The 288,358-nt window shown below is 47.9% G+C and overlaps 2 protein-coding genes across 4 annotated transcripts; one reads left to right on the top strand and one right to left on the bottom strand.

Annotated features, from left to right (window-relative positions):
* The first annotated feature begins 61,181 nt into the window (after positions 1 to 61,181).
* On the top strand, positions 61,182 to 140,526 carry UCK1 (uridine-cytidine kinase 1). The gene is made up of 7 exons (XM_069609294.1): positions 61,182 to 61,339; positions 70,155 to 70,314; positions 90,515 to 90,611; positions 110,919 to 111,061; positions 117,991 to 118,085; positions 123,073 to 123,121; positions 138,773 to 140,526. Exons 1-7 carry the CDS (start codon positions 61,259 to 61,261, stop codon positions 138,964 to 138,966), a joined length of 819 nt encoding a protein of 272 aa, XP_069465395.1. The 5' UTR covers positions 61,182 to 61,258; the 3' UTR covers positions 138,967 to 140,526.
* A 722-nt stretch (positions 140,527 to 141,248) lies between these two features.
* POMT1 (protein O-mannosyltransferase 1) lies at positions 141,249 to 286,288 on the bottom strand. Of its 3 annotated transcripts, XM_069609292.1 has the most exons (20): positions 286,156 to 286,288; positions 242,647 to 242,781; positions 242,390 to 242,496; positions 240,237 to 240,287; positions 239,930 to 240,076; positions 235,344 to 235,455; positions 216,828 to 216,893; positions 216,136 to 216,229; positions 186,510 to 186,665; positions 185,666 to 185,796; positions 183,716 to 183,811; positions 183,413 to 183,505; positions 163,042 to 163,138; positions 156,833 to 156,925; positions 150,034 to 150,154; positions 149,537 to 149,634; positions 148,500 to 148,613; positions 143,518 to 143,644; positions 143,235 to 143,412; positions 141,249 to 142,656 (listed from the first exon to the last, which is right to left on the bottom strand). In XM_069609292.1, exons 1-20 carry the CDS (start codon positions 286,221 to 286,223, stop codon positions 142,482 to 142,484), a joined length of 2,259 nt encoding a protein of 752 aa, XP_069465393.1. In that variant the 5' UTR covers positions 286,224 to 286,288; the 3' UTR covers positions 141,249 to 142,481. The 3 variants fall into 3 exon arrangements, 2 of the variants coding, with proteins under 2 accessions (XP_069465393.1, XP_069465394.1); XR_011268474.1 differs by lacking the exon at positions 143,518 to 143,644; XM_069609293.1 differs by lacking the exons at positions 143,235 to 143,412; positions 143,518 to 143,644 and having other exon boundaries at positions 141,634 to 142,656; positions 286,156 to 286,281.
* Between the last annotated feature and the right edge of the window lie 2,070 nt (positions 286,289 to 288,358).

Here is a 288,358-nt window from a genome sequence, read left to right as displayed (position 1 = left end):
GGAAAGGATGTGGTTACTGAGTGAAGTCGCACATCACCCACAAACTGTCGACATGGAAGAAATTTGGAGTCGTATGAGTGGCACCCAGTTTTGCAAATCTCTCAAAACATGGCTCTTTCAACAACACCTGACCAAGGACTAAGTCCAATGGACGCACATAGCGACGCACAGACTACACAGTACTGCGCTACTGTTAAAAGATGGCAGTCCCAATGCCGGCTACCCACACTCTGCACAGCGCTCCGCTGCCCTCCAGTTAGGTCTGTGCTTTAAACAATAAAATGCAAAATAAAGTAACAATGAGCCAAGTCTTACACTCGCTCGATTACATTTTAGAAATGCAAATATGATAAGATCAAAAAGAAAGAACAAATAAATATTGCAGGGAATATGTTACATGGTTGATAGGAATTCTTTTTTAAACATATTTACATCTGTGAGCTGGTAGGAAGAGAAATAGCTATACGAGTGCAAATTCTTAAGATATGTTTTGATGTTATTAGCTATTAGTAATTACATATATGCTTTCATAATTAGCATGAACTATGACATAACACATGTATTTGGAATGTGTTTGAACAATATTAGTATTTGTATTTTGCTTGTGTTTTAACAATGTGTATAAGATATTTATATCCAAAAGACACATTAAACAAAAATAAATAAATTGAAGCCTTCGTTCCGAGTCTCCTCTGAAGCAAGAGGCCGCCATCTTCCCTGCCGGGGGCAGCAGGTAAGTGTTCCCCTATCATCCCCTGCACCCCTTTCCCCTCACCTCCCACCCCCAATTTCCACATCCCGTGGCCAGCCCCACCCATGCCCACTTATGTAGAGCTTCTTGTCCCCGCCAGCAACAGGAACACTGCTTTCCCAGTGCTTCTGCGTCAGGATAATGGCCACCATGGAAAGGGAAAATGGACTATGTTCCCTTGTCCATGGCAGCCATCATGTTTTGTAATTTTTTTTTTTAAGTTGAGAAACAGCAAACACACACAGGGTAATTCATAGAATCCAGCGCACAAGTAGCGCACGCGGCTGGCGCACAGCGTGCGCCTGCGATAGTCTGCGCCAGGCACGTGCGCTAAAACTGATTTCCGCGCACAGCGTATTCATGGATTTCATGCTCCCAAACCAGCCGTGGCGCAGAGAATCGCAGCGAGCCTGCAGCAGCGCCAGTAACGCCCCCAAGAACGCCCTCGCGCAAGGAAAAGCCATCAAAATCGCTAAATCATCGCTAAGGGCTGCGCTAACCCTGGACCACTTCACAGGGCAGGCAAACAAGGAAAGCAAAGCGGGCAATCTTCAAATCAGGAGTACGCGGGAAGTACTACACGCGACTAGGCAGGGAACGTGAATTACAGGGGTACGCGGGAATTATCACACGCGAACAGCCAGGGAACGCGTATTACAGGGGTACGTGTGAAGTAGAACACGCGATAGGCCAGGGAACGTGTATTACAGGGGTACGCGTGAAGTAGAACACGCGATAGGCCAGGGAACGTGTATTACAGGGGTACGCGGGAATCATCACACGCGAACAGCCAGGGTGCGTGTATTACAGGGGTAGCGGGAAGTTCAACACGCGATTGGCCAGGGTACGTGTATTACAGGGGTACGCGTGAAGTAGAACACGCGATAGGCCAGGGAACGTGTATTACAGGGGTACGCGGGAATTATCACACGCGAACAGCCAGGGTGCGTGTATTACAGGGGTAGCGGGAAGTTCAACACGCGATTGGCCAGGGTACGTGTATTACAGGGGTACGCGTGAAGTAGAACACGCGATAGGCCAGGGAACGTGTATCACAGGGGTACGCGGGAATTATCACACGCGAACAGCCAGGGTGCGTGTATTACAGGGGTAGCGGGAAGTTCAACACGCGATTGGCCAGGGAACGTGTATTACAGGGGTACGCGTGAAGTAGAACACGCGATAGGCCAGGGAACGTGTATCACAGGGGTACGCGGGAATTATCACACGCGAACAGCCAGGGTGCGTGTATTACAGGGGTAGCGGGAAGTTCAACACGCGATTGGCCAGGGTACGTGTATCACAGGGGTGCGTGGGAATTATCACACGCGAATAGGCTGGGTGGGCCCTCACAGGTGTACCCTGTACACCCTCCACGGCCCCTGCAGGCAGCCCACAAAACAGGGGACTACCCTGCACACCTGATCATGTCCCCCTGCACCCCCATCCACCAGGGGCACCCTCCACCAGGCCCCCACCCATGTCTCCCACCACCCCCACCCCCCAGCAGTGCAGGGGCACCTGCCATCAGGCCCCCACCCATGTCTCCCACCACCCCCACCCCCCATCCACCAGGGGCACCCTCCACCAGGCCCCCACCCATGTCTCCCACCACCCCCACCCACCAGCACTGTGGGGCACGTGGCCAGCAGGCAGTCAGGCAGCAGCAGATGGCAGGTGGGAGCGTGCTCAGGGCTCTGGGGGACTGTAATTTGGCCTCCTGGCCAGGAGCGTGGTCTTTCGTGTTTGAACGCGTGGACAGCCTGATAGGGAGTGATTTTGCACATGAAAACCCCACACTCAGCGAATCGCGCGAAAACCCGTCACCAGCATATGTGCGTCTATAGTTACCTGCACGTGCAGTGTCAAAGCGTGTGATTGGTGAAAATGGATCTACACGCAGGAGTGACAAAGCGTGTGATTGGTGAAAATTGATCTACACGCAGGAGTGACAAAGCGTGTGATTGGTGAAAAGTGAGCTACACGCAGGAGTGTCAAAGCGTGTGATTGGTGAAAAAGGATCCACACGCAGAAGTGACAAAGCGTGTGATTGGTGAACATGGGCCAAGCACGTACACGCCGTAAGTGACGCTGTACGTGTGGGCCTGTATATAAGGTAGTGTTGAACACCATTTCCTTGTACGTGCTTTTCGTGGAGAGCGAGTGGGTGAATTCTGTACTTCTTGTCGTTTCACACGCGATTTACTTCACGGCGTTTCCAGTTCGTACTCCCTGTTACCTCTGACAGCTTTTTCTCTTTTTCCTCTTGTACTGGTTTACCTGGGCCTGTTCCCTCAAACAGTGTCCCCTTCTACTGTTGTCCTGTCTCCTCAGACAGCGTACACATCTTCTTTTGGCGGGGGTGTTGCCAACCAAACGCGCTCATTTTTCACGCTCTTTTACCTGGCAGACGGTGAGTCACGCACGTATCTAACTTCTGTGCTTGCCCCGTGTGTAGCCTACCCCTTCAGAGGTCATTCTAGGCTGCGTGTGACACGCATACGTTCATTGTGTTACTGGATGCCACAGCGTAGTGCAGGGTTTTCCATCAGCACACGTGGTCTAGGAGGGGTATTGTGCACGTTCCTTAACTTTTCTGGGGTGCCTGTGCGTTGCGTGACCCGTCATCTTTCCCCAGGGGTGTCATATAGCCTTGCCACTGCACTAGGGTACGAATACCATCTGGTACCCAACCCCTTTGACACCCAATTGCCCAGGACAATTGTGCACACCGACTCCCATACGCACAATAACATCAGTGCCATGGTTGGGAGGCGTGCAAGCCGTAAGGGTGGCAAAGGTGGCCGAGCCACACGTGGTGGCCGTGGAGGATCCACTAGGGGACGTGGTTGTGACTTGCAGGGTGCCCCTGTCCCCCCCAGTCTGGAGGACCAGTCAGGGACACCCATGCCCCCCCCCCCAGTTGAGGGTCATGTGGCTGATACCAACCCTGATCAGCCCTTGTTGGACCAGCCCATTGTGGCAGCAGACCTGTCCGAGGGTGATCCCATCGCTGACATCCAGGTCAGCAGGTCCACTGCACGTGCACCGGTGCACATTGGTGTCATCAGGGCACGCGCATCTATGCCAGATAGGTCATCTGCTGGCCCCCGTAGCCAGGGTGTGGCTCCATCCACCCCACCTCTCATACACCCTGCCAAGACTGTGTCGGTCCTAGTTCATGCACCTCAGATCAGGCCTGACCCCATCCCACTACCCCCAATGCCTGCACCTACTCCCATGCTGAGTGTGCAATCCCACACACCCAGTACTGAGTCCACCACGGCTCCTGCCCCTAGTGTCCACAGCGGCGTAGGACACTCTGGATCCCCACCCCCTTCCAAGCGCAAGAGGAAGAGTGCACGTCCGGCACAGGCTGATTCCCCAGGCACGGCTGCACAGTCCGGCCCATCAAGGAAGCCAAGCTTCACAGACGCCGAACTGAATGCACTTGTTCAGTATGTGTCAGATCATGATAGGGAAATGGTCATCGTTGCAGGGTCCAAGACCACACATGCCAGACGCCAGGCACACTGGCAGACCATTGCTGACAGAATAAGTGCCCTTGGAGTAGTGAGGCGCACAGCTAGTGATTGCCAGAAGCGCTGGAATGACCTTAAGCGCAGGGCAAAGGATAAGCTGGCCTCAAGTCATGCCGCAACCTTGGTGACTGGAGGTGGGTCCCCAGCACAGGAAATAGAACTCACACCACACGAGTCCGTAGCTGGATCCTACGTCACCGAGGGACAACTCCAAGGTGTGGGAGATCTCCCTGATTACGAGGCATCATCCGGTGAGTGCACATGCATGTGTGTATTATCCATGTGCATGGTGTGTGTGTGAAGCATTCATGTTGGGTGCCTGTCAAGGGGGTGTGTGGCAGAGTAGATAGTGGCACCCATGTGCCTCATCCAGTATGGAAGTTGCCCTTGAATTGTCATTTTGTCACTACATTGTTGCTCATACTCCCCTGTCTATTCATCTGATGTCTTACATACCATTCCTATACTTTCCCCCAGCCAATCAAGTTTCATCTTCACATGCCTGACATGCAATGATACCACATGCTAATGCGTCCTCTGTATATAAATGCCAACCAACATGCTGTCATACTGTGGATGTTGCCTTGACATCCACCTCCTACCTGTGTGCTTTGGTACCGTCTGGTTTCGAGCCCCATTCCCTCACACTCCATGCTGCTCTTCATGGTCTATCTTCCCTGACTTCTACAGTTCAGACCATCGTGCCCTACTCACGACACCTGCTTGCTAACAGTCAAATGAGGGCACCCTGCCCTCCAATGCGACCCACCCTATTGCTGACAAGTGCATCTGAGCCTACTCAAAGCCAACTCTCACTGACATCTGCTCATACATGCCTTTGCCTGTCCCATAGACCCTTCACATGGTCCCTGTCCTCTCTCCTTGCTCCTCTTCCACCATCAATGGTGGGACCCGTTGGGGTGTACTCCTGGCCTCCTTCCAATCCTCAGAGGCCACAATTGATGTGCATGGTAATGGGAGCATCTCAGTCCAAGGCCCTTAGGCCGACCTCATTCTCCTTGAGAAATGCTAGCCACATCTCATCAACTTCCTTTCCTCTCCTGCTGTCCCCCCTCCTCTCTCCTCATCAATCCTGCACTGCCTCCCTGCACCCTCCCATGATCCTTCTCCGCCTCCCACTCCAACTCCTACACATGCTGCACCTCTGATCTCTAGCACTCCCCGTAAGTCCTCCAAGGCTGTCAACCTCCTCCACAATTACACTCCTTTCACTGCGGCTGCATCAGGCATTCCTCCGATATCTGTCACTTACATGAGGTTATGCACCTTGACATCCTTGGTCTCATGGAAACATGTCTGACGGCCAGCTCTGTCTGCATCCTTCACACACTCCTACCTGATGTTCAGGAGACCCTCTCCTTGGCCCGCCACTACTGTGCAGGGGGGTGTGCCCTTGGCTTCCCTGAGGGTATTCCTGCCACTGTCACTCCTACTTAGACCTACTCCACTCTGGAATGGCTTGTGTGACGTCTCTCTCTACCACACCTTGACATTCACAAACTGTGCGTACTGTGTCTGGGAAAACTGGTCAAATGTACTACTTCCTTTCTGAGTGTCCTCACCTCTCCTCCTCACTCATGTCCCCAGACACAGAAATCCTCTTCCTTGTTGCTGTACGCATCCACCTGCATGCTTGTTGACCCCCCCACGTGACCTTTCTGTGACCTCAGCAACTCCCTCTCACCCTCTAAACTCCCGTCTGTCCCTACTCATTCTGCAGGGCACACTCTTGATGCTCTGATCTCATCTGACTTTCCCCTCTCCGTCCATCTCTGCACTCCTCTCTCCTGGAGTGATCACATTCTCCTCTCCTCCCAGCTCACCCTCACCACACCACAGGCAAAGCCACCCTCACCACTGTCACACACCTTCTTGGTATTCCAACCCATGAAGTGTGTGTCAGTCGAGGCTCATGCTGCCAAAATCTCCCCCCCATCCAGCTCCCCCTTAGGCTCACTCCCATCCTGACAGGGCCCACTCCATGCTCCACTCTATGTCAGGTACACTGGATGTCTTTGCCACGGTCATGACCAACTGTCTGAAGCCCCATGCCAATGCAGAGTCCTGGCATGACTCGGATCTTGTGAACCCAGACCACAGGTGCCGGGTGGCAGAGAGGGAATGTCCTGCATCATGCTCATCCTCTGGCAAACTGGCCTGCCACATGCTCCAAAGGCAATAGCGCCTCACCCTTTTCACCAAGATGAGATCCCCAATCCAAGGGCACATATCTGCGGCATGTGACAACTCTGCAGGACACATAGAAATCTGCAAGGACCTTGCCGAGCCAGATGCAGTGTGTACCTCCCCTGTCCCCTCCGAGCCCACAGCACTGCATGATTGTCTCTGTACCCCTATAGGCCACCCCCCCCAGCACTTGTCTGCGCCTAACACCATCTGCCCTTGACGTTAAGTCCTACTTACCTTGTACAGCACTTCCAGCCGCCACTTCCCCTTGCACTTCATTGTGCCACCCACCCCTGCACTTGCGTGACATGAATGACACCAGCACCAGTAGGATTGTTGACTGGCATCCCCTACTGCCCCACCACCCCTCAGTGCTCCGCTGTACCTTCATACATTTCTGGACCGGTGCTTCACGAATGCTATATGATTCCTTTACAGGTGATGGGAGGTGGAATCTCATTGTTTACTGCATTTTGTTGATGTAGACAAGGCACTGTGCATCGTGGCCAATTTGGACTAGCAGATCCATGTACAACATGTCAACTTATTGATGTGATGATGCAATGTCAGGACCAGAGTGGTAGAAATCCAAAAAAGTTGCCCTCCTCTCCCTCTTCACTTGGTGGCTATGTCACATGCCATGTGTGTGATGGCATGTGCCTTTGACATGGCAATCACCGGCCAATGTGTGATGGCAGTGCTAGGCAGCATGGTGAGCAGGCGTTGCTCTCCAATCTGTACATTGTATGCCCTGAGCCTCCCCTACAGACCCAGTGATGGTGAATGCATAGGAGGTCTCCCAGTCATGTGGGACATGTGTCGTAGAACTACTGCCTCTGTTGTTCATCAGCCCTTGTTGCATGCCATGGTGCTAATGCCTGTTTCCATTTTTCTCTTTCATGTCTTTGCAGGGGACGAAGCACTTGTTGATGCTGGGGATGTGGTGGTTGAGCCGTCCCAGGAGGGCAACCCGGGCCGACCTTCCACAAGTGAGGGACGTGGTGTGTTTGTGGGTGAAAACCCACAAGTGCTGCAGGTCGTGCTGTCGAGGGGTGTCTCTGGGGGTTCCTCCCCCGAGCAGTATTCAGGTGTAGACTCGGAGGATGACACCTATGTGCAGTCGCAGGTGAGTGTTCTTGGGAGAGAATCTCCTCTGTCCGACCCACCTGCAGCCGGGCCATTGCCCTCAATGGGGATGTCAGTGTCGGCAGCTCACCACACAATCTCTGATCCTGTTCCTGGGGCTGCAGATCAGAGAGGGAATGCAGTCCTGCAGCCTGAGGCCTTGCCGGCACAGCAAGGCGCAGTCCGCCTTGCCCCAGGCAGGTGTGGTGCCCGTCAACGTGGTGGCCGTATGCCACCTGGCAATACCGCTTGGGAGCAATCCATCTACGGTATGGCCAACCAACAGGCAGCATCATCCGAGATGATTGCACAGGCCATGGATAGGGTGGCCACTTCCATTGTCCCCCCAGAAAGGCTGATGGAGCGACTGGAGCAGGCTACAGAGTCCATCTGCCAGGCACACAGGGAGGATATGTTGGCGTCCAACAAGGACAGGCGGGCGGCACTGGCGACTCTGCGGGAATCACTTTCCATGGAGTCCCAGCGCCACAGGGAAGGCCTGAGGGAAGAATTCCATCACCTCAGGTCGACCCTGTTAGAGCTTGAGGCTTCATCCCATAGAAGGACAGAGGAGCAGCTGGAGCGTCTGACACGGACGCTCTCGGCCGAGATGCAGGCAACTCGTGCGGAGGTCAGGTCATCCCGGGAGTCACTGCATGGGGACCTCCGCATGATTATAACCCAGAACCAGAACTACCAGACCCGCCTGCTTGCAGCCATGGAGGAGCAAACTCGTGCTTTGCGTGGGCTGCCTCCCATTGTCACACCATCTTCTGAGGCAGCTCCCCCACCTCCTGAGTCAGCTGCAGGGTCTGGCCAGAGCGATAGCGACTCATCTCCCACAACAGAGTAGCCGTGTGGGCCACGAGCCTATGGGGTGTTTTAGTTTCCCATGATCCACACAGGTGGATTGTGGCGTGCATCCTGTCCTCAGACCTCATAGGTGGCCCCCCCCCCCCCGCCGGCCCTTTCATGGCCATTTTTTCTCAATTTTCTTTTTTCTTTTCCAAGAGTGTTGCCTTGTGTGGGTACCTGGGCATACACTGTATTGTGGCTGGGCACATGCAGGCTTGTCCTGAGTTTGGTTTAGATGCTTGGGTAGCAGACATCCACACCCCTCCTGCTTCCGTTTCCATGGGCTTGCAAAGGGTGTGCCCAAGTGACAGCAAATTACACGGTGACATTGGACTCCCATGAGCTGTTGGCCAGTCCATAGTCAATACTGTGTAGACATTCATAGTGTACATTGTTGTTGCACCTAACTATGCATGATGGTTTGATATGTGCCTCTACTTACATATGTTGCTCATGTTTTGCAGGTATTTCACACAGTTCTTCACACGGGCATACTCTCTGGAGTCAGACTACATGTCGGTAGATGTGCACTGACACTTTTGCGTGGCGCCATCACTGTACATCTGGACGGTGAGGACATACCAGCAGAATCAGGTAATGAGACTACCATTGATTACATGCATTGTGTCTTGTTTGGGTGGGCTTCAGGGTGGGTTGGTGTGTAATTTGATTGAAATTACTCTTACACAGGTGTGTAGTAGTGGCTCCAGCGCGGTTAGCTGTTCAGGTGCGGCTATGTTCCATTTGGGGCACTGCTATTTGTGACACCGGTGTCATGTTGTGATGGCCAGTTTGTTTGCTCTCACATACCATGACATGGTGTCCTCAGTGGCGGGACTGTGAAGGGAATGGGTGACATGGCAATGTTGTCATGTAGTGAATCGCCTGTGGCAATGCATATTTGATTGATGGAGTTGTGTCTTCTCGTTGTGATGCATTGCTGGTGTATGTGTAGGTAGGGGTGCACACATAGTGACACTTCCATGTTAACAATCTCAGGCTGATGTGTATCTGACAGTTTATTGTCAAGTAATTTTGTGACTTTGTCAGGTAGTGTCATCATTGATTGTCAGATGGTATGTGCCAGAGCAGTGTGCACTAGCCAGCACTGTGATTCCTAGGTGAAGAAGTTGGCCACCAGTTGCGTACGGGCTGCCACCCCCCGTGCCCTTTCCCCTCCCATGCGCAGCGGGCGTGCATGTGGTTGTGGATGTGGGGGCACCACCATGTCCACGGGCAGGCCCCGGCGTGTTGCAACGTTGTGCAGGACACATGCTGCCACTATGATCCTGCACACTATTCGGGGAGCATATAACAGCTGCCCGCCAGAACGGTCAAGGGAGCGAAAGCGTGACTTCAGCACTCCGAATGTGCGCTCCACTATGCCCCGTGTTGCAATGTGGGCTGTGTTGTACCTTACCTCGGGTGTCGTGGTGGGGTTCCGGATTGGGGTCATCATGTGGGGGCTGATAGGGTAGGCACTGTCCCCTGCGGAGGTGGTGATGGGTATCATTAGTGGTGTTGTGTCATGACCCAGTATCTGACATGCATGCATGTGCAGTGGCATTCATGCTCACCAAGCAGCCATGTATCTCCATGCTGGCCAGCCTCCAGGTCCCGGCATAGTGTAGACATTCTGTAGATGAAGCTGTCGTGGGTGGACCCGGGATAGTTGGCATATACTGATGTGATTATTCCCTTGGCATTGCATACAACTTGCACGTTGATGGAATGCCAGTGCTTGCGGTTTCTATAGATGTGCTCTGTTGCCCTGGGTGGACGTAGAGCCACATGTGTGCAGTCAATTGCACCAAGCACTTTGGGGAATTGAGCCACACCATAGAATTCCTGGATGCACGTCCGCCTTTCTGCATGAGTCCTGGGGAGATATATGTGCCTGCGGACTGATGGCCGTGCAGTGATGATGTTCAAGACCTGGTGTAGGCAGCGTGACTGCGTGGCCTGTGACACACCACCCACTATGGCACTTGTCCGCTGAAAGGATCCAGTGGCCAAGAAGTGCAGTACATTCAGGATCTTCTGCAGGGGGCTGAGTGCTTGGGAGCACAGGGTGGGTGATGTGAGGTCATCCTCCCACTCACTGACCAGGTCCAGTATGATGTGTGCTGGAAACCTGTACCTCCCATACACCTGGTCATCAGGCATCCCGAATAGGCTGGTTCTGGGTGTGAATATTCTGGCCCTGACTCTCCTCCTCCTCCTCCTTTGGTAGCCCACTGCCACTGCTGCTAGGAACGGTATGTTCATCCTGGCATCTGGCTTGTTTATTGATAAGTGCGCAAATTAATGCCTTGCGCGTGTTCTAGGCGAGCGTGTGACCCTCGCACCCCTGGAATCTAGTTCCCACTCCAATAGCGTGTGGAAATTCCCACGCAGCAGGCATACAGGTGCGCTGACGTACTTGCGTGTGTAAGTGCCCGCGCACCCCTGTAATACACGTACATAGGCCAATGGCGTGTACGCGCACTTTTGGCCAATTACACGCGATGTAATACACGTACATTGGCCAATCGCGTGTACGCGCACTTTTGGCCAATCACACGCGATGTAATACACGTACATTGGCCAATCGCGTGTACGCGCACTTTTGGCCAATTACACGCGATGTAATACACGTACATTGGCCAATCGCGTGTACGCGCACTTTTGGCCAATTACACGCGATGACACTCTGACGTGCAGTATTTCCACGTGTGCTCCGTCATCACATGCTGAGTGGGGAACGCCCGTGCGGATCACGTCAGACGCGCTTACGCGGTGAGGGACTCTGGTCCAATAGAATCGCGTATGCGTGCTGATGCACTTACGCGCTAAGGCCCTTTCCTCGGATTTCACGCTGACGTGCAGGAATTTCACGTGCCAAATCACTCTGTATCAAGCTGGCCACCCGAAAACACACGGAACACCACGCTCCTGCCCAGAAGGCCGAGTTACTGCCCCCCCAGTGCCCTGAGCAGCCTCCCACGTGCTATCTGCTGCTGCCTGCCTGCCTGCCTGCCTGCTGCCACCGTGCCCTGCCATTTGGTGCCTGCACATCAGCCATCTGCAGGGGTCCAGTTGCTGTGTCCACCCCTGCTGGAACTGAAGACTCCCAACTGGGATTACATCGCTCCACAGCCCAGCCCCAGGACCCAGTTGCCCACCCACACCTGCCTCTGGGGTTGCCATGTCGGGCACTTCGACATCTGGCACCAGTGGCAACCCCAGGCCAGAGGGGCAGAGGGGCACCAGCTTCACTGCCACCGAAGTTGGTGTCCTGGTGGAGCATGTCCTGGGGCAGTATGATGCCCTCTTTGGATCGTCCCGCGCCAGCAAGGAAGGACGGGAGAGGATCTGGGCCGACTGTGTGGTTGCCATCAACGCGGAGGGGGTGGCAACCCGCAACGTCCAGAAGATCAAGAAGCGCTGGGAGGACTTGAGGTCCAGGACCCTTGTGAAGGCCCGGCGCCTCGTGGAGGGGGGCCGGGGCCGCATGAGTTCCATCCAGAAGAGGGTCCTGGAACGCGTACGCCCAGCGCTCCACGCCCAGGTCCTTGAGAGGGAGGCCCGTCTGGAGTTGAGCGGTAAGTGTGCAAGCATTACTGTGTGAGACAGGGCATGTTGCGGTGTGCTGGTTCTATGATACTTGCCTGTATGTGTGCCATGGGCCATGTATGCATGTATGTGTGCAGGGACATCATGGTAATGCATGTGCGACCAGTGATGTGTGACCCACATGGTTGTTGCATGTGTTGAAATGTGGCATGGGGAGCCCTATGCAGATTTAGGACATGAGAGCATGCCAGTCTCTGTACCTGGACATGGATGGGGGTGAAGGATGGGTGCTGATGCCAGGTACATATATGGTAGCCATGTCTGTGTGCCTGACCTGCGTGTCTGTGACTTGTGCATGCCATGGATGCATGACACATGTGTGTGACAATGCACAGATTCTGTGACGCACCCAACTAACCCTTGTTTCGCCTGTGTTCGTTGTGTTTGGTGCCAGATGGATGTGACTGAGGTGAAGTGTGTGCATGTGATATGCATGAGCCATGATGCATGTGAGTCACATATCATTGAATGTTTCAAGAGTCAATTGGACATGCATGGAAATGTGCATGGCATGCACCATGCCTGTTACTGTGTGTGTTTTGCCTGGACTGACCCATGTGTTGTGGAGGGACATGATGGAAGTGTACTTTGACAGGGGTGCTCATCTGCTATTGCTTCCTGTCTAGGGGACCATTTTACAGTAGCCTGATGCTTGTGTCCTTTGTCTCCCTCTACGCAGCGGCTAGTGCAGAAGAGGGCGGAGACGGCGCTGTGGAGCAAGGCGGCGGGGATGCCCCCACGGCTGCAGCGGAAGGGGTGGGTGAGCCCCCACAGGGGCCTGCTACGGCGGGAGACGGTGAGGAGCCATCCAGGTTGGTGGTTTGCACAGAGGAGGAGGAGGCCGACACTGGTGCACACATGGGGCCTGGTGGGAGCATCCCTGCTGGTACAAGTGGTGCAGTCCAGGGCCAGGGGCAGGAGGCAGCACAGGTCACCGTGGAGGTGCCTGTGCATGTCGCTGTCCCTGACCCTGTGAGTGCACCACCATGCACCAGCAGGGATGCCCCGTCCCAGGCCCGTCCACAGGTAGTGGGGATGTCCATGTCAACTGACTCCCCTCCACCTGCGGCCGTGGGAACCCCTGGCCGCGTGGAGCAGGTCCTGATTGGGGTCGCGATGCGCACGGCTGTGATTCGTGATGACGTGCGTGCTTCCCGGGAGAAGCACGCACGTCATCACGAAGTGCACCGTGCAAACGTGGCCCAATTGGGATCGGCCATGTTCGGGGGGTTCCTGCATGTGTTGGCCAATCTGACGGCCCTCTCCTCCTCTGTGCAGGCTATCCAACGGTCGTTCTCCTTGCCGTCTTCCGGCCCAGATGCCACCATGGCCCCCTGTGGACCTGCCCCGACCAATGCAGCCAGCTCGGTGGGGATCCCATCCCTGCCACAGTTGGGAGTCGGAGGTCCAGCAGGGGTGGACGACACAGCAAGTGGACCCCAGCAGATGGAAGATGTGCCGGCATCATCGGGCAGGGCACGTGCACGACGGCGTCGGTGGTTACCATCAGCCTGGATGCCGTCGTGCTGGCAGAGGCAGTGGCGTCGGAGGCAGCAGCGGGCTCGACGTGGGAGGCATCATGGCTCAGGGCCATCAAGATCAGAGGGGCAGGCATCGGCCGGAGGGCAGGGCAACCCTGGCATGGCGGTGTGTTCCGTGTGGGAGGAGTTTGGCCAGCGGATAGGTGCGGAGCGGCAGCGGGCGGAAGAGGAGCGGCTCACCATGGCCAGGGCGGAGATCTCCATGCATCGGGCATTGAGGCGGGCTGAGTGCCTCGAGGAGGCTCGCAGGGATTTTGGTGAGCACATGGGGTTGTCCCTGCGAGACCTCGGGGCCAGGACAGAGTCCCGCCTCCAGGACATTGACATGGAGTTCGAGGATGCCCTGGCCAGCATCACCGAGTGAGCCGCAGGACTAGCCCGCTGCCTTTGTATATAGTTTTTTAGTTAGTTAGTGCTAGGTTTCCTTTATTTATTTTTATTATTTTGGACCGCTCGGACAATGGCCACTTTTTTGTACATATTTATTTTATTAGTTAGTATTAGGTTTCATTTGTGCTGTTGGGCTCATGGACCCTGGAACATTCCTGTATATATTGTTATATTTTGGGAGATACGTTTTTTAATTTTTTTATTGTTTACACCATGACGTAATGGTTTTTCTTTGATTTCCTACTACATGGTTTTGCTTTGGACAAATTATATTGATTTATTAATCCTTTGTTTTTTGGTTTATCATTTTTGTTCTCGGACATGGACCTTTTATTTACTTTGCCACATAGTTGTATGTTTTATTGGTTTACTTGATTTGTGTTTTTAATACATTTTTATATTATCTTACACTTGTGTTATTTTCTCTTTGGTTTCTTACATGTCATGATATGGGTTTTGACATTCACTTGCACCCATTTTGTATGTGTGTGTGACAGACATGTGTTCTTTTGCATACTTGCCTTTGGGGTTGTGTCATGTGATTGCATTCACTATGTGGGTGCATGCAATCCTTGCCTGGGTGTTTGTGCTGGGTATGCTGGCCATTACTGCCATGATTGTGTATCGTCAGGACCTGGGGCCAGGGGGACATGGGTGGGGGCCTGCCGGCAGGTTCCCCACAGTGCTGGGGGTGGTGGGAGACATGGGTGGGGGCCTGGTGGAGGGTGTCCCTGGTGGATGGGGGGTGGGGGTGGTGGGAGACATGGGTTGGACATGGGTGGGGGCCTGCTGGCAGGTTCCCCACAGTGCTGGGGGTGGTGGGAGACATGGGTGGGGGCCTGGTGGAGGGTGTCCCTGGTGGATGGGGGGTGGGGGTGGTGGGAGACATGGGTTGGACATGGGTGGGGGCCTGCTGGCAGGTTCCCCACAGTGCTGGGGGTGGTGGGAGACATGGGTGGGGGCCTGGTGGAGGGTGTCCCTGGTGGATGGGGGGTGGGGGTGGTGGGAGACATGGGTTGGACATGGGTGGGGGCCTGCTGGCAGGTTCCCCACAGTGCTGGGGGTGGGGGTGGTGGGAGACATGGGTTGGACATGGGTGGGGGCCTGCTGGCAGGTTCCCCACAGTGCTGGGGGTGGTGGGAGACCTGGGTGGGGGCCTGGTGGAGGGTGTCCCTGGTGGATGGGGGGTGGGGGTGGTGGGAGACATGGGTTGGACATGGGTGGGGGCCTGCTGGCAGGTTCCCCACAGTGCTGGGGGTGGGGGTGGTGGGAGACATGGGTTGGACATGGGTGGGGGCCTGCTGGCAGGTTCCCCACAGTGCTGGGGGTGGTGGGAGACATGGGTGGGGGCCTGGTGGAGGGTGTCCCTGGTGGATGGGGGGTGGGGGTGGTGGGAGACATGGGTTGGACATGGGTGGGGGCCTGCTGGCAGGTTCCCCACAGTGCTGGGGGTGGTGGGAGACATGGGTGGGGGCCTGGTGGAGGGTGTCCCTGGTGGATGGGGGGTGGGGGTGGTGGGAGACATGGGTGGGGGCCTGGTGGAGGGTGTCCCTGGTGGATGGGGGGTGGGGGTGGTGGGAGACATGAGCAGGTGTGCAGGGTAGTTCCCTGTGGTGTGTGCTGCCTGCAGGGGCCGTGGAGGGTGTACAGGTAATGCCTGGGAGCACACAGCCATATCGCGTGTGGAACTTCCCGCGCACCCCTGAAATCCACGTACCCGGCCATATCGCGTGTGGGACTTCCCGCGCACCCCTGAAATCCACGTACCCTGCCATATCGCGTGTGGTACTTCCCGCGCACCCCTGAAATCCACGTACCCTGCCATATCGCGTGTGGAACTTCCCGCGCACCCCTGCAATCCACGTACCCGGCCATATCGCGTGTGGAACTTCCCGCGCACCCCTGAAATCCACGTACACGGCCATATCGCGTGTGGAACTTCCCGCGCACCCCTGAAATCCACGTACCCGGCCATATCACGTGTGGGACTTCCCGCGCACCCCTGAAATCCACGTACACGGCCATATCGCGTGTGGAACTTCCCGCGCACCCCTGAAATCCACGTACCCGGCCATATCGCGTGTGGAACTTCCCGCGCACCCCTGAAATCAACGTACCCGGCCATATCGCGTGTGGGACTTCCCGCGCACCCCTGAAATCCACGTACCCTGCCATATCGCGTGTGGTACTTCCCGCGCACCCCTGAAATCCACGTACCCTGACTAATCGCGTGTGGAACTTCCCGCGCACCCCTGCAATCCACGTACCCGGCCATATCGCGTGTGGAACTTCCCGCGCACCCCTGAAATCCACGTACACGGCCATATCGCGTGTGGAACTTCCCGCGCACCCCTGAAATCCACGTACCCTGCCATATCGCGTGTGGAACTTCCCGCGCACCCCTGCAATCCACGTACCCGGCCATATCGCGTGTGGAACTTCCCGCGCACCCCTGAAATCCACGTACACGGCCATATCGCGTGTGGTACTTCCCGCGCACCCCTGAAATCCACGTACCCTGACTAATCGCGTGTGGAACTTCCCGCGCACCCCTGCAATCCACGTACCCGGCCATATCGCGTGTGGAACTTCCCGCGCACCCCTGAAATCCACGTACCCTGCCATATCGCGTGTGGTACTTCCCGCGCACCCCTGAAATCCACGTACCCTGACTAATCGCGTGTGGAACTTCCCGCGCACCCCTGCAATCCACGTACACGGCCATATCGCGTGTGGAACTTCCCGCGCACCCCTGAAATCCACGTACACGGCCATATCGCGTGTGGAACTTCCCGCGCACCCCTGAAATCCACGTACCCTGACTAATCGCGTGTGGAACTTCCCGCGCACCCCTGTAATCCACGTACCCGGCCATATCGCGTGTGCAACTTCCCGCGCACCCCGGTATGCACGCACACGTTTATTTTTTCTCTCAGCGCGTGTCTGTGTTTGTGGGTACCCCTTTGTACGTCATTTGTCCTGGAGGGCCACAGTATTGGACATTGATCATGTCTGTATATAGGTGCTATTTGTTGGCGCACCTTTTAGCGCACATTTCTTGCAGGCGCAGAGACGCTACCGCCTGCTTTCTTGTGGCGGTCGTGTTTGTGCCTGTTTGTGCCTGTGCGCTGCTTTGAGCGTGCGCTTTTTTGCCCTATTCTATTCCATGAATACGTGTTGTATGCGAGCGTGTGGGCGTTCCGCGCACTTGCCTCCTATACTTTCCCCGTGCCGCCCACATTCTTCCCCATTCCGAGTGTTGTGCCCCATTTTATTCCCCATTCCGAGTGTCCCGCCCTGGGTTCCGCCTACTTTAGAGCTGTGCGCTGCGCTCGGAGTGATAGCGCAGTGGCCGTGGCGCACGACGTTGGTTGACCTGTGCGCCGGCCTGCGCCGCGCGCTTTTTCAGCGCACGTCCTCTGCTTTTCTTGCGCACGGACTTCCATGAATCGACGTGCGCTGGTTTCCCTGCGCTTTTCGCTAATTTTCGGCGCAGCGCACGTATTGGCCCCCCTGCGCCGGGATTTTCGGCGCACATTTATTCCATGAATCGGCCTGACAGTTTCTCAATTTAAAAAAAGCTATTAGCATTCCAGTAAAACATCCCGGGATGCTTACAGTAACAAAGCCATCCTGGCAATGGCCTTACCAGGTCTGGTAATGCTCCGGGGCTAACGTTAAGGCCATCACTTCGCTCGGCCTGTAACTCAGCCCCGGGGCATTACCTCACCTGGTTATGTCTTCCGCCTTCTGGGTTTATTGCTTCATTAAAAGCAGCTACCATAATCCCTTTTTAAAGAGCCTTGCACTCATGCCCATCTCTCGGGCCCCCCTAAGAGGGTCTGTCCCACAGTTTGAAGACCACTGCTTAATGTAGCACAACCATGTGGTAACTTGTGTGCCCTGACATGTGTTCATATCAACCCATTGCCGTACAGTGCTCCTCGACTTCACGATGCTAAGCCAGCTCACCATTAATATCCAAAATTAAACAAAGTAGCCATTTGAGCATGCACACATGTGGCGTGGACACCCGTACTCATTGTGTAGGAATACACTGAATGTTATAGCAAGGCTCTACATGTGGTAGGCTGCAACTTGGGGTGGCCAATTGGAGACCATTTCCCCCAAGGACGGGATCTGCCTGCTCACCATTGCCTGCCGCCTTCTTCGCCTGTTCAAGGTGTCCTGTGCAGAAGCAGGAATTGCGTACCACAAATCAGCCACATCAACAATGCACCTACTTGTGACTTCAATAATATGGCAAGACACGAGACATGCTACGACAGAGTGGAACAGCGTGTGGATCAGAGAGCAAACCAGCGGCACCCAAATGGTAAGTACTGACTGTCCGCAGCTTTTCTCAGAGCCCTCGAATGGCATCAGATGTGCATGATCGCCCTCGAGGAGGGAGGGACGAGAGTGAGTCTGGCCTGAGGCAGAGAGCGAGAGAGAACCCTCGAGTGAAGCAGAGTTGAAGTGGTGTTTTGTGTGGGGCCCTTCCAAGAAGATTGGGCGTACCTGTAGCAGTAGAGAAGTAAAGTTCCGGTACCACTAAGCGCCATCATTTCCCCTCGTGTGGTGTCTCAGTGCAAACCTGATCTAGGTAGAAGAGAGGTTCCCGTGGGCTCCCCTTGGCTCACCTAGAGGTTCAGGTGGATGAGCAGTCGAGACCTTGTGCCGACAAGGTATATAGTAACACTTATATTTTAAATAAAAGGTATGGCCACACCAGTCCCAATATAGAATGGGGCACAATATAGAGTAAACAGGTTGCCAAGGAAAGCCGTTGGGCTTATTCCTACTGGACTGCGGTATAGGTTGTCTTCCAGAGATGTTGGATAGTTAAGTTATATATAAAATAGTACTTCCTTATAAGACAATGACATTCATTTCAAAATGAACAAAAATGCAAACCTTTAATGGCTGCTATGAAATGGTGGTGAACTTCCAGTCATGTCTACTGAGTATCTCAGTGACACATGTGGCTTGTTACCTGAATTGTTAAAAAACGTTACATCATTAACATGTGTAAACACTGGTGACATATCCCATAAAATTCAAATAGTATGTATTATGCAAGAGTGTGGGAGCCCATCTACTGAGAAAGAACGAACATGAATCAAATAGCCTATCCTTTGGCATTTCTTCCACTCAGGAGGTTCCACAACCACATTTGAGCTATTTGACTCTTCAGAGAGGAGAAATATCAATTTTCATATCACTCTGGTCCCCCCCACAAGGGCTTTCCAGCACCGAAATGCTAGGAAATTCTCCTCTGAACAAGAGTACCATTAGCAACCCCAGACACATGTTTCAGCCGTGTTGGGCCTCTTCAGTGAGGTTAAAATGAGCCTCTCTAAGGCACAGTGAGCAAAGGCTCCATGTCTGGATCATCTCGGGTTACTTAGGGAGAAACCCCAAGGTTTACAAACTATACAAGAGTGTGGCAGGCCCTCTCTACTAAGAACGAACATGGTTGAAATAGCCTTTTCTGTGGAATTTCTTCCAGTTAGGAGGGTCTACAAGCACGTTTTGGTCACTTACCCTTCACAGAGGACAAATATCCATTTGCATATTGGGGTATCCAGTGAAATCAACAAATTGAAAATAATGAAATACATTTTAAAACCCTGAATCCCCCAAAATACTGAATTTGTAGTAAAGAAAATATGTATCAGGGTTGGGTAAAGGATTAAAATGGGTGTGGTTATAAACTGAGAGAAAGAGGGGGTTTGGGGGGGAGAGCTCCCAAAATTAAAAATGTAGGGATTGTTACATTTTTTTTTTCATTATTTCAAATTTCGTTAAAATCACAGTGATCCACTGATTTGCAATCAAATAGCATGTAGTCCACACAGTAAATATATACTCGCATATAATATAATTTAACACAATTTCACAAGTGGAATTAAACTTTTCTTTAATGTTATCCAACACAAATTCAACCAAAGTGATTTTTAATATATATATATCAATCAAACATATCATCATGTTTCATTTAAACACTGATCGTACTTCAACACAACCAATAATGTACTAATTTCCTTAATTTTAATTTCATGAAAAATATCCAGTGTTGATGTACTCTCAATGTGTTTCGGGTATCAGCACACCCTTTTTTACTAGAGAGCAGGATACTAACTTCTCTCAGAATCTAATCGACAACACAAAGCTAGTATTATTAAACTAGACTGTTACTGTGTCAATATACATCTCATTATAACTTCAAAAGGATTCTCTAACCTTATTCACATATGGAAATCATCCGATGCAGACTACGTTGTTTATTTTTACTGTAGGATATCCCTTCAAGGATAAACTCTATGTGTGGCTCTTGCTATTGCAGTACCGCACAGATGTTTTAGAGGTCTTAGAATTTTATATCGAACTATAAGGATATCATATACAAACCTATAGAGAACAATAATGATATTTATCATTAACATATCTTTAAGAAATATTATTTTGAAGAATAAAAAACACTTTAACCATAAATCCACCCAACTTTATTTGTAGATATAACACTGAAACCTTGGCTTTAGTAAAGGCTGGTCAAATTGGCGACACCTTGTCTAGTTGTCACTGATTTAATAAAGCGTTCCATTGCCTAAAGTCTGTTCCATAGGTTCACTTGACTGTCGCATCTCAGTGAGTGAGGCGGTAGAAAAGCCAAAAAAAACGCCAGAAATATAGAGCAACACAAACACTTGTGGAGATCTGCGCCAGTTGAGTTTTGAACATCAAAATTTAATGAGAAATATCATCATAAAGTGCCCTTTGTGATGACACGTGTTTCGGCATTCACCGCCTTTTTCAAATCAGCCAACGCTGTGAATTTTAACACAAGACAACGGTATGAGACCGTCTGAAATTTACGAATTTAGAATGAAAATTAGCTCTGTTCATGGATGCCCTAGCATCTTGTTAAATACCAAGATAGTAACCATTTCATATGAGAGAGACTGCATCACGTAGCGCACACCCTACAGGGTGAGCGGCTTACAAATTGAAACAATTACACAATCCTTGCACCTTTGTGAATGAACAGTACCTCTAACTGAAAAATGTACAATTACAAGTGGTATAATCGAACTATTCGGCCACCAAGTGCTGCTTTTATGCATGACAGTTTTTTTAACTTTTTGCAGGGATCTAACCCTATAAATCGATACCGGATTGAACTAGCAATAGAAGACAAATTGTAAGGACATTTTATATATACAGTTTGCATGTGTTCCTATTCATTTTTAATTTCAATGGCATAATTAGCCACAAAGGAAATTGAATCATTCCGAGAATGGTCACACCATTGATATAACTGACTATTCATTACGAGCCTCATAATCAACAGAACTCAATTACCTCTAATTTAAAATGGAATCATGATTTAACATGGGTCTACATAATTTTTATATTAGCAATTGTGAACTCGCCCATCTATGTTTCAATGCTTTTATAACCTAGTCTTGATATGTTTCATATTTGTTTTATTATATTTTTGTCTCTTTTCTCTAACATACTAATACTCCTCCCCTACACCAACCCATGACTTTCTGTCACACAACTGTATATTACTATGTTGCATTGAACATTACTGTATGCGTTTATACACTTTGGTTCGATTGACACATTTTATTTATATAGAGTTTTCGTTTTTAAAATACCACATGCCCTGATTTGAAAAAGGCGGTGAATGCTGAAACATGTGTCACCACGAAGGGCGCTTTATGATGATCTTTCTCATAAAATGTTGATGTTCAAAACTCAACTGGCGCAGATCTACACAAGTGTTCGTGTTGCTCTATTTGTAGCTATATCTTGTCCAAACGCCTCAACTACAAAATTGAAAACCATGACTAGAAATAAAAATCCACATGCATAATGCTTAACTACAAAGATGCATAACTCCAAAGTCACCTATTCTGGTTTACCTTCTTTCATGGCCTCTGCCTCCTCTACAAACTGACTGACAAATCACTAAACCATGTTCCTTACAGCGTCCTCATTGTATAGGTATCTTCCCTTCACGTAACGGTAACCATTACTCTGAATGTTGTAACCACTAGTATGCTGCTTCTTTTCACGTCCATACCCTCACGTTTGCCATCTTGGAGTTCCCTATTCATAATTAGTTTTAATATACAGAAGAAATAACAATAAAGTTGAATATCCTGCATATGCAATTAGAGATTTAAAGCATCAAGTTTAGTACAAACACTGGACATTTAACACTGCAGATTTATCAGTACAAAACTATTAATGTTGGTAAGACATATATCTAAATTGATGTTCACATTGTTAGTCTCTTCTCGAGTTCCAAATGCGTTCAATACAGTATCAATTTATACAACACTTCTCAAACTCTAAGTGAATAAACTGATCAGCTTCATATTCATATTAAAATATTCCTCATAGTGGCCAAATTTCAACCATATTATTTCAATATATTAAAATGATCAGTCACACATTTATCCTCACTCCAAAACTAAGTGCATCTCTCTTGATTCAAGGACAGTTTCTCAATACAGTACATTTTGTATTGTTTTAGCAGTTTTGTGATATTACCTCCACTTCTCTGTACTAACACAACCGACTGCATTTGAGCTAAAGTCTGTCTACATTCTTTGTAGTGAAAGCAATGGATGATTTAATATTGACAATTCCAACATTAGATATATGGTCTGACCATCTCAGTTTTGCTTTTCTCGCTGTTAACCCCACATAACATAAACTACATATGCAATACATATATAATCTAAATAAGGCTTTTGGTTTTATGGTATTCATTTTTCTGCCATTTACATCTGTATTTAGCCATATTTATGTTTTGGCCTTTTTTTTCTTTATTTATCCACATTTATTTTTTGTCATATCCACATTTATTTTTTGTCATATAAAAAGATAATTCGCAACAAGTATTGTTCTGCATGTATTCTAATTAAAAAAATGCATTTTTTAAAGCACACATGCATCCATAAACGAAAGAAATGCTAGCTCCATTTTTTCCTTAACAACAAATAGTTGCTCCTGTGACTGCTGCTGCCTTGAGATATATGCTGTCAGCAATTAGAAAAACTTAAATGCTATTTTTATTCTACTTTCACACTATCCATGCTGGCAATCTGCAATGCGATTTGCCTGCAATGTATGAGTGACATCATAGAGAACCAGACAGAAAGACCAGTTTTTCATTTTTTTTCATTTTTATAAATATATACAGACAGAAAGCAGATTGATTTCCATCTGTATGTATGTGTAGAAATCAGTACAAAACTGAAAACTGGAAGCCTTAAACACAAACCACATGGGCATTTAAAAGAACAGACAACATTGCTAGAATCACAAGTTGCATAATGTCTTAAATAAATTGGCTTATCGGAATGAGTGTGTTGAATCTTATTGCCCCTTATTAAGCTGTTACAGCGTTGCAAGTTCTGACAAGGGAAGGTACCTCTTTTTGAGTTCATCCGAGTGGTTATATATTGAACTCCTTCTGCTTTAGCTAACATATTTCTCATTGAAGCATGTTTTCTTTTTTGGGGGAAGTATAATGTATTACATTTTCCCAAAAACAAAGTACAACATGCACAAGTATTATGATATCACAACAATTAATTGTGCATATATGATCTTCTATAAACTATTGATATTATACATCTATAGGGGAAAAAAGATGGATAAGGAAAGAGTGGTTCATTAAGCTCATCTAATCTTAAAATATTCCAGTGTTTCCTAATGATTTTCTTAATGTCCAAAGTCTGCCTATAATAGGTGGTAACTGATACTAAATTGGGGGATTCTTTCTCTGAATGACTGATACTTTCCGTTGTGCTTCGTCCAAAGTAGACTCCTTATATTCACTGTCACTCCATTTTTCTTTAAGTAGATTATTTTGTACATGCAAAGTAGCTTTTCTCAATATTATCCTTTTAATGTGTAAAAACTGACCATAGAGCAAGTCTTATACTGTTTTTTTGGGGTGACAGCTTTTTGCATGCCGTAGATTGTTTCTATCAGCTGGTCCACGAACAAAGATGTCTCCAATTTGTTATCCAAACTAATGATTCTCACATTTAGGAAATTAATCTCTGTGTTGCTCTGTATATGTAATATATGTATGTACATCATTGATGTATTACACAAACAGATAAAGTGTTGTCTGTGTATCTGGCCATATAAAACACATGTTGTTAATAAATGTTTTGCATGACTTAAAACAGAGTTATCATTGATCTTCCTGTACAATTAATTGAGTAGATAACATTAATAAATTCATATAATGGCTTCAATAGAAGTACCATGAGAACTGTATGTGGTGTTGTTCTTTAAACCCAAAATATACTGTTCAGTATCAACTAGTTAAAATAAAGACTTTGTTTTTGCCAATTTTATCAAATTGAAGAAGAAACCATTTCATAGCACCCAACATCTCAGAATGGGAGATGGATGTACAGATGCTAGTCCCATCCAAAGTCACTAGGAAATCAGTATTGGGGTCAATTTCAAGCTCCTCCAAATTTCTCAGCAGATGACCCGTAACTTTCAAATAAGTTCTTGTGTTTTGAATGAATGGTTTCAGAATCTCATCTAGATATTGAGCCAAAGGTTCCAATATATTCCAGATGGATGCAATAATAGGTCTACTTGATGCTTCTACAATAGATTTGTGTATCCTTGGTAAAATATAGAACATTGGCATAATTGGATATGAGTTAAGTTCTGTGATTCACCCATTTAACTCTGCTTGCTCTAAAACATCTTTAATCAAAAGAATCACTTCTTTTGCAGGGTCACAATCTACAGGAAGAGAGTGATTTGTGTAATTCAGTTTCCTCAGACATTCTCTTTCTCACATTGTTCCACATTCATTATCACCAAGGCCACCCCCTTTCTCGGTTTTACGATTATATCTCTATTTACAGATAACCTCTTTAAAGCTTGAAGTTCATTATAAGAATGATCATGTGTTTTTCCTTGATGAGCATTTTAGAGTCTTAAGATGACCTAAGACTACTTTCTCAAACACATCAAGCAATTCATGTTGCACCAGAGTAATAAAGGAGGTTTTAGATAAAAACTCTTTATGTTATTTCTCAATCCCTATTTCCAAGTCCTTTGGTTCTAGAGTAGCAGAGAAAATCTCCAATTTCAGGTTTGAAAACATCAATCAGTTCTTGATATTGGGATCACTTCAATTCTCCCTAGGGGGCAGCCATTCCTTGTGAGGCTAGGGCGGCGAGCCCTATATGCAACATTCCCCCTAGTGGACCATGAAACCCATAAAACTCTTAATTATATCTGGAAAATGGAACTAGGAAAGTGATGTCCATGAGTGCTTATCCAGAGTTTAATTTCCCATCCCCTCTGTGACATAGGAAGCAGACGGGGGAACAATGTCTGAACTAACACATCTCTTCTGGGGCCACATTTTATATATTGGGAGCCTCATTGAGTCAAGGTCCACCAGGGGTCTAAGAGGTTGAGTGGGTCAAAATGTATTTTGGGGCAGTGAGAGAGGAAACGGATGTGGACAAGAAATCAGTGCTTCTAAATATCACAAGTACTGTGCATAAGATTTTTACAGTACATAAACTGAATGGCAACCCTTATGGGGCTGCAAAAGACTCAATGTTGAACTATTTCAATCCCCTGGTCAGTGCAGACTAGGAGTGATACGACCTGTGGCAAGCCCACCAACAGGAGAGCGAATAATTGGACACTTTCCATGTGAAATTTCACCAGTTGTTGCTGACCTGCATGCTCATGGACAAGACTGATAGGGTGAGTGCTCAACTCACACATGGGTGCACCTCAACTACACTGTGGCAGCAGATTCTAAAGGAACCAGGCATTAGACTGAAATGAATCCTGGAAGTTGGTTGGTCTCATGAACTGGTAGACACTAGAGCATCACATATGAAGAGCGCCTTGAAGACACATCAGGTGGAAAAAGTAAGCACCATCACAAGTGCTCTAATGGCGCAGACGAGAGATACCCCTCAATCCACGCACAAGGTCCCTTTAACCATGCCTTTAATCCTATATGACTCTTATTGCGGGTCATTGCCCCACCATGGCCAATGGAAAGCAAAATGGCTGATGTGCAGCTTGCGTTGAAAGCTTAACCACTTTACACAATTTTGCAGATAACAAACCCTGAAATCACGACCTTGGACACACCAAGGTCCTCCACAGCTGAAAGCCTTGGCTGCACAGGTGGAAGTGGCCCAGGCTGAAGAGGAAAATGCTGGCGCTGATGTTGAGGATGAAGTATTGGTCATAACCACTGTGTTGGGTGCTGGGCCATGCAGAAGATGACAACTCAGATTTTGTGTGACTATCAAGGCAAGTAAATCCCAGTTCTCATTGATGTGAGGCATCAGTCAATGTCATGTAACACTATCTTCTGATCTCTCTGCGACAGATTTTCACACTGATGAAAATCTGCATATTTAGATTTAGAGGATCAACACCAATTTCACTAGAGGGTACACTCCCGGTTGTGGTCAACCATGAACACAAAAAGGTGCATGCCCATTTTTGTTTTACGAAGGTGGGTAAGGACATGCCCCTAGGGTTTGGCACAGCAGAAACACTTGACATATTGCACTTTGAGTTTGGTATTTACATAGCAGACCTAGCATGTCTACATGGGTTACAGTTATTGAAGGGGTAGTTTTCCATCCATCAATGAAATCATTCACCCCATGGCAATGAGGCATCACACTGAGTGCCTTTCCATCTCTTGAAGGTGGAACTGGACTTGAGAAACTAGAAAGAGAACACAAAATGAAGAGAGTGTCGAGCCCAACCTCATGGGTGTCACCGATTGTGGTAGCAACCAAGCTCAAGCAACTCAATAAGGTCAGAATCTGTGGCAACATGCACCTCCACACTAAGGCTATCCAGATGGCGCACCATCCCACGCCAACGATAGATGACATAGTGGCGTAATTACAGGGAGTATATCTGTTCTCTAAACTGGACTTAAATGTGGGATATCGATAGGTGGTGCTACATCCAGACTCTCTGTATATCACAACATTCTTGGCCCTTGAAGGCTTGTATCATTATCAGAAGTTAAGCTTCTGTATTTCATCAGCAGCAAAGGTTTTTCAACATAGCATCAGGAGTGTTCAAGAAGGCTGCCAAGCAGTCGAAATGTCAGCAATCACATCTTAGTCCATGCATCCTCTGAAGCAGAACATACTGAAAGAGTGTTGAATGTACTCACAAGACTGTAATCACAAAGGTTGACTCAGAACAGTAAAGAGTGAATTCCTTAAATCATTGTTTTGAGTTTTCCAGGTACATTGTCCATGAGAATAGGCCAGAGGTATAGCTCAGGGGTAACACACTTGCCCAAGGGACAAGAGGATGCCATGCAAGTTGGGTTTGATCCTCAGTGGAGCGCTTACAAGCTGGATGATCCTGGCATTAAGCACAATATAAATCGCCAATAAAATACATTTTAGAAAAATAATCTGACCTTGGGCTCAAGAACATATTCTCCAATTTGAAATTCTCCATAGTGCAACGGCCAAAGACCAGAGCTTAGTTGCAATGTGGATGCAAAGATGCAAAAGCTTATTATTGGAATTTGACATTAAGATAAGCATGTTACATGAAAACCCGAATGCTGTAAAAATAAAAATCTGGCGTATAGATTGGGAGAGAACTTGTGCACAAAGAGCTGTCGCGAAACTGATGATAGATGTACCAGCTGAAGCTCGTGCATTTAACACAGCTCAGCGATATATCAGCCTATTCCCAGATCCCGAAGCACGTAGGCGATTTATGTTATTTCGCATGAACTTTTTTAAAACAAAGGAGAGACTACAAATGTGGAAAGGCAACGCCAACGTGTAGATTCTGCAAGGAAGAGCAGGAATCACTGAAGCACCTGGTTCTTTTTTGATCCAACTTTCGTAATGAAAGAACCTTATATTTGGGCTCGTGAAGCGCTAATCATCCATCCCTGTGTGCGGACGAGTGATGGAGCCATATGTTTAACGGAACTGACTTGAAACTGCTAATTCCTTTGACACAATTTTTAAAAACAATTGAAGGGCAGCTAAATTTGGTTGATGTCGTCTAGGACTAAAGTATCTGCGAAAAGGAGTGTTGGGGTAAACCGGATGTGGGAGGGAGGAGGAGGAACTGAGGAACTTGTGGATTGATGTAAAATGATGTATGTCACATGTTTTGTTGATGTGTCGAGAAATATTTTAAAGGTTTGTATAAACAGTCTAAAATAAAAAAAAATAAATACAAAAAAAAATAATCTGACCTCTCCACTGACCCCAAGAAATGGATCTATGTTTGGTCAGCTCTGGCACCCACTAACCAGATGTTCGCAGCTTCTTGGAGATGGTCTCGTATTGTGAGTGTTTCATCCCAAAAATAGTAACATTTTCTGAGCTGCTCCAGTTTGGCCAAGAAATATTTGTCGCGGTCATGGATCGCCCTGGAGGTGCATTGCTACCAGCTGACCAAATCAGTTCTCCTTGCCAGCCACCCTGGCACATTTTGACACACCAGAAGTGGAAGTGAATGTGTATCTATATGGCTTAGGGGCCATAGTAGTCCAGATGTAAAGGCAACTTAAATCATGTTGCCTATGGAACCAGGGCCCTGATGGTAACTGAACAGAGGTATTCCCTAATCAAAGAGAGGCTCTGGCGATGTTGTCCCTTTCATGTATACATTCATAGTTGCTCCATAGTGATGGCTACAGACCATAAATCTCTGCTTCCAATCAGAATTGCATACAAGTAGGACACCCCTTGTTCTTGAATTATTCAATTTGAGACTGCCAATTGTATTTCAAGTAGTGTTTAAATGACTGAATGCCCCTATGTTCGACCTCATATGGTCAGGCTAGTTCATCATTTCACATTACATGTTAAACATATGTTAGATTAGTTATTTACATTTATCATAGATCAATGTGATATGTATAATAATCAACAATTCCATCATCGAAAATGTGATCAAAGAATTACATTAAAGTCACTTCGGAGAGACACATTTGGATGGGCAAAGGGGAGGGCCAGAGAGGGCAGAGAGATGGGAGATATACATATTCCATTAGTTCAATCAATACCTTATCCAATACAGTATTGCACATTCAAAACCTCTGTGCTCTTATTAAGTGCCGCTATTGAGGCGGGACACACCCTCATCATTGTGACACCCTTACTCCATGTCTTTTCCATGATCACTCTCCATCCAAGTGTTGCTCAATTCTTTCATTCTCTCATTTTATAGGGGACAGTCCCAACACCCACTTCTTTTATCTATTAAGCTACAAAAATGCAGAGCTACGCATAATGTACAGCACAAGTGAGCTCACCTCAATTGCTGTAGCTTCAATTGTGTTCTTCACCATACATATGAATAATAAGGGGTGCATTTGAGATGAGTGCATACTTGGGACTGTATTATCAGCAGTGAATATAATAAGTGAGACTGCAAGGTATTACTTTATAAGCAGCAGGGAACATTAATTGGAAGCCATGCCGAAACGCTGAGGTCTGCAGAGAGAGGCGGTCTATGGAAGCGTGGCATAGGAGCTGGGGCTCCATGGAGCAGACAGAACATTGTGAAGGGAGTCTTGTGGAGAACCAGTCTCTTTTCATTGTGGTAAAGATGCTTGTTTCTCTGTGTCATGAGGGCACCACATGAGTGCCTGAGGGGCAGGAGTTGGACCCCTGACGTGGAGCGTAGAAGGCTGCATAAACCACGCTGCTGGGAAACCTGTGAGCGCATTGAGTGAGCTTTTAGCAATTTAACAACCCATTGCGCATGCGTTTGCACTTGTCTGTTCGAGGAATACTTTGTATCGGAGTGGTCGCGTGTTGGAGGAAACACGTTCTCGAAAGTCTTCGAAAGCTGGGCATTTCGTTTGAAGTGAATTCAAGAAATATTGCACAGTGGGTTGAATGGAAAGTGTGTCCTGGGCACAACATGTGCCTATTAAATAATCAAACTGAATGAAAACTTTAACAAGTACAACCAATGTCTATTGAATGACAACCCGTGTCTATTGAATACTGAACTGAACCAAAACCTTAACAAATACAACCAATGTTTATTGAATGACAACCTGTGTCTATTGAATACTGAATTGAACGAAAAACCTAACAAGTACAACCAATGTCTATTGAGTGACAACCCGTGTCTATTGAATACCGAACTGAACGAAAACCTTAACAAGTACAACCAATGTCTATTGAATGACAACCCGTGTCTATTGAATACTGAACTGAACCAAAACCTTAACAAATACAACCAATGTCTATTGAATGACAACCTGTGTCTATTGAATACTGAATTGAACGAAAAACCTAACAAGTACAACCAATGTCTATTGAGTGACAACCCGTGTCTATTGAATACCGAACTCAACGAAAACCTTAACAAGTACAACCAATGTCTATTGTATGACAACCCGTGTCTATTGAACACCAAACTGAACGAAAACCTTAACAAGTACAACTCATGTCTATTGTAAAACTGAATTTTAAATTCGAGTAAAACCATTAGCTGGCATATTCTAAATTAAACTTTAAATCCATGTGAAACCGGTGTATGAGGTATTCTAAAACGAATGATGTGAAAACTGCATATAACAGAGAATCACATTGCAAGCAGAATGAATGTTTTTTTTATTGATTTAGTTGTTGACAACTTTTTAATATAGTACATTTTAAAACGATCACATATTCAAAAATAAAAACCAAAAATATGAAATATGCATGTAAATCATTGTACATCACTTCCCAAAACAGTTAATATCTCGCAAATACATAATTTCATCCAAAGCTCAATATTATTTAAAAGCAAACAAGCAGATAGCAAATAAGAGAGACAAAAAAGCGAAAATCATACATCAGTTACTTTTTAAATTAACACTTAAAAGTTTATTCAAATGCAGCTACAATTTGTACATGAAAAACTGACCATAAAAAGAAGACTCAAGAGTGACAAAGAACTTAAAAAAAGACAAACAATATTTTTGTGCTGGTGAAATTAAGTCTTAGGGAAGGGGAACCCTGAGACTTGTACCATGTATTGACTTGGGACCGGAGTATCAAGGTTCTTTTGTGGTTGGAACTGTGTTACTTGGAACTTGGGGAAGGGAACCCCGAGTTCTGGCTAAAACAGTATCATCGGAAACCCAAGAGAGGTCATTTTGAGACTTTTAGCTGGAACTGTTTTATACTTGGGGATGGGAGCTGAAAGGAAGCTGTGAGCTGGAAGAGGCTCAGACCTTTATGTTGGACACTGTTTCTTTTGGTTGCTGACATCCCTAAACAGTGTATAGATTAGTTGTGAAGGCAAGTATAGGTTTTGGACACGGACAGATTCTTCAGTTGAACTCTTTGGCTTAGATTTGCCCCAGTTTTATTTAGGTAGGGAAATCCCTCCTTAGCAAATGGCGAGTTAGGCCTTTTCCCCCCCTGACATTTAAGTTAACCCTTTAAGTGCCACCGACGAGCCGGCTCGTCAGTGGAAAGCGCTCCAGGTTGCCACCAACAAGCCGGCTCGTCGGTTTTGGCACTCTGCTTTGCTCGATCCCTGCACCGCAGGGATCGAGCAAAACTGTAATCCAACCCCCGGGCTATGTGAGGGGGAGGTCCCCCCTCACTGCCAGTGGGCTGGATTACCTTCAGTTTCAAGTCGGCGTGCGTCAAGCACGTCCGCGTGAAACCGAAAGTAAATTCTCTGCAGCAGCCATTTTCGGCTGCTGCAGTGAAAGAAAGAAGGTAAGAGCCCTTCTTACTCCGCGTTGATCTCCGGGTGCATCTCAAGCTGGAGATCGAGGTGGGTATCGTTGGAAAGGGGAGATTCACCCCTTTACAACGATATCCATTGTGTGGCATTGCAGCCCGCGGATCGAGCGCAGGGCGTGCGATCCGTGGGCAGCAATGTCACCGGATCAATACAGATCCGTTTGTGACGCGGGGGGAGGGGAGGCTGCTTACTAGGTAAGCGGCCCTCTTCCCCCTGTTGCCCCAAAGCATGGGGCCACAGCGCCAGAGACCCCTGGGGGCAGATGATCACTGCCCCCAGGGCTGAAAAGAAAAAAGAAATTGAGAGAAGGGGGGAGGTGGGCGGGGGTTTGGGGCCCTGGGGCCCACTAGACCACCAGGTATATGGCAAAAAGTGGTGTCCTTGGAAAGGGGAGGTTCTCCCCTTTCCAAGGACACCATCTACATGAGCCATTGCTGGTCACGGATCAGCGCAGAGCGCTGATCCGTGACCAGCAACCCACTTGGACCTCCATGGATCCGTTTGTGAGTTGGGGGGGGGCTGCTTCAAGTAAGCAGCCCTCTTCCCCCCCCCCAGCCCCCAAAGCATGGGGTGGGGGGGAGAGGGCCACCAAAAAAGGTGGGGCAGGACCCCCAATAGATGGGGCAGTAGGGTTTGGGCACCCTGGGGGCAGATTGGCACACTAATGTGCCCATCTGCGCCAAGCGAAGTTGGGTAAACAAAGAAAATAATACAAAATCGTAGGCTGCTTTTTAGGGGGGGCTGAGGGCCACCCTAAATTGGCAGCGAATGATGTACTGCAACGGGGTGGGCCCCCACCCCAAATGGAGGGCCCTACCTCATGCAACCCTCCCTGGGGGCAGATATCTGCTCCTAGGAAGGGGCATCTGACCCTAGGGAGGGATGCATGAGGTGGGGCCTACCCTATCTGACGCCAGGGAGGGTTGCATGAGGTGGGGCCCTCCATTTGGGATGAGTGGGGGATGAGGGCCAGCCCCCGTTGCAGTACATCATTTGCTGCCAATTTAGCGTGGCCCTCAGCCCCCCCTAAAAAGCAGCCTACGATTTTGTATTATTTTCTTTGTTTACCCAACTTCGCTTGGCGCAGATGGGCACATTAGTGTGCCAATCTGTCCCCAGGGTGCCCAAACTCTACTGCCCCATGCATTGGGGGTCCTGCCCCACCTTTTGTGGTGGCCCTCTCCCCCCCACCCCAAATGGAGGGGGGGTGTACCTCATGCAGCAGTTTGTAGGAGGCCCAGGGAGGCCTGCATGAGGTGCCCCTGCCACCCATTTGGGGTTAGGGGGGAGAGGGCCCCCAAAAATGGTGGGACAGGCCCCCCAGTGGGTGGGGCAGTAAGGTTTGGGCACCCTGGGGCCAGATTGGCACACCAATGTGCCCCTCTGCACCAAGGCAAGTTTTGTAAACAAAGAAAAAAATGGAAAATGGTGGAACGCTTTTTAGGTGGGGGCTGTGGGGCACCCAAAAGGGTCTGGGAAGTTTCTAATGGGTTGGGGCATTGACCCCCTCCCCTCCCAGCCACAATGGAGTGGGTGCCATGTCATGCAGCCCTCCCTGGGACAAGATATCTACTCCTAGGAACGGACGCCTGAGCCCAGGGAGGAGTGCAGGACAGCCCCCCCCCATTATCTGCCCCTGGGGAGGGCTACATGAGATGGGCCGCCCCTCCAATTTGGCCATGTGTGGGTTCCCACGGGTGTCCTCTTTTGGAAAATGCGTGGGGTTCTCTGTTTGGCTTCGACACCGTAGGCCCAAATCTGTAGGTTGCCCACATGACCAAAATGGGCAGTGGCGAAAGGCTTGGGGTTACCAGTGGGTTACCCTTTTCCTTTTGCGCCCCCGGTAGGTGCACCCACACATGTGAGGTGCCGTTTTCGGGACACCTGTGGGAACGCGGGACGGTAGGCCATGTGTTGTTGGGGGCATGTTTCTTTGGGTGAGCCGAGCGAAATGTGCGTAAAATGTGTTTTTTCCCCACATTTCGGACTTTGCGGGGGTGTCTGGGTAATAAATTCTGGGGTGATTTGCCCAAATCATACCTCTGCAGATTCCCACGGGTGTCCTCTTTTTGGAAATGCATGGGGTTTCCTGTTTTCCTTGGTGGCATGGACACCCGAGGCCCATATCTGTATGTTGTGCCGGTCGGCAGAGCGTCTGAAATTCCGGTCTGAAAACAGACTTGGGGTTACTTGTGTTTTAGGCTTTCCCCCTGGCGGCCAGGTAGGTGCACCCACACATGCGAGGTACAGTTTTCATCGGGACACGTGTGGGAACGCAGGATGGTAGGCCACGTGTTGTTGGGGGCGTGTTTCGATGGGTAAGCTGAGCGAAATGTGCGGAAAATGCGTTTTTTTTTCCCACATTTCGGACTTTGCAGGGGGTGTCTGGGTAATAAATTCTGGGGTGATTTGCCCAAATCATACCTCTGCGGATTCCCACGGATGTCCTCTTTTCGGAAATGCATGGGGTTCCCTGTTTTCCTTGGTGGCTTGGACACCCGAGGCCCATATCTGTATGTTGTGCCGGTCGGCAGAGCGTCTGAAATTCCGGTCTGAAAACAGACTTGGGGTTACTTGTGTTTTAGGCTTTCCCCCTGGCGGCCAGGTAGGTGCACCCACACATGTGAGGTACCGTTTTCATCGGGACACGTGTGGGAAAGCGGGTCGGTAGGCCATGTGTTGTGTTTGTGTGGTTTTCATAATGTTTTGACCCATTTGCTGGTGCCCTTTGTCACACAACCCTTTCATTTCCCAAATGTGACCTACATTTAGTCACTGCTTTAGGCACCATACTCTTTTGTAACCTGCACAAGTCACCCACACTTGAAAAGGTCTGTCTGTGCTCTTTCAAAAAATGTATGCTTGCCATTCCTCACCACATTGGTTTTCCCGATTTACACATGCTAAGTGCGTCTGTTCAGGCCGTGAGCGTAAAACTCCTGTGTACCATGGCTAAGTGTTTGGCTTGTGGTATTGCTTGTTTTGTAAAACACTACAAAAAATGTGTGCTCTCCTAACTGCAAGAGTCGGGGGAATGTAGCGGAGCATTGCTTTTCTCAAAATTCATAGAAGCCATTGCCGTACCAAGCCAACCATGTCCAACACATACCTTTTTTCAGTCATTTTCCTGCTTTTCCCCTAATCTATGGCAGTTTCCCCTACCTAGTTTTTCCCTGACCTACGCAAATCACCCCTTCCTAAACTTGGAATTTTGTCTACTTTTCAGAAATATATGCCTTTCCGTCCTCCAAATCGGCTTTCCTACCCTTTTCTTCCATTCCGTCCATGCATGTCCAATTGGCAAAAATGGCCAAAATCACCTACCTCTCACAAAACGGTTGATAACCACATCAAAATAATGTTTTTCTGTTTCCACTCAACCTGTTCCTGAAAGCCAGGAAATTGGGGAAGTCAGCACAGCAAACCATTTGTTCCTAGCTCTTACAAGGAAAAAACCACATGCTACTTTGTACATCAGTTTATTGGCATTTTTTGAAAAAGCCCCAAATTTCCCCCCTTTTTGGTTATTTTCTCTCACTCCCCTACAGCAACCTAGGATTCCTGGGTGGTGTTACGACCGCCTACATGGGGGGAAAAAAGGAGCCAAATTTGGCCGAGAGATCTCATGTAACATAAAAGTTACAAACCATTGAATGGCCACATACCGCAATCACCAAAAAAGGCCCTGGCACTGGGGAGTAATACCCATGGCACTTAAAGGGCTAATAAAAGTGTTTGTTTTCAATTTTGAATCTGTTGTCTGTGTCTTGCTTCAAGATGCCTTCACAGTATGGAGTCAGTGATGATTTCTATTCTGGATGATGTAGCTTTATCTCAGGATTGCAGAGAGGTGGGAGCTTCGATTCACCTTGACCTCTCCTCGGCTTTCGATACGGTTGATCATTGCATTCTGCTCCAGTGCTTACAGAAGGCCGGCGTCTCCAGAGCTACCCTGGCATGGTTTTCCTCTTCACTATCGGATCGAAAACAAACAGTGTCCATATTTCCTTTTCGCCCTACCCCAGTTGCCATTTCCTGTGGTGTCCCTCAGGGTTCTTCTCTGTCTCCATTTCTTTTCAATCTTTACTTATGCCCTTTGGCAGATCTAATTATGTCTCATGGGATACGCTTTTATACATGTGCTGATCACACACAGCTGGTCATCTGACTCGATTCTCCAGATCCTGATCCACCCTCCAGATTTAGAGCATGTCTATGAGCAATAGGTAACTGGATGTCTAACAATTGACTGAAATCAAATGGAGAGAAAACCGAGATTTTGGTGTTTGTCTATCCCAGCTCGTCCACATCGTCAACTACAAGTACAACCAATGTCTATTGTATGACAACCCGTGTCTATTGAACACTGAACTGAACGAAAACCTTAACAAGTACAACCCATGTCTATTGTAAAACTGAATTTTAAATTCGAGTAAAACCATTAGCTGGCATATTCTAAATTAAACTTTAAATCCATGTGAAACCGGTGTATGAGGTATTCTAAAACGAATGATGTGAAAACTGCATATAACAGAGAATCACATTGCAAGCAGAATTAATATTTTTTTGTATTGATTTAGTTGTTGAAACAACTTTTCAACATAGTACATTTTAAAACGATCACATATTCAAAAATAAAAACCAAAAATATTAAATATGCATGTAAATCATTGTGCATCCCTTCCCAAAACAGTTAATATCTCGCAAATACATAATTTCATCCGTAGCTCAATATTATCTAAAATAAAACAAGCAGATAGAAAATAAGAGACAAAAAAGCAAAAATCATACATCAGTTACTTTTGAATTAATTAACACTTTGAAGTTTATTCAAACACAGCTACAATTTGTACATGAAAAACTGACCATAAAAAGAAGACTGAAGAGTGACAAAGAACTTTAAAAAAGACAAATGATATTTTTGTGCTGGTGAAATTAAGTCTTGGGGAAGGGGAACCCTGAGACTTGCTCCATTTATTGACTTGGGACCAGAGTATTAAGGTTCTTTTGTGGTTGGAACTGTGTTACTTGGAACTTGGGGAAAGGGAACCCTGAGTACTGTCTAAAACGGTATCATTGGAAACCCAAGAGAGGTAATTTAGAGACTTTTAGCTGGAACTGTTTTATACTTGCGGAAGGGAGCTGAAAGGAAGCTGTGAGCTGGAAGAGGCTCAGACCTTTATGTTGGACACTGTTTCTTTTGGTTGCTGACATCCCTAAACAGTGTATAGATTGGTTGTGAGGGCAAGTATAGGTTTTGGACACAGACAGAATCTTCAGTTGAACTCTTTGGCTTAGACTTGCCCCAGTTTTATTTAGGTAGGGAAATCCCACCTTAGCAAATGGCGAGTTAGGCCTTTTCCCCCCCTGACATTTAAGTTAATAAAAGTGTTTGTTTTGAATTTTGAATCTGTTGTCTGTGTCTTGCTTCATGATGCCTTCACAGTATGGAGTCAGTGATGATTTCCATTCTGGATGATGTAGCTTTATCTCAGGATTGCAGAGAGGTGTGAGTCTCGATTCTCCTTGACCTCTCCTCGGCTTTCGATACGGTTGATCATTGCATTCTGCTCCAGTGCTTACAGAAGGCCGGCGTCTCCAGAGCTACCCTGACATGGTTTTCCTCTTCCCTATCGGATCGAAAACAAACAGTGTCCATATTTCCTTTTCACCCTACCCCAGTTGCCATTTCCTGTGGTGTCCCTCAGGGTTCTTCTCTGTCTCCATTTCTTTTCAATCTTTACTTACGTCCTTTGGCAGATCTAATTATGTCTCATGGGGTACGCTTTTATACATGCGCTGATGGCACACAGCTGGTCATCTGACTCGATTCTCCAGATCCTGATCCACCCTCCAGACTTAGAGCATGTCTATGAGCAATAGGTAACTGGATGTCCAACGATTGGCTGAAATCAAATGGAGAGAAAACCGAGATTTTGGTGTTTGTCTCTCCCAGCCCGTCCACATCGTCAACTACAGATCTTTGGCCTGATTCCTTGGGTCTCTGTCCAGCCCCAAGTGTATCAGCTAAGAGTCTAGGCATAAAACCTCTTTCCACAGGCTCGAGAGAAGCTCCAATTTCATTGGTTTGTAATTCAGGCGTTATCAAACGTAAACTTCTTAAGAAGGTTCTTCCTTTTATTATGTCAAAGTTTTAATCTACAGTAGTTACTGCCTCTATTATGGGATTTCTGGACGAATAGTATCCGTCGAGGAGGTCAGGGAGATGGGGGGGTCAGCCTCCTAGGCAATGTGGAGGCTCAAAACAGTGGTAATCCCTCCGTCCGAGTCTCCTTATTGCAGGAAGCCACCATCTTCCCCCGCTGGGTGCTCAGGTAAGGGCGGCCCGCGTACCTTTCCCCCACGCCCCTTTTCAACATATTCCCCCCTCTTCCACCCCACCCCACTTACCTTGCACTGCCTGGTCCCTCACTGTTGCCAGCAACCACAGTGATCCCGGCACATCACTGCAGCCTCGCAAACGACTGCCATGGAGACGTAGTCCCTTCTACCTTCTCCGGATCCATGATGGCCATCTTTTTTCCTTTCTCAACGTAAAAAAAAAATTATTAGTATCCTGTACATCGTGCTGGATACTAATAGCAATATTACCCTTGCAAGGGGGGCATTACCTGGCCTGGTAATGCTCCCCCCACTCGGGTAATATTTCTTAATTGTAATGGCATTTATCTTGGTTTCTGGTCAAACGTCTTTAAACTTTCCAGAACTCAGCAGCGCATTTAGCGCTCAAAGTATCAAGGCTTGCGCTTGCTTCTCTTTTGTTACATCAGCTTCTTTGGCTCTCTGTATTACTCCAGCAATTTGCTGAAAATGTCTACATTTTGCAAGGCCCGAGTGGGAGGGTGATCTTTCTCAGTTCTTGCCACGACATTGTGGAACTCTCTTCCTTGCCGCTTGCGAGAGATATCAGATCATTTTCTTTTTGCCGGAAGGCTCTTAAAACCTTCATATTTTAACAATGGTTTTGACAATCTCACTGGTTGCCTGCTAGCGCCCAGATGCCTTTGGCCCGTGGTTTGTGCTTTATAAATGCAAATACAATACAATAATCTATTTCAGTGTTTGCAACTTAATGTGGCACTACAATGGTATTCTGGTTTCATGTTCTGTTCAACTGAGCATGTACCTTACTGCATCTCATTCAAGCCCAGCTGGCTGTTTCTCATTCATAACGCCAAGCATTCATTTATTGTAGCTCCCTATATGACTGGTTCATCACACTCAACGTCTGTGTAATTTTCCTGCGCTTGTATAATTTTCATGATTTTTTTTGTGCAATGTTTAACAACCCGTATAAACTTAAATTTATTTTATTAAATTTTTATAATGCGCCCCTTGCCCGTGGGCCTCAGGACGCACAAAAAACAGAGACAAGACAAACAACACGAAGAAAAAAAGAAAAATGAAGGGGTGGTCAGGAAGAAGAGGAGAGCTGAGTTGAGGTTGAGAAAATAAGCATGTTTTTCTATGCTTGTCTCGTGCTCTCATTTGACTGCTTCTTAGCCAATTTAATGATTGGTGTTTTAGTGAATCATTTTATCACTTCGATGCCTTCGCCGGATTTGTTTATTTCTTTTGGCTATATTGCCTTTCATCTTATTGCTTTAAACTGGAATATAACATTTGTTGGAATTCCATGTGCTCTTTCCATAGAACTGAAAAATGCATGCTTTGTCTCATGAAAATCTACCCGAATGTCATGCCAAATATATCATACTTAACATAAAATACTCACCTCGCTTCGAATTGTGCTATCCCCTTCTCCCTCTTCTTTCCTTTTTTCTATCTTAGTTTGCCTTGTTCATGTCCCCTGTGTGTTTTATCCCATTTAACTAATATTTTCAATCTTATAAACATTTGTTTGAACTATGAATATTGGTTTGTTAACAGCAAATTATTTTCTCCAAACAAATTCGCTCTAATATTGTAAAGTTTTAAGAAATCTTCTATGGAATCAACTATTAATTCTTTAACTAATATTTTCAATCTTATAAACATTTGTTTGAACTATGAATATTGGTTTGTTAACAGCAAATTATTTTATCCAAACAAATTCGCTCTAATATTGTAAAGTTTTATGAAATCTTCTATGGAATCAACTATTAATTCTTTAACTAATATTTTCAATCTTATAAACATTTGTTTGAACTATAAATATTGGTTTGTTAACAGCAAATTATTTTATCCAAACAAATTCGCTCTAATATTGTAAAGTTTTATGAAATCTTCTATGGAATCAACTATTAATTCTTTAACTAATATTTTCAATCTTATAAACATTTGTTTGAACTATAAATATTGGTTTGTTAACAGCAAATTATTTTATCCAAACAAATTCGCTCTAATATTGTAAAGTTTTATGAAATCTTCTAAGGAATCAACTTATTTATTCTTTAATTAATTGTAATGTTTGGAAATACTGATAAAAATTATTTAACCTTAAAAATAAAACTTGATAAAACCAATGTGAGCACCAAATAAAATCTGGCTTTTGTGATTGTGCTAATTCTATGTCAAGACCGGATATTTGGAGTATGCTTTCTCCAAACTTTACTTCTCGAGCAGCAATTTAAATGCACACCATGAATATATACAAGAAAGCGAATAAACTACAAATCCCAATAGAGTTTCAGTCTTTGGTAGTTCATATATTATTGCTGTGTACAAAACATGTGACTTCATTTAACCAATACCTGTTCATCCAGTCCAATAAACTGTGTTTTTCCTGTACCCTTATCCTATTTCTTTGCTGCTTCAGCAGTAGATAAGTACTCAATTTTGTTATCCTATGTATTTAAGGTTTATCAATTGAATATGTATATGTGTAAGCACCGTGCTCGTGTTAGGACTTTATATAGATAAGGGGAACGAGCGCAACGAAGGTGGAACGTTTCCTCATTAGGAAACGACGGGGCAGCCGCTCCGGTATCCGCGAGAGACAAGCTCCCAGCAGGGGGCATATTCATCTCAGAAAGCAATCTCTCAGCGCGACAGGACCCGGTGATTGCGGCCCTGAGGAGACACGTTTCCGTGTGGACTGAAGTGCGTGGGGCAAACAGAGAATTTGAGGAGAGCAGCAGCCAAAACATTATATATATTGGCAATCTGCTTATCAAACTAACAGAGCATTGACTAACGCAGTGTGAAGAGATTGCGCTGTCAAATCTGGGAGCAGGTAACTGCCAACTACTACGACCCCTGCTGGTTGAAATAAATAATTATTTTGACGGGCACATTCCCAGCTAAAAATTGTAAAGCTATTAAAACAGCTGTATTCTCACCCACTGATTATATACTGCCTGAGCTAATCTGACAGGAACCGGCCCAAGACTCCTGTAATTCTACCTCCATAGATCACTGAGTTCATTGAAATATGAGCAGCTCCAGTGAAGCGGGAAGACCACATGTAAGCCAAAAAAGGCTTCAGCCGAGAATGGGCAGGTAATCCAAAAGGCGTTGGGTGCTAGCATGCGACATGGATCACAGCATCTGTCCCTCATGGAGGATTGGTTAAGATTCTCCTGAAGGATGGATGAGATCAGAGGTTCAGGCGAGCCTGGGAGAGAGAAAGGGGGAAGAAAGAAGGCCTGCAGGGCACACGATGCCCAGACTCCCCCCCCAACCCCTTGGCATGCCATGGAAGGAGAAAGGTGGCAAGAGAAAGGCAGTCAGGTTGAGGGTGAAATATCCTCAGCCAGCTCTAACGAGGGACACGAAAGCTAGCGGAAGGAATCCAGTGAGAAGTGGGCGGAAAAGCTATCATCTTCCACAGAGGGTAAAAACAAGCTCCCAAGAAAAGGAAGACCAGGGAGAATCTGGAGGAAGATGGGGATGGATTTTACCCAGACGTGTCTCATTCATCCCCGGTCATCAGAATGGGAACTGCCAGCTAAATAGTGGCGAATCTGATAAAGAGACCTGATGTAGGTAGAATTACAGGAGTCTTGGGTCTGTTCCTGTCAGATTAGCTCATGGAGGTGCTGCAGGTGAGAGGAGCTGAGCTCCGTTCTCTCTGGACTCTGTTATTTGGTTTTTAGCTCTTTTGTGTTAGTGTGCCTCACTGCCTCGTGTCCCCCGGGCCCTGCCCGCTTCCTGATTGTGCTCCGGTGTTGTCTGTTGGTCCCTCTTCCCTCCCTCCTCCCGCCTCCGAGTACGTGCTTGGGCCCTGCATCCACTGCTACAGGCACGACGCACCATTTCCATTGAGGTGCCGCAGGTGAGAGGAGCTGAGCTACTTTCTCTCTGGACTCTGTTATTTGTTTTTAAGCCCTTTAGTGTTAGTGTGCCTCACTGCCTCGTGTCCCCTTGGCACCTGCCCGCTTCCTGATTGTGCTCCGGTGTTGTCATGCACTGTGAAACCTAGGCCTTTCTCCCCTTTTTATGATTCTCAAACTTAGGTGGTTTTTTCTCCCACTGTCGTTTACAATTTGCACTGTATCATTATTTAAAATGCATTGTGAAATCTAGGCCTTTCTCCCCTTTTTGGGATTCTCAAACTTAGGTGGTTTTTTCTCCCACTGTCGTTTACAATTTGCACTGTATCAGTATTTAAAATGCATTGTGAAATCTAGGCCTTTCTCCCCTTTTTAGGATTCTCAAACTTAGGTAGTTTTATTCTCCCACTGTCGTTTACAATTTGCACTGTATCAGTATTTAAAATGCATTGTGAAACCTAGACCTTTCTCCCCTTTTTAGGATTCTCAAACTTAGGTGAGCCCTCCTACCAGTCTCAAACCGGCGTATTTTTTGGATAACTCCTTCTTGAGTGTTGTCGTCTGTCCTATTGCGCAACCTGCCTGCCTCCTGCTTTTTGGTCTGCCTACTCCACTGACCTTCGCTAGTCTTCCCTTCCACCCTCTCCCACTTACTCTATGGTGCTCTCTGTCTCTCCTATCTTTTCTAACTGCTTCTTTATTGACTATCCTGCTCCCCTCACTAAATCTGGTCAGAAAAAGTTTAAAAAGGACATCCTGGTCTCCAACCCAGGCCTCCCTATCGCTGACACCTACACCAGTGCCTCCTCTAAGGAAACTCTCACTGACATCCTCTTTGTCGTACGTTCGCCAGACCTATGGACCCTTCATATGGTCTCTGTGCTCTCCCCCTTCTCCTCTTCTCCCATTAATGGTGGCACCCGCTGGGACGCCCTCCTGGCATCCTTCCTTTCCTCTAAAGTCATCATTAATGTCTACTCCAATGGGACCGTCCTGGTCCAAGGCCCTCAGGCCAACCTTCATCTCTTTGATAAACGCCTCCCGTGCTTCATCAACTTCCTTTCTTCTCCTGCTGTCCCCTCTCCCCTTTCCTTGACTACCTCATCTCCCCCTTCTGCCTCCCCCTGGCTACCTTGCCGTACCCTTCCCTCTCAGCTCCTTCCCCACCTCCAAAGGGCGTACCTCTGATATGTACCCCTCCCCGGAGGTCCTTCAAGGATGGCAACCTTCTCGATCTTGCCAATCTAAACTCTCGCTCTGCTGTGAAACACTCCTCTGATAACTGCCGCCTTCTGCAAGAACTAGACCTTGATGTCCTTGGTCTCACCAAGACATGGTTCACAGCCAGCTCTGTCACAAGCTTTGATTCGCTCTTACCTGACGACTACAAGATCCTCTCCGTGCCAAGGGCCAACCGCTCAGGTGGGGGTGTAGCCCTGATCTTCCCCGAGTGGATTCCTGCCTCTGTCACTCCTATGCAGGCCTACTCCTCTTTGAATGCCTCGTCTGCAGGCTCTCTCTCTCCCCTAGCCACTCACTTACCGTGGCTACTATCTATCGGCCACCTGGTCAGATTTCATCCTTCCTCTCTGAGTGGGTGGACCACTCCTCCTCACTCCTGGTCTCAACTAATCAACTCCTCCTTCTTGGAGACTTCAACATCCACCTAGATGCTTCCAGTCCTCCCTCTGGACTCTTTCACGACCTCTGCGACTCTCTCTCACTCTCTATTCTCCCCTCTGGCCCGACTCATTCTGCAGGGCACACTCTTGATGTTCTGATCTCCTCAGACCTTCCCCTCTCTGCCCCTCTCACCACTCCTCTCTCCTGGAGTGATCACTTTCTCCTCTCCTCTGACCTCACCCTCCCCACCCCCCAGGCCAAGCCACTTCCATCATTGCCACCCACCTTCTCGGTCATTAGACTCATGAAGCGCGTGTCAGCTGAGGCTTTCACAGCCACCTTCTCATCCTCCCACCCCCCTGGCTGACTCTCATCCTGACACAGCCCTCTCCACTCTGCTATTTCTGATACTCTTGATATCCTTGCCCCTGTCATGAGAATCCACCTGAAGCCCAAAGCCAAGTGCAACTGTTGGTACGACACTGACCTCGTCACCCTAAAACGCAAGTGTAAGGGCGGCCGAGAGGAAATGGCGTGCTTCATGTATATCCTCTGACAAACTCGCATGCCGCCTGCTGCAAAGGCAATACCGGCTCTCTGTCCTAACCAAGAAGAGAGCGCATATACAAGCCCGCATCTCTGCGGCATCACACAACTCGGCTAAACTCTTTAAAATCTGCAAGGAACTGGCCAATCCTGCCGCAGTCTCTACCTCTCCTGTCCCTTCCCAGGCCCTCTGTACAGCACTGGCGTCTCACTTCATCTCTAAAACTCAGGACATCCTGTCCTCTCTCTCCTCCTATCCCCTCCCTCCCCCACTCCCTACACTTCCTCTGGCCATTCTGCAGCCACCTCTCCTCTCTCCTTCTCTGCCTTTCCCCTGTTCTCCGTAGACGAGGTTTCTAGACAAGTCAGATCTATGAAAGTCTTGTTGAAACAGGTCCACCCCTGTTCCTCTAAAACTATCAAGGACCACATCGACTCCATGGCTCCTGCCTTGGCTGACTTCTGTAATCACTCCTTCGCCACTGGAGTCTTCCCATCCCCCCTGAAGCACTCCCTTGTGCACCCTCTTCTTAAGAAACCAACTGCCAACCCCTCTTGCCCGTCCAACTATCGCCCAATCTCCATCACTCCTTCCTGGGCAACTCCTGGAGAAACTGGCCATCTCCAAGCTTAATCTCCACACTGAATCTGTTGGGTGTCTCCATACCATCAGTCTGGCTTCAGAGCTGCCAGAAGCACAGAAACTGCTCTCATGAACATCCCTGAAGACCTGCTCTCCAATCTTGACTCTAACACCCCTTGCGACCTCATCCTGCTTGATCTCTTTTCTGCCTTTGACACTGTCAACCACGCCATCCTTCTCAACCGTCTCTGTGATAACCTGGGTATCACCGGTTAGGCTCTGGCATGGCTGGCTTCTTTCCTCTGCGACCAACCCTCTCAGGTCCAACTTGGGTCCTTCCTCTCCGCTATCTTTTTCTCTACCTGTGGTGTCCCCCAGGGGTCTAACCTCTCTTCCTGGCTGTTCAACCAAGACCTGGCACTCTTGGCCCACCGCAGCGCAGCTCTCTGCCCCAACTTTCAGTGTTATGCGGATGACACCCAGCTGATTTACAGGCTACCCTCGGGCTCCTGCTCTACTTAACTCATCTCTGACTGTCTGTCTACTATCCAGGAGTGGTGTGCCGCCAATGACCATTGAATTAATGCCAGTAAGCCTGAGATTCTCCTCATTGGCACTCCCGCTCCCTCCTTTCCTGTAGCCCTCTGGCCGGCCTCTCTTGGCCCTCTTCCGGCTCCCACCTGTGTGGCTAAAAACCTCAGGGTCATCTTCGACTCTACACTCTCCTTCTCTCCTCACATCTCTGACGTCTCTAAGAAGTCACAATACCAACGGCACCTCCTCAGAGGTATTCTTCCTTTCCTCTCCTTCCCCCAGAAGCTCACTGTCTCCAGAGCTCTGGTTCTCTCTAAGCTGGACTACTGCAACAGCGTCTTTCTAGATCTGCCTGCTTCTACTCTCCACCCTCTGCAACTTATCCAGAACAGGACTGCAAGACTTGTTCTTGGCCTCAAGCCCAGGGATCGTATCTCCCCAGGACTGAAATCTCTACACTGGCTCCCTGTGGCTGCGAGGATTAAGTTCAAAACCTTCTGCATCGTCCACAAGGCCTTCTGGGGCCTAGGGCCTCAATACCTTCAACTCTCTCTTCCTAAATACCTTCCGTCTCGATCTCTTCGCTCATCTGCCTCAAACTCCCTCAGGGTCAGTCGTTTCTCCAAGCAACGAGTTGGTGGTAGATCTCTTTCTTCGAATGGGGCCTCCCTCTGGAACAGCCTCCCTGCCTCCCTGAAACTTGAGGAAGCACCTCAAACCTTTCTCTTTGCTTCTGCTTTTTCTCCTCTCCCTTGCTGACTTCCTGGCTGACACTGACTTTGCACTGGCTGCCTGGCCACCCTCTGATCTCGGGCCCAGGTTTCCCCTCACCCCCGCCAGTCGCACTCCTGCACTGCCCTCCTGGGAACCCTTCACTTGGGGACTGTATCCCAAATGTCCCACTACCGGCACTTGACACCTGTTTTCTGCACTTACCCTTGCACTTGCCACCTGCTGGCCATACCTTACCTATTGTTATTATTTCTTATCCCATGTGCTGCACTGTCCTCTCCCCCTTCCCATGCACTTGCATGATCTGAATGACACCTGGCCTAGTAGGATCGTTGTCTGTCTTGCCTCTGTTCCCCTCCCTTGCCTCGTCGCGCCTTGAAATACCTGTGTATAAGCGCATTATAAATGCCATATCATATCAGAACACTGCTGGCCAAAGAGGCCAGAAACAACCTAAGGGCGGAGTTTCCCAGACCACATCTGCCAGAAGAAATTGCTGAAACACCGGAAATAGACAAAAGAATGCTCTCCTTCAAGGGCAGATATACGAAAGATGTCAAGAAAGGGCTCGATAGATATTGGAGGTCATGCTGCCAAGATAAATTGATGGATGTTGTGGGACCAATTACAAAGATACTGCAGCTGGCTGATGAAGGGGAAGAGAAAGGGGAGAGCATAGACCCTGCAGTACTAACCGGATGGGCCCAGACAGCCATATGCCGGTTTGGTAATGCCAACAGTGCGATCACAACAGAAAGGAGAAGGTCTATCCTAGTAAAGATTGATCCTAAACGGAGTGAACTGGCAACATCTGAAGTGGCAGCCAAAGGCAAATTGTTTGGCGATTAGTTCATTAAGGAAATGTCCAGATTTGCGAATACTTACGGTGCTTTAGACAAGAACCAAGCATCGCTTAAGAGGGTCCTCACCAGACAGGTATTTGGATGGGCCTGCAGAAGAAGGGGCCGCTCAGCCAACCGCTGTGGCAGGTCCTACAGCGACAAAGGTCAATGGAAGGAGCAAGACCACCGAAAGCCAAACCCATTCTTCAATGGAAAGAGGTTGAGGAAGGGGTTGGCCTCACGCCGAGGGTCAGCAGCATGGTAGCACAGGTGAGATCAAGCACAGCGCTTGCAATCCGGAAGTTAAGATATTCCCGCAGTTGGCAGGAGAGTAGTGTTAGGAAAGATTTCGTAAATGTAGGTAATTTTCCTTCCATGTGGCAACCCCTAAACTTTTTGCTGTTGTTTTTCACCTTGTTCTCGACTTTGCCAGAGAAGTGCAGCCTTCTGCCGCACTCCTCTGGGCTTTTGCTCCTTTCCTATGAGGAAACTGACATGCCCTTAAAACAGTCAGTACCGGGAAACGCTGTTTTCCGTAGTTTCTTTTATCATGTTGCGGCTTTCGTGCAACATGACACAAGAGGGCACTGTAAGCTTAGTTACTGCTCTCTTGGGTCTCTAGCCTTCTACAGGCCCTGGATACTCTTTTAGGATTGTAACTGATCGGTGCAAGTGATTCATGGACGGGAATGGTGGCAGCGATCGTTTCTTGTGTTTTGAGCTCCTTTTGGCGTTTTAAGCGCGTTTCTCGCGCTTAACCCAAAATGGTGGCCTGGCTCCCAAAATGGCCAGACCACGATGCTCCTTTGTCCTGTCCGCTGACCGTCTTGCTCCCTTCACCTTCCCCAGGTCGAGCCGACCCGGGGCCTTCCTTATTTGGGCATGTACTTTCCCGCGAAACACGGATGCTTTTGCGGGCTTCTACATGCCTGGTGTGTGCCTCCAGGATGTGGGCTGGGATGTCTGGTCCCATACACATCCTGGGTGCCAGAGAGTCTAGGGTGGTGTGAATGCCTGCGACCACCGTGGTCCATGATAGGTCCACGAATGGTGTGAGTGTTGATGAGCGGATCTCCCATTGGGTCCCCTCCGTTTTGGCGCGAAGGGAACCGTGGATAAGAGGGGGCTGGAAACACCACTACCATGTCGATCTCCTGAGTTCTCACGAACGAAGGAATACAGGAGCCAAGTATCCTGCAACCAAGAGGCTAAACCGAGGAATCGCTGGTGACCCGCTGAAGGACTGCTCCTCTGCACTGCTGTCGCCTTGTGAAAACCTTTTCACCTTTGATCGAACCAGAAGGCCTGTACTGGTACTTCGACCCTTGGAATAGCGGGAACAGCTATTCTCGGCATCTTCACCATCTCCTGCTAGTAAGCCTTCGGAAGCGTCTCTGGGCCATCCAGCAGACTGACCAGCCTACACAGGAGTCTTGCTCTGTAACCGCCGCCAGGTTGTGTAGTATTTCGAGTCCTTGTCACTCTCACACGATTCGTACACTTGGCGTTCCCAGGTCTGAAGTGAGTAGTGTACATTTGGCTCAGATACACACGGCCGCTCCGTTGCCCTGCTGTGGTAACAAACTGTGCGGGTTCCTTAGTTTGGGACGTCTTTTACTCAACTCTGCTCCTGCAGACTCAACACGACAACGAGACGTCCCCTGCTCTTCTGAACCTGCCAGCGACTGAAACTGACGCGGAGAAGCCTGGGTCTGCTTGCATCGGGGACCGGTGAGTAGCATAGCTAGGAACTGGTCGCCCTCCTGCAGGAGCCCATAGCTTTTCCCCGCTGTGTCAAAACAGCACGCCTTTCCGTACTCGCGCTCTGCTTCTGCCCACAGTGGAGGCTGCGCTTGAGTCGCGGAACACTGTTCTTCTTCATTTGTGCACTAAACTGAACTGCCTGATTTCCCCCGAAGAGACTCCCCTTTTGCCCGTTGGCACCAGCGTGTGCAGGTACTTTTGAGCACAAGGCTCCACTCTTCGTAGGGCTCGGACTTCCTTTTAATTAGGTGCTTCTGAAGGCGGACTGGGTCTAAGCATTATTTTGCACTGCCTGTTTTCCTTCCCTTTTAGGTGGACTACACATTTCGTGCATCTAACGCTTGAGACTTGTTGTATTTGTATATATATTGTATTGGTATGGTATGTGTTGGTTTACTAGAGTTGTATTGTGATTTCTCGCTACGGTCATTGTTTTAAAGGCCTTGGAATAAATGTGTATATATTTTTAATATAACACCTGTTTGGAGTAATTTTTAAGTGTCCTTGCTTTGTGTGCTCATTGTGGGCTTTCAGTCACCCTCACCTCTCTTGAGACCTAGTCTTGACCGCCGCGATCGCTACCCTGATTGGTCTGGCTTGTCCAGAGGTTACCCTGTTCCAAGTAATTAGGTTGGCCTTCTGAACTTCTGCGCCACCAGGACAGAGTTCAGAAATCCGTCTTAACAAATTGGTGTACAGCGGTGGGATACGACTGAAGGTATCCAATGTTGCGCACTAACTAAGGCATTTCAAGTTATTCCTACCAGGACACGTAGTGAATTGTTGTAGTATAACTTTAAAAAGGCCATAGTCCTATCTAACAGTATGGAACCAAATACCTTGTTAACTTTAAATGCTTCCAAATCAGAAACATTGAAAAAGATGTGTGCGGAGAGAGGTGTTTCCTCTCAAGGCACGAAATTGGATATGATCCAAAGAATCGTGGCGTGGCAAGAAGCGCAGCTTGACGCTATAACTTCTGAGGACAGTGCGGAAGGAGGTGGGGCTGCTCTCACTGGTAGAACCGACGGTTCTGCCGCTGCACTGATCCACCGCGACCACGAGGACAGGGAGGATGAGATGTCTAATGTTTCCTCTGCCAGTGCTGATGGGGAGGCTATGCTTGAATTCAAGAAGCAAGAGCTGCGGTTTAGGCAGAAGGAGCTTGAATTCAGCATAGCCAAACTAAAAATCAAACAGGCAGAAAAACAGAAAGACAGGGATCACCAGTTGGAACTGGCCAAGCTTCAGGTTGCAAATGGGTCCAAGGGTCCTGGACATGGGTCTGGGGCTTCCTCTCATCCACGGTTTCCGAAAGATCTGCTCAGTGTGTATGAGGAAAGGAATGACATTATGGACTGGCTGAATGCGTTTCAGTATGCATGCGAAGTTCAACAAGTTGACAATGCTGATAAGATTGCCTGGTTACTCAGCAGACTGCCCCATTCTGGCTGTAGTGCCATTATGGAAATGTCAAAGGCTGAGCGAGCTGATTTCGCAATGTTAAAGCAAACTCTCATTTTAAAGTTTGGGAAAACTCCGGCCCAATATTTGAAACGATTCAGAGAGTATAAGAAAAAGGAAGGTGGTACTTGGGTATCTTATGTCACCGAATCCTTGAAAAACTTAACTGGCTGGGTCGAAGGTTATAAGGTTTCTACCTTCGAAGGCATGATAAATCTTGTCATGCTGGAACACATTTTTGCATCTTCTTCCCCGGAGCTTAAGCAGCATTTGGCCGATTCGAAGGAGATAGATCCTTAGAAGCTGGCCATTGCAGCAGACTTATGGGTGTCACATCGAGTGTCCCATAAGGACAAAACTCATACTGGTAAGCAGGAGGAAGGGAAAAAGTACAAAGATAAGGAGGGTGGAGAATCTAATACATCTTCTTCTCAAAAGGGCCACAAAAAGAAAAATAAGGGTAATACACAAGAGAACTCACAGGGTAGTGGAGGTCAGCCTCCGAAACAAAACTCTGGTTACAATAAGCCTCCCTATGTAAACAGACCCAATGGATCTTGTTTTGCTTGTGGAGCAACTGACCACGTGAAGGGGGGTCCCCGCTGTAAGGTTAGACCTTTGGGGGTCCACTCCGCTAATCTGGCCTTCTCCTCCTACGAGGAAGAAGAGATTACAGGAGCATCCTTCTCCTCAGACTCATTTCCCAGCGGGATAGAGGCTGAGGTAGTTTTAGTTTCCCTGGGTTCCTGGGAGCCTAAAGTCTCAGAGGCTTATGCTAGGATTCCAGATAATACCAAGCACTACTTTAAAGACAGTGTGATGATCAATGGGGTAGATACTCCAGCTCTTAGGGATAGTGGGTGCAGTCGCACTGTAGTGGATTCTACCTTGGTAGACTCAGAGGAAGTTGCCAGAGCTACTCTGATGCCCACTAAGTTGGCTGACGGCCCACTCCGTATGTTCCCAGTAATACCTGTAAATCTTACTTTAAATGGTACAGCAGTCAGGATTCCAGTGAGCATTCAGAGAAACGTCCCGGGAAAGGTCTTGTTAGGTAATGATCTCAGAGCTTTAGGGCTCGTAGGAGACACTGCCGAAAGACCCTACACACGGTCTCAAGCACGGGCAGCATTGGCCAAGACCAATACGCCGCCCCAGCCAAAGGGGAAACCCAAGGCGAAAGGAGTAAACAAGTCAAGACGAGGGAAAGAGAATATTCCCCCGAGCTCGCCTACCACTGCGGTGGAGGAAGTTGGTCAATCGCCCGGGCCTGACAAGGAGGTGGCGATGCCTGAAGTATTTGACCCCAACGACCATCCTGAACTAAAAGACTTGTTAGTTGAAGGAGGTCCTGATAGGGACGAATTCAGTAAAGGCCAACATGAGTGCCCATCTCTGGAAGGCCTAAGGAGACAGGCCTGCTCCCAGCTTGAGGGTGAAACTTCTGGGACGCATAGGATTTATTGGGAAGGTGGACTCCTGTATAGTGAGCCCACAGAGTCTACAGAAGGAGACCATAGGAGGTTGGTGGTTCCCCTTGCTGTTAGGCCCTTCCTCTTGCAGTTGGCGCATGAAGTGCCCCTTGCTGGTCACCTTGGTATTAAGAGGACCAAGCAAATGTTATCCATGCACTTCTACTGGCCCAAGATGGGGGTGCAAGTAGAAAGTCACTGCCGGAGTTGTGCCTCCTGCCAGTTATCTGGTAAGGTTGGCTCGACAATCCAAGCTCCATTGGTACCACTCCCAGTTGTGGGGGTACCATTTGAAAGGGTAGGGATCGACATTGTTGGTCCCCTTGACCCGCAAACATCTTCGGGCAATAGGTTTATCCTGGTGCTGGTCGACCAGGCAACCAGATATCCTGAGGCCATCCCATTGAAAACTGTAACTGCCAAGTCAGTTGCAAAAGCTTTACTTGGCATATTTACTAGGGTTGGCTTCCCTAAAGAAGTTGTGTCGGATCGTGGCAGCAACTTTATGTCAAAGTATATGCAGGCTATGTGGAAAGAATGTGGGGTCACCTACAAGTTCTCTTCTGCATACCACCCCCAGACCAATGGTCTGGTGGAACGTTTCAACAGAACGTTAAAGAGCATGATTGGGGCTCTGGAAGAACCTCAGAGAAGAAAATGGGATCTTCTTTTACGATGCTTACTGTTTGCCTACCGAGAGGTTCCACAGGAGGGTGTTGGCTTCAGCCCCTTCGAACTTCTGTTCGGTCATCCTGTAAGGGGACCCTTAGCCATAGTCAAAGAGGGATGGGAGATGCCCACTCCCCCTGTTACTACCAACGTAGTTGATTATGTGCTAGGGCTCAGAAAACGGATGGCACTTCTGATGGGCTTGGCTAGTGATAAATTGAAGGCAGGACAAGCGCTGGTGAAACATTGGTACGACCAGAAAGCTTCCCTCATCAACTTTACACCTGGTCAGCAAGTCCTGATCATGAATCCCATAAGGCCTCGAGCTTTACAGGACAAATGGTCAGGCCCTTACACAGTGGTGGAGCCCCTGGGTGAGGTTAACTATTTAGTGGACCTTGGAAGGCCTGGACAGGCTCCAAAAGTGTTTCACGTGAATAGGCTGAAGGCTTTCGTACCAAGAGTCGAAATCGCAGCACTGCTACTGGCTTCAGATGTTGAGGAAGAGGAGTCTGAACCTCTCCCCGACCTGTTCCAAAGCGGTCCTTCAGATAGCTCCTTTGAGGGTGTCCGAGTGGCCCCTCACCTGACTTCTGATCAGCAGGCTGAGGTGAAAAGTTTGCTTAGGCAATTTTCCCCCCTGTTTTCACAGTCGCCTAGTTTGACACCTTGGTGCAAACATAACATAGACACAGGAGACAGTGTACCTACCAAAAGTAGGGGATACAGGATGTCAGACAAAGTACGGTCTTATATTAAGACCGAGGTCAACAAGATGTTAGACCTTGGGGTGATTGAACCCTCTAGTAGTCCTTTGTCCAGCCCTGTGGTTTTTGGTTCCAAAGGCAGGCACTTCTGAATTGAGGTTCTGCGTGGATTAGAGGGCTCTGAATGCTGTCACCAAGACAGATGCACACCCCTTGCCTCGAACAGATGAGCTGGTGGATACTTTGGGTGCCTCCAAGTACCTCAGCACGTTTGACCTCACTGCTGGCTATTGGCAAATAGCTTTAGCAGAACATGCCAAGGAGAAGACCGCATTTTCTACTCCAGACGGCCTTTACCAATTCCGGGTAATGCCGTTCGGGTTGAAGAATGCACCTGCCACTTTCCAGAGGCTTGTGAATCATGTTTTGAATGGGTTGGACGAATTCTGTCTTGCATATCTGGACGATATAGCAGTATTCAGCGCCACCTGGGAAGACCATGTGAAACACCTCGGGATTGTGCTCCAGGCTCTTCAGAAAGCACACTTTACCATAAAGGCTAGTAAATGCCAGATTGGACAAGGCTCAGTGGTTTACCTTTGACATGAAGTAGGTGGAGGGAGGATACAGCCTCTTCCCAGTAAAGTACAAGCAGTACAAGACTGGCCTACCCCCACTACACAAACACAAGTGAGAGCCTTCTTAGGACTCACGGGGTATTACCGAAACTTCGTGGCAGACTATGGCACCATAGCTGCCCCTCTGACTGCCCTCACAACTCCGAAGAAACCCAAGAAGGTAACTTGGACCGACGAGTGTGAGAAGGCCTTCAATGGCTTAAAAGACTCCTTCTGCCATGCCCCTGTCCTCACGGCCCCTGATTATCAAAGACCTTTTATCGTGCAGACGGACGCCTCTGACACTGGGATAGGAGCTGTACTATCACAAGTAGATGAGAAGGGTAAGGAACACCCTATTGGTTTTATTAGCCGCCAGCTTAAGGACAGAGAGCTCAGATGGTCCACGGTAGAGAAAGAATGTTTCTCTGTTGTGTGGGCCCTAAGGAAGCTGAGGCCCTACCTCTACGGGACCCACTTCACTGTGCAAACTGACCATAAGCCCTTAAAGTGGCTAATGAACATGAAGGGGGAGAATCCAAAGTTGCTTAGGTGGTCCATAAGTCTACAAGGCTTCGACTTCACTATTGAGCATAGGCCAGGTGTCCAACATAGCAATGCTGATGGGTTGTCCAGAATGTTTAACCGACCTGAACAAGAGACTCATCCAGGGGTGGATTAGTTCCCCCTGTCCATAGTCTGGGAGGGGCGAGTGTTAGGAAAGATTTCATAATTGTAGGTAATTTTCCTTCCATGTGGCAACCCCTAAACTTTTTGCTGTTGTTTTTCACCTTGTTCTCGACTTTGCCAGAGAAGTGCAGCCTTCTGCCGCACTCCTCTGGGCTTTCGATCCTTTCTTACGAGGAAACTGACATGTCCTTAAGACAGTCAGTACCGGGAAACGCTGTTTTCCGTAGTTTCTTTTATCATGTTGCGGCTTTCGTGCAACATGACACAAGAGGGCACTGCAAGCTAAATTATTGCTCTCTTGGGTCTCTAGCCTTCTACAGGCCCTGGATACTCTTTTAGGATTGTAACTGATCGGTGCAAGTGATTCACGGACGTGAATGGTGGCAGCGATCGTTTCTTGTGTTTTGAGCTCCTTTTGGCGTTTTAAGCGCGTTTCTCGCGCTTAACCCAAAATGGTGGCCTTGCTCCCAAAATGGCCAGACCACGAGGCTCCTTTGTCCTGTCCGCTGACTGTCTTGCTCCCTTCACCTTCCCCAGGTCGAGCCGACCCGGGGCCTTCCTTATTTGGGCATGTACTTTCCTGCGAAACACGGATGCTTTCGCGGGCTTCTACATGCCTGGTGTGTGCCTCCAGGATGTGGGCTGGGATGTCTGGTCCCAATACACATCCTGGGTGCCAGAGAGTCTAGGGTGGTGTGAATGCCTGGGACCACCGTGGTCCGTGATAGGTCCACGAATGGTGTGAGTGTTGATGAGCGGATCTCCCATTGGGTCCCCTCCGTTTTGGCGCGAAGGGAACCGTGGATAAGAGGGGGCTGGAAACACCACTACCATGTCGATCTCCTGAGTTCTCACGAACGAAGGAATACAGGAGCCAAGTATCCTGCAACCAAGAGGCTGAACCGAGGAATCGCTGGTGACCCGCTGAAGGACTGCTCCACTTCACTGCTGTCGCCTTGTGAAACCCTTTTCACCTTTGATCGAACCAGAAGGCCTGTACTGGTACTTCGACCCTTGGAATAGCGGGAACAGCTATTCTCGGCATCTTCACCATCTCCTGCTAGTAAGCCTTCGGAAGCGTCACTGGGCCATCCAGCAGACTGACCAGCCTACACAGGAGTCTTGCTCTGTAACCGCCGCCAGGTTGTGTAGTATTTCGAGTCCTTGTCACTCTCACACGATTCGTACACTTGGCGTTCCCAGGTCTGAAGTGAGTAGTGTACATTTGGCTCAGATACACACGGCCGCTCCGTTGCCCTGCTGTGGTAACAAACTGTGCGGATTCCTTTGTTTGGGACGTCTTTTACTCAACTCTGCTGCTGCAGACTCAACACGACGACGAGACGTCCCCTGCTCTTCTGAACCTGCCAGCGACTGAAACTGACGCGGAGAAGCCTGGGTCTGCTTGCATCGGGGACCGGTGAGTAGCATAGCTAGGAACTGGTCGCCCTCCTGCAGGAGCCCATAGCTTTTCCCCGCTGTGTCAAAACAGCACGCCTTTCCGTACTAGCGCTCTGCTTCTGCCCACAGCGGAGGCTGCGCTTGAGTCGCGGAACACTGTTCTTCTTCATTTGTGTACTAAACTGAACTGCCTGATTTCCCTCGAAGAGACTCCCCTTTTGCCCGTTGGCACCAGCGTGTACAGGTACTTTTGAGCACAAGGCTCCACTCTTCGTAGGGCTCGGACTTCCTTTTAGTTAGGTGCCTCTGAACGCGGACTGGGTCTAAGCATTATTTCCCACTGCCTGTTTTCCTTCCCTTTTAGGTGGACTACACATTTCGTGCACCTAACGCTTGAGACTTGTATTTGTATATATATTGTATTGGTATGGTATGTGTTGGTTTACTAGAGTTGTATTGTGATTTCTCGCTACGGTCATTGTTTTAAAGGCCTTGGAATAAATGTGTATATATTTTTAATATAACACCTGTTTGGAGTAATTTTTAAGTGTCCTTGCTTTGTGTGCTCATTGCGGGCTTTCAGTCACCCTCACCCCTCTTGAGACCTAGTCTTGACCGCCGCGATCGCTACCCTGATTGGTCTGGCTTGTCCAGAGGTTACCCTGTTCCAAGTAATTAGGTTGGTCTTCTGAACTTCTGCGCCACCAGGACAGAGTTCAGAAATCCGTCTCAACAAGTAGCACAATACATAGAAAGCTGGAGGGTTATATCCAGAGATGCTTGTGTCCTGGATACAGTCCAAGGTTTCCATTTAGAGTTCTATTACCAACCAGTACATGCAGGATTACTGATGCCCATTATGCTCAGTGAAGGGGACCAGCAATTGCAGGACAGATATAGGAAAACTAGCACCAAAAAGCTGCTATTATTCAATTTACTACCATTGAAGACAGGTTCATAAGCAACATGTTTCTGGGTAAAGGCAAGCACAAACTGAGGCCGGTGATCAACCTCAGGGAGTTGAACAGCTTCATAGTTTACAGGCACTCCAAAATGGAGGGTATCCACCACCTAAAGAGACATATTAGAAGAGAGGGATTTGCTTGCCAGGATAGATCTAAGGGACAACTATATAACAGTTCCCATTGCGGCGGATCACAGAGGTTCCTGCTGTTCCACTGGAGAGGGCAGACATGAGAATGGAGAGGGCAGAAATGGGAATTCACATGCCTGCCCTTTGGTCTGATGTCAGCGCCTTGGTGCTTTACCGAACTAACAAAGCCTGTGGTAAGCCGACTAAGAGAACAGGGCATCCGTTTGATTATTTTCCTGGACGACATATATATAATGTGCTAGGACAAGGAACTGTTTCAGGAGCAGGTGGCGTTTACAATCGACCTGCTACTGCGTCTAGACGTTTTAGTGAATTGGGAGAACTCTCTGATGCAGCCAGAACAATCCATGGAGTTTCTAGGTTTTGCGGTAGAAACGACGCAAGGGATCCTCAGTTTACAGATACACAAGGTAAACACCATCAAAAAAGAGATGAAGGCCACACTGGCGCAAGAGATGATATCACTGAGGGATTTAGCCAGGATAGTGGGCCATCTGGTGTCATCCATTCAGGCTATTTTCCCGGGTCCACTCCATTACAGGGCCCTGCAGAGACTGAGTATTTAGCATCTCAGGAAAGGGCTATCATACAAAAAGAAAGTTCAGAAATTGCAGGAGGCGAGAGTGGAATTTGAGCGGTGGTTCCAGCATATGGAGGCCTAGAATGGGAGAGCAATATTTGGCTCATCCCCGGACCTTGTAATAGAGTCCAATGCCAGCCGATGGGGCTGGGGAGCTTGTTGCAGAGAAGTGGCGATGAGAGGCAGATGGTTGAGTCGGGAACCTTGGTCTACACATCAACTGCCTAGAGGTGCCAGCAGGGTCCTTTGCAGTGAGATGTTGGACCCAGGAGAGATTGCAATGTTGCGTTCTACTCAAAATGGACAATGTAGCTGCGGTCAGGTATACCAACCGCCTGGGCGGAATGAAATCCAAAATTCTAGTAGAATTGGCAAAGGACTTCTGGCATTTATGCCTACAGAGGAACATGTCCGTGACAGCAGAGTATTTGCAGAACAAGGCTGCAGACTGGAACTCCCTCTGGAACAGCCTCCCTGCCTCTCTGAAAGTTGAGGAGAACCATCTCTGGTTCGGAAGCACCGCAAGATATTTCTCTTTGCATCTGCCTACGTCCTTCCTCTACTCTGCTAAATCTGCTCTGCTTTGGCACCAGGCACCTAGTTACCCTCTGATTTCAGGCTCAGATCTCTGCCCTCCCAGCCACACACCTGCAATGCCTCCTGGCAACCCCTGCACTGGGGTCTGTATCTGAAACCCTACAGTCCCTCTCCAGCACTTATCTGACACCTGTTGTCTACACCTTATTCTCGCACTTACCACCTGCTGGCCACACTACCTATTGTTGTTCTATCACATGTTCAGCACTTTCCACTCCCCCATGCCCCTTGTACTTTCCCCCTTCCCTCTCCCCTGCACTTGCACATTCTCAATATCACTGGGACTAGTAAAATCATTGTTTTGTCTTCCCTTGTTTCCCCTCCCTTGCCTCGTCGCGCTCTGAAACACTTGTGTATGGGTACGATACAAATAAAATATCATATCATAACTCCAGATCCTCAGGGATGCCAGCGATTGGAAGCTGGATACAAAGGTATTTTGGGAACTAATGGCACAACGGAGTCCTTGTCGGACCGATTTGTTTGCTTTTAGAGAGTGAACAGCTAGTTACCTTGATAGTTACCAGCTAGTTACCTTGATATTTCAGTTGGAGACCGGATCCAGAAGCAGCAGCGACAGATGATTTCTCCAGTCCTTGGGGACCAGACAGAGTATGCATTCCCACCATTCTCAATGATTTCAAAGACGCTAGCACAAGCAAAGAGGCAGAAGGCCTCGTTAGTGTTAGTGACACCAAATTGGAAAGGACAGGTGTTGTTCCCCACACTGCTGGAGATGGCTTTCGACACTCCGATAGTACTCCCGAGATAGGATACAATTTTACGAGGACCCATGGGGAACAGTCCCACGTTGGTACAGGGGGCAGCCTCAACCTGATTGCGTGGACAATTTCCTGGGATCCTGGGCTAGGCCGGAACATTTGGGAGAGGCTGAACGCATCATCAAGGAGTCATGGGCTCCAGGAACAAGGAAGGCTTATAGATCATTATGGACACAGTGGCATAGCCGGTGTATGGAGAGGAACGTGCATTCCACTAGACCAAATGTGGTGCACGTAGCAAACCTCCTTCACAATTGGCAGCACAGGAGAAGGCCTATAGATCAATCAATACAGCACGTTCAGCAATTTCAGCGGGTCATATGCATGTTGAAGGGATCGCTGTAGGGGAGCATCCATTGATATGTAGATTGTTGAGAGGCATAAAGTTGCTGTGCACCCAACTAGAGGATCTACAGAGGGTGTTTAGGATGTTTGTGGAATGCCGGACAATCAATGCCAAACTATCCAGAAAAACACTTGCTGCCAAGGTGGCAACTTTTTTATACCTCATATCATGCAAAAGGGTATCGGATGTGAGAGCGTTAGAGGTTACCAGGACATCAGTATCTCCAATGGGAGTGAACTTCTCTATCACGAGAAGAACTAAGACTGGTTTGAGGTCAGTAACATATGATGCTTTTCCAGACCAGTTGAAGCTTTGTCCGGTTCGATGCATGGCAGCTTACGAGAACATGACAGAGAAACTGAGACCTGCCGGAGTGATACAATTGCTCATAGTATTGTATAAGCCTTTTGGGGCGGTAACCCCAGCGACCCTGGCGAGATGGGTGATGCAACAGGCGGGTATTGATGTGGTATGTTACAGTGCTCACTCTGTGAGGGGGCAATGGCTTCTAAAGCATTCAACGTACGAGGATGGAAGAGATCCTGAATGCAGCAAATTGGTCGTATGAATCAACTTTTAAATGTTTTTATTTCAAACCCATAGCTCTCAACTCACACGCTTTTGGCGGGTGTCACCCGCCTTGTAGAGGGCTGACTCACCCGCCAAACCTCATGCAGGCCCATTCATTCCAATGGGCGTCTCACCCGCCAAAAACAAAATCGGGTGATTTCACCCGCCTTTGCGACACAAATGGTTGAGAGCTATGCAAACCTATTTAAAAGATTGCGACGCTGGTGGAAGGTAAGCTTTGAACATGCATAATCTGAGTCATAATTCTATTGAAGACACAGAGGCGAAGGACTATCCCACCCTATCAATCGTGAATGTATAGACACTATATATAATGATGACATGGTAAAATAGATAAAGTTATGTCACAATGGTATATAATTGCCCACCCCAAGAAGATAAAAATGTGAGATATGTCTTATTTTGTAGGTTCCAACGTGGATAGCAAGCCGTCAGGTTCCTGAGGCAGTGAAAGAAAGCCAGTCAATTAGTGTTATTCGGTTGGGGCGCGAACGTTAAGAGTTATGTCCAATGAAAGAAAGAGGGCGAGGTTACGGGAAATACACAGTTTATTGGACTGGATGAACAGGGATTGGTTAAATGTAGTCACATGTTTTGTACACACCAATAATATATGAACTACCAAAGACTCAAACGCTATTGGTATTTGTAGCTTATTCGCTTTGTTGTATATATTTATGTTGTGCATTTAAATTGCTGTTCGAGAAGTAAAGTTTGGAAAAAGCATAGTCCTTCACCTCTGTGTCTTTAATAGAATTATGACTTTTCTATAAGGTTGGTGTTGAAAATCTAAACTTTCCCACAGAAACGGAGTCAGCACTGACTGAAAGCAATGCTGGTGGATAAAGTAGCTGTGCCGGAATCCCTCACTAGTCCAGCCAGTAGCATTTTCAACCTCTGATGTCCTGAATTTCAAGAGTAAGGGGGGATCCTGAAACAAATTAGAGTTCATTTCACGTGTCACTAGCCCATGTTTAAAGTGTTTTCTGTTCTGTGTTTTTCCCACTGAAATTTTCTTCAATTTCAGAATTTTACATTACATTACTGTAAATAGTATTGCGTGTTAAGCAAACAGCATACACATATTGCCATATTAGACATCATGCTGTCTGTTTTTATTTAGAATCTGTCCTTGTGCAGGCAAATGTTCTATACTTTAGATTGGGTTCTGCGTGTTGAGTTTACTACAGTCCGTCTTTTGTTACTGTTGTTGCCACGGCCTTCTGTCACCTTGGTAACTCAAGCTTTGTAATGCCGAGGAGTCCGTCTTCGCTTGCAACTACTGCATTTTTCTGCTCCTCGTGACCTGTCAAAAAAAATGAAAGGAAAGTTGTCCAAGTATACGCGCATTGCGCATGCGCGGACTGCTGGTGATCATAACACGGTGTGAGAACTACACACCCCATAGCGCCTCGCGGCTACACGCGGTAGATAGCTACACGAGTGTTGTCATGGGCCTGTCGGAAAATGTAGTCCACTTTTGCTGGTGCCTGCCTCTGCGCGAATCCAACCTGGGGTGTCCGGTGCCGGTGCCCTGACCATGGCCTCAGCGGGCAGCGAAGAGCGGCCCCACCAGAGACCCTTCCTCATAGGCGTTAGCGGAGGCACAGCGAGCGGCAAGGTGAGGAGCGAAGTGGGAACGGGGCATATATTCTGGGGTGACCCAGAGGGCAGGGGGCAGAGAAGACAGGGCGAGGATCTGAGTGATAAAGGATGTCATGCTACCCTTTACAGGGCCAAAGGTCAGTGGCTTGCTAAAGTGGAGGTGACAGCGAGAAAGGGCTTGCTGAAGATGTGTCAGGGACCCTGGGGGCCCATTTCAAAATGAGTTTTGTGGACCTCTTGCCTGCAGCTAAGATAAAAATGTTGAGCCACCAGGGGTGTTCAAATTATAATAGAGAAAACATTGGGTAAGCAGTCACAGATGATCATGGGACAGGTGGCCAGCAGGGAGCTGAACACACTAATGGCCACGGAAAAGCTGTTAATCGTACTTTGTCAGCAAGGGCTAAAATGTATAGAAACCTGGTGTGAGAAGACACTGGGCCTCATTACAAGTTGTACAAAAAAAGAAGGTGGGTGAGGCGCGCACTCCCGGTCCTGGTCAATTGAACCTGTTGCAAAAAATATAATAAGTAGCTGGGTCAAATCCCAAAATGGACAAATATTCACAGGGTTAGATCCCTTCTGCTGCAAATCAGGTACTCAGTAATAACAGGGTTAGATCCCTTTCTGCAAATCAGGTACTCAGTAATAACAGGGTTAAATCCCTCAGCTGCAGTTCTGTGGTCTGTAGTTGTTCTCCTCCTAGTGCTTTCTTATCTCAAATAATCATCAGGGAGGCTGTTGAGCAGGTGTGCCTAATTAGACTTAAAGTTTGGGAAGGACTTGTGCTATGGAGGGGTGTCGGTTGCTGGTCACCTGAACAGAAAAAAACGTTTTCACTACAGCTACCAGAATCCTTTGAGTCTAATTAGACACACCTGCTCAACAGCCTCCCTGATGATTATTTGAGATAAGAAAGCGCTAGGAGGAGAACAACTACAGACCACAGAACTGCAGCTGAGGGATCTAACCCTGTTATTACTGAGTACCTGATTTGTAGCAAGGGATCTAACCCTGTTAATACTGAGTACCTGATTTGCAGCAGAAGGGATCTAACCCTGTGAATATTTGTCCATTTTGGGATGTGACCCAGCTACTTATTTTTTGCAACAGGTTCAATTGACCAGGACCGGGAGTGCGCGCCTCACCCACCTTCTTTTTTGTACTGAATGCTATGGGAGTCCCGGGCTCCAGAGGCAGCGCCACGGGGTGACTGTGCCCCACTTTGGAGAATCATAAAGATGGTTCTCTCCCCTCCCCCAAATTTGGGAAGGACTTGTGCTATGGAGGGGTGTCGGTTGCTGGTCACCTGAACAGAAAAAAACGTTTTCACTACAGCTACCAGAATCCTTTGAGTCTAATTAGACACACCTGCTCAACAGCCTCCCTGATGATTATTTGAGATAAGAAAGCGCTAGGAGGAGAACTACAGACCACAGAACTGCAGCTGAGGGATCTAACCCTGTTATTACGGAGTACCTGATTTGCAGCAAGACATCTAACCCTGTTAATACTGAGTACCTGATTTGCAGCAGAAGGGATCTAACCCTGTGAATATTTGTCCATTTTGGGATGTGACCCAGCTACTTATTTTTTGCAACAGGTTCAATTGACCAGGACCGGGAGTGCGCGCCTCACCCACCTTCTTTTTTGTACTGAATGCTATGGGAGTCCCGGGCTCCAGAGGCAGCGCCACGGGGTGACTGTGCCCCACTTTGGAGAATCATAAAGATGGTTCTCTCCCCTCCCCCAAATTTGGGAAGGACTTGTGCTATGGAGGGGTGTCGGTTGCTGGTCACCTGAACAGAAAAAAACGTTTTCACTACAGCTACCAGAATCCTTTGAGTCTAATTAGACACACCTGCTCAACAGCCTCCCTGATGATTATTTGAGATAAGAAAGCGCTAGGAGGAGAACAACTACAGACCACAGAACTGCAGCTGAGGGATCTAACCCTGTTATTACTGAGTACCTGATTTGCAGCAGAAGGGATCTAACCCTGTGAATATTTGTCCATTTTGGGATGTGACCCAGCTACTTATTTTTTGCAACAGGTTCAATTGACCAGGACCGGGAGTGCGCGCCTCACCCACCTTCTTTTTTGTACTCATTACAAGTTGGGTGCAAAGGGATACTGGGCACTGGTAAGGGCACCGGTGCCGGTAATCCCTTTGCGCCCTATTCCGAGTTCCCTTAGCGGGTCCCTTCCTTTTACCAGGCGTTATGGACGGGACCCATTAAGGGAATTCAGAGCCAATAACGGTACCGCAATTTGCGGTACCGTTATTAGTGCCTTCCCCCTTCCCATTGAGCCCTAGGGGGGGCTCGAATGGGAATGGGGAATGGCTTTTTCAATGGGGATTTACCGGTCCCGCAAAGGTCGGAATAGACCGGTAAGTCCCCATTGAACCAGGATGGACTCGGTACCGGTATTGGAGGTAGTCATAGCGCAAATAGCACCATGATTACCTCCATACTCGGATTTAGGCCCACTGAGGTGAATAGAACACTGCTGGACACTGCAAGAGGCCTGTGGGAGTTGATGACCTGAGGGCACCAGCCAAGGCAGCCTGTAATGTTGCTTGATGCAAAGCGCACATTTAATGTCCCGATTGTTGCTGCGTCACGAGACTGCCAAAATGTGGGCAGCTGTTCAGTGACCCTCCCTTAGACCCATGGCCCATTTCAACTGAAAGTCTTGAAAGCCCCTGACGCCTCCCCACAGGGCCCTTGGTGACCAGTTTGGTTGACACAGTAGAGGTCAGGGGTGACAGCAGCAGAACATTTGGGGAGCGGTCAAAGCAGAACATGTGGGGATTCTAGACAGCAAGAGGTAATAGAATAGAGAGCAAGTGGCAGGCCCAGGTCCGATAGTGGGTTGAGTTGACAAGGGGCAGAAAAGATCAAGGTTTAGGGGGGCCAGAGTGCAAGATTTAGGAGTGACAGAGTAGGGGCAGAGAGCAAAGGTTAGGATAGATGGTGGGTAGAGATGAAAGGGGCAGAAAAAGGATTAGGGCAAGGCTTAGGCTGATCCGGGAATGAATCATAGGACAATGTTCTTAAACCTGTCTTTGTTCTTTTCGTGACAGTGAACTCCACCCCTGTTGGGGACACCGTCTTTCAAATATTCTCTAATGCTCTCACCTCCGATACTCTTTTGCATGATACCAGATCTAAAAGTGTTGTCACTTTGGCTGAAAGGGGCTTTCCAGAAATGTCTGCATTGTCTGTCTGGCCATTTCCTAAAAAGCCTCAACACTGCAACCTACATGCCAAGGGATGTTCTCCCATTCGTAGGTCTTCAACACGTGGGTGTCCCGCTGAAATCCCAGAGCGCGCTGTATCAATTGTTCTATATGCCTTCCCTTGTACCGCCAATTGGGCCAGGAAATTCTCTACGTGCACCACATCTGTTCTAGTGGAATGCACGTTCCTCTCCAGACACGAGCTATGCCACAGTGCCCATGCTGATTTATAAGCCTTTCTGGTTCCGGGAGCCCACGACTCCTCGATGATGCGTTCAGCTTCTCCTAAAAGACTCGGCATAACCCAGGATCCACGGAAATCGCCCACGCTATTAAATTCAGGTTGCCCGACTGTACCAAGGGATGGCGGTTCCCGTTTGCACCTAGCACAATCGTCTAATATCTCGGCATAGCTGTCGGCTTGTCGCAAGCCATTTCCAACAGACTGGGAAAGCAAGCTTGTCCTCTCCATATTAACACCAGAGAGATCCTTTGTCTTTTTGCTTGTGCCAGAGTCCTTGGAATCATTGTGAAAGGAGGAAACATATACTCTCTGTCTGGCCCCCAGGGCTGTAGAAACGCATCTGTTGCCTCCGCCACCAGGTACAGTCTCCAACTGAAGAAACGGGGCTGTTGTCTGTTTAGCCTTGATGCAAATAGATCTGTCCGACTTGGACCCCATCATGACATCAGTTCCTGGAATACCTCAGAATCCAGCTGCCAATCGCTGGCCTCCCTGAGATATATGGAATTCCAGTCCACTACTTTGTTCTGTAACCCTGGTAGATGGTAGGCACGCTGCTGTCGCCGAAACCTTCCTCTGCAGGCATAAATGCCAAAAATCTGTTGCTAGCTCCGCTAGCATTCTGGATCTCGTTCTGCCCTGATATATCTGACTGCGGACACATTGGGCCTCATTACGAGGTAGCCATGGTGCTAATACTGCATTCCGGGTCCGGGTTCCTGAAATAGGGACTTACCGGGTCATTCCAACCTTGGAGGACCCGGTAAGTCACCCTTTCGGGAACCATTCCCATTCAAGCCCCCATAGGGCTCAAGGGGAATGGGGATGGAGCTAATAACGGTACCGCAATTTGCGGTACCGTTATTAGCTCTGAAGTCCCTTAACGGGTCCCATCCTTAACACCTGGTCAGACCAGGCGTTAAGGAAGGGACCCGCTAAGGGACCTCAGAATAAGGTGGTAAGGGATTACCGGCACCAGTGTCCTTAACGGTGCCGGTAATCCCTTACCACCTACCTCGTAATGAGGCCCATTGTCCATTTTGAGGAGTACACAACAATGAAATCTCTTCTGGGTCCAGAATTTCACTGCAAAGGAACCCACTAGCCACTCTAGGCAATTGATGTGCACATCAATCTCCTTCATTTTTCCACAATGGGCTTCCCAGCGCCACAAGCTGGCGTCTGACTATTACTAGGTCTGTGGAGGAGCCAAATATTGCTCTCACGTTCCAGGCATCCAATCTTTTGGAACCACCACTCCAATTTTGCCCTCGCTTCTTGCAATATCGGAATCTTCTGTTCGTAGGGCAGGCCCTTCCTGAGATGTTGGATGTTCACCCTTTGAAAGGCTCTGTAATGGAGAGGTCAGTGGAATATGGCCTCGATGGAGGACGGCAGACGACACACCAGTTTGGCAAACTCCCTCAGAGAAATCACAGTGTGTTCCTGATCTCTTTTTTGATCATTTTCACCTTGTCCACTGGTAAACTGAGAGTCCCCGGGGTCGTGTCTGCCACAAATCCCAGAAATTCCATCGACTCCTCCGGGCATAGTTGAGATTTCTCCCAATTTACTCGAACGCCCGGCTGCTGCAGAAGATCGTTTGCTATTGTCACTTGCTGCTAAAGCAGTTCCCTGTCCTGACACATTATACATGTGTTGTTCAGGTATACGATCGGGCAAATACCCTGTTCTCTTAGCTGGCTGACACCGGCTTCCTCAGCTTGGTGAAACTCCAGGGTGCTGATGCTAGTCCGAAAGGCAGACCCGTAAACTCGCACGCCTCTCCTCCCCACAGAAATTGCAGCAAGTTTTGTTGTTCTAGCGCAATGGCTACTGTCAGATAGGCGCCTCTGAGGTCTACGCTGCCAAGCCAGTCTCCTTGCTGTATTATGTCCTTAGGAGGTGGATGCCCTCCATTTTGAAATGTCTGTAAACTAGGCATCCATTCAATTCTCTGAGATTGATCACCGGTCTCCGCTAGCGTTTGCCTTTCATCAGGAACATATTGCTTATGAACCTGTCTATGGCGTCTTGGCGTTTAAGCAATAGCTTTCTTCCACCCTAGCTTCTGATTTCTGCGTCCAGCAGCTGCTGGTCTCTTCGCTGAACAAAATTGGCCTCGGAAGACCTGACTGTATCTAGGACCCAGGGATGTCCTGAGATTTCTCTCCAGCTCTTCTCCATGCACTGTGCTACTCTCCCGCCTACTGCAGGGATCCCTGCGCTCTTTGGCTGAAGTTGCTGCGCTGCTTTTGCTCTCACCTGCACTATGTTGCTGTCATGCAGAGTGACGCCAGCCCCTTCCTCTACCTCTTCCCCTTGAGGAGGAAAAAAGGGTTGGGTTTTCTGTCGTTGTGCTCTCTCCAATTTATTCTGTTGTTGTAAGGCCTGACGTGGGAGAATCGGCTGGCCAAGCAACCTGTGCCAGCCTGTCAGAAAATCTGCCTGCCAAATACTTTTTTAAGGGATGCTTGGGGCTTATCTAGAGCCGCATAAGTGGTGGCAGATTGTATTTTCTTTAATGACTGATTCACCAAACAGTTTGCACTTGTCAGCTGCTGCGGCCTCCAGCGTCACCAATTCACTCAATTTGGGGTCTATCTTTACTAGAATAGACCTCCTCCTCTCCGCTGTGATGGCGCTGTTATCATTACCCAACAGGCATATGGCCCTCTGCGTCCAGCCTGCCAATACAGTGGGATCTATCGTCTCTTCCTTCTGTTTCGCCTTCTCTGCCAGTTGGAGGATTTTCGTTAGTGGGCCCACCACATCTAACATTTTATCTTGGCATGATCTCCAGGATCTGTCCAGGCCTTTCTTTACATCCTTGGTGAATCTCCTCATGAACGTGAGCATCCTCTCGTCAATATCCGAGGTCTCTGCTATACCTCGAGATAGATGCGGCCTGGTACGCTTCACTCTTAACTTATTCCTGGCTTCTTTAGAAAGTGGTGTTTTTAGCCTCTTCTTTAAGTATGCCACAGCCTTTGCTGGCGGTTCCCATTCTGAGGATCTGGGATGAATAAGCAAATCTGAATTGAACTCATTCTCGTCCTTCTCCTGTACTCCTGCTCCCTTACTTTTCTTGGAAGTTTTACTGCTTTGGGCTTCACTGGAGTATGACATTGTTTCCACTGCCTCCTCGCTTGACGGCTCATGCCAGCTGTGGTCCTCATGCTCATCTGCGCTGGATGAGGTGACCTCCTGCCATGTGTTATCTCTCTCCCTTGACCTTACTGCCTTCCTTTTGTCACTTTTTCTTTCTGCAGCGAGCCCGGGGGTCTGGGCACTATGGACCCTGCAGGCTTTCTTTCTTCCCCCTTTGATTCTCCCAGGGTCTCTTGACCCTCTGAGCTCTTCCATTCACTGGGAGAACACAAACTAATCCTCCATTAGGCTCATGTGCTTAGCACTGTGCTCTAGCCCAGCAATCGGTGCTTTCTGAATAATATGACCCATTGAAGCCTTTTTCGGCTAGAGTGGGCCATTCCGCCCTCACTAGAGCTGCTCATGGCCTGCTCGCAGAGATTCACTGAGCCAATAGTGGATAGTAAATAGGATACCTGGGCCTGTTCCCGTCACAGTGTGAGCACTCGCAGTATTTTGTCTTTTTAAGCGGGTCAGGGTATGCGCTGACTGAACAGCGTCTCAGTTTTTCTTGGGACTGTGCCCGTTAGTTTTTATCCCAGCAGGAGCTGCCAGGTGTCATCCGTGTTCTGCTTGTTAGCAGTTGTCCTTTCTCTGAGCGTGGCTGCTGACCGCACTGTGAAGTTTTGGCAGTTACATATATCCAACGTGCGCTGCTTATCTCGCGCCGGTACGCTGTGAATTCTCTTCATGGAAGTGCGCTCCGCTTGGTCCAGTCGCGCTCCGAAGCTCTTTCTGTGAAATGTTGCTCTCTGCAGGGCCGTGCTGAACAGTCTGGACGCCGGAGTTAAAGGCCCTGTTGCGTTCCGTCACCGAACGTGGAATGTTCCGCCTTTTTCTTTGCTTGTGCTCCTATACCAAACTAACCAGGTAACTACTGTGAGTGGTGGTGGGGGCTTGGCTTTAAAATAAATGCATATGGCCCATTACCCTTAAAACACAAAATTAGAACTTTTTGCATATGAAAGGGTCACAGAAGATAAAATTGCCCCCAAATACCCATTTACCCTTATGAGTTGCCTGTTGGGCATCCCTTATCCGGCAAAGGGCAGCTTCCAGGAATGAGACTGTAATTGAATGGCAGACAGGAAGCTCAGTCCTGTGAGCTTTGCTACCACAGTGCACTTTCAGAACTGATTGGACCCTAAAGAGGACAACTGGTTATACCTGGGAGGGGGTGAAATACCCCCATAGATCAGTCACTGAAGCTTCACCTCTGAGACACAGCTCCAATAGGAGACAGAGGGCAACAGTCATTTGACATGGGAATACCAACATATGTTGGTACTCCCTACCTCTCTCTATCCGCTCCTTTCCCACCCATTCCTCCTTCCGCTCCTCTTTGAGAGCACTTCTTCACTCCCCTACCTGATACCTTCCCCTTCTCTCTACCTCCTTCTATTATCCTCACTCTACTCTTCTTATCTAAATCTTATCATGTCTCTGCTGTGATTCCCCTCTTTTGTTGCTCACTTCACATATTACTCTCTCCCTCTTGATCTTTCCCTACCCCCCTCCTCTCCCTTCTTACTTACAAATGGTTCTAAATGCTGATTTCTATGGTTTGATTCATGTTTACTGTTTTGCGTCTACTGTTCCATGTTTTATGTATTACTGGTTGTTATCTGTAAAGCGCTTTGGATTAAGGCGCTATATAAAACAATAAAAATACAAATATATGTTATGGAACTAATGGGAAACTGGATGTCCAGTCTGCATGTAAGATTAAGCATGAAACAAACTTGTTCCGATTCCTTGACTGCAGCTTGTACGTTTATTTCAAAGTCTGAAACGTGAACCATGGTCAGCAATTGAAATGGGGAGGCACTGTGAGCATGAGAGAATGTGGGGTACTATAACTTCATTGACTGAGTCCCGGGAAACCTGACTAGGGGGGGTTACACCACCCATTCTGGCACTAGGATTCAGACCACAGGCTCCCCTGCCTTTGACCACCCTACACATGCTCTGGCCGTCCTTTGCTTTGTTCCTGGTGGGGCTTCTCAATGGACTCTCTCCACCCTTCACCCGCACCCCATGCACTGCTTGTGAAGGACTGTGGCAGACGTTCCCTGGCTCCCTGAAGGGCCAGTCCCGCTGTGGACCTGGTCCGGGTGGGGCTCTGCCTCCCCCTTAAGCTTGTTCCTCTATGGGCCCTCACAATGCCTGCTCTCTATTTCTTCCCCTCTTAGTCCACAGTATGCGAGAAGATCATGGAGCTCCTGGGACAGAACGAGGTTGATCGCCGGCAGCGCAAAGTGGTCATCTTGAGCCAGGACTGCTTCTACAAGGTGCTGACCCCGGAGCAGAAGGCCAAGGCCCTGAAAGGACAGTACAACTTTGACCACCCAGGTACAGCTTGCGTCCACCTAGAGAGCTAGGGAAGAGGGATTTTGGGCCGTGTACTGAGGGGCAACTGTTGAGTTTTGAGGACAAGGGCCTGGTCTGCTGAAGGGATAATATTGGGTATTGGGGACAGGGGGAAGGGCCTGGTGTACTGTGGGGCAACCTGTGTGCACAGAGTGTGTACCTACTGGGTGTAGTGAAGGGAATAAATTGATGAAGTGGGGTTAACCGGGGGTGGGCTGGGTGTACTGGCACAAAGTGTCCGAAGATAAGCAGAAAGGCTCATGCATGGAAGTTGCAACCTCAGGTACTACCCAAGCAGGGTTTGAAATTAAAATTCAGTGAGCAGGGGCTAAAACCAGCTCCTGGATGTCAGGCAGGAGCTACCGCTGGGGAAACGGGAGCGGGCACCCAGCAGACTGCACATCTAACTTCCACATGAGATATACACATCAACTTTGTTCATTTTATATGATTCATTATGTTTAAATATGTACTAGAGGCGCCCACATTCTTCTTTATAAGCATTCTAAAATTCTCATTAATGTCACATATGCATGTTTATAGGACACCAATTGCCAGGGGAACTAAAAGTATCTCCTGGTAGCTGTTGGTTTTAAGCTAACCAGGGTCTGCTAGACTAGAAGCAGGAGCTAAATATCTCCCAGCTCCCCTCAATTTCGATCCCTGCCCATGGCTCTGGTGCACTGATTGAGGCTTTGATATGCAAAGTGTGGAACACCAAACTGAAGTAGAAACCCCTAAAGGGAGTGTGCAACCTGAGCTGTTAGAACGTTTACCTTCATGGCGATTTACAAAGCCTTAGCCCACAGGTATAACTCCTTCCCATCTTGCTGCCCGACAGCAGCCCAGCAAAGGGGTCTTACCCAATACAAGTTGTAGCTTTAGAATTAAGAATCCCCATGCGCCTCCTATGCGGCAGGGGTCCTCCTATATGGGATACGTTGCTCACCGTAATCGTATTTCCGATGCTTGTATCTGCTTAGATTCACATGCTGTGCATAGGCCGACATCTAGTGGAAGCTGCGGAGTATTACAGTTTGTTTTTTCGAAACTCGAAAATGGGCGTCGACACAGGGTGTGGCAGTAATACTATCCCTAGTGTGACGTCCACTGTACCCATGATCCCTCGCATGTCTAGGACCCTCAGATTGTATTTTTTCTGACATGAGGTAGCATGAGGAGTAGCACGAGTACAGATTATCCAAGCAGATAGATAGATAAGACTACAAGCATCCATGCGCCTTCTCTCGGAGGGGTGGAAGGGTGGGTTGCATGTGAATCTAAGCAGATGCAAGCATCAGAAATACAATTACTATGAGTAATGTATCCCTTCTGAGGCTTGTGGAATCTGCTTAGATCACATGCTGTACATAGATTAGCGAGCAGTGTTAGAAGAAGGAGGTGGGATTGAGAAGGGTCCTGAGCAAATAAATGTCTAAGAACCGCTTGTCCCACTTGAGTATCTGTCTTGGAATGAGTCTCAATGCAGTAGTGCTGAGTAAAAGTGTGAATAGAGTTCCAAGTAGCTGCTTTGCAAATGGTGTCAAGGGCTACATTTGCAATGAAAGCCAAAGTGGCCCCAATGCCTCTTGTAGAGTGGGCTCTTGGCATGAAAGGCAGAGTTTTTTCAAAAAGGGAATAACACAGCTGGATACAATTTATAATCCACTTAGAGATGGCACCTTTAGAGACGCAATCTCCCTCTTTGCCTGTAGCTACGGAGACAAACAGTTGGTCTGTTTTCCTTAGCGGCCTGGTCTTGTCTACATAATATAGGACTGCCCTACGCCCATCTAGGGTGTGTAGTTTCACCTCAGCAGAGCTTTGGGGTTCTTGGAAGAAAGCCGGAAGCTCAATGGACTGGTTTACGTGGAATTTAGAAATAAACTTAGGTGAAAACCTAGGGTGTGTTCAGTGCTCCAGATAAGATTTTGAGATGGGAGTATTTTACTCCCCATTTTTAAACTTTGAGAGTAAATGTGTTTTTAAGAGAGTAAACATGACTTTTCTCCTTTACAAGAGAGTAAAATGTATGTGAAAGCCAGCCGACGTGTACAAAAACGGTATGGAAATCATTGCTATGCGCCAGCTTTCTGCATTGTGACAGAATACACCTTTCATTATTTCTCTAAAGTCTGGCCATTTGATCTCTCCTGTATATGTTTAAATGTTGAAAACATAAAAACCTAGCCAATTACATAGTAAAGCAAGCATGAATTGTATTGTGTGTTTTGAGGTTCTATAGCAGGATTGTCTTTTGATGTTTAATGAAAGTCCTAATTTCCTGGAGTTATTACTACCTAATGGTATGCCAATGTTATGATACAACAGTGCAGACAGGCAAGCACTCCAATGTTAAATTCTACATCTAATCTCATGGTCAAATGGTTATTATATAGCGAGTTTGGCAAAGCGCTGTACATAGAACATAGATATCAAAATTATAAAAATCAAAAGCTTTCTGGGTTTCTGTTAAGTAACCTGACCTTTGCACTGTCTGCCCTCTGCTCTAAACTTGTGTGTAAATTTACACAGGAAAATAATAAAGCTGTCGTATTTGCAAGATTTTCATGCGTAAAAAGGCCTGGTACGCACCTTATCTGGAGGCCTGGGTGTGTTCGTAAAACCAGTTTATCTTTATGAACAGTAAAGAAAGGATCCTTTACTGACAGAGCCTGAATTTCACTGACTCTTCTTATCGATGTAATGGCTACTAAGAAGGCAGTTTTATATGTCAGGTGTTTGAGACTGCTTTAATGCATGGGCTCGAATGGGGGGCCCATGAGTTTAGCCAGCACCACATTAAGGTCCCATCCTGGTGGTGGGTTAGAAATTGGAGGGTGGAGTCTCTTTACCCCTTCCATGAAGGCTTTAACCACTGGTACTTTTCACCATGAGACCTTGTTATGGGAGGTGGTGTATGCTGACAGAGCTGCCAGGTGTACCTTTAGTGAATTAAATACCAACCCTGTGTCCAGCAGGTGGAGCATGTAGGTGACAATAGTGGAAGAAGTGCAATCAACTGGGTTGATTTGCTTATTCTGGCACCAGATAACAAATCTTTTCCATTTGTCAAAATAACAGTGCCTAGTGTTGGGCTTCCTAGATTCCTTTAGGATGTCCATGCACTTCTGTGGTAAATTGAGGTGTCCAAACTCTGACTTCAGGAGCCATGCTGCCAAGTTCCTTGAGCTGGGTTGAGGATACACTGTTTGACCTTGGTGCTGGGATAGTAGGTTGTTCCAGCATGGGAGTCTGATTGGTTCGCACGTTGCTAGCCTGCGCAGGTGTGGGAACTACGGTTGTCTCGCCCACATGGGAGCAACTAGGATGAGCGTCATAGATTCCCTGTGCATCTTTTTGACCACCTTCCTCATCAGAGGAGTTGGTGGAAAAGCGTAAGCAAACATCCCTGACCAGTTCGTCCCCAGGGCGTTCCCCTTGAAGCCTGGCTGGGGAAACCTGGATGCGAAGTCTGGGCATTGTCTGTTTTCGCTTGTGGCGAATAGGTCTACAGTGGGGAAATCCCACTGTGAGATGTCTTCTATAACTTCTCTGTGTAGAGACCACTCGTGTTCTCTTGGGAGAGGATCTCTGCTCAAGGCGTCTGCTAGAAAATTGAGATCCCCTGGAACACGTTGAGATGACAGGTAAATGTTCCGTCTGAGTGCCCATATCCAAATTTGTTGGGCAAGTTTGGACAGATTTGGTGAGCGAGTCCCTCCCTGCTTGTTTAGGTAGAACATCGCTGTTGTGCTGTCTGTTAAGATCTGCACTGACAGGTTTAACAGGTGGGGCTCGAAGCGCTCTGAATACTGCCAGAAGCTCTAGCAGATTGATATGATTCTTGGCCACTGTGTGAGACCAGAGACCCTGAGCTGTGTGGTGAAGGAGGTGTGCTCCCCACCCTGACAGGGATGCATCTGTAGTGACTACAGCCTGTACTTCTGGATCGTAAAAGGGTTTCCCCTTTGACAGGTTCTCTCTTGTCCACCAGTGAAGACCTAGTACCAGTGTTGGCGAAATGACCACTAGATCGTTCCACAGACCACTTGCCTGAGACCACTGTTTCGCCAACCATCCTTGCGTTGGACGCATGCGCAGTCGCACGTGGGGGACCAGGTAAATACGTGACGCCATCATGCCTAGCAAACGCATCACTTTGCGCACCGTTATCTGGCGACCTGACTGATATTGAGGAATCTGCAGTAGTATATTCTGAATTCTTTCCTTTGATGGAAAGGCCAACCCCCTCTTGAGTGTTTAGTACAGCTCCTAGGAACTGTTTGGAGGTGCTTGGCACCAGGCTTGATTTTTTTATTTCTCGTTTATGGAGAAACCCAATTCGAAGAGGAGGTTGATCGTTCTTTGAATGTTTAAACTGCAAATTGCTCGGGTCTCCCCCGTGATGAGCCAGTCGTCCAGGTAAGGGTACACTGGGATTGCCTCCCTGCGTAGGTGTGCCGCCACCACCACCACCAGAACCTTGGTGAATACCCTTGGAGACGAGGCTATACCGAAGGGCAGCACCTTGAACTGGTAGTGCTGACTGTCCACCTTGAAGCGCAAGAATCTTCTGTGCGCTGGGAACATGGAAATATGAAAATAGGCATCTTTCATGTCCAATGTTGCCATGTAATCCCCCTTTTTTAGGAGGGGGATTAGCTCTTGGAGAGTAGTCATGCGAAACTTTTGGGGCTTGACATACTAGTTTGCAGGGCATAAGTCTAAGACTGGGCGCATTGTTAGATCTTTTTTTGGCACAAGGAAGTAAGTTGAATAAATACCCTTGTTTACCTGTTTGCCCGGGACGAGTTCTATCGCGTCCTTTTCTAGAAGATTGACGATCTCCTCGAGGAGGATCTTCTGGTGGTCCAAGGAATGTACTTTTTGTCGTGGGTGGTGGTTTCGGGGACGCCCGAGCAGTTAAATGCAATATCCTGCGGACACTGTGGACAGCACCCATCTGTCTGATGTGATCCCTTCCCAAGCTTGGGTGAAGTTGGTAATGCGTCCCCCTACTGGAGATGCGTGGGAAGGAACCCTGATCTCGGCGTCACTGTTTTGCGGGAGGCGGGCCGCCTCTGCTGGGGCTGCCTCTTCCCTTACCACGGTCCCTCTTGTTTCCCCCGTTATAACTTTGGGTAGACTGCTGGTTATTACCCCATGATGTAACCTGCCCCTGAGAATAGTTGGAGCCGCTTTGTGAATTTTGGCCGCGTGGGCGACGAAAATTGCCATTCCCTCTTTGATTAGAGGGCTTGTTGGTCAACCGTCCCAGGGATTTCAGAGTCTCATACTCGTCTTTGGAATTTTTCAATCCGTCCTCTACCGCCTTGCCAAACAGTAGATTAGGCTCCACCGGCATGTCGATTAAGGATGCTTGTGTCTCGGTTTTAAACTCTGACTGTCTTAACCAAGCATGCCTCTTAATGATAGTGCTCTCTGCTATTAGTGTGCCAGCGTTATCCACGGCATCAAAGGTTGCCTTAAGGATGCAACCGGACACGCTCTCCCCTCCGATAGAACTTGTGCCAACTGGCCCTTTAAAGGTTCTGGTGCGGAGTCGATAGGTGCAGCAACTTGCTCCCACTGGTGGCAGTTGTAACTAGCCAGCAGAGTGGTGGAGTTGGCAATCCTTGCCTGGTAGGCGGAAGTGGAGGCACCCTTCCTTCCCAACCCGTAGATCTTCTTGGCTCAGACAAAGATAGGGGCGTTCCCGCCCTCTTCCGGGTATTAGTCACTACCAGGGAGTCAGGTTTCAGTTGCCCCTTTATGTAAAGCGGGTCTGATTGGGCTGCCCTGAACAATTTTTCGATTCTGGGGTTTACCGCCCTGGTGAGGTTAGGATTGATAAGGGAAGGATCAATTCTCCTTTGTATAGACTTGAGACTAGGGATGGCCTGGGCAATGGCTCTCTTTTCTCCTACTAGTTCCTCGGCAAAGTCCCCCTCCTCCTGTGCTCCCTGGGTGTCTATGCGGAAGTGTTCAGCCGCTCTAGACAAAACCTCATTTAGGAGAGGTTGGTTGTCAACTGGAGAGTCTGTTACCTGAGGTTCTTTGCTTACCGGGGAGTCTACCCTGTAGACTTCTGGGTCATCTTCCTCTTGGTCCTCGTCATCCCCATAGTAGCCCACCCCAGTTTGGTCGTCCAACGTTACCAATTCTGGATCCTCATCTTGTAGTGGATCCTGACTATACCGAGCGTATGGCTGTGCGTAGAAAGGGTCAGAAGACCGACCTTGTGTTGGTGCCTCAACTCGAGGTTTCTTACCAGGGGGTAGCGGCTCCCTAGACCCTGAGGGAGTAGCCCCGTCCGGGGTTTAGGAGAGGAAGTGATATGGGTTCTTGGCATAGAAGTCCGCTAGGGATGACATTCTAGACATAACCCTGTCTATATCCTCACTGGACCATTCTTTGGAGCTGGGGATTACCCTTTCCTGGGAGTGTTTCCCTGCTATGACCTGACTGGACCTATGGGCTTGTGCAGGGGTCTTGGCCAGCTGTTTATCAGAAGATTTAGCACTGTCTTTATGTAGCAGAGGTGTAGAAGAAGGCTGAGAAGGTTTCTTCTGCTGTTTTCCCCCCTCCCCATGAGTGGAAGAGTGTTTCCCTGGTGTTTTCACCTTCTCAGAGGTTTTCGACGTCTGGCGTCGAGATTCGGGGGTAGTGTCCCTTTCCTTAGAGTGAGGACGTCGGGAAACGGGAACCGCCGTCGAGCGGTCTGCTGACGCCGGCTCCTAGAGTGCGGCCTGGGGATGGAGGTCAGCTTCGTCTTCCGACGATCGTACCTCCATTACTTTGGTGAGTGAGGCACTCTTGGCAACAGTGGATGGTTGCCTGCTGTCATGCGGCGATCTTGACCGAGAACGCCCAGAGGAAACCGATTAGGTGGACCGTTCTTTGCGTGCCTCTTTCCGAGAACTCGACATGCGCGTCGAGTCTCGGTTGCACTTTGAGTGTTTAGTGGAAGTGGTGTGGGTAGCGCTCGCGTTGCCGGGTGTGCTCCTCATAGCTGCCCTGCCGGACAACCTTCCGAGGTCGGGGCTTGCCCTTGGCTGTCTTCGACTCCACGTTGCCCTCGCCGTCCGATAGTATGGCGTTGCTGCCATCACTGAAGGTGCCGCCCGCTTCCATGGCCTCTCGTTGCCTGGCGTGGTGGGCCCAACGTTTGGTCGAATGGTCCTTTTAGAGTCTTAGCCTTGGACCGGCTACACGCTCTGCAGTTCGCCTCGGGGTGGTCCCTCGGCAAGCAGAGGTTACAGGTGGTGTGTCTGTCAACCCAAGGGTACTTACGGTTGCACTTGGGGCAAAATTGGAAAAGGGTACCCTCCATATGCACCCTGTGGCAGCAGGCTAGTGTGTGTAGGAATATATATATATAAATATGTGTAGAGTATGTACCACCCCCCACTCTCCCTACTTGAAGGGCCAAGACTAGAGGCCTTCCAAGGCCCGGGCTGAGGCCCAAGGCCTTCCTAGGCCCAAAGTCCGTTGTGCAGCTCTCAACGGTTCTTTTCTTCTCCGGTCCGGCTTCGAGCTTAGAATTCGGTGACTCGACGTGGGAATGGAAGAAACGGGGAAATATTATATTATTTGCAAAATTATGGCTAAAGCCAGGGAACTCCGCAGAATGCTTCCGACAAGTATGGTGGAAAAAAACAATCTGAGGGGCCTAGACGCGTGAGGGATCATGGGTACAGTGAACGTCACACTAGGGATAGTATTACTGGCACGCCCTGTGTCGACGCCCATTTTCGAGTTTAGAAAAACAAACTGTAATACTCCGCAGCTTCCACTAGATGTCGGCCTATGCACAGCATGTGATCTAAGCAGATTCCACAAGCCTCAGAAATATATTTATTTAGGATGCCTCCCAATAATTTATAAATAACTATATTCATCTAAGGTGGATGTTGCTGGCCTAGTTGAAATACAATTCGTTTTCACTGGCTTTTCCTAAAAATATTTTACGAGTAACTTTTGACTCGCCAGATAGATATGGATGAAAGTTTCCCCAAAAATGTCTGGCACATTTCCCCCCAATATGGACATTTTGGAGAAAATTCATTAAATGGTTAAGAAGTTATTAAGAAAATAAAAAAAAACCTGTTTTGGCCTAATCCTATTCGTTTTCTGATAGAGAAAAATGTTCTCGCTCTGAACTGCTCGACAGATTTACACTAAATAAGAAACAAACTGGGCACAAAGTACTGTAGATGATCCTTTTTTTGGTTCAGTGTAAATCCATCCTGTTTTTTTTATCTTTTTGCAAAGGGGGTGCCTGCTGTTATGTACCCCCTATGGTGCTTTGCTGCAATGAGGCTTTTCAGAAATGGAAAGCGACCATTTTCTTTTTTTACTTGAATCATGTGATTCCGGCTGAAAAAGAAAATGGCACAAAATGATGCCTGGAGAAGGCAAAGAGCTGGTTTCACATCAGAGTAGGAGGAACAAAAGGTTAGTTGGACATTCTGGGTGGGCAGGGGAGTTTGTTTTGATGCAGACCGTTTTAGTGTTAAAGAGGGATTCTCATTGTAACGTCGCAAGAAGGCTTGATTTTTTTGCAAATTTTGTGTTAATCCACCCAAAAAGTAGTTAACAAAATTAGTGATGTCTCAGTCTGGTCTGCGGACGTACTTTCTGATTTGATGTTCGTAGACGCTAGTGGACCAATCAGGAAAGGGCATAACGTTTGCATGCATTGCGTAAAGGTGCAGGTTGGTCAGTTGAAAAACATGAGGAACATTACACATTTTGAAATGGACACCATGTTGGAATCGCAAACTCTACCCGTAGTGTGTGAACAGCGCGGTCCGAAAATATTTTTTACAAAAAACATTACATTTGTCTTCATATGAAATAACCTTTGGGGAAGTACGGGGCGGTGAAGATGGGATGTGCCTGGGAAAAGAGGATATCGTGTTTTTTACCAATGTTGAGAAACATCTCAGCTGTTCGGGTCATTGCTGTGATATTTGTGAACTTGTCTAATGTTCAAGGACATTCATGCATATGTATTCATATAGTTATGTGTGTGTTGCACTGCACATAGGAAAAGCACTTTTTTGAAAGGTTTAACATTTTCTAAAATAAAGGCCCAACTTAGAATTGTTTGGGAAAGTTGCACGCAGTTTCATCAAGAGAGGACCAAGTTACAGGGGAGGCCCAACATATGTGAAATTCAGAATGACTTGCCTTAAAAAAAATCTGTGTCGTGCCAACAGCCCGAACCACAGGATGTATTTTCACCAAATTTGTGCGCAGTTTTGAATCTGTCCGGTGCCCCCCCCGACCCCCCGCCTCACAGACTCCCAAAATTGCGAAAAACAGCCTGTACAATTAGTGATATAACTTTGGTGTAAGAGGTAGAGCCCGTGGCCATATTGTCTGGGGTTTGGGCAAAGGAGTTGAAATGGCCCCTGGACTTGGCTGCAGGCCAGGCCCAAGGGGTTGATTGGCAGTGCCTGCAGCATGGCTGAAAGCCATGCCCCTGTGTCCACTGACCATGGACAATGGCCCGCCCTCCCATTGTGGGGTATAGTGGACACTTGGCCAGGTCCGCTGGCTATTGTTGGTGGCCTTGTGGGGCCTCGGGCATGGCAGAACCTCATGACCCTGGCAATTCAGCCGTAACTTGCATCCCCCAGAATGCGCTGCTCAAAGTGACAAACATCAGTGTGCGTTGCAAAAATGTTTTGTTTGAGGAAACATAGTTCTTTGATTTATGTTAAAAGAGGATTTTTTTTATAACTAGCATACAGTGCTGAAAAAGCATGACTTTTTCAGTTATAAAAAAACCTGTTGAAATGAACTGAAAAACATTGGTAAAGAGACGTTATGTTAGAATGTCCTGCCCAGATTCTACTGTGGTTTGCTTGGCGGGGCCTACACCACGGATTTGTTCCACGGATTTGGTCCACTCGCCATGGCTGAACGCTATGGACAATGGGCCAAGGCCCCACTATGGCTGTATAACGGACACGGTTCCATGTGTTAATATCCCCGCAAAAATATCGCCATACAAAAATATTGCCATATTTTTGCGGCAATATTAAGGCATGGAACCTGCTGGGTATGCCCCCGCAAGCCCCACATTTTTAAAGGACCGAGGGGGTACCCCCTAAACCCCTGCTCCCAAAAATGATCCCCCCAAAAATATCGCCTATGGCTGTTCCAGACGACCTTATATACAGCGATATTTTTGGTGGGGATAATATGCAGTGATACCATGGACACCAGGCTAGGCCACAGGCCAGGTCCAGGGGATATTGTGAGTGACTTGGTGGGGGCCTGGGGCATAGCCGAACTTCAGGTTCGAGGCAAGTCACCCATCGCTGCTTAAGGTGACACACATCAATAGGTGCTGCACAAATATGTTTGTTAAAGGAATTTGATAGTTCTTTCACAGATTTTAAAAGAGGGATTCTTAATAACTTACTTATGGTTCTGGAACAGCATAAAACATTTTCATGTATAAAAAACATTGACATTCAAGGGAAAAAAACGTTGTTAAAGCGACGTTTTGGTCAAGTTGCTACAATGTGAAATTCAGTGAAAAAAGTTCACTGTTACAATATGATTGCAGCGCAAAATCTAAAATGCAGAGACATTTGCCAGCTATGGTAAGCTGCACAAACATATTTTGAGCCCCATGCCATGCACTGCTCATACCTACACACATGATATCAGATGACATTGCAAATGGCATCACTAATGACATCACATTACATTCAGAATCTGTAAAAATCTGACAGAAAGTACCTATAAGTGGTTGTGTTTGGGGTATTGCAACCTGCATATGAAGGGTCACTGGTAAGTCGGTCTCATGATCTAGTGCATGTATCGCAAAATGTACTTATTCAAACACAAACTGCTTATCAAAGTTCTGTTAAGACTATACCAACCTTCAAATACATTTACAAAGGCAGTGGCTACAGCATGGACCATAGAAGTATAGTATTCCTCATATGGTAGATTTAGGCTTACAATTTATAATTCTACTGGCCATCACAACCCTGAGTAATAAAAAACCTTCAATCAAGGGCTAAATATACAACACATACGAGGCACGTGTGTGGATACATGGAACACTGAAGCCCACAGGTAACATTTGGAAAGGAGGTAACACATAGGATGACCAGAGCATGAAAGATTAGAGTTTGTCATCACAGATATAAAGTATATACATAGTATTATCTGTCTGGAGCCTGCTTATTGTGCCATGTATGTACACCGGGAGCTCAAGTAAACACATTTGGTAAAGTTAATGTCTACATGTGTAGAACCTTCAAAGTGTCTTTGTCAGTCTTTCAAAGCAGTACCTCCAGGGGAAGATTTCCGCTTACTGCCACTAAACAAACTGTATGTCCCAGGCTATGCCATGTCATCGATGATGCCATTTGTGATCACGCGTGTTGGTATGAGCAGTGCATGGCAGGAGCTCGAGTTATGGTTGCGTAGTTTACTATGACTATGACTGGCGATTGTTTGGTTTTTAGATTTCATGCTGAAAACGTATCGCCCCTTTACCAATGTTTTTTCACTATATATGTTTATAACGGGGTCTGTGGTATCAATCCTGTAGTTATGGTTAAGTTGGCTTTCCCACAGGAAGTGGTGTATCTGGGTAGCTTATAATGTTGACACTGTTATACAAATGTGCGCAAAACGTTGTAAATAAAATATAGACCCAACTCTGAAACTCTATGCAAAGTTTGGTGTGGTTTTATCAAAGAGCGGAGGGTGTTAAAAGTTGCAGGGGGTCCCAGACATTTAGAAATCTGGATAGACCTGAATGGGTGAAAAAGGTTTGCTTGTGGTTATGCCCGAACCGCTGGACCAATTTTCATAAAACCTACGCTAGGAGCAGCAGACTGGTCCCAAAAGCATGCTTATGCAAATTTGGTGTTATTCCGGCTAGTAGATTATTTTTTTTCTTCTTTCAAATGCCCAAAAAGTAGGTTAAAAAAAAGGGTTCCTTCTGTGTCCGTGTACCACTTCCTTATTCCTTATTCAGTGTCCCGAGGCATAAATTAGTTTTCAAAAATTGATTAGCAGAGTTTGCTAATTAAACTTTTCTTGATTAGCAAACACACCCATTTGATTAGCATTTTTGTACTAATGTTTTTAATGCCACCAGAAGATACTTGTCACTCAAGATACAAAATGGGCACCAATACAGCAGTTTTGTATACTGCTGAAGTAAGACATAAGTGGGATACCTCGGGCCTTGCAAATTATTTCTTTAAAATGGTGCATGTCACCACAAACCCAATGTCAAATAAAGGTTTCACTGTGCATGGCTGGCCTCTGGTGGGGCCAGCCATGCACAGTGAAACCTTTATTTGACATTTACTGCAAACAAAGTAAAGTTTAAATAAAAGTTTCCAACATCCCCTGCAAATAGTACTGGCCCTTCTTAAAATCTACTCGACTATGCGAGTGCGCAAAAATGCTTTGCAATCCCTGGATGAGTGTCTGTAAAAAGGTTAGCTGCATGAATGGACACAAATAGATATGATTAAAAGGCTCTGAAAACAGTTTGGTCGGCTCGCCCTACTGTAGGTGCAAATATATAATGCAATCATAATCCTAGAGCAAAGTGAGCTCTGGAGGCCATCTACAGTGTACAGTTTTCCAGTAGGTCTGTAGATGTACAGACTGGATGAAACTATTTATCGCTACTTTAAGTAAATATCTAGTTAGCTTTGTGTATTCATTATGTAAAAGACTAAGCCAAGTGGATAGCGTAGCATGCAGAGAACTGGGCAAACTAGGCAGAATATTGTAGTTTGCGACCATTTCACTTTCAGGGTATCGGGTATAAACCAACATGGTAATATAGAATGTCAAGGAGTATGGGATCAGCTCATGGGTTGAGCACCAGTTGCAAGCTGTATGTAAACAAATCTAAATAGAAGACTGAGCTAGTGAGACAGGTGCTAGTACCAAAACATATAGACGAAGGGGACCAAACGCATCTAAAAATCTATTCCATCAATTTTAATAGTAAATCAAATGGTTAAAATACATGATTAAATTTGTTGGCCACAATACAAAAATATACAGAAAACATAGGAAAACATAATTGGCAATAGATGCTAATTAACACAGTCAGGAAATAGCATGGTACATCTAAGACAACCTGTTGTGTACCAGATTCCATTTAAATTATTGTATCATATTCTCACTTCCCTGTTGTCAATCCAGAGAAGTGTCTCAACATGTTTCTGTTCACAAACATCATTAACGAACATTCATCAGGAGAGAACAATGATTAACACACACACATTAGAGCCACAGACTTGATCTGGGTCAGTCTCATAGCATCTTCTATGGTGCTCGTGGGGGCTCTCAACTTCTATAGTTAAGTTGGGATAGGAGGAAGAATCAATCCTTCCAAGGTGGATAGTGGTAGGCGGGCCACACTGAAGTCTCAAAGTCACTGTCCGGCTACAAAAAGTGCCTCGTAATGGTACGGGTAACACAGCGACTTTCCAGCACAGACGGTTTGCCCACGCATTGCTGCACCCCGAAGGCGTTCGTCTCCCTTCGAGAGTGAGTGATATTCACACGCCGCTACAGCTAGATTTGGACATCTACTTCTTGGCTACATGTTACACAACACATGCGGTTGATATCGGCAGAATCTTTTGTTTTGAAGCCCTCCAAACGCTTGGTCTCGTTGAGAGGACCAACTGATTCCCATTGCGGAGAACTTACCCGCACCACCTTAGAGACTTCAGTGTGGCCCGCCTACCACTATCCACCTTGGCAGGATTGATTCTTCCTCCTATCCCAACTTAACTATAGAAGTTGAGAGCCCCCACGAGCACCATACAAGGTGCTATGAGACTGACCCATATCAAGTCTGTGACTCTATAGGAACTAGGTTTTTCGTGTTAATTATTGTTTTCTCCCGATGAATGTTCTTTAATGATGTTTGTGAACAGAAACATGTTGAGACGGTTCTCTGGATTGACAACAGGGAAGTGAGAATATGATACAATAATTCAAATGGAATCTGGTACACAACAGGTTGTCTTAGATGTACCGTGCTATTTCCTGACTTTGTGTTAATTAGCATCTATTGCCAATTACGTTTTCCTATGTTTTCTGTATATTTTTGTATTGTGAACCACCGAATTTAATCATGTATTTTAACCATTTGATTTGCTATTAAAATTGATGTTATAGATTTTTAGATGCGTTTGGTCCCCTTCGTCTATATGTTTTGAGACTAGCACCTGTCTCGCTAGCTCTGTCTTCTATTTAGATTTGTTATCGATCCACCCGGATATAGACAGAGTAGACACTGTACAGTGGTCTACCGGGTTTCCTCTCTTGATATTATAGCAAGCCGTATGTAACCAGCAGGCCACAGGACTAGGTTTGCCATCAAAGCATTTGACTGCGTGGTCATGTATATTTTCAAAAGTGTCCACTCATTGATATGATGCATCTTTGCCAACAAAATTAAATCTAGATTTACACTTCACTGTTAAGCGTGGAGACATTGCTGTGTTTTACAGTAGCAATACTGTAATTATGTTATGTAACCTATTGCATTTTTAGAAAAGGAATGGAAAGCCTTTTGTAAAAAAAAAAAAACGAACACATACTGGTCTTTGGCAGACAGGTTACAGTTAGCTTCATAACAGTATTATCCCGATTATTTCTGGTTTGCAATTATTTTAAAAATTAAATGTCCGTAGCACTCCCACACAGGCCATTTGGCATACGAGTGAAGGGGATGATTATTGCGGCACTCTCTCCATTAGCCCCTTTGAACTTGCAGTGAACTGAGAAAAGAGGGTGGAGAGAGCTCTGAAGGCAAGAGAGCAATGCAGGGTGAGCTGTGCTTTCATTGAACAGGGTAACTTAAATAGGTAACTTTTCTACAAAAGTGCCAATTTAATTAGCAAAACTACAGAATCGCATAGCAGATTGCTCTGCGACACTGCCTATTTTATGCCTTGGTGTCCACTGACGCCTCTAAATGAATCGGTGAGCCGTGTAACGTTTGCGGGCATCGTACGAGGGCGCTCATGGGTCAATTGAGAAATGTGAGGTGTGACAAAACGGTTGAAACTGATACCATGTTGGATTTGCAAAGTGTACCTGTACTCTGCAGAGGGAAAATATTAAAAAACGCAACATTACAAATTACACAATCTCTATGGACGTGAAGGGTGGTGAGGATGCAGTGCAATATGACCAGAAAAGGCCCAAAATCGGATGGTATTCCTTCTCCAATGTCTGCAAAAATTTTATATAATCAGGGTCATTACAGTGATGTTTGCAAACTTGACAAAAGTTCGAGGACATTCGTGCATATGCATACATATATACATTACACTAAGCAAAAAAGAACTTCCCAGCATATGTGATGCCATTTGTGATGTCATCTTTGATGTCCTGTGTGTTAGTCTGAGCAGTGCCTGATGGGAGCGCGAGCTATGGTTGCATAGTTTACGATAACTGGCAAATTTCTTAGGTTTTTTTGATTTTGCATTGCATCCATAGCACACCTTTTTAACAACGTTTTTTCTCTGAATTTCACAGGTTATTGTTAGAGTAACTTAACCATAACGGCCATTTAACATGTATGTATATAGCAAAAATGTTACGTTGCTATCCAGCCATAAAATGTCACTTGCCACCTTAATTCTATACACGCACTCAGCACACCATTTCTTACTCGCTAAGAGTCATTGATGTCAATTAATTAACACTAATCAATGGCTAGGGGAGATTGCACATTTTGCACCCTGCATGTATGCAAGTACAGGGTGCAGGATGTGTACTCTCACCTAGCAATTGGCTAGTGATAATTAATATAAATATTCAGTGAAAAAACCTTTTGTTAAGAGAGAGTTAAGGTGATCAGATTTAACGCAACAAAACCCTTGAAATTCAGCACTTGTATTTTAAGCAAGTCCACCTTAAATTTAGGCTCCCTGTTACACAGTGTATGACCAGAATGATGGCATCACAGAATTTCAAGGGTTTTGTTGTGCTATAGTTTCTTTGGGGCCCACAAGCCATGGCCTTCGGCCGTAGCCACTGTACATGTTGCACCAATAACTTGCGTTGGTGCCCACTAGCCATGACTATCAGCCATGGCCACTGTACTGCTGCACCAATTCCGGTCTTTGGGGCCCATTAGCCATGGCATTTACACTGTAGGTGTAACATTTAATGTTTTCTTTAATCTCTCCCGATAATGACAATGAACTACACATACAGCTGCAATTAACTACCCATGCCTGTGGTACTCCCCTAATAATCTTAAAACTTTGGAAAGTCAAAAACTCTTCCCAGTCCTCTTGGGCACTCAGCAAGTGCCCCCTCCTCTTTCCATGGTCCCCCAACTTACCTTGGCTGCTCCCCCAGGCCCTCTCCCATTACACCCTTTGACTCTTTTTTGTATGTGTGACACATTTTCTTTTTCTATCCCGTCTTCCGTTGAAGCTGCAGGAATCTCGCGATTAACAGTAATCTGAAAACATTTGAACTGCAACTGGCTCCCCAGAAGACCCCCAACTCTACAGTTTCACATGGTATCCTCTTTCCCCCCTGCCGACCCCTAGCCTAAAGCAATTGCATCCTTTTCCCCCCTCCAAATAACTTTTTGAGCACTTTTCGGTTTCGCATTAATTGCTTGCATAGAACCAAAAAAATAAAATAATAAAAATGGCGGGTTTTCATTTCTGAAAAGTCTCTGTGCTGCAAGTAATAGGAGGGTCCGATACCAGCTCCCAGAGAGAGTAAGGCAGTTTTGTTGGCGGTGTCCTTGACGACCACAGTTGTCTGTTTCCCCTTTGGTCAGAATCTCCTTTTTCTTGATATTGGAGTATCATTTTCTTGCTTTGTACACCTTCATAGACTTGTGAAATCGGGAAAGACGAGGTAACGCATATGCAGACGTTCGAGAAGTTAAGGTGGTGAAAGATTGGAGCATGAGCAAAACCATCTTGCACTGCTGTAAAACCAACCACATGGCGTATGTCTTGGGGAACATATATCATATGGAAGTTCCAGAACTTGTTCCTGGTCATCTGAGTACAGATTAGATAAAGGGTCTGTCAAGTCCTTGTTGAATGAAAGCAACTTCCTAGGCCAATGACAACAAGAAGTTCAATTTATCAGCTGCATCTCCTGTTATCAAATCTATAAATGCTTCAAATTCATTCTACACCCTAATAAAACAACTTATCAGGTCCGCGGCAGGATTCAATTATTCTAGAGCTAGGCCAGAACTCTAAAAGACATTCTTTTATGGCACATGCTACTTGTGGAAAGACTGTGCGACTTGTGTAGCCCTTCCCAAGAGCTACAGCGATATCTGACATGTTCTACATAGATGAGGCCACAGAGTCACAGGTTCAGATTTGGACCTTCTGTATTTTTTATTCAATCTCTTGGGAAAAGGTGGCTCTGAAAACTCCCCCAGGCCCTCCTAAAGGTGCGCTCCACATTGTAACTCAAGTCCCCATCTGAGTAAAGGGACCATCTCTTAGGGGAGCAGAACATTCAGCGGCGGTATCCCGCCACACTGGAGTCTTTGGTGGGGAGACCCGGAGTGGTGCAGCTAATGTCCAATGGTGTAGCCTCAGGTAACTGTGAAATCCCTGATGCATACTGAACATGTAAAAACAACAACATAACAAGGATAAAAAGCACAAACATCTCAACTTTAATATTTAATTTTAAAAAAAGCATAAACTAAACCAAAACAAACAGGAAGACTTTGGCTGAAATTGGTATGCTTCAGAGCAGATGAAGCGAGCAGAGGAAGATTGAAATGGTGCTGGAAGATTTGAGTGGGTGGTGGCTTTCCCCCAGTCTCCCCTCCCCCCCCGACTCCCCTGTACAATATACCTTCAAAACTGGTCAAAGGTAAGTGCAAATAAGAGGTTGATATGTTACCTGGCTGATGATATGGCAAGAGTTTTCTCGAGGCACTCGTAAATCAGTAAGAAATCAAAAACATATTTTAAAAACCAATACATACATTTGCACAGATATTGCTTTTGTAGGAAAAAAAATGTAAAATGATACATTTGGTTATTTGTACTTTCTTCATTTAAAAAGTCTTTATTTTTGTTTGCATTACGTTCAATGTAAAATGAGTTGTTTTTACCTCTTCATTATTAACCACTCCCTTTTCTGTCTGTGATCTAGCTCCTTGGATATTGTAACAGACACTAGTATCAGGCAGGCAGGGAACAGGCTGTACATGATCCTTTGGTCTGAGAGTCAGTAACTCTGAGGACAAGGGTTCTAACCATCTGTCAGACTCTGAAGCTACAGTCTGACCTTCTCTCTCGAAGAACTGTGACAGGACATGGGTGAGTGCGCAGAGGGTGCCTTCTCAAAGCGAGTGATGCAGGCCAAGCTCTGAGCAACCTCTTTATATTGAAAGTAACTCATCTGGGCTCTTGCTAAACACACATCTGAAAGTGCTTGTCGAAGAGGAGAGATCTCTGGACTATCGGAACATTGTAGAGCTGATCCATAAGTACACAAAGCAGCAATGAAAGGTTCCACTAACTAATCTGTAAATAATTAAAAAAACATTGATTCATCAGGGATTTAACCCTAAGGGTAGAGAATCAGAAATGGCAATGTTCAATACCGAGCCCAGTACCATGGTGGAAAAGAAAAGCTTCTGCGGTGGGCAGCAGTGGCACTAATGGTACTTACCTGCTATTAGGTTTCTCAGTGTGATGGTGCTTCTTTTGAGAAGAAATAGATTCCTGGGCTGGTGGAACTACTTATCCGCCTTTGGCAGTGTTTAGAATCAGGTTTACTTTTCTTTGGAACCTTCCCTGCATCACAGGATGGAGAAGTTTCCCCCATGGCTGTAAACGTGGACTTGTGCAGGCCGCCTCAAGCTCTAGTACCAATGCACAAGCCTTATGGAAGATGTGGAGCTGTGCTTCCAGACACTGGAGCCGAGGAACCACCCTGGCCTTTTTTGGGGGGTATGACCAAATCCTGATCGTCATCAGAACAGGCTAGACCTGCAAGGAGCCGGGCCGGGGTCTTTTTCACTACCATACTACTGTGTTCATGTGGAAAAGGATTTCAAGAACCAAAAGGATTGGTAGTTACACTGGTGCTTTAGCAGCCCCACGTGGCGCCTGCACTTCACATGTCCAGAATAATGGTCCCTGAACAACCCGCGTACTGCGGTTGTGAATTTGCGCATGGTACTGCCTGGTCATTCAGACACCCTCTCGGAGCCCAGTACATCACTCCCACCCCCTTTTTCGCTATGTACAAATTGTAGATGTTAGTGATTTCACGGAATCCACTTCACCTAAAGGTCAAATCTTCAAATTCTTTTTTCTTCGAAATGTCTTTTTATTATGTGGGGGCGGGGGGTCCCACCCCTCCCCCACCTTACTTCCCCCTGCCTTATCCTATCCCCTCACCTCAATCTGTGTTTTAAAATGTACCTACTTATGTTAACAGTTCGAAGAAAAAACTATTCCAAGATTTCTGATTTGGTGAAATGTACAGTACCGACAAATTGTACCTTCCAAGATGAGGCCGGCGTTTTTTGTTCACTGCGCTGAATGAAGATATGTTAGACATGTGACATGGACATTGTGCAAATCACCAGTCGGGGAAAGGATGCATGCTCATGAAAGAAATAGACCAATCACGAACTCGAATTAAACGTTTTATTGAAAAGCTTGTGAGTGGAAAATAGATGTGAAAATACTTTCACCAAAAAAAGAACGCACAACAAGGTTAATGCTGAGAGCACAATTTGATCACTGAGTATCAAAATGGACACTTGGGTTTGAGTTTCGGCTTGGCAATGTATATGAGGGGCGATCCCCTAGAACTTGGAGGGATGTGCACATGGGTTTCTAAATCCTAAATCTGTAGCGTTTAGTAGTATTCTTCCTACTTTGTTGCAGGAGTAAGGCTCCCCACAAGTTAGGAAGCGGTCAGAAGACAGGTCCAAGGAAGACCAAGTAAAGCCTTTGCCCACCTGGGAAAGCACATGGGGATTAAATGGCGCAGCACGATTGACCCCTGTATGTTTTGTGTATGACCCGATGCACAGATTCCTTCTCCCTTCAGTGCCAGACCTTGCGACAAGTATTCCCTCCCAGTGTTGCGCGTCATACAAACCCTGGTTTACTTTTTATCCTGCCAGATGCTTTCGACAATGATTTGCTGCTCACCACCCTGAAGGCCGTCGTTGCTGGGCTAGCAGTGGACGTACCCACATATGACTTTATCACCCATTCCAGGTAAGATGGGAGTCACCTGGCTATTATTTTGTAAATCCTTTGGAAATGACCACACATTATTACACCAAAGCTACATCTATGTTTTTGTGTCGATGTATCCATTTTTTAGGTAAAGGGATCTCAAAAAGGATTTGTTGAAAAGGAGCGAAAAGCAGCTCCTGTGTATCGTGCATCCCCCATTAAGCAGGCGCTACCACTGGGGAGCTAGGAGATGGAACATCGCAAATCTCACATCTAACATTCCACATGAGATGCACACTAATATTTTGTCTTTTACATAGGACTGTTCTCCTTTCAAGGTCTTCTACATTTGTCCTTGTTAAGATGGCTTTTCCGAATCAACCCTGCAGTGGATTTTGAGTGGCCGCCCTATTCTGGTGAACAGGAAAGAGACTGATGTCTAGCCAAACCCCAGTCAAGATGGAGTAGCAGAGTAGCAAGGCTTCGTCTCAGGAGGGGTGTCAGAGGGGTCTAGGACTCAGACGAGACACTCGCAAAGCACTCCCAATAATTCCAGATCGACAGAAGGGTACAAATGCATACAATTATTTATTAGGCTTTTAAGAACAAACTAATCAATGAAAACCTCTGGTAATTATTATCACACAACTACTATCAAATACAAATGTACATTTGCCTTTGGGGTTCTGCAAACCCCTTAACGGCTGAGGGTTTTTGCTCCTAGTGCTGAGCCCTTTTTCGGACATTTTGCTATGCCGCATTCAATCCTTGTAACTTTATTGTTACAAGTGATATGCCAGCCAGATTTGCGCCATTTTCTCCCCACATGTAGGCTGTCGTCAAACCACCAAGGATTCCTAGTTTGTTGTAGGGGTGTTTGAGAAAATAACATAAAAGTGACCACATTTTGTGTTTTTTCAGAAAATGCCAATAACATGAGGTACAAAGAAGCCTTTGGTGTTTTCCTTGTAAGAACAAGGAACAAATGGTTTGCTGTTCTGAATTCCTCAATTTCCAAACTTTCAAGAACAGGTTGAGTGGAAACAAAAAAGCATATTTGTTATAAGGTTTCTATCAGTTTTGTGAGAAGTAGGCGGTTTTGTTCCCTTTTTTTTCAATAGGACATGCATGGAGGGAAGGGAATGGAAGAGGAGAGTAGAAAAGCTGAATGGGAAGACAGAAAGGCATGCATTTCTGAAAAGTAGACAAAATTACAAGTTAAGGAAGGGGTCATTTGCACAGGTTAAGCAACAACTATGCAGTTAAAATTCCCATCGTTTGTGAAAAAATTGGAAAAAATGACAGAAAAAAGTTATGTACTGGACATGTTTGGACTTGGCTTCGCTACATTCCCCCCAAACTTCTAGTTAGGAAATCACGCATTTTTTTTTGTAATGTTTCACAAAACAAGCAATGCCACAAGCCACAAATTGAGCCATGGTACACAGGACTTTTATGCCGATGGCCAAAACAGAGGTACTTAGCATTTGAAAATAAGGAAAACGAATGTGGTGAAGAAATTAATGGTTACTCCCCGTAGTGACTAAAGTACTCTTAGTCCATAGTCCCCTTTCTTCCATACTGTATGGGCATCCCTCACGAGGGACAGGAGACGGAACCTTTTTCACCAGAAAAACCTTCTTCCCCTTTAAATTTAGAGGCACGCAGGGGTACAGTCCTGGTCACTCGCCTGCCTCCGCCCACCGGTGGGTCTTATCAGTCCTCATTGACGCATCGACAATATGCAACATTGCCTAATGACACCAGTATTATTAGGGGGGAGGATGGTGGGACGTATGCACGAAACGGGACTATGGACTAAGAGTATGTTAGTCACTTCGGTGAGTAATTATTAATTACTCTTACGTCTCGTCCCCTTTCCTCCATACTGTATGGGCGATTACAACTGAGTGTAGCCCTAGGGTGGAGAGGAGACCCTCCTTAAGTAAACAGGTTTCTCAAAACAGCCTGACAGAAAGACGCGCCTGACCTAGAGGTGACATCCAGACAGTAGTGCTTGCAAAAAGCAGAGAGGGGTGGCCCAGGTGGCCGCCCTACTGATGACCTGCCAGAGAACATGGCATTGGAACGCAATAGCCGTACTCTAGGCCCTGATAGCATGAGCATGCAAATTAGCCGGAAGTGGCTTGTGCTGCCCCTCATAGGCCTCCTTGAAGGCCGCGACCATCCACCTAGAGATGGAGGCCTTGAAAGCCCGATAGCCTGGTCTTGAACCTCCAAAAGTGTCAAAAAGGGCATCCAACTTGCGGAACTCCTGTCCAAGTAATACTTCAGAGCGCGCCTGACATCGAGCCGATGCAACACTCTGAGGTTCATCCTTGGGATTGGAGAAGAAAGTAGGTCGAAAAAACCTTGTTGTTAAGGTGGAAGGTGGATGAGAACTTGGGTAGGAAAGCAGGGTGCGTCTGGAGGACCACCTTGTCCTTGTGAAAAGTGGTGTAGGGTACTGACGCCATGAGGGCCTGGATCTCGCTGACCCTGCGTGCTGAGGTGAGGCCCACTAGCTGGGCTGTCTTTAGTGTTACCCACTTGATGTCAGCGGACGCCTTTGGCTCAAATGGTTTGTGGGCCAATGCACCCGATACCACATTGAGGTCCCAGGCTGGGTGAGGCCTTTTTATGGGTGGGTAGAGTCTGTGGAGGCCCGCCAGGTGCCGCTTGACCACTGGGTTAGAGGAAAAGGGAAAGAGACCCTCCTCTGAATTTCTGTAGGCACCAATGGCTGCCAGGTAAGTGCGGCATGTGTCGACTTGCACTCCGGAGTGTGCGAGGTGTGCCAAAAAGGAGAGGACATCATCCAAAGAGCACTTGAGAGGGTCTATCTCCTTAGAGCCGGCCCAATGACAGAATCTAGACCATTTGCTATTGTAGTGGCTCCTGGTAGCTTTGCTTCTGGCGCCCTGTATAATCTCCAGGTTCGCCTGCAATAGGTTCACGTGTTTCAGAGTGACTTGTTCAGGAACCATGCTGCGAGGGTTGGCTTGTGAGGAGCAGGGTGGAGGACCCTGTCCCCCTGCTGTGTCAGGAGCAGACCTGGGCCCAGTGGTATGTGAATGGGAGGCCTGTCTGATAGGCTGAGCAACTCGGAGAACCATGGTCTCGCCGGCCACCAGGGAGCTATCAAAACGATGCTGAGGTGACACTATTGCTTTATCCGGCAGATCACCCTGTGGAAAAGAGGGGAGGGCGGGGAGGCGTACGCCCTCATGTAGTTCCACTGTAGCTGGAAGACATTGCCCAGGGAGCCATGGCCCTACCCCTGCCAGAAGGCGAACTGCTGGCATTTCTAGTTTACGTGGGAGGCAAACAGATCCACTTGGGAGTACCCCAAGCTGCGGAAGATTTCCTCCAGTACCAGGTCGTTCAATTGCCACTCGTAATTGTCTGCCCCCAGTCTGCGGAGTCTGTCCGCCTCCAGGTTGGCTTCACCTGGGAGATGGACAGCCATGAGGTAGATGTTGCTCTCCAGGGCCCACTCCCACATGCTGATCGCAAGGTTGCAAAGTGGAGGGGATCTGGTACCACCCTTCTTGTTCACATAGTACATGCTGGTGGAGTTGTCCGTCTAGATAAGTACTGTCTTGCCCTCTATGAGAGGGAGGAAGTCTTTGAGGGCCAGCCATATTGCCTTCTACTCTAGCCAGTCGATGTGCACTCTTGTTCCTGCCATGTCCAGACTCCACGGACGCTGGGGTTGTCCAGAGTGGCTCCCCAGCCCTCGAGGGAGGTGTCCATCCTGACAGTGACCTTAGGGAGAGGCTTGCTGGAAGGGCTTGCCCCGCCGTAGGTTGAAGTCCGCAGACCACCAGAGGAGGTCCGGGTTGGAGAGACGTGGGAATGTCCACAGGCTCCGATTGTGAGCCCCTCTCCTGATTCCAGGAAGCTGCGAAGTGCAACTGCAGCCTCCTCATCCTGAGTCTCGCATGGGGGACGGCCAGAAGGACCGCCGCCATACTGCCCATTAGGTGTTGGTACCACCAGGCCAAAGTCACAGTCCTGGAGAGGAAGTGAGTAGTAGCTCTCTTGATGGCCGTGACCTTGTCCTCTGAGGGAAACACCCTCTCGGAGACAGTGTCTCAGATGAGGCCCAGGAAGGTCAGCTTCTGCGTGGGCTGCAGCTGAGACTTTTGATTTTGATAGTAAACCCCAGGCCGTGGAGTGTGTTCATAAGCGCGGAGGAGGTGTGAAAAACCGCCTGCGGAGATGAGGCCCTGACAAGCCAGTTGTCGAGGTATGGGTAGATGTGGTGGCCCTGGGCCTTGAGGAGAGCCGCCACCACATTCATCAGCCTGGTGAATACCCTGGGGGCTGTGTTGAGGCTGAAGGGTAGAACCTTGTACTGGAAATGGCAGCCCATGTTCCTGAACCGCAGAAAGGACTGATGAGGCTGCCAAATTGGGACGTGTAGATAAGTGTCCTTCAGATCCAGGGAGCACATCCAGTCTCCCCTGTTCAGTGTCTCTGTAATGAGAGCTGGCTTAACCATCTTGAATTTTTGTAGAGGTAGGGAGAGGAAGAGGGTGGAAAGGTCCAACACAACTCTCAGGCCAGCCTGGTTCTTCTTGTGTATGGTGAAAATCCTGGAATAGAAGCCAATCCTCTCTGGGAGGCTGGAACCTCTTCCACTGCCTGGCTCTCGGCGAGCGACCGGACTTCCGCCATCAGAGTTGCTGTCCCATTCTGTGGGAGAGGAGGGGAGGAGGGAGGGACCGGTAGGCGGTACCCTGTGGAGACTACAGATAGGATCCAGGGGTCTGAAAAATGTTGGCGCCAAAAATGCACATGAGAGGCAAGCCTGCCCCCCACTGGAGACACATGGACCCAAAGGGGTGTGCCATGCCTTTTTTCCCTCTGAGGCTGCTGAGGAGCGGGGGATTGGATCCCCCCTCCCCTTTTGTTGTTTTCTCCGATGCTGACTCGGGGAACGGTAAGGTTGCCTGGACCTCCGTTCTTGGAAGTCTCAGACCTATCCAGGCACCCACCCCTTGTCGGAGCGTGGATTGGACTGGGTGTACGCCTTGAAAGTGGCATTCATCAGAATAGATAAAGACTTAGCGGTCTGTGAGTTTTCTTCTTTTTATCTAATTCTTCATCCGTGGAGGAGTGAAAGAGGTCACTACTCTCGAATGGTAGGTCCAATATGCGTTCCTGGACGTCCTGGTTGAACTTCAGAACCAGGCCATCCTTCTCATGTCCGTGGGGATGCAGATGGCCCAACCAGAGGTATCGATATGGGCCACTGAGGACTCATGAAGTAGATGCTACCAGCCTGGCTTCTCCTAGTCCCGCTTAGAAGTGAGCCTGGCTTTGGGGCGGGAGTTCCGGGTGGAAGTCCGTGATTGCCCGTCAGAACCTTTGGTTAGCAGCTGCCAGCATGGCATCGTCGTTGGCTTGACGCAGGTGCAGGGAGGCGTTGGGGCACGTTTATTTTACATACGCCTCCAAGATCTTCTCCTTGCCTAGCAGTGCAGAGGACGAGGTGGACGAGGACGACTGAGGCTTAAAATAGAGTGACGCCGCAGCGATCACAGATGAGTGAGGATGAGCCGAAAGCAAGAGTGTATCCCCCTCTTGCTGCCTGTACTTGGCATTGAGGTGCCGATTGACAGGTTGGGCTGAGTGTGTCTTGAGCCATCCCTTCTTGGCCAGGGCAACAACGTCCTTCTGCATACCCATCTTGGAGGGGGGGCCTTAGCGTGAGGACTTCTGCCAGGACCCCCACCTCTGGCTGCTCAACCTCGGGCTGAGGAATGCCCAGGTATTCTGGCAGGGCCGCAAGGTGTTCGTGGAAGGCCTTCGCTCATGATGGTGTGTCGGGGTCGTCCTCCTCGTCTGTGTCCGCTTGAGTGCTCGAAGGATCCAGAACTGGTGGAGGGGTACTGGGTACCGTGGGCTGCAGTGTGGGAACAGGAGCTTGTGGAACCGCCTGTACTCCCGGTGGCATGGGGGTATATCCTTCGGGTTGCTGGTCCCCCCCACCGGTACCCTTAGTCATTCCTCCAATGGATCAGGTGCCTCAGGCCCCAGCGCTTCCCGTGCTTCTTTTGCCAGCTCCTGCTCCGGAGCTGGCAAAAGAGCAGGAGCTGGCAAAAGAAGCACGGGAAGCGCTGGGGCCGGAGAAGGAGCTGGCAAAAGAAGCACGGGAAGCGCTGGGGCCTGAGGCACCTGATCCATTGGAGGAATGACTAAGGGTACCGGTGGGGTGGCCTGTGGGAGCATGTCCCTCGTAGCAACCCAAAGGATATACCCCATCTGGGGCATTCGCATCAGTGCCAGAAACCTTTAGAAGAACCTGTCTTCGGAGGCTGAGGGGGTGGCGATATTGATGGAGTGGCCACGGGCTGCTGGGGCCAGGGCGCACTCTGGGATGCAGGATCCAACAAGTTCCAAGGATGCACTCAAATTGGCAATAGCTGCAGCGGGATAGCTCAGGTGAGATCTGGCCAGACCACCGGGTGTTGCAGGGACACTGCCGAAGGCTCAGGTGGCACAGTTCCTCGAGCAGGAGTCGGGACAGGTTGTTCCCACCAGTCAAGGGGTCAAAGCACCAATGAGGTCCTTCTTGAGATCAGGGCAGAGGGGCCAGGCTTTATCAGGACTGGGCTAGAGGCAATGCTGATCAGCTGCAATGGTCATCCATAGTCTTCAGCGTGCTGCACTTCTTCGTAGGGGTCTTGGCTCCAACTATGGCTGCAGTCGCCTTTTGTATACAGGATTTGGACTGGAGCTGCCACCACGTCTACCAATGGTAAGGATATGCACCATTCATACGGGCAGGGACTGTCCAATCATGGACAGCCGCATGCCAAACATTCTACCCAACAACTGCCACACTGGTGCTCGGATGTAGGATTTGGACGGGAGCCGCCACCACATCTACCAATGGTAAGGATATGCACCATCCATCGGGCAGGGACTGTCCAATCATGGACAGCCGCATGCCAAACATTCTACTCAACAACTGCCACGCTGTGGCTCAGATGTGGACTGGGTCCAGGCAAACAGCTGCCACATCCAGCCACACACACAGACTGACACGTAGCCTGGGAAAGCAGAGGCTTTGCCCAGCTAAGGGCATTCCATAGATGGCAATTCTGCACCCGAGTGCAGCAAGAAGGCCAAAGTACAAAACGGCCATGGCATTGTGTGTTAAAATGCAAAAGTGCACAAGTAAAAAATAAAACACATGGTAGGAAAATATCCGCTTCCACCAGCCCATACTGGACATGTATTTGTGACCATAAAGTTACAAAAGAAAAGGTTATAAGAATACAAAGTATTCTAGCCGCACTTCCTTTTAAGGCGATGTGTGCAGTTTTCAAACGTTATGAAATCCACTAAGGGAAACCAGTCTCCCAGGACTGATTGTCTTAGGGACCGATCAGTTTCCCCACAGAAGTGAGCAAAAGGCAAGGGAAGTAAAGCTGGGGGCTTTACTTACCTCCCAAAAGTCAGGTCAGAAAGCAAACAATAGCAAAAGAAGGGGCGTCCCATTGGAGGTGTTGGAAGTAGAGCACCAAAAAGAAATTCTTTCCTACCAGTCCTAATGCTCCTCTATACACACAACACACAGTTAATGATAGGTGTGTGTGTTTGTGTAGCACCAGTTGTCTTGGTAGCTGTTGGCATCAAGCTTACAAGGCTCTTGTGTTACAAGCCACATAGCGAAATAGCTCCCAGCAATTGCGAACCCCGAGTTAGTATCTATAACTCTAAACACAAAAAAAAGACGAACATTACATCACATGTAGATTGCCCTGTATAGCTGTAGGAGTAAAGCATTAGACCAAGTCACCTGTGCTTTCCCAGTGAGAGATACTGGGGGGCTGTGGGGGCCAAGGAAAGCTACCTGCTCCGTGTTGCAACCCCTGACGGCGATACGCAGCCGGCTGCTGACCCTTTAGATCGTCCGAGGAATGACTATGGGTGCTCAGGAGGATTAGCCAAGTCAAAACAAACACCTTTAATTTCCTAAATTGAAATAATTATGAAACAAGAGTCCAGGATTATGTCCACATGCTAACAATGCTCTGTAGGGAAAGAAATCCCAAGAAGATCATCCTCTAATTAGGAACAGCAGACCCCTGGTTTTACAGGGTTATGGGCCGGTCATTTGGTTTCTGTGTGCATTTTGGGCCTCGGCAGCACACATCGACTGTGCATGACCTGACATGGAGCATGCACTGGAGCTGAACGTGAATCCTACAGCAGCCCCTGAGACCGCTCAGATTGAGGACATTGGAACCAGAGAAGCAAACCCTGTAGCAAACAGGGGAACCAGAATGCAGGGTAGCGGGACGCCATGACATCTCTCTCTCTCTCTCTGCCCGATCTCAACCTGGCGGCCATGTTGTCTGAACACTCAGATCACGGTGGCCGAATCCCTGACATCAAGTGAAATAAAGAGCAAAACACACTAACCGGAACACGCATGAAGACCATTACTCTGTCAGCATGTGTATTAAAAGAGGCACACGCCCCTCCTGCCCTGGTGGGTATTAGTGCAGCGTTCCAGAGAGAGTGTGTGTAATAGCGAGTGGATAACTAGTAGTCAAGACCTGCATTCGCACCCGGTGAAGACTCATTAGCCAATCAGGTAACTGGAACAGTGGGCGAAACTGCATATTCCCCGGCCGCTGTTCCATCCACCGGAGGCCCTTCCCCGAGTGGCGCCATGTTTATTTTTAATGTGGGAGATGTTAGGACAGTTTTTCTGAAGTCCAACTAAGGGCTTAGTAAAACCATTCAACTGAGGCAGTACAAGACTCCACTCTTAGTATAAGGCTCTACCACCTGAGTTATGGTAGACAGAGCGGCCAGGCTTATCTTAGGAGGGAGAGAGGGCGTAGGAAAGTACATTGAACCTGTAGTACACCAAGGATTCAATAGGAACACAACGGGAAGTATTATACAAAATAAAGGTTATTATAAATACAAGTATGCCAAGTTAGTCTTGAGGTACGTACTGGTCATAGAGTCATACACACACTATAAAAACACAACACAATGCTTGAAGACCCACAGACCAAAGCATAAACCTTCTTCAGAATACCTAACAGCAATTCTAGGGAGTCGGACCTTATCATGCACATTTAGTGTAGGCCTCACCTATTCACGGGGAGTAAAAACCATTAGTTGCTTTAAGAGTACTTTACAGTAAGTCAACGGTAGTAGACCCTGAAGGGTGTGTAGAGAAACTCAGAAAATAAATCACATAATCAACTAACCCTGTTACCAGGATTCTTTTCTGAATAGTGGAACACAGATTAAAGGAACAGTATATACCTATAACTACTACTTTTATGGTAACGCATAGTTATAGTAGGTGAGCAAGACCTTTTGGTGTAATATTTCATTGGAGTTGCTTTTCAGCTCAGTGGAACTCCGTCTAAGATGAACAAGAACTCTTTACACTAATTTAGGATGCACCAGGCAGACCAGGGTCAGCTACACCTACAGAACACTTTAAGAATGGCACACATCTATTCTAGGCAGGTAAAACCTAATGTTGTAATATACTATTACAGTTGCTTTTCAGATCAGTAGAACACAGACTGGGGTAAGACATAACTCTTTACCTTATTTTAGGATGGCACACAGCTAACTTAAAGGTAAGTATAACCTAAGGCAGACTTATTCTAGACAGGCTAACAGCAAGTCAGGGTAAGCAAGATCCAATTGGGGCGCTCATACATTTATCCTAACAGGAATAGTAAAAGTGAGCCAACAGCATTACATCTGGGGAAGACGCACAACCAATTCACAGGTGAGTAAAATAACTAAATACTTTTCAGAATAGTGCAAAACACATCCAAGGTAAGTACAAACTTTTGTAACTGTTCACTCTGAGTTACAGTTACCAACTAACTCTTTCACAAGAAAGTACTTTTAAACACTTGTTATATTTTTCAAGACAGAATCCTTTACTTATCCAGTCCTTCCCTAGTCTATTGCACGAGTTCACTCATGGGCAGGATAGGGACACCAGTATTCTAGGTGCCAGCTGTAGGCAGGGTGAGATAGGCTTCTGTTGCAGGCAAAAGTCAGAGTTCCTGTGGAAGACTGTTCAAACAAGTAAGTGGTTAGCTTTAAATTTAGTTAGGGTCCAGAGACTTCTGAGAAGACACCCTAGCAGGATTCCAAAAGTGGGCCTGGGTGAACTGGATGAGAGGACTCTCAATCACAAGAAACACCCCAAAGCTTTACAGAAATCACAAAGGCTTAAGGTAAGTAAATACCCCAACCAACACAGTACCTTAGCACAGAGGAAGAGTTGCAGCAAGACGACTTCAGGATCTGCAGCCAAAAACCCATTCGTTTAATTCCTTTATCGTGAAGACAGATGACAGGACACTGGAAGGACTTTTGCAGCCGGGATCACAGGGAAGGCTCTAGGCAAGAGGATCTTCACATGGTTTACTCAGCACAGAAGAAGAGGTTGTAATGGGGGAGACTTCAGGACCTGCAGCCAAAAACCCGCTCGCTGAATTCCTTGTCATGAAGACTGAAGACAGGACACTGAAAGGGCTTCTGCAGTAGGGATCAACTGGAAGGCTCCAGGCAAAGGTTCTCCTTGCGGCTGGATGCGGCTCGGTGGATTTTGGTGCCCTTTTTAGGCACCAGAAGAAGACTGAATATCGCCGGTCGGATTCTCGTCACTTGCAAAGTCCAGCACTCTGAAGGGGGGACTTTTCAGTCTCGTTTCATGTCTCTGGAGGTCCTGTAGGATGCCACCAAAGTTTCAGCTTGATTCGGAAGACTGTGCACCGCCCAGTGGCTCGAGGTCCCAGGCTATTGGGTCCAGGTTTCAGCACGACGTGGGATGGCTGAAAATGCGGGTCTTCTTGAGTCTAGTGGATATCATAAGGCTCTGAGTCCGAGTCTTCCTTTTTGGGATGCCCAGGTCGATTGGGAGGAAGAATAACAGCAGGCTCTCCGGTTGCTGGAAATCACAGCAACCGTTGTTTCTTCATCTTCCCCTTTCTTTTCAGCTCACAAAAGAAGCTCTAGTGGTCGACTTGTAAGCAACCTCCAGTTTCAGAGTTTTTATCAGGAACTACATCACAACTTCTGCATTTTACAGCAAGGGGCGGTTTGGCTGTCCAGCCACGACAGCCAGCCCCTCCAACTGGGAGTTTGTCCTTTCAGGCAATGTGAAAGAGAAAGGGGTGCAGAGTTCTGGACTCCTCCCTCGCTTCCTGCTTTTCCAGACACTCTGGAGCCTGGGAGAGGAATCCACAGGACTCCTGCCGAAGACAAAACAGCCACGGAGGTCGTTCCCACCTAGAATGGCATGGGAAGACCTCAGGAACAGCAAGCATACAAGAAATGGCGAAAAAGAAGGAGCTAACCATTTCAGCAAAATGGTGCCCCTTCTGTGCATTACCGAGGCTGAATTAACAGCCTGCGAGTAATAAGACTAAAAAGACAAACGTAGTTACACTGCCACCACACATTCAAGGAAACTTGCAATTGTAATCAAATGTTACCAGGTAAGTAAGAAAGGGGATACATTGTATCCACCAGCACTCTACATAAGGTAGGGTGTGCTGGCTCACTATAAAAAGTGTGAGGGGGGATGATGGGAACTGTAGTTCACCCAAGTAAATGCAAGAGAAATTAACAGGTGAGCCCATAGGGCCAACCCAGCCTAAGCCCAAAAGTTGTAGGGAACTATAACTTGAACCATGTACTATGAAGAGACATAAAAAGGTCACCCATAAAAAGAGTAAAGGACTAGGTGAGCGGGGGAAAGAATTACCCATCACCTAGGGACAAGGTAAAATAGTTACCTAGTCAAAGCAAAAAGTTCTGAGTTTGACACATGGTCAGGAAGATTTATCATCGATATGAAAATCTTACCTAGCAGGAGGCACCCCCTATTGCCTCCCAAACCAATCAAACCCCCCCCCCTCCCCACCAACACATATCTGCGGGACCGGAGCTTTGAGCTCCGGTCCGCAGCACCTCCGACTACGGCTGTTGCCATAGAAATGGAAACGGGATGTAGTCCCTTTTCCCTGCGGCGTTGGACATCTTTTTTTCATCCCCCCACACCTCCACAGGAGACTGACTGGGCAAGCAGCCCGAATGTCCCGAGAGAGAAAAAAAGAAAGCCAATTGCACCCTGGATGAACCACGGGGTGCAAATGGCTTTCATGCCCTGGCAGGGGAGTGGACATTGCTAGTAACGGCCTACAGCCATCGCTGAGGCCCTCGCTTCGCCCTACCATTGCTCTGGCTGGCGGGCCTTTGTCTGCCCTTCGCCAGATAGACAGTCATATTATTCAGGTTTAAGAGGTCAAACAGGGGGAGACAGTCACGTGCATCGTTTTTACATCTGTTATTGCACTCGGAGGGATTTTCATGTTTTTGTAAGATGGAACAAAATTAACACCTACATCACTTCCATATACTCCACCTGTCTAAAGCGCATATGTTTACGCTGGCATGTGACTTTCATACTGACATTAATGCATTGGATTCCTAGTTACATGCCTCACACCTTGCATCCAAGGTTGTCACCTTAACATTGTTCAGTGAAATGACTTTTATCCACCGAATTTCCTCTGATGCTGTTTCCTTCATCATAAGCAGTTGCTATGGGTTTTGTTACATCTGTGTTCATAATTATGAAGCTATATATATATATATATATATATATATATATATATACACATATATATATATATATACATTCTTTAATAAATTCAGCTGTGGGGGGAGGCAGAATTTACAAGCACCGAGGCAGGTGCTGCACGGCCGCCAGCCAGAACCCCCATTCCTGGCTTGATACAGAGCTTGGAGCCCACACCCAGTGACTAAGAGGCTGCAGTGGTGCAGCAGTGGGGGCTCTCAGTGATACATGCCTCCAGTATGGTGGGGGGGCATTGGCAGCCTAGGCTGACCCCTAAGGCCTGGGATTGCATGTCATCACTGCGTCTTGTGCGACCCAGGAGCTGTGAAAGCCGCACCACATGTCGAGGGGGACAGCATTGTGGCATGGATCTTCAGATCTGAACGGCAGGCCACGGGCCACATGGCAATGGGAACATGCGAACACAGCCTGGTCGATGAGGACCGAAGATCGACAGGTGGCCTGGGGATCAGGGACCTTGGCCCCCTTGTTTCCCCATGTGTGACCTCCTCAGCTGAGCTTGGTCAGGTGCCACCTAAGAGACACGAGAAGTTCCAGCCGGGCTCTCTCAAGCACACCCCAAGTCTACCGTGGGAAAAGCTGAAAGCGACACTAGACTTGAGAACTCCTTTTCTGTGGTGTGAGGTGGAAGAAAGCAGGAGGAGGAGATAGAAGACTCATGGTAAACTCTGTGGATGACTCATCATGGTGCTGCAGAGTATTCTCAACGCAAACCTCCGGATTCAGCGCCTGGAATACAGACAAGGCGGGTGCAAGTCGGGACCAACAGGAAGGGGCTTGGTTTCCCACCACAGTTTGAGTTTTTGTTGTGTATCTTGTTTTTTTTAATTATCAGGTCTTTGCAGAAACCGTGCAGATTGTCAAACAGGAACATGCACACTTAATTAGCCGCTCTGCGCCGCCCCCCCACCCAAGTATTACATATCTTGACACATTTGTGGGCAGCCACAGGATTTACACACACACTCTTCCATTCACCTACAGTTATCTAGATCCTGCTCCCAGTTAGACCGAGTGGGAGGCTCGAGGCAACCCATTTCATCCCTATGTTGGGTTTGGCACAATCATTGCATTTGACATCAAAAGCTTGTCCTAGCCAGAGTAGGCAGTCTCCCCCCCATATGCCCAGTAGGTAGAACTTTGGGTCCTCTGGCACAGGCTGGTCGGCTGTTACTGATGTTGCTCTCAGGACTTTGAGCCGCAGTTTCTGAATTTTGCGGCGTTGCAGGATCAAAGTGCCCTGCCGGGTGTGGCACGGCCGCATTCAAACAGTAAGCCACGGGCACAGTGCATTCTATGGAGGATTTTGAAGTGGGCCAGCCTGAACCGAGCCCGGATGGCTATTTCACGTGGAGACGTTGGGGCCTCTTGCCAATCTTCTGCAGGAACGGGTCCGCTATCCACTTCCCAATTGTGTCGTTGATTTCTTTTGACGCAAACCTCTTCCAGGTTTAGAGGGCCCGGAAGACATGACATTAATAGTTCCCAAAGCCTTGCATGTTAAGTTGCAATCTTGGCTGTGGTTAAGGACACAAGGGGGGACTATCATTGCAGTGCTCCAACACCCCCCCCCCCGACCATCAGCGAGAACTTGCTGAGGGCAGTCATATCATATCAGTGGCCAGAAAAAGAGGGATCTCAGGTTTGAGGGGTGGAGGATCGCTTTTCTCTGATTGAGTAAGGGTTTTTCCATCTATAAGAAAGGACTTGGCATAGGTTAGGGGTGCTCAAATGAATAGTGTTTGGTGCTTTAATGTCCCCCTCCAGTTAATTTTTGTAGATCTGAAGAGAGCACGTTCTTTCTGGAGGGCCAGGCAGTGAAGTGAGGGGAGATTTGCTTCGTAGCTGGGTTGCTAGATTAGTGCTCCTCTGGGCAACTGGTTGTGTTGGATACCCAATGGTGGTTAGTATGGCTATGGAAGAGCGCTCCCCGCCCTAAGCGGCCAACTCTGGCCCGTGGTGGGCTCTTCTTTCTAGTTTGTTTGACGGGGGTTTGGAAAAGTTTTCAAAAAAGGCCTGCAGGATTGGAGAGGTTTTGGGAGTAGGGGTTTTCCGGAGACTAGGAAGGAATTGTTCTGCAATATTTTGTTTTTCACAGTCTGCTGTGATTTCCCTTAATGAGAGCATTTATTGAGAAAAGAGAATCTGCTGGCAAGCGTGTGCCGGTCCTGCTAATTGCACGTCCGCTTTGCCTGCAATAAGTCCTATGGGTTACTACTCCTGAGCATGTGGAATTCTACCACGCCCGTGGAACTCTACTGCGCTCGCTCCTGTTTCTGATGCATGGTACCAGCATTCAAGCTGCCAAGCTACACAAAATTGACCTTCTCCAAAAAAAAATCAAAGACCACTGCAAAGCACTTCAACAGACAGGATCTAAACCTAGCAACACCCCACCCACCTCTTCCAAGCGCACCATACCTGATTTCTCCTTCAGAGACATCACTGAATCAGAAGTTATTAACCTACTAAAAAACCTCAAACCCTCCCCCTGTAAAGGCGACATCTGCCCACCCAAACTAGTCAAGGACTGCGCAGACTGCTTTGTGCCGCTCTTCACGGCATTCATCAATGCGTCCTTTAAAACAGGCATCATCCCAGCTAACCTCAAAGAGGCATGGGTCCGGCCTCTCCTAAAAAAACCTACTCTCGACCCCCTACAACCTAACAACTACAGACCAATAACCACAGTGCCTTTTTTGCTTAAATTACTGGACAAAGCCGCACACTGCCAAATCCAACACTTTCTGGAAACCCACTCCATCCTCGGGACTAGGCAATCAGGCTTCCGGAAAGGACATGGCACAGAAACAGCCCTGGTAGATCTGAAGAATCAGATCACCCAAATCATGGACAAAGGCAAGCCTGCTCTTCTGCTCCTTTTAGATCTCTCAGCCGCTTTCGATCTGGTTGATCACAAGACCCTCACCTCACACCTCACACACTCAGCCAACTTCTCCAAAGAAGCAGCCCTCTGGATCTCTTCCTTCCTAGAAGGAAGAGCCATGAACGTCTTCTCAGGCATCGCCAATGCCACTCCCACGACAATACACTGCAGGGTCCCTCAAGGATCCTGCACTGCACCCACACTCTATAACTTGTTCACCAAGCCCCTCTTTGACAAAATTGACTCATACGGCATTACATACACGAACTACGCGGACGACACACAAGTACTTCTACCCCTTTCAGGATCATACAACGAAGACGCAAAGGCACTCCACACAATCTACTCCGTCATAAAGGCATGGATGGCAATTAATGGCCTCTGCCTCAATGGTGACAAGACTGAAATCATGATACTAGGTCAACAGAACACCCTAGACAAACTTGACAAACTATACGCCAACTTCTCCATTGACAACTCCATCATCCCCGTATCCACAGCCGTAAAGACCTTGGGAGTATACCTTGACTCCTCTCTATCCATGACCAGACAAGTCAGCGCAATCACTTCTGCTTCCGCACACACCATCAAGCTCATAAATGCCATCAAGCCCTACCTCTCCAAACCTAATTGCCTCTCTGTAGCTAAAGCAACCATTGGAGCCAAATTGGACTACTGCAATGCACTCCTAGCCGGCACATCTGCCAAAAACATAAACAGACTACAAGTCACGCAGAACAATGCTCTTCGGGCCGCTCTTAGTATCCCAAGAAGAGAGCATATCACACAGGCCAGGCACTCAGCCCAATGGCTCCCGGTCAAAGAACGGATCACTCTCAAAATCCTCACCCTCACTCACAAATGCCTCTCTCTCTCCGCCCCGTCCTATCTATCAGAAACCATACTCAAACCTTCCTCCTCCCGTCCTACCAGGACGCAATAGTCTAACCTAATCTGCATCCCACTCATCAAAAAAGCCAAAGCTGGAGGACTAAGTCTCCCCTACATTGCAGCCAAGACCTGGAACGCCCTCCCTGCAGACATTAGAGCGGAAAACTCTCTTCCCATTTTTCGCAAGAAGTTGAAAACTTCATACCTTGCAAAATAACTAAAACGCTCAGGAATCCATGTAAATATACTGCATCTCTATTATATACATGTCCACTGTAATTTTTGTATTATATGTAATTACTGTACCCTATGTAACTAAGATTTTGCCTGTAACAAGCGCCGCGATGCCTCCGGGCTGACGCGCGCTCTACAAATTTGAATAAAATAAAAATAAAATAAAATAAAATGGTCTAAATCCCCCACCTGAGATCTTGCAGGAGGACATCTTTGGCACAGAGGAGGTGCCCAGCTTTATGGCTATAGGAAATAGGTTCCAATACCTCGTAACTTGCACGGAGGGGACGGACTGCAAAAAAGTCCCCTCCATGCACTTTTCATAATTTGCATAACAGTGCAAAAAAGGTTAAAAGCCGGCAAAAATGGCCTTTATACCTTGAGTTGTGCAAATGGCGACCTGGCATTTACACATAGCAGGCAGCATGTACAATGAATTCCTAGGAAATAAAGCAGGCAGACCCAATCTATGACCTCTGACATGAAAATCAGACGCTGGCAGCAATGCATGCTGATTGGTATGGTGGATGTGGAGGTGGGGGGGGGTCGCAGATGCAGTAAATTCCACTCCTTGCTCCCACTTCATTCAAATTGATGTATAGCAGAACTTAAAAAGCATAGGTCAATGTTTTAGGCATGGTTTTTATCTTGTACATCACACAGATGGCCCCCAAAGTGTCTTGCAGGGGTCTTGAAATAAAGTATAGGATGGCTAAACGTTTCCTTACTGGCCAAGCATCTATATACTGCGTTTGTCCTAGTCCGTACATGCTGAAAGGGGCTACATTTCAAGAACCTCAAATTCTCGATGCACAAGACAAGCTCATCAGACAGTTGCTTGCCCCCCTCACCGGCAAGATCTGTGCATGTGGATTCTGCCAGCCTTGACTTGGAGCTCCTGCTGTCTGAAGAACGTATCCTTTTCAAAGGGCAGAGTGCATTTGTGATGAGGTCTGGCTGGACTAAATATCAGAGCGTCTGATCGAGACACTAAAATCACGGACACTCAAACACTGTAGGTGAGATAAAGTAGGGCACATCAGTTATACAGTGCACTCCTGGAACTTGAGGATATGAGACGGCGATACAATTGAAGAATTGCTGGCCTTCCTGAGGGATCGGACGGGAATGGCTGGATAACCCTGAAAATATAATCCATGAAGATTGAATCAAAACTGCGTAATGCGCTCCTGGCCAGATTACAGAATAAATGTTGCCCTCTGTGGGTTAGTATTTACTTACACTTCGGTGGAAAGCCTGATCTGGTAGGGGTTAAATACATGCATCTCTCCACCTGGGCAATCAGCAAAATGGGACCTAGCATGTTATTGCGCAATCCATTTCTGAATTCATCAGTGACATCTGGCGTGATCTCTCTTAAAATAAATAAATGCAAAACATGTCCAGAGCGGTGATGAAGAGCTTTGAGATAGGAGTGTGGTCTACACGTGGATTCAGGTGATAAAAGAGGATGTGGGTTTGTCTGCATTTGAGCTGTCTCCCAGGACTCCCGCAATACACGTCTCTGGCAAACCTAATACAGTGTCTCCTCCTGGACACCAGCTTCTCTCCCATTGCCTTACCTATCCTTGGACAACACCCCCTAGGACCCTCAGCATCTCCTGCCCTCCTGGCACTGTGCATCCCTAACCCTCACACAGCATTCCATGTGCTACTATGTCTCCTGTACCATTAACAGTGCCTCCCAGTTGCTTGCATCTCTGTGGAGGCCACGAACCACAGATGGCATTCCCCGTAATCATTTCACAGTCTTCTGTGCCCACAGGCGTCCGCAGTATACCCTGCCACCCTTTCGGCCACACATGATTCCTGCATCGCTTCCTGTGCCTTTCACATTGCCCTGCCTCCTCATGGTGCCCTTTGGCTCGAAGCATTTACAGGGTTTCGAAATTAAGGTTCGATGAGCAGGAACTAAATCTAGCTCCTGGGCGTCCAGCATCACCCAGTAGGCAGGAGCTACCGCTGGCGAACCAGGAGCAGGTAAACGGGAGCTAAAACCTGCTCATGGGCATCACACAGTAGGCAGGAGCTACCGCTGGGGAACCAGGAGCAGGTAAACGGGAGCTAAAACCAGCTCCTGGGCATCAGGCATCAGCCAGTAGGCAGGAGCTACCACTGGGGAACCAAGAGCAGGTAAATAGAGCTAAAACCAGCTCCTGGGTGTCGGGCATCAGCCAGTAGGCAGGAGCTACTGCACGGGAACCAGGAGTAGGTAAACGGGAGCTAAAACCAGCTCCTGGGCGTCGGGCATCAGCCAGTAGGCAGGGGAACCAAGAGCAGGTAAATAGGAGCTAAAACCAGCTCCTGGGCGTCGGGCATCAGCCAGTAGGCAGGGGAACCAGGAGCAGGTAAATAGGAGCTAAAACCAGCTCCTGGGTGTCGGGCATCGGCCAGTAGGCAGGAGCTACCGCTGGGGAACCAGGAGCAGGTAAACTGGAGCTAAAACCAGCTCCTGGGTGTCGGGCATCGGCCAGTAGGCAGGAGCTACCGCTGGGGAACCAAGAGCAGGTAAATAGGAGCTAAAACCAGCTCCTGGGTGTCGGGCATCGGCCAGTAGGCAGGAGCTACCGCTGGGGAACCAAGAGCAGGTAAATAGGAGCTAAAACCAGCTCTGGGTGTCGGGCATCGGCCAGTAGGCAGGAGCTACCGCTGGGGAACCAAGAGCAGGTAAATAGGAGCTAAAACCAGCTCCTGGGTGTCGGGCATCGGCCAGTAGGCAGGAGCTACCGCTGGGGAACCAGGAGCAGGTAAATAGGAGCTAAAACCAGCTCTGGGTGTCGGGCATCGGCCAGTAGGCAGGAGCTACCGCTGGGGAACCAAGAGCAGGTAAATAGGAGCTAAAACCAGCTCTGGGTGTCGGGCATCGGCCAGTAGGCAGGAGCTACCGCTGGGGAACCAAGAGCAGGTAAATAGGAGCTAAAACCAGCTCCTGGGTGTCGGGCATCGGCCAGTAGGCAGGAGCTACCGCTGGGGAACCAGGAGCCGGTAAATCGTAGCTAAAACCAGCTCCTGGGTGTCGGGCATCAGCCAGTATGCAGGAGCTACTGCACGGGAACCAGGAGTAGGTAAACGGGAGCTAAAACCAGCTCCTGGGCGTCGGGCATCAGCCAGTAGGCAGGGGAACCAAGAGCAGGTAAATAGGAGCTAAAACCAGCTCCTGGGCGTCGGGCATCGGCCAGTAGGCAGGAGCTACCGCTGGGGAACCAGGAGTCAGCACACGGCGCACTCCAAATCTAACTTCCACATGTGATGCACACTTTAACTTTTGGCCATTATATATAAATATATCAAAGATGTTTCCTAATTCTTCTATACTAGAATTCCCAAACACTACAGGTTAATGTCACATAGGCATGTTTGTGAGGTACCAGCTGGCATCGGGAGCCAAATGTACCTACTGGTGGCTGCTGGTTTCAAGCTACCCAGACTCCCCTAGTGGTAGAAGCAGGAGCTTTGGAACCCTGCATCGACAGGGACCCTTGCCTGGTGTCTGTTGCACCCCTCAATGTCCACAGCAGACCCACTGTGTCTGGTAACCATTATACACTGTGTTTTTACCTTTCCTCTTAAAATGTTTAATGTGCACTCGTCCATAATCTACTCATCTACATTCCTTTTATTACTCCACTTACAGATTGCCAGAGACCACTGTCGTGTACCCTGCTGATGTGCTGCTCTTTGAGGGAATTCTGGTCTTTTATAGCCAAGAAATTCGGGACCTGTTTCAGCTCAAGCTTTTTGTGGACACTGATTCTGATGTCCGGCTTTCCCGCAGAGGTAACATGGGTGTATGCATGGCATTACAAGGGCAAAGGAGGGTGGTGGTGAGCCTCGCAATTCATTCCAAAGAGGAGACCTTCAGCCATACTAACAGGGGGCAGAGGTCGGGTAAGAGTGCATGTGTAAAACCCGGCTTAGGGTAAGGCCTCTGCACTGTGCTGGCGAGAGAGGTTACACAGACTACTAAATCAGGACACCTCTAGGTAGACTACAACGAAATCATTCCAGGAAATTGACTTCTTTTAGAAATGACTCTTACTCTCGAGTCCTGTATCCGGCTTCCCTTGCTCCCCCCAGTGGTCCAGCCGCCAGTTCCTGTTGGTTTTTTACCTAGTAGTCGGGTTAGGGAAATGCACTACACACACCTTCTTTTTTGAGATTTGGGTACATTTCGTTTCCCATTATAGAGCCTTTTTGGTGAATTTGTTAAATACACAGCGTTATTCTTTGAAGTTCAAGGAGTGTACGGTCTATGCTCCCATTTTTGTTTTTTTGAAAATTGTCTAAAATCAAACAAATAAAAAGGCTGTGGAGTTACCAGACATCATTGTTTGGATGTTGAGCATCGCGCCTTCCTGGTGCTCTGGTGCCAGAATCTCTGGTGTCCTAGAAAAGTCTGCATTTAGTGCTTGAGAGAGATCATTCTTCTGCTCGTGGTTATGATTTGCACCGGAAAGGCAAGAGGACAAAGGGCCTCTTTACGAGTTTGGTGGTGTGGCCAAAAACAGTGGTAATAGAGTTACCACTGCATTACCGCACTGCCGAACTATGGTTTTGGAGGTAAGGTGGAGGAAAAACTCACACAAAATGGAGCCATCAGCCAAAGAGAAAAGAGCCGTCCACCTCTGACAGATGGGTGTTGCAATGGAAACCTGGACAGCAGAGGAACTCGGAAAATGGGAGGCCAGATGAAGGAGGTGGTGGCATGGCAGCCTCCAGCAAGCTCGCCACCCTGCATGTCTTCCATGTAGACTGCAGTCTCGCCGTGGAGGGGATGGTTTCAGGAGGCTTCGTTCCTTGCTGCCCAGCCCCCTGCTGCAAACTTTTGCATGGTAGGGAGTTGAGTTCCAGCTGGGTCTTTTGGGTTCACAGGACTGTGCAAGGCTGGAGTAAACAAAGACAAAGAGTTCCCTGGTTAAACGAATAACCAAGTGCACCTGTATTAATTATGCTGCATCCAACCTAAGCTGACAGTCAACTGCACTCTGAGGGAGGGAGGAACGAAGGAAGGAGGGAGGGAGGGAGGGAGGGAGGGAGGGAGGGAGGGAAAGGAAGGAAGGAAAACTTCATCTGAAGCCTGTCGTGGGTTAGGGTGCATTGCCGCCCCCCCCCCACCCACCTCCTTTCAGCGGTAGGCAAGGAGCAGGTGTCCCTTGTGACCTTCAGTACTGCAAAGCTGCACTTACCAGCAAAACAAAGTCCCCCACAGAAGGTGTATTTATCAGATGGGAAACCTTTCCAGCGGGCAGAAACATGCCAGTGCCTCTACATGCCAACATGCCAGTGCCTCTACATGCTTTAATAGTTCACCGTTTGCGCGAGTACTAGTGACTGTCTGGGATTATTTATTTATATATGTGAGCAAGTGGCCCGTCGGCTACGAAACGCATCATTTAGTTTTTCTTTTATACCCGTGACACTAATAAACTGGAATTGGTCTTTCAAAATCCTCTCTGCTCATTGAGGTTTTCAGCGGGCCGGGTCCCGACTTCTTACTTCCCCAACTTGGGTCGAGATTCCCCGGAGTATGTAGCGCCCACACCTGCTTCTCAGCGCACAGACCCCTCATAGGTCACCACTACCTTTATATTGGCTCCAGTACTGGGGTGAGTACTTCTGCTTATGTAGCGCCCACACCTGCAACACAGCGCACAGACCCCTTATAGGTCAGCTCCAGTACTGGGCAGAGTACCTCTGCTTATGGCATGCCCACACCTGCTTCCCTGGGCACAGACCGTTCATAGGTCCCTACCTTTATATATTTTGTTTTTTTACTTTATTTAACCCGAGGGTTTTTAAAAAAATGTTGTATTACGTTCCTTCAAGTTTACAGTCTGTCTACTTTTCTTTATCTGCAGTTAGGAGAATTGCATCCAAGATATTCGCTGTAGCTGTGACCCAGGTTGTACGGCCGCCTCCGCTTAACCTAGACCACCAGGTCTCCTCGTCAAGAGTGTGTGCCGCAGCTAACATCGCCTTCAAATAGGGTCTTCTTATAGCCTCCACTCCTGGGCACACTAAAAGCAGACGTCTCGTCTTTTCCACTACCGACAGGTCTTTGCAAAATCTGCATTTGTTTGTTGTGGCCAGGCCTCGTATCTTCAGGATTTCGTTGGTGTGGAGTAAATTGAGGCGGGCTCTCAGGAAAGTATTCCTCAGCTTGCGATTAGGATATTTTTTCACGAACGGCTGTAGTTCATGTAATTTATAGGTCATGAGAGGCAGGTGTGACACCAGTTTGTATAAAGCGGCCTGATCCAAGGTATTAATCCAATTGAGCTTGTTTAGTTTGTTTTGGGATTTTCATAGGATTCTCCATAAGCTCTTTTTGGAACATTGGATTAAGTCCAGTTTCACTTCTTGATCTTTGTACCATTGATTCAGGACAGCAGAACGACCTCCTTCTGCCTCGTTGTTTATAGCTTCTAGTAACTTGGGACGTTTCTCCAACAATAGTTTTCTGAACAGCATCATGATGTTCCTTTCTACTATCGAGACCATTGAAAGCTGACTCCTTTCACGTCTTATCAGGACCAGTGGCGTTGAGCTTGGTAAATTCAAAACTTCCCTCCTGTATTGGCTTTCAGGTGTGGTCCAGATTTTTTAGGTAACCCGGGCATGGCTTCAGCGCCGTACACAAGTGTGGGGACGACCTTTGCTTTGTAAAAGTCCACAATTGGTATGAGGGAGAAGCAACCAAATTTCTTGTCTATCGCTTTTGCCTGGGATATTAAGCTCTTTGTTTTTGCCAGCAGCTGTTTTTGCATTGCGTTTTCCTTTGGCGAGTTATCCACCATAATTCCCAGATATTTGAATTCTGTGACCTTCTCAATATGCTCTCCTTCCATGGAACATGTGAAGGAATCACTTTTTTGTCTCCCTTTTCCGAAGAACAAAATTTTGGTCTTGGGCTTGTTTATTTCGAGACCATTTGCAGCAATATATTCCGCAAAGTTAGTAAATTGTCTCTGCAGCCCTATTGCTGTTTGGTCAGCGATGATGATATCATCCGCATACAAAATTTTCATGTTTCCAATTTGCAGCGGAAATGATCTGACCTTGTGCTCTGTTTCTTTATAGTCGCTGGGGCCAACGGGCAACCTTGCTTAACCCCCTGGTTTGTTAGGATCTCCTCAGAAAGTGCACCTTGGTGATCGAGCCACACTTGGACCCTTGTAGCCGTGTGGAGTGCTATAATGGGATATAGTAGCTGCTGAACACTTCCACAACCTTAGCTTTTCCCAAAGCCTCGATCTGTTGACTTGATCGAAGGCTTGGCTCAGATCAATGAAAGCCATATAAGTTTGCGTGCCGTCGGCAAGGGACTTGCTTTTTAAGATGTTAACCGTTAAGATGTTAATGGTTGTTCTCACATTCTTTTTAAAACCAGATTGAAGCGGGTCATTGCAAGGAGCCTCCTTTGCCCAATTTTGGAAGTGTCGAAGAAGTAGTGAGCCATAGACCTTGCCGATCACATTTAACAGGGCAATCGGCCGAAAGTTCTTGGGCTCGTCTCTCGTCCCTCTTTTATAAATGGGAACAACCACAGCATTGGTCCAAGATTCCGGTAGAACTTTCGCTGTTGTCACTCTTCGGACAACTGCACTAATGAACTTCGCCCAAGCCACTGGATGTTCTTTTAGATGCATGTTGGTCAGCCCATCAGGCCCTGGGGCCCTTGAGTTTTTCAGTTTTTTCAAGATATCCAGTATATCTTTAGGATCGTGGAGCTCAACCCAGGGTGATGTACTTTGATCCTGTGTAGTTGTGATATCAGCAGAGGAATCAAAAAAGAGATTTTCAAAATGTGATGTCCATTTAGCCTCTGCAATACCATTGATTAATGAATCTGAGTTGACCCGTTCGGTTGCATTGATCAGAGCCCAGAATTCGCGAGAGTTTTTGCTAGACACACATCGCAACATATCTTCGGAGTCTTTTTGATACAAGGAATGTCGATGCTCTATCAGCCAAGACTTGTAGGACCTTAACTCGCTGATCCATGCCTGTTTGTTGGTGTTGGAACTGACTTTCGCGAATCTTCTCTTTAGTTTCGTAAACTGGCGTCTTCTGGTAACCAGAGTTTGGTCATAGGTATGGACAGATTTGTTCGTAGATGTTCTGTTTTTCAGTCTGGGTTTCTTGAAAATGTTCAACAAGGCGCTATAATATGGTGGAATGAAAACACTGTCCAATGACTCCAACTTGGCGTAGTTAGTTGTCAGCGAGATAACATTGTTTAAGCTCCGAGCGATTTGATTTCCTTTCAAATTGACTTCTAGCTTTGGGACAAACGCTGTTTTTTCCATTGAGGTAACTGGCCATGTTAGACATAGCAAGTTATGGTCGCTCGCTTTGGTTTTAACGATGTCAAAGGATGCGATAATTTGCAGTAAGGCAGACGAGGCGTAAATATAGTCTATTATTGCCGATGAGCTACGACCTTCCCATGTTGGGAGCTGGTCTGTACTTGGAAATAGTGTGTCCACATTGACAAGGTTTTTAGATTTCATCAGCAAAGTCCATTTTTCCCCCCAAAGTTCAGCCTTAGTTCCGGCCTTTCCTGTCAATTTCTTAGCGCATACAGCGTTCAGGTCTCCACAGACATACAGATGGAGTTCAGAGTATTCAATGTATGCTTTGTCAATTTCTTTTCCAACATATCCAGAAAATCTTCATTAGAAATGGCGTCAGGGTTCCAATAAATGTTTATGATTATCGCTGTTGTCGGCACTGATTTATTCAGTACTACATTCCAGTAGTTCCATTTTACTTGTACTGAGATCATAAAGAGTGATACTGTCAAGATTTTAATCAGTTTCATTCCTTTTCCATTCCTAATTGCAGTTATCTGTCCCGAAGAGGGTCTCCCTTTAGGTCCTTTTTTAGCTGTTGCAAAAACTATTTCAAATACATCTAGGATAGGCTTGGCGGTAAGCCAAGTTTCCTGAAGGCACAGGATGTCAAATGAAGCCAAGTTGACGTCACCCGGTACTGTAAGATGCATAAACCCAGGGGTGTTCCAAGAGCATAATTTGGCTTGGTTGTTGTTTGAGCATCGTGTAGAGTCGTCGCGGGAGTTTTTGATAGACTTGAATTGCTATTTTTTTTGCAGAATCAAGGCTTTCGGAAGCCTTGCCCAAAGATTTTGTAGAGGGTTGGATTTTTCCTTTGTCTTCATTAAAGTTTTGGACCGTTGTAACCCTCTGCGTGCAGGTTCTTTTGATTGGTGTTAGAGGCCCCCGAGGATTTCTTTCATATTTCGTCATTTCCTCCTCTGATCTTTCTTTGTAACTTACTGGGGTTGGTCGAGGTATTTCTGATTTTCTTGTGGTTTCTAAGTGAGGTCTTCTCTTGTGATTGGCACGAGTACTGGGCCGAGTACCTCTGCTTATGTAATGCTTATGTAATGCCCACACCTGCCTTCCTGGGCACAGACCCCTCGTAGGTCACTACCTTTATATTGGCTCCAGTACTGGGCCGAGTACCTCTGCTTATGGAATGCCCACACCTGCTTCCCTTGGCTCGAGGACTTCTGCTGATATAACGTCCATACCTGGCACAGAGCTAACACATCTCAGGGCCTCTAGCTTTGAAACAGCACCCTGGCATAGGAAATGCTCATACATGTGCTTCCTGGCATAGGAAATGCTCATGCATGTACTTCCTGGAATAGTAAATGCTCATGCATGTCACGTGTTTGGCGCACACAGACCTCCTCAAGTCCCAGATTGGTCTAACCTGGATTGATCACCCATCCACATGAAATGGCCATATGTCCGCCCTGAACATGCAGACCTCTTTGGGATCCCATCCTCTCCCCCTTAGGTGTAGCACCTTGCATGTGTTCTGTCCATACATGTCCTGTCCCGGGCATACAGACCTCCTTGGACCCTACCTTTGGCCAGCGTGTCTTCATATTCAGTTCCCATGCATGTATACTGGACATACCTCCTTATGACCCCTACTTTTCTACCCTGGGCAGAGCAGCCCTCCATATTCAATACCCATGCATGTATCCTGGACATACCTCCTTATGAGCCCTACCTCTCTACATTGGGCAGGGCAGCTCACCATATTCAATACACTTGCCTGCATCCTGGACATACAGAGACCTCCTCATGACCCCCTACCTCTTTACATTGGGCGGGGTAGGCCACCATATTCAATACACTTGCCTGCATCCTAGACATACAGAGACCTCCTCATGACCCCCTACCTCTATATTGGGCGGGGCAGGCCTCCATATTCAATACACTTTCCTGCATCTTGGACATACACAGACCTCCTCATGACCCCCTACCTCTCTACATTGGGCGGGGCAGCTCACCATATTCAATGCACTTGCCTGCATCCTGGACATACAGAGACCTCCTCATGACCCCCTACCTCTCTACATTGGGCAGGGCAGCTCACCATATTCAGTACACTTGCCTGCATCCTGGACATACAGAGACCTCCTCATGACCCCCTACCTCTACATTGGGCAGGACAGCTCACCATATTCAATACCCTTGCCTGCATCCTGGACATACATCCCCCTTATGACCCTACCTCTCTACCTTGGGCAGGGCATGCCTCCATAGTCAATACTGCTGCCTGATTTCCGGGCATAAAGACCTCCTCAAGACCCCTACATGTCTATGTTGTATGCTCTGCTCCTGCATTGGGGTGATTGTGAGGTTAATCATAGTTTTATTTTACAGTGCTTCGAGACATGAAACGAGGACGCGATCTGGAGCACATCCTGACACAGTACACCTCCTTCGTCAAGCCTGCATTTGAGGAGTTCTGTCTGCCGGTACCAGTATAAGACTTTGCTAGCCTTTAGGGCAGGGAAGCAACCTGGGGAAGGATGCGCAATGGGCTACTCCAGTATAAACCTTTGCTAGCCTTTAGCGCAGGGAAGCAATCTGAGGCAGGATGAGCAAGGCAGCATGGGTAATGGGCTACACTAGTATAAGCCTTTGCTAGCCTTTAGCACAGGGAAGCCATCTGAGGCAGGATGAGCAAGGCAGCATGCGTAATGGGCTACACTAGTATAAGCCTTTGCTAGCCTTTAGCACAGGGAAGCAATCTGAGGCAGGATGAGCAAGGCAGCATGGGTAATGGGCTACACCAGTATAAGCCTTTGCTAGCCTTGGGGGCAGGGAAGCAATCTGAGGCAGGATGAGCAAGGCAGCATGCGTAATGGGCTACACCAGTATTAGCCTTTAGGGCAGGGAAGCAATCTGAGGCAGGATGAGCAAGGCAGCATGCGTAATGGGCTACACCAGTATACACCTTTGCTAGCCTTTAGGGCAGGGAAGCAATCTGAGGCAGGCTGAGCAAGACAGCATGCGTAATGGGCTACACCAGTATAATCCTTTGCTAGCCTTTAGGGCAGGGAAGCAATCTGAGGCAGGATGAGCAAGGCAGCCTGCGTAATGGGCTACACCAGTATAATCCTTTGCTAGCCTTTAGGGCAGGGACGCAATCTGAGGCAGGATGGGCAAGGCAGCATGCGTTATGGGCTACAGCAGTATACGCCTTTGCTAGCCTTTAGGTCAGGGAAGCAATCGGAGGCAGGATGAGCAAGGCAGCCTGCGTAATGGGCTACACCAGTATAATCCTTTGCTAGCCTTTAGGGCAGGGACGCAATCTGAGGCAGGATGGGCAAGGCAGCAGGCGTTATGGGCTACACCAGTATACGCCTTTGCTAGCCTTTAGGGCAGGGAAGCAATCTGAGGCAGGATGAGCAAGGCAGCATGCGTAATGGGCTACACCAGTATAAGCCTTTGCTAGCCTTAGAGACAGGGAAGCAATCTGAGGAAGGATGTGCAAGGCAGCATGTGTAATGGGCTACACCAGTATAAGCCTTTGCTAGCCTTTAGGGCAGGGAAGCAATCTGAGGAAGGATGAGCAAGGTAGCATGACTAATGGGCTACACCAGTATAAGCCTTTGCTAGCCTTGGGGGCAGGGAAGCAATCTGAGGCAGGATGAGCAAGGCAGCATGCATAATGGGCTACAAGCTAGCCTTTAGGGCAAGGAAGCAATCTGAGGAAGGATGTGCAAGGCAGCATGCGCAATGGGCTACTCCAGTATTAGCCTTTGCTAGCCTTTAGGGCAGGGAAGCAATCTGAGGCAGGATGAGCAAGGCAGCATGCGTAATGGGCTACATCAGTATATGCCTTTGCTAGCCTTTAGGGCAGGGAAGCAATCTGAGGCAGGATGAGCACGGCACCATGCGTAATGGGCTACACCAGTATAAGCCTTTGCTAGCCTTTAGGGAAGCAATCTGAGGAAGGATGTGCAAGGCAGCATGTGTAATGGGCTACACCAGTATAAGCCTTTGCTAGCCTTTAGGGCAGGGAAGCAATCTGAGGCAGGATGAGCAAGGCAGCATGCGTAATGGGCTACACCAGTATAAGCCTTTGCTAGCCTTAGGGGCAGGGAAGCAATCTGAGGCAGGATGAGCAAGGCAGCATGCGTAATGGGCTACACCTGTATATGCTTTTGCTAGCCTTAGGGGCAGGTAAGCAATCTGAGGAAGGATGTGCAAGGCAGCAGGCGTAATGGGCTACACCAGTATATGCTTTTGCTAGCCTTAGGGGCAGCGAAGCAATCTGAGGCAGGATGAGCAAGGCAGCATGCATAATGGGCTACACCAGTATAAACCTTTGCTAGCCTTAGGGGCAGGGAAGCAATCTGAGGAAGGATGTGCAAGGTAGCATGCGTAATGGGCTACACCAGTATAAGCCTTTGCTAGCCTTGGGGGCAGCGAAGCAATCTGAGGCAGGATGAGCAAGGCAGCATGCGTAATGGGCTACACCAGTATAAGCCTTTGCTATCCTTACGGGCAGGGAAGCAATCTGAGGAAGGATGTGCAAGGTAGCATGCGTAATGGGCTACACCAGTATAAGCCTTTGCTAGCCTTAGGGGCAGCAAAGCAATCTGAGGCAGGATGAGCAAGGCAGCATGCGTAATGGGCTACACCAGTATAAGCGTTTGCTAGCCTTAGGGGCAGGGAAGCAATCTGGGGAAGGATGTGCAAGGCAGAGGGCTTAATGGGCTACAACAGTATAAGCCTTTGCTAGCCTTAGGGGCAGGGAAGCAATCTGAGGCAGGATGTACAAGGCAGCATGCGTAATGGGCTACACCAGTATAAGCCCTTGCTAGCCTTAGGGGCAGGGAAGCAATCTGAGGAAGGATGTGCAAGACAGCATGCATAATGGGCTACACCAGTATAAGCCTTTGCTAGCCTTTAGCACAGGGAAGCAATCTGAGGCAGGATGAGCAAGGCAGCATGGGTAATTGGCTACACCAGTATAAGCCTTTGCTAGCCTTTAGGGCAGGGAAGCAATCTGAGGAAGGATGAGCAAGGCAGCATGGGTAATGGGCTACACCAGTATAAGCCTTTGCTAGCCTTGGGGGCAGGGAAGCAATCTGAGGCAGGATGAGCAAGGCAGCATGTGTAATGGGCTACACCAGTATAAGCCTTTGCTAGCCTTTAGGGCAGGGAAGCAATCTGAGGCAGGATGAGCAAGGCAGCATGCGTAATGGGCTACACCAGTATACACCTTTGCTAGCCTTTAGGGCAGGGAAGCAATCTGAGGCAGGATGAGCAAGGCAGCCTGCGTAATGGGCTACACCAGTATAATCCTTTGCTAGCCTTTAGAGCAGGGAAGCATGCGTTATGGGCTACACCAGTATACGCCTTTGCTAGCCTTTAGGGCAGGGAAGCAATCTGAGGCAGGATGAGCAAGGCAGCATGCATTATGGGCTACACCAGTATAAGCCTTTGCTAGCCTTAGAGACAGGGAAGCAATCTGAGGAAGGATGTGCAAGGCAGCATGTGTAATGGGCTACACCAGTATAAGCCTTTGCTAGCCTTTAGGGAAGCAATCTGAGGAGGGATGCGTAATGGGCTACACCAGTATAAGCCTTTGCTAGCCTTAGAGACAGGGAAGCAATCTGAGGAAGGATGTGCAAGGCAGCATGTGTAATGGGCTACACCAGTATAAGCCTTTGCTAGCCTTTAGGGAAGCAATCTGAGGAGGGATGCGTAATGGGCTACACCAGTATAAGCCTTTGCTAGCCTTTAGGGCAGGGAAGCAATCTGAGGAAGGATGAGCAACGCAGCATGCGTAATGGGCTACACCAGTATAAGCCTTTGCTAGCCTTTAGCGCAGGGAAGCAATCTGAGGCAGGATGAGCAAGGCAGCATGCGTAATGGGCTGCACGTGAAAAAGACCACATTGCTGGGTGCATCACTGCTGCAGTCTGTCTTTATTGTTCACGAAAGGTGGTGGATTTACGGGGCGGGTCTTAGTGGGATATTGACTCTCATATTCCGGCAACATTTTGAGTGTCCATATTCCGGCAGGTCAGGCAGTATCCAGCCTGAGACCAGACTGTGGGTGCCCATATTGAGGAAGGATTGTCATTATGCATACCGAGGCAGGAATGTGGGTGCTCAGACCGAGGACGGATTTGGGTATCCCAAAGGTATGCCAGACTAAGGGTGTTTCTAGTCCGGGTGAACAAATAGTGCCTAGGCAGGAATGCGGGTGCCCATATTGAGGCAGGGCTGTGGGGGCCCATACTGAGGTAGGGCTGTGGGGGCCCATACTGAGGCAGGGCTGTGGGGGCCCATACTGAGGCAGGGCCGTGGGGGCCCATATTGAGGCAGGGCATTGGGGGCCCATACTGAGGCAGGGCATTGGGGGCCCATACTGAGGCAGGGCATTGGGGGCCCATATTGAGGCAGGGCGGTGGGGGCCCATATTGAGGCAGGGTGGTGGAGGCCCGTATTGAGGCTAGATCGTGAGCGCTACAACGGTCTGCATTCCAATTGAGGCAGGGAGATGGGGGCCCATACTGAGGCAGGGCGGTGGGGGCCCATACTGAGGCAGGCCGGGGGGGCCAGTATTGAGGCTAGATCGTGAGCGCTACAATGGTCTGCATTCAAATTGAGGCAGGGCAATTGATGCCCAGAACAAGGGAAAACTGTGGGTTCTTACGTTGAAGCCGGACAGCGGGTGCTCAGGTTGAGAGCAGACAGGGGGTCCCAGAATGAGTTGTGACCGCGTGCGCCCGGAATAAAGGAAAATCGTGGAATTGCAGCTTGAAGTTGAACTGTGGCTTCTGAGGTTGTGACAGAACTGGGGATGCAGTTTTGCTTTAGGACCTGGGAACCGCTTTTAGGCAGGGGGGCGGGTGAGGGGGGGTCACGTGTTGCAACAGGACTTGGATGTGCCCAATCAAGGCAGGATGTAGAGGGACATTCAGTACTGGAGGAGACAAGATTGTGAAGCCCAAGCAATAGTGGTGCGGTCAGGATTGCAAAAGCCATCCTTTACTGGAGGGGGAAGCATTTTGGAAGCCTTGCAGTACTTTGAGGGTTGGAAGCCACACAGCACTGGAGGTGACCGGATTGAATTTGCCCCTGCTCATCGATGAAGGCAGGATTGTGAGTGCCAGACAGTACTGGAAAAGACGGGGTTGTGAGTCCCACATAGTAATGGCGGAGAAGGACTGAGAGTGTGACTGCACTGGTGAAGGCAGGCGCGCGTCAGAGCACTAAGCGAGGGGGCAAGGTTGTGAATGTCACACGGCACTGGTGGTTGCAGGAGTGAGTGGGCCACACAGCACTAGTGGAGACAGGCCTTAGGTCTCCCCAGCTCACATGGGGTATTGTTGCACAGGTGGGACCCTCAGTGATCGCCTTCTATGACTGCAGATGTTTTTACCCTTGGGGTCTGTGGCAGCACCAGCACTCACTGTACCTGCACTGTTTTCTCACCAGACCAAGAAGTATGCCGACGTGATCATTCCTCGCGGAGTCGACAATATGGGTAAGAAATTCACGTAGGGGCTTACATGGAGGTGGGCATAGAGTTGGGCCATGTGTCTATTCAGAGGGCCCCAGGGCTCAAAGACGGGCACCCTGGGCCTCATGTTTGATCCTTATATGCATGCAGATCTAACTGGGCACTCCCTGCTATACTATGGGGATGGCACCCTCTCACTGGGGAAGAATAGTCAATATTACAATGTGGGATGTCTCTGGCACTACTCTATTGTCTAGGCAAAGAAAGAAAGACACCGCTGTTGGACAGGAGAACCCCCAGGTACCCACCTAGTCACTGCATGGGCGGCTCACAGTGCACTGCCAAGGCCTATAGACAGGTCTCCATAGGGGACTATCTGTCACAAGTGTGTAGGAAAGGGGACGAGATATTGGAGAAATAAAACTAAAGCGGAAGTGGCAGTCTGAGACAGCATATTACAGACGTCGGATTGCAGTGTTTCAGCTATTGTGGTGCGGGCCCTTTAATAGTAATAGTGTCTTTGTCCCCAGAATAGTATGCTCATTCGCAATCTAGTTCAGAGAGCTCTTTTTCGCCATTCTCAGGTCATCCATCCAGACATGTTCAGCCATGGATGCAGGGAGTTCAAGACTCGGCTAACATGCCGCAGTCTTCAATCCAGACTTTGAACTTTGCCTTTACCTCTTTGGTAAAGCCATAGGAGGTTATTGACGACAAGTTGTCGGAGCAATCTGTGGCACTTTCTACTTTGCTAACCAAGTTTTCTTTTTTTGAGGGGTCTATCACAGCTTTGTGTCAAACTAATTTACCATCATTGAGAACTAGGGTACAGTTGCCTGCTGGTGAGGTAGGCCCACAGCTCAGCCTAGTCACCTCTTTGGGTGGGGCATTACAGGTAAATGAGGGAGAGGTAGTTCTGCTTGAGCCCTCCTCATAGAATGTCAGCCCTAGAGCTGAGCTTTCAGAAATACCTGAGGTGCAAGATTCCAACTTAAAATTGCAGGGCTCAGTTCACCAATTGTCTCAATCACCTAGGCCCGGTGAAATGGAGCCTCGCGATGAGCCTTACCCTCAGTTTCCAATTTGAACTCGAAATAGGAATATGCAACGGTGGGCTGCCAAACAAAGGAAGGCAACCAAGAATGAAAGGAATGTCTGAGATCCTCTTCCACGGGCTCCAGGAGGTTTTGAAGATCTTTGACAGTTCAGGTCTTATCACCCCCTGGACCCAGTGGTAAAGAGAGCCAGAGTTCTATGCAACCTGTGATGTCTGTCGAGACTTCACAGCTTCGCCCCAATATGATGTAAATATGGCCATATTGACAAATCTTACCCAGTAATCGGTGGAAGTATAACATAATATCCTAACTACACCTCCACCAAGAACCACAGTGTCCACTCCAATGTCTCCGACATTCCAATATCCCCCTTCTTTGCCACTGATATGGGGCCATCCTCCAGGGCTTTACCTCCATTATTTAGAAGTAATGATCTTTCTATTGCTTCAAACGCAGTGCAAACTATCCCACCTTCTACTATTCTGGCAGCTGTAGCACCATAATTAATCCTCCGGCTCTGGTTCCAAAAGTGCAGAGGGTAACCCCTGAACCGGGATACTTTACCTTGGAAGGAAAAAGATTAGGTCTACATCAAGTGAAGGCCCTGATCTTAAAACGCAGCAGGTATTCCATAATAGACCGGACGTTGTTCAAGATCTAAATTGCTCATTATTGGAGCGGTTGCCTTTATCATCCAAGCCCATGATTTTGAACCGCTCGAATGTTTTGAAGTTAATTCCCTCACTGCGAAGTTTACAATCAGCCGATATCAATCGGCGGAATTTATTTTTAAAGATAGATTGGATGCAGCCCTGCTCCATGTCGGCTCAAGAATGATATTAAACTTCATTCTGGATATGACCCCATTATTTTTACCAATGGGTTATGATGTAAAGATGGTAAACCGAGGTGAAATATCGGCCTCTGTTACTGCCAACTTCAGACAGTGCTCAGCCAAGAGGCTACCCTCTTTTACAAATTACTAAAGCTACGAATGATAGAGGGCTTCGTCAGGTTACAGAGCGCACAGTGCAGCCTTTCTTACTGCAAGCCCCTAATGCATGGTGCGGGCTTCCAGGCATTTTAGCGAATGTTAACTCATGGGGACCAACTAGAACAAGATCAAAAACTATTGATTTCCATGTTGTCCTGGAATACAAAAGGTTGTTCTCATCTTTTGAGGGGGATGTGGAACAGGTAGCAAAATATGATGTAGTGTTATTACAAGAAACCTGCCCCCCCCCAGTTATGGATGGTTTTACAGTTTCCTGACCCCCCCCCCCCCCCCAGCACTGATAGAGGCTAGAGGTAGACCAGTATCAGGTCTTCTAACAGCAGTAAGGAATTATTTGGCCTTAACAGTTGAAGAATGTGTGGCATATAATCCATATATTCAGTTAACTAAACTTTTCTGGCCAGAAGGGGGACATTTTAGTCAGAAAATAGCATTATGTAACGTATATTGGAATCCCTTTGGCATCTAGCGGAGGTTCTAGATAATTGCTTACGAGACGATTCTATCTCTTTTATAATTATAGGAGGGGATTTTACTGTAACCTGAGCAAATTTAGATCAGGATTTCCCACATAAAATTAAAGGAAATTTAGTAGCCAGAGAGAGAGGTGATGCTTTATGGTCTTTAATGGACTCAAGAGACCCATTGATGTTGAATGGCGCCAATAAGGGAGATGCCCTGGCCCAACCTACTTGGAGGCGGGACATGCAGTTGGCCATTAACGATTACATGTTTGTTTCAACTACGGCGATGCATAGTTTGGTAGACATGACAAGTTTTTCTATTAGGAATAGTGATCATGCAACTATGGGCCTCATTACGAGGTGGGCGGTAAGGGGTTAACGGCACCGGTAAAGGCGCCGGAGCCGTTAACCCCTTACCGCCCTATTACGAGGTCTGATTGCGGGTCCTGCGAGCAGCCCAGCATGCTAACAACGGGCCCATTGTTAGTATGCTCCCCATTCCCATTGAGCCCTATGGGGGCTCAAATGGGAATGGGGATGGTCCGGGTTCCCTGAAGGGGGAAATACCGGGCCCTCCAAGGTCGGAATGGCCCGGTATTTCCCCATTCAGGGAACCCGGACCTGAGTTTGGAGGCAGCCATGCCCTTATTTGCCTCCAAACTCGTAATGAGGCCCTATGTCCCCAAATTGGTGGTTTCCCTAAAATGTAACCATAGGTGCCCACTATTCTTTTGATCTTCAAGTCTCCGTTGGTCAGAATCGGTTGACTTGGAATACCTTAAAATTGCAATCTCTCTATATCAGATATCCTTGTTTCGAGGGGTATGGCCTAAAGATTTGTATGCAAGTGTAATGCATTTATTTACTACTACCAAGTCTAAGATCTTAGACCGCCTTACAAGCATACATATGATGTAGAAGTAGTGGCTAGGAAAAGATTCATGAGAAGGGAAATAAGTAATCTTCCCAAATTGAACTGGTCGGCCTATGAGGTTGAAAGATTAAACATAAAATAGAAATACTCCAAATGGTTGAGAAGCCGTAGGGCCTTGATTCTACAGCACGATGCTGAAGCAATGTTGAAGGCCATGGGGTCGGGTAACGTGGCAGAAATCAGACTAATCTGATATCTCCAGAGGCTTCGGCAGCTCATTTTATACATTTGGATAAAAATGACTGTTATGCTGTTGAATCTAAAGGTTGGGTACCTGCAGCCAAATGGCAGATGGAAATAGAAAAAGATGAAAATCTGAGTTTATTAAGCGCATCAGCTACTCGAGAGCGCAAGTCTGGATGGGCTATCCAACACTATGTTCAAAGCAAACCCAGAATTATGGGCGGATATTCTAACTTTAATTTATTATCAAATTTTAATGGCCAAATTAATCCTGCAGTCCTGGTTAACAGCGATAATTATTTCCATTTTTAAAAAGGGTGATTGACTTTTACCGGAAAACTATCGCCCAATAGCTCTTTTAGATCCGTCAGGAATTATTTTTGCTTCATTGCATTTTAGATGCAAAGGTAAATGATCCAATCAGTCTGGATTTATTAAGCATCGGGAGACATTGATTAATTGTGTTTTATTGGATTTTTTAAAACAAGGGCTTTTAAAACTAAAACTCCTTTATATTTGGCTTTTATTGATTTTAAGTTAGCGTTTGATAGCATCCCAAGAAGTGCTCTTAGGAAGAAGTTAAGAGGAGGGCTTGCCCTGAGGTGCTACTTGAGATGATGAAAGCCATGTACGTAGATACAACATTGCCGTTCGCCTCAACCAACAGGGTGATCTTTCTCCCTCTATTCCAACTTTTAGAGGCTTGAAACAGTGATGTTACTTGGCTCCAACGCTTTTTAAATTTATTCTTGGTGGATCTTAATTTACATTTAGAAGCGGCACAAGCGTTTCACCCAAAAATTGGTTTTAAAGAGGTGCAATGGCTTTTATGTGCCGATGACTTGATGTTGATAGACCAAACCCTTATTGGTTTGCAGAGTCAGTTAAATGTGCTTAATGGTCTAACTCTCAACATCCCAAAGTCAAACGTGATGAAAATTCAACCAACTAAGAAGGGAAATTTTAAAGGTACAAATTGGTCGTTGAGCACAAAGTCGCTCCTTATAGTACAAGAATATAGATATTTAGGGATTTGTTACAATAGCAAGCAAGGGGAAACTCCACGCATGCAGAAATTTATTTTACAAATAACTCTAGCTCCGCAGGCTTCCATCGTTAATATGAAATATGGTAAATTCTGCTGGTTACTTATGTTTTATGAGCAGAAGGTAATCCCGATCATTACTTACGGTGCAGATCCCTTAATTAATTCAAGTAAAGTTAAGTGGCAATATCTTGGTGGAATCTTTTGGAAGCGTTTGCTACCTCTTTCAAAGAGCACGCTGATTGCAATAATTCGTTATGAGTTCGGACTTCTTTCTCTGCAGGGTATAACTGCATGGAAGCAACTTTCTCTTTACAGAAAATGTTGGTAGGCCACCTCGCATTTCGGTTATGATAAAAATGTAATTAGTAATGGAAAGCGGCGGGGACAAATGGATTGAAACTTGGAAAGATGACAGTTCCCTAGTGATGAAAGACGCAGACATTTCTCTTGACCTTTTGTCGAATAACCCAAATAAAGTTAAAGCCAAACTTTGGATAGCATATCGGCTGTCTACCCAAGTAGGGAGTAATACATATAAAATGTATGATAACCTCTTGCTAGAACCGAAAGTTGTTAATGTGCTACCAAAATATTCAGGGAAGTTCCTTTGTTGCAGTCTTCGTAACACAATTTTTAAGAATTAGGTTTAATGTGATTCCGAGTCAAGATGTTTTAGCGGTTTGATCAAAGAACTCTCAATATGATGCACATTGTAGGTTTTGCCACTTAGCACGAGAAGCATTGATCCATATCCTAGAAGATTGTACAGCTTTGAGGGGACAAAGTCGTCGTGCATTTGATACATTTAAAGTAGAGTGTAATTTGTTGTCCTGAGAGAGACGGCTCGAGATGGTATTAAGTGGTCGATATACTTCATTAACTATAGTGACAGTGACATTTTTCCAATCACTGAATATATGTGATTATTAAGTATTTTAGGAAAGGTATTAATGAATTGTAGACTTGTTTTGTATACTATGAATTTTAGGAGTTTTTACAACTAAGTGGTTATGTGATTGTTCTTTTTTTGTATTTGATGATGAAATGTGATTTTAACTAATAAACTATTTGTATAATGCTAAAAAAAAGTTGTGCAATGTTGGGTAAAAAGTTCTGAATTGACCTATAAACCTAATTAACAAAATAAAAATACAAGTAAAGTGAATATTTGAACGTAAAAGTGAACCACGCTAATAAGGAGTTCAATCACGCTGATACCACATTTCTATTTTGGAACATAGTGTAAAGACCCCACCTGACTTCAAACAAAGACATTCGGGAATCCTGCCGTTGGCGATTATAATGTTGCAGGATTGGGGTGTGATAACTGGAACTTTTGGTATGAATGCTACTCAATGCAGCATACTCAAATGACAGAATATTTGGCTTTGCCAAATAATAAGGGACAGAAAAGTACCCATTTCACTGAACTGTGTGGACTCTACAGTGTAGTCTGCCCTGCCCAATTCCACTCACCCACTACAGAAAGAAAGCCTGGCTGCAGTGCCTTGCCAATAGGCTGTTCCCCAGAAAAGATGTACTCCCTGAAATGTTATGTCCCTACTACTTCAGATGACAGGTACTCACATAGCGTGCATGTGTGGTATTACTCTAAGAGACTCGGGAAGGGGGGGGCAGAGTTTCCCAAGGGGTACATTGGTATGTACACACCTGGTGAGCTCCAGGAATAGAGCAGAGTGGAGAAAAGCAGTAAACCAGCAGGCACACAAGTAAAAAACCAAAGGGATTCTTCCTCGGTTCCACTGTGAACTATTGTTGTTAGACAGCGGGAGCAGGGTCCCTGGAAGCGATAGGACAAGCTCTGCATATTCACGCATCTGATGGACCAAATTATAGGGGCGGGGGGATTACACAAGTAGTCACTCCATCATATCATTCTAGTTAACTTCAGACTGATTCACCTGTCCCGTCAAGACGTTCAATGGGTATCAACTCTATATAGACAAGCTAGCTTATATGTTTGACATGCACACAATTAGGGACAGAGTGTGTGAACCTCTAGGAATTCACAAAGACTTTGGGATTGATCTTTTGCTCGCAACTAAACTTTAACAGTCGAGGCAGGCGGCCTGTGGAAAAGCACATTCGGAGCCATATCCAGCAGCTGTAGATGCCATGTTTCAACAATTAGTAGCTCCTCATATAGATCTTTTGACAAGAATAAAACAAAAAATACAAAATGCCTGACGAATCAATCTGATGTTACTACAGGAATTGGCTATTTTTTAGTAGATGGATGCATAACACCTGTGTGTTTTTTCATCAGTACTGCCACCTAATGCAAAACTGTCCAGGGTGCTGCTACCATGATTGGTTCTGTTTATTCTGGTGTGGTCATGAGATCTAGTTTCCAGGCATGCTGCATCTTTCTATTTCATAAGAGGCCTTTGGGCTTTCACTGCGATGTTACCAGTGGAACCAGTCGTCACACTGGGAGAAAGCAGCTGTTGTATCCTCAGCATCAAGGATAACCATTAAAAGTTGGGCTTCTGAGGCCAACCGACTGCTGGTGGCAAAGCTGCGCAAACTCCGATCCAGGAACTCGGTTCAGGCCTTGAGGCATACAAAAGGGGTGCTGCAGTGGGATGAGGCAGCCAAAGCAAGCATCCTGGAAGCACACTTTGCGGGGAACTCCCCCTGGAGGAGTCCTAGAATCACTATTTGAGGATGCTCACTTTCCTCGCCTCTCACTAGCAGACCAAGAGGCCCTGGAGGCGCCAATAACCTCATGGGAGGTGGAATGGGCTATAAAATCTTTGAAAAATAAGGCACGGGGGCCCGATGGGTTCTGGGCCCCTTTCTATAAGAAGTTCTGCAACATTTCAGCTCCCCACCTGGTGAGGTTGTTCCAACTCCTTTGGGTTCTCCGGTAGAGTCACCCCGTCCATGGGGGGTATCAACTACTGTCCTGCTCCCTAAACTGGGGAAGGGTCCTTCACTCTGTGATTCATATTGCCCTATCGCACTCACTAATCTGGACTCAAAGCTACACTCAAAAATACTGGCCCATCGCATGATGGGGGTTTTACCTGGGCTCATAGATGGGGACCAGCCAGGATTTATAGCGGGGCAGGAGGCAACGGATAATGTGCAACGCGTACTGGGGTTGCTGGAGGTGGGCAGGAGGTCGGGCCTGGATCTGGGAGTCATTGCACTGGACGCCCACAAAGCCTTCGATAGAGTGGTTTGGGGCTACCTGAGGAGGGATTTGTAGAGCTTTGGGTTTCGGACCAGAGTCCATAGGTTGGAACCCATAGGTGGGGTTATGGCAATCTACCAACACCAATCCACGTGCCTCCGGGTGAACGGGGCATTATCTTCCAGTCTGGCGGTCAAAAGAGGTACGAGGCAGGGCTGCCCACTGTCCCAGTTAATTTTCACTTTATGCATGGAGCCACCCGCCAACCGCATTAGATCCAATGAGGCCATTAAAGGGGTGATGATGGGAGGGGCAGATTATAAAGTATCCCTTTATGCCGACGATATCCTGCTGACTCTGAGCAATTCCACCCCCTCCCTGGCGGCGGTGCTGGCGGAGCTGGACGAGTTCGGCCGGGCCTCTGGATTCCAGGTAAACTACAACAAGTCACATGGTCTGGATGTGTCCCTCAGGCCCCAGGAGTAAGCGACCATAGTTGCAATGGCCCTCATACAATGGTCCCGGGACTCCATCCGGTACCTGGAAGTTTGCATCGCCGAGCAAGCCCCCTGAAGTATATTGTGCTAATTTTCCCCCGTTGTTCCTCGAATTATCTGGGGAGGTGGGGACATCAAGAGATCTCGTGGTTCGGTCGCATTGCTGCTGTCAAGATGAACCGGATCCCACGTCTGCTCTACTTGTGCTCAGCATTGGCAGTGAGGGTCCTGGACTCGGATCTTCATTCACTTCAGGGGAAGATACTTAGCTTCATTTGGGGGAATACGTGGGCCAGAATATCCAAGAGGGTTTTGCTAAAACCAGCGAGAGTGGGGGTTCTGTGGGTTCCGGATGTATTTCGCTATAATCTGGCAGCACAACTTTCACATGTTTTCACCTGGGCAGGGTCCACGGTAACACCAAAATGGAAATTGATCGAGCGGGCCCATTCATCAGTCGACCTTGCCCGGTTGCCTTACGTAGAGGGAAAACATCTGGGGCCAGGGAGGGGCTGCTCCTTGCGTGCTACTACCAAAAGCACACTCTATTACTTGGGAAGGGCCTTTCGCAGATGGGGAATCTCTAAGGGTTTGGGGCCCCTTCCCCCATATGGAATAACCCAGGTTTCTCGCCAGGATGCGGGGAGGGAGGTTTTAACAAATGGGTGGAGGGAGGTTTCATATGCCTAAGCCAACTTTACAAAGACAATTGGCCATTGTCATTTGAAGAATGCAAACTTGCCTTTAACTTAGAAGAGGGGGAGCGTTTCAGATATACACAGCAGAGGCACTGGACCTCCCACCCACTCATGAAGAAGAGGGCTCATAGACCTCTCTCTGCCCTCAAACTGACCTTGCAGGACGGTACGGAGGTGGGGCAGATCTCAAAGTTATACAGGCTTCTGGACACGGGAGAGCCTGTTGCGCGCTTGCCATATATGACCAAATGGGAAAACGATCTGCAGAGTCCCATCGAGGACGAGGCATGGCTGAGAATATGGGGCCGGATGCTCAAGTCCTCCCGTTGCATCACGGACAGGGAATGCTCCTATACTGGTGGCAGACAAAATCACTGCGCTATATGAAGGACGCTATCTGAGGTATGTGTTGGTGTGGGCCCCATTCATTGACTATGCCAAGCAATGGCCGCTAGGCCCCCAATGATGCGGCATTTCTCTCTGCTGTGATCCTGCCCGTCCCACGTAAGTAGTGTGGAGGAGACTGGTACGATTACTCCTCTATTCGCCTTGTCTGCCGTGGCATTACTACAAACTAAATATAAACTGGCGGGCCGGCAGGAGGATCTGGTTTCATGTGGGGGAACAATAAGATTTAGTCGCAGCTAACACAAATCCTTATCATTAAGTGCTGGCCGGAAAGCTTGCAGATCCGGGAACTGTGCTCACACAGCTCTCGTACTGTCCTGTACCCAATGTAAAGCTTGTTACTGTACAAAATAAAAGTTGTTTGGAAAAAAAGAAAACAAGTTGGGCTTCAAAGCTATTGGGGTACGTACTAAGTCAGGACATGGATGAATTTGACAAGACTAAGCTACTGGTTATAGTCTAGAAAAGGCAAGGTTCAAAGTTCCTGCGAGCTAGCGCCATCAGTAGGAAATCTGAGAGGTAAGCTTGAATGCTGAGCGGAAGACATGCCTGTCCTTGGGTGGATCCCAGCCAAGCTCTGCAGTTGGGGGTGCTCCCAATCCCGCTGTGTTTGGGTTCCTCAGATCCAGAGGCCTTGGGACCTTTGTAGATAGTTGGAACTCACAATTCTAAGTGATCAGAGCAGGTAACAAAGAAGGTTAATATGTTCCAGTAGCCATTTAGGCTACCAAAGGTGTTGTGGTCCTAGCAGGCATGTGATGGCTTGGTAACACCAGGGGACAGTGGGATAAGAGGGGAGTAATGGGGATAGCTTCTAGGTGTCTTCGGAGTCTGACAATGGGGTAAGTAGTGGAATAGTAGCTCCCTGGCTAGTTTGGGTGACTTGTCAGCAAGGGAGTAACAAATGGCTCAGAGAAAGGTTACAGGTCGCCAGGTTGACTGGTCCTTGAGTCACCGCCGCATGGTCATAACTTTCCTGGGCACTAAAAGATGGGCTGTACTTCTGAGAAAAAAACAACTGTGGAGGCTCCTGGTCCACGGGTCCGATGGGATGCACATTTCAGACAGAAGATCCCTTTGTCGGGGGGTAGGTCTGCAAACCAGCAAGGTACCTTCTGTAGAACGGTCCATTTCCAGAACAAGCTTGGTGTTCCAAATCCAGAACCTAGCCACCAGCAGTGGGTGCAAAGAGGTAAGCAGGGTCCTACATAATGTGATCAGAGTATCGCATGCGGACACATCCAGAGTTTCCCATAGGAATCCCCACACCAGAGAGGGTCGTTCTCTTAAGGAAAGTCTCACGCAACACTACGTTTCTGGAGGAACAGCCATTGCCTCTCTCCAGGAACAGTTTCCATGGAGAGATCATTCAGAGTGTTTTTCCTGACCTGAGGAGGTGGAGGTGTGGCTGGCTCCAGAGACAGATATCAGGGGGTGGGGGGGAGGAGACCCCTCTCTCCCCTGATATCTTTGACTCCAGTCCTGCCCCGTCTATTATTATTTTCATACATCAGAGTAAGGTCAGACAGGGGGACAATCTCTGCTTACTATCCACACAGAAGCCCTCAGTGAACAGGATTGCCTACCCATTCTGGGGCCGATTGTTAGGGCTTCGAAGGAGAACACCAAAGCCAGGGGATGTAAGCAGCATGGTCATTCTTTTAAGATGGATTCCATTCTCTGGGCTGAATCCGCACAGCCATCACATGGAAGCCAAGAAGGACTACTGCAGGGAAACTGCCACACTCTGCAGAAATGTCTCAGATCATAGAGAAATCACACTCGGTTTGGTGGTTGTTTATGCCAAGTATAGGCTGTGTCAGGGTAGAAAGCAGAAAAGGGTAAAGATTTGTACACCTACATATCGCACTTGTGAACACAACCAGAACGGACCAGGGCAGCCACCTTTCCTAAGGTACACATGCCATGGCTAGATTCCAGCCAGCACATCTCATACCAATAGGTTTATGTTTAATATTTGTAATGCGCACTAGGTACCCAAAGGCTGACGGGCGCGGACTCTCACACATAAAACAAACAGCACAGAAAGAGAAACATCAAGGTCTTCCCGGTACAGTGAGAGGGCGTTCAGGATAATGAACAAACAGGAGAAGAGCAGAGTCTAAAGCTTCTTCTTAAAGACTTCTGTGGAAGATGTAGTTCTCAACATAGGTGTTAAGGCATTCCAGGCTAGGGGGGGCCGCCAGGCCGAAAGCACCAAGACGTGCCTTATTGGAATTGCACCAAGGAATATTAAGGAGATTGGAGTTGTCTGATCTTAGGGCTCTGGTGCGGTGTTTGATAACAATGGCTTCTGTCAAATAGGTTGGCATTTGGCCCATCAGGCATTTATGGGTGATAAGAAGGAGCCTAAAGGATACCCTAGCTGGGATCGGAAGCCAATGGAGACTTTTTCTTGCCTCAGATACACGATCTCTCCTCTGGAGGCATTTGACAACTCTCACCGCCCCATTTTGAATTACTTGGAGGCGTTGAACATCTGATTGGGGATGCCCACTAACAAGCTACAACAATAGTCCAATTTGGATCCTATTATGGCCCTGGTTAGTGCTTCAGAGTTTTTTTTCAGAGATGAGGACGTGGATGGCTGAAGAGTTTAATAAAATAGGACAATGAGGAGGTCAAGCTAGTAACATGTGCCTTCATATTCAAATTTTTGTCAAGGTGAATACCCAGAGTTTTCACCTTGTTCATAACCTCAATAATACAACTGTCTATGTTAAAATTAATATAGTTAGAACCCAATTTTCCAAGTTTGCCTACTGATCCTACCAACCAAATTTCTTCAAGCATTTGATAGAAGGGAATCACAAAGATGTTATAGATGCAGGGGGAAATGCATGCTCCCTGTGGAACCCCATATAAAAGTGTTGTGGGATTCGCTTCTGCCAGGTCGCTTGCGACCGTCACTTGCCTGTACTTCAGAAAGGAGGAGATCCATTGTGTTGCTTCATTGGAGAAATTGGCAATATCCCTCAACCTGGTGGACAGAATGGAATGGTCCATGTCGAAGGCTGCCGAAAGATCTACGATCATAAGAAGGGCAATATGCCCCTTGTCCATGCCTTGTAGAAGATGAGATTTAAGGGCAAGAAGGGCTGTCTCAGTTCCGCGATTTATACGGAAACTTGATTGATGTTTATGTAGGATTTGATTTTGCTCAAGGAATATGGAAGTTTGGTTATAAGCAACTCAACACAGGATTTTTAATAAGAAGGTGGTATTAGTAATCAATCTATAGTTAGATGGTGTTTGAGGACACAGGTTATTTTTCTTCAAGAGTGGAGTAATCCAGACATTTTTTATATTATCTGGTACCCAGTTTTGCATAAAGGAGGCATTCACAAATTTAGTGAGTGCTGGGATCAAGATGGGGGAGCATTCCTTGATCATAATGGAAGAGCAGGGGTCTCCTTTACAACTCGTACTCTTAAGTTGAGCAATAGTTTTAGCCAATTCTTCTTCTGATAGGGGCATAAAATGAAAGGTAGGCTGTTCCTTATCCTTAGTAACATAAGAGTAAATATTATCTTCCATCTCTTATTTATTCAAGGAGAGCTTTTTCACCTCTATTGTCTTTCTGATTTTTTCAAGTTTATTAAACTTGGCCTGTTGGATTTCTGTGCACCAAGACTCGGTTTTAGAAATAGTGTCTTGCGTTGGGCCTGGGGTGTGCGATTGTTCCTTTAATATTTTGAAGAGTTCTTTGCAGTCTGATTTTGCGTTGAATATTCTAGCATTAAGTGACTCCTTTTTAGCTATAAGAGTAGCTTGTTTAAACTCAGCTGCAGCAGTTTTATATGCTGCTAAACTGCATTGTTCTCGGAGTTGCCTACAAGCATAAGAAAGCTTAGTTTTCTTAGATTTAAGTTCCTTGAGGTCATCATTAAATCAGGCATTTCTCTGCACTGTTGATTGAGTTTTTAGCTTAGCTGGGGCGAATTTCTCTGTAGCCAGGCTAAGGGAGTTCACCAATGTGGCCGACATGTCTTCCAGATTGATTAGATTACCAATTTTACTATTGAGGGCTCAGGCCCGGGGGCTCAGAGAGTTGTTTATTCAGGTTTTTCCGGCTTCTAATAGCCACCATCACTTTAGGCTGAATCACTTTTTTATTGAAAAATGCGATCTTTGAGTGCAAACATATGTTATGTTATGTTACTTTGCATTTATATAGCACCTTATGTACCATTAGTATGATCTCAAGGCGCTGGTAGGTTGAACGCCCTCGGAAACCATAGTTCAAGTCAGTAGAGAGAGAGTCATAAGGTGCATGTGAGCACCGGATGTGTGTGCAGCAGGCATGGCACTCGTATGATAGCTGCTTCTTAGCGGTAGGTGTGGTGGTTGGGAGATCAGGTGAATCTGTTCGTCTGGCAGGATGATACCAGACCGATTCTGGTTGCGTTAGGCCAGAGGAGAACGCCTAGGCTGGCGGTTGTGCAGCCAGCTGTGTTTAGTTAGGATGATGGGGAGTATGTGGCAGGTGTTGGTATGAGAACAGCTATACCGAATGTGTCATAGTATTGCTGTGTTCCAGTTGAGTGGTGGTGTATAGAAAAGAGTAAGCGTGGTGATTTAATATGGTGGTTTTCAGTAGGTGCTTGAGATGGAGCGCACATCTGAACCATCTATTCTATCTGTTTTATTCACTCAGTCTGTTCAGTCAGCTTCGTCTGTTCAACTCCATCCGTTGAGTCCGCGCCATCCGTAGTGACTACTCCATGCATTCCATGCACTCCAACCATTCCATGCCCTCTATTAGTTCCATGCATTCCTTCTGTCGCATGTACTCGCTCAGCTCTATGCGCTCCATATGTTCAATCAGTTCCATGCATTCCTTCTGGTCCATGCATTTCGTCCGATCCATGTATACCATCCATTACACCCACTTCATCCGTTCCAGCCGCTCCACACTCTTCATCCGCTCCACGCTCACAGGAGTGATCTGACCATGGGCATGGCCTCACCTCTATGTTGGTCAAATTCAAGGTTGAGACCCAGTCCAGGTTATGTGCTTTAATATGAGTGGGGTCTCTAATGTAATGGGAAAAACCCAAAGAATCAAGTGTGCTCTCCATCACTTTGGCGACAGAATCCGTATCGCAACCCAACCAGAGGTTGAAATCTCTCAGGAGAACTAATTTGGTGTTGGGTTTTATGAATGATCAAAGGAGACTGTTCATTAGAGCTGGGAAGGTGGAATCGGATGTGGGAGTTCTATAGAGCAGAAGGATGTTCAGTGTAGTTACAGTGCTGATAGCTACCTTGACTAACAGCAGTTCGGATCCTGCGATAGTGTCAATCTTAGTCTCCCATGTTTTAAGCGTGAATCTGATAATAAGAGCTACCCCGCCCCCTCTATTCTGCACTCTATCCTGTCTAATCATGCGGTAGCCCTCCGGAATGGCTAGCGTAAGAGTGGGGTCAGCTGCTTCATGACTCCATGTCTCTGTTAAGGCACAGATATCAAGATCAAGTTCTTCAATAAGGGTAGCCACTTCCGTAGCATGTTTCAGGAGTGACCTAGTGTTAAGTAGTAGATATTTTAGAGTACACTGAGGCGAGGAGGTCTTCGAGGTATCTTCACGTTGCACTGGGATGGTCATGGGCTGTTTGGAAGAATCCAGTGTTGTATGAATTTTATGAGGGTATGGTTTAACAACTGGAGGTACTGTATTTTCCGGCGCTTTGCAACATGTTAACTTGTCGCTCTGATACGCCTTAGATGCTGACTTACCCACATGGGCCTTAAAAGCAACCTCATGAGAGGTTGCAGGGGTAAGGGGTATTAAAGCATCACATTTGTCAGCCGAGGGTGCCAAATTACAGAGCATCCCAGACTCATCATCTATATGTGTTAGTGAGCTGACGAAGGAGTACTTTAGAGGAGTCCAAATGAGGCACTGAAATGGGTGTGGCCTGTATAAAGCCTTCATAATCAATTGGTCACACCCCAGGGGTACTGCCTTGCCCACCATCCTCTCCCCTGACATCTCACTTTAATTGGTGGATGTTCTGTTTACCAGCATTCAGTGGGTCTCTCTTGTTCATGTGTGCCCCTCTCGCCCATCACCCTCTGCCCTGGGATCATTTAATAGGTGTAACTCAGTGGGTGTCTCTTGCTCATAGGTGCCTGGTTGTACTTGTGTGTCTTCCGAATTAAAGCTCTACCCATTTCTTTCACAGTTGCCATCAACCTCATTGTACAGCATATCCAGGACATCCTGAGCGGCGACCTCGGCAGGTGGCAGCGAAGTGCAGCAAATGGACACGGCCGGACCCCCAAGCGCACTCTTCCCGAGAAAGGAGACGCTGGCTCTAGCACTGTTCTGGCACCAGGAAAGCGAGCCCTCATGGAGTCCAGCAGCCGCCCACACTAAGGGGTGTCTGAGGCATCACAGGACGAGACCTGGAGCTGAACCTGTGCCGATGTATACACCCTTATCTGGATTCTTGTGCCTGCCCTATGATAGAACACCCGCCCACCCTGGTTGCTCTAGAAAAGACCGCCACAGCAAGCTTGTGGCTGGTACAGAGCGTCAGCAATGCTCTTTCCTTGGCTGAACTGGACAGGCTTGCTTTACATTAGTAAAGATGATTTACTTTTTGTTGCTCCCTGAAAGCACTCTTTTCCCAAATCCGAACTTCCAACATCTGATTGCACAACTTCATGGATGCTCAGTGGAGGACTGGCTATGAAGCCCCAATCTTGGTATAGCCCTGCACCTTCATGGAATCCTCATTGAAGGGCTGGCTATGAAACCGTGGTCTCGGAAATAGCCCTGTAACTTCCTGGAATGCTCATTGGAGGACTGGCTATGAAGCCCCAATCCTGTTATAGCCCTGCAACTGCATAGAATCCTCATTGAAGGGCTGGCTATGAAACCGTGGTCCCGGAAATAGCCCTGTAACTTCCTGAAACGCTCAGTGGAGGACTGGCTATGAAGCCCCAACCCTGGTATAGCCCTGCAACTGCATGGAATCCTCATTGAAGGGCTGGCTATGAAACCGTTGTCCCAGAAATAGCCCTGTAACTTCCTGGAATGCTCAGTGGAGGACTGGCTATGTAACCCTAATACCAATATAGTCCTGTAACATCATGCCTTTAAAGCACTTTTAATCACGTTTTCTTTGGGGAGAGAGGTGCAGGAGCCCCTCCACCCCCCTTTAGTGGCCAGGAATGTCTCTGGCAGGGGCTACTTTGGGGTCCAGGGTTCCAAGCCTCCCTTGTAAAAACATTTTTTTTTAAAAGAAATTGAGACCAAAAAAGATGGAGAAGCAGGAAGATGAGAGTATCTATATGGGTCGGTGTGGAAGTGACGACATAATGAATGTGAATGAACTGAATTGGACTACGGCCGAAGTGGACGTGCATATGGATGTCCACCGGCTGATGATGTACAGTCTACATGTTGTCTGAGTTTAAGGGGGACTAAGTTTAGTCTCCTGCTATGGCTTCGTTCTTGTATGCTGTTTAAGGTGAAGAGAAGCACAAAACCTGACACGTGGGAACAAGTCGGTTCAATCTCTATTTTTGTAAGGGGAAAAGCTAAATGAAGTAAAGTTATAATGTGACATTGATTGTAGTGTCCGAAGCAGTCAACCATTTGCCGACTGAATGGGCAGCACCGCTTCACAGCAACCATTAACTGGCTGCGTATTCTCCATCTAAGGGCCATGCCACAAGAAGGCTCCTGACATCTTCAGTATGGCATTTGCCCGTTTGTGTCCTCTTACGCACCTACCTGCATGCCCCCCTCTACTCCAGCTGCTGCAGTCTTCCACCCATGTTTGCACACACTTCTTACACCCATGACATTAATGCTGCTATGTCTGTCTTGTCATGATCTCTGGTTTTGTGCACAGTGCTCTGAATGAAGGAAGGGTCCCTGTACCCAGTTTGTTTATGTGATACAAAATAAAGAAATATATGCACTCTTGCCATACGGGGTGGTCTGTGTTGCAACGTAGGAACCAACCCACTGCTCTTTCCGTTTAACCCACTGCTCTTTCCGTTTATCTGGAAATTCCAGGAACACAAAGTGTATAACATTGATATTGGAGCTCATTGTCATTTTGTGAATGTTTGCAGAGCTCATATGCAAGGTACTGCAGCTTCTGGTCCAGAGATGGGGCCTCATAATACAGAATCCATATGCTCTGTATGTTTTCTGGAGCTGAGCACATGCCCTGAGGCAACCTTAAAATACAGTCGGTCTGCAATAATTATGTTATGTTTGCAATTGGTCTGTCTAGTTAGCTTGACACCAGCAACTACTTTTGACTCCCATGGCAACTGTTGCCATACAGGTATGCCATTAACTGTGTGTGTGAGATCGGCATGCATACTAAGCAACATTAGGACATAGCTAGAAGACATACAAAGCATAATTGGTCAAATAATGGCGGAACGGTTCTAGCTTGCAACTGATGCGGGCACGCAGTGTACAAGCTCACTGTCCCCTTGGGTAGCACGGCTTACTGGCAGATTCCAGATAGCTCCTGCTCATCACTTCTTTGTAGATGTTTCCGTGTCCTCTAGCTGGGCTGCACCATTTTACCCATGAGACTGTTTAGCATGAGACCTGGGGCCTCTGCACTGGACGTATTCCCTCCCCTAAAACACCCTGATTAATTAGAAAAAAAATCACAGTGCAACATGTTATTTCAACCAAGAAATGTATTTTAGAAAACCTATTAAAAATACTGATTTCACAAAATAGATCTACAATAAATTTACAAAACTAAGTTAGGCGTTAGAGTCTTCGTGGATTCTATCAGCATCGAACAAGCTGTGCGCAAACTGATGGAAATGGCAGTACGGGATCGTCTCGTTGTTGGTATCCTGTAAGCCACCTGTAGAGCATGGTCTGCCAGAAGGCGGCTAAAGGAGTGATGTAGCAGGGTTCGCCGCTTTTTTCTTTCTATCCAGTCAACGATAGTGCAGTGCTGAAGAGGCTCGTCCAAAGAACGTCAAACGTTCTGCTCCAACCATCCAAAAGATCCATCTGGTCCGGCTTGGAGCAACCTTTCCATGTTGGAGAACCGGGATTACTCTGGCATACTGAGAGGTCTCCGGTGCAGGTGGTATACATTGGCCTGCTATACCGGACCGCAGCATGCTCAACATTCTGAGGGCATCCTCTAAAAAAGGACTCCAAAACCCTGAATTCCAGCAGGGATGGGCACAGTGAGCTCTGCATAGATAGTCACATGTCTTGTATGGCTTGTGTTCCCATAATAACACAGCTCTCTTGGCTTACTTCTCTACGGTTGTTGCTCCTTGCTTGTCAGATGGCACAAAATCAGCATTATTCCAGTGTGATCCAACACCTATTTTCTAAGCGGGCCATCATTTTCGTAATGTTCTTTTGTCTCGTCAGTCTTTCCTCAGAAGAAGCCCCCAGACCGGCACTAGTCTAATGTTATTAAATATCTATCGTGCTCAAAACCCTTTGGGTACAATGAATATTCTGTCAGCCGGCTTCTCCACGCTGGTCTGTCCCGCCTCAGAGGCCGTCACTAGGACAGCCAGCACTATTCTAGTGCTGTTGAATACCTATTCTGCTACTGGACCCTCGGGTATGATAATGTTCTGTGGGCCTCTCTATGGTTACCAGTCCTTTCTCAGAGACAGCACTATTCTAGTGTTACTGAATACCTACCTAACTTGCTGGAGGCCCACCATGAGCAGTAACACACACAATGCAGGCCGCTTCTTGGCATGTTCCTCTGCTCTAGATATCCATGTGGGTGCTTCTGGATCAGTTGGAAACCCTACATGATGGCAGCGGGGTACGCATCTGTGTTCGAGAGGATCCACCTATCGGACAACGCTCCTCAGGCATCTGAACGCGGAGGGGAAGTGTACCCTTCCCTGAAGGAGGAGGCTTGGCTAATGCTTCCTGATGAGGATGTCCCAGCTGTCCCTCCATCGTAGAGCCCCCAGCTCTGAGGCGGGAAGGGCCGGCTGGCCATACGTCAGGGGACTGTATGCCCGGTATACCATGTACACAGAGGAAAACCACGCAGCCACCATGGCGCTGAACACAGCTTTTAAGGTTGGGGTCCTACGGGAGACAAAAATGACAGCACATGAGAAAAATGGCATTTCAAGACCCTAACAGTTTCTTTCCTTAGTATATACACACACAAACAGTGCTGATAATTGGCAAATGTAATTCAACACACAAGTTTGCCAAAATCTCTGTGCGCCGATTTACATAACCCCCCGTGGTTCCATTACTGGGGCACAGCTCTGTTAATTCAACTGACTCCTGACCTGACCTGCAGCGCCTACTGCTACTGCACTACATGGACACAAAGAATCAATCGATCTGAAGCCTGACTGGGAGCTTGTGTTATCGCCAATACAGAGATACACACATACTCCTCTCTCAATCTACCTCCATTATGCTGTCACGATTTCAGTACTAGGACACCCACGCATCATGCGTCCTAAATATAAGAGGCATCTTGCTCTGGCACACACAGGACTGACAAGGCACCACCATCTTGATCTACAGTACCATCATGCTTGCCAATATCGAACCCCCTCACCCCTGCCCCCCACGGCTCTGTCCATGCACCTGAACCCTGATCCACAAGCTGCACTGCTGCAGGACTGCCTCAGACTGGCACTGCATACCTCAACAGGTGATCATACGTGTGCTGGAGCACGATAGGCAGCAGCATGACCTGGAAGGTGTATGCAGGGAGGTAGTGATACAGGAACAGGGTCTTCTCCATCAAGAAGAAAGGTAGATAGTTCACTGCCCAGCCCCCCAGGAGGAAGGCACCAGCTCCCCTCCATGCCTGCCAGGAATCTGAAAGAACACAAAAACACATCATCAGGGCAGCAGAATGTGTATGACAGAGACAGAGCGGGGCATACCCCAGAGGTCTTCATGTGCCTATGAGCAGGCTGCTACCTTCAGAGATGTCCCGGATCTTCCTCTGCCGTCTCAGGAGGTAGCAGAGGAACAGCAGCACATACAGCAGGGTCCCAGCGTTGGCCGAGTAACAGGTGACTGCATTACCCAGCAGCTGGATCTGGGCCTGGGGAAGTGATGCAAAAAGTAATGTCACTACGGCTGGACCATTCTGGCTCCTTCCTATCTGTTGGCAAACAGCTGCAGGTGGCACTGATGGCTGCAAGCAGCAAGGATTACTGCAAGTTGCAGCGACAGAGGCTGCATGCAATACTGACAGGGAGTACCAGGGAGTGCTGAAGGAACAAGTTACTTTTACTTGTAACTGTTGTTCTAAAGCATGGGTCTGGCATGGATTCACATGCTGATGAATATTCCCCGTCGTCAGGCTGGGAATCCTTGATAAAGAAAAAATCTGTTTCAGTTTCACTCCTGAACTGTCTTTCTCCTAACAACCAATCACTTCTCTTTGGGTCATACTACCCCCAGCCAATGATTGCCCTCTACCTAAGCCCCTCTTCTGGCAGCCATCTTCAGATTTTTACTGCATGTTTGAATGGGAGTCCTCATGATTAGCTCTCTGGCTTTTTACTGCGTTTTATGCTTTTTTCCAGAGTTTTACTATTTTTTGGTCAATCGAGCCTCAAGCTCCATCGACCCATCATCCGATTAACAGGGACCCGTTTTCAGATTTTCCAGCACCCCTCAAGGGCTGAATTTCATCAAGTTAAGATTCCAGAAGATTCTTCGAGGCCTACTCCGCGTGGACATGAGAGACGAGAAGGAAGACTCGACACCTCTGTTCAGGGTTTGCCCAGGATGTGGCCTACGGAACATCTACTTGGAAGATGGGCATTCCCTGTGCCGCTATTGCCTGCATTCGGAAGACTGTGCATTTTGCAAGGAGATGGTCTCCAGCACTGTTAAGGATCGGCACATGCATTTCACAGAGTGTCTCCAGGCCAAGGCCCCTGCTACAGGTGAGTCCGAACAGCATGCCTCCCACAGGCACAAGAAGAAAACTGCGCGGTCTTCTAAAACCTTTGAGGGCGCTCCAGTGACGGGGGCCCAACATAAGGCTAAGCAACGCGATTCCATGGGCACCGGTAGCGCCATTGCGATGGGCTCCCCAGCAGCCAGGGCGAGCTCAATGTCTCCAGCACCTTCAACCACGAACCAACGCTCAGGTTCGCCGAAGAAGAGGAAGTCAGATCACCCGGGTAAGCTTCTGGAGACGACCCGGACAGGCCAGTCAGAGAAGGCCAAGAGGGAGCGGGGCGCTGACCCTCCCCCAAGGTGAAGGCCTCAAGTTCAACCAAGGTCGTGCAGGGCCAGATTCACCCGGCGAAGGCTTGCATTGAAGGAGTGGTGGTGTTCCTAGCGATTGAGCCAGCAAGTTCTACGCTGGTCTGTGAGTGACCATTGGTCACGATATCTCAGTGAGGATTCTTGAGCTGCACCACGTGTGCCTGCAAGTGTTTTTTATTGTTTTTAAATTTCACGGTATTAATTGCAGTGATACAAATATTGGCATGGACACAAACGTGTGTTTATGTTGGTTCTACAGGCACAGTACTTACACTGTTTCCAGTGGAGGATTAATGTCCATTATCCCGTTCACCTACCCTCCACTTGGAACCTGGGGGTGAGTAGGGACTGGTGTGTTAAGAGATTTGGTACACAGTGTGACATTATCAGCCACTTTTTTGAAGAAATAGGGATGACATTTTGTTTTTATTATTGTTTTTAGATTGGTTATGGGCCCATACTTGTTAAGAACAGGGCGAAGTTTTCTTTGCCCTACGTCCTGAAGAAGGTCTCCGACCGAAACACGTGTTGACGCTTTTCTGTGAAAGATATCTGACCTTAATTCGGCATCGGATATACCATGACACCTAATATTAGGGACTGGGTCATTGTTTAATGTATTAAATGAAGGGAAATACTATATTTCCAATACTTATTGATGCATGAAACACCTTGGGTTTCCTATTGTGTGAATGGCTGAATGAGTTTTGTATGTGTCTATAATTGTTGGTATGAAATTGTGCTTTTTATCAATTTTTATGGTATTTAGATGATTTTTTCGTGTGATGAATTTATTGAATAAAATTTGAATTATGTATTAAAAGAGTGTCATCCCATTCTACTGATCCAACCTTGCATATAAGTACACTACACCTGAAGGATCAGGGATATAAGTGCAGGACTTCCCCTTTACTTTCCCTCTGTTCCTAGCAAAGGCCATGGACGCAGGTTTACAGGGTGCAGCCCCCAAGGCGAGTGTTTCCCTGCTTGCCAGGAGGGAATCGTCTTTTCAGCCCATAGAGAAGACACCGGAGAAGGCGATGCCCATCATCTACGCGAAACCATCTCCCCTGGTCGCAGAGAAAGTGGGGGAGCACGGTAGTCCTGCAGGGCACAGACATCTCCTCTGAGCTTTCTACTCTCCAGACCATTTCTGAAAAGAAGTTCGTCAAGGCCAAGTCCTACGGGAAGGACCCCGACGAGGGAGACGTCGAGAGTGGCAATTAGACCGACGAGGAGGAGCAGGGCGTGGAGGATTTGGAGAACCCTACACTGCTGCCTCCGTCGCTCCCACTTCCGCCACCTCAGCAACCACCTCAACCCACAGTGAACATTTCGGTGGACATTCTCCAGGCCCTTCACACCTTGTGCTCGGAGATTTGGACGAGGTGCCCCTTCCGCCGACGGAAGATCCAGCGGCACCGAAAGATGCAGCGGCACCAGCGCCATCAGGCACGCCCCCTGCCAAGAAGAGGAGAGTTCACCCTCCACTGGCTTGTCACCCTTCGCCCCCCTCCCCTCCATCAAGGGAGGATACGGACCTGGATGACGACGGCAGCGGTTTAGGAGACTGCCCGTCTCTGCCGCCCAGAGCCTCACCACCCGGCAAGATAGGGTTGCTCCATGCCTTGATCTCTAGGGCCTTGGACCTGTTTCAACTGACCCCCGAGGAAAAGAAGAAAGAGGGTTTCCTGTACCAACACCAGGAGGCGAAGAGGAAGACCGTGCTGTCGATCCCGCTGTTGGACGACATTTGGGACGAGGTACTGTCCCTCATGAAGAACCCGTCCTCGGCCCTGGCAAAGAGGGACCGGTACAAAAAGAAGTACTCTGCACCCAAGTGTTTGAGGTCCCAGCCTTCCCCGGATTCGGTAGTCTCGGCAGCCGCGACTAAGAAATCTTCTGGTTCTTCCGCGTCAAGGACCTCCTCCCCCACGGACAGCCAGGGGAAGAAGTTGGACACCATGGGACAAGTCATCACATCGGCGGCGACGACCATAAAGATGCCCAACGCCCTTGCCATTGTGGCACGCTACAACAGGGGGCTCTGGTTTAAAATCACTCCCCTCCTGGACTTCTTGCCTGATGACAAGAGAGCGGAAGTGTTGGAGATCCCGCAGGAGGGCGAGGTGGCATCGGACCATGCCATCACAGTGGCCACCGACATTGCCAACACGGGGTTCTGCCAAATGGGCAATGGCATGTGCCTTCGTCAGCGAGGTTGGTTAAGGGCCACTAACCTTCGCCAGGATGTGCAGTCGAAGGTATTGGACATGCCCTTCGATGGGTATAATTTGTTTGGCAAAACCGTGGACGAGTCTCTTCAGGCCATCAAAGCGGACACTGAGACGGCTTGTGCCTTGTGCACACTTCAGCAGCGATGGCCATCCTTTCGGACTTCTGGGGGTAAAGCCCAAGCTTCCTCCAAAGGCTTTGGTGGAAGTTATTTGTCCTACCGTCAACCGTTCAGCTCTTCAGCCCAGGATATGGATAAAGGCAAATCCCTTGTGGTGACAGATCCTCAACTCCAAAAGACTTTCCTAAAACTCTACAGTTAAATGCCAAGATCCTAGACATCAGCTGAAGTCGCGTCCTCCGTGATCCTAGCGCAATTCTAGGGGGTAACGGGCAAGAATTCACCAGATAAGCTTCTGAGACGGGCATAGTACCGGCCAGCCACAGAGAATGCATTGCCAAAACCGATACAGGAAACGTAGAAGGAATGTGGCATGGAAACAAGGGGGCCAATGTTTTCAGCCAATCAAAAATTACTTTGAATGAAGGCCCTAAATGTGCATATGGCACTGTTGAGCATCACAAATTACACTGAAAAAAATGAAATGACGTGTGGCACCAAGCCAGGCGATTCTGGGCTACGAAGTGGCAGACAAAACAGGCGTTTGGTGATGCACATATACAAGGCTTGTGTACAGCATGCAGAGATAGGAGGGCTGTCTGTGTACCCCTACCCTTTTAATTTTACAGCATCTTTAAGAATGCTTTTCCAAGCCTGCTTTCAGATGCAGACATTTCCAACCAGTTGGGAAGGGGGGAAAGCAGAACTCTAGATAAGAGAATTCCCAATCAGCATGAGGAGAATGATACCCGAGTAATAGTTCTTGATTACTGCATTCTCGAGTTTACACAACAGTACCCTTGGGCTCAATCGCAGAACACTAGAACAGCTTTAACATTATGAGCCTCATTACGAGTTTGGTGGCATCTCAGCAGTAAATCTTCCAAGATAGCAAACGGTATTGCCATTACCACCACTTGGTCCGGTGGAGTTAGCACCAGATTACAGGTGGTGTTAGTCCCCATTAATTGGACTCCATAGAACTCCATGGGGACGTTGGCAGTAATACTGCCGATTTGGCTGTTTTTGGTCAGCAAGGTGGAGGAATTACATCCAGCATTCCTCTGCCATACCGCCAAACCAGCAGTTCAGCGGTGTGGTGATGTGGTGGTAATGCAGTGGTAACTGTTAGCACTGCATTAGCACTGTTTTTCGCCACACCGCCGAACTCGTAATGAGGCTGTGTGTATCTGACTTTCACTTGGATGCTTACATGCATTACATTGAAAAGATGGCATTTACATTACAGTATCTTTCAAGGGCACCACTAGCTCAGAAAGATGAGATGGAACATCAAGGAAATGACTTCTGTACTCACTGAGGTCTTCGGGTGTAGCCAGTAGGCGATGCTCGTATCCATGGTGATCCAGTCCAAGGGAGAGGAGCTGTACTTGTGCTCGGTGTATTCAGTCTTCAGGGTCAGCATCTTCCACTGGAGGAGAGTCGAAGATCTGGTAAATAGAGGGAACCCTCCTGTTTCGCCACTCACACAGGACAATCCTACACTCAGTGGGGATACAGGCGTAACCTTAACCCTCTTCAACCTCCAGATTAATGAGCGCTCCACATTATTAGAGGAATCCCAGGTCTAACACTGAATTGAATGGCTCTGAAATAAAATGCCTGCTCATGCTGGCACCCACCAAGGAAGGACTCCAATACATCCTTAACCTCCTCCAACTCCTCGGCCCCAGTAACGAAACTAAAAAAGACTGACATCTTGGTATGCCAGAAAAAAAGGAAAGAATAACCAAAACAAATTCCAACTATTCCTTCATGGAACAAGGGTTTAGCATGTTACAGACTGCACTTAGCTACCGCTCAGAAAAAGTGCAACTGGAAGTTTTAAAATGGCAATAAAACACTGCAAGAAAAAGCCCTTGGTTCATTCAGGGGCACCTACAAGCATATATCACATGACATCCACCATTAAAATTAACGCTGAAGCATTCTGGTCGCACCATTACCACGATCCTTCTTTACAGGAGTGAGGTATGGGGTTAAACACCAAAAAAGGACTAGGGCAAGCTTCCCACGGAAATTCTGCAACTCCAGCTCTGCAAACAGGCACTTTGCGTGCCCTGAAACCGCTCAACTAATGGGTGCAGAGCAGAACCAGGGAGATTTGCCTTGCTGCTCGATATCCAAAAACACATTTTTTAATTCTGGTGCCATATCAACAGCAGTGACCCAAACTCCCTCCAGGGGCGGCTAAGTGCAGCAACTGGAAATAAAACATCAACAGTACTTGGCTATGTAATGTAACTGTTACCACAGCCCGCAGCATCCTTGTGCATGAAGCTGCCATGAAGGGGCGAGGCTCTGGTGGAGTCTGAACCCCTCTGCATCCCTTACCTGCAGTTCCATGAACTTGGCTGTGAAGCTGAGGTTCCTGCTTAGGTCCATGTGAGTGGGGGACTGCAGCTCCACCTCCCGCTCTGCCTGCTCCTGGCCTGGGGGGAGGGAGGGCGGAAATTCAACATTTTTGAGACAAGTCAAATTGTGGCGAGGCATTCAAAACAGACACCCAATTTCACAGTTCATGCCTGCAGAAAAAGATCCCCCCTTTGCTTATTGGGTTTTAAATAGGATTGGCCCGCTACCTTGCTGCCACTGCAACAGGAACCTCTGACAGACGCTGCCTTGCAATCCCCTCAACAATACAGTAGCCCAAAGCTCAACCCAGGGCCTGCGTGATCTCACGGCCTAGAGCACATTTTGCACAGTCCTCACAATGTTGCAGAAACCCAGACTGTGGTAACAGCTTGCATAACCAATCGGACAGAAAGGGAGCGGGGATGCTGGTTCTTTAGGCCAGAGGAGGACTCAGAATAAGCGCAGAAAGACTTTACTCCTCCCGTAGCGGTGTTCCTCCACGTTCCAGACCATGCTCTGATGGTATCCCTTGGCCATCTTGTCACCAACCACCTCCAGCTGACGATACCCCCAGTCGGGTAAGGCAGAGCCGCTGAGCTGCAATAGTAGGGAGAACAAGCAGTTAAAACGTCTCAGATATAACAGACCTATGGGAAGAATCAGGTAAGGGTAACCAGTTGGGTCCACGTTACCGGGGTGACATGGTTCCAATCCTTGGCTTTCATTGAACAGATCAGTGGTTTTTGGATTTGTAGTTGGGGGGGTAGCTTCAGTTAAACCAATTTGATTGAGGGTCCTGCATAACAATGATGTCTAAAAGACGAGCCGATGACTGCAACGTGATGTTCAGGTCACATGGGGCCATCTTGTCAACCTGAATGAGGTGGGATTGGGTCAGAACCACAAAACAGGGCAAACGTAGGAAAACACCATGATCTGGAGGTCTTGCTACGCGACCATCATGAGCATCCAATGCCTCGGGGTCGGAATATCCCAAACCATGGCCATATGTGCTTTGACACCATACCATAATCTCTGGTGAAGCTGCATAGCTACGCGAGCCTGCGTAGTCACCCTACAATGTCTGTGTGTCACCGACTGTTGAACATGGTATTTAAAGGGGTGTCTGCCATTTTCAGCAAAGTCTCCTTTAAAGTGGTCTTATCAGACTGCAATGGAAGCCTAGTGGATAGCATCGCAATGAACTGTGCCGATTCTTAGCTGATCACGGTCTGTGAGCAATCATTATTAGACTTGTAAATACCTCCTTCTACTCAGAAATCCCATCAAGTGACCCATGTCATGCATCAGTATCTCAGCCAGTCCTGTCTTTTCTTTGTATTGTGTGAAATGTCCTGTATTTGTAATGGACAAATCAGAACTTTAAGAACCACAATACAAACAATACAAACTACAGCTGGCTCAGCTACTCACACATGGCCAGGTAAAACACCACTGGTTCAGCCACCCACACAGGATCAGGTAAAGCACCACTAGCTGAGCTACCCACACATGGCCTGGTAAAACACCACTGGCTCAGCTACCCACACATGACCTGGTAAAACACCACTGGCTCAGCTACTCACACATGGCCAGGTAAAACACCACTGGCTCAGCTACCCACACATGACCTGGTAAAACACCACTGGCTCAGCTACTCACACATGGCCAGGTAAAACACCACTGGCTCAGCTACCCACACATGGCCAGGTAAAACACCACTGGCTCAGCTACCCACACATGGCCAGGTAAAGCACCACTGGCTCAGCTACCCACACATGACCTGGTAAAACACCACTGGCTCAGCTACCCACACATGACCAGGTAAAACCACTGGCTCAGCTACTCACACATGGCCTGGTAAAACACCACTGACTCAGCCACCCACACAGGATCAGGTAAAGCACCACTAGCTGAGCTACCCACACATGGCCTGGTAAAACACCACCGGCTGAGCTACCTACAAACGGCCAGGTAAACACCACTGGCTCAGCTACCCACACACAGCCAGGTAAAACACCACTGGTTCAGCTACCGACACATGACCTGGTAAAACACCACTGGCTCAGCTACCCACACACAGGCAGGTAAAAACCTACTGGCTCAGCTACCCACACACGGCCAGGTAAACGCCACTGGCTCAGCTACCCACACACGGCCTGGTGAAACGCCACTGGCTCAGCTACCCACACACGGCCTAGTGAAACACCACTGGCTCAGCTACCCACACACGGCCAGGTAAAACACCACTGGCTCAGCCACCCACACAGGATCAGGTAAAACACCACTGGCTCAGCTACCCACACATGGCCAGGTAAAACACCACTGGCTCAGCTACCCACACATGGCCAGGTAAAACACCATTGGCTCAGCTACCCACACATGGCCAGGTAAAACACCATTGGCTCAGCTACCCACACATTACCAGGTAAAACACCACTGGCTTAGCCACCCACACATGGCCAGGTAAAACACCATTGGCTCAGCTACCCACACATGGCCAGGTAAAACACCATTGGCTCAGCCACCCACACAGGATCAGGTAAAACACCACTGGCTCAGCTACCCACACATGGCCAGGTAAAACACCACTGGCTCAGCTACCCACACATGGCCAGGTAAAACACCATTGGCTCAGCTACCCACACATGGCCAGGTAAAACACCATTGGCTCAGCTACCCACACATTACCAGGTAAAACACCACTGGCTTAGCCACCCACACATGATCTGGTAAAACACCACTGGCTCAGCTACCCACACACGGCCTAGTGAAACACCACTGGCTCAGCTACCCACACACGGCCAGGTAAAACGCCACTGGCTCAGCTACCCACACACGGCCAGGTAAAACGCCACTGGCTCAGCTACCCACACACGGCCAGGTAAAACACCATTGGCTCAGCTACCCACACACGGCCAGGTAAAACACCACTGGCTCAGCTACCCACACATGACCTGGTAAAACACCACTGGCTCAGCTACCCACACATGGCCAGGTAAAACACCACTGGCTCAGCTACCCACACATGGCCAGGTAAAACACCACTGGCTCAGCTATCCACACATGGCCAGGTAGAGCACCACTGGCTCAGCTACCCACACATGGGCAGGTAAAACACCACTGGCTCAGCTACCCACGCATGGGCAGGTAAAACACCACTGGCTCAGCTACCCACACATGGGCAGGTAAAACACCACTGGCTCAGCTACCCACACATGGCCAGGTGAAACACCATTGGCTCAGCTACCCACACATGGCCAGGTAAAACACCACTGGCTCAGCTACCCACACACGGCCTGGTGAAACACCACTGGCTTAGCTACCCACACATGGCCAGGTAAAACACCACTGGCTCAGCTACCCACACATGGCCAGGTAAAACACCACTGGCTCAGCTACCCACACACGGCCTGGTGAAACACCACTGGCTTAGCTACCCACACATGGCCAGGTAAAACACCACTGGCTCAGCTACCCACACATGGCCAGGTAAAACGCCACTGGCTCAGCTACCCACACATGGCCAGGTAAAACACCATTGGCTCAGCTACCCACACATGACCTGGTAAAATGCCACTGGCTCAGCTACCCACACACGGCCAGGTAAAACACCATTGGCTCAGCTACCCACACATGACCTGGTAAAACACCACTGGCTCAGCTACCCACACATGGCCAGGTAAAACACCACTGGCTCAGCTACCCACACATGACCAGGTAAAACACCACTGGCTCAGCCACCCACACAGGATCAGGTAAAGCACCACTAGCTGAGCTACCCACACATGGCCTGGTAAAACACCACCGGCTGAGCTACCTACAAACGGCCAGGTAAACACCACTGGCTCAGCTACCCACACACTGGCAGGTAAAACACCACTGGCTCAGCTACCCACACACAGCCAGGTAAAACACCACTGGTTCAGCTACCCACACATGACCTGGTAAAACACCACTGGCTCAGCTACCCCCACACAGGCAGGTAAAAACCTACTGGCTCAGCTACCCACACACGGCCAGGTAAACACCACTGGCTCAGCTACCCACACACGGCCTGGTGAAACACCACTGGCTCAGCTACCCACACACGGCCAGGTAAAACACCACTGGCTCAGCCACCCACACAGGATCAGGTAAAACACCACTGGCTCAGCTACCCACACATGGCCAGGTAAAACACCACTGGCTCAGCTACCCACACATGGGCAGGTAAAACACCATTGGCTCAGCTACCCACACATGGCCAGGTAAAACACCATTGGCTCAGCTACCCACACATGACCAGGTAAAACACCACTGGCTTAGCCACCCACACATGATCTGGTAAAACACCACTGGCTCAGCTACCCACACACGGCCTAGTGAAACACCACTGGCTCAGCTACCCACACACGGCCAGGTAAAACGCCACTGGCTCTGCTACCCACACACGGCCAGGTAAAACACCATTGGCTCAGCTACCCACACATGACCTGGTAAAACACCACTGGCTCAGCTACCCACACATGGCCAGGTAAAACACCACTGGCTCCGCTATCCACACATGGCCAGGTAGAGCACCACTGGCTCAGCTACCCACACATGGGCAGGTAAAACACCACTGGCTCAGCTACCCACACATGGCCAGGTAAAACACCACTGGCTCAGCTACCCACACATGGGCAGGTAAAACACCACTGGCTCAGCTACCCACACATGGCCAGGTAAAACACTACTGGCTCAGCTACCCACACATGGGCAGGTAAAACACCACTGGCTCAGCTACCCACACATGGCCAGGTAAAACACCACTGGCTCAGCTACCCACACATGGCCAGGTAAAACACCACTGGCTCAGCTATCCACACATGGCCAGGTAGAGCACCACTGGCTCAGCTACCCACACATGGGCAGGTAAAACACCACTGGCTCAGCTACCCACACATGGCCAGGTAAAACACCACTGGCTCAGCTACCCACACATGGCCAGGTAAAACACCACAGGCTCAGCTACCCACACACGGCCTGGTGAAACACCACTGGCTTAGCTACCCACACATGGCCAGGTAAAACACCACTGGCTCAGCTACCCACACATGGCCAGGTAAAACACCACTGGCTCAGCTACCCACACACGGCCTGGTGAAACACCACTGGCTCAGCTACCCACACATGGCCAGGTAAAACACCACTGGCTCAGCTACCCACACACGGCCTGGTGAAACACCACTGGCTTAGCTACCCACACATGGCCAGGTAAAACACCACTGGCTCAGCTACCCACACATGGCCAGGTAAAACACCACTGGCTCAGCTACCCACACATGGCCAGGTAAAACACCATTGGCTCAGCTACCCACACATGGCCAGGTAAAACACCACTGGCTCAGCTACCCACACATGGCCAGGTAGAGCACCACTGGCTCAGCTACCCACACATGACCAGGTAAAATGAGATTTTGTTCCAATGGCTGTAAATGCACCCTTTAGAGTTGTAAATACTGAATGGACGACAAAGAAATGCATGATATCATTGCAAAGGTTGCAAATGCACCTTCCAACCTCTTTCCTCCCTTGCATGTCCAGTTACTTATAGTGTACACTTGTTCACAAGTACGCAAGAGTAACTTTCCTTTAATGGGAGCAGCGGGACTAGGATATTCTAGAATGAGAATCAAATAACGTGCTTGTATATCGCTTCATGGTGTGTTTCTCATGCTTCTAGGCAGTGTAATAATAAAGCAATATAACCAGAGCAGGGGGCGGGGGCGGGGGCATTACAGGTCAGAATGCCCAGTGGCATAAGTTAGAAGCCCGAGTGAAGCGAGGGGTTTAATGTTAGCCCCAGGGCATTACCTGACTGGTAATGCCCCCCTGCTGCGGTTATATTGCTATTAGTACCCTTGCACGTTGTACCGGGGTACTAATAGTGTTTATATCTCAAGTTAAGAAACAGCATGTTTTCCGTTTCTCAACTTCAATAAAACTACAAGTCAAGGTGGCAGCCAAGGATTGGGCAGAAGGGAACTACATGCAGTCCCCGCTCCCTACATGCTGGCCACTGCCGCTACTGGGACGTGCTGGGAACACTACTGTTCCCATACGGCGAGGGACAAGGCAGCGCCAGGTAAGTGAGGCAGGGATTGGGCATGTGGAAAAGGGGGATGGGGGAAGGGGACGCAGGGGAGTGCACTTAGCCTATTCCTAGCAAGGGAAGATGGCGGCCTCCCGCTCCGAGGAGGCTCAGAAGGAGGGGCTTTACTGTGTGGCCATCACCCCCGCCACTCCCCCCTCGCCAGGTACTAATCAGGGATATTTTGTTTGGGATTTGCTCTGTCCCAATATTTAGAAGCCAAACATCAATGCAATAAATGACTCTGATGCTTCTTGATGAGGTCATCTGTGAGGTCCTTTCTAATCCAATCAGTAAATGCCACAGTGCCAGGCTGAGGCTGCTTGGCAGGAGTACTCCACTTTATTCACCCTACTGTTAATATTTGGTTTAATATGATGTTCCTATTTTATAGGGTGACCAGACATGACCATTCTGCCTGTATTGTCCTGGAATGTGGCCCTCGTCCAGAGAGTAATTTTGATTGAAATAAAACGCATTGTGGTTTTGGGGGGGAAGGGTCACATGACCTTGCAGAATCCCAGCTGCAGTGAGTAAATTAATTTAGACTCGGATCTTAAGTGCAATTCAACAGAACGGTTCACTTAAAATTGCTGAGCAATGATTACATTTGCCCAGACCTGCCATCTCTGGGTGGGTACGAACCACTACCAACCTGTCAGTTCGCAGCCTCATGCATTCACAGATTGTGCGACAGGGCTGCTTCATAGCCAGGTCTGGAATAGCAATCTGGGCAGGAGCGCCTTGGCGCTTTTCAGTCACAGCCCAAGGGGCACCGTTTACATCCAGGGGAACATCAGAAATCTCCCACTACTGGCCCTTCTCCCACTACTGGCCCTTCTCCCACTACTGGCCCTTCTCCCACTACTGGCCCTTCTCCCACTACTGGCCCTTCTCCCACTACTGGCCCTTCTCCCACTACTGGCCCTTCTCCCACTACTGGCCCTTGCAGTCACTGTCACATTTGCTTTATGTTGCTGGTCTGTTTTTTGTTTGGAAATCTGGCCACCCTATGTATTTAGGCGAAGCAGGGCTCTCCACCCAGGCTATGGTGCATCAAATAATATGATAAAGAGGGCTGAAACTGAGAAGTACTCTCCAAATGTGGGGTCAATAAGTTCCAATGATGGCTTTCCTAACCATGCGCCCGTATTTCTCACCTTCAGGACCGCAGACGTGTTCACATGCACCAGTTTCACTTCGGACAGGATCGTCTTCCAAACATCTGTGTCGGATTCCCGGTTCACTATGTCCTGAAAATGGGGTCAAAGACGAGTTAATATTAACAATCGTTTTTCACTTTTGTTGAAGTACAGCTACATATGGTTAGCAAATCCTTTGGATTTAAATAAAATTAATGCTAGACCAGCTTAAAATTAATTCTCCACGGGTGGGGGGCGGAGGGGAGCGGGCTTCTAAGCACTCACTGTATACATTCTCACATCTTAACGTTAGTAAGTGGGTAACTCCTGCCACCTTTACACCCATGGGAAAAGAAGTTAAAATAATGACCCATTACTTACAATGACTTGTTTTTCATGGAGCGATCCCTGTCAACATTTAGTCACGACTGTGCCACTGGTGCACCCATCGTGGACCATTTGGGACTTATTCATCCCCATAATACTCCCTTGACAATACCTATTCATATTTTTGTCTTTACTTTCCGTTTGCAAGACTTTGGAACTTTCTTATTTAATTTCACAAAATACATGTCCCATAATGCACCTTGTATCAGTTCCCATTCCCTGGCTATTCCTATGCAGCCGTCTTAGAACTGCAACTCCCCGAAGCCTTCCAGATCAGTGCAGCTTTCACTTTCCCAGGACCAGAGAGGGAGGAGGCCAATTACCTTCAGGTGTGCTGCTCTAGGTGCTAATTAGCCTGTTTCAGCACAGGGCAGGTCAGTATTTAAGCAGCTGCCTTCAGGAGCACAGGCCTCTTGCATTGAGCTCGAGGCCTGATATCGCAAACTTGTATGCACTTTTGCATGCAGTGTGTCATGAATCTGGACTATTCGTCCTTCTCCCCAGAAATCAGCCACCACCCTTTCAGGCTAGGGAGATAAACCCGCTAAGCAAGACCCTCCCTAGGGGCCTGGTAATGTGGGACCTCACTGGGGGGTGGGGGGATTTGCTCTAGGGGACAAGGACTCCTATACGAGGAACTCCCTATCAAGCAGACATAAGGAGCCGGTAAGCTTTCCCCAGTGCTTCCGAGTCCTCATTCCCTTGGAGTCCTATCGGACTGACTCCAAGGGAATGGGGACTTAACAAATCCGATGAATGACTTCCCGCGCAGCCGGGACTTGTAATGTCCCGGTGGCACCGGAAACAGTGTTTCGTGGTCAGCAGAAACCTTACTGCCAACCTCGTAATGAGGCCTATTGACTGCATATATGGGAATTGAAAAGACTGATTTGGCACTTCTGTTTTGGATTTAACTAATAGGGACTTTATTTTAATCTCTTTGGCTTCAAGTAATGCTGGATGCTCCCTAAACTCAGTCAAATAGGAACGGCACAACCCTTTCGTTTGTGGCAACCAACATAAAAAGACGAGGAACCTTGAATGGAGGAGAAATAATCCTATGCAGAGGCGAGCCTCTGATGGGACGACGTCCTGGAGGGGTGGAGCCACGCTAGACCACAGAGCCAGCAGTAGCGTGGAGAACGAGCTGGTCACAAAGGAGACGCCGAAGCAGAGAACAAGTCGGGGGCGATAGAAGGAACGGCTCCTCTGGTGGCATGACTACACAGAAGCCTTGGTGGGCCTGGAACCCGTTAACCGAGACCAGACCGCAGCTGAGAGATTACTGGCCTCCACATGAGAAGTCTGAAGCTGCCGAGCCGGGCAGAGAAAGGAAAGCAGGCAGACACATAACCAAGGCCCTGCTGAATTAAGCATATCAGAGGGCCAGAGGGCTCCGGGGGCTCTAGAAAACCAAGTGACATTGTTATACAAGGCCGGGGAAGCCAAAAGGGTTACAGGAGCCGAAGAAACCTGAACGCTGGACACAGACAGGCACCCAATTGAAACTCTGCTGAATTAAGCATATCGGAGGGCCAGAGGGCTCAGGGAGACTAGAAAAACAAGTGATGTTAATATAAGAGTCTGTGGAAGGCAAAAGGGTTACAGGAACCAGATAAACCCAAACACTGAATACAGGCATACACCCCATAGAAACCCAGCTGAAGTAAGCACATCAGAACACCAGAGGGCTTTGGGAACCACTAGACAACCAAGCAATATTATTATATGAGGCCGGGGTAGCCAAAGGGGTTAGAGGTGCCAGAAAAACCAGAACATTGGATACGGGACAACGCACAAGAGAAACTCTGTGGTGTTAACGATATCAGAGGACAGAAGGGCTATGGGGAGCCCTAGACAAATAATCATCATCATCAAGAGTGGGGACAGCGAGAAGCTGGGGGGCTCCAGTGTTTAAACCCAACCCAAGAACACTATCCAAGACAAGATCAAAAGTTGTGAAACCACACTTTCTTCCTTTTAAGAACAGAAAGTGTTGGGCGTGTGTGTGTGTGTGAAGACTTAAGACTTGTCATGCTGGAGAACTGTGTTGTGAAAAATCTACAAACTCTGAATATTTTGAAGAACCTTTTTTGGAGGAATCCCAAGAGGTTTGGCCGAACAAAGCCCAGGTGGAGAGGCTACTGCTCTGGTCTATTTTATGTTACATTTTTCCAAGTGGTAGGGCCAGATAGCTAGTAGATATTGGACAGAGGACTATTTTCTTTTGGGCATTTGACAAGCACCCTTAGTTTAGTTTATTAGGAAGGGAATTACCGCCCTAGCAATACGGTTAGATAGGCCTTTCTCCTAGGATTTAAATAAAATATCCTAGAACCTGGTAAGTCCTAGTCTGGCTCCTTCTTCTGGTTTGCCACGAGTGCCACACAACAAGCATAGAATGCCTAACTTGCTGAAGAGTGTTTTCCTTTCTATGCAAGGAAATGCTCTGGGCTTTTTTAAATAAAAACCCTTCCCCTCTTTAGAATGCCTTAGTTACTATACTCTGCTGACTGACTTACACTGTGCAGGAAACCTTGCACACTGCGAGCAGAATAAAATGCGAGGCGCTCTGCAATCAATTCCAAGGGGCCTATGATGGTCAGAGCATGGATCTTGAACTATAGATGATCAACACTGGACACAGAGGCGGAAGCTTTCACCAATGGACACATTTGAGAAGCTGGCACTGTGGTCGCAGCATGTAAAATTACTACAAATGGGCAGTGTGCAAAGCTTCTACTTGTGAGGAGTGTAAGAGGCCGACGATGGCGGGGTGTGTGAGAATTTTGCAATTGTCACAGTTTGAGCAGACTCGTAGTAGAGTTTCCAACAGTGGGCAATATAAGAAACGTGTAATGACCGGCAGTGTAAGCATCTGATGCTGGAAGGCATTATGAGAGGTTTGCAATTGTGGACAGTCCGAGACACTTGGAAAGATGGGCAGTTGCAAAGAGAATGTGAGGGCCCAGTGCTTCCATCCAGTGCTGACCAACAACGACTATTCAGCAGAGTGCCTACAGCTTTGTCACATCGTGACAAGGGTGCCCAGCCCTCCCTCATCGTTGTGAGGGGAAGGCCCACATCTGGGCCAGGATGAAGGGAAGTGACGCTGGGTTAGGAGGGGGAACAGGGAAAACAGCAGTTGGGAATACGTTGGTGTGCAATAAAGATAGGTCTACATTGCACCGGCCAGCGTATGCATCTTTATACATTGCACCGGCCAGCATATGCATCTTTATTGTAATTAAGCCTTCCCTTCCCTGAGCGGATCTCAAGGCGGGCACGGTCTGACATAACACTGGCGATGAGGAGACCCAATAGGACTCACGCCAAGATCAACGACGCGCTCGTGAGGGCACCAGAAGAGCTGCACGTCGCAGGCCCAGTGGTTCTGCAGGGGACACTGTTAAGCCTGAGGCAGCACAACATGGAGGGTGCCGTCTGGCACGGTAGAACCCCAGAAACACGCAATGAGAGCCTGCAAGGGGCCTGCCATACACCCTGCACCCTCCAGAAAAGTTCAATAAAGTAAGGGGCAAACACAAAGGGGCACTGGCCAGAGGTCGAGCCCCCTCATTCAAAGAATAAAACCTGGCAAAACACACCCCAGGGTCAGTGCGGAGTGCACACACAGAAACCCTGCGATGGCAAACAAGGCGGGCGACGACAAGCGGCCAAGAGGGCACAAAATAGAAAAGCCCCACCCCACAAATAAACTAGGGGTGCAGCACCCCCACAGTAGAACAGCAGCATGTCAGGGGACAACTTTGCCTCCACATCAGGAGGCGGTGCCTCGAGTCCCGCTCTCCCCCCCGCCCAGGGGGAGGAAAATCAGATGCTACACCTACCAGACACGTTTGATCTATGCGACACCAGCCACCTGGGACCACGATGGACAGGTATCAGGACATATTATCCTCACCAAAAATATCACTGTATATATGGTCGTCTGGAACGGCCATAAGCGATATTTTGGAGAGCGGGGGGATAATTTTTGGGGGGTTTGGGAGCGGGGGTTTCCGGGGACATCCCCCGCTCCTTTAAAAATAATGCAGGAGTTGTAGGGGTGTCCCCCGCAGGTTCCATGTCTTAATATCGCAGCATAAATATGGCGATATTTTTGATTGGCGATATATTTGCGGGGATATTAACACATGGAACCGATGGACAATATGGTTAAGAGACTTCAAATTCTACATAGGAGCCATAGGGCTCAACGATGATGAGAGATTAAAGAACACCCTGTCTATGGTAGTTGGACTGGCAGTCCAGGACATTGCAGGGGAATTGCTCAACCTTGAAACACTCATTCCAGGACTTAGACACCAAACTATTAGAATAGTTTGTGCCCCATACCAACGTAGATAATGAGAGGCACATCTTTTCACAGAACGCGCCAAGACAAGGGAGAATCTCTGGACAACTATTTAATGAGATTAAGAATAAAGCTAAAACAATGCGAGTTTCATCAATGCTCCAACGAGGATGTTCCAAGATCCCAGGTCATCGTTAGATGCGACTCCCAAACTTTCCGGAAGAAACTACTGCCAAAGCAACGGTCACTGGAGGAGATCCTAGCATTGGCAAGCATGGAGGCGGCAGTAGAATCGCGGCTGGACAACCTGGGCAAAGTGACGATGCAGCCCAAGACAGCCGAAATTGACACCGTCAACAAACTACACACTGCCCCGAACTTTCCGCCAAAACGCTTGGACGCTACATGTTTCATGTGCGGATATGAATACCCTCACAGCAGAATGCCTGGCACTGGGCCAAAAATGTGCAGCTTGTGGGGGCGACTACCACTTCCGTGCTGGCTGCAAAATGCGCCCCTGCATTCAACCAGCAGAAGAGCGCTCAGGGAGTGACGGAGAACGCTAGTAAACTCTCCACACAAAGCCGGGCCAGACACTGAATACAGAAGACCCAGGTGGGACGAGCGCGGATATAACAGACATGCATGTGAAGATCACAGGCCATCCGAATGTTCGAGACACGGGGGCCGCCAAAGATACGTCCGCTACATAGAGATGCGTTCACCCTCCAGCAGCGATTCACCATAGTTAGGTGACGACCAACACAACAGCACAGTGAAACAGCACAGTCAGGTCCTCATGCTCCGAGTCAATAACACTCCCCTAGAATTTCTCAGATACGGGAGCGACAGTCAACATTATAAGCGAAGAAGCCTACAAGTCGCTTCAGCGACCCCCGAAGCTCAAGCAATCCACTGTCAATGTTTATCCATATGGTTCAACCACGCCGCTACCGTGCACCAGCGTTATCACCGCCATAAGCACCCACAAAGCCCACGCCGCAGAAATCCTGCTGCATGTACTCAAGACCGAAGTGAACAGTGGATGCATTCTCAGATTTCAAACAGCTGTGAAATGGGCCATGGACAGGGGAAACGCCAGTTAGTGTGCAATTAAGATGTGTCTACATTGCACCGGCCAGCGTATGAGTTTTTATTGTAATTAAGTCTTCCCCTGCCTGAGCGGTCCTCAATGCAGGCAAGGCCTGACTTAACAAGCTTGTTCCGTTTGCAATGTGCGCCGCACAAGGAAAAAGATGAACCTACTTATGCCCTCCTTGTTTCCCCCATGAAGGAAGCACGTGCACTCCACTGTAGGTAATGCTACTTCCCACACAGTACAAATGGAAGCTTGCGAGTGTGCCCGCAACTTTACTTTGCTCCTTGTTAATATCTGTCTTGGGATAACATGAGGTATCAAAGAGGACAGTGAAGGGCCATGAAGCACCTTTAGCCTCTTACCAAACACTATGCACGTTAAGGTAAGTATGGCATATAATTACTGCACATCTCGAGCACTCACCACCCTCCAGAGGTTCTGGGCCGGCATTGAGACATTGTAGTCTATGTAACACGTCACTTCCTGGGTATAAATAGACAGGGGGGCGGCAACATCATGCCTAAAAGCAAAGCATAAGCATAATGATCACTGGGCAGTTCAGCAACGACGATCAAGTACACCGACCAATCAATCAATGCTGGTCTCTCCAGTACACAAAGCAATGACCATATAGCCAGTGCCAGCAACACATCTATACAGAAGGTGAACCACATCGCTATAGTCAGTGAATCACACAGTGCTCTTATATCCAGTGCACCGAACACTGGTCTTGCATCCAGAGGCAACAAACGCTCTGATATTAGGGAATGATAACCTCTTAGAATGGGAGAGGACTCTGGCTGAAGCACTAAGAGAAAACAGTTTGGCTGTTGCACTGCAGAGTGAATGAGTTTAACTTGTGCAGGTAACCCCGTAGAAAAATACATTAGCCATGAGAGCACCTGCCAGCACTGTAATACCATGCATTATGCAAATTAGCTGTAACAGGAACATCACATAAGTTACAGTCATTGTTTTGAGAAACAGATTCGTCTTTTAAAGGAAAACTATTTCAAAACCTACATCAATACCCTTTAAATAACACGCCAGGCCTTGACGCATTACCAAGCCAGACTCATGGCGGGGTGGGAGTGAGTGCAAAGATAACAGCTCCCGGTCTAATGGCAAAAGGCTGCTCCGGTACACTCTTCCCACCCCGGTTCGCTTTAGCCTCTTGGCTGCGGGGCCAACACCTTCCGAATGAAAACAATATAGATCCCCGCTCTCTCGACCTGGCGTATAGATTACTTATTTCCACTCAAAATGGCGTCTCGGGCACTGACAATTCACATCTTGTTTCTGAAGGCACGAGGGCTTGTTATAGTGATCTTTGACTTAAAGGCGAAAGACCAATGCTACTACATTACATCTTGACCCATGCACATGTGGTGCCTGCAAGGCCAGCAGAAATGAGCCTGCGGCTTTACCAGGGCAGGAGGCTGGCTTTGCCCAAGAACCGCAGCGGCAGCAGGAATGTCTGGTCTGAAAACATGCCGGTTCCTGTTTTGAAAGCACAGCTGCAGAAATCATCTAACAGATTGAGGTGAGCCAAGTCATCATCATGTGTGTGATGTCATGGCACTAGCACAGGGGGATGTAACCTGCAGCTCTCCAGATATTGTGAACTGCAATTCTCATGATCACTCACCATTGACTCGGCTGGCTAGCACTGATGGACATTGTAGTCCAAAACATCTGGAGAGCCACAGGTTGAAGGCCCCTGCATGACTAGCACGTCAGGTTGAATACCACTCTCGAGCAGCAGGTGCAGCACCACCCTCATATGAGTGGGTCTCACATTCTCTGCTGCGCAAGACCGCAGCAGCAGGCCCATGCATGCGTGTTGATGCAGATTAATCGGGAAAATGGTCAGTAACATTTACCATTTCCACTAGGGGAAGGGCCATGCCCACACTCTGGGCATGGATGGAGTAACATTTACCATTTCCACTAGGGGAAGGGCCATGCCCACACTGTGGGCATGGATGGAGTAACATTTACCATTTCCACTAGGGAAAGGGCCATGCCCACACTGTGGGCATGGATGGAGTAACATTTACCATTTCCACGAAGGGAAGGGCTATGCCCACACTGTGGGCATGGATGGAGTAACATTTACCATTTCAACTAGAGGAAGGGCCATGCCCACACTCTGGGCATGGATGGAGTAACATTTACCATTTCCACGAAGGGAAGGGCTATGCCCACACTGTGGGCATGGATGGAGTAACATTTACCATTTCAACTAGAGGAAGGGCCATGCCCACACTCTGGGCATGGATGGAGTAACATTTACCATTTCCACTAGAGGAAGGGCCATGCCCACACTCGGGGCATGGATGGAGTAAAATTTACAGTAACATTTACCATTTCCACTAGGGGAGGGCCATGCCCACACTTTGGGCATGGATGGAGTAAAATTTACAGTAACATTTACCATTTCCACTAGGGGAGGGCCATGCCCACACTTTGGGCATGGATGGAGTAACATTTACCATTTCCACTAGGGGAAGTGGATGGAGTAACAGGGCCATGCCCACACTCGGGGCATGGATGGAGTAACATTTACCATTTCCACTAGGGGAGGGCCATGCCCACACTCGGGGCACGGATGGAGTAACATTTACCATTTCCACTAAGGGAAGTGGATGGAGTAACAGGGCCATGCCCACACTCGGGGCATGGATGGAGTAACATTTAACATTTCCATTAGGGGAAGGGCCATGCCCACACTCGGGGCATGGATGGAGTAACATTTACCATTCCCACGAGGGGAAGGGCCATGCCCACACTCGGGGCATGGATGGAGTAACATTTACCATTTCCACGAGGGGAAGGGCCACGCACACCCTTGGGGCATGGATGGAGTAACATTTACCATTTCCACTAGGGGAAGGGCCACGCCCACACTTGGGGCATGGATGGAGTAACATTTACCATTTCCACTAGGGGAAGTGGATGGAGTAACAGGGCCATGCCCACACTCGGGGCATGGATGGAGTAACATTTTCCATTTCCACTAGGGGAGGGCCATGCCCACACTCGGGGCATGGATGGAGTAACATTTACCATTTCCACTAGGGGAAGTGGATGGAGTAACAGGGCCATGCCCACACTCTGGGCATGGATGGAGTAACATTTACCATTCCCACGAGGGGAAGGGCCATGCCCACACTCGGGGCATGGATGGAGTAACATTTACCATTTCCACGAGGGGAAGGGCCACGCACACCATTGGGGCATGGATGGAGTAACATTTACCATTTCCACTAGGGGAAGGGCCACGCCCACACTTGGGGCATGGATGGAGTAAAATTTACAGTAACATTTACCATTTCCACTAGGGGAGGGCCATGCCCACACTTTGGGCATGGATGGAGTAACATTTACCATTTCCACTAGGGGAAGTGGATGGAGTAACAGGGCCATGCCCACACTCGGGGCATGGATGGAGTAACATTTACCATTTCCACTAGGGGAGGGCCATGCCCACACTCGGGGCATGGATGGAGTAACATTTACCATTTCCACTAGGGGAAGTGGATGGAGTAACAGGGCCATGCCCACACTCTGGGCATGGATGGAGTAACATTTACCATTCCCACGAGGGGAAGGGCCATGCCCACACTCGGGGCATGGATGGAGTAACATTTACCATTTCCACGAGAGGAAGGGCCACGCACACCATTGGGGCATGGATGGAGTAACATTTACCATTTCCACTAGGGGAAGGGCCACGCACACCATTGGGGCATGGATGGAGTAACATTTACCATTTCCACTAGGGGAAGGGCCACGCCCACACTTGGGGCATGGATGGAGTAAAATTTACAGTAACATTTACCATTTCCACTAGGGGAGGGCCATGCCCACACTTTGGGCATGGATGGAGTAACAGGGCCATGCCCACACTCGGGGCATGGATGGAGTAACATTTACCATTTCCACTAGGGGAAGGGCCATGCCCACACTCGGGGCATGGATGGAGTAAAATTTACCATTTCCACTAGGGGAAGGGCCATGCCCACACTCGGGGCATGGATGGAGTAACATTTACCATTTCCACTAGGGGAAGTGGATGGAGCAACAGGGCCATGCCCACACTCGGGGCATGGATGGAGTAACATTTACCATTTCCACTAGGGGAGGGCCATGCCCACACTCGGGGCATGGATGGAGTAACATTTACCATTTCCACTAGGGGAAGTGGATGGAGTAACAGGGCCATGCCCACACTCGGGGCATGGATGGAGTAACATTTACCATTTCCACTAGGGGAGGGCCATGCCCACACTCGGGGCATGGATGGAGTAACATTTACCATTTCCACTAGGGGAAGTGGATGGAGTAACAGGGCCATGCCCACACTCTGGGCATGGATGGAGTAACATTTACCATTCCCACGAGGGGAAGGGCCATGCCCACACTCGGGGCATGGATGGAGTAACATTTACCATTTCCACGAGGGGAAGGGCCACGCACACCATTGGGGCATGGATGGAGTAACATTTACCATTTCCACTAGGGGAGGGCCATGCCCACACTCGGGGCATGGATGGAGTAACATTTACCATTTCCACTAGGGGAAGTGGATGGAGTAACAGGGCCATGCCCACACTCGGGGCATGGATGGAGTAACATTTACCATTTCCACTAGGGGAGGGCCATGCCCACACTCGGGGCATGGATGGAGTAACATTTACCATTTCCACTAGGGGAAGTGGATGGAGTAACAGGGCCATGCCCACACTCTGGGCATGGATGGAGTAACATTTACCATTCCCACGAGGGGAAGGGCCATGCCCACACTCGGGGCATGGATGGAGTAACATTTACCATTTCCACGAGGGGAAGGGCCACGCACACCATTGGGGCATGGATGGAGTAACATTTACCATTTCCACTAGGGGAAGGGCCACGCACACCATTGGGGCATGGATGGAGTAACATTTACCATTTCCACTAGGGGAAGGGCCACGCCCACACTTGGGGCATGGATGGAGTAAAATTTACAGTAACATTTACCATTTCCACTAGGGGAGGGCCATGCCCACACTTTGGGCATGGATGGAGTAACATTTACCATTTCCACTAGGGGAAGTGGATGGAGTAACAGGGCCATGCCCACACTCGGGGCATGGATGGAGTAACATTTACCATTTCCACTAGGGGAAGGGCCATGCCCACACTCGGGGCATGGATGGAGTAAAATTTACCATTTCCACTAGGGGAAGGGCCATGCCCACACTCGGGGCATGGATGGAGTAACATTTACCATTTCCACTAGGGGAAGTGGATGGAGCAACAGGGCCATGCCCACACTCGGGGCATGGATGGAGTAACATTTACCATTTCCACTAGGGGAGGGCCATGCCCACACTCGGGGCATGGATGGAGTAACATTTACCATTTCCACTAGGGGAAGTGGATGGAGTAACAGGGCCATGCCCACACTCGGGGCATGGATGGAGTAACATTTACCATTTCCATTAGGGGATGGGCCATGCCCACACTCGGGGCATGGATGGAGTAACATTTACCATTTCCACTAGGGGGAGGGCCATGCCCACACTGAGAATCCAGGTGTTCTAATGGGCACACCATGTTTCTGCTAGCTAGGGCACATGCATCGCTTCGATGCAGCAGGGGTAGAACGCCCGTAGCTACTGTGGAACATACAGTATTACATGAATTCATAGACTTCCCATTGGAACTGTCAAACAATCAATTTCTAGCCAATTTTCTTGGAAAAAAGTGCTTTAAAGTTCACGATTTCTCCCCATTATTTAACATATTTAAAAACATTTCTCAAGAGGGAGAATCCACCCTCCCTCCCCAAGACCCTCTAGGATGGATTGGGCAGCCTGGAACTAGGGCTGTTTTCATAAAATGACATCACGTGTCCTCAATGTTTTTTTTTTTAAAAAGCCCCTCCCCCGCCCTCCAAGATTTCTCGACTCCAACCCTGAAACGCCAAAAGTGTGCCCTGGTGGTCTCGACAGGCGCCATCATCATTGCATTCCTCGTTTGAACCCTCGGCCCAGATGTGAGTTGTGTCCTCCTTCGTGAAGCCCCCAGCATGAACCCCGATTCCAGCAGTCCTTGTTTGGAGCCCTTATCGCGATGCTAGTCCTGTTACCCGCAGGAAGCCCCAATGAGAACACCCTTTCTTTTTTCTACGATGGATAACATGTCTGCACTATTCAACGTGCAATATACAGAAAAACATAATAAACCCCTTTCCTGGCTTTTTTAAGATGTCCCATTTTAGCATGTCAGTTGCATGTACATGATTTGTGTATATGCACATTGCAAGCTGCCTTCATGTCCCCCACATGGGTGCTGCACCGATTTGAATTGTTGAACCCCCAGTGGCACACACTAACATTCAGCGGGCTGAGCAGCACTCCTATGCAGCGGGCTGAGCAGCACTCCTATGCAGCGGGCTGAGCAGCACTCCTATGCAGCGGGCTGAGCAGCACTCACATGCAGAGGGTTGAACGGACAGTGTAATTCTCTGTAACAATTATAACCGCGAGCAACTAACAATTGAAGCAGTCACCTTTGAAAAGTTTTATGAATAATTCCTGTGTGTATTGGTTAGTCTAAGAGTATTTACTTACCTGCCTTGTGTATATAAAATAATTCTATATTTTAAGTAGAACTTAAGTGTGTTAAGAGTTTCTTTGAACTATTGTATTTACTGGGTTCAGTGATATATTATATGATATGGCATTTGTAACGCGCCTGTGTTTCAAGGCGCGACGAGGCAGGGGGGGGGGAGGGGACAAGGGGAGACAGACAACGATCCTACTAGGCCAGGTGTCATTCAGATCGCGCAAGTGCAAGGGTAGGGGGACTGGGAAAAGTGTACTTACTACAGTTCCCAGGGGTAGAAAGGATCTTTGGATCCCTTTTAGATTTTATTAGGTGAGATCAGCACCCCCCAACTTATGTGGAGTGCTGGGGAGATACGAGAAAGGGGATACAGAGACAAGCTTACCTTTAATGGCTGGTAGCAGTGATCCTTTTAACTAATCCAGTGCACATTTCCCACAGGCTGTTTCCACAGCCCCAATAAAGGCACGTATGGGTGCTCATTTGACCAAAATGGCTCCGAGTCCCCTCAACAGAGTGTGGGACCCCAGAAGCAAGGAAAGTCCATCTCGACAGCCAGAAACTGCTGTGTTGCTATTTGCGGTAGTCGCGAGGAGCTGAAACACCGAAGTGCTACTTGTTGGAAAGATTGCCGGTTGCGATCAGTGAACACCCATTGCAGTGCAGGAGTCCTCCCCCATGTCCCCACGAATGGGGCCCAGGAACTGTGAGATCTGCAGAGCTGCACGGGAACATGAATCATCTGCTGCACTTTTTCTTCAATCCAAAGGTACTGTACAGTCTAAGAGAACTTACCTTTCATTGTAGAGTTGCTTGCACCTTCTACTACTCACAAGCATAAACAGCTTGTGGCCCTACATTGATTATTTTCTTCAAAGACTTCTAAAACATTGTGCAAAGACTTTTTCTACTTACCTACCAGAAGTGCTTCAGCCCATACAAGACTTTTGCCCATTGAATTTGGCCTGACCTGTTATACTGAATGACTGATTAGGGGATCCAAAAGTATTTGCCTGCTTAAGAATATTTGTGGTCTGTTTGTTCTAATAACCTTTTCCTTTAACCAATTTCTAAAAGTATTCTAAATGCAACAGTAAGATATTAATGTTCCCAACACCCAAACTACTGAAGTCACCTGAGGGTGTAGGTTGTGACTGTGGGCAATCCCAAATGGATCTTTACTGATTTAGAAACTAAGAGTGTGTAGTTTTGAAGTGTATTTGTGTGTTGCTTTTATATTGCTCCCTTCTGAAGAAGGCTTATTCTAAATGACTGATACATTTATAATTATTTATTCAATAAACCTTGTGCGCAAGTGTTTATTTGAATACTTGTCACTGTGAATCTCTGTGTAACTCCCCTACAGCTCACATTGACCCCTCTTGCGATAAGCCTGGCTGCTCAACACGCTACCCAAACTGTGTAGTACAAGCTTATACCAAAGGTTGGGTTCTGATTGCCTGGAGGTCAGGGTTGTTGTAGTGCACACAAACGGTACTGCATACAATCTTTGCCTAACACACGGTCCTGTCTTCAGAACAAGGAATTCAGCAACCAGGTTTTTGGCTGCAGATCCTGAAGTCTTTCTGCTGCAACTGTTCTGTGCGGAGGTACTGTGTTGGCTGAGGTACTGGGGTATTTACTTACCTTAAGCTTTTGTGATTCCTGTGGAGCTTTCGGGTGTTTCTTGTGATTGTGAGTCCTCTCATCCAGTTCACCCAGGCCCACTGCTGGAATACTCCTACTGTATCTTCTCAGAAGTCCTTGGACCCTTTCAACCTCTCCAAAATGTAATACTTGTTTGACCAGTTTTCCTAAGGGATGTATGTGATCACTGCACCGCCCATAACTGCGACGGACGAAATGCTGACGCCAGTTACGGCGCGGCGCCTTGATCATATAGATCACTGTGCCCGCTCCCCAGCCTTATTTTCCCTTCCTACCCCCCACCTCCAAACACCAACTTACCATTCACGGCGGCACACTTCTGTGTGTGCCGCCTGCACCCTGCTATCCCTGTGGCATTAGCTCCTCCCACTAACATTTAGTTTTAGTTTAGTTTATTATTTATATGGCGCGCCATACCCTGGGGCATCAGGGCGCAAACAGAAAAGGACATGCTCAACTTAGTTACAAGTACATGATAAGTAGGAAAAATACAGACATCAACAATGTTACAATAGGCAGGTATGTACAAGGTAAGGTCAAGGAACAAAGGGTAACAGGGTACATGTTTCCTGCATAGTCATAGGGTAGTGATATACAGTTATGTACAGTGTGACGTATCAGGTTATCAATGTCAGAATGATGTGCTGCGCACGGAGCTTCAATCGCATGGTAAGTAGGCTCCAGGAGCAGGGAGTGGGAGTCAAGAGAGGGGCATTTAAAGGGTCAAGCAAGTTAGAGTAGTTAGATGTCATTGGCTCTCAGCCACCTAGTTAGGTTCTGTCTGAAATTGGTGAAGGGCTGCGGTTCTCTGATGCCATGGGGGAGGGAGTTCCATAGCTGCGCAGCCTTGACTGGGAAGCTATGTCCTCCTATAGTGGAGAGTTTGAAGTGCGGAACTTGGAGGCAGTTTGCTTTTGCTGTTCTTGTTGGTCTGGAAGAGGTTCTTTTGCATAACCTGTCCATGAGGCAGGGAGGTGCTTTATTATTGAGGCATTTGTAGGTGAGGGAGGCGATCTTGAGTTGAATTTGATCAGAGGTGGAAAGCCATTTGTGTTCTCTTCTTTTAGAGGATATATGCTCATTTCTGTTAATCTTGAGTGTTGCTGTCAGGGCATTGTTCTGGAGGACTTGAATTTTGTGGATGGTCTGTTTATTAGCCCCAATGTAGAGTCAGTTACAATAATCCAATTTGGATAGTATCAGGGCTCTGGCAAGTGTAATGCAGCTGTCTGTGGAGCGGAATTCTTTACTAGCTCTGATAAGTTTGCATGTGTATGCTGTAGCAGAGGCTAGTGAGTTAACTTGTTTGGTAAAGTTCATGGTGGCGTCTAGGTAGAATCCTAGGGTTTTCACTTCGTTAGCTACTTTTATGTTGTTCCCATCAATAATGAAGTTGGCATAATCAGGGCTGAGTTTGGATATATAGGTCGGGGTGCCTAGGATGATGAGCTCGGTTTTATCATCGTTCAGGCATAGGCCGTGTGTGGCCATCCATGCCTGAACGATGCTATAGATTCTGTTCACTAGGGCCAGATCCTTGGCGTAAACTCCTGAGAGCAGGAGGAGGATCTGGGTATCGTCTGCGTAGTTGGTGTAGGCGAAACCCAGATGATCCATTTCATCAAAGAGGGGCTTCGTGAAAACATTGTAGAGGGTGGGTGACACACAAGATCCTTGTGGTACACTGCATGTTATAGGGATCGGATCTGCTGAGGCTGATGGAGCGAAGATTCTCATAGTCCGGTTACTCAGAAATGACTTGATCCATGTTATCGCCTCTTTTGAGAAGTGGGCTGCAGAGTCAAGGTGGCTACATAGGACTGTGTGGTCAACTAAGTCGAATGCCGCTGATAGGTCCAGAAGGAGGAGAAGGGCTGCTTGGCCATTATCTCTGCATTCGTCTATTTGGGCCTTAAGATCTATTAGAGCTGTCTCAGTCCCATGTTGCGGGCGGAATCCTGATTGGCGGGTTCCGAGTAGGTGGTTGGATTCTAGGAAGTTTTGTATTTGAATGTAAGCTACTTTGTCTAGAATTTTTAGAAGAAAGGGCACAGTTGTGATGGGCCTGAAGTTTGTGGGAATGGCAGGGTCAAGGGTTTGTTTCTTTAATAGTGGCAGTACCCAAGACTCCTTTAGGTTATTCGGTACCGTGCCTGTGGTAAAGGAGGAGTTGATAAGTTTGGTTATAAATGGCGATAGTTCTCTCGCAGCATCCTTGATAAGTTGTGCTGGGCATTGGTCGCCTTTGCAGTTGGACGGTTTAAGTCCCAGAATGACCTTTTCTACCTCAATGGTCGATACCTTAGAAAAGCAGAATCGGGCTTCTTGATTAGGCTGTGGTGGTGGGGCTAAGCTCTGAGGGATGTGAGGCGTTAGGGATGCCTTCTTGAGAGCAATTTTAGTTTGTAAATTAGCTACTTTTATTTGTTAAGGCAAGTTGTATACTAGAGCACCATTGTTTGTCCTTGGTGCAGTTTTCTTGAGGTACAACGAGAGTTTCCAGTTCTTTCAGAATGATGAACAGTTCTCCGACACTAGATTTCGATTTAGATATTCTAGTATTATAAGTTTCCTGTTTGGCTAATAGTATTTCTTTCTTGTATTGGGAGGAGGCTTTGGAAAGGTTGAGTTTATTTTCGACTGATGGGGAGAGTCTCCAAATGGTTTCAAGTTTTCTTTTGGTTAGCCTGAGATTTTTTAGATGAGGTGTGAACCATGAGTTAAGGTGTATTTTCGGTTTGCTATTTCTTAGTTTGAGCGGAGCTATGTGGTCGAGGGCTGAGTTCATAGCTTCATTATACTATTCAACTAACACATTAGGGTCCATAATGTCTGGTAGTGAGTTCAATTTAGGTATTATGACGGGCATCAGATTTTCCGCTATCATGAGTTTTTTGTTCCTAGTAGGCAAGGGTGGGGCAAGTGAGGACTGGGCAGTAGCAGGGTTGGTTGTCACTGTGAATAATAGCAGGTGGTGGTCAGTCCAGATCTGAGGTACGGAATCCATGATATTTACTTTGCAATTATGTTCTGCTATCCAATCGAGGATACAACCTTTATTGTGGGTGGGTAATTTAACTTTCTGGGAGAATCCCAGCTCTTTCAGGGTCAGGGCAATCGCTGTAGATTGGATATCCTTAGTGTCATAATAGCCTAGATTGAAGTCCCCTAGCACTATTGTTTGGGATGTATTTTTTAGGTTATGGACAGGGATGTTGAGATGTCCTCAGCGAAGGTTCCAATAGGACCTGGTGGTCTGTAGAGAAGGATGATGTTTAGAGTTTGGGAGTTAGCGATGGCTATTTTGACCGTGAGGCATTCACAGGATTTCATAGTGGTGGTTGTGATAATTTTCATATATAGGCTGGTCTTAGCTATGATTGCTAGGCCTCCACCTCGGGAGGTATGTCTGTCCGCTCGTAGAATTGTATAGTTATCCGGGACTGCTAATGATAGGGCAGGGCCTGCCGCATCATGTAGCCAGGATTCAAAGATGGCCAGGAAGTCTAGGTTGTCTGTAAGAATGATATCTGATATCTCTGTTGCGTGTGCGACTAGAGACCTGGCGTTTATAAGCGCTCCTTTGAGATAAGGTTTGTGGCTTTCTAAGTTAGGGCAGGTAGTATTAGGACTATCTTTAGCAGTCTGTTTGGTGCCGTTTAGTATAGGTCTATTGGGATTTGAATGTTTCCTGGTGGGTTCTGCAGTAACCTTCAAGGGTGACTGTTTCGTTTTTTTGGAGATTTAGTAGTTCAACTTTCTTAGCTGGTGGCTCATGCAGTTTGGACAGGCGAGCGCGTAATCTTAGGTTTCTGTCTACAGTATTACATGGCCTTTGCATAGTGGTACTATCTTGATATTGGTTCATTTTAAGTCCTGTATTAGGTTGTTGTGTGTCGAGCATGATGGGGTAGGTGAGATGGGTGGGATAGGACGTGGCGCAGAGACTCAAAGTGTTAGCTTTAGTGGTCAGGCTAAGTGTTTGTACTCCTAGTATGATGGAGAAGGTAATATACATTGGTGGCCAAGGTGACCTGTAAGCAAGACCCAGGGTGTACATGCTAAGTGGCTGAGTAGAGGCAGGCTAGGTGCAATTTCAGTTGTTGGGATACAATTTAAAATGGCTAAGTACAGGCAGGCTAAATGCGACTATCAGGATGGGTGCAATTTCAGTTGTTGGAATACAATTTAAAATGGCTAAGTACAGGCAGGCTAAATGTGACTATCAGGCTGGGTGCAATTTCAGTTGTTGGAATACAATTTAAAATGGCTAAGTACAGGCAGGCTAAATGTGACTATCAGGCTGGGTGCAGCATACTGGACGCCGCAGGGTGCTTTTATTTTTTTCTTTCGTGTCCGCCGCTTACCAAAATGGTAAGCGGGGGACACCCCTGCAATCCCCGACTCCCGTTACAGCACCCAAGCAGAGCGGGGGACACCCCCGCAAACCCTGCTCTGCTTGGGCGCAGTTAATGTCGCCCTATTTTGTGCGCCCCCAAAGTCACAGTAACTGCAGGGATGCACAAATGAGGGCGACATTTTTGTACGATTCCTTCCTAAGGAACTCTGACTTTTGCTACTTCTGTGCCTATCCTGAACTGCCTGTTGGACACTAGAGACCTAGTGACCCCTCTTCTGCCACTGAGAACACTCATGCTCCAAGAATAAGGGAAAGATCTCTAAGGATTGGGCCCGTTGCCTAGAAAAGAAAAAGTGTTCAAAAGTGACATACTTGTAAAAGAACTTGGTTGGTAACTGTAACTCAGAGTGAACCGTTACAAAAGTTCTTACTTAAACTGAAAGTGTACTGCCACTTGTAAAAGGGTTACATGTCTTCATAAGGATGCATTTAATAAAAAAAGCACATATAATGAAAATTATAGAACGACAAAACAAATGTATTTCTTTTTTGGAGGGATTCCCCCCAAACCCCTGTTTCCCACCCCTAAAAACCCACCCCAACCGTTTCCCCAAAATATTTAACACTTTACCCACCCCCACATTTTCATTATTTTTGTTATATCATTTTTGTTATATATTCATTCGCTATACAATTTGTGTTATTAAAAAACTGTATACATTGTAAAAGTATACCTAAGGTTATTTTACGTACCTTGGAAATGTTCTGTCATTCTGAAAAGTATATGTAAAGTCTTTCTTTCCTTAGAAACTGTTTCGCCATTCTATCAGAAAGTTGGGTTCCCCTCTTCCTAAAAGGAATGCTGTTGGGTTCACTTTACTATTCCTGTTGGGATATACAAGTAGGAGTGTCCCCAATTGGGCCTTGCTTCCCCTGACTTGCAGTAAGCCTGTCCAGAATAAGTGTGCCTTAGGTTATACTTACCCTGAAGTTGCTGACAGTGCCTTTATCTTAGTATATAGGTTTTACTTACCTTGTGTTATCTGTGTGCCATCCTAAAGAGTTACTGCTTACCTCAATCTGTGTTGCAATGATCAGAAAAGCAACTGTAATAGTATATTACAACATTAGGTTTTGCCTGCCTGGAATAGCTGCGTGCCATTCTTGAAAAGTGTTCCTTTAGGACTAGCGGACCTTGGTCGGCCTGGTGCATCCAAAATTAGTGTAAAGCGTTCTTGCTCATCTTAGACTGTGTTCCAATGAGCTGAAAAGCCACTGTAATTGTATATTACACCCACAGGTCTTACTCACCTAGTAGAACTGTTTTATCATAAATGTACGAGAAGAGGGTTGGGTTTCTAGATTCTGAACACTCCTGTGCTGAGCTCTGTGAATGTTTTTTTTTAAATTCTATTTGGTTTTGCAGGGTCACAGGTTGTAAGAGGTAAACCCAATATCTCTTGTGAAGAAGGTTTGTAGAGAAGTCCTGGTTACCTTGCAATTGGTGTATAGCAATATGACCCTTCTTTTTATAAAAGGATCTCACGCGTTTTTCTGTGGTTTTTACAAGTGTATTTTTATTGGAACATAGTCTAGACACATTGTCTGGAGAAGGTGGTCAGCCGACACGTGTTTCAACCCCAGAGGGTCTTTATCAAAGCAGGATGGTAAGGTTCATGGAATCAAAATACCGTTGGTTCTCAAAGGCCAGTGGCAGAAGTGTCTTCCAAGATACAATAAGGTCATTAAGCTGTTGCCTGCACGTATTACCTGGCCATGTGCGATCCTTTTATAAAAAGAAGGGTCATATTGGTATATTCCAATTGCAACGTAACCAGGACTTCTCTACAAATTATCAAATGTAGTTCTAGGTTCCTACTGTTCCTTAAATGAGTGTTTCACTGTTCAGAAAAGTATACTTGCAGGTTGGTTTAGTATGCGATTTCTTTGCTGAGCGTCTCAGTACAACTGCTAGGGTCTACTACCCTATTACAGAACGTAATCTAAAAAGTAACTAATGATTTTACTCCCCAAGAATAGGTGTGACCTGTACTGAATATGTATGAAGGGGTTTGACTTCCCTAGAATTACTGTTGGGTATTCTGAAGGTTTTATGTTTTGGTCTGTGTACCTTCAAGACCTGTGATGTGTTTTTATGAATGTGTTTTTGACTCTATGGCCAGTACTTACCCCAAGACTTAACTTGGCATACTTGTATTTAAAATAAACTTTATTGTGTAAAATACCTCTGGTTGTAAGTGTTTCTATTGAATCCTTGGTGTACTACAGGTTCAGTGTACTTTCCAACAGCCCTCTCTCGATCTCCTAAAATAAGCCTGGCTGCTCTGTCTATGTTACCATATACTCAGGTCGTACAGCCCTATACTAAGTGGATTCTTGTACTTTCTCAGTTGAGTTACACTTCAGAAAAACTGTCCTAAAACGTACCTACAGCTCACATCCTCCCCATAAAATAAGCCTGGCTCCTCTGCCATTCTACCAGATCCTTTGGGTAGCACAGACTTGTACTAAGAGTTGGGGACCTGTATGCCAAGGGATAGTTTTATAGAGTCTTACTTCAAGCGAACTTTAGGAAAACTCCCTTGACGGAGATAGAGGCCTATTTGTATGAAAGACACTTAATGAAGAAGCATTGAACAAAGACCACCTGGGAATATGAGTGACCCCAGGCCCACTGTCTGGCTATTGGACCTGCGCTTCCAGCTACTGGACAGATGCAGCACACCGCAGCATCAGCTGTACTAACTTTAAAGTCGGCCTTCCGGCACGGGAGCCTTATTTTTGTTCAACAGAACCGTCTCTCCTGCTGTTGAACTTTGACTCCTAAAATTATTTTAATGTTTTGGCTGCTCGTAGTTGCCTTCCTATAACCGCAAGCATTTGCATATTGTCTTTCATCGCAGGCCAAGACTTCTATTCGAGTTTGGGGCATTGTAGCTCCACTTGGTCTACCACCGAGCTCGCAGGCGCAGTTGGCATGCTCTCCTGGTACCCCTCATTTGGTATGGTCGCATCATTAGAAATTGAACTGTAGCAATTATATTAAGGTTCTTACCTGCAATTCTTCATGACCTATTTTTCCTTGCACAGCAAGTATACAAATATATTTTACCCAATAGAGGTGTGTGGACATTTACTTACTGATTGTTAGGAAGGGTTTCGAGTATCGTTAATCTCCCTGCTCCCCTCCAGAGGGTTCGGCCATTCACTGCTAGGAGAGAGATATGGACTTGAGAATAACCCAGTTGCCTAACTGTGGGTAGATTCATCTCACACCCTAAACACAGCAGCAGAGAAGAATACCCCAAGGTTTCGTTGTGCACATGACTGGAATGGGTTTAGGATGTCCAGAAGTCATCTTGTTCCATGGGTGAGTAGTCTTGCAGGTTTACTTGTGTGGGCACCACTGTACCCCAAGAATTCTTTAGAGGAATCCCAGTGTTACAATCCAGTCTGAGCCACAGCTAAACATTGTTGCCTATTAATTAATGGAGGCACAGATGTTGCCATGTAGGATCATGGTATTTGCTTGTCTCAGAGCCAAGAGAAGATCTCTAGCGAGGAATACACAACCCAAGAAGCAGCCTGGGAAGTCTGAATGCGAAAGCCCCTAGTGACTGGCGGCCACCAAAGTTGGAAAGCATGCAACCCTTTGAATAGAAAGGGAGTGTGCACTCAGTTCCTAACTTTCCTACTTCACCTGGGAGTTTGCATCCTTGCCTTATCAAAGGTGAACCGCAGATGTTGGAGGACACTGTCAGACTGTCCAGGAATTGAATAGACGCCCGAAACTGAAGTGAACCCAGAGGAAGCTGCTGCCTTGCATCTTGCCACTACCCACTGAATGGTGAAGCATGGGCAGGGTCTGAGTACACTGGCCTTTTCAGTGACCAGAGGAACCACGTTCCCCTCTCCCAAACCCAGTGGGGACAGTCAGGTTGCACATCACAAGATCCCCCACTACCAAATAAAGCCATGCTCATCATCCTTGCGTGGACTGGACACGAAGAGGCAGATGCACCAGACAGCCTAGCCACCAGTAAGGGATAGCGCCAGAGATCTCATGATTTATTTTTTACATTTGTATAGCACCCAAAGCAGCCCACAGGCATAGTGGCGCTGTTACTTTATGGGAGCTTAGTTACAGGGATGACAAGTGGGAAAAACATATATATCATTGGGCGATAGAACATTTACATGCGTAACATAGTTGCAGAACATGGAAATCAAGGCATTAGGTACATTTGTGCATGGTTGTCATAGTTAGGGGTGCACTATGCGGTTATCATGAATTGAGTAGGAGGAGTGTAGGAGTTATTAAGTGAATAATGAGGTCTTCATGGCTTTTCTGAATGCTAGGAGTGATTCTTCTGCACATAGACTTGGTGGAAGTGCATTCCAGAGAAAGGGCGCTAAGTAGGGGAAGCTGGCGCCCCCTGCTCTCACTCTTTTTACCCAGGGCACTGTTAGCATATTTGAGTACGGTGTTCCTGTTGGCCGGGTTGAGCTAGATGGATGAATCCTTTGTGATAAGTAATCAGGCGCTGAGTGGTGTATGCATTTATGGGTGATAGCGAGCGCTTTGAACATCACCCGTTCTTTTATTGGGAGCCAGTGCGCTAGCTTTCTGGCAGTGGATATGTGCTCCCTTTTGGAGATGCCTTGGGCTGCGCGAAGGGCACTATTCTGGATGACTTGCAATTTTTCCAGGTTTTTAGTGGATGTTCCTAGGAAGAGTACATTGCAATAGTCCAGCCTTGAGCCTGTGATGGCCCTGGCTATGTTAGTGCAGATTTCTTGGAGAGGTATGGCCTTACTGCGTTTAACAGTTTGGCATGGTATGCTGCTGCAGAGGCACAAACCAAGTAACAACCGACAAACGGAAAAGCATTGTTGGGACTCAGAGGAGTCAGCCTTGCCTGGCCTGCAACTGCTGGACAACCACTGCAGAGTATGCAAGCTTCAGTAGTTCATTGTCCCTCTGGATGGGCACCTTCTCCTGGGGGTCTTGAGTCATTCAGCTTAACTGCATAACCTCTTTCTCGCGCCACTCGGGCTGTTGGTCCCCAACAGGAGACCTGGACTGCCAATGTTGACTTTGCAAAGTTGCAAGGTTCTCACAGTCATTGTCCAGGACAAACCTTGTTTACTTGTCGTCAAGTGCAAATATACAGTATTAGGCCCCATTATTAACACTGGGCCTTTACTTAACATTGTGTGTACCACAACATCAAGACCAACATCCCACTTAGCCAATCAAATGCTGGTACATCACTCACAATCATTCCTATTCGAGACATTGGGCCTCATTACGCGGTAGGTGGTAAGGGATTACTGGCACCGGTAAAGGCACCGGTGCCGGTAATCCCTTACCACCCTATTCCGAGGTCCCTTAGTGGGTCCCTTCCTTAACGCCTGGTTTTACCAGGTGTTAAGGACGGGAACCGTTAAGGGACTTCACAGCTAATAACGGTATCACAAATTGAGGTACCGTTATTAGCTCCATCCCCATTCCCATTGAGCCCTATGGGGGCTCGAATGAGAATGGGGAATGGTTCCCGGAATGGGGACTTACCGGGTCTCCAAGGTTGGAATGACCCGGTAAATCCCTATTTCGGGAACCCGGACCCGGAATGCGGTAAAGGGGTAGCCATGGTGCTATTTACCTCCTACCGCGTAATGAGGCCCATTCTCCCGACTGAGCAGATATGGATCCTGAGTTGCTGGTGGGATCCCAAGTATCTACTTGACATTGGCAGTGACCTTCCTGTAGAGTCACAATAATGTCTGAACAATGAAAAGACCCTCTATCGAATATTTTTTTGTGACCTGTAAAAGTATTTTTTTTATACATCGTTATTTGAACATTCCCTTATTGAATGCTATAATGTTCCTTGGCCCACCTTGCTCCCCTCTTAGAAGTGTCCTTGATTGCCCAGCCATCTCCATCACTAGGTGTGCCAGCGAAAGCTGGAGGAAAACCGGGTTACCTATTTGTGAGTCAGTACCCCCCCACCCCTCACCCCCGAGTACAAGGTCAAGAGAAACTGTCCACATTTCAGTAATGAAGCAATCCTTTTATATCTGGTGCGTCAAACGTTATGATACGTATGTTGTTAAAACAAACTCTTACATCAAGTGTGTCAAACAATATTTTTATATGCAGTGTCTTAAACTGTTCCTTTGTATACAGTGCATCAAATGCCCGTTTACGTAGTGATTCAATAAGGTACTTACATCCAGTGTGTCCAGCAAGCCTCTAATATCCAGGGACGCAGCACATCCACTGTCTTAACTAAGGCTCCTATACCCAGTGGATTAAACATGTGTACTGTTAGGTTAGATTTTCATATTTGGGGATTATTTCTCCTTGTCCCTAGGTAAGTGGGAGTCTTTTCCCCCCTCTAATCTAGCCTTTTGCTCTTTTTATGGGTGACCTTTTTATGTCTATCCATAGTGTATGGTTGAAGTTATAGTTTCCTACATCTTTTGGGCTTAGGCTGGGGTGCCCCTTTGGGCTTCCCTGCTAATTTCGCTTTAATGTACTTTGGCGAACTATTGTTACCAAGGGGTAAAGAGGGATTTCCATCCCCTTTACATTTTATATATTGACCCAGCACACCCCATCTTATGTGTGGGGATACAATGTATCCCCCTTGTTACTTACCTGGCAACATTTTTGTTAGAATTGCAAGTTTACTTGAATGGCTGGTGGCAGTGGCTTTACCTTAGTGACTTTAGTCTCGTTACTCGCAGGCTGTTAAATCAGCCTTGGTAATGCACCGGAGGGCCACCATTCTGCTAGAATGGTGGGCTCCTTTCTTCGGAGGTCTTCACTTACCATTCTAGGCAGGAACAACCTCAGTGGAAGCTTTGTTTTAGGCAGTAATCTTTTGTATTCCATGCTCAGGCTCCAGAGTGTCTTAGAAGGCAGGAAGCGAGGGAGGAGTTCAAAACTCCACAGCCCTTTGTCTTTCATCTTGCCTGAAAGGAACCAAGTCCCAATAGGCGGCTGGCTGGCCTGATTGGACAGCCAGACTGCCCCCATCTGTACACTGCAGGGGGAGATCGCAGAAGTTCCTGATAAATACACCGAACCTGGAAGCTGAAGTACTGCCTCAGATGTATGGTTTTATAAAGCCCTTAGTTGGACTTTAGAAAAACTGCCCTAACATGTATATCAAAAGGATTAAACAATGTTCCTGTGACCAGCTTGTGAATCAATGTGAATCAACCAGCCGGTCAAGTGGCACAGCGAGTAGAACGCTCGCTTTGACATGCGTGCAGAGCCTGCTAACGCAGGTTCGAATCCCGGCGGGGCCAAACTCAGCCTTTCATCCTTCCGAGGTCGATAAATGAGCACCACACACCGTGGGTAATAATAAGCAGCGCTCAGATACCTGAGGGTTCGTAGCGCTAGATAAGTGCCAAATTATTATTATTATTATTTATATGCAGTTATCATGAAGCAGCCATGTATGCAGTGAATCGAGCAATCCTTTTACACAGTGTTCGAAGTGGGCGGGAGCTATGCTCCTCTAATCTTTTTTATTTTCACTGTTCCCATACTTTTATTTTACAAAGAAACCATTTTGGAATGATTTAGTTTTAAAATAAATGTGTAGGAAGAAGTGCACCGCACTGAACAATCCCTTAAATAGCAGGTGAGGCCTGTGGGAGGGGTATGGCAATGAGGTTTGTGGGGAGCAGGGGCAGGCCAACAGGGAAAATAGTTCCACTACTTCTTTTCATGCACTTCGACCACTGCTATTAAACCTTGTGTATCAAACACTGCTGGTCCATCCCTTGTATCAGACAATGTTCTTACATCCAGTAACTAAGCAACACTCTCATGCGATGTGAGTGAAAAAAGGATCTTATATCCAGTGACTGAAGGAGGAATTAACAGATCTGCAGTGACCTGAAGCACCTCTTGCTGTTTCAGTTCAGACTTTCAACTTTCCTCATGCAGGGACCCTCTCTCTAGCTTCTAGAGGGCCCCCATGACCATCTGGTGCAATGTATGGTGCTTACATATCGCTGTTGTCAACTGTGTCCACAAGTGCACAGAATGCCCATATGTTGCCTCCTTGCCTTGCTGTCCCACCGCTCTCTATTAATACTTACGTGTTGAGGTAGCGAACTGTGATTCCATGCACCAGCTGCACAATGTCCCCATGCCGCACTGGGCGGGGAGGGTCATGCACCACCATCTGTTGCCTGATGGGGAAAGAGAAGAAGAGTGAGTTCAAGAAGTTTTTGAGGCACCTTTTACACAAGAAAATAAGCAAGGCCTGATCCACTATATTTAAACAACTTAGGCAACTTAATAAAGTCACACAGACCCTGCCACCGTCACGGGTTCAACGCTCCAACCCCAGTGGAAACCCACTGAGACGCAGCCCATCCAGAGTAGACCTCTGTACTCACGTGTCCGGGTGTTTGACGATCCACCAGTTATTGACATCCTTGTAGGGGTAACACGTCACCTGCTGCTGGTGGGAGCTGCCGCGACCGTCCTCATACCTGCCCAGGAGGAAGAGCACAGATTGAGACGCAGGAATGGGGACTGGGGGCCTGCGCCCAACCGGTCCTGTATAGCAGAGCTGGGAAATGGGGGTGACTCCCTCTACTGAACCAATGAGTCAAAGCAGGAGGATGGCGGACGCCAACAGCTAAAGCAAGCTTACAGAGCCGGGATCAATCCTTACAACTGTCCAGGTGTGAGCAACACGAGTCCAGAAGGCACTAGCTTGATTCAACATGATATGACACAATAGGTTATTTATAACACGCTTAATACCCAGAGGTTTCTAAGTGCGGACCCGGGGATCGAACCTGTGTTGCTCCGACATGGACAGCCACCATTAATCTCCCCTCTGGGGGAGACTGCAATGGGTATGGAATTAATGTGATGTGAGCTCCAAATACAGAGCGAGAATCTTACCTGAACTCCTGGTGCAAATTCATCCCCCAGGCCTGGCGAGGTAGGTGGTGTTCTGCGCATGACCCCCCTCCCCCACCGCTTTTCATCTGATAGGACAGGTTTTCTGTGAGGGGCTCTTTTTGGCATGGTGCTGTGCACACGCTTTAGCCTCCCAAAATGACAGGATAGGTGAGGAGTTGGTTGTTCTTGTAGGAACACTTAACATGTGGGGCAGTGTGCCAAATAACATTTGGAAGTGGGAGTACTTTACTCCCTGTTTTTTAAAGTTGGGAATAAAATGATTTTTAGGGAGTAAAAATGTAATTCCAGTTCTCAATGGGAGTATTTTATAAGCGAGTAAAAATGTTTTAACGGGAAAACGGAAATGTTTTTGTAGTAATTATTTCTTTGCACCTAGTTATTTATGCACATTAAAAGATACATGTTTACTTCTTCCGATCAGGCAGTAATAATAGTTTCTCCCTGTTTTACTACATGCACTACAGGTCCAAACAGATCCATGGACCTGTGTGGGTGAAAGCAGGGGCACAATGTTCTACATGTCTTATTCCTATTTTTGTTGGGAGTATTTTTGCTCTGTCGCTTTATTTTCCTTGGAGTATTTGCCTATTTGTAGGGAGTACACATGGAAGATACACGCCTTATCTGCAGGGCAGCATGTAGGAGTGTCACCTCTTTCCCGAATGGGTGGGGAGGTGTTCCTGCAGAAGCAACCTTGAGGCACTAGGTGTCTCTGCAAGAGTGCCCCCTCACCCAGTAGGGTAGGTATTCCTGCAGGAGCAACCCCTCACCTGATGGGGAAGCTGTCCCTGCAAGAGCATCCCCTCACCCAGTAGTGTAGGTATTCCTGCAGGAGAAGCCCCTCACCCAGTAGGGCAGGTATTCCTGCAGGAGCAGCCCCTCACCTGATAGGGAATCTGTCCCTGCAAGAGCGGCCCCTCAGCCATGGGGTAGAGTTTCCTCCAGGGGATGCACCTCAAATGATGGGGTAGGTTTTCTTTAGGAGAGCTATCCCTCACCAGATATGGGTAGGTATTTCTGCAGGAACACCTTCTGACCTGATCAGATGGGTGTTATTGCAAGAGTTGTCCCTCATCAGCTGGGTAGAGGTGTTTCTACAGAAGAGGTGGGTGTTTTTCCAAGAGCTGTCCCTCACCCGCTGGGTAGAGGTGTTTCTACAGAAGCGGCCCCTTACATGATGGGGGAAGGTGTTCCTGCAGGAGCGGACACTCACTCAATGGTCCTGAGTGTTCATATTCTCGCAGGAGCAGTCCATCACCTGATGAGTAGGGGTTTCTTTTACGAGAGCTGCCAGTCTCTTGATGGGGGTAGCTGCAGTTTCTCAAAAGATGGGGTAGGTGTGCCGCCTTATCCGATACAGTGGTGCAATCTTCTCTTGTACAAGATTTATTTGTGCACAAGTGCCCTCTCACCTGATTGGGTAGGTGTTCTTATGGGAGTGCAGCCAGCACGGCACAGGTTTCGTCATAACACTCCTCATTGTGATCTGCGAACCATACGCCACCTCCAATGGCTGACCCTGAGTGATTCGGGACAGCCCTCCCTGCACAAGTGAAAAACAGATAAGGAGCCAAGCGATAAATGACCGTTCACCTTCTGAACTGCGATACCCCCATAAATAGGAGATCCGACCTATATATGGCAGTTGACAGGAGATACTGCTCTGCTCGACTTCTAGGAGCCTGGAGGATAGCAATATACCAGGGGTAAAGAATTCAGGATGCAGGCTATTAGCCAGTCATAAAAAGTTGCTTGCCACCTCAATTCTACACATACACACAGCACACCATTTCTTACTTGCCAAGAGACAATCATCACTAGCTAGTGGGGAGTCCTGGATATACTGGTCTTCTTTTGTCCAGGTGTGGGCAGCAGGCGGGAGAGTTGCCTTTGTCCGAAATTCAGCAGAGCATAAAATACATGCATACTTTGTCCTTTTGGGGAGGCAGCAAAACAGCACTAGATCTAATGGATGTGAAGAGGGCAGTATGCGAGACATACGTCTGAGCTGCAAGAGGCTCACAATACAGTGATGTCCTTTCTGTAGGAGGCGGCAGGTCCATTCACTCAGACACGGGTAGCAGATGGACGATGCAGGTCCATCTGCCCTGTCACAGTCTGGATCTGTCCTGCCCTTAGATCAACAAGTAAATCAACCATCACAAGACCCTGTATCCCCAGCACAGAATAAGGGGTGGCTCTAGAATGTCAGGGGCCACCCTGACCCCCCAGAATAGGTTATCCAGCTTCCCTTACCTCCAGGCTGGCTTGGAAAGCACTGCTCATGATCTGGTCGTGCGGCCCAGAGCGGCACAGCAGTGACAGGTGAATGTAGAAAATGCAGAGGTACAGAACGACTGGGGTCACCAGCAGGGCCCCAACACGGGCTAGGACATGCCACAATATGGTAAGCTGTAGGAAGGCAAGGGAGGAGATGTTTACTGGTTAAATTGCAAGCTACTGAACAAGAAGACAGAGTTCTAGCTAGTTTAGCTTCAGTACATTGGTTGAAGCTGAGCAAACCAGTTCCCACGCTGCCCCTGTGGCTGTTACTTTGTTTGCCAAAATTGGGGCTTCGTAGATACGACTTAAATTCAGTAACTTAGCATAACAATTGAATAATGTGCTGGTATGGACATCACAGTGAGGGTTCTCAGGAAATAAAGACATAGAACAGTACAGAGCCTGCCTGCCTCCCTCCCTCCCTCCCTCCCTCCCTCGCTCCCTCCCTCCCTCCCTCCAAACATGTCACATATACCAAGCCTGCATTGAAGAGATGTAAATACACCAGGCCACATTGAAAACCCCCACAGTAAACGCTACACTCACAAAATGCCTTCATGAAGAGCCACACATACAGCAGGCTGCATTGCAAAGCCGCACATACATCAGGGGCATTGAATAACTGTGCATACATCAGGACCGCACAAAAGAAGCCTGCATGCATCTGGACTACACTAACGAACCCTGCATCCATCAGCACTGCACTGAGGAACACAGCATACATCAGGCCTGAATAAAAGAACCTTGCATAGATTAGGTCTGCACTGAAGAACCCTGCATCCATCAGCACTGCACTGAGGAACACAGCATACATTAGGCCTGAATAAAAGAACCTTGCATAGATCAGGTCTGCAGTGAAGAACCCTGCATCCATCAGCACTGCACTGAGGAACACAGCATACATTAGGCCTGAATAAAAGAACCTTGCATAGATTAGGTCTGCACTGAAGAACACTGCATCCATCAGCACTGCATCGAGGAACACCCCATACATCAGGCCTGAATAAAAGAACCTTGCATAGATTAGGTCTGCACTGAAGAACCCTGCATCCATCAGCACTGCACTGAGGAACACAGCATACATTAGGCCTGAATAAAAGAACCTTGCATAGATCAGGTCTGCACTGAAGAACCCTGCATCCATCAGCACTGCACTGAGGAACACAGCATACATTAGGCCTGAATAAAAGAACCTTGCATAGATCAGGTCTGCAGTGAAGAACCCTGCATCCATCAGCACTGCACTGAGGAACACAGCATACATTAGGCCTGAATAAAAGAACCTTGCATAGATCAGGTCTGCAGTGAAGAACCCTGCATCCATCAGCACTGCACTGAGGAACACAGCATACATTAGGCCTGAATAAAAGAACCTTGCATAGATCAGGTCTGCACTGAAGAACCCTGCATCCATCAGCACTGCACTGAGGAACACAGCATACATTAGGCCTGAATAAAAGAACCTTGCATAGATCAGGTCTGCAGTGAAGAACCCTGCATCCATCAGCACTGCACTGAGGAACACAGCATACATTAGGCCTGAATAAAAGAACCTTGCATAGATCAGGTCTGCACTGAAGAACCCTGCATCCATCAGCACTGCACTGAGGAACACAGCATACATTAGGCCTGAATAAAAGAACCTTGCATAGATCAGGTCTGCAGTGAAGAACCCTGCATCCATCAGCACTGCACTGAGGAACACAGCATACATTAGGCCTGAATAAAAGAACCTTGCATAGATCAGGTCTGCAGTGAAGAACCCTCCATAAATCAGGACTGCACTGGAGAATCCTGCATACATCAGACTGCACTGACGAACCCAACATACATCAAGACCGCAGGGAAGAGCCCTCCATAGATTAGGACTACACTGGAGACCTCTGCACCCACCAGGACTGCACTGAATACCTCTGCACCCACCAGGACTGCACTGAAGAACCCTGCATACATCAGCCCTCAATTGAAGAGCCCTGCATTCAACAGGCCTCCATTGGAGAACCCTGCATACACGAGGCCTGCATTGGAAGAATCTGCATACACCAGGCCTGCACTGAAGAACTCTCCATACATTAGGACTGTACTGGAGAGCCCTGCATACACCAGGCCTGCACTGAAGAACTCTCCATACATTAGGACTGTACTGGAGAACCCTGCATACACCAGGCCTGCACTGAAGAACTCTCCATACATTAGGACTGTACTGGAGAACCCTGCATACACCAGGCCTGCACTGAAGAACTCTCCATACATTAGGACTGTACTGGAGAACCCTGCATACACCAGGCCTGCACTGAAGAACTCTCCATACATTAGGACTGTACTGGAGAGCCCTGCATACACCAGGCCTGCACTGAAGAACTCTCCATACATTAGGACTGTACTGGAGAACCCTGCATACACCGGGCCTGCACTGAAGAACTCTCCATACATTAGGACTGTACTGAGAACCCCGCATACACCAGGCCTGCACTGACGAACTCTCCATACATTAGGACTGCATTGACGAACCCTGCATGCACAAGGCCTGCATTGACGAACCCTGCATGCACAAGGCCTGTATTGAAAAACCGTGCATAAATGAGGCCTGCATTGAATAACCCTGAATACATCAGGACTGCATTGAAGAACCCTCCATCCATCCAGTCATTATGTAGCGTGGCTTTCACGCAAGAGCATAAAGGCGCTGAAATATAGCAGGAAACTAATAACAGTAACACCGAAAGACGGGGGATAATTAAGACAATAAATAGGTTTTCAAGTGAGATTTAAAAAGACTAAATTCATAAGTGGTCCTAAGCAAAAGTGGTAGCTGGTTCCAAAGTTTAGGACCAGCTATGGGGAAGGCACGGCCTCCCCAATGTTCAAACCGAGAACAGTGGACGGTCAGTAAGGCCGATGAAGTCAAGCGCAATGAACGCCTGTGAAGGTAAGGCAGAATTTTCTTTTGTAATGATAAGAAGTTCCCGTCGGGCAGCCGTGAACAAGTAAACGCAAGGTATACCTTTGGCTAATGTGAGAAACCAGAAGGTACTCTCACATCTACTCCGCAGGGATGTTCTGTTCAGGTGGCCAGGGATAGGCCATCGCTTTTGGATCCCGACCCTGAGGGGTGGACTAACGGGGTGGATCACCAGGTTGGAGAGTCCTTGGGGATTGGGGAGAGAGGAACTGAAGGCAAGACACGCTCCCCCCACCCCCTTCCTAACACTGACCTATCTAACCCTTCCTCAGCCTTTATGGGTTATATACACACCCAAACCATAATGTCCCATTCATCCCTTCCTAGTACTGCGAGGAAGAAGAGGGAACTAGGAATAATTCACACTTCCTATGTGAAACACCACTCTATTACTGGGACGAAGAAGGGGGATCCTGATGACTACAGAGCTGAAGATTTGGCATGTCCCAGTAATTGGCCCAATTGGAATCAGGCAAACCAGGCGAGTGGGTCGCACCCGAAACCCCTTGATGGGGCTCAGGTGTATAAAAGGCAGAGCACCAAAGAACCAAGGAAGACGCCGGGCAGAGAGAGAGCTGCGTTGGTGGAAGGAGGGAGAGCAGCAGGAGGGCCAGCCCAAACAGCAGGAAGCCAAAGAACGTAACCCGAGACGCCGAAGGACCACACAGTGAAGCAGAGTGGAAATGCCTGGCAAGGGAGCCGTGTCTCCAGGGAGCCGGCAGGAGAAGTAAACCTTGGAGAGTGTTGGTCACTTCCCGGTGGCCAAACATTGCTTGTTCCCCTGAATGGAAGTATCAGTCCAGGAGTGCCTGAGGATCAGGCAGTGAGACCCCAACCTGAAATATAAGAAATCATCTCAACGAGGAAGCTAAAGAAAAGGGCATTGCAACAGGTGAGTTCCAGAGAATGCGAGAAACCCGGTGTGCCTATGAAAGTTGCTGAGTTACACTGTATCGGAGTGGTCTCGTGGAATCAGCATTTTCTCAAAAGCCTCTGATCAAAGCAGAAGAACGAAACAAAATTAATGCAATGTTAGAAGTGGACTTTGTAGAAACAATATATACTGGCCACCCTCTATGGGCTCACCCACCCGCTCCTTCATATGAAGCTATAAACCTCAGTCATCTTGGACGCCTCTCTTTCCTCCCTCAAATTATGGACCTTGCCAAGAAGGCCCACTCCCAACTCCACCTCCTCAGAGGCATCCTTCCTTTCCTCACCTTTCCCTAGAAGCTCAAAGTCTCTAGAGCCATGGTACTTTCTAGACTGGACTACTGCAACAGCATCTTCCTTAATCTACCCTCTTCCTCTCTCTGCCCCCTCTAGCTTATCAAGAATAGGGCTGCGAGACTTATCCTTGGCCTCAAGCCCAGGGACCTTATTTCTCCAGCCCTACATTCTCTCCACTGGCTCCCGGTGGCTGCAAGGATCAAATTCAAAGCCCTCTAGGGCCCAATAAGGCTGTCCGGGGCCAGGGACCAAGCTATCTACAACTTGCTCTCACCAAATTCTCTCCCTCCAGACATTTACATTCCTACGGCTCCAACTCTCTGTGTGACAAGCGCTTCTCTAAGCAGCAGGCTGGAGGCTGATCTCTTTCATCGACTGGCTCCCTCCTCTGGAACAGCCTCCCTCTCCCCCTCAGTCTTGAGGCAGATCATCTCAAATTCCAGAAGCGCCTCAAGACTTTCCGCTAAACACCTCAGTAGCTGAGATTGGTGGCCTTGACCCTTGTGTCCTTGGGCACCCACTGGCTTGTGTTCCCTCACGGGACAGCACTTATTGTATCGGAAGAAGACCACTCTTTACTATGTGTCCTCTCTGCCAAGCACTCAACGGTTCCTGGCAACCTACCCCCTGGCACCCCCCTCAGGGGAATTTCATAGCACTTACCCCTGTCCCTTCTCTCTCTGTACTTGCACGATCCAAATGCTCACAATGCCTAGTAGTACAACCTCTATCCTGTTCATGATTGTATTCTATTGCCTTTGTCCCATGTTTCCTCCCCTGCCCTGTGGGTGCTTTGAAGCAATTTCTTGCTGTAGAAGCACCTTACAAATGCACAATAAAATACATATATCAGAGTGGTCACGTCTGAAAAAAGTATACATGTTCAAAAGACTCTGATCAATCGAGGATACTAAGCAAGTAATATGTTAATGCTGTGAAAACAAGAATTAAATCTGAAAGAGCAGGCGAGGGGAGCCAGTGAAGTGTGAGCAAAATGCCAACCAAGCAAAAGTATGCTGAATAAGTGGAAGTGAAGGCTGTAAAAGAAAGCAAAAGAGAGCCAAGGAAGTGCCAAGAAAGAGAAACCATTAATATATGAACTTGTGAGCTTCTGAGGTGGTTGTGAATTGCCAAACCAATCTAAGTCAATGTGGCAGAAAGCTGGGGCAAGGGTAACTGGTTGTGTGACCTGTAATGGGTGGGCCGTGTGGCTTGTTAACTGTGCCTAGTCCAGGAAGCCACAACACATCTAGGAGAATTGTGAACATAACCCTGAAACAAGATAACACTGAACACTGGAGTTCTGTAAACCACTACTTGAAGCATGGGTGGGGGGGGGGGGGGACCCTGAGCTCCTTTGGAAACATGTTTTGTGAACCAGTACTTGAAGCTGGGGGAAGGGAACACTGAGCTCCTTCTGAACTTTTTATACTAAAACCAAGTGTGCTTGAAACTTGGGGAAAAAAACCAAAATCCTGACTGAACATTTGAAGCCTATATAATTGTTGGCACTGTATCCTGAACTTGAGGAAGGGAGCTAGAGGCTGTGACGAACCCCTGCATACCATCAGGCCTGCAGGGAAGAACCCCTGTATACCATCAGGCCCGCAGAGAAGAACCCCTGCATACCATCAGGCCTGCAGTGAAGAACCCCTGCATACCATCAGACCAGCAGTGATGAACCCCTGCATACGATCAGGCCAGCAGTGATGAACCCCTGCATACGATCAGGCCAGCAGTGACGAACCCCTGCATACCATCAGGCCAGCAGTGACGAACCCCTGCATACCATCAGGCCAGCAGTGACGAACCCCTGCATACCATCAGGCCAGCAGTGACGAACCCCTGCATACGATCAGGCCAGCAGTGACGAACCCCTGCATACCATCAGGCCAGCAGTGACGAACCCCTGCATACCATCAGGGCTGCAGTGAAGAACCCTTGCATACCATCAGGCCTGCAGAGAAGAACCCCTGCATACCATCAGGGCTGCAGTGATGAACCCCTGCATACCATCAGGCCAGCAGTGAAGAACCCTTGCATACCATCAGGCCTGCAGTGAAGAACCCCTGCATACCATCAGGCCAGCAGTGACGAACCCCTGCATACCATCAGGCCAGCAGTGACGAACCCCTGCATACCATCAGGCCAGCAGTGACGAATCCCTGCATACCATCAGGCCAGGAGTGACGAACCCCTGCATACCATCAGGCCAGCAGAGAAGAACCCCTGCATACCATCAGGCCTGCAGAGAAGAACCCCTGCATACCATCAGGGCTGCAGTGACGAACCCCTGCATACCATCAGGGCTGCAGTGAAGAACCCTTGCATACCATCAGGCCTGCAGAGAAGAACCCCTGCATACCATCAGGGCTGCAGTGATGAACCCCTGCATACCATCAGGCCAGCAGTGAAGAACCCTTGCATACCATCAGGCCTGCAGTGAAGAACCCCTGCATACCATCAGGCCAGCAGTGACGAACCCCTGCATACCATCAGGCCAGCAGTGACGAATCCCTGCATACCATCAGGCCAGGAGTGACGAACCCCTGCATACCATCAGGCCAGTAGAGAAGAACCCCTGCATACCATAAGGCCAGCAGAGAAGAACCCCTGCATACCATCAGGGCTGCAGTGATGAACCCCTGCATACCATCAGGCCTGCAGAGAAGAACCCTTGCATACCATCAGGCCTGCAGAGAAGAACCCCTGCATACCATCAGGGCTGCAGTGATGAACCCCTGCATACCATCAGGGCTGCAGTGACGAACCCCTGCATACCATCAGGCCTGCAGAGAAGAACCCTTGCATACCATCAGGCCTGCAGAAAAGAACCCCTGCATACCATCAGGGCTGCAGTGATGAACCCCTGCATACCATCAGGCCAGCAGTGAAGAACCCTTGCATACCATCAGGCCTGCAGAGAAGAACCCCTGCATATCACCAGGCCTGCAGAGAAGAACCCCTGCATACCATCAGGCCTGCAGTGATGAACCCCTGCATACCATCAGGCCTGCAGTGATGAACCCCTGCATACCATCAGGGCTGCAGTGATGAACCCCTGCATACCATCAGGGCTGCAGTGATTAACCCTTGCATACCATCAGGCCTGCAGAGAAGAACCCCTGCATACCATCTGGCCTGCAGAGAAGAACCCCTGCATACCATCAGGGCTGCAGAGAAGAACCCCTGCATACCATCAGGGCTGCGGTGACGAACCCCTGCATACCATCAGGCCTGCGGTGAAGAACCCCTGCATACCATCAGGCCTGCGGTGAAGAACCCCTGCATACCATCAGGCCTGCGGTGAAGAACCCCTGCATACCATCAGGCCTGCAGTGAAGAACCCCTGCATACCAACAGGCCTGCCGAGAAGAACCCCTGCATACCATCGGCCAGCAGTGACGAACCCCTGCATACCATCAGGCCAGCAGTGACGAACCCCTGCATACCATCAGGCCCGCAGTGACAAACCCCTGCATACCATCAGGCCTGCAGTGAAGAACCCCTGCATACCATCAGGCCAGCAGTGACAAACCCCTGCATACCATCAGGCCAGCAGTGACAAACCCCTGCATACCATCAGGCCAGCAGTGACGAACCCCTGCATACCATCAGGCCTGCAGTGAAGAACCCCTGCATACCATCAGGGCTGCAGTGAAGAACCCCTGCATAACATCAGGGCTGCAGTGAAGAACCCCTGCATAACATCAGGGCTGCAGTGAAGAACCCCTGCATAACATCAGGGCTGCAGTGAAGAACCCCTGCATACCAACAGGGCTGCAGTAAAGAACCCATGCATACCATCAGGCCTGCAGTGAAGAACCCCTGCATACCATCAGGGCTGCAGTGATGAACCCTTGTATACCATCAGGCCTGCAGAGAAGAACCCCTGCATATCACCAGGCCTGCAGAGAAGAACCCCTGCATAACATCAGGGCTGCAGTGAAGAACCCCTGCATACCATCAGGCCTGCAGTGATGAACCCCTGCATACCATCAGGGCTGCAGTGATGAACCCCTGCATACCATCAGGGCTGCAGTGATTAACCCTTGCATACCATCAGGCCTGCAGAGAAGAACCCCTGCATACCATCTGGCCTGCAGAGAAGAACCCCTGCATACCATCAGGGCTGCAGAGAAGAACCCCTGCATACCATCAGGGCTGCGGTGACGAACCCCTGCATACCATCAGGCCTGCGGTGAAGAACCCCTGCATACCATCAGGCCTGCGGTGAAGAACCCCTGCATACCATCAGGCCTGCAGTGAAGAACCCCTGCATTCCATCAGGCCTGCCGAGAAGAACCCCTGCATTCCATCAGGCCTGCAGAGAAGAACCCCTGCATACCAACAGGCCTGCCGAGAAGAACCCCTGCATACCATCAGGCCAGCAGTGACGAACCCCTGCATACCATCAGGCCAGCAGTGACGAACCCCTGCATACCATCAGGCCCGCAGTGACGAACCCCTGCATACCATCAGGCCCGCAGTGAAGAACCCCTGCATACCATCAGGCCAGCAGTGACGAACCCCTGCATACCATCAGGCCAGCAGTGACGAACCCTTGCATACCATCAGGCCAGCAGTGACAAACCCCTGCATACCATCAGGCCTGCAGTGAAGAACCCCTGCATACCATCAGGGCTGCAGTGAAGAACCCCTGCATACCATCAGGGCTGCAGTGAAGAACCCCTGCATAACATCAGGGCTGCAGTGAAGAACCCCTGCATAACATCAGGGCTGCAGTGAAGAACCCCTGCATAACATCAGGGCTGCAGTGAAGAACCCCTGCATAACATCAGGGCTGCAGTGAAGAACCCCTGCATACCATCAGGGCTGCAGTGAAGAACCCATGCATACCATCAGGCCTGCAGTGAAGAACCCCTGCATACCATCAGGGCTGCAGTGATGAACCCTTGCATACCATCAGGCCTGCAGAGAAGATCCCCTGCATACCATCAGGGCTGCGGTGACGAACCCCTGCATACCATCAGGCCTGCGGTGAAGAACCCCTGCATACCATCAGGCCTGCGGTGAAGAACCCCTGCATACCATCAGGCCTGCAGTGAAGAACCCCTGCATACCATCAGGCCTGCAGAGAAGAACCCCTGCATACCAACAGGCCTGCCGAGAAGAACCCCTGCGTACCATCAGGCCAGCAGTGACGAACCCCTGCGTACCATCAGGCCAGCAGTGACGAACCCCTGCATACCATCAGGCCCGCAGTGACGAACCCCTGCATACCATCAGGCCTGCAGTGAAGAACCCCTGCATACCATCAGGCCAGCAGTGACGAACCCCTGCATACCATCAGGCCAGCAGTGACGAACCCTTGCATACCATCAGGCCAGCAGTGACGAACCCCTGCATACCATCAGGCCAGCAGTGACAAACCCCTGCATACCATCAGGCCTGCAGTGAAGAACCCCTGCATACCATCAGGGCTGCAGTGAAGAACCCCTGCATAACATCAGGGCTGCAGTGAAGAACCCCTGCATAACATCAGGGCTGCAGTGAAGAACCCCTGCATAACATCAGGGCTGCAGTGAAGAACCCCTGCATACCATCAGGGCTGCAGTGATGAACCCTTGCATACCATCAGGCCTGCAGAGAAGAACCCCTGCATGCCATCATGGCTGCAGTGATGAACCCCTGCATACCATCAGGCCAGCAGTGAAGAACCCTTGCATACCATCAGGCCTGCAGTGAAGAACCCCTGCATACCATCAGGCCAGCAGTGACGAACCCCTGCATACCATCAGGCCAGCAGTGACGAATCCCTGCATACCATCAGGCCAGGAGTGACAAACCCCTGCATACCATCAGGCCAGCAGAGAAGAACCCCTGCATACCATCAGGCCTGCAGTGAAGAACCCCTGCATACCATCAGGGCTGCAGTGATGAACCCCTGCATACCATCAGGCCAGCAGTGACGAATCCCTGCATACCATCAGGCCAGGAGTGACGAACCCCTGCATACCATCAGGCCAGCAGAGAAGAACCCCTGCATACCATCTTGCCTGCATAGAAGTACCCCTGCATACCATCAGGGCTGCAGTGATGAACCTCTGCATACCATCAGGCCTGCAGAGAAGAACCCTTGCATACCATCAGGCCTGCAGAGAAGAATCCCTGCATACCATCAGGGCTGCAGTGATGAACCCCTGCATACCATCAGGGCTGCAGTGACGAACCCCTGCATACCATCAGGCCTGCAGAGAAGAACCCTTGCATACCATCAGGCCTGCAGAGAAGAACCCCTGCATACCATCAAGCCAGCAGTGACGAACCCCTGCATACCATCAGGCCAGCAGTGACGAACCCCTGCATACCATCAGGCCAGCAGTGACGAACCCCTGCATACCATCAGGCCAGCAGTGACGAACTCCTGCATACCATCATGCCAGCAGAGAAGAACCCCTGCATACCATCAGGCCTGCAGAGAAGAACCCCTGCATACCATCAGGCCTGCAGAGAAGAACCCCTGCATACCATCAGGCCTGCAGAGAAGAACCCCTGCATACCATCAGGCCTGCAGAGAAGAACCCCTGCATACCATCAGGGCTGCAGTGACGAACCCCTGCATACCATCAGGCCTGAGCTCCTTTGGAAACATGTTTTGTGAACCAGTACTTGAAGCTGGGGGAAGGGAACACTGAGCTCCTTCTGAACTCTTTATACTAAAACCAAGTGTGCTTGAAACTTGGGGAAGAGAAACCAAAATCCTGACTGAACATTTGAAGCCTATATAATTGTTGGCACTGTATCCTGAACTTGAGGAAGGGAGCTAGAGGCTGTGACGAACCCCTGCATACCATCAAGCCTGCAGGGAAGAGCCCCTGCATACCATCAGGCCTGCAGAGAAGAACCCCTGCATACCATCAGGCCTGCAGTGAAGAACCCCTGCATACCATCAGGCCAGCAGTGACGAACCCCTGCATACCATCAGGCCAGCAGTGACGAACCCCTGCATACCATCAGGCCAGCAGTGACGAACCCCTGCATACCATCAGGCCTGCAGTGAAGAACCCCTGCATAACATCAGGGCTGCAGTGAAGAACCCCTGCATACCATCAGGCCAGCAGTGACGAACCCCTGCATACCATCAGGCCAGCAGTGACGAACCCCTGCATACGATCAGGTCAGCAGTGACGAACCCCTGCATACCATCAGACCAGCAGTGACGAACCCCTGCATACGATCAGGCCAGCAGTGACGAACCCCTGCATACCATCAGGCCAGCAGTGACGAAACCCTGCATACCATCAGGCCAGCAGAGAAGAACCCCTGCATACCATCAGGCCTGCAGAGAAGAACCCCTGCATACCATCAGGGCTGCAGTGACGAACCCCTGCATACCATCAGGCCTGAGCTCCTTTGGAAACATGTTTTGTGAACCAGTACTTGAAGCTGGGGGAAGGGAACACTGAGCTCCTTCTGAACTTTTTATACTAAAACCAAGTGTGCTTGAAACTTGGGGAAGAGAAACCAAAATCCTGACTGAACATTTGAAGCCTATATAATTGTTGGCACTGTATCCTGAACTTGAGGAAGGGAGCTAGAGGCTGTGACGAACCCCTGCATACCATCAGGCCTGCAGGGAAGAACCCCTGCATACCATCAGGCCTGCAGAGAAGAACCCCTGCATACCATCAGGCCTGCAGTGAAGAACCCTGCATACCATCAGGCCAGCAGTGACGAACCCCTGCATACCATCAGGCCAGCAGTGACGAACCCATGCATACCATCAGGCCTGCAGTGAAGAACCCCTGCATAACATCAGGGCTGCAGTGAAGAACCCCTGCATACCATCAGGGCTGCAGTGAAGAACCCATGCATACCATCAGGCCTGCAGTGAAGAACCCCTGCATACCATCAGGCCTGCAGTGATGAACCCCTGCATACCATCAGGCCTGCAGTGAAGAACCCCTGCATACCATCAGGCCTGCAGTGAAGAACCCCTGCATACCATCAGGCCTGCAGTGAAGAACCCCTACATACCATCAGGGTTGCAGTGATGATTCCCTGCATACCATCAGGCCTGCAGTGAAGAACCCCTGCATACCATCAGGCCAGCAGTGACGAACCCCTGCATACCATCAGGCCAGCAGTGACGAACCCATGCATACCATCAGGCCTGCAGTGAAGAACCCCTGCATAACATCAGGGCTGCAGTGAAGAACCCCTGCATACCATCAGGGCTGCAGTGAAGAACCCATGCATACCATCAGGCCTGCAGTGAAGAACCCCTGCATACCATCAGGGCTGCAGCGAAGAACCCATGCATACCATCAGGCCTGCAGTGAAGAAACCTGCACACCATCAGGACTGCAGTGTAGAGCCCTGCACACATCAGGACTGCAGTGTAGAGCCCTGCACACATCAGGACTGCAGTGAAGAAACTTGCACACATCAGGACTGCAGTGAAGAAACCTGCACACATCAGGACTGCACTGAAGAAACCTGCACACATCAGGCCTGCAGAGAAGAACCCTGTACACATCAGGCCTGCAGTGAAGAGCCCTGCACACATCAGGACTGCAGTGAAGAGCCCTGCACACATCAGGTCTGCACAGAAGTGCCATGCACACATCAGGACTGCAGTGAAGAACCTGCACACATCCATCAGGACTGCGGTGTACAGCCCTGCACACATCAGGACTGCAGTGTAGAGCCCTGCACACATCAGGACTGCAGTGAAGAAACCTGCACACATCAGGACTGCTGTGAAGAAACCTGCACACATCAGGACTGCACTGTAGAACCCTGCACACATCAAGACTGCACTGAAGAAACCTGCACACATCAGGCCTGCAGAGAAGTGCTATGCACACATCAGGACTGCAGTGAAGAGCCTGCACACATCAGGACTGCAGTGAAGAAACCTGCACACATCAGGACTGCACTGAAGAAACCTGCACACATCAGGGCTGTACTGAAGAACCCTGCACACATCAGGACTGCACTGTAAAACCCTGCACACATCAAGACTGCACTGAAGAAACCTGCACACATCAAGACTGCACTGAAGAAACCTGCACACATCAAGACTGCACTGAAGAAAGCTGCACACATCAAGACTGCACTGAAGAAACCTGCACACATCAAGACTGCACTGAAGAAACCTGCACACTTCAGGACTGCAGTGAAAAAACCTGCACACTTCAGGACTGCAGTGAAAAAACCTGCACACTTCAGGACTGCAGTGAAAAAACCTGCACACTTCTTTTTTTATTTATAGTGCGCCATTAGATGTCTTGCATCTTTTTCACACTAACATCAAGAAACCTTTTACAATTATATCATAGCAATTTACATTTCAGTTATTTTTAAAATTCCAATCTAAAATCATATCACACTTAATTATCTCCCTTCTTACTTAATAAACAACAATTAAATATGTATTCCAAAAATGTAACACTCTTGAGATCCCTAATCTTTCTCTATTGCATCTATTCTTTTAATAATTATCTCCCACACATGATATGCTGCATGATTTAAAACAGATGACCTAGCAGCAAACAACTCACTCCAGAACATCCATGGTGGGATTGCAGTGATTTTCGTATGCAAGTTTGTATTCTGCTTCTAATACTTCACATTGTGTTAAAAGGTGTCTCGCCGTCTCAAGGTGTTTCCCGCATAGTCTACATTTCCTTTGTTCTCGCGGTATGGCCTTCCAGGCACCTTTATTTTCCAACACCTTGATGGTTTGAAGTCTGAGTGGGAGGATAAACCTAGTCATTTTAGGATATCGCTTCCTAGTCAGGTACAAGCAGGGGCTATTTCTATCAAATGCCTGCTTAACCTATTCTCTTTATTTACTCAGGGTGGCAAGGTGCATTATTGTAGAGTCTATGTCGTTTGATCTAGCCTTTTCGGGGATTTTTGCCAAGTTATATTCCATCCATGTCTTTGGTATTTGTGTAAGGCCAATTTTATGTTTATACTTTATGCTCCTGGCCTCAAGTTCACTAAACCATTTGCTGGATTCAAATCTCTTGGCATGCGGGATAGTAAGTGCCAATAGGCTATCATGCCCAGTTAGGTCAAACTTTATCTTGGCCCATAAATGACATGAGGCCAGTGCCCAGCGCATGGCTATAGAGGCAAGGCCCAGCTCAAGTCTAATGGCCTGCACAGGGGTCCCGGGAGGGAGGCCCAGCATTGACCGCAGGATCTTCCCTTCAAGTTTCTCTATCGAAGCAACCCATTTCCATGGGAAAGTTTCTAGGGCATATGTAATGGTTGGTACAATTGAGGTTTTGTAGGCTAGAATCTTGGCTTCAATGTTCCTGCCACCTTGGCCATCAATGCTTTTCTTTAAGGCTTTCTTTTTTTGTAGTTTCCTCTGAGATAGCGGATGTCATACATTTTGTTGCGATATTGATTCCTAGGTACCGATAACTATTGGTGGTATCAACACTTTCTCCTCCCAACCACCATTGTTTGTTCTTCCTGGTGGCACTAGAGTTCCCAAATATAAAAATGTTGGTTTTATTGATGTTGGGTTTAAGAGACAGTTCTTGAGAGAAGATGTTTAGTGCCGTCAAAGAATTTTGTAGCCCAACTTTAGTTCTATCAAGGATCACCACATCATCCGCTTATGTAATACACGTCACACCTTTGTTACCATATTGAGGCGGGGTGTTATGTACAGCCCCCAGTCTTCTAGCCAACATGGACAAGTATAAATTGAAGAACAAAGGGGCTAATGCGCAACCCTGCTTCAGCCCCAGACGCGTGGGCACACTTTCCGAGAGAATCCCATCCTGCGACATCCTGATTCTCACCGATGTATCCCTGTAGAGGGTTTTTATGAAATAAAGCAGGGATGGCTCTATCTCCCAATCTTCTAGCATGGACCATAGTTTAGCCCTGTCGACGCTATCGAACGCAGCTGTGTAATCTACAAAGCATGCGTATAGTGCCATTCCAGGTTTTGCGTCCAGATCGGATATCAAAGTTAGCAGGGTCTAAATGGGGTGAGTTGTTGAACACCCCTTTCTGAATCCTGTTTGATGGTACGTTAGAATACCCCTTTCTGTTGTCCAGGCCGTGAGTAGTTCTAGAAGGATATTGGCAAAGATATTACTGCAGCAATCTAACATGGCTAAAAGGCGACAATTCTCAGGCTTTTCCCGATTGCCTTTTTTAAAAACTGGAATCAGAATGGCCTCTTTCCATGTATCCGCGATCACTCCCGATTGACAGATCTTTATGAACAGCTGTCTCAGGGCGCTGGCCCATAACTCCGGGTCACTTTTCAGAATCATATTATTGAGCCCATCAGGGCCCGTAGCACTAGAAGATTTTAACGTCTTTATTCTTGACATCAGATCTACAGTTTTCATCTGCTCGACAACTTTGGAGTTTTGTTGTTGCGTATGTTTCGGGCCGGGGTCCTCTGGGCCATCATAAAAGCCTTTGATATATTCTATCCAGCTTGCCTCAGAAACGGTGGTCATTTCTTTTTGTACATCAGGGGTATGCTGTGCTTTCCCAATCCAGTACCAGAATTTCTTTGAATCATTTGTTCTTATTAGTTTATTCAGATGTTTCCATCCAGCATCCTCGATGGATTCTCTATGATTTCGCAGCCATGAATTATACTTGTTCCTTATGTTTTTTATCCCAGTTATTAGGGCCGAAGTATTAGTCCTGAGTGTTTTCTCCAGTTGTCTGATGGCGGAATTCTTCTCTTTCTTTTTTATGGCTATAGTGGGATCATAGTATTGACCAGGTCTCCATATCTTCTTGAAATTCCCTTTCTTGGGGATCAACATTTCTGCTTCCACCCGTGTATACACATCGTTAATAAGATCTTGAATTCTCTCCCCTTCTCTGTTCTTCAGATCATGACTGAATAGATTATTATATCTTAGTATGGTCTTTTGAGACCACCGTATCCGATTTCCCCCACTGTTGATCATCACACTCTCCCTCATTTGTTTTTTTAGGTCTACAGATATGATCGTACAGTTTGCAGCTTAGCACTGCATGGTCGCTGGCTTTATTGTTGATCAGTGTCAGTTTCCCCAGGTTCGTGCTTTCTTGCTTGTTTATGAATATGAAATCAATCCTGGTTGAGATTGTCCCATTAGACCATGTGGCTTCTTTTGCGTTGTCCGCTGTATGTAAAGGTAATAAATCAAATTCTGCCATTGTTCGCAGCCAGGCTCTTGCTCTCTGGGAACCTTTTATTTGATAACTTGACGTGCCCTCCTGCTTTCTCCTTGAGGTTATTTTTCCCGAGTGGCCGCAATATTGAAATCCCTGGTGATTATCACTCGGCCATCCTTATTAGTGGATAGCCACACTCTCAAAGTAGTGACTAGCGAGGCTGTTATCTCTAGGGTTTTAGCCCCTCCAGGGGGGTCATATAAGGTGGCGACCAAAATGGGTGGGGGAAGTCTCGTCTGGGATAGATATGGTGGCTGCTAAAAAGTTGATGTTTCGTGGGCCTTCCCGATATTCCACTAGATTAAGCCAGTTTTTGGCACCTATACACAGGCCCCCTTTGGTCTTCCGGAGGTCGGGTGAACCGCCAAGCTGTGTATTATCGTATAACCATCCATTACCCAGGGTTTGCAGAGCCATGTTTCTTGTACACAAAAACAGGACATTTTGTTCAATAGTTCCAGAGTCTCATAATTCCTTAGGAAAGACCCATGGCCTCTGGAGTTCCATGATACCAGGGCCAGTCCTTGATCGAGATCATGTAGTTTTGTTTGTCACTCGAAACTGGACTGAATCTCTTCCCATTGGCCCTCCTGTCTTCTCACCTCTATGACCGGAGCCCTTTTAGTTACTGGCTTCTTATTTTGATCTTTTAAATTTGGTTGACACTCTGCCGGAAAGAAAACCAGGATTTTGAATCCTAGTTGGAATAAAGCCTCTTGATTTTGGCATATTCTATCCACTACTATCGAAGTACAGGTCATAATCACCCAATTATCGATACTATCTGTCTCTGGAAGCTCAATTTTAGCAATGTCTTTAGTGGATATCAGTGCCAGCTCAGGAACCATATGGAACAATTCCAGCAACCATTTCCTATTCAGGAAAGGGCTATTTGTTGTAGGATTCTTTTCCACTATTTTCAGGTGCAATAGGTCCTTACACCAAAGAGGGTCTGTATTTGTCTTATTTTTCAGGGGGTTTCTTGATTTAAGTTGGTTAACTCGCCCTTCCCAAGAAGAGCTTGACTCAGAAGAGTCTGGTTCTAGTAGCTTAGCCTTGTCATTTAATTGGTGGTTTTGTTCCATCCTCTTGCTTGGGCCCTCTGTTTGTAGGGTTATACCCAGCTTTTTTTGCATTCCTTACAAGCCTCTGCTTTTTGTGTCCCCTGGTCACTGGGCCCCGCCAACTGCGTGCTCCCTGCGTCTCCACTTTTCACCATATGAGTTGATTTCTCTGATGCCAAGGTTTGCGGGTGGTGGATCCAATCGTCCAGTGGGTTCCGTTGATCTGTGCGCTTCACCTTGAAGCTTATTTATTGTCTTTTATTTGTTTTTGGCTTACTTGGGCTCTTTAGTTTTGGGTGCGGGATATTACCTCCCACCCCCTGAGTCTTTGCCTGGATTTTCACCGGTTGTTTACCCATACTGGCTGCTGATGATCCATCGGAATTTTCTCGGCGGTGTGTCCGGGACATTCATAATAGATATTTCGGCACATAACGCTTCTAGCATCCCGCTCTCTGAATCCGCGACCACAACAACCTGGTCTGAGGGGGCATCTGAATGTTTGGGAGATGAGGCGGATATTTCTGGTAAGGAGGGTAACTGCTTGGTCCCAGTTGCCTGTGTCAATGCCTTCTGGCTCTTTAATAGGAGGAGAATTTCTGCCATTTCCTCCTTCACTGTCTGTTGCTCCATTGCCATTTGTGAACATAGTTGAAATAAAGCGTCCAGCTTGGACTCCAGACCATCTATTCCTCTAGACCAGCTTGGGGGGGGGGGGGTGCTTCATTTATATAATCCACTCCCCCATTTAGTTTTTCTTCACAAGCCATGCTGGCTTCTTCATCACCATCTGATTCATCGGTAGCAGTTTCCGCAGACGTCATAAATTGTTCCAAGTCTGGCGTGGCCAATAGATTTGATGACAATAGGTTCTTAGATGCTTGATCTCCTGGCATCAAAGAATTCCTTCTAGCCTCTTTGCATAATTTCAGCAATGAGCCGTTGTTATCAATATAGATCAAGGAGTCTGGGTCATTCTCTCCAATACTGGGCAGGGCCCGCTCCTGCAGTTTTATCTGCTCTTCTTTAGGGCCAAAAAAAGGATTGTATGTCCTTTTGCATGATTGGGGGAGGCAGAGTTATTGGGCATATTGATTATTTTTTTTCCCTTCGGGGTTTCCACTATGCCCACTTTGCTGATAGTCGGGCTTCTCCTCCTTTTCCCTCGGGTCTTCATTGTGGCAAAATGCTCACGGCTTGAATCCAATTAGGAACAGTGGGTATCCCAGTACAAGCCAGTACAGGCCAGGTCCCACACTACTCCACGTATGGAGTGTTGATCTATATATTTAAGCCTTTAATTGACAAGAGAGCCTTTCACACCCCCCAAATACAAAAAGGTTTGGGGGATTAGAGTATGGAAAAAGGAAAGAGAGATGAATGGGAAAGGAGAGAAAGGTATAGAGGGAAAAGGAAAATACGGGGGGTGAGGAGGAGAGGGACAGAGTGAGAAGGCTGAAGATACTGTACTCATTCAGTTGTCAGTAGGTAGTGGATATATATAACCACCACCCTGGCAACCTGGGATTACCCCACTCAGTCAGCCCGTTTTGCCTCAGTCACCCCTCGCCACCATCCGCTCCTCCCCTGCCACTCACCCCGCACCGCCGCACTTCTACTCCTCAGCTCTCCTCCACAGGTGCAGCGTGCTCGGGGGGGGGGGGGAGAGAAGGAGCGGGGGCGGCGGGTGGCCCCCTCGGAGGGGTTGTCTCCGTGAGCCCATCGGCTGCAACACTGACCAGGTCGGTCCTACACAGACTGAGACCGGCTTGCAAGATGAGTCCCGCGGTCCTGCAGGTCAACAGGAGGCCGCCACCAATGAAGCGGGTGGAACAGGGCCTCGTTGGCAGCCGACGGCAGCCGTCAGCAACCTGGAACAGTCGTCATCGACCCAGCCAACTGGGTTCACCCGGAGCGTTGCACACCTCGTACGCGTCTCGTACGCGTCTTGCGTCTCACACAGCGGCACTCAGCCTGGTCCGGACTAGAGAAAAGGACCGCAACAGTTCCGACTCAAGCCGCACCTCCAATCTCTCAAGGAAGGCACACTTCAGGACTGCAGTGAAAAAACCTGCACACTTCAGGACTGTACTGAAGAAACCTGCACACATCAAGACTGCACTGAAGAAACCTGCACACATCAAGACTGCACTGAAGAAACCTGCACACATCAAGACTGCACTGAAGAAACCTGCACACATCAAGACTGCACTGAAGAAACCTGCACACATCAAGACTGCACTGAAGAAACCTGCACACATCAGCACTGCAGTGTAGAGCCCTGCACACATCAGCACTGCAGTTTAGAGCCCTGCACACATCAGCACTGCAGTGTAAAGCCCTGCACACACCAGTACTGCAGTGAAGTATTCTGTACACGTCAGGCCTGCACTGAAGAACCATGTTTACACCAGGACTACAGTGAAGTTCCATGCACACATCAGGACTGAACTGAAGATTCCTGTATACCCCAGGACTGCACTGAAGACCCCTGTACACGTCAGGCCAACCGTGAAGTGCAATGCACACATCAGAACTGCACAGAAGTGCCATGCACACATCAGGACTGCACAGAAGTGCCATGCACACATCAGGACTGCACAGAAGTGCCATGCACACATCAGGACTGCACAGAAGTGCCATGCACACATCAGGACTGCACAGAAGTGCCATGCACACATCAGGACTGCACTGAAGAATCCTGCACACACCAGGACTGCATGAAAAACTCTGCATACATTTGCTCCCCAACGAGGATCTCCATATATACTAGGTCACATTGAAGCGCTCCACATACATCAGGTTTGCATTAACAGGGACCCATACACCAGGCTCGCCTAGAAGAGATAAAATACACCAGGCCTGCACTGAGGATTTGCACACACATCATATCCTCATAGGAGGTCCATATGAATGAAGGCTGCCCTGAGGAGGCCTCCATACACCAAGGCCACATTAAAGGACTGCATATACTGTTAAGGAGATTTATCATTGTTATGCTTAATCCCCCGTCCTAGTGAGACTCCCAGCACTTTTTGCTGGACTTCTGAACCTTTTCCTTTAATCCTGAATGAGTGGAGCCTTTTTCCGCTCACTCATTCATTGTTATGGGATCTGTCTTTTGGAACTCCTTTCTTTGTATTTTACTGTCCCGTGGAGTCTATTTTTGGGGGGGGGTGTGGTTGTCCTGATTGGACAGCCACACCCCCCCCCCGCCTTCTGTAAATTGATGAGAGAGAATGCAGAGGAGTGTGTGCTGAAACTGAATAAAAGGTGACGATCCTGAGGTCAAAGGTGTTGGGTAAGATTTTACCTTTAGAGCTAAATTTACCTCACTTGTGAGACCCCCAGAACTTTTTGCGTTACTGATGGATTATCTTTCCCCATACCTCAGTGAGTGTGAACCTTTTTCCACACACACAGATCCTCTTTCTATTTTTGGGAGTGTCATTTTTAAGACTCTCCATAGTGTCCCTTTAATTGTATCCTCTGACAACTTTTGGTATATACCCTTTTATTGTTACAGGGTTGCCCTTTGAGCTCCCCTTTTATTTTCTCTGACTACCTTGTAGATATGTCTATCCCTTCTACATTTTGTTAGGTTAAACCAGCACATCCCACCTTATGTGGAGTGCTGGAGAGAAACAACGTATCCACTTTCTCACCAGCGCTGTAACAATTCTTTTAGAGGGACAAGCTTACCTTAAATGGCTGGTGGCAGTGAACCTTTTTACTAATTCGGTGCACCTTTACCGGGGGCTGTTTTCACAGCTGCTGTAAAGGAACCCATGGGTGCCCATTTGACAAAAATGGCCCTGGACTTCTTTTTTGCCATCTACGTGCTTCTTGTCCCTTCTTGGTCATTCCCCTGCCCTCCATAGTGGGATATTCCTGTGTGATTCTAATCTTCAGCGGGAGACATCGGTCAAGCCCGCCCAGGCTCTAGAGTGTCTGTGAAGGCAGGATGCAAGGGAGGAGTCCATAACCCTGCACCCATTTGTCTTCCAGCTTGCCTGTGAGAATCCAGTTCCAACTGGACGGCTGTCTTTCCTGAAAGGATTGCCAATCCACCCCCCCCCCCACTCCCCTCCCCCCAAGTTTGAATGTTGCACGTCTGTTTGATTGGCTGGGTTCCTACATAAAAGTCTGATCCTGGAAGCTGAAGAAGTAGTTGACTACTGCACCTGAATCCGAAGAGGAAGATGAAGAATACGCGGCTGAGACGAATTCCAGTAACCCGGAGAGCCTGCTGTGTAACCAGAGCCTGCTTTTACCGTTCCTTCCAAGCATTTTGGGGGCTCTGAAAACGACCCTGACCCAGAGCCTGGTGTGATCCACTGGACTAAAGAAGACCTGCATTTTGAGCCATCCCACATAGTGCTGCGACCTTGCGGGGCTGCAATACCCCCATTACCCTGGGACCTCGAGTCATCGTGCGGTGCATGGCCTTCCGAATTGAGCTGAAACTTGGTGGCATCCTGCTGGACCTCCAGAGAATGAAATCCAGTCTGAAAAGTCCCCTCACCAGAGTGCGAAAAAACTCTTGCCTGGAGCGTTCTCCATTGATCCTTGCTGTAAAATCCCTTCCAAAGTCCTGTCTTCCGTATTCATGACAAAGGAATCCACTGACCGGGTTTTTGGCTGCAGATCCTGAAGTCTCCCCTCCTGCAACTCTTTTTCCGTGCTGAGGTACTGTGGTGGCTGGGGTCTTTACTTACCTTAAGCCTGTGTGATTTCTGTAAAGCTTTGGGGGTGTTTCTTCTGATTGGGAGTCCTCTCATCCAGGCCCACTGCTGGAATCCTCCTAGGGTGTCTTCTCAGATGTCCCTGGACCCTAACTAACTCTAAAGTGAACTACTTGTTTGAACAGTCTTCCACAGGAACTATGACTTTTTCTGCAACTGAACCCTGTCTCGCCCTGCCTGCAGCTGGCATCTAGACCACTAGGGTGCCTCTGAAAGAACTCCTGCAATAGACTAGGGAAGGACTGGATAAGAAAAGGATTCTGCCTTGAAAAGTGTTTAAAATTGTACTTGTTAAAGAGTTTGTAACTCTGAGAGTGAGCAGTTACAAAGGTTCTTACCTTGAATGTAAGGTGATTTTCCTCACCTATAAACTGGTTGTGCCTATTCCCAAAAGTAACGCTGTTGGCCTCACTTAACTATTTCCTTCAGAATACTGGTGTGTAAGTTCACCAACTGGGTCTTGCTTCCCCTGACCTGCTGTATAGCCTGTCTAAACAGAGTCTGCGTTGGGTGTTACCTACCTAGAATAACATGGAGTCCTTCTTAAAGTGTAACATTGGGTTTTGCTTTCCCTGGTCTGTTTTATACAGATGCTAAAACAGTCAGAGGGTTATACCTACCTTTAAGTTGCTGATAGCTCCTTTAAAAAGTATATGGGTTTTACTTACCTTGGGCCATCCTAAATTAAGTTAGAAAGTTATTGCTTACCTTAGTCTGTGTTCCACTGGACCTGGAAAGCAACTGTAATAGTATATTACATTAGGTTTGATCGCCCTAGAATACCTGGTCCCATTCTTAAAGTGTTCTGTAGGTGTAGCTGAACTTGGTCTGTCTGGTGAAATCCTAAATAAGCGTAAAGAGTTCTTGCTTACCTTAGTCTGTGTTTCACTGAGCTAAAAAGCAACTGTAATTGTATATTGCACCAAAAGGTCTTACTCATCTAGTATAAGTGTGTGTTATCCTGAATATGGTTATAAGTTTCTACTCTCCCTTGAACCAGTGTTCGACTATTCTGAAAAGTATAAATGCAGTTTGGTTTCCTAAGTGTGTACTTAACTGAGTGTCATTGCACAACTGCCAGGGTCTACTACCCTTGTATTACTGAAAGTAACTTATGGTTTTACTCCCCATGAATAGGTGTGTCCTATACTAAATGTGTTTGATAAGATCTGACTTGCCAAGAAATACTGTTTGTTTTCTAAGCAAGGTTTATGCTTTGGTCTGTTTACCTTCAAGCATTGTGTTGTGTTTATAATTCTATGATTAAGTACTTATCCCCCAAGATTAATCTTGGCCAAACTTATATTTATAATAAACCTTTATTTTGTATAATACTTCTGGTTTTCAGTGTTTCTGTTGAACCCTTGGTATACTACAAGTTCTTTGTACCTTCCTGCAGCCCTCTCCCCATCCTAAAATAAGCCTGGCTGCTCCGTCTACACTAGCATATACTCAGGTGGTCGAGCCTTATACTAAGAGTGGAGTATTGTACTGCCACTGAGGTTCTGTGTGTTAAAAGTGTGGCAAAAATGGCAGTTTACTCAAAAAATTGCGGCAAAAAGGCTGTGGTTTTGCCACCGCAATCCATGTAAAGGATGCGGAGGAAATCCCCGCAACCCCTAGACCCATTATACCATTTAAGAGGAGAGGGGGGCATCCAGGGATGTCATTTAGGGGTCGCCAGAGGTCGCAAATGCGACCTCTCTGGTCTCCCTTGCGATCTCTAAAAAATAAAAATAAAAGATCATTTTTATTTTTTTTTTTGGTAATGCAAGCTCCTGGGCTTTCACCAGCACCATGTGGCTCGTGGCTCGCTTTCTTGTTCAGGCCCCTTAAAAAAATAAAAATAAGTACAGGAGTGCCACAAGTTTAACACTTTCAGCACTGAGCCTAAATAAGAAAGAATAAGAATACCAAATAATGTGTCTTTCTGGAATTCTATACAATAATTGCTAGACTCATTAAAGGTTTATTTCAGGCACACCTCAGGGGGTGAGTCACTGATTTAGTCTGTTCTTAAATACCTCAACTCAGCCTTTCATCCTTCTGAGGTCGATAAATGAGTACCAACACAGGTTGGGTGATATTGGGTGTATATTTTTTCTATATAAAGCACTTAAGCGCAAGGGCTTTATAATAACAAATCATTATCATTTGCAGTCACAGTAATTTGGTAATATCGGCCTATACACAATGATCTTAACGATACATATGGCGATCCATTCTTGTATGAAATGTACATCACATTATAGTGATATCGTAACCATATTTTTTGTAGTGTACAATGCTATGTGATGCCACTTCCTGTTTTGTCAACTGGTGAAAGGTTGTGTTCCATCGCTTCCCACGAGGTCACTTTGGGGTGTGGTCAAATGATGTCATCAGGGGTCAAGGGTCGTATGATGTCACTTCCGCTACCCCTGGCATTTTGGTGAAATGACGTCCCTGGGGACACCACCGCAACCCCCGCTCCCCTTAAATGGTATAACGGGGTACACCTTTACCTGGTCAAACCACAGCATTTTTGCCGCGATTGTTTGCACAGGCGACATTTTTGCCGTAATTTTATTACTGCATACCACTCAGTTGTATAGGTTTGCTAAGCCCTTAGTTGGACTTCAGAAAAACTATTCTAACAGAAGGCAAGTCGACCACTGGAAACTGAAGTAACCGAAAATTACCAGAGACGCCTGCAGACTATGAAGCGACCACTGCTGTCCTGACCCCGTTTTCTGTGCGATAGAGGAACTCTAAAGAGGATGACTACTTCCCTTTGACTGGTGGGAACAACCAGTCCCAAGACGAACTTTAATCATCAGAGCCATCTCTCCAGACCTGCGGAACCCCAATACCAGGAGACCTTCAACCCAATTGAAGTGCATCATTGTGGAAAGACTGAATCCGTCAAAGTCTTTGCTGAGCTCCAGGTGAGCCTCCAGAGACAATCTGACCTGTCCAAGTGCCCTCAACAGAGCGCAGGACTTCAGGAACCGAAGAAGATTGTCCAAATCGCGTCCTTTATTGGTGCGGCAGAAAAGGCACCAGAACCGCAGAGTGACCATAGAAGCAGATGAAATCCGTCCCAGAGGTTATCCCTCGAGACTGCTGCTGAGAGATAGACCGTTCATTGCCCTGCCTTTTGTCACCAGACCAAGGAATCCAGAGGTCGGATCAAACGCTGCCAAACCGAGGAAAATCCAGCCACAAACATTTCCTCTAACCTAAGGTACTGTGTGGAGAAAGGGTATTGCTTACTTTAATCCAAGAAGTCGCTCCACAGCTTTGGAATGCACAAACAGGTGTCCAGGGCAACCCGTTCTTACTTCTTACCCAAGCTGCTGCTTGTGTCCCTTTAGCGAGTCCTTTAACAGGCTCTCCAACATTGGTTGTATTCTCTTGCATCGTAAAGACGAGAGACGAGTATTCTGCTGCTTGTCAAGACTTTGAGCCCTCTTCAAACTGCCTTTAGCTAGGGTTGCGTTGTGGACCTTAAAAGACTTGCTGTGGGAAGAAACTACCTCTAGACCTTTAAGCCTGCTAGTGTTACACTAACCTACTATTTTTCTTCCCAAAAGTCCCTATCTTATGTGGGTTTGCAGAGTAAATGTATTTACCGTATTTCTTACAAGTTTCGCGAGTGTGCGTTATTACCAAAAATACAATAGAACTGTCAAAAGCAGTTACAAGTGTAACTGCGAGCAACTACAAACTAAGCAATGGCCTTTGAAAAGTAATCTAAAGTAAGTGTTTTGGTTTATTGTGCTTAGTATTTAAAAGTGATTCTTGAGTACATATAATAAATATATATTTTAATATAAATGCATTGTGTGTTTCTTTGGACTACTGTACTAACTGGGTTCTCGGTACTTGCCTGCAGCTCACATCTTCCTCCTATGATAAGCCTGACTGCTCTGCCACTACCAAGGTTCCATGAGTAGTTCAGACTGACACTAAGAGTTGGGGGATCTACAAACAATTGGGATGGTTGATATGGCTTGTGGCAGTGAACGTGGACATTTTCTACCAACTTTTGTGCAATTTTCCACAGCAGGCTGTATTCACAGCTCAGTTTATGCAAAAAAGGGTCAGCTATGTTCCAACATATTGCCTCATTTCTTTGTTCGCCATTTCTTGTGTGGTTGTCCTTTTTTTAGCCCTTCTTCTAACGTTATGGGAGGGGGGGTCTAAATGGGAGTCTTGCCTTTGGCAGGAACCCTGTGTGTGCCTGCCAGGGCTCCAGTGTTTCTGTGAGGACAGGAAGCAGAGGAAGAGTCTGACGCTCCCCTGCCCTTTGTCTGCCGATGTGCCTGAATGGACCAGTTCCCAGTGGGGGGGGAGGAGGGAAGGGCTGGCTGTCCTGATTGGACAGCCACCCACCCTTTTCTGTAAACTGCTGGGAGAGTTTGCAGAGGAGTGAATGGAAAATCCGAATAAAAAGCGAGGCTCCTGAGGCAGAAGGCAAGTCGACCACTGGAACAGAAGATCCGAAGCAGAAGACAACCAGAGACGCTGGCATACCCTTTCAGAAATCACAGAGACCACTGCTGTCCTGACCCCGTTTTCTAATCAACAAAGGAGCTCCAAAGTGGACGACTCCTTCCCTTTGGCTGGTGGGACCAACTAGCCCTAAAATGAGCTGTACAACAAGCCATCCCAAGACATGCAGTGACCTTCCAGGGTGCAAACCACGAATATCAGGGGGCCTCAACCTAATTGTAGTACATCATCTTCCAGAGCACAAACCCTCCAGGAACTTTGGGGAGTTTCACTAGGACCTCCAGGGACAAGATCACCATCCTTAAAGTCCCCTCACCCGAGTGCAGTACTGCAGGATTGAGGCAGAACGACTGGGCGGTAACCATACACTGCTGGAGCTTGTAGAAAGGCGCCAAAATTCCAGACCAACGTGGTAGTAGGAAGAAATCCTTACCGAGGGTCGTTTCTCGCAACATTCCTTTCAGAGTCCCTCCTTTCATCACCAGACCGAGGGAAAAGGAGACCGGGTCCACCGCAGCTGCATTATTTATTCAATACACCTAGGGTACTGTGGGGCGCAAGTGTTTGTGTCACCCATACCCACTGCCCAGGCTTCACGGCTTGTTCTCCTATAGGGAGTCCTTTGCAATGTCCCTATTAACTTTTCTATTCCACTAAATCATCCTATTTAAAGTAACTAAAATGTTGCCTTTTCTGCTGCATAAGGCTTTGCACCCCTCCTCAACTGACTTTGACAAACTCTTAACGTGTTAGGGATTGGATTGTTAAATCATTATAACCATTGAAATAAATTGTTTCCAAGAAGTAGATTGCGGTTTCAAGTGCCGAATAAACCTTTTCCCTTCCAACAGAGGTTTGGGTGAGTGACTTTACAAATGAATGGCACTGTAACAATTGCTGCTGCAAGCCACTACTTTTGAAGCAGTCACCTGAAAAAGTGTTGCTATTGTTTTCTAAGCGTGTTGTTAGTGCAAAATAGTATTTACTTACCTTGCCTTGTGTATATAAAATAAATGTATATTTCACTGTAACTTCCAGTGTGTTTCTTTGGGGTAATGTATTGACTGGGTTCATTGTACTTACCCACAGCTCGCATCCTCCTCCCAAGATATGCCTGGCTGCTCTGCCACTCTACCAGATCCTTTCGGTAGTACAGACCTCTAAGAGTTGGGGCATGTATACCAAGGGATAGTTAGTCTGACCTGAAGGTAGACTTTAGGAAAACTGCACTCGGTTGTTAGCATGAGAAACGGGATCACCCATGCCCATGGAGACTGCAGAAATGAGCATCCATGCAAAAGCTTTCATACCGGCAATACCATTTGCAGCCCAAAGGTCAGAGTTAGGGAGTGTACAACAAAAGTGAACTATCTCCAGTCAGTGCAATGGCAAAAGAAATACTGAATACAAGATTCATTAGATGGGAACATGCACCTTGACAGAAACCAGATGGACAAAGAACATGGTCACAGAGATGCAGGGAGTATATTTGGATACACAAAACCAGGGCTGCTGATCTTGGGATTAATGTAGAGCCAAAACTTCAGGAATTCACTGGCATGTTATACCATGGCCAGAAGGACAATGAACCCATGGATCAGAGGCAAGCCCTACAGAAGAGTATTTGGCTAACACCTCAGCTTCTTAATAAAATGGCGTTTCCTAATGTATTATTTCATCCTTCTTTTCGTCCATATCGTTTACCACGTCTGTATGATTTGTAGGCTATTTTTTCATTATGTCTAAAGAAATGAATTGGAGTGTTCTGAATGAATGGGTTTCCCCAGCCACACTCCCCTCCCCTCCCCGGAGAAGGCTGTACCTGTCTATTTCACGATCCTTTTCTTCGTTCTTAGATTTGCTTAGATTATGTGATTTGTAAAACGAAACCCAACATGTGTGCATGTCGCCTTTTTAGGCTCTAGTATTAAGAACACTTTTATGAATGGTTATATCTTCTGAGACGCTTGTTAGATGGCATTTTTCCCTTTCTAGGACGGTTCATTAGATGGTACCTCATATAAAAATGCCCCTTTGTCCATTCATTATTATGCCACAGAAGGACCGGGCACAAGTGGTCATTTGGAAGATGCAGGGAAAACAGAGACATGTTTAAGATATGTGCTTTTCCTGTTCCCTTTCTTCTCAAATGCCTCATTGGTTTTCATATTTATCACTAGAACATGATCATTTCTTTCTTCATTTTTCTATAATTTCTAGGGGACTAGGAGTTCTGAATAAGTGCTTTAAACAGTGCAAAAAGGAGCTTAAAACCCCCAAGGAATGGCTCCTCCCGAACACCTAGGACCATACACCGTCCACTCCCCACCCTACCGGAGACTGGGAAATCTGATCCCCACTGTTTCCTCCCCTGCTCCTTGTAGATACCTTGCAGACTACTGCCCTCCCTCCCTGGTTAGATTCCCCCTCCCTTGTTTCTCTGCTCCCTAACCTTGTTCTTCACCCTATGAATGTAAAGCGCTCCATTCCTTCCTGAAGCTGGTTTTGCGCTCCATAAATACCCCAATAACACAGACTGGTTTATCATCAGTAAATCTGTATTGGAAATTAGAAGAATACTAAAAGGAAATGTTTAACTAATGCACTGGAGAAAGGTTGGACATTTAGCTGTCCGAGTGCGAAGTTTAAAAAAGATATATATTTATCTTGTCTATATCGCTTGCAGCACCGTAACTTAGCCGCTTTACTATGATCAAGAAAAACAAAATGAAATAGTTGAATTTCCAATGCGCTGGGAGCCATGACAGCTGCATTTCCTCTACCAAAAAATTGGCAACACAAGCATTGTAATGGTTCAAATAGAAGTATTTGTCAATAATGTTCACATCCCTGTAATAAACTACCCAGTTTTGCTTGTTTGCACCCGAATCACACAACATTTCCTGTGTCATACTTACATTGGACAAGGTCTTGTCACCCACCAGCTGCCACGCGTGGACGGCCGCCACAGCCAAGAGCAACGCATAGGTGAAGAGGCCCATGTATTTTACCCTGAAACGAAAGCAGAGTTAAACGAGCCGAATGGACACCTGGGGTGCTGCATTTTACTCTTTTCATTCCCATGGGCTAGTGTGCAACTTAAAGTCACTTACAGATTGTCTAGATTTCAGGCTCCTTTGCTCTTTGAACTTTAGAACTCAAGAAAGGCTAAGTAGCAAGGATATGCAAACTATATTCGAAAGCTGTTCCCCCCTGTACCCCCGCTTCAATTTTGGATTCAATGGTTTACTAGCTCTAACACCTAAGGCGTTTTTTAGCGTTGTATTTGATGGTTTTGCACATGCCAGGGCCAGTTTTGGTAGTTTCTGACTCCCAAATCAATCGCCCTATAATATGGTGGAACACACTGAATTCACGGCCGGGCATGGGGGGAGTGCCCTGAGGGGGAAGGAATGTCTGTAAAACTGAGGACACCATCTTCACATGGTTTAAGGTGGTGTTGGGTGCTAGACACATTAACTCCACCTCTCCTTTCCACCCTGCCTGAAAGGTTTGGACAAAGGTTTTGCTCAAGCCCCCATACCTTAATGGAGACACGGTTGAAGGACATTTGCTGCAAGAATAGGACAGTTTAGACTGAAAAGCTTACCCAGCAGCACAGGAGCAGGACAGACCAGTGAGCAGGAGCCAGAACCACCAGCTGAGGGCGAACGGCCTGTAAAGGACAGAGAGACATAAGAACGTGCAGTGCTGCATCACAATCCCCCGACAGGCATATTGCTGGGTGCAGCTCAAGGGTCAGTTCCATAAGGGCCTGGAATTTACATCAGAGCAGCCTCTAGTCCTGGGCTCCTGAGAGGAACTAGTGATCTTCTCCTCTGCAAGGTGCGCTCTGACATGTAAGCTTGTATGTTCCTGGTGGATCACTGAGCCACCTGTGGTGGAGGGGAAGGAACTAGTATTCTGTATTAAATGTGTATGCTGTGTGTAATAAACCACATACACAAAAAGGAACTACTGTGAATCTCCCTCTACTACAGGGTTACAATGGAGCCCAGTCAGGCTACAAACTGCTCCTTCATTCCCTCATACTACAGGCTGCTCCTACATTCCCTGCATCCCCTCTCATTCTACAGGCTGCTCCTACATTCCCTGCATTCCTCATTCTACTGGCTGCTCCTACATTCCCTGCATTCCCTCATACTACAGGCTGCTCCTACATACCCTCATACTACAGGCTACTCCTACATCACCTCATTCAACAGACTGCTACTACATCCCCTCATTCTACAGGCTGCTCCTACATCCCCTCTCATCCTACAGGCTGCTACTACATTCCCACATACTACAGGCTGCTCCTACATTCCCTGCATTCACTCATACTACAGGCTGCTCCTACATCCCCTCTCATTCTACAGGCTGCTCCTACATCCCCTCTCAATCTACAGGCGGCTCCTACACCCCTCATCCTACAGGCTGCTCCTACATTCCCTGCATTCCCTCATACTACAGGCTCTACTACATTCCCTCATACTACGGGCTGCTCCTACATTCCCTGCATTCCCTCATACTACAGGCTGCTCCTACATCCCCTCTCATCCTACAGGATGCTCCTACATCCCCTCATCCTACAGGGTGCTCCTACATTCCTTCATACTACAGGCTGCTCCTACATCCCCTTTCATTCTACAGGCTGCTCCTACATCCCCTCATCCTACAGGCTTCCCCTACATTCCATGCATTCCCTCATCCTACAAGCTGCTCCTATATCCCTTCCCATCCTACAGGCTGCTCCTACATCCCATCTCATCCTACAGGCTGCACCTACATCCCCTCTCATCCTACAGGCTGCTCCTACATTTCCTCTCATCCTACAGGCTGCTCCTACATCCCCTCTCATCCTACAGGCTGCTCCTACATCCCCTCTCATCCTACAGGCTGCTCCTACATTTCCTCTCATCTTACAGGCTGCTCCTACATCCCCTCTCATCCTACAGGCTGCTCCTACATCCCCTCTCATCCTACAGGCTGCTCCAACATCCCCTCTCATCCTACAGGCTGCTCCTACATTCCCTCATCCTACAGGCTGCTCCTACATCCCCTCATTCTACAGGCTGCTCCTACAGTCCCTCATCCTACAGGCTGTTCCTACATTCCCTCATACTACAAGCTGCTCCTACATTCCCTGCATTCCCTCATACTACAGGCTACTCCTACATTCCCTCTTATCCTACAGGCTGCTCCTACATCCCCTTTCATTCTACAGGCTGCTCCTACATCTCCTTATCCCACAGGCTTCCCCTACATTCCATGCATTCTCTCATCCTACAGGCTGCTCCTACATCCCTTCCCATCCTACAGGCTGCTCCTACATCCCATCTCATCCTACAGGCTGCACCTACATCCCCTCGTCCTACAGGCTGGTACTACATTCCTGCATTCCCTCATCCTACAGGCTGCTCCTACATCACCTCTCATTCTACAGGCTGCTCCTACATCCCCTCTCATCCTACAGGCTGCTCCTACATCCCCTCTCATTCTACAGACTGCTCCTACATTCCCTCATCCTACAGGCTGCTCCTACATTCCCTCTCTACAGGCTGTTCCTACATTCCCTCATACAAGCTGCTCCTACATTCCCTTATAGTACAGGCTACTCCTACATTCCCTCTTATCCTACAGGCTGCTCCTACATCCCCTCTCATCCTACAGGCTTCTCCATACCCTCTCATTCTACAGGCCGCTCCTACATCCCCTCTCATCCTACAGGCTGCTACTACATCCCCTCATCCTACGGGCTTCCCCTACATTACATGCATTCCATCATCCTATAGGCTGCTCCTACATCCCTTCCCATCCTACAGGCTTCTCCATACCCTCTCATTCTACAGGCCACTCCTACATCCCCTCATCATACAGGCTGCTACATCCCCTCATCCTACAGGCTTCCCCTACATCCCCTCTCATTCTACAGGATGCTCCTACATCCCCTCATTCTACAGGATGCTCCTACATCGCCTCTCATTCTACAGGCTACTCCTACATTCCCTCATGCTACAGGCTGCTCCTACATCCCCTCTCATCCTACAGGCTGCCCCTACATTCCCTCATACTACAGGCTGCTCCTACATTCCCTCTCATCCTACAGGCTGCTCCTACATTCCCTCCATTCCCTCATACTACAGGCTGCTCCTACATCCCCTCATCCTATACGCTTCTCCTACACCCCCTCTCATTCTACAGGCTGCTCCTACCACCCCTATCATTCTACAGGCTGCTCCTACATTCCCTCTCATCCTACAGGCTGCTCCTACATTCCCTGTATTCCCTCATCCTACAGGCTGTTCCTACATCCCCTCAACCTACAGGCTGCTCCTACATCCCCTCATACTATATGCTGCTCCTACATCCCCTCATATACTACATGCTGCTCCCACACCCCCTCTCATTCTACAGGCTGTTCCTACATTCCCTGCATTCACATATACTACAGGCTGCTCCTCCATTCCCTGCATTCCATCATACTACAGGCTGCTCCTGCATCCCTTTCATTCTACAGGCTGCTCCTACTTCCCCTCATCCTACAGGCTTCACCTACATTCCATGCATTCCCTCATCCTACAGGCTACCCCTACATCCCTGTTCCCATCCTACAGGCTGCTCCTACATCCCCTCCCATTCTACAGCCTGCTCCTACATCCCCTCATTCTACAGGCTGCTCCTACATCCCCTCATCCTACAGTCTGGTACTACATTCCCTGCATTCCCTCATCCTACAGGCTGCTCCTACATCACCTCTCATTCTACAGGCTGCTCCTTCATCCCCTCTCATCCTACAGGCTGCTCCTACATTCCCTCATCCTACAGGTTGTTCCTACATTCCCTCTCATCCTACAGGCTGCTCCTACATTTCCTCCATTCCCTCATACTACAGGCTGCTCCTACATTCCCTCTCATTCTACAGGCTGCTCCAACATTCCCTCCATTCCCTCATTCTACAGGATGCTCCTACATCCCCTCTCATTCTATAGGCTGCTCTTACATTCCCTCCATTCCCTCATACTACAGGGCTGCTCTTACATCCCCTCTCACCCTACAGGCTGCTCCTACATCCCCTCATCCTACAGGCTGCTCCAACATTCCCTCCATTCCCTCATTCTACAGGATGCTCCTACATCCCCTCTCATTCTATAGGCTGCTCTTACATTCCCTCCATTCCCTCATACTACAGGCTGCTCTTACATCCCCTCTCACCCTACAGGCTGCTCCTACATCCCCTCATCCTACAGGCTGCTCCTACATTCCCTCATCCTACAGGTTGTTCCTACATTCCTTCATCCTACAGGTTGTTCCTACATTCCCTCTCATCCTACAGGCTGCTCCTACATTTCCTCCATTCCCTCATACTACAGGCTGCTCCTACATTCCCTCTCATCCTACAGGATGCTCCTACATCCCCTCATTCTACAGGCTGCTCCTACATTCCCTCTCATCCTACAGGATGCTCCTACATCCCCTCTCATTCTACAGGCTGCTCATACATCCCCTCTCATTCTACAGGATGCTCCTACATCCCCCTCTCATTCTACAGGATGCTCCTACATCCCCTCTCATTCTACAGGATGCTCCTACATCCCCTCCATCCTCATTCTACAGGATGCTCCTACATCCCCTCTCATCCTACAGGCTGCTCATACATCCCCTCTCATCCTACAGGATGCTCCTACATCCCCTCTCATCCTACAGGCTGCTCATACATCCCCTCTCATCCTACAGGATGCTCCTACATCCCCTCTCATCCTACAGGATGCTCCTACATCCCCTCTCATTCTACAGGCTGCTCCTACATCCCCTCTCATTCTACAGGCTGCTCCTACATTCCCTGCATTCCCTCATCCTACAGGCTTTTCCTACATCCCCTCTCACCCTACAGGCTGCTACTACATCCCCTCTCCTACAGGTTGCCCCTACATTCCCTCATACTACAGGCTGCTCCTACATTCCCTGCATTCACTCATACTACATGCTGCTCCTACATCCCCTCTCATCCTACAGGCTGCTACTACATCCCCTCATCCTACAGGGTGCTCCTACATTCCTTCATACTACAGGCTGCTCCTACATCCCCTTTCATTCTACAGGCTGCTCCTACATCCCCTCATCCTACAGGCTTCCCCTACATTCCATGCATTCCCTCATCCTACAAGCTGCTCCTATATCCCTTCCCATCCTACAGGCTGCTCCTACATCCCATCTCATCCTACAGGCTGCACCTACATCCCCTCTCATCCTACAGGCTGCTCCTACATTTCCTCTCATCCTACAGGCTGCTCCAACATCCCCTCTCATCCCACAGGCTGCACCTACATCCCCTCATCCTACAGGCTGCTCCTACATCCCCTCATACTACAGGCTGCTCCCACATCCCCCTCATACTACAGGCTGCTCCCACATCCCCCCTCATCCTACAGGCTGCTCCTACATCCCCTCATACTACAGGCTGCTCCTACATCCCCTCTCATCATACAGGCTGCTCCTACATTCCCTGATCCTACAGGCTTTTTCTACATCCCCTCTCACCCTACAGGCTGCTCCTACATCCCCTCTCCTACAGGTTGCCCCTACATTCCCTTATACTACAGGCTGCTCCTACATTCCCTGCATTCACTCATACTACATGCTGCTCCTACATCCCCTCTCATCCTACAGGCTTCTCCATACCCTCTCATTCTACAGGCTGCTCCTACATCCCCCTTATCCTACAAGCTGCACCTACATCCCCTCATCCTACAGGCTGCTCCTACATCCCCCCTCTCATCCTACAGGTTGCTCCTACATCCCCTCTCATTCTACAGGCTGCTCCTATATCTCCTCCCATCCCTCACTCAGTTCATGTGCATTTTGCAATTTTCTGTTTTGATCATAATTCTGATTTTACATGAAAGTACAATATGTTCTTTTGTTACGTGAAAGGTTTTAACAAAATATGACACAATACATTTGTAAAAGGCATCCAACATGAGCTGAGCGGCCCTTTAAGAGGAAACGAAGCAAAACTATTTATTTGCCCTCTGGCCTTCATGCCAGCCGGGATCAGGTTTTTAATAAATATACAGAAATGCATTTAGACAAATGTTTCTAAAGCGAGTCGTAGCTAAGCAAGGATCCAAAACAAAAAGCGCCAGCACTGTATGGGTGCGCAAGCGTGTACCTAAAACTAGATCACAGAAGAGGGTCAGGCGCAGCAGGGCAGAAATGCCTGGCAGATTTGGCCAATAGAGTCAAATCGGTATCCAGTCAGTGTATTGCTAACATTAGAGAGTGGTACATAACAGAGAGGACAATTACACCTGAAAGAATAGATACATGCATAAAGGGCAGTGGGGTAAGGGGTTAAAATGGGTCGGGGTGGGATTGGGGTGGCGCTATAAAGGTGGAAAATCGGGGAGCTTGGCGGGTGGGGGGGGGGGGGGGGGGGGAGAGGGAGAGCCCAAGTAAAAACAAAATCTGTGTTTTTCTGTGTTTTGACCGCGATGCAATGTACCACTCTGGAATGCCAGTCGGTAAAATCACGTAACTGTCAAATCATTTGTTGAATAAGAGAAGTGGGAGAGGGGGGGGTGGGGGTTGTGTCTTCTACAAGTCACGGAACATATGATTAAAGACCACTTATTCTCATGTCCAGTTCTTTCTTCCTATCAATATGCTTTTGCTCTAGAAAGACCTGCAGAAGACTACAATATGGGATAGGAAATTAAGCAACACACATTTTCTTTTTTGCAATATTTTGCAGCAAATTCTTTAAGCCATATTATGAAGCCTGCCAGGGCATGTCAGAATGAAAGAGGGTGCAAGAGAGCAAGTGGGAGGGTGTGAGAGAGGAGGTATGCCAGAGTGAGGGGGTATAAAACACAAAGGGGGGAGTGAGAAAAACAGAGGGAGGAGGGAGGAAGGGAAAGGAAGAAAGAGGGGAGAGAGAACGAGGGGAGAGAGAACGAGGGGAAGGAATGAGAGACGCACGGGGATGAGAGAGAGGAGGGAAACAGGGGAACGAGAGAGGACCGGGAGGGAAGGGACAGAGAGGGAAACGAGTGGCGATGGACAAGGGGAAAGAGGGACGAAAGTGGGAGAGCGAGAAGAGAGGGGAGCGAGAAGAGAGGGGAAGGAGAAGAGAGGGGAAGGAGAAGAGAGGGAAAGGAGAAGAGAGGGGCACAACAGGAGGGGGAAAAGGCAAGAGGGGGGCAGGAGGTGGCACAAGAGGATGGGCAAGAGGAGGGGGCATAAGAGACAAGAGGGGGCGAAAGGGAGGAATGAGGGGCAAGCGGGGCAGGAGGGGAAGGGAGAGGAGGAGGGGACACGAAAGTAGGGGGGAGGGAAAAAGGGCCATGAGGGGCATAAGGAGCAAGAAGGGGCGCAAGGGGCAAGAAGGGGGCGCAAGGGGGTCCAAGAGGTAAAAGGGAGGTGAAGGGTAAGAGGGGGAGCAAGGGTTAAGAGGGGGTGTGAGGTCTAACAGGGCAAGCGAGGGGTACGAGAAGGGGTAAGTAGGGGCAAGGGGCAACAGAGGGGCCAACAAGAGAGAGATGGGTGATGGTGCGATGGGGGCAATAGAGAGGCATGAGGGGGGAGAGAGGGGCAAAAAGAGGGGGCACAATGGGCAAAAGGAGGGGACACAAGGGGTAAGAAGGGACACAAAGGGGGTGACGGGTAAGAGGGAGAGCGATGGGTAAGAGGGGGAGCGAGGGGGCAAGAGGCAACAGAGACAGATGGGCGAGGGAGAGACAAGAGGGGCGCACGAGGTGGTACACGGAGGGGCATGAGGGGAAGAAGGCACCCAAAGGGAAAGGGGGGCACAAGGGGCAAGGGGGTCACAAAGGAGTGCAAGGGGACACAAGGGGTAAGAGGGAGGTGAAGGGTAAGAGGGGGAGCGAGGGGTAAGAGGGGGAACGAGGGGTAAGAGGGGGAACGAGGGGGCAAGAGGGGCTAATGAGAGAGATGGGAAGAGGGACAGATGGGGGTGAGAGAGGGTCAATAGAGGGACGTGAGAGAGCAACAGAGGGCCAAGAGAGCGAGAAAGAGGCGCGGGGGTGAGAGAAGGTCAATAGAGGGACGTGAGAGAGCAACAGAGGGCCAAGAGAGCGAGAAAGAGGCGCGAGGGAGAGAGACAGGGGCGCGAGGGAGAGAGACAGGGGCGCGAGGGAGAGAGACAGGGGCGCGAGGGAGAGAGACAGGGGCGCGAGGGAGAGAGACAGGGGCGCGAGGGAGAGAGAGACAGGGGCGCGAGGGAGAGAGAGACAGGGGCGCGAGGGAGAGAGAGACAGGGGCGCGAGGGAGAGAGAGACACAGGGGCGAGAGAGGGATGGGGCATGAGCGATGGGTGGCGATTGCATAGGGAAGGCAAGATTGACGATGAGGAAAAGAGCAGCAGAGGGATGAAGTGGAGGGGGCTTGGCAAGTAAGAGGCAGATAATGGAAGAAGGAACGGGAGCAACAGTGAGGAACTGGACAGAGGGAATCAAGACAAGCTGAGGGAATTCACCTGGGCTGCGTTGGCAGGGGAGGACCCTTGCCCACAGCTTGTTTTCTTTCAGCCAGGATCTGGTCTGTATAAGAAGCCAGGGTACAGTTGGTGCAAAAGTGGGACAAGTCTTTGACAAATCGTGGGATTACGTCAATTCTCCCCTTGGGGTGCCCTTCCCTGTGAGGATTGGGAGGTGAGGCTGCTCCCCGATATTCCCCCTAGGGGTGGTAAAAAGTGGGAGGACCTCACAGGGAGGGACTACCCTCATGGAGATGGGGCCTCCCGTTCCGTGGTGGAACTCTCTAACCCTCTTACTTTTAAATCCCTAAGAACTGTAAGAAAAGCCCCTTACGGTGCCACTGTCTGTGACACTCCTCCTTTTCTTTCCATAACACCCAATTCATGGCTTGTGGAAATACTGCGAAGAAGAAGATTGCAGGAGTTATACAAACTGCTCTTTCATGTGACTTCCAAAGTACTGAGAAGAGGTGGCCTGAAGTGTGCATCATCGACACAGACAAGGGACTTTGACAATGTGCTGGGGAGTACCCAGCTACTGTCCATAAAACAGACAAAGGACTGTCTGAATGGGAATCAGGGAAACAAGCAAGAAGAAGCTCCTTCCCGGGTAGTTCAAATCTGGAAACTAAGACGCTAGACAGAGAAGAAAGTCCTTGGCCGAGATGATGTGGCTGGAAGGTCGGAGGAAGCCTCTGGAACCAAGAGGATGCCCGTCCAATGCAGAAGAGAGGATCCGGCTAACAGTGAAAAACTCCTGTCCAAAACACCAGCCCTCATATATGGGAGGGCTGGCGTTTTGGACAGGAGTTTTTCATTTGGACAACCACCCGGAAGACAAGCACCCAAGTTCTCCTTAGGTAGGGAATACCCCTTAGAATAGGGAGAGTTAGGCCTGTTCTTTTATTTTATTGTTTAATGAAGAAGTGTTCATACCAAGCCACCTCTTTGTCCAACTCCTTCCTCCAGCATGCACACCTTGCCAGGTCTAGAGGAGCAAACACAAACACCTGAGCCTTGCATATGTGACAGGGCCTGCATACAGGCCGTGTCACTGGAGGGAGGGAGGGATGGAGTCCACCCCAAACATTCCCTGGTGCTCGCCCATGTGTGTACAGAACCCCTCCCATCCACAACTTATTACTGCTGATGATTAGGATGGCGCCCAACACTGACGGGGAAAACTGGAGCGGGAGGCAGCAGAGGAAAGCCACCAAGCAGCAGCAGTTTGCACTTCCTCGCAACACACAGCCGGGAGCCCAACACTGGCCACGCGAGAAAGCAGTGTAGCAAAGTATCCAGGGATCTACACATCATACAGGAAAAGAGGACTTATCAATGAGGCTCCCACCAGCTTGCCAGAGATATTAAGATTGAAAAGACCCATTAGAATAACAGCGACTGACGTTCCTCAGGAACTCTTCCACTCTCTTTGCCAGAGAGGCTTCCGGAAATGAGGCGTGGCTTACAAGCACTTTTTGAAGTCTCCCTAAACACTCCCCCGGAGGGGCAGGGGGGTGTGTGTTGGTGTGTGTGTGTAGGTGTGTGTGTGTAGGTGTGTGTGTGTAGGTGTGTGTGTGTGTAGGTGTGTGTGTAGGTGTGTAGCGAGGACAGACTGAGGAGGACGTCCAAGAGACCAGAGGAGGCAAGAGCGACTGGTGTGCAGAGGCTATTGTTAATTGTTAGATCTGTGGAGTGTGTGTGTAAGAGAGGAGAGTGTGAGTATTAGAGGTAGAATAGGGGTAGTGGTGGAGTGGGATAGTAGTATGAGCGGAGGTAGTAGGTGGGAGTAAAGGTACTAAGTGGCAGGAGTAGTGAGGGAAGAATACAAGTGGTAAAGCGGTAGTAGAGAGGGGTGCAGGGCACCTTATCCTTCGATGTCCCTGGGGGGTCTGAGCCAGGGCTAGTGAGATAGGGGAGCAGGGCATGATAACCCTGGAGGTGCAGTGAGAGTAAGACAGTGGTAGCAGAGAGGTTGTGGTAGTAGCGGAATAGAAAAAGTAGCGGAAGGGGAAGAATGACAATGAGTGGGAGAGAAGGAGTGGCTGTTGGCATTAAGTGAGTTAGAAATGATAAGAAGGGGAACAGCAACATGTGGGGAAGCAGTGTGAGAGGAAGGAGAGACAGGAACCAAGGTAGGGGGGTAGTTGGAACTACAAGGGGTAATAAAGAATAGGAGGGGGAAAGGAAGGAAGATTAAAGGGTGCAGGTGGAAAGGCAGAGAGAGATTGGAGGGACAGTAACCTGGTGGGAGAAGAAGAGATTCAGGATAGTGAAAGGTCATGAGTGAGAGGCTGTGAAAGATGTGAGCGTGACACTGGGTGAGAGAAGGCACCAGTCCCTAATCCCGGGGAGACTAACCAACGATAGGAGAGGAAAAGTTAGAAGTTCCCTAGGAAGACAGGTAGCCAGCGTTTTAGGGAAAACACCTACAGTCCAAGTTAGTAGAACAGATCGGTGTTACCGATCAGTAGGGACGAACAACCCGGTAGGGACGTCTGGGGCTGGGAGGTGAGTCCTAGGCCCAGGGAAGAGAGAAAAGGGGCGGCCCTAGGACCAATTATCCCCAGTCCCTTAGACCCCAAAGAACCAAGAACAGAAGCGGCCATTCGGACCATTCAGCTTTTAAATAAACACCCTTGGACTTTTCATTAGAGTCAGCATGGTTATTGGTGACGGGACAGGCAGTCAGTCATACCACTCTTGGCTGGGGGCGTGTGACAATGAATGCAGCCTGAATATCCAGCCAGCGCAGGCGTGGAAGAAATCAAATGCCATCTGAGCACTGTGAGGAATCAGGAATGAGACTCGGACACAAGAGATTCATGGTTTTGGTCAAAGACCTTTATAAAAATAAAAGGGTGTGGGGAAATGCCTCTCTGTCCCTGTACTAGAGGTGTTTCCCTACCTAGAACCAAAACGAAGGATCTGCCAATGTCAGAATGTCCAAAAGAAAACCGCCCTGTGTCCAAAGTACTATTCGTACCTTCACACTCTACTAAATAAAGTCTAAGGTGAAAAGCGGAATGTCTTTGGCCTTGAGTGGTTGAAAAATAGTCAAATGAAATGTATAACTCCAACACAAAATCTCCAGAAGGACAGAGTTCCTTGTTCCAGGGAGCGATTCCCTTCCCCTGTATTTCTCTTCCTTCTGCAGGATTTTCAAAAGATATCAGTTCCTTAAGTTTCTCTTTTTTCACCATACAAGTGATGTTTAAACAACTTGATTTTGTATCTTTTATCTTGCCAGGATACCTGGTGTCCTCGCCTACCAGGTTTTCCCCCTTCCTTCTCCAGTTTTTACACAGCCTTTGGCTCGTCCTGGTATGTCCTTCTCAGGACCCCCCTTGGTGGTCATGTTTCCCTTTATGACCCCCTACTTTATACTCGCCTGGTGTACTACCCTGCCAGGACTTTCATCAATGCACTTGCAGTTTTACTTTACTTGGTTTACCCTTCTGTCAGGGTTTCTCTTGCGGGGGCCTTCCACGCACCTCAAACTGAAATGTCGTTCTTTCTTTGCAATTTCTAATACTGAATCTGCTTGATATACTATCCTGCCAGGAATTCTGATTCATGTGTGTATTGCATACACTCACATACTGGTAAGTCTAACTCCTCTTCAGTTTTTCCCTTTGACCAAGTGCCCACTGGCTTTATCACAATACTTCACTTACTTTATTTTTAGTTTGCATGCAGCGGTTATTTTTCATTTCTTTGCTTGCTTCAATATTCATTTGCATGTGGCACGATTCCCGCTATGCTCCGGTGTCCCAGTTTCCCATTTGGGGACTCACCGGCTCGGTTTGGTGCACCTTTTCGCTTCTGCAGCAAACCGTTAACACGCGACCAGTATCTCTTCTTCCTTTGCCCCAATCGCTCTCTGGTCTCTCTCCCGCTGCGGTCCGTGCTGGGCTTCGCTGCTCCGTGTCAGGCTTCCTTCAAGTAAGTGGTGCAGCTGAATAGCTTCCAACGTCCAGGAATCTTCGGTTAGCTTATAGCGTTCCTGCAGCCCTTCTTCGGCCCAACAACCCTCTTCTTTCACCGCTTGGAGCTGGATGGCTCCTCTGCAGCTCCTCCAGCCCCGCGGTCTCTCGGTTCCAACTGAGAGGGACAGGACCTCTCCTTCCCGCAATGGTGCGTCGGTTTCTCCAGCCAACGCCTCCTTGCATGGGAAACTCTCTTCCTGGTTTCCCTCTCAGTGAGGAAGTCTTCAGTAACCTTTGGGCTGGGGCACCCTTTCTGGAGGGGGGCAGACTGGTCCCCTAGGCTCCCTCCTCCTGCACTTCTCAGCTCCCCGTGAGTAGTTGCGGTGCAAGGTTTCCCCTTCTCCTTGGCTGGAACAGCAGTCCCTTCTCCTGCAGCCAGGTCACCAAGGAGGGCATCTCTCATACTTCCTGAGTCTTTCCTTGCTTTTATACTGGCTCTGGCCAATATGATTTTGGGAAAGACTGGACTGCTGTATATTGTTCTTACAGGTAATCCACATTCCTACATTCTTATCCATCATCACAGTACTGATCTTATAACTCCCTTGAGAGTCATTGGGGGAAATCTTCATCGACACAGTACTATGAAAGTGATCTTCAATCAGGACACTCCTATTCTTTCTCGTCCCAGTACATTTTAGGGGAATGGTAGGATAAGTACAATCCATTAGTCCATTAGGGGAAGGGGTATCCTTAGGGTTTGCTGAAGGGGGTCCAAGGTTCTGTCATGGCCCATGGAGGGCATTGGTCCCTTTGGCGTCGGTGGAGACGCATAGCCATGGTAACAACACCTTCTCCCAAGATGGCACCTTGCATTGTTGATCACATTGCAGTCTATTCAGTTCTCCAGCTTGTAGCTCTGCCCCTCCTGCATGTTGATAGAGCTCATCTGGAAGCTGAGGCTCTGATGCAGTGCGTCGCTACTCATTACTGCAGACGCTTCATAAGTTTGAATTCCTGGAGACTTGTGTTTACTCAGCCTTTGCATTCTGCGCCTATTTCTTACCTCTGTTTCTTGTAGCGAACGTAAGCCGCCCAGACCTCTGTCTCTGCTCGCTCACTCACGATTGCTTCCTTGTTCTTCCCGGATGCAAGACAGTTGCCCGGCAACGGTACATCTGGCAAGCTACGTTCCGCACAGCATGGTTTCTCACCCCTGTCTCCTTTAGCCCCTTAATCAATCTACTGCTGTCGGTTTCCATAGCTTTACCAACATATCCTCATCGCAGCAATTCCCATAGCACTCGCGATATCTCCTCGGAGAGCAGTGACTTCACGTGTCTTAACCACCAGCTGTCCCGATACTCTCCAGTCGGCAGCGCCGAGGTAGGTGTTCCCAGTCTTCTCCTACTCATTATTCCTTACTTACTTCTCATATTAATCGCCTTTCTATCTGAACTCCAGACTAACAACTCCGGCCTCATCAGTGCTACTTCCCAGCTATCCGGAATGGGACACAGCTCTCTGGACATTCCAGTCACCTCATTTCACCGGTCATTTCCTCTCCTATCATCATTCACCAGTTCCGTCCGTACAGTCAAGATACTCATTGTCCTTTCTCATACCTAAAGGCGAGATCCAGGGTAGGCCGGGTTTCGGAAGAAGACTCTTCAGACTGTCTCACCAATTCAGTACAAGACAGCAGTCCAAAGACAGCTAGAAGACCACACTCCACCAGGGTTTTCTTCCTAGAGGGTTTCCGTAGGGGTTCTGTTCCCTCCACCCTGTGGAACAGAGTTGGGGGGCGCAGGGCCACTGGGGATTCCCCTCATTGCTGTAAGCATCTCATCTGGTTCAGGTTAGTGCAAAGATCCTATCTGGCTTGATTCAAGTATACGTATTCCAAATACAGTTGGTTTTGGGTCTAGGTGAGATTTCTAATGCCCTACTGCTATATACCATAAGGGATTGGGGTACTGTGGGGGTGGTCTTAGTCCCGGAGAAGGTGGCATTCCATGTCTCATCTGGCGAGTCACCTCTACCTCCATGAGGGTCATCTCCCACTCCGGGACACTCTCTCAAATAATCACCCCCCAGGGTTCGGATCAGAGAGAGTTTGACTCACCCGGGCCACATTCTGGGAGACTCCCCCCATTGAAGCAGTGATAACATTGCCAGATTCACCACGCTAGCCAAGCTGCAGTTCACAGGGCAAAGGCACCAAACCACTGGCCAGGCCATGGAACATTGGAAATCTCAGAAAATGCAAGTGACTTTGTGTGAACCCTCAGGGCACCAACACCCTGAACAGGAACTGTTGTAGGGAACTTGAACTCAGGACCACAGTTCTCCTTTAGACTAGGGTTCAAACATTCCACTCAGTGGCTACTGTTCATCATGAACCTTTGCACCGATATACTGAGACGTACCCTGAGTTTTTGTTAAAAGTCCTTACTGTTATGCATATAAAGCCTTACTCCCAATAATGTGTTTTGAATAAACGAGAATTCCATGCCATTTACCAATCCTGAATCTTCTGTAGAGACCTCAGGGCTAGACTGAGGCCAGTGTGAGCCAGGCATGGTATCAAGAGAGATGCCACAGACAACAGATATACAGTTTCAAGCAAAACTTTATTAATAAACAGGATGCTGTAGCGCCCAACGTGCCCTATGCAATGGTGGGATTTTCCCTGCCTAAAGAAAATAAGGAAAGTCTGTGTCTAGGAGTCCAAAATAAGAGTCTGTCTGTGTCAAAACCTATGCTTTCCCTCACGACTATAACTACATTTAGTGGGGGAATCTTCTCAGCAAAATATAAGTGTTCAAAAGTAAAGTTTATGCTGGAGTTCTTCTTGAGTTCCCGATCTCAAGTTCAATATCGTCCCAATATAGGTTTGCTTCGATAAAGTTTAGCCAAGTTCTGGAATTACCTTCTTCAAGTCCGAGTGCATCACAATTCACACCAAACGAAGATCCTTGGCTCCCCTTCCCCAAGTTCAAATGTAGCACAGTTCACACAAAACGGAGGTCCTGGGACTGCCTTCCCCAAGATAAGTTTCTCTGGTTGTTTGGCTCGAACGGTTCCCTTCCCCAAGACTTTAGCTGAGCATTCACATTGCTTATCTGTTCAAAGTTTGTGTTGCGAGAAAACACTGCATCTACTTGCACATCTACCGGTTTGCTTCACCAATTATTTCACACTTCTTTGCAGCTTGTTCACCCTTCAGGATATCCTGGTCTAGGCACAGTTACCAGACCACACAGCCCACCCATCACAGGTCACGCAACCATAGAGCGCCCCAAAGCTGTTGGACCCCTCATAGGCTCTTCTGACTTGGGTTTTTACTTTCCACACTTGTATTCCTTGTAACAGTCTTTTATACCAGTTCTCATTTTGTAATAAACGTATGACTCCCTCACGTTTGTAGTTATAACCGATCTTCCATAATATTCTTATTTGCACATGTAATGCTCAAAACAACTCTTCAGTTTCAGCACCTGTCTTTAATTCTGTTCACATTGTGTTTTACTGGCAGTGTGCTAATTTATATGTCTATTTGACTTAAAGTGTTCATTCACCATTCAGCACATCATATTTTAGCCAAATAGCAGCTTTCTTTCATTTCGGTGTTCGATATATGCTGCCTTGACTTGAGCTCACTCAAAAAGCGACTTTCTTGCAGTTCAGTATTCAATAGATATATTGTTTACTGGCGCAATGAAAAAATGATCTTTCCGTTCAGCATTTACTTGCGTTCATGGACTGTTACTTATTTTCGGTCCCTTCGGAGCGCTCGGGTCTCCCCAGTGTCTCCACACACTTACCAGCTCTTCGCAGCTACTCCCGGCGGCTCTCCCGAATAGGAAACCAAACCGCCAGTTAGCCGGGCTTGTCGCTACGCAGACACAGACTTCTGTGCTCTGCTCCACCTCTGCAATACGGCAGCGCCTGCTGCCCACATTCCCATATGAGGGTTGCCAGTCCTGCCCAGCTCCTCTAGCAGGTCTCCCGGGATTGTTGCCGGTGTCTTGTCTTCTTTGTTCTCCAGCATGGCACAATCTCTCCTCTCTCCCCTCTGCTGCTGCTGTATGCTTTTGGGCTTTTATACTCTTCCGTTCTTAACAGGCTGCAAGTGAAGTGAGTTAAACTCAATTGTCTAACCTGTATAAGCCTGTTAATGTGACACGCCTGATTATTGGATGCCTCTAGGGGTGGTCAGTCAAAATCTCGAAAACAAAATCTCGAATGACAAAAAGCCCGAAACAAAAATCTCAAAAAAAAAAATATTGAATTTTTTATTTATTTATTTATTTATTTATATGTTTTTGGGGTAAGGTAAGTAAAAAAAAAGGGGTAAAATTAAAAAAAATGAAAAAAGGGGGGTTGGGGGGGAACCCCCCCATTTTGAAAAAAAACACATTGAAAAAAAATTCGATATTTTTTTTTTCGGCCTTTTGTATTCGAGATTTTTGTTTGAGATTTTTTAATTCGGTATTATCACTATGAACCGCCTCTAGGCTCCTCTTATTCGTCCCAGTTCTATAGTGGTGTTTGCAATAGGAAGTGTGCACTACTCTTAGCTGCATCTTCCTCTTCTCAGTACATGGTGGAAAACTACAGGAAAGGATGGGATAAGATTGACAATACCCCATGAAGACTGAGGGAGGGTCAGGTAGGTCAGTGTTAGTGAAGGGGAGGGAATACCATGTCTTGTCTTCAGGCACCCTCTCTCCAGTCCCCAAGGACCTTACACCCAGGTGATCCTCCCTTGCTTGTGCACCCGCAGGGTTAGGATCCAAAAGTGATGGACCTTCCCAGGCCACTTGAGAAGAGGATCCAAGGGGAGTAGGTGTGAGGATACCCTCAGGTTTCTCACACCAGTCACAAAGGAGAGAGAAGAGTACTATTGAAAAGGGATGAAGGCACGTGGATGGAGTTGCAAAAAGAGGCACAACGGGGAAAATGCGCAGATGGAGGATGGTGCAGGGGAAGAGAAACACAGGTGGCCGTCCTCCAGATAAGCAGCGTACCAGTCTGTTTTTCTCCCTAAAATAGGGCAAAAAATCCCAGTAATAAAAATGGAAATCTGGTTTAAAAGACAAGCAGGTACTCGTCCTTTGTCGTCACACTAATTTCTGCATTAATGCATTAAGGCCAGAGGCATCAGCACCACGTACCACACAGAGGTGCGCTATTGTTTTCTCTGATCTTAAAATGGTCTGCAAGATTATTTTTTTAAAGCATTTATGGTAATTACTGGGAACAAAGAACGTGTGTAAACCAAGAAGAGCGAGGGACACCTTCGCAACCCCCGTACTGCTTGGGTGCAGTAATGGGAGTCGGAATACTGTGTAGTGGGAAAGTCACAGTAACTGCGTGATTTTGGCGAACTTTTTGTACATTTCCAAAAATTCAATGCAGGTGGTTCACTGAAAAAGTTAAATGCTGATAGTTGCAAGTTACAATTCCTGCAAATGCTAAAACAAGGTATGTCAATGCTGCCTGTGATTATAAGCAGAACAGCCACTGGTCCAAGGAAAGGAGTGACCAGGGTGAGGAGATGGACCCATGCCACCAGGGCATCATGTACCAATTCTGGTCTTCTATAATTTAACCAACAGTGGTAATAAGCAGACCCTACATTGATTGAAGGGAGTGAAGGCTAATGTCCCAAATGCATTATGCTGTTTTTTAGTTTTTTTGTTTAGCAATTTTTATTAGGCTTTGTAATGGATAAATACAGGATATAATCATCAACAAATAACCATTATAATCCTTGCTAACCAATAGTTCAAGATACAAATTTAAGTTGAGTTAACAATTAAAAGGCACAACGTAGTGTATCAAGGTTACAATAAATGTAGCGATGCACTAAAGGTTCCTTGCAAAACGCGTAACATCAGAATTCATTGAGGCAATATATGAGAAATATAAGTCTGAAAGCACTATGCCGTTTAATGAAAGCCAAATGCAGAAATCATGGCATCCCAAGTGGCAGACTGTTCTGGTAACTGAAACGCGTGCCAATGGCATGATTGGCTCTTAAACCTCTCCCGCTGATTCATGGGTACAAATAAAGGTCTCAACACACCTGCAACCACCAGACTTGTACAACAATTCTGCAAGATGGCCTCCATGTGAAGCTTATTGCACTTATGCACGTTGGTCTGTACCAGTATCTTCCTGGGTCAGAGTAAGGTGGGTTGTAGCTGCAGCTTAATGCCCAGTATAAGGTGTGCTATGCCAACAAACTACTGCATTGGTGTACAGTGGGCCAATGTGACCTGCAGCTTACTGCCCAGTGTAAAGCAGGCTGCATCTGTGCACTGTGCTGGTGTAGAGCATTCTGCTCTGGCAGCTTGTGCAATGTAGGCTGTAAATTGGGTTTACCGAGGACAAACAAGGCATGCAGTAAGAAGCTTACTATGCCTGTGTTCTGTGGGATGCACCTGCAGAGTACGGTGCTGGTGCGAGTGGGGGTTGTAACTAACATGCTATGCTGCTGTAAAGTGATCAGTTACTATAGTTTGCTGCATGCGTGTGAGATGTGCAGTATCTGGAGCTTACTCTGCCCGTGCAAGGTTGGCTGCACCTACAGTTTACAGTCTCTGTGGAAGGCAGGATGTGTTTGTAATTTACTGCGCCAGAGGTTTGGCAGTGCCTGCAGCTTATTGCACCAGTGGAAGGAGGATCGTACCTGCTGCATTGGCAGTTGTGGAATTTAAGATAGGACAGTGTGGCCAACAGCGTGAAGAAGACGAGCAGCGATTCCAGGAGCATCAGCCGGGATTGAGTGATGAGGGAGTTCTCTGATGATACAAGAACAGAAACATGAAGTCAGCCGAGTCTGTGGGATGGCACCATGGAAAACACTAGCTAGTCTGGCACCCATTCTCCAACACGACAACCCATCCTGCGCGCCAATGGGCCTATTCACACAGCAGACTTTTAACCAACTGGCACTGCTTACCTGCTTTTTCCCCTCTTCAACCATCCACTTGCCTCTGGGGCCTAGCCAGGTAGCTCAGGAGACCCGTCTGCTGGCCCAAACAATCCTTTCAAATATTAGCCTGTCTCTCTCCCCCCGTCCACCCCCCCACAACTACTACAGGGCTGTTCAATGGCATAACAGTCAACTTGGAAACAGACGGATGTTAGGGAGAATTTTCATTTTCTGTGCTGATTCCCTTTAACCTTGGAGACTCCCAGCACTTTTGCTGGACTCTGGACTTTGTTTATTTTTAACCTCCCAAGTAAGTGGGACTTTTTACCACTCACTACTGGGACAGAATTCTTAATGTTTTATGGAGCCTAGTAAACTCCACATGTTTCATACAGGCATTTGCCTTTTACTTTGTGACAACCAGCACCCTCTGCAGTGTCAGCGAGGGATGCCGTGGACTCCTCTTTTTGTTTTATTACATTGTCTTGTGGGAACTACAGTTCCCAAGAGTAGTAAGATTTTATCTTGCTTACCTTTTCTTTTGTGGATCCAGCACACACCACCTTACATGGGGTGCTGGGGGGTTACGTTGTAACTCCTTCTCCTACTCCTTCTGAGTCTGAGGCTCCTCCAAGCCTGAGAAACTTAGAAAGAAAAACGGCAGCGTTTTCAAACACAACCGCGTTGTGTTTCTGCCTAAATCTGCTTTCCCATTTGGGGCTCTAGGGCTCCCCGTGGGGAGCCCTAGAGCCCCAAATGGGAAAGCAGATTTAGACAGAAACACCGCGGCATGTAAGCACAACCGTGTTGCGTTTCTGCCTGCCTTGGCTTTCACTTTGGGTCTCCAGTGCTCTCCTGGGGGAGCACCGGAGACCCAAAGTGATAGCCACGGCAGGCAGAAACACAATGCGGTTGTATTTGAAAACACTGCGGTTTTTCTTTCTGAGTTTCTCAGGCTCCTATGAGCCTGAGAAACTTAGAAAGAAAAACCGCAACGTTTTCAAACACAAGCGCGTTATGTTTCTGCCTAAATCTGCTTTCCCATTTGGGCCTTAAATGGGAAAGCAAATTTAGGCAGAAACACTGCAGCATTTAGCATTTCCCATTTGGGGCTCTCAGGGCCCCCCGTGGGGAGCCCGAGAGTCCCAAATGGGAAATCAGCTGTAGGAAGAAACACCGCGGCATGCAAACACAACCGTGTTGTGCTTCTGCCTGCCTTGGCTTTCACTTTGGGTCCCCGGTGCTCTCCTGGGGGAGCACCGGAGACCCAAAGTGATAGCCACGGCAGGCAGAAACACAACGCGGTTGTGTTTGAAAACGCTGCGTTTTTTCATTCTGAGTTTCTCAGGCTCCTCCGAGCCGGAGGAGCCTGAGAAACTTAGAAAGAAAAACCGCAGCGTTTTCAAACACAATAACGTTGTATTTATGTTTGCGGTCGCTTCAAAAGCGACCGCAAACATAAATACAATGTTTTTAAAGCTGCGGTTTTATTTCTAAGTTTTCTGGTCTCCTCAAGCCCGGAAAACCTAGAAAAAAAAAAACGCAGCTAGTGTTTATTTTTATTAAAAAAATAGCACTTACCGAGATACAGCTGCAGCTTTTCTGCCTGTAGTCTCTGGTCCCCGTCCTCCACGTACAGCACCAATGAAGGAAAAGCCACCCAGTGGTAGCTTTTGTTTACTACAGCTGTCTGGCTTTTCCTTCATTAGTGCCGCAAAAGCCAAAACGAGCACAGCGGCAGGCATCCATTTCACAAAATGGATGCCCCCATGTGCTATCTTTGAGCTTGAATTGCTCAAAATTTTACATAGGGACTTCGAAAAAAAAAAATGGCAATCGTTTTTTTTTTTAATATTGCCTATCTATTTTTGAAAGAAATTTTTTTGGATGAACCATTCCTTTAAGCTTGAGCCAGTTTTGGTCCATCCAGACACCGACTGCCTTTAAGCAGTCATGGAGACAAGCTGAGACCTCAGTTTGATCCTGATCTAGACGGATCAGGATTGGAGTATCATCAGGGTAGGAATAACAATTTAAGTCCATAGGAACGAATGAGGCAGACCAACGCCCAGATATAAATGTTAAACAGAATCGGGGCGAGAGAGAATAGAATATAACTTTAAGTGAATAAGTGTTTACTTGGATACATGTGTAAACTGATTTCTTTGTACTGCTCTACAGCACATATACATCCCTCCGAAGATAACCCTGGCTGCTCAGCCACTCTACCGACTTGTGTAGTACAGGCCCATGTTAAGAGTGGGTCCGTAATGCCAAGTCTTATGAAGTCTAACCCCAGTTGGACTTAAAAAAAAAAAAAGTACCCAACAACGGACTCCGAGACCCCATTCAATACAGGTCCTGCGGCCCCTCCACTAAAACTATACTCACCCATGCTGTCTCCCTTGCTTATTGCTACAAACTCTCTCCCATCCCGATTCTGCTCAATATCTCTGCTGCCTTCACAACGGTGGATCTATCTTCCTCCTGTCTCCATCTCTCTCAACTTGGCTTCCACAATACCACTGTCGATTGGAGCGCCCCTTATCGCTCATTCTACGTCTCAAACTATGGAACCTCCTCTTCAATATGATTCTAGGGGCAGTTCCTCAGGGTCTATCCTCGGTCCTCCTGGCCATACTTTACTCCGACTCGCTTGGCAAACTCTTCTCCTATGTGGACTCTCCTACCACATATTCGTTGACGACACACAAACCATCTCATTCTCCTCCTTCCTGACACATTTCAAACTGCCTCATCAACAATGGTCATGGAATGGCGCTCTGCTCAATTCTTCCAGAAATTAAGGAATCTTTCACCTTACAGCCGCACTCCTTTGCAACTGGGCATCTCACACCTTCCCAACCATGGTCATCTTTGACCGCAATCTCAAACTCCATCTATTCATTACCTCAATTGCAACGATTGTCATGCTTAACCTCTGGAACATTTGCCATATATGTCCCCACCTTAATTTTTACTCTACTCAAACCTGGTTCACAATGTTTGCCTTACGCATATTGGACCACTGGCTCCATCCCCTTCTTGTGCACTCTACTTCACACTATTTCCCACTCAATTAAGCTCCATGATTTTCCACCAGTGTTCACTACAACCTCCTTCACTCCTCGCATACCTCAGCTGCACATGGGATGTCTTTCCATGCAGAACTGTTCACTCTTCCAATACCTGGTCTATAAATCCATCGATGGACTGCCCCTCCCCACCCCACCTCCTCCAAATTCCTACTACTCACCTCTTGAACCTCTCCCTTCCTCACTGGCCCTGTGCAGCCACCAGCTTCTGCTCATTCGCCGCCCTTTCTCCAAAGAGCCTGCTTCTTGAGAGTGTGACTAGCCCCACCATCCAGGAATTCTAGGTAGCACTGAAGCACACCCTCACTCGCAGACCTTTTGAATTCTACCATCACATCTCTTTCCCCTGGAGCGTCCCTTCCCCACCTGTAGGTCATCCAACTCAAAACAAGTTTACTGTTCAGTACAAATGTTCACTGTAGAGAATAGAAATCACAATAGAAGACTGTAAATACAAGTTGCCACTGAGATTATTTTAAATCCTGAAAACCATTCATTCATACTCAAACTAAAAGAACTCTTTCTAGTAAATAATAGCAGAACTAATGCACAATTAACAGCAATTAAGAGCAATATAAACATTCCTCAGGGAGAAGATGCTTACTCCATGTAAGTGGTGCATCTGATCAATGCCCCTCACACAATCTGCTTCATTTCCACCTCCTCCCCCAGCCACTAAACAATTGTTGTGGGGGATGGCTCTGCCTGCAGTCTTGCCCTTGTGTACAGTGTTTCTGTTCAGAGCACCATTTGCTCGCTCCATACACATACTTAAACGAGTAAATGCAGGTCTAGGAAACTCAGTACAAAGAATATATAGTCAGCAACTATATGTCAAAGGCAACCATGGATAGGGATTAATACAAGTAGGAGGAACCTGTGGTTAGTATCGGTCAAGAACACACACAGCGCCATGAATAGTCCTAATGGACGTGGTTGCACCTTGTCTAACTCTACTAAGCTTCTGAGAAACCAGTCAACAATGTGGCAAATCTTACTCCCGCCAGAACTGGCCTTTCATGGCCTAACAGTGACTGGCTCTGCCCCAGCCCTAATGACTTAAGGAGTGAGCGTGCCATGGGGTTGGTTTGCCCCCCCCTCACTTGCCTTTGATGGATGAGCAAGAGGGACTTGCCCTGCCCCACTCTTCCTGACCTTTAAAGGTCAAGCCCAAAATGAGAATTCCCAACTCTAATATTTACCCTCCCCCCCCCTCCCTCCAGGCCAGCAGAGTTCTGGACTTACCAAAAATGTGGAGCAGTGCAGCCCCCAAAGCCGTGCAGTGCGAGTAGTTCAATTCCACAACAATTTGGTACACTAGGGCAGGACACAGGCCTCCGGCGAGGGCAGGAAGGAACCGCAGTGACCAGACCGGGACGCTGGCATCATACTCTAGCAAAAGTGAGGATAGCAACAAATAAGCCTGGGAGAAGAGGGTCCGAGGGGGTGATGTCAGTGGTACCACAGCATCACTATGTGTGGGGATGAGAGAGGGAAGAGGTGTACAGTAGTTTGAAAGAAAGGAAAAACAGTTTAAGCAAAATCATCTCACCTGCTCCAATTCTGTTCCACAAAAAGTTCCCATCAAACCCTCCAATGTAACCTGAAAGGGATAAAAGATGGTAACATCTTAATATCAGAACCTACTATGTGTGCGGACATGCTAAGTGCTCAGAGGTGAACAATGTTAGCTGAAGGGGCGTGCCGCTTTAGAGGTAGTGCAAAGCCTGGAGGTGGTGGGAAATCAGAAGGAACTGTGGTAGCTGATGGGGCAGTGCAGAGCTTGGAGGTGGTGGGAAATCAGAAGGAACAGTGGTAGCTGAAGGGGCAGAGCATAGCTTGGAGGTGGTGGGAAATCAGAAGGAACAGTGGTAGCTGAAGGGGCAGAGCATAGCTTGGAGGTGGTGGGAAATCAGAAGGAACAGTGGTAGCTGAAGGGGAGCTCCATGTTAGCGATAGTGTAGTGTACGGATGCGGTAGGGGTTCCAAACTGATCAGTGCTGGCTGAAGGAGAGTGCAGTGCTAGACACAGTGCAGGGTGCAACTGTGATAGGCAAGATGGGACATATCTAGGTGGGTGGAGAAGTAAGTTCCAGGGGCACGGTGCAAGGTGGCATGGATGAGAATGTAATACACAGCATGCAACGCAGTGCCAAAGGTCATGCAGGCTGTGAAATGTGGTAGGGGTCACAAATGAAAGGGGTTAGGTGAAGGTTACAGTAATGTTGACTATAGTGCAGCATGTGAACATGGCCGAAAAGAGGGGAGCGAGTAGGGTCAGGTATATAGTGTTTATATCGAATATATATATATATATATATATATATATTTATCAGATCTTTTTATCTTGAAAACCTTTATAATGGAAGTATTTACGGTGGGGTAAAGGGTCACATTCTTTGGGGAAATCTGTCAGGATGGCTTTTTAGGGGTGGGAAACAGGGGTCTGCATTCACTAAAGGTTTTCAAGATAAAAGATGCAATATATGGGCATTCGTTATGCATTACCTCCAAGCAAGATTAGAATGCAATCAACTGGGAGTGTGGGATGGACATCATGTGGCGGGCGATGGGCTCTAATGGAATGCAAAAGCGTGGGATGGTGAATAGAGAAGTTTGGCGGACAGGGACTGGGAAGCCTGATGAACAGGGAGTGGAGCTGGGCTCTAATGGAATGAAAATGCGTGGGATGGTGAATAGGGAGGTTTGGCGGATGGGGACTGGGAAGCCTAATGAACAGGGAGTGGAGCTGGGCTCTAATGGAATGAGAAAGCGTGGGATGGTGAATAGGGAGCTTTGGCAGACAGACTGGGAAGCCAAAGGAACAGGGAGTGGAGAGGGCTCTAATGGAATGAGAATGTGTTTGATGGTGAATAGGGAGGTTTGGCGGACAGGGACTGGGAAGCCTAATGAACAGGGAGTGGAGCGGGGCTGTAATGGAATGAGAATGCATGGGATGGTGAATAGGGAGGCTTCGCGGACAGGGACTGGGAAGCCTAATGAACAGGGAGAGTAGCAGGGCTCTAATGGAATGAGAAAGTGTGGGATGGTGAATAGGGAGGTTTGGCGGACGGGGTCTGGGAAGCCTAATGAACAGGGAGTGGAGCATGGCTCTAATGGAATGGTGAATAGGGAGGTTTGGCGGACAGGGACTGGGAAGCCTAATGAACACGTAGTGGAGCGGGGCTGTAATGGAATGATGTTGTGTGGGATGGTGAATAGGGAGGTTTGGCGGACAGGGACTGGGAAGCCAAATGAACAGGGAGTGGAGAGGGCTCTAATGGAATGAGAATGTGTTTGATGGTGAATAGGGAGGTTTGGCGGACGGGGACTGGGAAGCCTAATGAACAGGGAGTGGTCCGACAGACAGTGATTGTCGGGGTGAGGCGGTCCAATAAACGGGGAGTGGGATGGTCAATAACAGTGGGTGGGCTTTAATGCAGTTCATTCAAGGATCGATGTACAGGGATTGGCTGGTTTAAAGTACAAGTGTGGGTATCTGATAATGATGAAATTTGGGGGCAGACAGACTGTGGGGTTCTGATGGAGAAGGAATGGGGACATGGACAGGCAGGAAATGGAGCGGTCTGATGAAGGGGAAATGTGTGGAAGTTGGACAGGGGGGAAGTGCATGCTGCGTGCAAAGGGCGCTCTTGTTGGCGCTATTATTAGGGAGATCTCCGCCTAATGTATTGGAGCCACTACCTCCCAGTGCCAACAGCATGTGCCCGAGTGGAGGGCCACTGTCATCCACAAAGAATATCCGCTTCATGTACAGAGAGATGAACTGACCATAGTAAACCTCATCGAACCTGCAGCGAAAAAAAGCACACACTCATTCACATGGCACAGGGGGCGTTGTACAGTCAACGGACACAGAGTGATATATAGCAGATGAGGGCAGCCCTTAGGCCACTACAAACACCACAAAGTCAGCATAGAGTTTTAACTTGTTCACTTACACCACAGCTCGGGGATAGGTGAGGGCCCAGAGACGACTGGCGAGTCCGGCGATGGTCAGTGCCACCAATACCACATTGACATTGACAGTCAGCAGGATAGGCAGTTTCAGGAAGCTCGGCATCTTCACAAGGTGGCTACGGGGAATGAAAAACGAAAGAAATTAAGCACTGTTAAAAAGGACCACTGTCTTTTCTCCGGGCAACACAAACACAAGACCACTGTCTCTTCTCTGGGCAACACAAGTTCTGGGAAAAGCAGGTTTGTGCTTTGGGGAATTAAGGTTGTTAGATAAGAATTGGGGCACTCACACTGAGAGACTACACAAGACTTACCTGCTTGGTATTAGGCAACCCACCTTTTGGTATAGGGCTGTACTACACAAGTTGGTAGTGCGACTGAGCAGCCAGGCCTATCTTAAGAGGAGTAAATGTGAGCTGTACGGATTAAATCAGTCACCACAAGTAACCAAGTAACACTTATACCCAATGTTTCAGTTATAAATATTTTATTTAACATCAGTTTTAAATAAGCATTCTTTAAAAAGGCAATTGGTTGTAACAATTCAAGTAAACTTTGAAATTACGTTTCAGAATCAATGAAGCCAGTGGATAACCTTTGGATCTGCTTCTTACATTTATATATCACACTAATACTCTTTTGTAGACTCCGGGATGTAGAAAGGAAAGGGTTAGGGAAGCAAAAAGGTTATAACAGTTTCTCAGAATACGTGAGGACAACTGAATCCTCCAATGAAGTCTAGATAAGTCTTTCCCAGCAGTACCAGTATACAACAAGCTACCACCTATGAGGGACAAACAGTATCAAAGTCAATGGATTTAGAAGAGTGCCTTCAGGGAGCCAGGACAGCCAAAGTCGCTTGGGACACAATCTATGGATCTGATGCACTTCTTGCATAAAATGTCTTGCACAAACTTAGAGAGGTCAGAAAAATCACTTGTAGGAACACAAGCTGTCAAGCCTGTGCAAAGGGAGTTGAAATAACTCAGAAAGTAAGCAGGTGCAAGTCTCAAGGGAGACAGCACGATTTAAGGCAATAAAATAAGTACCACCAAGCCAGAAGTACCACCTCTGGTTAGAAGAAATGGGTCCAGCTGGATTCCGTCTTACTACAGCTATGCAGACCCTGGTTCCTAAACCTCAGTCGTGGGGACAAGAGGAAGGACGTATGGAGGGCTCCTGTGGCAGTACTCGAGAAGGTCGTCGGCAGCTACAAGGTTTCTTTGTTTCAGCGGCACTTTGCGGTTTCAGCACTTCGCAAAAAGCACTGATGCAGAACGGCTGAACTTTCCCTGCTCCCTCGGTCCTGCACTCTGGTGAGGGGGCTCTGGATCAGAATTTCCTGCTTCTGGAGGGTCCTCAGGAGGCTCCTGGAGCTTTTAGCCGGATTTGTTCCATGGCAGATGTTGCACTCCGTTATGGACACTCGACCTCTGGCAGCAACGGAGAGGTACAGCAAGTCGGGGATGGTGCCCAAGTGGAGTTCCTTTCGGGGTTAGTTGGTCCCACTAACCCAAGGGGAGACGTCGTTCCGTCAGAGCTGCTCTGTCGAGGTGAAAAAGGAGGTCAGCACAGCAGCAGGGCTTCACTGGTACTTCGAGGTCCAGGAGGTTTCGGCGGGCTTCTCTACAAGATTTCTGCAGAGATTTCTTCCAGTGGTCGACTCTGCCTGTAGTCCCAAGAACCTTGCCTTTTAAGCAAGTTTTCCCCATTCATGCACAGCCTAGGCTCTCAATCACACAGCAGGGAGGCTGTCCTATCAGAACAGCAGGCCAATCGGGGCTGGTTTCATTCAGGCACTCCTAGAGACAAAGGAGAGGGGAGTTTCAAGACCCTCCCTCTCATCCTGTCCTTCCAGACACATTGGAGCCAGGGTCGGGCTTAAGGGCTGAAGCCCGCCAAAGGCAGAACAAACAAAGGACTCAAACATGTCTCAACGCACAGAGTAAAAGCCAAGAAGGACCTCACAAACAGAAAATGGCGAAACAAGAAGACAGGGGCCATTTTGACAAAATGGTGACCCATGGGTGCTGTACAGCAACGGAGGGTTCAGCCGGCAGTAGAAAACCTTAAGAGAAATCCAAAGGAGTTCCCAGTGACACTGCACTGAAGGTGCTGTGCGTCACCATACAAAAAGCAGATGCCTGTGGAGTTTGTCACAACTTCAAAAACAGTGAAAACACAATCAAAATCAGGGAAAAACACATAAGAGAGTGAGAAAAATGTCCCCCCCCTCACTCAGGAGTTAAAATTACAAATTCCTAAATCCAGCAAAAGAGATGGGGGTCTCTAAGGTGGAAGGATTTTTGCACAGAAATGAATATGCGTCCTAACAAAGGTAAAGTGTTTTTTTTTTCCTCATCCAAGAGGAGGCGGTGCAGGCCTCTTCTTCAATCAAAACCGTAAAGCAAAACATCTGGTGTTTCAGAAAATGCTTTCACTGTTGCCTAATAGCTTTAAGGACCCGCCACACCCAGTGTGATTTGCTACCAACAAATGCCTCCTGCATCCGCGACCTGATCACAATCTCTCGCCACACCTACAAGCCCTTCTCTGAAATGTATTCAGTGGCTCCTTGGCAATATGTATGGTGCACACACCCCTAGGAAAGTACAAAATGCTAAGGAAGAATAGGGCTGTAAAAGAGAAAACAGAAGCCTTCATCTGGTCAACTCGTACCTCATGCAAGGCTATAAAGGGCTGACATTATCTCCTTATTTGCACATTGAGATTGTTATTGACCTCCTCTCAGTCAATCAGAATGTTTAGAGTGCAGTCAATAACTACTGATATTGACTGCGTTCTGAACATTCGGTATTCAAAAGCAGACAGGTAACAATGCCAATGCAATTTCCAGGCAAGATTTATTTCAATAAGACACTTCCTCTCTGGAAGGACCTTTCTGTCCCCTGCAACATCCTATTTAACACACCAACGAGACGGCTAACACATGGGAACATACAAAATAAAAGCACATTTAATTTACTAAGATAGTTTGTGCATATACTTTACTCATCATTAAAGTAAAACATTTTTACCAGCAAAACCAATATGTGCTGATAGCCTTGTAGACCTCGGGATGGGTCATTATCGCTTGCGATAATAACCGTTCACCAACATAAATATAATTGTATCCCTACCAGGGTCCTGTTGCAGTGAAGCTTAATTCTCATTTCTAGATCTATAAATGTACGTTACATAGAATGGGACAGGGCGCAGAGGGTATAAATAGAACGTTCTCACAGGGATGCTGGTGTAATATTGTCCCTGTATATAATGTCGCCATAAGTATAGTCACCGGGAAACGGCATAGTGACATTATATATGGGGACAATATATTGGGTAAATGGGAGCGATATTGTATCTTAATGTGCATGAATAACTACATATTAAGACATATTTATTAAAACAACATTGGTTTTACAGTTAAAGCATTTTTACTTACTTATAAAATACTCCCATTTGGAATGGGATGTACAGTTTTGCTCCCATAAAAATAATTTTTACTGAGGGGCGTGGCTTGGAGCGCCATCGATGTGGTCGCTCCTCTGAGGCCGCCCGTGGGATGCCCGCCGCCGCCGTCAATTCCCGGCAGTTCTAAGCGGGTTACCGTGTCACCAATGCCATCTAAGGCGACCGGAACCGACATGGCACAACCTGGCCAAACATAACCTTCGACCGAGGAGGCGTTCTACCAGAATTCAGCGGCCGAACTTCTCCCCCGTCTCCAGCCGAAGAAACCAAGATGGCCGCCAAACCGGAACCCAGCAACACACTCCGCACCTGGTGGTAACGGGGCCTTAGAGCGCCGGGGAGTTGGAGGAGGGGAGCGGACTCCAGCACAGAGCCATCCGATTCATACCAAGGCTGCCTGGAATGCACACGAGTGCATCCTCGGCTGCTGGGGCCTGAGTGCCCGACGCACACTCCGAGGGACCGGGAGAGCGGGCTTTCCCCCTACCCCGCTACGTGGAACGAGTCGGGACCTCCTCTCAGGGACAGCCGACATCATTACAGAACCGCACACGGGAGGTTCACAGAGGGATCTGGGACCTCCATCAGCGAAGGACCACCGATGAGACTTGAGGAGGGGCGGGGAAGCAGCGAGATAACCGCTTTCATCCAGAGAGGACTTGAGCCCATGTGTCTCATCGCAGCAACATACCCCACCCCTCACGCAACAGTCGGCCATCCTGCACCGTTCCCGGCTCACTGAGACCACCCCCCACACCAACACTTCCTGGGGCGCCCCTGCCCACTCGCCCAGATCTGGACCAGAGAGGGGGTTGAGAGCGATACACACCCCGAGTGCAGCCTCCCACTGCCCTGGGCAATCAAGACCGCCCAATACGAGCAGCATGTCTAGGCAAACAAAGGTGAGCAAGGGCACAGATATCTCTGCCATGTTTACTGCACCAGAGAAACCCAAGAAACAAGACCCTCCTAAACTGACCCCACAGAAGCCACAAGAGGACAGGGGCGCCCTCGCTACCAAAGGAGACCCGATAGCCTTCATGGCGGATATTAAATCGGAGTTCCGCGCCTGCCTCTCGGAACTCACCGCTAAAGTTGAACAGACGGACCAAAGGGTCACAGAGATCGAACAGAGGCTCGGAGAAATCGAGGACCATTCGCAGGACCACACTACCAGGCTGGGGGAAATGCAAAGATCCATCGATTCCCTGCATCACAAATGCGAGATCCTGGAGTTCAAACATGAAGACCTTGAAAATAGGGCACGTCGCAACAACCTCCGCATTCGGGGCGTCCCAACCTCTGTCCCCGACAGCAAGTTAGCGGACTACGTGGGAAGCTTCTTCGAGGCCCTACTCCCAGATCTGGACAAATCTCAGCTCCTGCTGGACCGGACCCACAGACTCCGCCCGCGCCGAGGGACAGATTCGGACCCCCCCCAGATGTTATTACCAGGGTCCACTTCTTCACAACCAAAGAGGCAATATCAGCGATCAGTCGCCAAGGAGAAGAGATCACTTTTCAGAGCACTCCACTTCAAATATACCAGAACCTCTCACCACTTACTCTTCAGAAAAGAAGAGCACTCCGACCTCTGGCAGTGTTCCTTCAGGAGCAACAGATCCTTTACAGGTGGCTGTTTCCGACAGCTCTCCAGTTTACATATAAAGGCACCTTACGCCGAATCAGCCACCTGGAAGACGCAGAGAGAATCTTACATCCAGCCTCGCCCCGAGATCCTTCCACGCCAAACCCGGAGAGGACGGAGGACTCTGGACCACCTTCCTCCCCAAAGCCCAAACGCACGTCATGGTCGTCAACCCAGCGGAGAAACAGAAAGATGAACGAGGACCCTTCCACGGTCCCAGGTTCTGTCAGCAACTTAGCCTGGACGCAAGTGCCCTTACCTAAATTAAGACCCGCCACCTTTGTCTCGAACTAAGGAACCTTGAAGGCGGTGGCGGCGGGCCATACCCATGGTTCATACCCACTCCAAGGATACTTTCCAACCTTTGTTCCTTGGAAACCCACAGTACACAATACGTGATGGGACAGTTGGCCCTGTTGGCCGAGGGTACGCCCGTACTTACAATGTCGGTCTACCCTCCAGTTAAAGTTGCGGCCCCCCGTTGGGGTTCCGTGTTAAAACCTCAAGTGCAGGATGATATTAAGGGATTCCCCAACAGACATGGCAGCTGAATCACTGCCCCACAACCCCCCCCTAACCCAAGGAAAGGAGAGTGAGACTCCAACGGACCTCCAAATGCTTCGGATCCTCTCCCTGAATGTTAATGGCCTGAACTCCCCTAACAAGCGAAAGGCAATTCTACTGAAACTCCGGGACGAAGACGCAGCGATAGCCATGCTCCAAGAGACTCACTTGCTGCCGGTAGACGTGACCCGGCTTCGCTCCCGATTATTCCCGCTCCAATTCTTTGCCTCTGGCACAAACAAAAAAGGAGGTATGGCGAACCTCTTCAGGAAAGACTTGAACCCACAGATTCTGGAAACGAAAACCTGCCCAGAAGGCCAATTTACAGCGGTCAAATGCCTCCTAATGGGAGATCTATATACTCTCGTCTCTGTGTACGCCCCCAACACTGGACAATCACACTTCTATGACTCCTTGGGCACATCTCTCGCTAGCTTTGTGGAGGGCCAAACAATAGTCGGTGGGGACTTCAATGGGGTTCCTGACCCCACCAAAGACGGTCACACCCCCCAACTCCAAGCGACTTCACCAAAGCACTTAGCCTCCTCCGACTCTTCAGGTCCCTGGAGATAATAGACTCATGGCGGGTGTTCCACCCTGACAAAAAAGACTTCTCTTTTTACTCATTCGTCCATCGCACCTTTTCAAGGATCGACCTGTTCCTGATCTCCCCGCAAACTTTCCCTTCAGTCAAAGAAGTCTCCATCGGCACAAGAGCGATATCCGACCACGCCCCAGTGCGCTTGGAACTCCGGGTTCAGAATCCCAACCTCAATAACCCACGTAAATGGACGTTGTACGACCCGATCCTTAACGATATGGCTACCAGAGACAAGATCGCAACAGGAATAAGAAATTTCTTTAACGAAAATCCAGCCTCGGACACCTCGTTAGCGAACAACTGGGACGCCATGAAAGCAGTAATCAGGGGCTCCCTAATTGCCCAAGGTGCGGCCTACCACCGAGACAGGTGTCAGACCCGGACGGCTCTAGAGAACGAACTAAGAGAGGCCGAGGCACTCCACAAGGAGAAAGGCTGGTCCCCCAAAACGCAACGGATCATTCGTACAGCAAGGAAAAAACTGGAAGCCCACTATGCGGAACAAACCGCCCAACTAATGGCGAAGGCCAAACAGTCATACTACGCGAAGGGCAACAAGGCGAACAAGTTCCTGGTGGCCAAGCTATCCAAGCGGAGACGCAGCAACACGATCACTGGTCTGCATGATCCCCAACGGGGTCACACTATACTCAGAGCCCGAAAAGCAACGACTCGCAATCGATTATTTGACCCAAATCATGAAGGCAACCCCACGAAACTTATCACAACAGAAGGAATACCTGCAGCAGGCAGCAGTGCCCCGTCTCTCCGACACAGCAAGAGACGAACTGGAGGAGCTCATTACAGAGGAGGAATTTGTGGAAGCCATCAAATCACTTAAAACACGGGCCCCCGGCCCAGACGGCTTTTCAACCAGGTTTTACAAACTATTCAGAGCACAACTGACCCCCCATCTGGTTACCCTATTCAACTCCTTCAGGGAAACAGGAGCAGTGACCCCATCGATGCAGGAATCAACCACCATCCTCCTGCCCAAACCTGGAAAAGATCCAAGAAGCTTAACGTCCTACAGACCGATCGCACTTTTAAACATCGATGCAAACATATACTCAAAAATTCTAGCAACCCGATTAAATCGCATCTTGCCGAAGATCATTCACCCCGACCAGGCAGGTTTCATCCTACACCGGACAGCAGGTGACAACATCCGGAGAACCATGAACCTGGTGGACCTTGCCTCCTGGAACTCCCAAAAACTAGTCTTAGTGGCTCTCGACGCAGCTAAGGCATTTGATAGGGTGGATTGGACATTCATGAGACACACCCTAGGGGCCTTCGGCTCAACTTTCCAAACGATGGTTCTAGCCAACTATAATAGCCCTAAAACTAGCCTGAGAATCAACGGGCACACCTCAGCTCCAATCCCCCTATCATACGGAACCCGGCAAGGCTGTCCACTGTCACCCTTGCTTTTCGCACTCACCATGGAGCCCTTTGCACAAAAGATCAGGCGAAACGACCAAATCAAGGGTATACAAAGAGGCCCCACGCATCACAAAATCGCCCTATACGCGGACGACATTCTGCTCACGATCTCGGAGGCCCACTCATCTCTAAAACACGCGATACGAGAAATCGCCAGCTATGGGGAGGTCTCAGGCCTCACCATAAACTTCGATAAATCATCCGCCCTGGGCATCGGCCTCACCCCAGCAGAACGGGAACCACTGACTAAGATGTGCCCGATAACATGGGAAAAAAGAGCCATCTCCTACCTAGGGGTCCACATCCCGGCTGACCCAAGAGACACATACAAAGCCAATTTCCCCTGACTTTTTAAAGAATTGGAAGGCGACTTGAAACGCTGGGAGACCCAAGAAATCTCACTGCTTGGGAGCATCACTGCATGCAAGATGAACCTACTTCTGAGGTTCCTATACGCCTGTGCCTCCCTACCAGTAGTGATCCCCACACCAACTCTTCGAGGGATCCAGAGAAAAATGCTGAACTTTATCTGGAAAGGTAAGAAAGTGAGAATCCCTCTCAGAACTATGCTGGGGAGTTCCAAACTGGGAGGATTGGGGGTCCCAGACTTGCAGGCCTACAGAGTGGCAGCTCAATTGGCACAGGTCCAGGCATGGCAAAATACGACAAACCGCCCTAGATGGGTAGAGTTGGAACAATCACAAGTGCCCCTACCTTTACGATTTCTACCACACATCCCGTCCCCCCTCAGGACTCAATGGGGAGATCTCCTGCTATCAACCAAACACACCCTTAGCTCCTGGGACTGGGCGCTAAAACGAAAGGGAGTGCCAAGAGGACTGAGCCCACGCTCCCCGGTCTTCCATAATCCAACGTTCGCACCGGGAACGAATCCTCACAATTTTCGTAACTGGATTAAGGGCGGGCTGGAGACCATAGACCAACTGTATATGGGGGGGGGGGGGAGACCTCTCACATTCGCCCAATGCAAGGAGAAATTCCAACTCCAGGAAAGGGACGGATTCACCTACATTCAATTACGCCACTGGTGCTCACACCCCCAAACTCTGCAAGCAGCGACACGTCCTCCTACTGCCCTAGAACTCACTCTGGGAGACCTTCCAACCGGCGGCAGAGTATCCACCCTATACAGGCGCTTCCTAAGTGACTTCCTGACCACAAAGACCCGCTGCATGGCCCAATGGGAGGCGGACCTGGGTCACCCAATAGAGGACCAAACCTGGGTGGACATATGGACCAGAACACACACCTCGTCCACCTGCATTACTAATAGGGAATGTGCGTACAAGATCACGCTGCGGTGGTACTACCCACCCCTCCGACTTCAGCCTATGAACCCCCAGGTGGATCATTCTTGCTGGAGAGGATGCGGCCACCCGGGCTCCTTCTTCCACATGGGATGGGCTTGCCCAAAGGTCCAACAATTCTGGAAATCATGCCTGGGGTCCATCACACAAATTACCGGAACAACGATCCCCCTGGAACCAGAACCAGTCTTGCTGGGAGCTCCAATCCCCGAGATCTACCCGCGCTCCGGGACCAGATCGAAACTACTAACTCACTGCCTACTAGCAGGGAAAACGGTGGTGGCCCGAGCTTGGAAAACCCCGGAAGGCCCTCACATAGCCCAATGGTGGACCAAACTTTAGGACATTCTGGTAGCGGAGAAGGTGACGGCAGCACAAGCGGGAACTCTCCATCGTTTCCAGAACATCTGGGCCCCAGTGCTGGAATTCGACCAGCGCTTCCCCGCCCTGACGTATAAACCTATCAGGGCCCGCTGGATCCTGAAAAATCAAGAGATCCCTGAGGAAGATACATAGACGCTGAGGCGCAAACTGGACAGCCCAGGAGGGCAGATTCCGCCTACAATGCCTAAGGGACAGAGGGACCAAAGGGAGGAGGGAGGGAGAAAACTCAGGGGGGGATAAAGGACTGGGGATCAACATGCCTAACTAATCACTGCTTATAATGTTTGTAATTGTCATCCTGCCTTGATTTAAAATAAACAAAGTTAAAAAAAAATAATAATCTTTACTGCCAACTTAAAGGGAGCAAAATACACCCACTTCCAGATCTTATCGGGAGCACTGAGTGCATGGGGGAGCGGCAGAAGGATTATGACTGGTTATAACTAACACACTTAATAACTAGAGGCTTCTAAGCGCAGACCCGGGGATCGAACCTGTGCTGCTCCGCATCGTCTTGCTTCCAAGACAAGCACATTGCTACAGAGCTATCCTCCCGAGACCAGACAGAAGAGGCAACCTTCAGGCTGATGCTGATGGAGGACACCACTAGAAGAGTACGAGACCCAGATTTGAAGGCCAGGGGCCCTTGCTAGGAAGATTGAAATGTTGCAGGCAAGCCCCAGATGCAATATTGGTTCCAGGGCCTGGGAGGAAGGCCTGCCGGCACAGAAGATCAGGGACAGGAAAGTTCAGAAGATTCCCCCAGGATGTGTACCAGGCTGGAAGAGGTTGAGGAAGTCCAGGTGTAGCCGGTGAGAGGAGGGGTCCCTATGTTGGGATTTAGTTTAGTTTGCCGAGACAGTTCCTGAAGCAGGATCTACAACCAGAATCCTGGAGAAGGCTGGACGATGGAAATGCAACCAGAGTCCTGGGGATGGCAGGACAATGAAAATGCAACCAGAGTCTTGGAGATGGCTTGACGATGGAAATGCAACCCGAGTCCTCGAGATGGCTGGATGATAAAAAAAGAAAACCAGATTCCTGGAGAGGGCTGGACGATGAAAATGCAACCAGAGTCCTGGAGGTGGCTTGACGATGAAAATGCAACCAGAGTCCTGGAGATGGCTTGATGATGAAAATGCAACCAGAGTCCTGGAGGTGGCTGGACAATGAAAATGCAACCAGAGTCTTGGAGATGGCTCAACAATGAAAATGCAACCGGAGTCCTGGAGATGGCTTGACGATGAAAACGCAACCAGAGTCCTGGAGATGGCTTGACGATGAAAACGCAACCAGAGTCCTGGAGATGGCTCAATGATGAAAATGCAACGAGAGTCCTGGAGATGGCTGGACGATAAAAAAAGGAAACCAGAGTCCTGGAGATGGCTCAACAATGAAAATGCAACCAGAGTCCTGGAGATGGCTTGACGATGAAAACGCAACCAGAGTCCTGGAGATGGCTCAATGATGAAAATGCAACCAGAGTCCTGGAGGTGGCTGGAAAATGAAAATGCAACCAGAGTCTTGGAGATGGCTTGATGATGAAAATCAGGTTCCAAAGTTGGAGGAGCCGTACAAGATCAGCCACAAAGAGCTGGTCATGACAGCTGCAGCATTGAAGTACCAGTGGTGATCCTTTAAAACAGGTCAGTGGATGCACTGGTCGAACTAAAGTGTGTAAAGACTGGACAATGGAGGGCCATCTGAGGAAAAGCAACTATAGAAGTCCAGTCCAATGCGTACCATGAGAGCAGAAACAAACACTGTTGAAAAGTGGCAAAAGCCGCTTGGGTTACAGCAAAGGCAGCAGGGGCCCTACGTTCCTTCAACCAAAAACACATCCCAGGAGCTTCCAGGGAGCATGCAGGGCTGTAAGTGAAGAAGGATCCAGCTGTTGCTGTTGGATGAGAGGGAAAAACAGAGCCAGAAGCAAGATTCCCCTGGACAGAGAGGCAGAGGGGCAGCAGCAGAGTTTCCAGCAATGATTCATCAGTGACCATCTGCTCTGCGGGTGCAAAGTCTACGTACCAGAGAGCTTCCAGGGAATGACTTGTGTGGGCTCTCACCAGATACACAGCAGGCTTGGGTTGATCCCCCGTCCTCCAATCAATATCTGTGTGACATTCAAAATGTTAGTGGCCGATGACCACCAGGGGGCGCGGAACATGACGGACCTGTGAGCCCGCGCTCCGTCAGCACCGTGGGGCCTAGTGTGCTTCGAGGATCCCCGGCCGGGATTTTAAAGCAGCCCCAGAGAAGACCACGGTCCCCGAAGTGAGTGGGAAGCCCCACTCGCCCAGCAGCCCGAGACGCCAGCCTCCCTATGGCGCAACCACGGAGAGAGTCGCTGGAAGCGGGAAAGACACAGCCCACCGAACGCGAGCGGTGCCTACAGCGCGGGAGACACCTCCGAGCTTTCGCCGAGCGGGCCCCCAGGAGGCACACGGGAACCGCCAGCGGAGCGGGAACTACCCCCCCAGCAATCACCACAATATCAGGGAAGCCGGGGCGCTGGGGGAGGCACCCCCTCGTCCACTGCCCGGAGCGAGACACCAGGGGCCAGCTATCAGAACGCAGGGGGGAGAAAGACGAGGCCGCCCCGGACTCGTCCCTGACCAGAGTGGACGTGACTGCCCCGCGCCGATCCAGGCGTTCCTCGGCCACGCCCCACATGAAAGCCTGGGTGCCTGGACCATAGAGGACCCGGAGAAAGTCGGGCCCGCTGCTCTCGGGCCCTAGAGGGGCATCGGCCCGAAACCAGCCGCCGATACAAGGTGAGGAGCCAAAGGGGGGCAAAGCAGGTTGCCATTGGCATTGTGGCTGCGGCACCCTACAACAAGAAGGGGCTGTGATCCCCGACCTGAGCTTCTAGAACTTTCCAGGGGAACCCTGCACAGCGGCCCCACCTCCCGGGTGCCCACCCGACCCCCGATCCTGGAGCAGACCCCACTCCCCGGCGCTATCAGTTCTCTCCAGCGGTTTCGCCGCCAGTACCCAACCCAGCCCGAGGGCCCCGGAGTCATCATGCCGGCAGTGGGGGACCCCCCCCACCCCGACAGCACTGGCCAGGGATGACCTCAAGGATATCCTCCAGGAGATCAGGGCGCTTCGCACGGACATACAAGCCTCCATTGTAGATCTCAAGGGGAGAGTGGACACCCTGGAAGACAAAATGGAGGGGATGGAAAACAACCATCTACAGGCGGACCTCCTCGACATGAAATATGAGGCCAGGTTAACAGACTTGGAAATGAGAGAAGAGGACATGATCCTTAAGATGGACGATCTAGAGAACAGGGAACGTCGAAACAACCTGTGCATCATGGGGGTGTCTCAGGAGAGAGGGGAGACGCCCGCGGATGTGGGGAGAAAAGTCCAGGGCCTAATCAATCAACTCTTCGCACTGGAGGGGGGGCTAAGAGGTCCAGCTGGAAAGGGCGCACCGAGGTGGAGGCGGTGCGGGGGGAGGCCCAAGATCCATCGTGGTGAGGTTTCTCCGCTATAGGGAGAAAATGGAAGTACTGGAGAAGGCAAAGAGGCTGGGGAGCTTCATCTTTGAAGGGGACACCATCAAGATATATCAGGACCTTTCTACCCTCACGCTCACCCGTAGGAGAGAGTGCCGTCCACTCACACAATGGCTGACAAGCCAGGACATGAGATACAGATGCTTCGAACGGGCGGGGGTGGACTACAGGGTGATCAGTGGTAAGGAGGCTACGCAAGATTTACAGGCGCTCAAGGGAGACCCTCCGGAGGAGAGAGAGAAGGAGCGGGAACTCAGCCCAGATCGGAAATGGAGAGGGGACCGTTGGGTCCCTGGTCGACAAAGAAGAAAACGGCGTCAATACATGGCTCTAGTGTACAGATTGAAACTGACTGGCTGCGTTTCATGGAGGTGTTTGTTAACTCAGAGGATAAGTCTCCAGGGTAATTGGACGCCTCCACCCGGCCCATAACTACCTTGTGCATGGATCCCTATGCATGGGAATCTGGAGAGTCGACCATATATAGTTGGCCCCAGGCCCGGCTGGTGCTGCCCCGGCTGGTGCTGCCCGAAGAGAAGAATCACTGATTGCGGACTCTGAGTTACCGAGAGGGGGGGGGGTGAAAAGCATTAAAGCCTTGTGTTTCTATTAAGTTTTGAACTCGTCATGGGCGTGTGCCTACGGTATATTACATGCATAAGTTTGCTTTTTCTTTTCTTGCTCTTGAAAAACCAATAAAAATTGAATTTAAAAAAAAAAAATGTTAGTGGCCAGCCAAGCTTATACAGAGGCACACACAGGGACCTTCATCCAGTCTAACGCAGATCCCATTCACACAAAGGAGCATCCCGGGCCAGAGCTTACGCAGGAAGAACACCTTCAATGGCTGTTCCTGCTTCAAAAAACACAATAAGTACAGCTAAAAGGACAGCAGGCATGTGGCTATAGTATCAGTGTAGGGAAAAAGGTTACACTGCAGTGCAACCAAAAATGCCACCAGCATAAGGCTCTGCAATACTTTATGGGGGGTGGGGCAGGGGACTCCCCAGGGAATTAATAGTGTCCTTTACAGTACACCTGCCATAGGAGCCATAGGGGCTCTTGAGGGCAGCTCATAAAAATGCATTTGGAGTAAGTTCAGGAAAAAGAAAAAAGGAGGTTTGAACCCCAAAACTTCTAGGCGACTACCATAGTTTGGTACCTGTCCAGATCACCACCACTACCGTTTCGCCGCAATTGGTGAATGGGTTGTGAAAATTAGTCTCCACGGATGGATACCTATGTTTCTCATATAGGTAATTTGTTGCATTTTAAAACCCCTTAAGTGCCAGGCTATTATGCAAGTCTATGCAAAAAGGACGAGCATACTCGTCCTTGGCACTTAATGTATTGCATGATTTTTCATCCCTCACTGTATCTTGTAAACTTGTTCCCACCCCGGGCACAGCCACCACCTGACTGTTTTACAGCCAGTGAATCACCTATTTCTGAGGAACTCTTCCCCTCCCCAGTCCCTGCATGTGTACCCAGCGGTGTCCATCGTGTGACCACCTCCTCCCCTTTCTGTCACTTGGACTTTCCTGGTTCGCCTCCAAAAGGATCATCGAAATGGCCCAAAGGCCTGCAAGTAGAAACCATAACTCTTGCCTATATATGACATTGTGAGAAAACCAGAACACAGAGTGTCAAGTTGGGGAAGTGATAATATACAGTTCACTAACCAACAAGAGAACCTTTCATTCATAGATGTTTTTATGTGTGTTCATTCTTTTTTGTTTTAAAAATGTGACAAGCAAGGGAAAAACAATAAAGTAGCCAAAACACCAGCAAGGCATTGTGCACAAATATAAGATTGTGCCTTTTAAACACAACAGTGCATGTGATCGAATAGCAATATGGCAAGTCCTCTTCCTATCCCCTAACCCTAGATAAGCGGCTCATCAGCGTTTTCTAGGGATAGTCACCTCACGAGGGAACATGAAGAATTGTTGGAGGGCAAGTTATGCTAAAAGTTACACAAAAGGTAACTCTAAATTAGGAAAATAAATGCAATTACTTACCTGATAATTATTGTGTGAAAAAATGGTATATTGATGACATCTTTAGGATCTGGAAAGATCCCAAAGAGGAACTAGACATGTTTCTGGATTACTTCGGGTCAGTGCCTGGCCCTAAACACTTTTTTTGCCATGCATTGCAGGTGAGTGCAGGCTGCCCTAGACCCTCCTGGGCCTTGTTCTCTGCCTTTATTTTTATTTTATTTTATTTTTTTTGAGTCCCCAGCCCCCGATCACGGCCTCGAGTCCCCGACCTCTCCCCTGATCCATTTCCACTTTCCCGGCCCTCTACCCACCTCCCACCTCGCCCCCCAACCCCGATTGGTGCAATTGCCGCTCTTAACTCACCTTCCCAGGGCAGCCCCTGCAGCTAATGGTCCCGAGGCAAAGGGCGGCTCCAGCAGAGGCGGCTCCAGGTTGTGTCTGCAGGTGTCAGCAGGGGAAGCCGGTGGCCAGTAGTCAACTAGCAGCGACTAACAAGGTAGGTGAGGCGTGGGCAGGGATTAGAGCAATCGCTGTACTCCAGAACATATCAGGCCAGGCTAATAATACTAACCGGCCTCACAACTGGTGAGATGTGGGACTGTTACCCAAGGCACTTTAAGATAATAGTGTGAATATTGGCCTCCGTCGCACTCAGAGAATTGTTAATATTGCATCGAGTCACATCTATAGAGTGCCACACTGAGATAGTACTGTGAATATCAGCCTGAGTCGCAAGCTTTAGAAATTGTGCCATTGTCTAGGTGTCTCAAATCTAGGCGTTCTAATTACTGCCTGCCACTCTTTGAAACCATTGGCCTGTCTCCCATACTCTAGGCATCACAAATCTAGCTGCTCTAATTATTGCCTGCAATTCTTTGAAACCTAGGCCTCTCTCCCAAAATCCAGGTCTGTCAACTCTAGATGTTTTCAATACCACTTGCCCTCTGTGAATCCCAGGCTTTTCTTCTGCTGTCTAGGCATATCAAATGTAGGTGTTTAATTACCACCTGCCCATATGTGAAACATAACCTTCCCTCCCGTTATCCAGCTGTCCCAAATCTTGGGACTTGATCACTGCCTGCCATTCTGGGAAACCAGGGCATCTCCCCTGTTGTCTAGATCTCAGGAATGGAGGCGATTAACTTATTGCTTGGCCTCGCCGAAACCTAAATCCCTCTGCCAACCCTCAGAGATCCTTAATATAAAAGTATCTAATTTAAAACACCAGGAAACCTAGGTTCCCACTATCTTGTCATCTGAAACCTCTGGGCACTATCAGTACCTACCATAATTGAGTCTTAGGCTGCCTGACACCCAAGAACACCCAGCAGACTTCAAAGCTAGTAATGACCTCCAATCACTACCCCCGTTAACCTTCTCCCCATAGGCTGAAAAATCCGAGCCACACGTCCAACGCCTAGTACTCCCTTTGACAGTCCTCCTATACAAAATGAACACTGTAACCCAACCAATGGAACAAACAGACACCCTTCGAGATCACCAAGGCATCACAACGTAAGAGGAAAACCTCAATATTATCCTAGCACAAGACACGACAGACGGGTAATTGCCCTGTAAACTCTACACCCAGAACAACTACTACCAATGAGGACCCAAAATGCCCAGACGCAGAAATGGACGCTGACAAAGAGAGCAGGAACATGGAACAATTAATATGGATGCCCAAATTCAAATGTCTCCAATAGAAGCCGCCTTGAATACAGAACACACCCCGCCAAATACTACTAGCAACAGAACAAACACTGTAAGAGAAAATTCCTTATACCTTACAGCGTACCTCACAACAATTGCAGTGCCTCGATACTTCAACAACACTGACATCTCGAGACAAGCAAAGAATCCCCCCAAACAAGCGGAAAAAAGACGGGACCCAAGAAGAGATTGGGATGATACCAACCCCCTCACTCCATACATGACAAGAACAGAAGGGCACTATTGATATCCACATAATACCACATGCGACGACGAAGCACTAGAAGTCAACAACCCAACTATCAATCTAACAGACCGATTTAATGAAGAAGCAGCCTTTGCTGTTCTTCAACCAATTGGCTTCAATACAGAAGCACCCCGGTTGAACATCCACAAACCAAAACAAGGAACAACAAATAAACCCGCACCAAAAAGATCAATTGCAAGCTAATCAACGCAAAGTCAATGTCCAAACATGCCACTGAATTCTACGACCTCCTATGTGACCAAGGTATCGACATCCTATTTGTAACTGAAACATGGCTAGATGACAATTACAAGATCACCCTCAACAACTGTTTGCCTGATAACTTAAAGTGCGTCCATGCAAACAGGAAAACCAAAATAGGTGGTGGACTAGCAATCATCCACAAGGCACACCTGGAAATTAAACTAGAAGACCCATTAAACATTGATAAATACGAATCTCTGATCTGACGCCTATCAATATACCCCAGCACAAACCTGAAATTCATACTGATATGCAGGCCTCCAAGTTACGATTCAACCTTGGTAGACACCTTCACAGAAGCAATCACCAGCCTAGCCATCGAGCATAATCACCTGATCATCCTCAGAGACTTCATCATCTGGTTCGATGAAGAAACCACAGCCACCCAAAAATCTCTAGCCAGCGAACTAGCAATAATGAATCTACACCAACTAGTCAAAGGAGCAACCCACACGGCAGGGCATTCACTTGACGCAATGTTCGCCAACAAAAAATGACCACGGCGCCACCAATTCAAATACTCTGGAGCGACCACCTCATCATTCCCTTCGTAATCACACTGGCCACTCCAATAACCAAGCAACAGGACAGAAATGAAATTGGAGAACCACCAAAAACTCCAACCTAACTGAATCTCTGGAATTCAGCAAACCACAAGCAACAACTATGGATGAAGCAGACCTGGACAAAAAAAAATAGATCTACTCCACAACTAGATCGCAACAACATTATTATTATTATTATTATTATTAATATTAACAATCAACGAGCCAAAGAAAAACCTTTTATCCCTTCACGCAAAAGAGCAACGGCAAAATGGTTCAGCCCACTACTCAGCGCCATGAAAAGAAAAAAAGAAAAACTAGAACTACAAAAGGAAGATCAAAAACTACTGGGGAAAAAAATATAATAATTTTTAACAACATATCCGCTCATACAAAAAGGAAATACAAAAAGCAAAAAGGAAATACTACGACAACCAAATCTTCCAAGCACCAAACACCCGAAAAGAACTCTTTAAAATCATAAATGAAATTAAAAAATTCACCTGGCTGCAACAACGCCCATACCATCCGAAGACACTATGCAATGATCTAGCAGACCACTTCAAAAACGAAATCATTACCATTCAACAGACCATACAAAGCAGACCGTTCGAGCAGAATACGAAACCCACCCATCCCTATGAGGAATGCCCGAACAAACTTCAAAGCTTCCCCCTAATGTCATTGGAGACATTTGTAAAACTGATAAATCAAAGTAACAAAACAGTCTACTCCGCGGATGCCCTGCCCCCCGGACATATACAAATCAATGCTCTCACAAGGAACACCCATGGAATACCACAGGAACATCTTTAACCTCTCAATATCAACAGAAGAAGTGGCACAATTCTTCAAATCAGCATACATCAGGCCGCTCCTTAAAGATACAACAGGAAACGTAGAGGACCTCTCCAATTACAGACCCATTTCCAACATCCTGTACCCAGCATACACATACAGATCAACCCAAGAATTCATAAAAGAGCACCGCCTGCTAGATCAGGCACAAGTAGGCTTTAGACCAATGGACCAATGAGAGGAACGGAATCAACACTTCTCTCAATATGGGATGACCTAAAGGCAAACGCAGATTAAGACAATAGTACCGCTTTGATACTTCTAGACCTCTCTGTGGCATTCGACACAGTCAACCACAACATCCTCATCATAAGATTGGAAGAAATTGGAATCACTGACCGCGCCTTAGTATGGATCAAATCCTTCCTAACAAACAGAACAGAGACCATATAGCTCAGAACTTTCAAATCCAACCCAAGAGAAGACTCATGCGGAGTACCACAAGAATCATCCTTCTCCCCATTATTATTCAACATCTACCTGTCTCAACTAATCAAGATCATCAAAAGACACGGCCTCACCTGTTACAACTTCAATGATGATAGACGAATAGTCTACAAAATACAAGCAACACAACATTAGAGAACTGCCTCAGTGAAACTTGCACTAAGACACTTTGAGCACAAAGTATCCTCAAAGTTTGGAGGACAAGAACCCTGCTCTGCCCCCCTACACCCTAGACTGATTGTTTGTTGTTCTATCTATGCTGTTGCACCGATATATGTTTGCTCTGTTTTTATCATTGCTGATTGTCTTTGCATACATATATTGTTTTATGATTGACTTTCTTCTTATCAATAAAAAGTATTTATATTTTTTCTAAAAACTGCCTGTCAATTTAATGGAATTTGGCTGTTTTCAACCAAGTGGTTGATCCTATGGTTACCTTTGTGGAAAAACAACAAGATGCCTGTTTGATCTCGCTGTTAAGTATTAAAGGTTGTCGACCTATATGAGGGTGGTCAATCACGGGATTCCTTTCCCTTCTACCTCCTTTTCGTGTTTTTGGTATTGAGTACGGTCGATTGACCGTGAGGTGTCACTCACCTATTCGTAGCCCAATAAGGAAGAATCAGGCAGGTCTGATCACAGATAACTTCCATTATCTCATTACGTCTCTATAGCTACGACTGAGGTCCTTAAAAATGGCACTGGAACGGTGTTTGAGCTATGATGAAAATTATGTAAAGGAACTATTAGAGAAAGCCTCCGGTTTAGATGGATCCTCCCAGGCGACTAGCAACATTACAAACTCGGACGAGCTCAGCCAACTTAAAAAACGGTTAATAAGGAACGAACTACATGGCTCAATCCTGCTAGAATACCTGAAGAAAGGGACTTTACCACAAGGATTAGTTGTGAGAAACGAACCCAGGCTGTTTCTAGACAACAAAAACGTTATATTGCAATGGAGTTACATTGCAAATAAATGCGGTAGGGATTGGGTGATTCTGATCATCGATACCGCTTCAGAGACAGAGAAAATTCTGGTTGACCTAAAAACATTGGAAGAGGCAATACAAAAATTGGTTCCTCTGGATACCTACAAAAAAAGACTGGATACTTTATTGACAGAAATGTTGGCCTTTAAAGAAAGTATCTTGACTGAAAGAGTCCGGAGAATGAACAAAGATCTTACTAACTTCTCTCACGAAAAAGCCTTTAAGTACACACAGGATAATTATTTCCAGAATATGGCTTCAGGAAACTCCCCACAAGGAGCGCAGAAAAAAGTACATTTCAGAAACACTTCTTTCAGTTCGAGCAATGGTAGCTCCAATGGAGACCCGACTCCAAGACAAGGCCAATCAAACCGTCGCCCTAGAAAAAATAACTATCGAGGGAAGAACAACTCTAATCGTGGCGGTCCCCAAAACAAAGGCAGAGTTCTGCCAACTGCACAGTCTTTTTTTAGAGAGAAACCCAGAGGACTGGGACCCAAGAATCACCCGAAGCATGCAAGCATTATGGTGAATCTTTCCAAATATACACCAACTGAAGATGAAACCAAAGTGATTGAGAAAGGATTAGGCTTTGTACCCACCAACAAACATGATCCTTTCAACTTTAGACAGGAATTTTTCATCTTCATGAGAAAAATTCATCTCTTACAATTCTTCGACGGCATAGACCCCGAACCTGACAAATCGGACTCTAAACTACATAACAAGTCTACATTCAGTGTCCCTACTCAAGCACATACTGCAGAGGCTAAGGTATTCCAGAAATGTGTTCTCCACGATTTAGAGGAACTAGAGAAAAAAACTAAGAACAAAAGAACATTCATGAACATGACCAGACGCGAGAAAAATGCTATGCAAGCTCTTTTGGCAAATGACAAAATTGTCATCCGAAAGGCAGACAAGGGTGGTGCAATTGTATTACAAGACAAAGACAAATACAAACTGGAATGTAACAGACAATTACTAGATCTGGACAACTATCGACATCTCGAAAGCGATCCTGCCGATAAACTTAAAGAACTAATCGGGTTAAAAGTTGAAAAAGCCAAACAAAGAGAATGGAATACACCAAAGGAAGCGGACTTCCTCATAAAAACCAAACCTCGAATCCCTCAGTTTTATACGTTGCCCAAAATCCATAAGTCTTTAATTGACTCACCAGGAAGACCTATTGTGTCAGGCGTAGAATCAGTACTTGAACCACTATCCAGGTTTACCGATACTTTTCTCCAACCGTTGGTTCGTAAAATGGCGTCATACATACAAGATACCACCCAAATGATCGAGTTAGTAGAAAATGTACCCTTTGACTCAGAAACAGAAATACTGTCGGGCCTCGATGTGGTAGCCCTATATACAAGCATACCACAGAGAGAATCCATCTACATGTTAGAGGAGAAATTATTGAATGACCACACGGTGGGTAATACCCCTATCTCTTTTATCCTGTGGTGTGCGGAGATGAGTCTTCAGAAAAATTATTTCCATTTCGACGGTGACTTTTACCAACAAATTCAGGGCACCGCAATGGGAGCTACGCTAGCTCCAAGCATTGCCAATCTTTATATGGAATCCTTTGAGCTCTCTAAAATCTTCAACACCACTAATCGATTTCTTAAGAACATCTCTGAATGGAAAAGATATATAGACGACATATTTGTCATTTGGAAAGGCTCAATAAGAGAACTTCAAAATTTCCTCACCTGGATAAATACCCAAAATCGGTTCCTTAAATTTACCTCTAACTCGAGCAAGAAAGAACTTAATTTTCTGGATTTGACAATAACATCAGACGCTCAGTCTAAAACATTATATGTTAGACCATACAATAAACCCACTGACCGCAATTCAATGCTGCATTACGAAAGCTTCCACTCGAAACACGTGCGGGACAATTTGCCACTGAGCCAATTCTTGAGATTAAAAAGGAACAGCTCAACCAAAGAGGACTTCAAAGCAAGTGCCCTCAACATGAAAAACAACCTAGAACAAAGAGGCTATCCAAAAGAAATAACCATGCAAGCCTTGAAGAGATCCAGAAATAACCATCGTGAATCACTATTGGAGTATAGGCAACACAGTTCACAGAAAGAGCAAGATAAGAAATTAGTATTTGTGAATACCTACAGTGACATGTCGAATCAAATCAAGAAAATTGTTCTAAAAAAATGGCACGTCTTGAGTAAAAGTGAAATACCAGTCCCCAAACCAGTGGTAGCTTTCAAACGCAGCAAAAACATCAAAGACTTGATCACTAGGAATGACATTACCACAAAAACTGAACAACATAGAAGCATTACAGAGATTTGGAATATGCCTCCCATCATTGGTCACTTTCCATGTGGACATTGTATCTATTGCAATTCCACCAAAAAGAGTACTGAAGTCAATTTGGGTCTCGGTACCCCTTGGAAGCAAAATAAACACACCAATTGTAACACCAGTATGGTTATTTACACCATCTGGTGCCCCTGTAAAAAAAACTCTATATTGGGAAAACAGAGAGAAAGGTGAAAGTGAGGATAGGTGAGCATAAGAGCTGCCTCAGAAATAAAACTGCCAACGCCCCACTGGTAGACCATTGGATCGAGTTTGGACATAAACCCGATGATTTACAATGGAAGGTTATATATAAACTAACGCCTGGTCCCGATATTAATAGAGACAAACAATTGCTATTCAGAAAAGAACAACAACTTATTTTTTTAACCAAAAGTGCGACCATAGGCCTTAACGAGAAAATTGATTGGCTGAATATTTGATTTGACATGACATTGGAATAGGATGGATTTACCTTGTGACTGCACATCGCGACAAAGCCTCCTTTCCATTCTCCATCTTAATGTTTTGCAACTCACGATGACCTAGGTGACTAGTTGTTCTGTGCTCCCCAGTCACATAAGAGGTGATTCTCCAGCTCCTAATCGTTCAGTATAGCCTATAGCTTACTGATATGACATCGGAAGAGACAATTATTCCCTTACTATTGTCTATAAAGTCTGTTGGGCGGTACATGCAAAATGACGCTCGGACATTTACAACAACACTATTAAACAGCAAAATGTAATACGAACTTTCTTACGTGTGAGGTAATCATATTGGGCAACAAAACAGTACGGGATGCAACATAAAATTCTGATTGGTCCCAGTGTACCCATACGTCCTCCGATCACGTGACTCTACACATGACGGAGACGTTCCAATCGTTACAGGAACGTAGGACGACTTTCCGCATTTAAACGAGCACATGAAGTGCTCGAATGCATGCATCCAGCCACGCCTACATTTGCAGTAGGAAGACGGCGCCGAAGGGAGAAGTCGTGAGAACGCATTAAGGTAATCAGCAGCATCCAGTTATTTTATCTATTACTTGCGGACGTTCGGGCGGCTGGGAGGTAACTCGCTCTCTCTCTCCCTGCCCTCTTTATTCCAGCAGTTTGCTGCGACAATACCAGGAACACGAGGAAAGACGGCATTGAACAAGAAGAAGAGAGACCACATTAAGGTAACCAGCGGCTCTCAGCCAGTAGATTGTATTTCTGAGGACGTCTAGTTAACCTGTAGGTAACTCGCCCTTTCTCTACTCACTGTTCTTTCAGCTTTTTCGCTGCAACAAGATCCTTGCGCAGTTGACCGTCGCACGGTAGACCGTGTAGTGGGTATTACGAGGTTACAAGCAGCTTTGGGCTTCAGGGATTTCCGTCCAAGTGCCGGATCCCGAACTGAGGCAATCCGTGTCCTTTCAATAGTGAACTCTATTGTGATGAGGTAATTACCCAGCTACCCTTGCAAAATAGTGAATGCCTGTGGTGTGTTTTCAGATTTAGTCTAACACGATGCCATCTGTTTTGATTCTGTTTTCTCAGAAATTAAATTATCGTTTGACTTACGGAGCTCAGGGGGTCGAATAGCCCGCAGCAAGGTGTTCTATACTACGCAGGACCTTGCGCCCTGAACTAACATTGGTGGTTTGGCTCCGTGGACCTCCGGGACCATCCAATGGAGGTAAGCAAGTGTATATGTCTACTAATTTTCCTAATGGATGACGCCAAGTACCACCAAAGAGGGTGTGAGACTTGTGTGTATAAGCTATGAGATTGAGCTATAGATATGGAAGGCTAATCTGTTTTTGGACACCTGAAACTATTCTTATGTGGGCTTTAAGTGTTGATTATAAGGACACGTTTCAATTAGCCAAATGCAGTTAATAATTTTACTCGCTACCAGTAATCTATATACTGGTGTATGTTGGCTAGGGCATTGGGACATTTGTTCTAATGGTCTCTTCTTGTTTTTTCTCTTTTCCATAGGTATCAAGCGGATTCAACTTAATGGTTGTTTTGTGGATGCATTGAAATACTAAAAGTGGCATATTCAGTTCAAGCCATTTTTTTTATTCTCTAGGCATCTAGAGTTGAAATGTTAGAGACCCAATTAATATGTAGATCTCAGTGTTTTAACCGAAATAGCGCTTAGAGACGCTTTACAGTGCACTATGTGTAGAATTTGACGCGACAATTCCTGGACGAATTTTCCTTGACTGTTTTCACCTTTTCCTTTTTTTGGTGTGCTTGTTGGAATGGAACTTGTTGGATGATTGTATGTAGAGAAGGGTGTATGTGTGAAATATTGAACCATAGAATGTGTTTTTGTTTTGAGTTTTGCTCAAATTATTGCATACTTTGCACTTGCACTAAGACACTTTGAGCACAAAGTATCCTCAAGGTTTGGAGGACAAGAACCCTGCCCTGCCCCCCTACACTCTAGACTGATTGTTTGTTGTTCTATCTAGGCTGTTGCACTGATATGTTTGCTCTGTTTTTATCATTGCCGATTGTCTTTGCATACATATATTGTTTTATGATTGACTTTCTTCTTATCAATAAAAAGTATTTATATTTTCAAGTGGTTGATCCTATGGTTACCTATGTGGAAAAACAACAAGATGCCCGTTTGATCTCGCTGTTAAGTATTAAAGGTTGTCGACCTATATGAGGGTGGTCAATTACGGGATTCCCTTCCCTTCTACCTCCTTTTCGTGTTTTTGGTTCCGTGAAATATACAACTGTAGGAACACAAACTACCTCAAACTCAACCCAGGAAAAACAGAAATAACGATCATCCCAAAAAAACAGAGGAGACAACCACTACATCCCCTGGCCAGTGGAACTCGGTACAACTCCAGCACCATCGTCGATTGTAAAAATCCTGATGGACAGCAAACTTACTCTAGAGCCACAAGTAAATGCTCTAATCAAGAAATGCTTCTTTCTCCTGCGAGCAGTAAAAAAGAACCTATCGTTTCTGGCATTCGCCAACAAAACACTCACTTGTCATTGCTCTCGTCGTGACCAGGGCAGATTACGCCAATAGTCTATATTGGGGCATGCCTGAATGACTAGTAAAGAAAAACTACAATGCACACAAAATGCTGCAACAGCACACCACTTTCCTACTCCCTTTTCACCTGACTAACCCATTCCCGCCCTCTTGTTTTCATATCCGCCTGAGTGCCTGGGGACCATTTCCGTTTGCGACGGTGCGCGGTACAAATACCTTTAACATTAACTTAAACATACACGGATTAAATTTACCATGGAAATCGGAACACAGAGTATCTACTTCATTGATGTCAGGATCACGCCACGTGGGAACACCCTCACCATCTCCATGTACCAGTGACCAACGGATGTCAACAATACAGTGCACTATTCAAGCTTCCATCCGGATCATCTGAAGGACAACTTACCTTCAATTTTTAAGAATACGCAGACTCACAGCAGATCAAACATACCATACTAACATGTGCAAAATGAAAGCAAGATTTGTTTTTTTTAAATCGTGGTGGCAGCCATGTTAGTCCGCATATCATCCTACAAACTCTGATGTTCTGAAGTAATCAGTAAGTGAGCCCCAAATAATCCAGAACAAACATGTTTCATGGTGATTCTCTTGAAGTAAGAGAGAAAAAGTGTCCACAATTGACGGACACTCCCGTCCTCTGCACACCCTTGTACTGGTAAAAGCCAGTCAGTAGTTAGGATTTATAAGGAAGTGATTTGTGTTGTTAATGTTAGTTCTAGTATTCTTTCAGGTGCGCATTTCTTTAGACTTACTTAAATAAAAAATATTTTTACAAACAAAATTTTATTCTGGATATATATATACACAATAGTACAACAAGCTCAACGCGTTTCAGGAAAATATCTATCCCTTCATCGTGAGCAAATGAACGTTCCATTGGGCATATTCAAAAAGTCATTCTTCAAACTCCAAGGAAGTGTACACCCCCCCTTCACCCACGTACCGTGCTTTGGCCCACTAAGAAACCTATGCCTATGCTCCCGCATGGACCCACCAGAGCAACGCAGTGCCCAGCACAGTCTCGCACAGACTGTACCCCTCCCACTTGAGCCATCCCCAGCCGACACTACCCCTCCCACACCACCACCACCCATTCCCCAGTGCACTGAAATGCGCACTCCCTCTGCGTCCATGACCTATTACTGGAAAAAAGACCTCGCCATACACACCATAACTGAAACTTGGCTGCACGACGCTGCCGGGCCCACACTTTCACTTGCCATCCCTCCAGGGTACACCATTCTTAGATCCAATAGACAGGCCCAAACCGGCTGAGTCGACGACATCCGCTTTAAAGCAGCTAACCATATTAGAGCCGCCTCATTACAGACCTTGCAAGGCTACGAACTACTGCTTGCAAAAGTAGAACCCACGCCCCAAACTACCATCATTCTTGTCCGCCTGAACCACCAACCTTATCACGCCAACTCCCTGGATTTAGACATCCCCCTCCTGCTTGCTCCGCTTATTAAACCCAACACTAAATTCCTACTTCATGGGGATATCAATCTGGGCTTAAATGACCCCGCAGACATGAAGGCCACAACCCTCTCCAATACCCTACAAGAAATGAGCAATGCCGTCAACTTGCCCACTCACATCAAAGGCAATACCCTTGACTGGGTCCTACACCATAACCTTCAAATCTCGATCACCTCTATTGACCCTGTCCCCTGGACAACCACTCCCTGATCCAATTCCTACTATCACTGGAAACTACAACAGCTTGCAAAGACACCTTACACTCCCCCGCCACCATTACCTCTAGACACACGCGCAAACTCACCTCCGAACTGCTCGATCCCGCCATCTCCTCTTACCTCGCCACCCTTCCAGACAGAAATGACCCCAGCCTCCATCCTTGCCAACTACAACACCATGCTACTGCACACACTTGATCTTCACGCTCTTCTCAAAACACGCCAAAAGAAACTCCTCACCCACAATTGGTTTACTGCGGATCTTATCTCACTATGTAAACACCAGCGGACCCTAGAACATCTCTGGCAGAAGAACCCCTCCACGGCTAACAAACAAGCATTTCTGGCCGCAGCCAATATCCACAAAGCTGCCATCATCACCACAATATACAACATGTACAACACTAGAATCAAGGAAGTCAGTTCAAACACCAAGGAACTCTTCAACATTTTTAAAGAGCTTGAATCGCCCGCACCTCCCAATGCCAGCTTCCCTAAAGACAAAACCTGGTGCACCTCTGTCCAAACAGCACTCATTAACAAAACCACCATGCTGAGAAACAAAACGATCCTTAGGAAATAACTGCTATCAACCCTCCCATCCCTTCTACAAACCCCCCCCTTCACCACCCCACCATTCAACTTCTCCCAAGTGTCTGCAACCGACATCATGGCTATCATTCAAAACCTCAAACCATCCAACTGCAAGGGTGACATCTGCCCCGCCCACATCATCAAAATGTGTGCTGCACCCCTGTCACAGATAATCACCAAATTCATTAACGCCTCCAACTCCAGCTCCGGCTCTGTCCACAAAGCCATAAAGCAAAGCTGGGTCACCCCCCTTCTCAAGAAACCCTCCCCTGATCCCACACTCCCAACCAACTACTGCCCCATTAATACAGTTCCCCACCCCCTCAAAATTCTAGATCGCACGGCATACATCCAACTTCAAGCCTACCTGGAAAACCACAACCTCCTTGGCTCCCACCATTCGGGCTTTAGACCCAGACACAGCACAGAGACCGCCCTCTTGGAACTTAAGATCCATCTTGATGGCATTTGTGATGCTGGAGAACTTGCCATGCTCCTCCTACTTGCCCGCTCTGCTGCCTTCAAATTGGTCGACCATGACATTCTGTGCCAGCACCTCTCCACTAAATTCAACTTATCCTCAAACTGCCAAATGGATCAAATCCTCTCTGCAAGTGGTCCTCCAGGCTCTTTGCTGGCTCAGACGCTGCCGATCCCATTACCGTCCCCTACCGAGTCCCTCAGGGGTCCTGCATCGCACCCTGGTTGTACAATATGTATACTAAACCACTGTTCGACCAACTCGAACACCTTGGAATACCATACACAAACTTTGCTGACGACACTCAAATCCTGCTAAACCTCACGCGGAACCACGCCACTAACTCCACGAACATCACCCATGTCTACAGCCTAATTCAGGGCAGGATGGCAGACCACCACTTGTGCCGAAATGAAGACAAAACAGTGCTCTTCATTGTAGGATACCTTAAACTCCTAGACCTGGCATTTGCCTCATTTCTCATCGACGGTAATCCCACGGTTGTCTCTAGCCACGTGAAAACCGTTGGCGTCTACTTAGACACAGATTTAACTATGCACAAACATGTAAAGGCACTGCAGCAGGATATACCACTAAGCTCATTAACCTCAGCAGAATCTTTCTCTCTACTGGCAACTGTCTCAACTTTGCCAGGGCTATCATTGGTAGCAATTTGGACTACTGCAATGCCTTTTCTCAGGCACCTCCTTAAAAATCTCACCAAACTTCAACTGATTCCAAACAACACCCGCTGCGCTGTCTAAAACGTTTGGATCACGTATCCCATACCAGACGGGAAGCTCATTGGCTGCCAATCAAATCCTGCATTAAGTTCAAGACCCTTTCAATAACACACAGATGCATCCACAACGTTGCCCCAGCCTTCCTCAGTCAACGCATCACCAACAAACACCATGCCAGATGTCTGCGTTCCTCCACCACCAAGCCACTAGCCATCCCGAGATTCTCCAGGAAAAAAGCTGGGGGAGCCAGCTTCACTGTAACTGCCCCTTCCCTTTGTAATGCTGTTCCCGTCCACGTCCAACAAGAAACGTCCTACCCTATCTTTAGAAAAAGACTTCAGACTCTGCTTTTCAACAAATATGAATAACTCAACATGCCTTCAGACTGACACTGTACCCCTTTCTTCCCACTAAATTGTACCAACACCGTGATACCTAAGGGTTTGGGCGTGGTCAATTAAATAAATAAATACAAACTGTCATTCAGCTTTTGCTTAGTTGCACTTGTGCTGAATGACTCCCAATGTGGCAAGGGCAAGGCTTGAAACTATGTCGGGCCAAAGTGGAAGGCAGAGGCCTAAACATAGCATGCCCCCCCCTGGGTGAGAATCCTTTGCCATCCCAGTCAAACGCATGCACCCAGCACCCTCACAATCATTGTTCATATATACTCATTCACACAGTATTCATGTTTACTTTGCACATAATGCCAGTAATGATACTATAAGAAAACATGACCACCATGGCTCTGCCACACACACCTGTTGGCTTTGCCTTTAAACATGTCTTGTCACAACAAGAAACAAACAGAAAAGAGCGATCCACACTGTAGTTAGACAAAGATTATTGTCCTAGTTTTACTTATTTTTACCAAAACATGTTTCTGTGCTCATGTAAAGAGTCACACTTGTAGTAGGGAAATATCAAAAAATGCAGCTGGAAAAAAAAGTTAACCATTTATTAATGAAAGAAATGTGAGAATTCAAAAACAGATAAAATGAATTAGACGAGGCTTGAAAATAAATTGTTCAAACACAAAAAGACATACATTTCTCTAAGCATAGAAAGCAAAGTCAAAGAGCATATCATATTCAACAATAAAATATCAGAGACATTACAAAAAAGAACAGGAATGAATGCAAAGAACTATAACAAAAAATGTATGAATGTTCAAAATTACTCTGTGATAGACTTTTGTTCACACAGTTTACTAAAATTGTCTATTCCCAGAGATTTCTCTATTTTTGATGTGTATCATGATCAGTATGTGATCATGTTTTGTAATCTGCCAACATGCCTGTTTTGAAGCAAAAAATGATTATTTCAGTATTGCTGCTCTAAAACTTTGAAATCGGCAAATACTGAAGACACGTTTCGGCAATCACCATCTCTGATGGCACGGATTTCAAAGCCTTCCTCAGGGCAAAAATGGACCCTGTGTGTTGAACAGGGGTATGCAGACTGGTGAGCCTTTAGGTTTGCTGGCGGCAGGCCTCTCCCCCGGGGGGGGCTGCGGGTCAGGGTCTCACGACACTCAGCTAGGATCACTTAAAGGTCCAAGAGTCGGGGGGGCAAGAAATTTATTTTTTGACTGGTTGTAAACATGCAGATGTGGCTAAAAGTCACTGCGACTGGTGATGTTTCCTCGAAGGACATCAAATATGGCCGGTGTATCGGTCAGGAAGTAGTCTGCGTGGACAACGTACGACACTGGCATTCAGGTGGAGGTTTTCCTCATAAATCAGGATTGACTGAAACCTATAAGGTTAGTTGCATGCTGGATGCAAAGACGTGACAATTCATCACGATTACCTTGTATGTAGAGTGCGCCTGCACAGATTGGGGCGCGTTGTGAGGGCGAGCTGGGCGCAGGAGAACCTGCGAACAAAAGACTCTGAGGAGCTGTTCGCTGTAAAGTTGTCACAACATGTCCAAACTGGCTGCATAATGCAGGCGAGTCTAGATGAGTAACAACACTTTTCAGGTTTACTTTACCCTTGCTGCCCAGTGAAAAAAGCCACGCCATAGTAAAACAATGGCTTGACTGGCTGCCCTAAATGCCAGTCTAAACATATAATAACACTTATCATGCTTGCTATGTTTTAGAATCCCAGTAAAAAAGAAATGTCATGCCACAGCAAAGAATGGCTGGACTGGGTCCCCCAAAATGCCATTGCAGCCACATAAAAGCACATATCCCTTCTAAAGAAATCAACAGCATTTTGTACTGGCATCTACGATGGATACACATAAAAAGTGCATCGTAATAGGGATTCCAATATGGCCGTCGAGGGGAGAGCAGCGTGATCGTGGAGCTCTCACCCCCTGTGGGCAAAGACAGTAAAGATAGATTAAAAGAGCCTTTCCCAGGTGGGGATTTATCAATGTAGGCTGTGGTGGTGGAGGGCAGCAGCCCAGACCGCTGGGGGACTTTGCAGAGGCGGGTGTGCTGCATTCGTCTCCACGGTGACTGAGGTGCGGAGGTACTGCACCCGTGGCAGACCAAGCTGAGACACGCACGCAGACCACGAGCAAGAAGAACCACTCGTGGAGACCTGGGGCGGACAGCAGAGGAGCCCGTCAGGAAGGAGCTGGCTGCGATAATGGAGGCCTACCAGGGCTGGATTAGTGGAGCAGGGGCTCCCCTGCTGGCGAGCAACAGCGGGAAGATCGAGCCGGGACTGAGCTGCCCCAGCACTGGAAAAGCAGCATCTCAACAGAGAGATCAGGAGGATCCCTAAGGGCCATATACCATAGCCCACTGCTGAGAGCTGCGCAGTGGTGAAGATCACCCGGAGTGGCCAAGAAGCCTGGGAGGGGCCACACAGCGAAAGTCAAGAGGCAAGAAGGTGGTGACCCTGAGGGGCTCGAGTCCCTCCTCCTCTTCCTTGGGGGAAAATCATGACAGGTCAGCCTGCAAGCAGGCAGACGCTGGCCAGTGTAGGTAGTAATCAGCAGGCAGTGATCACCAGCTTTGAGCAGAGTGACTGAGGAGTGGGGGAGCGCGGCAGTAGGGCCCCTGCCCAAGCTTTGAAGCCAGCACTTTGCAGAGAAGACCAGGGGAGGCCCTATGGGGTTATAGCCGGGGAAGCTGGAGGGCCATTTGAGGTACATTTCAGAGCTGCATATAGTGCCTCAGCCAGCGCATCCCCAACCAGAAGCACAGCAAGGGAGCACGAGGTACACCACGCATCGGAGACAGTGACTAGAGAGAGGGCTAAAGAGTCCATTTACATCCGTGGCGGGCAAGGAAGAATAAGGGAGAGGACATATGGTTGGGCTCAGTGCAGAGTGATCGGGGAACCAAGGCCACGAGGAGGGTCATTTGAAACAGTGGCTCACCTGCGCACAGTTAGAGAGGAGCTCCAACCCACCCGCAAGGGTGGACCCACAAAGTGGCAGAGAAAAGAGGTTCCTATGCCCTGAAAAAGTGGCCAGAAGAGGTCTGAAGGGTGCAACACAATATATGGGCGAAGAGGAGGGGGCAAGGCTCCCCCTTCAGAACTGCCTACACACTATGTCCAAAAACAAGGGGAAGGACATGCAAGCTGCCCCCAATTCGGTGAAGAAACCACAGGAGGGCAATCTGCAGAGACTCTGGCGCAGAGACAGTGAGGTACCGTCTGAGGGAGATCAGGGGCCCAGGGCAGAGAAGGATTTGGGGCCGGTAGCAGGCATTGCAAAAGATTTGGAGGTACTTCGCCAATGCTTTCAGGATTTTGGTGACAAGATGGCGAACACCATTCGATCAGAGCTGAGCATGATGTGAGCGGAAATCTCCCAATCGTTGCAAGAGGTGAAGGGGGACATAACGAATCTAGAAGAGCGGGCCGATGCAGCGGAGAGCGCCATACAAGAGGTCGCAGAGGACATGAAGAAGATCGGCGTGCTGGTAGAGAAATTAGCAAGGGTCACGCAGACCATCGAGACCCACAGCGAAGACCTTGAAAACCGCTCAAGATCTAACTTCAGAATAAAAGGCCTCACTGAGGCGGTGGTGGACAAGGATCTACGCACGATGGCGCAGCAAGTGTTCACGGACCTGCTGGAGATGGAAAACTGGTCGGAGATAGAACTGGACCGCATACACAGAGTGGGGCCAAAGAGGGGAGAGCCAGGGGCCAGACCCAGAGATGTAGTGGTGGCCTTACACAAATATGGCAGAAGGACAAGGTGCTGGCAACTGCCAGGAGGGCCAGATCAATCAGCTACAATGGCTTGGAACTTCAGCTATTCCAGGACCTAGCTCAGACCACCCTGGTGAAGCGTAGGATGATGGCCCAGTGGTGCATGCCCTAATGCGAGCAGACATACGCTATAAATGGACTTTTCTCTTTGGACTACTGTTCAAATGGGAAGGGAAACAGCATTGGGTCACCACTTGTGAGGAAGGTATGAGGGTACTGAAGATTGAGGCCGAAGGGTCACCAAGCCAAGAACAAAGAGGGGCGAGAGAACCGCTCAAGAGGAAAATGCAGGAGCGGAAGAAGTTTTCTACAAGGGGCTAAAAAATAAATGAGGACTAAGGGGCCTGGTTTAAACCCACCCCTCCGACGAGGGAGCAGGAGTAGAAGATGCACACATGCCCATCAACACAGGAGCACCACGTTGAAGGAAAAGGGAGGTTACAGGAAGGAATGTTGTAGCCCGCCTGGGTAGGTAGTTAGGGGAAAGGAACCGGGGGAGAGGGGTGGTACAGGATGTCTAGGTTTATCTACATGGGTCTCGGGGGACCCTCACAGGTTTACTCTGGGTTGTTACAAGGTTTCAATTCCAGAGATGGGTTGGGGGGAACTGGAGGCTGGTTGAGCCCGCCCAGAGAGTGAGAGAGGGGGGGGGGGGATGAGGGGGCCCAACGGCAGCCACTCAGTGTGAGCTGCACGGTCAGACGACCATGGGAAAGGGGGAAGTGCTTCAGGTGACCTCCCTAAAATGTCAGGGGGCTTAATTCCCCGGTTAAGAGAAGGAAGGTGGAACAGTTCTTGGGGCGGGGGAGATTGCAGCCCTCCAAGAGACGCACGTTCCCAGGTGAGACAGGCATAAAAAGCAAGGGGAACCGCCATCTGTTCCAATCCAATGCCCCAAGGAAGACAGGGGAGCAGGGGGGGGGGTTGTAAAATCGGTATTCAGGACATCCCAGGCTTCCAGATCATAGCTACAGAGCGGGACACAGAGGGTAGGTCTCTTTCCAATGGGAGAGGGGGACATATACAGTGGCAGCAATCTACGCCCCCAATAAGGGGCAAGATGGGTTCTTGCGGGCGACACTGACCAAACAGCAGATAGTATTGGTAGGCGACTTAAATCTGCCGTGGGACCCAAGAGAAGACAGGAGTGCAAGGGTGTTCCACAACCAGGTGGAGCCATCTACCTGCTTGAACAAACACATGGCCCAATTGGCGTTGATAGATGGCTGGAGGAAACGGAGGGGAGCTACACATTTTATTCCCACATTCATAGATCCTTCTCAAGGATAGATTACTTATGGATTTTGAGATCACTATTGGGTAGGGTTGCGAGGATAGGGCTATGAGTGATCGCCCTGTCAGACCATGCGCCTATAACGATTACCTTAAATATGGGTCAGAATGAACCAGGCCTACGCAGGTGGAAGTTCCCTCGTCACATCCTTAAGGATGGAGTCCTACGTGAGGACATAAAGAATAAAATCTTGGATTACCTTGCACTTAAATGCAACAGGTTACATTGAGGGGGGGAGCTCATCGCGATGAAGTGCCAGAGGGACAAACAACTAGGTCTCTTACAGGAGGAATTGGAAGCTAACTCATGTCTGATGTACATACCTCAACTATTGATCCCCTCAATACCAATCCCAGCCCGATCTCCCCCGATAGATCATGAGTAGCCTCACCATCATCAGCTCTTAATATGGCAACACACGCTCCCTAGTTCACATGGAGCAGAGGTAGAAGAAGACCTTGCCACATCCACCATTGACATATTAAGTCTCACTGAGACATGGCTGGATGATACTACTAACTTTGCTGCATCATCTGCAGCTCCACAGACTATAATATCTTTCAGGCCGATCGGACTGAGAAGAGAGGAGGAGGAGTGGCATTATTGGTAAAAAAACAATGGGACTGTCAAGTTGTAGACTACGCCGGTATAGATGGTTGTGAAAGTTTGCTTGTAAAAATAAAAATCAATCCCAACATGTCTATTACCATTCTAACCATCTATAGACCACCTACAAATATGATACTTTTTGAGGAACAATGTCTTGTCCTCCTCAATAGTCTAACCAAGCCCACATCACTAATTATTATTCTAGGTGACTTGAATTACTGGGCAGAGGGCAAACTAGGCATACTAGCTAATTCATTAATTTCAGGACTGAATGCGGTCATTCTACCCAATGGATGAAAGAACCCACACATAGGAATGGACATACCATTGATTGGGTTTTGACGCATCAGCTGAACGTTCTGAACACCACTTGTTCTAAATGTCCATGGTCTGACCATTTTCTGATCAACTTTACAGTATGTCTCCCAGAGGCACCTGTTCGTCTGGACACATTGCCAAGAAGCCATAAAATGAGCCGCAATTTTGAGAATGTGACTCAATCCAAATTCAATTCCTTTTTGTAAATGAACTTACTTCCCCCAGAATCATTGGAAAACGTCACTGTTCTGCTCGCTCATTTGTCATCTGTCATATCTGCTGCTATAGAAACTTTAGCCCCAGAAAACAATAAAATAATTAAACCCGATACCTTAAAGGACACTTGGCTTAATGAGGATGTGCTTCAGTCACACCCAAAGAAAAGGGAACTAGAAAGAGAATGGCGGAAAAATCCTTCCACTCAGACCGTTAGAAACTACAAGCTGCAGTTAAGAATTTTAAGGCAATCATCACTGAGGCAAAATCAAAATATTACAACTCTAGGATTAGTAACGCGACATCTAGCTCTAGCGAGCTGTACAGAGCTATGAAGGAAATCGAAGTAAAAAATGTAAACAAACAGGCCATCAATCAATACACAGCCTGGTGCCAAACGATTCAAGACAAATTTTCAAATACAATTCTCGGTCATCAGGAAAAAATACAGCAACTGAAGCTCAACGCCATATCAGACAACAGGCCTCTCCCAAACACCATCAATACCAGGTCCCAGATACCCATATTAAGCTTCAAACAATGTACGGAAGAAGAAATCCCTAAAATAATCACTAACCTTAAACCCATGGCATGTAATGGAGACATATGCCCAGCCGCCATCCTTAAGGAATCACTCTTTTGACATCATGGATCACTAGAATGGTCAATCTCTCATTTAGTAATGGCATGGTTGCAGGAGGTGTGGGTCACCCCCTTACTGAACAAAAGTGCCTTAGATCCCTCCCTAGCGAAGAACTATTGTCTCATGACCAACGTGCCTTTTTTGCTCAAAAGCTTGGACAAGGTGCCCAATCTTCAGTTTCAGGATTGTCTTGAAAGAAACAACATTTTAGGAATCCGTTCTTGAGCTGGAGCACCTTAAGTTCCGGAAACTCCTCAAGACCTTGCCCTTCTCTTCCTCCTTCTCACTCCCTCTCCCCTGCTAACCTCCGTTCTTTTTCTCTCCACCCTCCTTCTCCTGCCTAACTCTGTTCAGTTTTTGCAGACTAGTTGCATGGTTAACCTCCAGAGCCTGACAGGTCCCAGGCTCCCCCGCCAGTCCTTTACGTTTGCCTCCGGGCCGCCGCACTAAGTTCAGAATTACTGCACTTTCAGCTTATGCTCCATGAGCGGGACAACCTCGCTGAACTTAACCCAGGGCCCTGATGGACTGGTCGCGTTTGTTCCTCCCCAAACTCCCTTCCTCACACCACCGTTTGTATGCATGCATGACCTAAATGTACTAGGACTAGTAAGTTCATCTGTCCTATCCACCCCCCCACCTTTTTTTGTTTCCCCTCTCTAACTTGGTCACAACTGTAACACTCATGCACTTGCACTAGGAGAAATGCAGTATGGCCTAATATGCTAGTTTCTCTGTTTAGATCATTCGGAAACTTCAAGGCCTAAAAATGACTACTTATTCCCTTGTTCCCTTCCTGCCTTGAAGCGCTTTGAAGCACTCCACCTGTGTATAAGTGCTGTATAAATAAACAATTACACATCAGTCCGGATTTAGAGCAAGGCACGGGACAGAAACTGCCCTCTTGGACCTCAACACAACTCTGACTGGCATAAATGAAAGTGGGAGTCCAGCATTACTGATGCTGTTGAATCTCTCTGCGGCCTTTGACCTGGTCGATCATTCCATTCTTGTCGATTGGTTGAAGAATATAGCGGACTGCACCATCAAGGCGTCAGATTGGATCTCCTCCTTCCTCGGCCCTCGACTTTCAAGAGTGGCGGTGGACAATGTCCAATCATCTCCAGATGTCGTTAATTACGGAGTCCCACAGGCATCCTGCATTTCTCCAGATGTCAATAATTACGGAGTCCCACAGGCATCCTGCATTTCTCCAGATGTCGTTAATGCGGGAGTCCCACAGGCATCCTGCATTTCTCCAGATGTCAATGCGGGAGTCCAACAGGCATCCTGCATTTCTCCAGATGTCGTTAATACGGGAGTCCCACAGGGATCCTGCATTTCTCCAGATGTCGTTAATGCGGGAGTCCAACAGGGATCCTGCATTTCGCCATCTCTCTTTAATATCTATTCAAGGCCACTGCTTGACCTACTGGATACACCAACTATGCTGATGACACCCAGGTGGTATCTGAACTTGTAGGCAATTATGATAAGGATTCTGGCACTTTGAATAGTGTCTATGCGTCTATGCCGCAATACTAACATGGATGGTCTCACATTATTTGACTCTGAATGACACTAAGGCAGAGCTTCTTATTGTGGCCACCAGGCAGAGACTTAAGAAACTTTATACATCCTATAAGAATTTCAATATTTCAAATAATCAGATTAGGGTTACAGATTGTGTCAAAGCACTAGGTGTTAGATGCAGAACTTAAAATGAAGACTCGTGTCACACACATGCTCATGTGGCTACGTGCTAAGGATACTCAATCAATTCAGACTTGACATCTCATTCAACAATAGATCTATCCTAGCATCTGCCATAATCGACACAAGGCTTGACTACTGTAATAGTCTTTTTTTTTTTGTGGGACAACACAAACTAACCTGGTAGCTCTCCAGACCACACAGAATAATGGTCTCCTTAAACGGGATCACATTTCTGATTCCAGGAGGACACTGCACTGGCTGCCCGTTAAGCACAGGATTTTGCACAAGATCTTGGCTTTTGTTTCCATTTTCTTTTTTTTTAAATTGTTGCATATATAGTTTACAAGAAACATTACACAACATGCTTCATTAGAAAAGAAAACAAACAAAAAACCGATACAGAGTAATATTGAAACTAAAACAATCGATATTCCCATAAAAGCATATACAAAAGAGGAAGATACATAAATCGCATATCAATTCAACATATACAGAGTATTTACATAAAATAATTCATCTTTCAGAAATAAAAAAAGGTTTTATGAAATAATCGAGAAAACCCAGGCTAGAACACAAACTTTTCAACAAAATCAGAACTAAGAAAAGTAAGAAAGAAATTCAGAGCTAGGACCAAAGAAATACTAGTGGAAATTGCTGAAAATACATCGGTAAACATTCCCTTGCATGCACAAACTGAGAATATTCCTTGTAACTGACATATGTTCATCTTGGAATTATCTTGTAAATGCTGGACCTCGATCGCCCCCGTCTATCTTTCAGAACGGCTTACGGTTGATCAACCACTGTGATCTTTCCATTATAGTGACAACTATGGATTCAAGCAGCCTCGCTTCCTGCGGGCTAAGTTTGGAGGAGTTAGCTTTCCAGTACCAGCTCCTAAGGTTTGGAATGCATGCTCTTCCATTACCTACCAGAGTCTCCAATTCCTTGCCGGCATTCAAAAGGGCAGTCAAAACATACCTGTTCAACTTTAATCTAGGCCATATTTAGGGTACCCCGTCTGATACCTCCGGGTCTGGTGCGCATTACAAATAAATAAACAAACAAATAAGGCACCTTTTCTCTCGGCCATTAGCTCTTAAATCTGTTTTTGTTGGTCTTGTTTTGTCACTTGTGGGCCCTGAGGCCCATGGGCATGTGGCGCGGTATTAGAAATAAAATAAACAAACAAATAATGGATCAAAGGGCAAAAAACGCGGGGAGTACTGTGCAATGGAAATATCGGCTGATAAAGGGGTAAGTAGATGTTTTGCAGACTAGAGCTGCAGAGCGTTCATTGCTCTACCTCCAACAGAGGTATTTTGTCAGAGCCAATAAGGCGGATCGCCTGTGAGCAAAGTTTATTAGGGAAAAAGAAGCGCTGAGGACAATCCTTAAAATAAAGGCAGGGGGCAAGAAAGCACTGTTCTACCTGGCATCATTCCCATCTTCACTGAATATTATTCATCTCTGTACACATCAGATACCCCTGAGGAGGGAGCCGAAAGGGAATACCTGTCCCAGTGCCCACTCCCGAAGATTACTACTCAAGAACGGGAAGAAACTGAGGGCGACATTACTCCTGAAGAAGTAAGGGTGGCTATAGCTGCCTTGCCATCAGGAAAGGCCACGGGCCCGGATGGTTTTCCAGCGTGTTTCTACAAAACCTTTAGAGAGACACTGATCATGCACTCAGACCAAATCGTCGACTCTTGGGGGAGTCGAGGGGGTGGGGGGTGGCAGTGTGTATCACCCCGACAATGGAAGAAGCCGTGGGTGTGCTGTTCCCAAAGCCGGGTAAGGATGTCACTATCTAGTTCGTACCGGCCGATTGCTCTCATTAATCTAGATACAAAGATCAACACCAAGGTTATACTAGCGTTGGATGCTGAGAAGGCCTTGAACCGCGTTGAATGGCCATTCCTCTTTCATACCATGGAGGCTATGGGATTTGGTTCTAAATTCCTTTCAATGGTAAGAACCAGCTACCGAACTCCCTCCTTGCGCCTGGCAATCAACGGGCAACTTTCGCAGAGGACCATGGTCTAACGAGACACTAAGCAGGGTTGCCTGCTCTCCCCACTCTTATTTGCCATCCACCTGAAGTCGCTCTTAGCCAGTATTGGGCCTCCCCGGATATTAGGGGGGATTCCCTTTGGGGGCAAGGAGCATAGAGTCGCATTGTTGGCTGATGACATGCTCCCGGAAACCTCATTGCCAGAGATCTAGCGGAAACTTCTTCTCTTTGGGAAGGTGGCAGGGTTAAAAATAAATGCCCACAAGTCAGAGTTATTAAACTTGACCGCCCCCTCAGAAAAGGTTCAGGAACTGCAGGGTATTATAGTACCCTATAGATGGGCAGAAACTTGCATTAGATATTTGGGGGTCCAGATTACTGGTTCTCTGGGTGCTCTTTACCATGCTAACTACGTGCCTAAAGCGCAAAAGCTGCACTTGCTTTTGCCGGAATGGGTGACCTTATCAATATCCTGGATGGGGAGAATAAATGCCCTCAAAATTCCTGTACTATTTCACAGCCCTGCTGGTGGGGGATACCCAAGGTTTCTTCAGGACCCTTCAAAAACATGTGGGGTCATGTATTTGGAACCCCAAGAGACCCAGGGTAGCTATAAAGATGCTAATGTCTCCCAGAAGCAAGGGATGGCTGTGAGCGCCCAACTTCCACCTCCATTTCCTTGCAGATTGGTTCAGGAGAGATCGCGGGAAGGTCTGGTGTCAAATGGACAAAGTGAGGGTGGGTTCGCTGCTGGACGGGGTGCCGTGGCGACCCAAGGGGGATAGAATTGCAAACCTGTAATATAGCAGGATAGGGGCCCTAGTGGGGGAATTCATGGGATGAGCTGGTGCAGAGGGTGAACTGGACCACCTTCCCCTCCCCGCTAGGAATCCCCAGTTCACACAGAGTATGGAAAGGGGTAACTTCAACGGGTGGGAGGTGGCAGGGTGCTGCAGACTACGTGACATGTTCTCGGGTCAGAACATCAAATCCTTTGCACAGTGCAAGCAGCACTTTGGGCCAGATGAGCGGGGGGGGGGGGTATCGCTATTCTCAACTGAGGCACTGGCTTACGAACCCAATGGTCAGGTCAGCGGCCACCAGGGACCACACCCCATTTGAATGCTTCGTAACGATTGACAAGGCGATAGGCGTTTGGTAGGAGTGTTATATGGGAATATAGCAGAAGGGGCAAGGAGCCAGGCATGGCACTATATGAAGCAGTGGGAACCTGTTGTGGGGCAGCTGCTGGAGGGGGAACTTTGGACTCAGTTTTGGGCAGATATATGCAAGCGCACGCAGGCCATCCAGATTCAAGAGATGCAGGTTAAGATAACGTCCCACTGATATCTCCCCCCAGAAAATCTACATAAATTCTACCCAACTGCATCAGCGCTCTGCTGGAAGGGATGTGGGGAACTGCGATTGTGGAAGCATATCTGGTGGGAATGCCCAGTCATACAGCCTTATTGGAACATGATCTGTGCAGCGATGAATAATATTTTTTGGAGTCAGATGCCAGACAACACAGGGATGGCCATCCTGGGAATGGGCGGGGTTCTGGAAAATCTACGAAAGCTCAAAGAAAGACATACATCATCCTAATAGTGGCGGCAACGCTTGTGGTGGTACACAAGCGGAAACAAAAAACTGCCCCCACAGAACACAAATGGGTTAGTAAAATCTGGAACTTGGCGGCACTGGAGTGGGTGACCTATTCAATTCACTGGGACATTGTCCTGCATCACCTGCAGCGGAACTCGCGGGCTGCATGGTGCCAGAGGAAAAGGAGATTGCTGGAGCTGGTGCGATTACTCGCTACACACAGGAAGCAGGGGGCGAGAAGGGACAGGGAGGGGTTTACACGTGTTCTTACTGTTGAAAATGGCAAACAAATACATTAAAAAAAAAAATAAAAGAAGTGAATTGTTACTGTGCTGCCTTCACCAGCCAAAATCAGCTCCCTGGCCAAGCACAAACACATTCTTTGACCCAACATTAACTTGCTTATTCACACACAGCATTCACTCACTCGTTGCATGCAAGAATCAGAAGTGACCTTCCCATAGATTTTATATCCCCCTGCACCTGTTCCAAATAGGCACAGGGAAATGTGTTTTTCCCTGTACTTTGAAAAGTGCATCTCTTTTGAAAATCGGGATTTACTTGAAAATGCCCAGAACCCCATTTCCACCCTCTGCCTTACGCAGTTGTGCATTTGTTGGGAAAAAAGCAACTCAATGTGCACAACTATGATGCACACATTTAAATGACCTTTGTGCACGGTTCAGTGAAGTGTATGAGCATGCCATCAGTTGAACATAACGCGTTTTGAAAATTGTGGCACAATGGTTTATCCCTACTGATCACTTCTTTATGCTGTATGTTCATTTCAGAGAGTGTGGTTCGAGGTGTCGGAGGGGAATTAGGAATGGGAAAGGACACACGAGAAGGAAAGGGTGCATAGGGTTTCGACTGTTTCTGCAGTCATTAACCCCAGATTTACTCATGAGCAGGTATTGTGTTAAATACAATTAGCTCCAGAGCAGATACTGCGACTGGAATGTTTAGCCCCCGAGTAGGTACTGTGCATGCCATCATTCTCGCAGAGCAGGTATTGTGTCTGTGGTTATAAGCCCCAGGGCAGGTATTCGGTCACATGTAATGGATTAGCAGGTACTCTATCGAACGTCATTAGTTCCAGGGCTGGTACTGTGTCTGGAGTCGGTATCACAGACTGTGTAATGATTTGCCCAAGGGCAGGTATTGTCAGAAGTAGCTTATGAGCAGGTATGTGCTGTATGGGAAGTCATAAGGTCCAGGGCAGGTATTGTCTCTGCACTCATTCACTCCAGCCAGAGGATGTGATGGGCATCTACCATTAGGGATACAGAAGGTAGTGTCTGCTGATATTCATCGGTTTGTTGTTTCTGTGTTTGCAGCCATAAGACCTAGAAGAGACACTGTGCCTGCAGCTATGATCTACAGAAGGGTCATTAGACCCAGAGGAAGTGCCAGCTCTGGAGACATTAGCCCTGGGGAATCGTTTATTTATTTAAGTAGGCATCGGAACTGGAGACAGTACACGTCTGCAATCATTAGGCGGTGCAGATATTACACAGACCGTGGTCTGGTGTAAGTGACTATATATACTGGTTTAAGTGACATATGTATGTATGTATGTATATATGTCACTTACACCAGACCACGGTCTGTGTAGCAGCTGCACAGCAGTTACTGAGCATTCCAGAGCACGAACAACAGGCTGCCCTGATTAATTTCAAAACCAGATGTTTAGAAAGTCACGCACTTAGAATGTTTCATTTCCACATGGGGTGAGCACCAGGAGTGACGGCTCCAGCTGCAGCCTCTGACTTCAGCGTGCATTTCCATAGGTTGCAAAAGGGGCTCCTCTTACCAACATAACATAACAGCATAGGGGTGAGAAACGCCCGAGGGCTGCTGTGCGCTCTACAAATATGAATAAATAAATAAATAAATGCATATGAAATTCATCACAAGCCCTGGGCCGCATGCACTCACCCGATGCCGCCTGGAAACTGAAAAGAAGCGCCTGCTATGCTAAAAGGGGGGCCTTGTGTGGCTCTCATTGTCTATTGAAACACACATTTAAAGTCCCTATGGGACCTGATAGCGTTGTTTGCCGACACTTTCTGAAATGCCTTTAAGGCGTCCCGACGCATTTCACGTTTTTCCTGAAATGCCTTTAAGGCGTCCCGACGCATTTCACGTTTTTCCTGAAATGCCTTTAAGGCGTCCGACGCATTTCACGTTTTTCCTGAAATGCCTTTAAGGCGTCGTGACGTTTCCACGTAGAAGGATTCCACACGGCAGATGAGAAGCTGAAAGGGCTCTATGCCAAGCGCAGCAGCACGGGCCTTTCCGTGGTCTTTGCCTCCATCTAGTGGCCGCAAGTGGCGCTTTTGGATCCCGCTTCCCCCATTGACCAGTCGCTGGCCGTCTTGCAGGGCGCGCTGCTGATTGTGGGCACAGGCGCTCCTGCAGCCGGCTCTGCACCCCTGCAAAGAGCTTTTGCACACCACGTGCCCACGTCCCAGCTGTCCCTTTCAGGGCAAACCTGAGCTGTTCTTAACTTCCCACATTACCCTTCCAGGGTAAAGAAGAGCAACCCAAATGTTGACAAACTTCTCTGATAAGAGCACTGGCGCTGGAACCCTTATCATCAGAGTGGGGGTGCTGGCAAGTGGCAGCGCCTCAACACAATAATAGGCGCTGCGTCAATACCCAGGTGCTCCTAATCAGGCAATTGTGCCAACCCCACTACGAGAACCATGTCTGGAGGCTGAATCCCCTGAAGGCATTTTTGAAAAATAGGGTCTGGTGGTGCATTTAAAGGTCACCGATTTAACTCCTAATCTTCTGCAATGACCAGAAACAACACATTAATGTTTAACTAAACAGCAATTCTGTCTCATAAATAGTGTACCATGAGATAACATGTAGTTCAAGACTACTGTGTTGTGTTCAAAAACAATTTCCAGCTTCTCGCTCTTTTGCTTTATTTGTTTGAACTTTTAAAAAGAGTTATCTATTCTCAAGTTGCAACCTACCTTAGTTCTCATCGCCTTTTTACCTTCTTTGCAATCTGGCTTTCATCCTGGGCATTCAACGAAAACAGCAATTCTTGCTCTTTATGCTTATATCTATGGTACTTTTGGATCTGTCTTCTGCATTTAATACTGTTGATCATTCTATTCGTCTTTCTTCTTTTAGTAATTCTGGTTCTCTTTAGACGAGGTAGCCATACTATTTATGTATTCATTCTTTCTGGTTTCTCAGCAAGGAATAACGTCCCCTTCGCATTCCGTGTCTTTTAGCAGACTTCAAAGTTCAGTACGTGGACACCTTTATTTACTTTGTATACTATTTCATTGGCATCACTTATTTTTTCAAGCTCATCTTTAGGTGGATGACACACACATTTCCTTTTCTTTTCCTTACTTTGCTGAAGTGTTGTATCAACAGTTATCTCAATATCAACCTGACTGTGAATCTTGAATGGTGTCCATTATCTATCTTTTTATCCTACCTCTGTTATATCTCAATCTATTCATTTTCTCCTTGTCCAAATAACTATCTTCTTCAGCCCATAATCGTGGGTTCACCTTTGATTCTTCTCTTGCTTTTCAACATCAAATCACTGTTGTTTATCATTTCTATCATTTCCAGCTATATCATTTCAAAATGATTTGTCATTGTAAACTTTTCTTATACAAAATGACTTCTACAAATGATATTTGTGTCCTCGGCTGTATTATTGTTTTTCTTTTCTTGTTGGCCTCCCTAAATGTTCTTTGTTTCCTCTTCGACATATTATCCACTCATCTGTTGGGGTTATTTTACAGTTGAATTCTAATATTCATTTGTCTTTTTACTTGACACATTTAAAATGGCTTCCTGTTACATGACACAGCCCTCTCTAACCTTCACCTTTCCATCTCCAACACTCCTGTCATGAAGGTCTGACTGAAGCCTGCCAAAAAGTGCAACTCTTGGTATGACTCTGATCTAGCTGCCCTTAAACGCAAGTGCACAGCAGCAGAACGGAAGTCGGGATCCTCAGATGCACCCTCTGACAAGCTGGCCTGCCTCCTTCTTAAAAGGCAATACAGACTCCTTATGAGGTCCAAAAAGAGAGTCCATATTCAAGCCTGCATCTCCGAAGCATCAAACAACACGGCCAAACTTTTCAAAGTCTACAAGG

This window comes from Ambystoma mexicanum, chromosome 8, assembly GCF_040938575.1.
Source record: "Ambystoma mexicanum isolate Mex_15411 chromosome 8, UKY_AmexF1_1, whole genome shotgun sequence".
NCBI classification, from domain to species: domain Eukaryota; kingdom Metazoa; phylum Chordata; class Amphibia; order Caudata; family Ambystomatidae; genus Ambystoma; species Ambystoma mexicanum.
This window is presented reverse-complemented; position numbering and strand designations above follow the sequence as displayed.

Excerpts from the sequence above, each read along its gene's own strand:
- UCK1 (XM_069609294.1), top strand. The coding sequence starts at position 61,259 with ATGGCCTCAGCGGGCAGCGAAGAGCGGCCCCACCAGAGACCCTTCCTC. Across the intron at positions 111,062-117,990 it reads TGTCCGGCTTTCCCGCAGAG|TGCTTCGAGACATGAAACGA; the intron begins GTAACATGGGTG and ends TTTATTTTACAG. Across the intron at positions 118,086-123,072 it reads TTGAGGAGTTCTGTCTGCCG|ACCAAGAAGTATGCCGACGT; the intron begins GTACCAGTATAA and ends TTTTCTCACCAG.
- POMT1 (XM_069609292.1), bottom strand. The coding sequence starts at position 286,223 with ATGAGAGCCACACAAGGCCCCCCTTTTAGCATAGCAGGCGCTTCTTTT. Across the intron at positions 150,155-156,832 it reads ACACGTCTGCGGTCCTGAAG|CTCAGCGGCTCTGCCTTACC; the intron begins GTGAGAAATACG and ends CTACTATTGCAG. Across the intron at positions 143,413-143,517 it reads GATCCGGGACATCTCTGAAG|ATTCCTGGCAGGCATGGAGG; the intron begins GTAGCAGCCTGC and ends GTGTTCTTTCAG.